Source organism: Stigmatopora nigra, chromosome 8, assembly GCF_051989575.1.
Source record: "Stigmatopora nigra isolate UIUO_SnigA chromosome 8, RoL_Snig_1.1, whole genome shotgun sequence".
NCBI lineage: Eukaryota > Metazoa > Chordata > Actinopteri > Syngnathiformes > Syngnathidae > Stigmatopora > Stigmatopora nigra.
In genome coordinates this window covers 4,901,038-5,115,184 of record NC_135515.1, presented here as the reverse complement: position 1 = coordinate 5,115,184, position 214,147 = coordinate 4,901,038, and the positions used below count along the sequence as shown (strand labels likewise).

The 214,147-nt window shown below is 37.4% G+C and overlaps 4 protein-coding genes across 16 annotated transcripts; 2 read left to right on the top strand and 2 right to left on the bottom strand.

Annotated features, from left to right (window-relative positions):
- Nucleotides 1-3,536: 3,536 nt before the first annotated feature.
- Nucleotides 3,537-119,140, bottom strand: clmpb (CXADR like membrane protein b). 4 transcript variants are annotated; one of them, XM_077722495.1, is made up of 9 exons: nt 118,756-119,139; nt 85,001-85,077; nt 68,840-68,876; nt 16,547-16,698; nt 13,772-13,982; nt 11,066-11,233; nt 10,088-10,210; nt 9,433-9,574; nt 3,537-9,054 (listed from the first exon to the last, which is right to left on the bottom strand). In XM_077722495.1, exons 4-9 carry the CDS (start codon nt 16,658-16,660, stop codon nt 8,718-8,720), a joined length of 1,095 nt encoding a protein of 364 aa, XP_077578621.1. In that variant the 5' UTR covers nt 16,661-16,698; nt 68,840-68,876; nt 85,001-85,077; nt 118,756-119,139; the 3' UTR covers nt 3,537-8,717. The 4 variants fall into 4 exon arrangements, with proteins under 4 accessions (XP_077578621.1, XP_077578619.1, XP_077578620.1 ...); XM_077722493.1 differs by lacking the exon at nt 68,840-68,876 and having other exon boundaries at nt 118,756-119,140; XM_077722494.1 differs by lacking the exons at nt 68,840-68,876; nt 85,001-85,077; nt 118,756-119,139 and adding an exon at nt 51,056-51,473.
- Nucleotides 79,548-81,312, top strand: rbm7 (RNA binding motif protein 7). Its single transcript, XM_077722732.1, has 4 exons — nt 79,548-79,750; nt 79,943-80,105; nt 80,653-80,716; nt 80,846-81,312. The coding sequence occupies exons 1-4, from the start codon at nt 79,658-79,660 to the stop codon at nt 80,913-80,915; spliced, it is 390 nt and encodes a 129-aa protein (XP_077578858.1). The 5' UTR covers nt 79,548-79,657; the 3' UTR covers nt 80,916-81,312.
- On the top strand, nt 82,768-91,408 carry barx2 (BARX homeobox 2). Its single transcript, XM_077722497.1, has 4 exons — nt 82,768-83,132; nt 87,517-87,835; nt 89,314-89,398; nt 89,963-91,408. Exons 1-4 carry the CDS (start codon nt 82,946-82,948, stop codon nt 90,269-90,271), a joined length of 900 nt encoding a protein of 299 aa, XP_077578623.1. The 5' UTR covers nt 82,768-82,945; the 3' UTR covers nt 90,272-91,408.
- A 6,723-nt stretch (nt 119,141-125,863) lies between the features above and the next one.
- kirrel3b (kirre like nephrin family adhesion molecule 3b) lies at nt 125,864-206,980 on the bottom strand. 10 transcript variants are annotated; one of them, XM_077722626.1, is made up of 17 exons: nt 206,654-206,980; nt 206,466-206,531; nt 158,412-158,561; nt 155,430-155,579; nt 149,546-149,703; nt 148,044-148,194; nt 143,070-143,175; nt 141,497-141,645; nt 141,274-141,401; nt 140,465-140,591; nt 135,902-136,002; nt 135,057-135,267; nt 133,248-133,355; nt 132,735-132,818; nt 132,319-132,434; nt 131,590-131,676; nt 125,864-130,211 (listed from the first exon to the last, which is right to left on the bottom strand). In XM_077722626.1, exons 2-17 carry the CDS (start codon nt 206,506-206,508, stop codon nt 129,750-129,752), a joined length of 2,331 nt encoding a protein of 776 aa, XP_077578752.1. In that variant the 5' UTR covers nt 206,509-206,531; nt 206,654-206,980; the 3' UTR covers nt 125,864-129,749. The 10 variants fall into 10 exon arrangements, with proteins under 10 accessions (XP_077578752.1, XP_077578753.1, XP_077578754.1 ...); XM_077722627.1 differs by having other exon boundaries at nt 132,325-132,434; XM_077722628.1 differs by having other exon boundaries at nt 135,069-135,267.
- Between the last annotated feature and the right edge of the window lie 7,167 nt (nt 206,981-214,147).

The following is a 214,147-nucleotide window of genomic DNA, read 5'->3' as shown; positions in this document are numbered from 1 at the left end:
ACAAACTGACACAGAATATTCAAACCACAAATTCGCCTGCCATATTAAATATGGCTTAATTAGATATGTTCACAAGATGATATTGCCGAGCTTTTGTTTTTTTTTCATGAAAAGAAAGAAGCTCATTGACTCAGTCATTTGGATACACTGTCAGCCAAATTTGCTTTTCATACAGCTTTTAACTGAAGTTGCTACTTCTAGAAAAGCCTTTGTGTAGTAGGCCCTTTGTTAATGGATTCATCGGAGTCTTTTTAACACCACATAGCTGGCGATAAAACACCCGAGGTGTGATAAAACTAGTTAGGAAGTATTTGTTTTACTTATTTAAACCCTGATGCCTTCACTGAGATCGTGGAGCCAATCAGCAACTGACAGCCTGAAGTGTATACTACATACATCTGAGAGAATTAAATTATGCGCCCACACTCCAGATAAAATGTATGTAAAAAAAATGGTGTGATACAATTGTGTTTGATATAAATCATAATAAAGTGTAATCTTTTACTGTGTTTTGGTACAGAAAGGAAATAATATCATGGTACTGAATGCAAGAATTGCACTTGACTTGATTAAGATTCACTTGCAGTTTTCAATGATTGTACAAGTACTTAGTTTTAAATAACATTCTTCATTTTAAATTTGAGTACCCAGCACTATGTCCACAATTTCTCTTCATTTTGCTAAATTGTATCTTTACTCAGTCTCCCACAAACATGCCTGTTGTTTAGACCTTGCCCACATACCCAATTAACTACAATGGTAAAACTGTGACTGTGTTTTTCTTGTGGAATTTCTATGATATCCTTTCATTTATAAAAAGAGATCCCTTGTTAAGGAATCAGCAGTTTGCCATGGCTGCTATAGAAATATTTTCACAACACAAAGAGACAAAAGAGCTCAGCCATAAAGGAGGCATTGGAGAGTCTTTTGGCAATGATTGCCACATAAACTGACTGCGGCTGTGTAATCTCTCGATGTGATGGCATATAAAAGGATAATAAGAGATATGAGTTTGAGGCATATTTTTTGACAATGTTGTTTTATCGGGTCCTCTGTTCCATTGCTATAGAAATTACTGTCAGTTATGCACAAACAACCGTCCAAATACACACTATTGGACTGTTTATTTAGCATATAACACATCTTTTGGGGATATAGGAGGAAATTGGAAAACACAGGAAGGAGCCCGGGATTAAAAATAAATGTCATTTTGATCAGTCCATGAAAAAAAATGTGAAATAGCAATTAAAAGTCTGCATTTAATCTAATTAATATGGCCTAAAAGATGAATGCATGTACTTCCTTTGAGTATACCTACCAAATAACAGGAGTTGGAATCTTGGTGTCCTCCTGAAGTAGAAAAACATAAAGAATAAAGAAAAATAACTGATAATATCTTGTGTGTCATGTTAGGATTTTCTCATTTCACAATTTCACACACTATAATATGCAGCAATATAAATTGTCCTCTGCCTGGCAGCATTCTTTAAGAATATGAAGTGATTAAAAATTTAAGTTACAAAATGCCATCCTTGAGCTATGTAATCTGTCAAAGAGACACAAGAAGATCACAAGAAGCCTCCTTACGTTGTCTGGGATGTCAGAAGAGAAAAAGATCAAGAAACCAATCCGCATGTCAAGTATTTCATGTAAGGCTTTATGCTTTGGATTGTGTTAAACCGTCAGTCTCCCTCCCACTGTTTTTTGCACAATCATGCTCCAGAATAGATTCAAGGTTTCATCAATGATGTGCTTTAAAGAAAGCTCAGCTTTGCTGAAAATTGGACTAGAATGCCAAAAAAAAGAAGAAGAAAAAACATACCCCAATTTTAAAGAACATGTTGAACAAAAATAGAAAAATTGGCAAATTATGTTCAAAATACCAATAAATGATATAAATTAAAATTGTATTGCTGTAACCTGTTCCAAAAGACCTGGCATAGGGTCATTTTTACCATAGTGCTACATCACATTTCCTGTAAACAACATTAACATAACACTATATTTATTATAAGGCTGCCAATAAACAAAGACATGAGTCCAGTTGCAGAACTGTTGTAAAGCACCTTATTTTTAGAAATCTATTTAATCCATTACATCTTGGAAATAAAATCCATGCTCAATAAAGTGCAATGATTTAGTAATTCAAAATAAATTCCCTTTGGCTGCATCATCTGGTTCCACTAGAGGACGCCTTAAGCAAAGCCACTCATGCACTATGCTGAGACCATTCACCAATGAAGCCTTTTGAAAAACAATACAGTGATGGAGCCTCTCATAGGACGTCTGTTCACATTGGTTTGTCTTCAGTGGGACAGTTAAACTGAGTTACTGTGTTCATTATATTGAATTGTTTATAAGAGCACTCACTACAGGCTCCATTTGCGTTGTTGATACATCTCACCTCCAATAGATAGCAATATTGTGTATCATAAAAGATATTAACAGTCTGTTTAGACATCACAAACTTTGCTAAATTATGAGGCTAAATAATAATCTCTAGATTAAAAAAAACTAGGAAATAAAGCAAAATAGGAAAGGGACATTATGTGATCTAAAGTCTGTTTTAACCCTATTTGAACGTCCCTGAGTGGCTACATATTATATACAACTGTGTATAGTTTTGGAAGTTAATATATAAAAGCATAACGCTTTTATTTTCGGGGGAAATTACTTAACCTCAAACAAATATAAACTCACTCTCTGGCTGGGTCTAGTCAGTTTTTCAAACCAATTCACAAAACTATACAACAGACACTGTAGCACTCCCATAATACATGGTTACTGGTGATATGGGCCATCTGCAACATTATTTTATATTTCCCAACATTTACAAAATGAGCTAAATAAAACAGTCTGCAATAAATTGCCACAGTGCAGCTGTTAGCAGATGATAGCACCACGGCATATGTATGCATTTTTTCAGTGTGTGTTTGTGAGTGTGTGTGTGTGTTTATAATGCTGTTGTCACACATGGCCAATCATGTGGAACAATAGAGGCCTGGAGTAGAGAGTATAAGAAAATGATCTAGTCTTGAATGTGAGTTTGTTTCAAAATACATGCTGCATTTAAAAAAAAATAGATTTACATATAGAAGACAAGGCTGTCTTGTGGTATTACTCCTGTGAATGAACACAAAAAGATGCAATTCTCCGTAAGCGCCTCAACAATATAATACAGTACAATACAATACCACGTAAAGAATGTTTTGGCCTGTATCAGAATTACCTGGACTAAATGGAATTAACATTTTATGAACAAACAAATAGAACATTTAAATAGAATGCGAGAGATTACCTGTTTGCACAGTAGTCTTTCTGGATATTTTTTTCCTGTTGACAAAGTTTTATATATTAGAGAAAATGCTGTGAACACCAACAAACACACAGGTATGACTCTACTTTAAATTAATTAAAAGAAACACCACTTAACTCATTTAAAATGAACAAAAGGGATGCCTCTATTAAATCTAGAAATTATTTTAACTTGCCCCTAAAAAGGTGTTGGACATAAAATAATGCTGCACCAGACAAAGTAGGTTGCCACTGAATATTTTATTTGCAAATGAAAAGTATCAACTCATAAGTCGTAAAAATATACATTTGTTAAAATTGTGATATTTACATGGATTGTTTTGTCACCGGTTAAACTAATTCTGCATGGTTACTCAAAAACAAACATCTTTAGAAAAAGAAAACAAAACTGGATGATCACCAAAAGGAAACAAAAGTGACTTGCATGTCTTCTTCAGTAACGCTGTGGCGAGCACGTCTGCTCCTGACACTTAAACAATGTTGTCGAGGAGAACCAGCTGACTGCACACATCCCACATAGGCCCGCGATGAGCGTAGCATACACAAAAAGTGCAAAGTACGTGGATAAAAATAATAACCCAAAAAAATAATACTTCATAAATGTTTCGGTGAATATATTTACATTGTTTTTTTATATATTTTTTCCAAATACAGGTATGATACACCAAAGCAAAGCATTCTCATTTGTTTGCTCCGTTTCGTATGACATGCAGGTCCTTTCACATCCCCCTTCTTTTCCAAGAGGATTTCTGCACCGTTTGTCACTTTTAGGTAGAATGCACACATTCCAAAACCTAAAAGTCTGAGCCTGATTTTTTGCTCTGCTCTCAAGTCAGAAATAAGATTTCTTAAAAGAAACAAACACATTGTGGCTATCACACAACACATGTTAACCTAACACTAGAGTGTTGATGATGAGACAATACACATCCACTGTTGATAGAATACTGTTTTAAAAGATGATAATACATGTGTGTGCGTGCATGTGTGTGTGTGGCCTCTATTTTCTACTGAGCTAATGGAAATCTCTTAAAAGAAAGTGACACATGGGAGTATGAAGTCAGGGATCTACCACCTGAGTCAAGCGCTTGGAGATGTAAGAACAGTTGGAAGACTTACATCCCTTCTACCGCCTCCACCATCACTGTTGCTATTGTAGCTTTCATCAGCGGCAGAGGGAATTTCAATGTCAAGAGCCTTGGCTTGATATCACTTGCATTTGAATTAAAAAAAACAAGCTTTTCCTGATTCCCAGCACTATGTTGCTCCAACATACACTTAACAACCACCATATTGGTAGATATGCCATTGTAAAAATGCAATAGCTGTCTCTACAAACGGGTGTGTTGATACTGCTAGTATATGTTTGTATGCATCACTGTTTCCATGAGTTAATACATAATCAAACATTCAGACATTCAAATCATCAAAATGATTGTGAGGGAGAAGAATTGTGCATGAGGAACTGTCTTATTTGCAATGCAAACCTACAGACAAAATTATCGGGAAATATTGTGAGTAGTGAAGGTTGCCTCTTGTTCTTCTAAAGAGGACCTAACATCAGATTATGTGGTCATTGTAGAAATATAATCTTTTAAAGTGATCAAAATCATTGCCTTTGTGGAATTGCTTTCTGCACAGCTGGAATTGCCTAAAAGGTCAAGAATCTGGTTGCATAAAAACAGAATTTCCAACCTCAAATACATAACACAGTTGGAATATAATGACCTAATCTAATGTCACATAGCAATGCCGTTCTGCTTTGATATTTGACCTTAGGGCTTTCAATTGGGATATTATAATATATTGGGATATATTCTCAGATGTCTGGAATGCAGCACCAGAATCTAGCTCAAGAGATACACATCTCAAGACTTGCAAACCACTTAATTTAATTTTTGCAAGTGCACGATATTCTTACATGAGTGCCTCTGGGGCAAAATGTAAAAGAATGAATTATGTACATGCATGTCTCAACACACCCTCCCCCTACATGCAAAAACATGGCTGCCGCTAGTAAGGCCAGCTTCAATAGAATTTTCGGTCCAAACGAAAATAAAAAAAATGCCAGTCTGGATTCATGTCATTGTTAAATCACAGCTACTTTGCCTGGCTAGATCCTTTGTCTCATTTGCTGAATGGCTAACAGGAGAGTGTGGGTGTGGCCCGCGGGGTAATACAGAATTAGAAATGCACACACTCCCACCAATCCCACATACACACACATACGAACATTCAGATGCAAACACATTAGCTTGCCTTGCTCAGATATGAACTGTTGTCTAGTTTATTATAAAATACATCTCTCCTCTCCCTTCACTGGCAAATCAGATGGGATTTCCCCACAATAAAGTCATTTGTTTCACTCACATCTTCAGTAGTGAAATATTTAAATCATTGATTTTGTTACCAATTAATCTGAAATGAAAACAAAGATGTTTTATTTGAATCAGCCTTGAGCCAATGTAATTTAGGTATGCTAAATTTGAACAATCCATGCAAATTCCACAGCATACTTTGAAGGTTCCACTATAGCTGACATTATGTTCCAAACTTTTATCAATCTCTTGAAAACCAATCAAATATAAAATATAAATACAAAGTTATATATTGTGAGCACCTGCAAACATTTAATGGTTGCTTAGTAGAAAAAGAAAGCATCTTAGCATATTCCAGGTTTATCTGGCAAACGCGCAAGCAGAAAACCCCGATTATATGATGGATGCAATCCATGCTCGTATTTGTATCGATACAATATGTAACTCTCAGTTGGGTAAATGAATTATTATTATTATATTTTAGCTTCACATTCATTTAACGATGTTATCGGCTTCGGATTATACGTTTAACTCTTACCAGTGAAGCGAGCAAGTCTCCCATCACATATCCTTATTTATCAAATGACATCATGTGATTATATCTATCTTTATGTACAATACAAAACAATATTGTTTACAGAATATACAGTACATTGTCCAGTAGCGTGGTATTGCTCTGTCACAATCGGTACTTTGCAATAATATGTAATTCCCCACTAGAATTGCTCTTTTTTTTTTTACTTAGGCGATTTATTAATGTAGCATTGATATAGTATCCCCCTATTGACCCTCTGAGCTGGTGTGCTGAAGATAAGAAAAAGAAAGAAAACGTGAAAAGGAAGAAGGTATTGCAAAGGCACAATAGATAAAAGAGGCTACTTGCTCTATTTTAAGCTATGTTCAATAAAACTGCACTAGGTCTGTGACTACAAATGTAACAAAAATTTCATTGGCTGAAAGCACGGATGGAACAACACACCAGCACCCACTGATTCAAGCAGACAGCCATCGAGTGCCACTCCATTAAAGTGGACCCGTTGAGAGACCCGACAATGATACCATCAACACTCTTTACAATGGAAGTCATCATACTTCTCACTCCATTCATCAGGCATAATTGCCACCTTTTCGCCATAGTTTCTAAAACTTTATCCTCATCCCTTCTTTGGGTTATCTTCACTAATTCATGGCATCATGTCATAGTCAGGGTTGTCAGAGTGAGGGAAGCAAAGAAGAGCACAGGGCTGCAAAAAGCTGATGCTACGAGTGGCGTGCCATCTTGATACGATTAATCTGATGCTTCTTCAGCAAGTAGATCCAAGAACATGAAAAATTGCTGAGGATATCATTTATTCATCTTCTCTACCCCTTATCCTCACAAGGGTTGTGGGGTGATGGAGCCTACTATTCTAACTAACAATGGGCAGGAGGTGGAGTTTACCCTGAACTGGTTGCCAGGCAATCACAGAGCACATGGAGACAAACAATTTACAATCACACCATTATGGAAATTAGAGTGTTCAGTCAACCACCATGCATGTCTTGGGGATATGGTAGGAAACAGCAGTGTCCAGAGAAAACCCACACAGGCACGGGGAGAACATGCAAACTTCACAGAGGAGTGAACCCTTGACCTTAGAATGGTGAGTCGTACATGCTACTCACACACTACTGAGAATATCAAAATTATATATAATCATTGATCTGAAAATGAAAAGCTTGCAAAGCTTACATCATGACACAATGATGTCTTACTGAGTTTTAACCATGGGTCTTCACGACAATGACATGAAACAACACTATCCAGTGTTTATATGATTGTCTGGTCCACCAGCGACTTCTTTGTTTCCAATACTGCAAAAGCTTAATTTTGTTATTAAGTTATATTGAGAGAAATTAAACCTACGAAGTGAAGAAAACATCAGGAAGATATAACATGATGAATCTACAATTAAGATATTGTACTTATTAATTCAATACTTTACTTAAAATGAAGAAATGCCATCCATCCTCATTTCTAATCACACATTCTTGGTCATCCCTTTGGTTTTATATATGAAATGCATCAGTACAACAAAATATAATGAAATCAACCACAGTAATATCCATTTTAGGGATCGGTGGCATTTCTCATTGTGATCAAGTTAACTTTAACTAGTCGACCAACTCAAATCAAAACAAGACAAAGTTGAGGGGGAAAAACACTCAAAGATAACAGCTGCCTATTCCCTATATTCAATCAAATCTTCATCCTCTAAGCTTGTATATCCTATTTATATTTCATAGAAGTAAGGTATTCAATACCAGAAAAGCGGTTAAGACTCCACTGATATTAATCCACTGTTCGTGCTACATCCTTATACCTGAAGGTGGCCGTGCTGAGGGCAAAGCGGATTGGGCTGCTCAGTCAGATGAAGAAATTTAAGTAGGTTTCTTATGGGTTCCTCATGAGAGGTTGATGATGCAAACACACACACACATACACACAAAACACACAAATACTCAGAAATGCTGTGCCAGTCTGCTGCATAAATCGGCACAATTGGGTCAACCAGGAGGTGGCAAATGGGGCTAGTGGTTTTGGATCAGGTGCTGGAAGGAGATGACATCATCTTCCTGCAGGAGGAGTAAACATCGGCAGTCTGCATCTCATACATCTGATGGTGGGAGGGCGCTACTTCTAATGTCATCCAGCTTTGAATGTTTCATCTGCTCTAACCCTTTGCTCCATTACATGCCTAAAATTTTGATTAGATAAACACTCAACTAGGGGGTCCTTTCAGCTTGCTGCACTGAGTGCTTCCTTCCTCAAGTCAAAAGACACAAACAGTGCCTCGTCTCTGATCTCTTTTTTTTCTTCTTTTATGTTATTCAGTAGGGGGCAAGCATTTCATATTTTCCCTTTTAAGTATGCATTCATTAGAAGTACTTTTGGACTTTAAGTATTGAATTTTTAATTACATCCTTTTAACTAGTTGCATTTTCTGTTTATAGAAGAGTCTTAGTCTTTGGGAAGGGGGTGCAAGGTTGGGGGGGTAGGGATGGGAGTCTGCCATGGCTGTAAGAAGGAATTATCTTTCAGTCCTACACAGTCTGAAAGGCCTTAGTTTGGGCCGGGACCATGAGGGTTGGAGGTGTCGGCCCAGACATATTCCTGGAGTTGTATTTGGGAGTGATAGGGGGCTCGGGGGTCTTGCCCGGCACCACTGTGGTGTAGGCTGGCGGGGACTGGTGAAAGCCTGGGGCTTGTCCATTTTCCTTGAGCGCTGCGATTGCAGGTGGACGTGGACGGTGGCCACGCTGGGCACTGTTGTGCACCATGGACTGGGTTGAGGAGGCACCTGAGCGTGAGCTGCCAGATCGGGATGAGGACAAGGAGTTTGGCTTTACCAACTTGGCCTTGGGAGCCTCTGCGTCCTCCCTTTTTGGGGGACAAAACAAACAGACACAGAATATTCATTGAAATGAATACCCCTCAGGTATCAAGTTCTGTCCAAACCTTTGACAACAATAGGGGATAACTGTCCAAATTGTGAACAATTCTTATTTTTTCCTATGTCATGATAATTATTTCTACAGAAAGCATAAAATCGTGGGATAGTGTAAATAAAGTTCAACTTCTGTGACGTAACTATTCTTTTCACGTTAATGAATAACCATACAGTGTCTATAAGAGCAGAGACGACTCATTGAAGACAAACCATACATCCCCACCATCGTGATAAGAATCATTAATTGACCATGTCAGTTAGAACAGAAACAAAGACGCGAAGAATGCTTGTGCAAAAGAAGAACAAACCTTATTTCATTGGGGGTTTCCTCTTCTTCATACTTTTTTTTCTCCTTGGTTTGGAAGACAAGCCAGATGATTAATATGACAATGAGCACACCCAGGGAAATTCCCACGACTGCGCCAGCCACTTTTCCCATATCCCTCACATCTGCAAAAAGATAGATATCATTACAAACATACCATAGGTGCCACCATACATTTATACAAATTATAATAGTCTTTTTTCCAATATTTTACGACAGAAGTAATTAATTTTTATAATTTCTCTATTCGACATTGTCAATAAATTAAAAACTGGGATGACTCTTGGGTTTAGATTATCACTATGTATATCAGACAATCTGTGGAGAGCCTCAAGAGGTGCCAATTTTTTATACACATGACTCCAAACACGTAACCTCTCTCCAAATGTATTCATGTGACAGTGAAACACACATATTAGAGCATAGGTGGTGACCAATAACCACAAGCACTCCAAAGTAGTCCCTTGTGTGGTGCATTGGGGGAGTGCAAGGGTGAGCGTGGAAGCACTGAGGGGGAAATAAATGCATTTCCTTCTGCTGTTTTTGAAACAATAGCCATCAGTCAGTGTGGCAGGTGGAGGTGAGGTGAATGCCACACTGATTTGCCAGTCAAACTGCTCCCACTGCCAAACACTCACGCTCCATTGTGACCTCAATGGTGCAGTTCTCCTCGCCCACGTCATTGCTAGCGGTGCACCTATAGACACCTGTGCTGTCCATGGTGAGGTTCCTCAAGGTCACCAGTTCAGGGTTCTTCAAATCTGGACACAGGGATTAAATGTATTAGTTATGGTCTGTCACATAGGGGGGTTTAGATGTGATGGGCCCCATGGGTAAGTCAAGTAGGCAATCAATTTTACTTCTGTAAACACAAGCTACACCAGTGTCAGCAGTGTGTATTCCCCGTAAAGATGTTTTGCACCAAATCTTGCAGTGGAAATTAGCAAAAGAAAAAAATAGCTAAAATAACTATTTTAAAAAGTCAATTATGCTGAATTATGTGCGGCCAACTTAGAATCAAGTGTCTTATTATTCAGGCTTATGTTGTAAAATCTTTGCGTTTCTACTGAGAGACAGATGTTGTTTAATTATGCTTAAGGGGAAATGGCAGAATCTAAACTGTTACATTAGCTTGTATAACGGAGTGTGGAAACTTTCATTTATAATTTACTTTGACTATGAGCTATCATATCAATATCATGGATAATGTAATTTGCTCATGACAAATCCTCATGTTCATATAAATTCCTCACTGTGGTTTACAAGTGGAAATTGACCTTAAAAGATAAAAAAAACTAATATGATGATGCTTAATTAAAAGTGCTGCATTTTTTAAACTGTCAAGTGGGTGTAAAGGAAAGCCATGCATGTCATGCAGAATCACTGGCCTAATTGTGACAATGCAAATAGCCTGCACAATGCTCAGCTGATTATTAATTATTATGCAGCTCTGGCTCTCTTTATATTTAATGTAGGTTCTATATAAATATACACACAAATATCCACATCTATTCATACATACAGATATATATACACACACAGTATTAATTATTATTAACAGCAATTATTTTACCGACAAGCAGAGTGACTTAAGATATGTAATTAATTTTACTTACCAATTAGTGCCAGGTTTGGCAGTTTGCCCAGGCTTTTGCCTTTGTCTAGAACTCGCTCCCATTTGTAGTTAATGGGGTCAGAACCGTCGCTGGATTTACAACTTAGCTTGACGTCGCTACCTTCCAGGAGGTCACCATCCATCCTACAACTGGGCTTTGATGGTTTCACTGTTCCAATGACATGAGAAGAAATAGTTAGTATCACTGAGTTTACAGTATAAGTACCCTCCATGTCTACATACAAATATGATATTCAATTGGTCAATTTTATGTATATTTTTTAAGCCTCTATCTGCGCTTTTGGTAAGTGTTAAAAATAGGAATTAATCACCCGCAATGTATCCTATAGTGCAGTTTGTGTATGGTGCGTGTAATTTCTATAGAGCTTAGCATCATTCGGGTCACGAGTGACTGGATTATCCTAATATGAATGTTTGTTAAATGTGGAAAGAAGCCAAAACGCCCGCAGAAAACCCAATAAGCATGTAGAAAACAAGTAATTTCTACATAATGCTGAGGCTTTGCTTAGCATTAGTAATCTGGTGATGTACATAAAGACCAAAATTTCCTTTTGGATCCATGAAGTATCATATAGTAATGAAATAAAAATGGTATTTAAAAAATAGCATGCCAGTCAAATGCAAAGCATATCTTGTTTCATGGAAAATAGCTCATTCATCTTCTGTATTGCAGCCTTTTGAAACAGACTCAGGGCAGAAGGCAGGGTACCTCAAAGGATTTAGACATACAGCCTTTCATACTCCACAGATTTACTGTAAATATGCTCCAAATAAAAGTGTGATTCAGTTTTGTGTGATAGCGAGTGAGATTGTGAGCTCATTGCAACTATAAATTCAATTCTACCCATCACTATAAAACAAAAATGACCTCAACTTCCGTATTCTTTTTTGCTGAACACATTTTATTCAGCACCCATTTCCCAGACCTTCTTCTGAGCTGATCAAAAATGCTTGCAGTTGCCTCTCACCGCTCAAGTCTTAAACTCTATTTTTCTCCTCTCACATCCAACCCATAGATACAGGAATAATATTGAAAGTGGGTTAAATATTTGACAAACAATTGGGATTATGTTAATTGACAACTCAGTTTGAGACTACAGGGAGTTTAAACAGAGACTATGGAGACTTGTTCAATGTGGCTGTGAATGATATTCATTCGTGTTGGTTTTTCTCCTCGCCACTGCTCAAAAGGTTTCTGTCTAGCATATCAACAAAGTGAACACAGAAAAAAAAACTGGATGCTGCTGAAGCATGCACAGCTTCTCTGCCTTTAAACACACTGGACAGCTTTGCTGAGCCATAAAAAAAAAAGCAAAAATAGCTCGGCTTCCATCCCAGCAGCGTATTTTTAGATCAGTGACAAGCTATTTTTAAACAGTCTTTTTCTCCTTTACTGTAGCGATAGTGTTTTCTTTTTGCATTTGGTTGGGGTTGTTTTATCTGCAGAGCTGCAGCATGTCGCCAAAACCATGCTGTTTTGAGGGAGACTCGGTTTATCTAAGTTATATAGATTTCTTTACATGCACATCAGAGTTACACACAAAAAGGGGGAAACGAAAAATATATATTTATCTATTATGTTTTCTATTAACACTGTAACACACCTCACATTAGTTACGTATTTTACAGTCAAACTACACCTAACCTTAATATTCCCAAAGAGTGAAGTCTCCGACACTATATAATGAATGGAGTTGTGCACTTTGGATCTTAGTTATGGTCAGATCCAACTAACTGAAGAATAAATAGCAGTTGCCAAATAGTGGCTAAGAACATCAAGCACCCATGTAGGCACTCAGTTGTAAATTTCAAAATTAAAAGCAGCAAATAGGTATGCATTTGAAAAATGGCTTAGAAAGAGCAATCACAATTCACAGATGGCAGGCAAATAAACAACCTGACCAAATGCAAATGTCAGGCTCTCTCAAAATCCAAAGTGTCACTGCCAAAGCTCAGGGCAATTTGTAAAAACGGAGACTCCAACTCAATAAAATATCTTTATGGAAACGAGATGAGAGTGAGAGTATTAACAGACGCTTTCATTAGAAAACCAATAACAGCAAACTGAACTAATCTCCCACGATGTTTTAATAAATTGCCTGCTTACCCTAACTGAGATGATCTCATGCACTCTTTGTTGGACATTGCGCCCACCTTGAGGGGTCCACTCCCCACGTTTACCACTTGTCCTTTAGAATTATTTAGCCATAAGCATGCAGTGAGACAAATTTCCACTGAGCTAGAGCTTAAAACCTGCTTGGAAAATGAGCAAGACAAAAATACACAGTGTCAAAACAGACAATAATGACTCTGGTGAGGATTAGGACACCAAACAAGGAACCCTGCCTCCCTCCACATACACGCACTGATAATTTGTGTAAATAATTTTCCTAAGTAGCTTACAGGGTATTTGCTTTAAGGGAAGGCCGTTGTAATTATAGATGTCACTGTACTTTTCTCAAAACTAATGCAGAGTCACATTTGTTAAAATTGGCGCCAATCCAGTTTCATTTGTCTTAGAGGTCTCACCTCATCAAACAAGTAAAAGAAGATTCCAATCAATCAGTCTAAATCAAATTGAATCATTAGAATAGTCAGAGTGGTTCAGGAAATGTGCGAGGCTAATGATCCATTTATGATTTCGGTGTGTGCAAGTGTGTGTACATGCATCCTTAAGGACCCCTACCCAGAACAATGAGGTTGACTTGGCTCCAGTGGTACTTCCCCCCTGTTTTGACCTTGCAGTAGTACTCTCCCGAGTCAGTCAGCAGCAGGTCACTGATCAGCAGGGAGGCATCTCCCCCAAGGTATTCCCCAGCAAAAGATAAGCGGCTGGCATCCGTGCTTGTTGCCTCATTGCTGTACAGGTAGACGTGTCCGCTGAAGAATGAAATTAACTGGAAATATTGAAGAGGAACACATCAGAGACCATAATTGAATGTTGGTTAGCAAACTGTGTATATGATAGATCTTTACACTTAAAACTTTGTATCATGAAAATGTGTTGAACACGTCTTGAAATACAAGTGCGTCCTTCTTATCACAAGATATGAAGTATTCCTTTTTGTGCGAAATTGATATTGTATGACATGTATTTCCATTATGGGTGCTTGCTGATTATCTCCAACTTCCTTGATCTAAATGGATTCATCTTTCACAAAGCAGCCAAATTAAATGCATATTGGAAAGAATAGAACTAGACAGTGAGATGACAGACTATCTAACATTTAGGGAGTGATGAGATGTTATCTTCTGGTCTGCTATTGATGGTGCGAGGTGTCCAATCCATGTTGACTGGTGAATAATCACTGTCAGCTATCCCACTTAAAAGGATTGGACGTGTAGCACCATCAGTGACATTGAAAGATTAGTATTACAGTCAATCATTTTGGTGTCATTTTTCTAGATTGGAAACTCTACTTTGAGTCTTTTCATGTGTGATATGTTGAGTAAAACAATTGTAAATGTGGCGGAAACTGTTGTTATTTTTTTGTCTTAGTTAACCGATGCAGAGTTTATGATTTATTTCACTCTATGTAGATTTCTACTAATAATATTTCTCTATGAGGTTCTTATTCTGACCGCATGAATGGTCACAAACACAAACACAGCTGCCACAGTGGCCTATTAGTCAGGGTGAGTGAGAATCTGCAGATGGGGCTTGCTAAGTGCCGTTGCCACAGTACATCACTGGTGACCAAACAGGCACCACCTGCTGTGACCACAGGTGATGACTGGGCGGTTTTATCCCCCCAAATGCCGAGGGCGGGAAAAAAAGCATTCTTTTTAAAGCTATTTTCATAATAGTCCATCTTTTTCTTGTAATATTTTAACATATTGTACATATGACATTTATTTCTATGGTATAATTTACGTTTAACAAACTGAATCTATCTTTATGTTAAAATAATGTTTTGTGACCGCTCAATATTTGTATAATTTGTATACATTTCTTTAAAAAAAAGGAAAAACACCTGCTCACAATTCTGTCGTGTTTTCCAATATCATAATGTTGAAAGAAGTGGCAAATTATAAGTTGCAATATATTATAATGATATGACTTCCATATTTCATCATTAGCCAGGTGTAGCGAATGGTGTGATCAGGAAGTGTATGTCATTAATTGTTACCATGGCCTCTAACCTGTGGCCAAAACACTTAGGGATCCTAATAAAAATAGTCCATATATAAAGTAAGAGATGGTGAATGTTGCAGGATGGCTGCTGCTCTCTCTTAGATAGTACAAAAGAATGATTTATTCATTTAGCTAAAAGGCACAGTGTCTTCAGCCTAATCAAAATTTTAGATGTTTGATTTTAATTAATGGTGCCTTCGATGTTATCTTCCTGTTAAATATTCATCGCAATGTGGCAGCTCCCTCCCCCCGTGCATCATTAACGCTTGAGACAGACAGTCTAATTCGACGACGACGACTTCCTGTCCTCTTCCTGCTCTCTTCTATCTTGCTGTGTTTCTATTCCATGTGCCAATGGATCAGGAAATAAACAAATCATTTCCAAATGGGGTGTATATGAAATTACTTTCCTCCACTAGAAGGGTTGTGAGATTTGACACACTGTTTTGGAGAGTTTCTAAATTTAAAGGCACTCAAGCTTTCCAAGCAATAACAACATTGTTACTTTCTTCAAAGTTGTAAAGTATCTATTTTTTTTAATCCCTTTGGCATCATTTTTTAACATAAAACTAAAAAAGCTTGACAGTGCACTGTGCTATACCTTCTATTCAGTGATTTTGGTTGAATATAATTGGAATAAAACCATTAACAAAACACAAAAATGGCCACCAATGCCTAAGAGTAAAATTGAACAGATGCACTATTTGATATAAAATGCCTGGCATGAATCAACGTGTACTAATTTGGAAGAAAGAAACGTGAAGTAAATAAGGTTGATAGAATTAATGCCCAGAGACAGAATTTGGCTCTCAGCGCATTCATTATGATTTCATTATGATATGTTCGTATATACTAACAAGGTTCAAAATGTCACTTGTCGAGAACTCAGTTAACACGAACATTGAAGCTAATGTTGATATGCTGCCTGCAGCATAAACAAAATTGCTCAAAAATCCCCCCAGAACTGAATTAATCCCCTCCATATTCCCACAACCCCAATTTAATGACATTATTTTTCATTTAATTTTACTTTTTCCCCCCTTTATCGATATGAAATTGCAATTTTGGAGTTTTCACTCCATGCCCAAGATTCTGAAATGTTCAGTATCTGCAATGTAACATTATTATATTAAAAAAGGGATATTTCTACTTTTATATTAAATCAGTTAGAGTTTTGGTTACAGTTCATAATAATGTAAAGTCTATAACATCTCCAATAATATTATTGTAGAGATTATGAGCTAAAATCCAAGGTGTTCATTTAAAAAAAGGAGGATGAATGCAATCATTTTCCATTACAAAAGAAGGATTAAGTTCTCTTCTCACCACTTTCTGTTTGGAGTTTGGTTTCTGCTGCAGCCACTCAATGTCAATTGACCCAGTTGATTGGAACTGGTGGTGACAAGGTAAGGTGGCATTGTCCCCAACTACCTTCTTCATCTCGGTCTGGGCACCCGCAGACAGCAGACTGAGGAGAACTGTAGGCAAGGAGAGAAAAAGAAGAGATACATGTTAGCTACAAGTTCCAATTATACAAAGGACAGAAGTTACAGATATTTTTTTCTGGTCGAATGGATTTATTTGGGAAAAAAAGTCAGTAGTGAGATCAGTGCCCAGAATATAATTTTTCAAACTACTTAATTTGGTTCTTTTGAGGCTCTTTTGCATATATGCAGGGTCTCTTTAATATACATCTGGATCTAATTTGAATACAATTTGCTGTGATTGGCCTTTGGTGGAGCGGATGGGTCGGTGGAAAGCTCGTGGGAGCTTGCACTGCATAAGGTAACATTGACAGTTTGCTGAGGCACCGATTACAGTCGCACTACAATATCACCATGCTTCGCTATCTCACCATTATACAAAAATAAAATATCAATTCACTTCACACTTCCACTTTAGCACGTTTATGCACGTACTTGCGCATTCAGTCAAGAGGCAAGATATCAAATTGGCAAGTGGTAAGGCAATATCCTAACCCACTTCTCTTGGATTGCCTTTGTATGAATAGGGCTATAGGGATGGGCTGCAGGTGCGAGACAGGAAACTCCACCCACCGCCACACACCTGAGTTCTTTAATGCATAACAACTAGTCCGGTAACAGACTGTGACACTTCTTTTGCTGCCTGAGATTTTTGATTGCTATGCAAGCTTAATAATTTCTGCTAAATAATCATATCAAACTTGTCAATACACGCAACAAATATAAAACAAAATTTACATAGTCATTCACCTCCAAAAACTGAAGTGCTTGGTGTATATTTTTTTAAACCATTTTGGTCTGAGAATGAATCAGCACCCGTTCTACTCATTTCTTGGTCCATTTTAAGTCGAGCATTGTCATAAATGAGGACGATGGAAATGTCAGCTCAATGCTGCGAAGCCAAAGTGTCAACGCTGACGCTGGACGCAAAGGAGAAGAGCGGCCGTCAATAGACAGATTCCTCAAGCCTGCACTTGCTATCATTTACTCTGTTTCAGCAGTTCTGATTTTTTTAGCATCTCTGTTAGTTTTTTTTCTTCCAGTACAGTCACTGTCACTCCGCCTGAAAAGAGAAAGAGTACTTGACAGCGGCTTTTTTTTGTCTCTTGACCAGGGACAGCCTCTGATGTGCTGTTGTTATTGGACCTTGAATTTGTGGGTCAGCATGAAAAATATGGACGTCTGTTCCCTTGTGTCTGTCTATGACTCTCTAATGCCATGTTATTCCTCTTCTGGGTTTTAAGAGTCTATATTTCTAGGAATATTTTCTCCTTTGTGTATTTGGTGGGTTGAACATCTTGGTCAAGGTTAATAGTTGATGGTGGAGGTCTTATTTCTATGTTGACAGTCTTCCCTTGACCCCAAAGTCTCTATTCAGTTGAGCACGTCATTTCAAAGTGTGGAAAAGCCTGATAAGAGCCCTCTGCGTCTCTTTTTCACCTTCAGCCTTCTCCTGAACTGCACTGACTGTAGGCTTTGGAAATCCAAGAATCTCCCAAAAGATATGACACGGTTGACTGGATAAAATGGGAGCACGGTAATCGTTTTCCATTGTATCTACTAAAACTATTGCTTTTGGCCAACTTTACACAACTTTCATACAAGAACAGCCAAGGTCAACTCATTTAAGTATACTAGTTAATTATTGCTTGCTTTCAATTTACACCATAGAAAAGAAAACTATAAATACTTTGTCATTGTGGATCCTTTACTACTTTAGCATAGAAAAAAAATGAAGAAAGACAACAAATCAGAAGATGACAATCGAAAAGAGCAAGGGAATAAACAGCATTAAAAATATAGTCTACTTTATATAAATGGAGGAAATATGCTGTTTATCTCCCTGACAGAAAATGGGGCAGTATTATTTTTTTATACTATTTCTGAAATGGATGTCATTAGATGGTGGAGATAGACATTAGGAAATATCCACAGAATGTTGATTCCGAAAATATTTTTTGACAGAAAAAAAAAAAAAAAAAAAACATAACATTTGCCAGTAAGAGACGGGAGACAAGTGAGAGTGACAGGGATTGGTTGGTATATAATCACCTTTTCCCCATTTGCCAATTATTCATGGGGGAAGGAAGATTTTGCATTCTGGAATGAGTGATACCCCACTGCCAAAATAAGCATGCCTCGATGCAAGTTTACATTCACTGTGGCCTTTTTTTTATAGTGTACACAGCTGGGACAGTTGGACTGCTGGACCCCATGATTTGTGTCAACAACACTTGATATTGAATCTCCCCATTGTGGCATCTTTGCACACACAGTATATCAAACTATGACAGCTTTTGAAACAGCTGTCTTTAGGAAACCTACTAACAGTTGAACCTAGAAAAATGCTCGGTACAGGGTAGATTCTTTTTCTTTTAATGATGGAAACATTATGGTATAGTCATAAATAATCATAACTACAGAGAAGACAAATTTAGATTTTGCTATATGTTAGTGTGTAAGCACAATTTAATTAAACAAAAACGCTCTAAATTAATTTATGTGATTTATTTTCTACTTTGATCAAATAAAGGCTGAAAACTATGAAAAATATGACATATATACGTCCCTGCCCCAAATTTTAATTATCTGTAAATTTAAATTTAAATTATACGACAACATTTAACTAATGTTATAATCAACATATAATAGGAAATGTGTTAATGCAGAAAATTCTGTTTGCAAAAATAATATAATAAATAGTGATCTTAAAAATCTTAAATCCAAATGTAATGCATTTAGAGTCATGTTTATGAATTCACAAAACTTTATCGTTTCTATAAAAAGAAGTAAAAGCACATATACTAACAACAGAACCGGATAGGTTAAGGGAGAACATTAAATGTCAAGAAAAGTTATTACCACGCTGATTTGTACTGAAGTATGTCTGGCTATTTTACTATGCCTCAGCTTTGTGGGGCCATTTGATTTTGAGATTACGGTTTCCTCATAGTATGACTGAAAAGCAGCAAATTTCAACAAAAGAAAAACAGAGTCTGGACGCAAGGTTAGCAACGAAAGAGAGGACGCAAAAGGTTGGGAAATAGGGAGCAACTGACTTCTATGAAAAGGGCCTAGAGGGAGATGTGCTCCAGTAAATCTGCCTCACAGAGATCTGCAATCAATCTTATTACAGTGTGACCACAGACATGGACAGACAGACAGAGAGAGAGACAGAATGACAGAATGACAGGGCAGCCCTGGATCTTTCACACTCCCCAATGTCAAGCCCCATATCCTCTCACTCAGCAAAGAGTTGATGCAGCCCTCGCTATCTCCAAAGCTCATGACCTCTGGCTCGCTTGCGCATCAACAATGGTGAGCTTTGGCGGTTTGGAGCTTGAGGAGTGAGATACATTGTGCAATGCTTGACTTACTGCAGACCTTTTGAAAGTCAAGTGTCGAGAGACAATTCCAACATCATAAAGCCAGGATTTGGTCCCATGTTAGTAGTTGTACAAAAAAAGGTGAATGGAGTAGTGTCATGCGTGACAAGCCTTCACTTGGGTAATGGCATTAAAAAGACACTTCCTACCTGCCTTTCTCCATAATAGAAAAGTAAAGGCAAATCAGTGCATTTACTCTATGATTTAGATTGCAGCTGTCACAGTTGCATTTTGCACAACTCACTCACTTTTCCTGTCTTCTTCCAAAAGCACCTTTATGCTTGTTAACAGGGAGAAGACATTTGAAAAGGCTGCCTTTATCAAAAGCGTAGCGTGACCTAAATTAGAGATTCAAAGGGCAAACATTAGGTCCTATAAATACGATCTCCGTGGCTACATCTTACATCCCCCTATTCTCATTCTCACCATCTCTTGGTGCAGTTATCGTCACAGCATTTCAGACAGCATTGCTTGAAAGGCAGAAAAGTCTTTAGATGTCTCAGCAGACAGCAGGCTGCCTCCAGTTGTTAGTGCACAGTGCAAAAACAACCCACTTCCTTGTTCTGTAAGACTTCATTCTCACCCGCGGCCTGCTTCTTTTTTTTTAAATTATTGCTTCTTAAAGGAGCTGCCTCTTAAATGTACAGTAGACTATTAAAAATGCTTAGTGCATGATCCACTACTTGTTCAGATTCAACTGCATAAAAGTACAGTAACACCACTAAAGCTTCCACAATTTATTGGTACATTTCATATGATTTCCAAATGATTTGTTTGTGCGTGATATGAAGGAAGCGGAATGAAAATATCTTCCAAGTGCAGGCTTTCGTCCTCATGTTAACCTTACCCTAGACATTTCTGAGCTATGATGAGAGAGAAAAATAAGGAATGCAATCATTCTCAAGATAATCCCTTGAAACGGTAAGAAAGGGGCGCAGGTGAAAGGGAAAAGATTGGAAGAAGGACCATTGGCAATTGAAATTTTAAAAAAAGACGAATAGCTACAGAGCGCTGAAAAATTGGAGAGTTTCACCTTGTGTTGCTCTTGTGCCTTCATTAGCATCACTTTTATGACTCCTATAATGTTGTGTGAGAATGGCGCCATCCTGTTGTCACATTCCCAAACTGGGGACAAAATTAGTTCCACGATAGCCATTTTTATTGCGCCCCAAGTATTCTACTTTTTTTCCTGTTTGCAAATTAGGGGGAAATGCAGGAATAAGATGGCGAGGAGAAGTTAATTACACCATTCCCCATGGGAAGGACGCCCAGTAAAAGCTGCTTACAGTGCTATACACGTATCAGCACTGAATTTGCAGGAGCTTCCCATACTCTTGGGTGTAGCTGTCCAAAATGCTATAGAGGAACCATAAATCTTTTGGTATTAGTCTTTTGTTTCTCATTAGATTTTAGTTCAATGAAGTTGGGTTTACCTTAAATGAATTACTATTACTTTAAGCTAAATTTTGTGCAAACAAATAAAATAAATCAAACTTTACTCTTCAACTGTTCCATTCAATTATATTTTGCTAGTTTGAAACAACAATATTTGCAATGAAGTATTTTTATTAACAGTATGGCATAAATATTAAGTAAATCAATGCAAGCATCCATCTTTTTAGTTAAGCTTTGTAATATTATAATTATACCGTACTACACTATATTATAGCACACTATTGTATAACATAATTTTCTTTAATGATAAAAAAATATAACATTCATTTAGTATTTCTCATGTAAATATATAATATTTTTATTTTACATTTCCTTTGTACTTCCTTTGCTTTTTGACTCCAAGTAAAACAGACTGGCAGGTTTTCAAAATTGTGGAATAAATAAATCCCCCTATTTCAAAAAGTGGGAAATCAGCATTTTTTCCCCCATTGCCCACATAACATTCCTTGTGCTCTTGTTCTCTATATTTATAGTATTCAATAAGGCTTTATCCCACCATTGGTCTTATTTCTCCGCCTGAGTGGCGTGAAGTTTTTTTTAGAAGGCAACAGTTAAGTCGAAGGGAAAATATTTGTCATATGGCACGAGTTTTAGGAACAAAACCTGCAGTGTGCAACTTTTAAACTTTCACAAAAGTTGCTCTTTTTGGTAGGTTAGACTTTGTGTTCTGCCCTGCTTGCCTGACAGATGGAACAGTGCAAAAGAATGTTCGCAGTACTCATTAACACACAGTGGAAGGCAGTTTTGCCTGCTGCTGATCATCTTAAATCTCCCCTGCTGGGCATTGATATGTATGGTGTACATCAGCAAAGTGTTGCTAATGGGTGGGACAGATGGGAAGAGCTCAGTCCTTAGGTAACTTAGAGAACAGGATACACGATACAGCTTCTAGAATGTTCTACCAAACTCCCCACCCTCACACTCTTTATTTATGTGTTCTAATCACAATTTGTAGTTGGCAATCATGAGAGAGGACCCCTCACATCGCTGGCACACATATATAAATGGGCACTGACCTCAGCAGATCAATACCTAATAAGCTTTTGTGCTGCCAAGTCCATTTTGCTGCAATCCGCATTTTTTTTTTCATGTCCATTAGGTTTGAAAATACAGCTGACTAAGTCTAGGACAAAAGAATGTGGAAGGCAGCGTTTTCATCCACATTCTCATTTGTGATAAATACTTCAAAGTAGCGTGGGAAAACTGAAAGATTTGAAATCCCCTCATCTCATGTACAATAAATGCATTACATGGCTTATTTATTAAATGTAATACAATACACTGTTTGAGGAGATCAAAACATGAAAAATCCTGTGTAAAGACTAGACAGGTTATATTTGGCTGAACATGTTGAGCAAAGGAGAGATTGCTCTGGAGCAAAAACACTCAAGAGTGCTTCATTTGGCTTGTCTTAGGATTTTATATCCTGCTAAACAACCCACATTGCCATTACAAGGAATAGGAACTGCAAGTATTCAATGGAAACAGTTCACCCCACTATCTGATTCCCAAATAAAATAGAATGTAGCCCAATTTTTCTCAGCTGGGAAATCGAACTAGGTGCTATAAATCACGATTTTCATTTTTTTTTTCATAAGAAATACTGTGACCATTATGGAGTACTATAAAGCATGGCTACAATTTACTGTAAATTCCATAACCAAGCATCACGTGTTGTTGTTGGGGATGTGTACATTATCACTTCTTATCTACTCCTGTTTCCCATGGACGGAAAACTGACATTTGGGGGGTATATACATCAATCCTCAGAGTCCAGTTATTTATTTTGGGAGCGAGGTTGATGAATTGTAGACTTATGGCTTGTAGGTTCAGGAGTTAGGCAGTAGAAGGCATGCATACACTTTGTCACAGCCTTCAGCCTCTCGTAGTTAGTGCAGTTTTTGCATTTTAGCAGAATGTCTTCCAGAACCATCATAGAATTAATACTAGACTTGCATAGTTTTCTCGCTGCACACATGGATTTGATTCTAATACTTGCGTCAATGTGTTTATTTTTCAAAGTCTGGTTCACCGATGATTGGAGGCTGAAGGCTACCACAGTTGTGTCTCTAGTTTAGTTCTTTAAGTCCATGTGAAAGAAGGAACTGAATACAACAGAGCAGCTTCCATGTTGAACATTTCAACCACTAATTGAAAACAGACACTGATTCCATACGCCCAGCTCTGCTGGTTTATCCATCAATCACATATTAGCGACGTCACTCTTCTAATGGCATGTGTGTGATGTTTCACATCACAAAGTCAGCTAGGTGGGATACTAACAACTTAGCTTTGCAAAGGAATGAGAGAATTGTTTTGCTACAGCTGTCTTAAAATCCAGCTGCAGAGGACAAAGCGCTAACCTATCTATCTAGGAAAAACAGAATGATGGTTATACACTTTCCCCAGAGGTGGGCGAAGGCCATGTGTGTTTTGGCAGCTGTGTACTGAGAGGTGTTGACTGGTGGGCCAGCTGACAGAGTGGCGGTGCCTACATGACGGCTGTGGAGGTCAAACTGGGCTTCAAAGCTTCCAGGAAAGAGATCACCTTGACTCATTTAGGAAGGCTAATGGACCAACCACCAGCTGTATGTATTAAAGTCCATTCAAAGCAGACAGTTGTTTATTCACAAGCAAGAACAAAAAATATCTGCCTGCTTATAAGAAACACTGGACTTAAAATTTGCAGGGCTAACTCTGAAGATGCTACCGAACAGCCATACATTCTTGACAATGAAACAAATTTGGCTTCATACATTTGGTAAGCCTGGTATTTGAAATGTGTCTAATACATTGTTTTGCACTTTGTCCTACAAGCATGCACCTCCACAAAGAGTACACGCTTATCCAAACAAATACACTTGGCCTTTTAGTCCTCATAACACCCCCTGCACACACACACACTTGTTTCCAGAGTATAGAAAAGGAATGTCTACATGGCCTCATCACAAGGGTGGAGAGAAGATTGAAACCAGATGAATGGAGCTCTGGCACAGCCGGCTAACCAAGCCCATATTTCACTCGGCAAAGTCTGATTAAAACGAGGCGAGGCACGAGCTTGGCCAAGGCAGCTTATTGTTGCTCTGAAATGGGCAATTGCTTCCAGTGACACTACAGGCAAAGGGGGGCAAAGGCCACACCTTAGAACTGTGCAATAAATCTGCAATATGTCCAAGTTTGGGTTTCCTCAGTAAAGCAAATCCTTTAAAAATAACCACATGTTATCATAGATAAATTAGCCCAAATATGAGCAATACTATCCATGCATCGTTCGAAAAACTAAGTAATAATAAACTTAAATGTGAATGACTCCTTCAACCTAAATTTTTTGTGGGCTCATCCGATGTGTAGCATCTCGCCATGGGGGATGTTAGAAGTCATGTAACGTATTTGCGATTTTACTCACAACTAGGTGTCATTTCCACACTATTTATATAAAAATATATTTATATAAGGACACACATAAAGGGAGGCTGAAGCTTTGTGCATGTGAAACTTAACATGTTCAAGCGTGAGAGTGATTAGGAGAATTGTCAGTGTGTCTGCTGTCCAAGCTACAAGGCCAGGCTATTCACAACTCTTTGGACATGTACGAGTCTTCGTGGCAAACGTACTCCCGATCTTCACCCCCCTTGACATTTTAGCTGTTCCAACCACAATGAGTTGTGGTATGGCTGCACAGGCACTCAAGTAAATAAATAGCATTTCAATCCATTTCACTCAATTCTTTAATGTGCATCTTGGTCAGTGTGAGGTTAATATCATTAAAAGTGTTGTAAATGGCATGCTGGGATCTCATTGACAAAATGTAGGCAAGTTAATTAGAGAGAAATTAAGAGAAGACAGATTGATGCTGTGGAGAGCAGAGGTCTAATGCAGCACGTGACGAATAACTAACCACAAGCGTTTAAGGATAACCTACAGCAACATTTGAGGTTTACTAACAATGAAATGCCTTATTAAAAGAAGCCTAAGCACACAATTGCTGTTTGTCAGCAAGCAGACTAATTAAAGGTCCTTTAAATACGGCAAAATTACGAGATGATATATTACATTTGAACAAGTGAATATGAGACTTCTTCCTTTATGGAGGTCGAATGTTTGACACTTTCATCCATGCTTATTTACTTTATATGTAAACCTTTAAGAAAAAAAAGTGCATGTGACACAGCTATATTATTGGGAATGTGCCATGATCTTTATTACATAGTATTTTTACCGGTACTATAGTAAATGTAGTTAACTACACGCTGTGTAGTAATTTATAATAATTGGTTTGTGAACAATCCTCGTGAGGATGCACAGTACACAAATTGGATTGCTGGCTGCATATAGTTAATTACTAAATGTGATTAAGGATGTTCAACAAGTAATGACCATTTCTAACCAATATAAAGAGTGAGGCATATTGCAAAGGGCTTTCATAGTGTTCACCTTGGAGCAGTTGTGTTACTCAAATAGATATGCTTTAGAACAAATAATATGCATTGTGCTATTACTTTTTTTGTCCTTACATTCCCATTAGCCAACTACAGAACAAACTTATCTTGAAAAAGTTCAAGTTAAAAGGCGTAAAAATGGAGGAAGCATTTGGAGATAAATTCAAATGACGACAAAACATTTTAACGTCAGCCAGCCCATCTAAAAACATTTAAAAACTTTGCACAATGTGACGTAGGACTTGCATCAAAAAGACTTATGGCTTGAAATGTGTAATTGGAATGTACAAGAACGTTCCCTCTGCATCATCTCCATGTGCATACAACAAGGCAAAGTAGCTGTGCAAGTAGCCTACTAGCTGCCTACCCTGTGGGCACTACTGGCGGCTTCAGCCTCCCTCCAGATGAATCATAAACAACTCCCTTGGCCTCTGTGACTTAATCCCCTGTGACATCGCCACAGGGCAATGGTAAAAAAAAAAAAGAGAGCGCGGAGAAAAGGAAAACAAGGCCTGTGCTAACTTTCAACTGAATTAAACATTCCAATGAATGTGTATGAGGTGTATCTGAGGTTAAGTCATAGAAGTGGGGTCGTAATATAACACATGATTGTGTATGGCCGCCGGGGTGGATATTTGAAGTTTAATTTTGGACAGGAGTCACTTCATGTTATACTCAATATTTCTGCCTTGTCTTTGTTTATGCATGCATTTTCTAAAAAGGACTTTCATTAAAATTTGGTCTCACCACACAGGATGATTTTGTGTAATAGACAGTGGGTGAGAACTAAGGTTATTGTTAAAATAGCTGTGCTTCTTCAAGGCATAGGGGAACATAGCCTGAGGAAATCAGCTAATTGATTTATTTTAGGTAGAAGAATTTGGCATCTCATTGTTAGACATGCTATGTTTTACCCTCGAGGCGTTTATAGCACACGGGCAACAGTTTGATTTTTAAGAAGAAAATAAAAATGTATATTTCAAATAGGAGGTGGGAAAAAAAAATCAAAGCGCAAAAGAAGGCAGTTTGCTCAATGCAACCCAATGAGCTGCACTTGTGTTTTATAAAAGTTTCTAAAATGATTTGCTGGCACTTTTCAGCTTCTGCTGATACAAGGAGCTTTTGTGTTTGAGATTAATGAAAGATGTTTTCCTCTTTGGCATTTTAGATCCTGTGCAAAGGTTAAAAACAGCCCCCGACTAGAAAAAGGTTTATGTGACGTGCCGCCGACAAGGTTTGACTCACTATGAGAAACAATTGGTTCTTGTAAAGCTCTACTATATGTTGTAGGTTATGATTTTTTTTCCAATTACATCAGTCTCTGTATCTGCTGGAGACAAAGTTCATTTCAGTCTGCACAATAAAAAAGCCATGAGGTGAAATGTTACAGTACGTATAAAAGCGCTGGACTATTTCTGCAGATGCAGCACATGTTTTGTGCATTCCAATGTTAAAAAATATGACACTTTAATGTATATTTAACTAGTGGAATTCAATCTCATACAAGTACGAATTTTATTAGATATTATTATAATATATTTTAAAATAAAATACAATATGGGATCACTCATGGGTCCATTACTTCTATTTTCATCTTAAGCTTCTGTTACTTTGCTGAGTGAGCTGGAAAGCCAATTGGAATTTATAGGCCCCATCTGTTACTCTGCTTATTAGGTGAGATTTTTTTTGTTATAGGAAGTTTCATTTTGTTAGTTTCACAGAATTTAGTGAGTGGCTATAAAACATTCATCCATATATTTTGTGTACCATTCATCTCCAAGAACAAAAATATGATAAAGTAACCAGAGAAATAAATGGAGAACAATAGACTAAATAGGCATCTGCTAAAACAACAGCTTTCCAGATACCTGTTATTCTACTCTATTTTTGACTTCCTGATCCTCTTGATTGACATTTGTCAGGCTTGACACAGCAACAATGACTTTGATTGACAGATGTTTCATGTGACCAAGAGACTACAAGTATTTTTAAGATGAGTGTCTGTGATGGCTCAACTCACATGATGGAATGTAGCTGTTATGTCTAGGGCTCAACAACAACAAACAGGTGTGCCTTTGTAACACATAATAATAGCATAGAAAATGCTGTGGGCTTATTCAAAAATAGCACATCCAAATCTCGCTCTATATTCTGAATGGCCTCGGTGAGGAGAAAAAAAACACTTCCACTCAGTGTGATTCCAGTCATACACAGCGCCTGCTAGTCTGAGAATCCACAATGGTATAATGCCACAGATGCTTGGACCATCACTCTATGATGACAGTATTTTTCCTAGGTATAGTATAGTTACAGAGGTCACCAACATAATGGTGGTGGGCACCAGGTAGCACCAAAGAGAAAGGCTATCACTGTGTCTAGGTATTCATTAATGATGAATTGTGCATGCTTTTTTTTTAAAACCTGGAATGTTGTCCATATCAATCACATCAACATCTAAACAGGTATAAATATTCATCTGTTATCCTGTAGATGCTTGAATAAACATGGCACTGAAATACTAAAATGTCTCTTGGATAGAGCATTCACTTGTAAGAGTTTACTCTGTCCAGTGTAGCAGGTCAAGGACAATCTGTCTTCAGTCATCTTTACTTTATTAACCTCTAATCAGTATTCCCAGTAAAGAGGTCAAAACAAAGGTTTCCTTTTACATCTTGCTCATATTAATATTTCCATTACAAATGCCCGCCTGCCAGTGATGCATTGTGACACTTATGACTCCGCATGAAAAGCCAAGCTAATAAGGGGATAAAGCGAAAGGTTAAATTGGAGGGAGCCAGAACTTCCCGTTAATCTCCCCTTTGACTACAAACACTAACACCACAATACACAAAACAATAGACTGTGGCTTTCCTATGACCATAGATGCTGTATACAGTAACGGTGTTTTCCACTAATGTAATCCAGTGAATAAGCAGTGCAAGGACATGGACATTGTATGATGATTGTGTGTGCGATGAGGAAAAGACTTATTTCATATGCTTTAATGAGCAGACGATGTTAGCCCGGAGCGAGGTCTTTTGGAGCATCGCACAATGTCCTCTTTACTTTCTCCATACTCAAGGCTCAGGAGTGTACAATATTACACACCGGGACACGCTTGCGTAGACATTGCTAAGATTATGCATGTCTAGCACATTCTTCATACACACGCACATACGCACGGGCGGCACGGCCACCCATGCACACGCAAGGCCACATACACAAAGAAGTAATGCTGTTCTAAGCATTGTGCTGCCTACTCCGCAGAGTGACCTTCAAGCCCCAATGTTCTTCGTCCCTGAGGTGTCCTTGATGACTCCCAGTGCAGAGTGAGAAGGGGCGGGATGAGCATCCGCATGATAGTGAGGATTAAATGGGAGAATGTGTGGAGCAAGGTGAAAGAGCTGGTGTTCTTCATCCTATTTTAACATACTGGAAATACCAAGTGTCCTCTGGCTCTGCTATGGCAGGTCTATAGAGTATTAAGCAAATGCATCGCACTTGTTAATGTGCTCACTAATGCAGCTAATTTAGATTCTGAACAGAGCTTTCATCTGCCAGCAACCCTGTACAGTATGTCGATTACTTTAGAGGCGGGGAAAGAAATGACAGGAAAAGCCCAATGACATTTGAAAGGCCTGATCTAGTGAATTCTTGAAAAACCTTAGGTTTAAAGATGGTCAGTGAACGTCTGCGCTCCAGTTAACTGATTGATGGAGTAGCGCCACTGGGTTTTAAAGGGAATTAGCGATAATGTCATTCTATCTGCTTACCTGAATGTCACTAGCTTTTAAATGGACGAATCTTAAAATGACTAAATATTCGTGGCAAAGAATGATCATGCAACATGTGTAAAACATCCAAATGTTAATAATTATCGATGCAGTGAAAATTTAATGGCTCCCTGTTTATTTTTTATTTAACCAAAATTATAGTACCAAAACTGAAAGGTACTTTTATGCGAGCAAAAAGTTAAATAGCATGCATTTCTCAAACTGACTTGACAATTTATGCAGTAAAGTTGACAAATGACATTCCAGCATTTGCTGTAAGATTGATATCAACTTAATAACCCACGGAATAGCTGCAGTTCATTGTGGTAATGGGCACGATAACAAATCGAGGCATAATGATGCCAATAGTAATATTGTTTTATTTGTAGTACTTATTCCAATAAACATTTTGTACATAATCCTGCTCAATTATCCTGAGAACGGGCTCCTGGATTTTAAGTGATTAATTCAGCCAAATTCATTTTGAAATACTGTAGCGACAATACAGGGGCAAAACACTGAGCTAAGGGCCTGAGCATGTGCTATTAAATGGACCATCCCCTGCCCTTAATGGACTGCTCCCATGTTTCTTTACTGCCATGAGTTCTGCCTAATGAAAAGAAAGAAAAAAAAGTCTGCACAGTCTCCAAGTGCATCTTTCAACTCCTAAAAATTTAGTTTTCATTATTATCACATGTGAAAAGGCTTTCAGTAGTCCACTTTAAAGTTTATAGCCCTGCAGTGATTCAATCCCAAATGACAAGGGATGTATTATGTATTTTTATTTCCTCTGCAATACAATCAAGAAAGCATAATTCTACGGAGGCAAAAGGTGCCGCCCAGGGATTTAGCTCCAGAGTAAAATATGCAGAGGTTAGAGGTCAAACTGGTCACAGCTGCTCTAGAGTGCAAGGCCGGTGGGCTCATGGCCCACACGGGCATGAATAACAAGACATGCACATTCACTCTGCTTTTCTCAAACACATACATAGTCATAGAATAGGGGATCTAACCTAATGGAACACTTGAGGAAGACCAATAAACAAGAATAAACCAAAGCGTGGGTATTTATCATAAACACAACCACTACCATTCCAGTTAACACGTCAATCCGAAAAAAAAAAAGGCATATGCGCTGTACAATGTTTGGGCCTTTAACAACACTACATTGGACCACCCTGTAATTTCACAGGTTTATAGAATTACCAATGTTCTAGTTTCCAGTCCTCTGGTGCAAATTCTCAGAAATCATCATGAAAGAACTGCAGCTCTAGTGTCAGTGGTTAGACTGATGCTACTGGAATCTAAAGAAAGAGCCAAATGGGAATGCGCTTTTCAAATGGAGTGGATTAAAAAAAAAAAACATGAGGTTTCCACTTTCAGGAAATGAAATGGGTTGTTTTTGCAAACAGACCTCATAGTCTCGAAGGAAACATTCAAATGATTCAGTCCCAAGCACACGGACAAAATGCAATAGTGCTTTCTAGCATATAAAAACAAATGAACACAAACATATACACAGTGTACCCTTTTTCACCCTCATTGACCCTTTGCCTATATGACCAACAGTGACATTCCTCACTTGGGCTGTCTAAGCTTTGTTTGGATTAACTGAGAGGGAGCAGAACCCCAATTCAGTCCCAATGGCTGCTGCGTGCCACGCGCCTACTTGGAACAGAGCTGCACACACACGCACAGAGAGGGAAGTACATTTCCTCAAAAGTCCACTTGATACAAACACAGACGCTCATACTCAAACGACCAAGTCTTGTGGCCTTATACAGGCATGGTGGTGAGCCATTGCCTTTCATGGGATATGACTTTGTGACATCCACTCCTCAGGCTTCGTGTTTGCTGCAGCCCTGCTAGCTTCACAATTAGGCCAGAGGGTGTGGATCAAGATAAAATAACTGGAGGAGGAGGGAAAGTGACTAAAGAAAAAGAACGGGAATGGGAATGTAATGTGTGATGAAAGCAAGAAGGAAGCAAAGGGGATGAACTGTTCTCTCACACTGTTTGGGTTACGGACATCTGGCACTTGACATCTCACAGCAAAGCCTTTGCATCACCTGGGAAGCTCACGCTGAATGACTCACTGAATGAACCTAGAGGAATATACGCCTCAGCTTCTAAAAGCTTAAGTTAATGCACAACAAAATCCTGTCTCCGTCCTCATAAACACGTTGTCATCCTTTTACAGGGAAGTGCTGTTTGACACGTTAAATAGAATAGGTGGTTTTGTATGGGAGCAGTCAAAGTGTACTTCAGGATAGAAGAACAAAAAAGATTCAGATAAACATCACTCATGAAGGAACAATTAGACTTGACATTTGCAGCTCTAACATGAAAGACTGAAAGAAAAGGAGGTAATCAGCAACTTGTTAAAACATCCAGCCTGTTTAAAAATGCCAATAACTATTAAAGTATTCATTCATTTTCTGAAATACTTATCCTCATAAGGGTCAAGGGACACATCTTTTTTATGCTTGATAGTACAGTAACCTTTCTAATTATATCTGTCACTATTGTACTTTAGAGCACAATTCTCATGCTGTCGTGTTGAAAAAAAATGTTTTTATGATGGCATATCCTTGTTTCGTGGTTTAAACAGGAGACTGGTTGAATAAACTGTAAGATTCAAGTCCTCCCGCATGACTTAGGGCAGTCATCTCTGCCTCATAACAAATGAATGAGCAGGGCTAAAGCTAGAGTACATATGCATGAAGATGCTGTAACAGTGGAGAAAGGGACATTACACAGGCTGCAAAAATTCACATTATTGAACATTGATTCTAAGTTTAAACATTATGACGCATGCCAGATGCGAGTGAAAGGAAAATTGCATGGGTGCTGACCACAGTGTTGCATATTTATGATGCATAACAGTCAGCCAAGAGGGTGTGAGATGATGTCCCAAATGAGTCAGAGGGGTGTGGGGAACTGCTCTCAATGTTATGGTGAAGGACAAGGGTTGGCTGGCAAAAAAGTTGCCAATAGTATGATCCTTGTTGACACATTTTTGGCACATTAGCATTTGCTTGGGTGTCAAGAAGTCACTATATAACAAACAGCTAGCGAGAGAAATCTCTGATATATAAACACTTTTACATCTGATTTAAAAACATACTAAAATGTTGATTGTGAGTATCATTTTTTTTTCAAAACAATCGAACTGGAAAGTATGTTTGCTCTTACCAAACAGTACTATGTTGCAAAGTGAAAATTGTAAATGTTGATGTCAAAAAAGATCAGAAAGACGCCCCTATAATCACCTCCATCATCCAGATGATAATGGCGTCTAGAATAAAGAGAGTCCAGGATTTTGGGGGCAGGAACTGCAACTATTCTGTAATGCAAACATTGGAGTAGGGGACCACCGATCCACCCCATTTGCCAGCCAAGCCCCTCCAGGAGAATAATGCATGTTACCATCAGTAATGCTACACTGCAGTGCTCTGCAGCCACAAGCACCTCCTCTCCCCCCATTGCTTCAATGCGCCCAAGACCCAATCCATCATTCCCGAGTATGTTGGCCTCAAGGCATTGCCTGAGAGCTCTCTCAGCCCCTCCCTGTCTGCTGCCTCCCAAATGTAATGAGTGGGAGATACAAAAAGAGAAGAAGTCAAATAGGGTGCCAAGCAGAGGAGGAGGTGAGTCACCGACAACCACAAGGTGATTGACTGTGAAGGGGACATGAGGGTGTGGTGCAATGGGGTGAGAGGAGATCACTTGCTTAGCTATATTCTGCCATGACCACTACTTGTACATTCTTCATTGTTTTGCACACTTTCTTCTATCAAAATAAAAACAAGGAAACAAAAACTTTCACTGTCAGGCTTATGTGAAATATTTTTTTCTTGTGTTTCTTAGTATTTCAGCTCTGGAGGAGGTCCACGCTCTTAGTGCTATAATAATTCTTGTTTATACTTTTGCCCCATCCACCACCATACTTCATAATTGGTATGCATTTTTGTCTTTACTGTTACTCCTACTATACAGCCTACTGACTCTTATTAATACAACACCCCCTTGTTATCAATGCTCAGCTTTTTATCTATCCCCCAGTCCAATGTCTCATTAGCTGACAGCTACTACAGGATTCCTATGAGAGGCCAGATGAGACCCACATTGTGCGGGTGACCTTCGTTTTACAGAGGTGCTGCTATCAGTGAAAAACTATCAGCCGCAGCAGAACACTGTCACACACAAGTATTCTTGAACATCTTGGTGTGTGGCAGCAGCCTTCAATTAGCTATTAGACAAGGTTAAGGGTAACACATATTGTGGAAGAAAAAATAACTGTCATCTTGGCCTCCACCCTGCTTTTTGCCCCATTCAATCATAGCCTTTTTACACAGATGAAGGGGAGGGGCTTTCTAGTCAGAGCCCTTTGGGGACAGGGTCCTTGAGACACGTGAGCACATAGCACAGAGTCATGGGCTATGTTGTAAATAATGGACATCAACCTGTGTTTTAATCAGCACCCAGGGATGCATGGTTGTACCACGTGATGCTTACAAGGCCATCCGTCATTAATGTGGTGGGGGCTTTTGAACACAGCTTCAGAGGCCCAGAAGTGACCAGACCATCCAGCTAAAAAAAATGCTGGCCCATAATCCCCACGGATGATAAAGAAAGCGGCCAAGAGGAATAACAACCTTGGGTGAGGACATATTTGCGAATTGAATGAGGGCAATCGACACTCAATCTATCCTTACTTGATAAATTGCTGAAACTCAAGCTTCTACTTCTTAACTCAGTCTACCTGCCATTTAGTTGAATCAGCACAATAAGATGGATGGCACAGTAAGGTTTCAGAACGACTGAAAAAGTGTCACTGCTGGTTGTAGCTAAGTAATGCATTCAGTTTTACCAATTGATTATTAATCATTAACATGATTGATTAAAAGTCAACTCCACGTAAATGACAGTCTGATGACTATTTATTTGATTACCAAGCCATGGCCTTGTTTACAATAGATTGTTACCAAATAGTTTAACCGCTGAATAAATTATGTATTTCCATTATTGACGACTGTTCAAATTGTTTAATATTAAAACACGATTGAGAAAAGAATATATAAGTTTCGAACAATAATTTTGTTGGTCTTTGATGAATTGCATTTGTAAAAACAAAAGATATCCCTGCATAAAATAAAACAAATAAAAAAATCCATTAATCACTAATTCATCTCATGGATTTTTAAAGGATGTAGAAATTTGGCTGAGCACTTCCAATTGCACCAACAACCGGGTGAAAAAGGAGGAGATTAATTCATTTCTGTCTGCCATTTCTCAGGTTCTCAAATCTCCTGATGTCTGACTGGGCTCTCAATAAATAACAGAACATGCCTTAAGGTTTACAGACTCTCTGTCTCCTTCCTCTTCCTCATAGAGAGGCAAGGATGAAGCATAGTCCCGCAAGGCTGCAAGGCTCATCTTGAATGTCTCTCTCGGTGAGTCAAGCCCACAGACAACAGAAATCATCTTATTATCAGTCATGTCTGATCCTAAGGCTGAGCTGTCATTGCTTATTTGAATTCCTTGCTCCCAGCATCTGCAAATTAGCCATACAGTGCATGTACAATGTATACTGCGTGTATAGACACACACATATACATATATAAATACATAGATACATACACACAATCCATTATATATTTACACTCCAACCTAAAAATAAAATTGTATAGGATTATTGCAACTATTTGCTGGCATTTTGCAAAGTGGAGTGACCAAGATGTAATTTGTGCTTTAAAGCACAACAAACCCAGTCGTGGCCTTTGGTATAATCTTATTTTAAATTAGGCTAATTCTTTCCCGTGTACACTCGTAGTAATTGCATTACATATTACAATATTCAATTTCAACAATATTTTCACTGGCTGACATTTTTCCAAATCCTTACCCTTAAAAATAAAGTGATTCATTCTCTTTTTTCTTTATGTTCTTCCATCTTTAACAAAAAAATAATCAGATTTACACTTTCTATCATCAGTTATATATTCATTAGAGTCACAGCCTCTACTTTTAGACCAACTTGGATAAAGATAGAGTGAATGTCTTCCTTATCCAAAAACTATATCATAAATATAGCCTAATAATCTTTAAATATAGAACTATGTTTGTTTACATTATCCGTTTATTAAATATTTATGCTGTCTAACTGCACAAACCAACTGTCTGACCTGTCTATGACCGGCATGACAGTGTGAGGATGTAGGACTAAATCTGAGAGTGATGGGGGGGAGGTGTCTCCCTTGCTCAAATGGATCATCGTGCTCCAGCTCTCTGGATGATGCGAGAAATAATTTGTAGAGACAGGCAGAGTCTCAAAGAAGACAATGATTCAACTAGATCGCCAGTGTCACAAACAGATGAAATTTTCCTCATTGGGAAACATTGCCACTTTTTTGTTCTCCAAAAGAGACAGAAGCACATGTGAAGTTATCTCATGGGTCTATTTCATTAGCTAATGACATTGCTGAAAAGTCAACACGGTCACCTCTGTCTTAACTACCTGTGATTATTTGTAGTCAGCAGGTTTCAATGAAGCACAGAGACAGTAAGAGGTCGGGCAGTTGTTTAACAAGCTAATTAACATAAACACTAATAGGCCAGAATGATTCGAAGGGAGACGAGGATTAACACTTTAAACCATTAAAGACCTCTGTCATTAGTGTTCACTGGTTCTTGTTTCACTGAGCTGCAGATTATGCTCTTTCGGGTTAAAGCTAAGTATAGTTGAGTGATGGATGAATGAATCGATGAGAACAATGCCTCATTTTCATCACCATCATAACAGTCATCTACAATCCGCATAAAAGCAATAAGTATGTTGTCGCTAGGCACCTAATTGCCTGCAATTTTTATTTTTTTCCTGCACCAAGGTCTAAAATTAAAAACAATGTTTGATTGGATTTCTCAAAGACAACAAATTTACATCAAATCTCAACTGATGTGATCCTGTGTTTTAAATATGCATGGTGCTCATTCAGTAGGATTAACTGGGAGATTAAAAGATTCCCAGAAACTCACAACAAACAAAGTTTACTCTTGATTTTTTATAATGGTCTCACAATTCTTATTTGTATGGATCTGCATTGAAGGGCAAACAAGCCCAACAAAATAATGAAGACAATCAGTAAAGATTTTTATGCATTTTTGCTACAATTAAATGAGCTGAATTTATTTTGCATTTATTATTTTTATTGTGGGTAGGGCTATATATATATATATATATATATACACTGTACTACATGCATGTATTCAAGTGCAATGGAGAATAATTACACCTGTCACAATGGCATAGGGTAAGTTACAAATATATGTAATGTAAAATATTCTTATTTTATAGGTGGCTGCATTGCTTGCAAACAACAATAAAGGTAAAGATGAAACAACCGCCTATCCATTATCAGAGAGCTATAATGCAACATGTTCTCTAAAAAGCGATTTATGAACCTAATTTGTTCTTTGCAAAGCAGAACTCAACCTAGATGGACACCCTAGAGGCTCTGAACCGCCTCATTGGAAATCATTCTAAACGATGACGCACAATGCAAAGCACACACACGCAACTACTTACATTTGCTCAAATCACATTTGAATAAAATCTTTGGAGTACGTGTCCAAACCTGCTGTGCTCGTAAATAACTTATCCACTCGAAGGGAGGTACCGGCTAATGAAGTCAACTGGAAGCCACTGCACTGCGTACCTCACTGGTGCTGGCTTGCCAACCGCAGCCTCGCTACTGCTCACCATGGCGCCTTGTGCTTCACTTTGGCTTATACCGCAGCGGCGAAGATGTGTTCATGAATCAGGCAGATCATGCTGCTTTTAACTTGCGTCCTCGCCTCTGCTTCGTACTCACTCTCTCAAGCGGAGATAGTTTACAAATGCAGTCATTAGAAGACCATTGATAGGACTCTGAAGTAAAATACGAAGCACATTAAAAAGATAGATAACAGGAGCCTCCACAGTGTAAGGTCCGGCCTTCTTAACGCGTGCCACACTATCATCTTGATGTCTTTGTGCCATAACATCGTTCCCTAGTTTGGAAAGTGAGGTAAATCGGATTCAGAAAACAAGTGGATTAACTTAATCATCCCTCGGCTTCGACAATGACCTTCATTTCAGAGACATAATAAGGATTAGTTGGAAGTGCAAGGACATATGCCACACGGAAGAAAAAGATTAGAGTTCTCCCGTGACAGCATGATTGAAATGTGCTATTCACCATTTCTTCATAGCGAGGGGAAGCGACAAAAGAGCAGCGAGTGATGCATCATAATCTAACGGCTATGATCTTCAAACGATGAAACAATGTCCACTTTCCGATAAGAAATTGATCGTTACTGCCAAGAATTTTATCCCCCCCAAAAAACTACTGTATTGTTGGAAATAGTAACAAGAGAAATTTTACAATGACATTAGTCCAATTGATTCCAGACTTTCTGACATTTTTCATTTAAATATCATTACCTCAAGCGAATGGAATGTAATATTTCTTTCTAATGTATTGATTTGCTGCACAGGAAGCAAGTTATTCTAGGAATTGTATGAAAGACAATACTACCACTGGCCAACCTACAGTTCAATATGCCATTACATTCTCCAAAGTAATGCAAACTGATAACAACAGGTGACTTTTGGCCTTGAATGACAATGACCAGGCTGGTCAGTCAATCATAGTACCTGAAAAATGTATTTTTTCTGATTAATAAAAAGATATGCTGCTCGAACATATGAACAATGTGCCTAGGTGGGTTCACTGTAGGACATGGCAGTCTATCACTGTTGGAATCAGGATTGATGCTTGCTATTGAAGGAAACTGTGGCATGTGTCTACACCGATGCTGATCTATCATTAGATTACTGTGTGTGCACATTTTAAACTAGGAATGATCCGCAAATACAGATAGAGGTGCAGCATTGGGGTGCAGATATGGTGCAATCTCTAAAGTGCACAAAGTGATTCACATCGGCTTTGCTTTGGCTGTCATTTTTTTGTTCATATCCTTCGCACTTTTGTGTCTTTAAAGGAAAGGTCATCATTTTATGTGCATAATAGTTATAAAAATATTTTCCTTGATGTCAATGAGTGTAAACACCTAATTTTAAGCCCTAATCAACTCAAGATTGACTGATGTTTTTCCATTTTGCCGTGATACTACTATGAAGTCCAAAGCAAACTGCACCAGGAGATGAAAACTGACCAAGTGAGCAACAGTCTAGGGACATGCTTGTGAATCAATCAATTAATCAATCAGGTATAAGGCTGAACACCTTAGTTACCACACTGAGATTTACTGAGACAATAAAAATTGACAAGTTAACCATTATACCGTATACATAACCATTATTTTAGGATCAATTTTCTGATTGCAAGATGCTCATAAAGGCATCCCATCTCATAGAATGTTCACCTAATTGTCCCCCAAGCCTCTTTATCGATGCTAGGGTAGTTAGCTGCGATAAGGGTGGAAACGATTAAAAGGTGAAAGCTCACCTGAAACAAATTCTCTGAACAACTGTGAACAAATAAGGACTCTACAGTAGTGCACAGGATTAGTCAACGGTCTCCATGGAGATGGTGTGTAAATATTATTGTGATGATTTTTTACTGGACACTGAAGGAAGCAAAAGAAGTGCAGCAACAAGCTTTGGATGTGAACACACATTTTTTAGTCTAAAATGAGCCCAATGTCACCATGACAGAGCTGCACTGAAGGTGCTGTAGGCCATTGGGGAGGATGATAGATGAGTCGCCAAACACCCTCTGTTCTTTTATCATAGTACATACACTTAAACAGACATACCCACTGGAGGAGTGGGTCCTCATACGTTGGAAACCCATTGTCCAACCTATTTTTTTTTGTAATTGAAACAAACATTCATCACAGCCACATAAGTGTCTAAAACCATGGCTGGTATTAATACAACTTATAAGAAGCAGTATTGCATAAAATCAGAATTGTCTGATGTAATCATTTCCTATTTGCATATTGCATATTTTTGCACCCCCCACTAAGTCACTCAAAGAGCACAGTCAAGGATTCGCCATGACTGCAGCCCTGGCTAATGCCACAAGATCAATGACAGAACATTTCTCTCCTCTTATTTTCTGTGACCCAAAAGCATGAGTGCTTCCATGCAGAGCACCCTGCAGCGTTTATTCCTTCCATGGCAGAGCAGCAGACTCTGAAATAAAGGCCCTCAGGTCATCCCACGGTTGACGCTTCATACATTGACAACTTTCATGGCCAACCAGCTCACCATTGATCATAGCACCAGTCGAGAGAGTTAGTGAGATTACAGGCAGCCAACAGCTGATGATATGTAAAAACACGTTGGACTAACATGTAATTCCCATCTTTGAGTAATTAAAATTCCACAATTCAACTAATCAATTTGCAACAATTACATTTAAATCAGTGATTTTACAACTTCAATAATCTCAATGCCACAATGGAAAAGCAACATAATGAATTTAACTAAAGCTCTTAAGCATCTGGAATCTGATTACAGCATATTTACAGTAAGAGTAAAATATTACAGATGTCCTCTTTCGGGCAGAATTGCGTTGCTGTAATTCTATTACATCTAATCAAATATTCCTCCTCAGGCACTGCTGAGCATGCCAAAAAGTTCACTCTTGACTTTTCTCACACAGATAGTGGCCTGCGTGGGCAGTGAAAGAGAAATACAGCCAGTCTCTGGTGAGCAAAGCACGTATAGCTGAGTGGCCATCCATCATGACCCTGAGGCAGGGAGCTACAGTATAGACGGCCTGCCCACAAAGACCTCTCGTCTCATCAGAGGGCAAACAGATCGGGCTGGTGGAGGACAGTAAGAGGAAGGACAAATTCCCTCTGGATAAAGAGGAGGGTGTCATGTAAGAGCCGAATTGGGAGTGCGATGGAAATATTTGACTAGTGAGATTGATGAACTAAGCCTTTGCACATGTAGTTGTTTTTTTTTCTTTCAAGAGTATATTGCTATGATTACTTGTAGTCAAGCCAAGACTGAGAGCCATAATAATAGGATAGATGGCCATGCGGGTGGGTCCACCAGAACATAATTCATACCTCTATAACAATTCAACGTTTCATCAAAAAGTGAGCAGATATGTTGTGGAAGACAAAATAAGGAAAGTGAACCAGTGAATTGGGAGTCTTGCAGTCATTACTTTCTGGAATTAAAGCAAAGTTGTGTCTTATTTATTATTAGCTTTTTAAAGAAAATGATGTACTGTAATCTGACCTGAGGTCATTCTAGTCATTGACTGACAACCCGGATCAACTGCCGGTTCAGCTCTTTTTGCTAGAGAAGCACTTTTTCCTCACGTCCTTGCCACTGGGCATATTTGTGTCCTGTAACTGAAAACCGTCAGCTCTGTCATCCAGCCTCTTCAGAAGCAACCTCACAAAGAGCAAACGTAAGCCTCGTGTATTGATCCGGTCACGTGGTTCACCGAAAGAATCTAACGTTTTAAACTGGGTTGTTGAAAATAGTAAACATAAGTGATGAAACAAGTATATAGTACAATATATTCAATTGTATCAGCCACATACTGTATATCAAGTTTCAGGAGATACACATCGATTCAGGGCAAATCTGTCCACACATCTCTTTCCGGTTCGATACACCTTTCCTCAGCTAATGAGCGCTTGCCTTCATTGCCTGACGAGTGAAGCATTCTTTTTCATGCCTAGTGTCAGGAAACACTGCTGATACATGACCAGGGAGGAGAGATGAAAGCGGGAGGATATGAAGGGGAGAAAAGTGTGATGACTAAGCCTGAGCTTTAAGACAGACAACGATGTCCCCTAATCCCTTCTGAGCAGCCATAAGCCTTCCGTTATCACTCGTTAGAATTGTGCATCCCTTAAACACATTAATGCAGGCCTTAATGCTACCCTCTTTTGTACAGCATAGTAGCTGCTTATTGGCTAAAAAAGGAAATACATGACTGTGGATGTCTTTTTACTTATTTATTTACATGTTGTGGTGGTTTCACTCAATCCCCTCTGATAGAACAAGAACACTAACATAGAAGCCAGCAAAAACAAAGTTAATTACCGAAAACACTAGCATTTTCTCTTGTATAACTAGAATCATATCACTCAAGCTGCAAAGTACGCCAGCTTGATGGCTGGCCTTTAGAAGTCCTACATTTACTCAGCCTGTCAACTAGCAAAAGCTTTTTTAGCACTATGAATAACTTATAACATAAAATAAACACTGTAAATACCCAAGTCTACGGGACACATAGGCAAAGAAACGAAAATGGTTCTATGCTGTAAATGTAAGCAAGTACAGAGTTTATCTCAAATGGGTAGTGTAATGTAGAGAAGTGATCTACAGTCCTGCAAAGTTATTAAAAAATAATGCACACAGTCTATGAGTATAGAACAGTCTATATCTCTTCCGAACATTTTATATTTCTAATAATGGACAATGCCGTTGGCCACTAATTACATTGCGGATTCTCTTACTGTCCTGTTGGTAGTCACCTAGTGGTGCTTAAATGCTACCTGTGATCACCAGCTGTCACAGGTTACACAGACCAAGGAGAACCACAACTACTAGGCAATCATGACAGCAAAAAGAGGTGGGGGATCTTGTTATGCATTCTGACTGCAGCATGGGTAAGATGCTTGCTGTTTGCTGAGACAGCAAATGACTTCCCTTGCTCTTTCAGCCTTTCGCTGAACCAAAGCAGAATAGACTTAATTGCTTCATTAGAAAAGGGAGCCAGTAAGGAGTTGGCATCATCCACATGGTTCAATGTCAAACGTGCAACTGAGAGGAAAAGGTCAAAAGCGTGACCAGCGCTTGTTATTTTTACATGTGGAAAATGTTTTTTATTAGAGGTAATCCAATAACTTAAAGATAAAAGCAATCACAGTTTTAATTTTTCTTCATTCAATAAAGTAACACATCATACTCTGCTATGAGGTAATTCCCTACGTGGTCTATTTTTAAGCTTGAATCTATCTAGAAAGCAATGCAATCATGCCAACAAATTATTTTAAGAGCTTGATTTTGCAGACTGCCATTGTATTTCCTCCAACGCAGCAAAATTGGAAAGTGGGCAGTAAATCAAGCCAAGCGTTAAAACTCTGGAGTCCCCTCTTTAAAACTACATCCAAAATAAAAATGATGACCATGGCTGGAAGGAAATGAGATGTCTTTCTGTTTAAAGATTCTTGAGATAGATATAAAACAAAAGGAATACAGAACAGTTTCCAAAAGTAGTTTAGCATTAACAGTGGCAAATTTGAGCCCTCAATATGGAACTTATTGACCTCTGATTACCACCATATATTACCCATACAGAACGATATATGTCCTCCATCTTTAAAGCAAATTGAATTTAATTTAATATGCTTTACTCTCCTAAATGATTTGTTGAAAGCAAAAAACCAAATAACATACACAATACATTTTCTACTAAAAAAAATATAAGAATTGGCTTACAACGGGGAGTTTGAATAATGATCAAGTTAACCTAAAACATTTATATTTAAAGGCCAGGCACAAGCAACTGGCTCACATTTGAGAAGAATCAGATTCCCATCAGTAAAAGGGTCATGTACAATATGTGATATCCCTGGGGTGTGTATTTAAAGGGTATGGACTAAACAGCTATTACCATGAGGCTGAATTTTAAAAATGTACAGTTACACATCTGCATGGGCAGTATAGCGTTAAGATTCCATTTCATCAACCAGTCATGTCTAACGAGTTGGAAAATGTAAAGATGTTGGCACCATCTGTTCCGAAGCACTTTGCAGGAAAAAAGGAGGGAAAAAGATAGTGTATAACTAATCTCTCAGCTCCAAAATAAACTATTTTTTTTTATATTTTACAAATTATACTCCCTAGTCTTTGCCCTTTGGCATGTAAAAAGGGCTTTGAACTCCTGGCAATTTAACACAAAAGGGAGTACCGCAATCATTACTAATACTACATACTTAATAATTAAGTCTTACAATCAATCAATGACAGCCAGTTAAGTCAGTTTTTGCTACGGTATAAAAAGGAAAAATTGCTGGCATTGTAGTTAGATAGTGTAACAATCCATCTTTCAAATACAGTTGTACTTCTACTTACGGAATTAATTCATTACAGAATTAGTATCATAACTTGAACTTTTCGCAAGTAGTCGCATTTTATGTGTAAACGCCCTAATGCATTCCAATTCTAAACTCTTTAAAAAATTATAAAAATAGGAGTTTTGTATCAAATAAGTGAGAAAGAAAAAAATATTTAAGGAATTACAATGAATAAAGCCTGCAAAGACATTTGGCATTGAGGTAGAAGGGTGAGCGTGTAATGAATAGAAGTTGGTATGTGAGGGAGGAGGAGCCAAATGTTTGGCAGTTGAGAGAACATACGTACACATGCACAAAAATACACATGAAAGATGTTGACCTTCAGCTGTCAATCAAGTACTGTGCATGTTATCCTCATCTATCCTGGCTCCTTTAAGCAATGTTCACTAGTCTGTTTAATGGCCAAGCACTCTCGGGCTTGAATCCTAGCAGAAGCTGCTACCATTGACATTCAACTGTCATTTCACAGCATAAAAGTCAACCGACACACCCAGTGTTAACCACTGCTACTCAATGTTTGCCAAGCAATCCTCACAGGGTTGCTGCTCTCTGAGGATTCCCTGGTGACATTCTTCTCGTTCCTCAGAGCTTTCCTTGACTGTACACAGAAACATCACCCTCATCCATGTCCTTATGAAGTTTTACATCTTTCAATCACCGAGGTACCAGTCTGGTTGTTTCATCTAATTCAAAGTAAAAATAATGAAACACAAATACCGGAGGGCAGATGGCCAAGTCGCCAAGATGATGTTGCTATTTTTTTCATATTTTTTTATCATATCTTAGTATTTCAATATTATACTGTTCCCTTTCTTTTTACATGTTGTCTTCAAACATACACTATTAAGAAAGAAAAATATCTTGAAGTCTTTTAACATGTGACTGCTTTATCTTCTACCTCACTAAGCAATGACTACTGGACCTCTTCCATCCTCTATCAGACACCATCAATCTTATAGTCCTTCCATTGCTGTGACCTGAGGATAAATGACTGAAAGGCAGAAAGGTTTCTCCTGATTAAAACCATAAATGCTTTAGTCAAGTGTGGCAAGCAAAGGAGGAAATGGAGTGAGACAATGGAGCAAACAGGGTTCAAAACACCTAATGGAGTGTCCTGCTTGCTGGGCTAATAGACTTCTTCAAATTGAAAGGAACAGCAGGCGCCTAAACAGCGGGCTGTGGAACATTTCCTCCAATTGCATTCAAGCACAAAACTAGTTGGAAGAGATAGAAGAGTGAAAAAAGGCATGCCTGGGTTGCCATTGTTTGGTGCAATATGCTTTTTATTGATCTGCAATCAATCTTGGTAACTGAGTAACATCCAAATGTCACACGAAAGACACAAAAGCTTCATCGAGTCGCCATGAAAATGGAAAAGGTCCAATAAATGTGTACGGAATGTTTTAGAATTTATTCTGTCTACATTATCATGCCTCAAGACGAATAGTAGGAGACCCCCACTGGGGTACCTGGCTGTAAACTGTGATCTTTTTGTTGATTTATATTCCAGCAGTTTGCTTTAATATCTACATAGATATTTGGACATGGTAATCAATAATCACAGTGTGAGACTCATCTTCCCACTGGTTGGACCCTGACAGGTCAGCCACATAACCAATTAATATTAGCACTTAGATCCTGGAGAGAAAGGATATGGTATGATGTTAGGACAGCTAGCCATTCATTTGGCCACTACTACTTTACATCTTAAAGAAAAGCTCAATGTTATGCTAAATTATGATAATTTGTTGGAAGAAATATTTAGTTGCCTAAACTAATGGTGTTTCAACAATTATGCTGACATATCATACAAGCTTTTGCAGAAGCTACTGAATGGCTTAAACTTGGATGGGATATTTGGATCGCTGCCCTCCATGGTGTCCCATACCAACACGCCTCTGAGCAATAAAGATTTATCCTTATAAGCCGTTTATTCTCCAGCACAGTTGGATTGCACAATTAACTGCACAGAGAATAGATTCATTGTATCTGGTTTCAGCAACAGAAAATTTACATTCAGTGGAAATGCTGCATATGCACTTATGAAAAAGTTATGAAGATTTTAGCACTGACACTACATTCACTTTACATTTTTAAAGGGAATTGCTAAGGACATTATGCAAGGCGTTAAAAGTGGTATCACCTGAGTTGCTTCAGGCAAAAAGCACTTTAGTTGTGTTCGTCAGAAATTGAATCTTGTTTACTGCAATGCCAATAACTGTGGGCAAATCCACAGTGGGGTGAATCAGCACAAGACAATTCCGTGCTCTGCTTCACAGACTGCATTTGCCTTTCCGCAGCATTTATTCATGATCTGATCTTAGTAGTACTTACATGAAACAATCAATAGAATATGGCAATAAAACCCACATTTTACTACAAATCAAATGACTGTAAAGTGTAATGTCATGACTCTCAAGGTATTTGGAGGAATGCATAAAACATTGCTTGGATTGAAAAAAAAAATGCTTTCGATTTTCTGAGAAAATGCATGGCAGACCATAAAATTACTGGAATTTTCCTGAAAAAGTAAAAATGAGCAAACTCAGCGAGTAAGGTTATTTCAAAGCAGTGTGCGAAAGTGTGTTGTTTTATAGGTAAAAATGACCATTTAACACTATATTTTTTGCTTAAGAAGATAGCTATGCAAGTTCATTTGACTGACATGTTCAAGTCAAATAATATTGTTACCTGTTATTGGAAGAGATGCTTTCATACTATACTTAAATTAAAATATTAGGTATCACTGTTGTAGCATTCATTATCTGATAAGCACTTGAGTATTGGCAAGTATCTAAAAATACTGAAATACTACTTTCAAATATTTATGCCATTGAGCACATGAACTCATATTTTTTAAAGAAATAGAAAGCTGTATTTGCATTTGCTTCATTGACTTTCATGGTTATTCCCTACAGTAAATAAATCAAAATCTCTCCCTTCAGAGGGAGTGTCCGGGTCAATAAAGCTTACAAGGAACTGGGGCCCTATATTTCTATAGGGTTGTTAAAGGGTCATGTGCACTCATTTGAAGTTATTCTTCTCTGAGCCTCGATGGCCACTTGCTTATCCCAAGTGGTTGATGACCTGAAAATACTGATCTGAATCTTGGCCCGGCTTGAATTTTGATGCTCAGTCATGCAACAGCAATATGTTGAACTACAAAGTCAGCATTATTCAAGCAAATATCTCATTGAGGCTAATCTCTGACAGTATTTGAAGTAGTGCTGAAGTGGTTAGCAAAAACAAGTTGCAAAACATAATTTTAGTGACTATCAAAGACTGGGGAATTTAATTTGGTCAGGTGGTTTTTCCATAATAGGAACTACGTGCTAATGAAATGAAAGACAATCCCAGCAAACTATGAGTAGTAGTAGACACCCTGAATTGGTTGCCAGCTAATTCCAGGTATCCTACCTTCTATTGCCATTCTGTGCTGTTGCCACTCAGCCTGTGCAAATGGCAAGTGCCCAGTTGGCTTGCAGCAGCCACAGACCTCTTTTCAAAGGCAGTTTAACAGGCAAACATGAACCTGGATAATTACCTTTAATGTTGAAACCCTGACACAGGAGGTTCTACTGAAGCATTGCAATGATTCACTTTGAACAAAACAAGTCAACTCACAATTTCAGTATCTAATCCACTGGTGAATGTCCTTTTTATTTACTTTGAAACATGGACACTGCTGATAGTTCACTGGAGCAACTGGCAGCAGTTAACCCCAGCCTCTATCTATCACTTTGTAGTCAATATAGGTATGAGGCTCAAACAATGTCACCAAACATGGTGCCCATCCTTCTGTAGAGAAATGATCGTGTGTATTGTACTAGTACTTGCACATACACATTTTTGTTGACTCTATTTCTCCTTCCATCAAGCTTTTCTGAATTGCCTGTATACGGCACAACAACATTCTAGCGAGGTGATGTCATCTATTGCCTGCACACATGTGTCTCATTTAATGTGAATGCTAGTCTCCCTGGAACATCTGTCAAAGATTAGCTGTGAAGTGAAATAGGCAGTTCCTGTTCTTATGTTTCAGAATAATCTGGGAGTCATTTTCCAAGTGAAGAAGTCTGGCAAATGTATCAGTCAGAAATATAACAGCAACCCTGCCCTGTTAATGCATGTTCCTTGTGTTTTACAAACTTCAAGTGACAAAAGGCCAATAAAAAGAGGGGCTGTGATATCTTGATTGTGGAAAATTCCTAAAGGAAATGGTAAGAAAATGTCAAAAACAAAAATTGTATACAAAATCCTAAATTCACGAGACTCACTTGTACCTGACCTCGAGTTTCTAGTAACAAAACAAAACAAAAAAAACAATCTCAGGTTGGACCTCACTGTGTGGAATTTGCATCTTCTCCCCAGGCCTGAATGAGTTTTCTCTACATTCTCCAGTTTCTTCCTACATTCCAAAACACGCATGGTAGGCTGGTTGAACACTCTAAATTGCCCCTAGGTATGATTGTGCGCATGAATGATTGTCCATCTTCTTGTACACTGCGATTGGCAGTCCTCCCAGTTAGCTAGGCTCCAGCAGCCCTCGCAACCCTTGTGAGGATGAGTTGTTTACAAAATGAATAACTGAATAAAACGATCCTCACAAAATACATCTGCTTTTAACATTTCCCTTCAAGTCATAAAATCCACCTCACAGGTGAAAAGAAAGTCTTTTAACTAGTTGGTGCAGTGTAATCACAGCCTTTGTCCTTTCTCTCCTTTCTCATCCACATTTCACTGTACACTCCTAGATGAAAATCCACAGGATATTGATTTCCAGAATGATTTGCATTGTCTGTTCATTGTGTGTGAGCGCCTCTGCATCATCAAGTGCAAATTAATTGCGCCTGCCAATTAAAGTGAGAGCGGAAGCCATTTGAAGGTTTACGCTACTGCAACGTGATATGAAGTTTAATTCTATTTACGCTAAGCTCACAAAACTAACTGGAAATGCTTAAAATGTCATACAGTCCAAGTCCAGAGAAACAAATATGGCAAATTCCACCCCAATTGCCTATTTTTTAAAGCACCTCTTACAAAAGCGTGCCAGGGTATCCGATGCTTGACATGATCAACACAATAACAAAACATAACCTTAATGCTTGGTAACTAGATGTCAAAAACCTGTGGTTTTATGGAAATGTCAGATGTTGGCAGCCCTTTGTGTGTGTATGTGGGAGTGTGATTCAGGCGCAAACACATCACGATGTCACTTCATAACCTCTGGTACAGGAGGCTCCTGTCATCTTCACATTTCTGATATCCTCAGCCTAGCCCTGCAGACACGCCAAATATAGAATGGGGCCAGAATTTTCTGTTTGTAGCCAACAGTATGTTCCTCTACATCTAAAATAATCTGCATGCCTTGATACTGCCATCTTCTTTCAGACTCATGCATGGCAGATAAGAGCTTCCCAGGCCACAAATTCTACCGCAGACTGTACCCCACTATAGCAGAAATGTGATGCCTTCAATTGATTCAAACGCAAATCTCATTCTTCCAAATTAGTGCCTTAAAGTGTGTTACATCTTGGAAAGAAATTCCCTCATTTCCAATCAGTGTCGGATTGGTGGCCACTCCATTGTTGGTCTGCATCACCTGTGTGAGTCAAGCAAGCCCTGCAATGGGCGGAGTTACAGTAATACCTTGATGTACGGGGAATTTTAGATAAATAAATAAATCAGTTTTCAAAATTCACGCTTGCCAACATTGTTTTCACTTTTTCACCAGTATGTCTCTTTTATCATTGTCAAATTCAGCAAAAAAATTACTTGGCTATAGTTGGGACTGATGACGTAAACCAAAAAAAAAGTGCTTATATGCAAATTCTACAGCAGAGTCAGCTCCTCCAGTCAAACTGCAATCCAAGTGACCATCCCAATTGGGAACATGCAAAAGCTTCAGCAAGTCACAATATTTGCAATTATATTACCTTCAATTATATATACTCTTAACTTATGAACTCTCTGCAGTGATTGGGACCAATCCCCGATGAGATTGTGAGTAACAATACTGTATGGAAACAATCAACATCTGCATGGGAAACAAACAAAGCATTTACTCAACACTCAAAGAAAAAGGTATGAAATTTTAAACATAATGCCTGCAGTCTATTGACTCCTCTCCAAACTGTAAGTGCCCCACACTTCAACAATATGGTTGGCGTCCAACCAGACAAAACAAGCCTGCAGAACTTTGGTGATCTAACGGAAAAAACACACGGGATTCCAAACTTCTGAACAAAGAAATCTAGGCTTGTTCATACATTCTTGTTACTTTAAAATCACATCAATTCCCAAATTGGGAATTCTTTCACATTTGACTGCAGGTGATTAAACTATCGGGAGGAGGTATGAGACATTTTACTGGAAGTCAGTTTTTTTTTTTCCCCACACGTCTCACTGGACTACATTAACTCCCAGCTAAAGCAGTCATAGTGGAATTGAAGAGTATTTAATCTAGTTCAGAGGCAGAACTAGTTGTGATTATGCACAGTATTCCTGTTATGATAAAATAATAATTAAAAAACAAAAACAACAACAAAGAGGCTACATTAACTCTCAGCTAAAGCAATCTGAGTGGAATTGAAGAGTACTTAATTTAGTACAGAGGCAGAACTAGAAGTATTATTGTTATAGTAAAATATTAATAACAATAAAAAAACAACAACAACAACAACAAAGAGGCATTATTCTTTGAACGATAAATGATTGTAATTAGGTGGACTTACTATCTTGACGCAGAAACTGACATTCTTAAATAATATTTTGTGTCATTTTTCCATAGAAATAGATTAAAACTACAACAAATGCACGAGCCAACTGTGATTTTTTTCCTTGTTAATATCATAACAAAAGTATATTTACAAGGGAGGGGTCACATTAACTTTTAATGGGGGTTTGCTTTTAGGTGTTTTCATCATTGAAATGGATATGTGCATTTGCAATGGAAATAGAAGGCAGGGAAATGATTGTTTAAATTTACAGTGACATCATTTTGAATCGAAGATGCTTCCAGATGTGTTGTCAAGGACTCTCGTATTATACAAAGAGAACTAAATAAAATATGATTACAACAAGCAGCAGAATATTCCCTTCATCTCTGTTTCATTATTATCATTATTATTATTTTTTAAACAAAAGAAAAGACAGAGAAGGTGAATCGACTTACCCAGAAACAAACAGCGGAATGATGCAGACATCGCGGCTGGAAATCCCACATACAAAAATGAGGTGGAAACAATGCGCTGATCACGCCGTCACGTTCACACGCGAATGGCGAATTGGACGAGCAAGAACGTCGGCAGAAGCGCCTAAAAATATTGACAAAGGGACATCATGTGTCTCTGCGAGCCATCGATGTCATCCTTCTCGTGTCGGGGACACACGCGCGCACACACCCACCCACTAACACGCACGCACACACATGCACGCACGCACGAATACACTTGGCCTCGGATCAAAGTTCCTTCCTCTCCCGCAATTCAAAAAGCAGCGTGTTTGGCTTTGGCGTGGGACGTGTCGTGTGCGGGTTCCACTCAGTAGCCTCCTCACACGAGGCTCTCCTCTTTGGCTCCTCCGCTGCTGAAAATGCCAGCAGCAGGAGGAGGAGGAGGAGGAGGACAAGGAGGAGGAGGAGGAAGGAGGAGGGCGAATAGGTGGATGATGATGCTGAGGCACGGAGACCTCTAGAGTCAGAACTTCTCAAGTCTCCTGCACAATTTCTGATTTGCTGTTATTAATCTTAAATTGTCCCATTGATTCAAATGTAAAATCGAGTCAGGGAAGATCTGGTACAAATATAATACTTAATGTTAAAATAAATCAATTGAGATCGAGTTAAACACAAAAAGACAACATTTTAAAATATGAGAGTCAAAAAGGCACACCTTATGTCAGGCGTAGTATTAAAAAAAATCCAATAGCGCAAATTATTTCTCTCTCTCTTTCAGAACTGCTTTATCCTCACTAGGGTTGCAGGTGGTGCTGGAGCCTGTCCCAGCAGACTTCCTAACCCTGACCACAGGGCCAGCCAATCGCAAGGTACAAGAAAACACACAATCATTCACACTCATATCTACCTAAATTTGCACAAAACTCCCTTCTTATTATCGTTACCCATCTGTCGTATAAGAAACATTGCAGCAATGATGCATTTTAGGAGAATGCCGTTTAGTCACATTGAATTTGACTGTGTTATCATGATGGCTGTTTAAGTAATAATTTGCTGGTGTGTCATCCCTGTCATGCACAGTTAATATTCTTACATCTGGTGCCTATAAATCTGGCACCCTGCATGTTAGCGCAATTTAATACCATTCCGTTTTCTCTTAGCGTTGCTTTTATGTCTTAATGTTTTTTCCATTGCTACTTGTTTTGCAAGCTTGTTATGGCATGGGATTCAACCTCAGTTTTACTTCAATTGTAATTTCAAACTGTTAAATCCCAACAGATGCAATCTCAAGGTACTTACAACATGGATCAAGTATAGTGGATAACCACATTAAACAGACCCAACAGATCTCCCACATGAACAACCAATTAGGTATCTGAGGCAGTTCTTTGAAAGAACATAATGATGCTGTGTGGGGAAGCTAGGTTGTTATTCTTTGCTTTGGAAAGAGTCCAATTTTAACAAGGGATACAAAAGATATTACTAAGTGCATAAAGTCATAGTAATTTGAGCCTACTGATAGCAACAATTCTACGAGTAAAATCTAAAATTGTGTTCGTATCTTCTTTCTACAACCATCTGTATATACTTGCATGATAACTTAAAATTATTTTTGTGTGCTGCCATGTACTATGCTGATGAAGTCGAAGTATTTGTATATGGCCGCAGTGGTCTTGTGTTTTTGAAATTTCTTACATGGGCAAATTAGTGTTGATTTATTATGTGCATCTTTTATCTTTTTTCATGTCAAGGAAGATGAAACAAGAAGTTTTTCTCAAGTCACTGAAATCAAAGATGAAACAAGAAATGCCGCATGATCTAATTTCAAAAGGCTCCATATATTCTCCTGAGCTATTTATAGTTTTCAGGCTGAAATGACGCATGTTTGTGATCAAAGGCATTTTAACGCATCTGTTTAGAAGCAGGATATATTTTTCTTTCTTTATTAAAAAGAAATATCTCAATCTTGGCATTATCTGAGGATTCCTTCCACCATGCAAAAAAAATACAATTAAATGTGTTTACTCTTATCTTGGTTAGGAAATTTCCTGAGACAAAAATGGCATAGTCTTAGTTAAGAACTGTTCTCAGCTTTTAGAATTTGAAGAAACTTAATCCCCCTCTACAGTTTCCCAACAATCGGCAAAAATAACAAAAGGCTGCTCAATCCCTAGTGGCCTCTCTTCTGTTTCCTTCTCTCTCTTTTTCTCCCTTCCTCAAGTGGCCTTCTCTTAAGCCTCAGCACCAGCCTTCCTCCTTTCCTTTCCTTTCCGTTCCAATAACTAGATAGCTTGAAACTACCATGCACTCACTTGCACAGCCTACAAAGCAAGATGCACAGAGACATCACTTGATGGGAGACAGAGCGACAAATATGCAACATAATTCAAGGTGTCATAGTAAGATAAGATGCAGCAAAGTGGTCTCTTCAGTCCTGTGTACTGTTTTATTTCATCTTTTTTTTTTTGGCTGATTCGTTTCTTTCTGTATTTCACCTGGATTGAAAAAGGTCACCGTTTCAAATTGCACTAAGGGAACATAACTTCAGTACAGATGTCAAAATATGATGGATGACATCTTTGAATGTACATTTGTCCTGCAATTCCAACTGCTATGAAAGTGATTGATTAAAAATAAAAACAAATCCTAACGTTAAACCTGGATTTTCCTATTCCATCCTACATTTAGAAGACTTCTTCAAAGTGACATGTACATATGTAACACTAACCACATACAGAGAAGTTGAACCTATTGAAGTGTAAATGGTCGCTAGTTGTGGGAAGTGCAGACTAATCCTAAGGCAAGCTCTTCCATTATTTATCCAACTAACCCCTTAGGAAATATAGCATGTTGAACTGAGTCCCCTGACTGACTTTGTCCGTAAAAATCCAAAAGTTAATAACATATGATGATGCTGTTTCACTGCCCTTTCGCAAATCTAGAAGCTGATTGATTGCCAGTCCCTGTAACCTGGCACCCCAGATTGATTGTTCCATGTATTCACAAAGTAAAAAATTACATATCATTCTGGAAGGGATCCAATTGAGACCTTTATCATGAGGGGGACCTTAAAAATATGATACGGCTGCTAATTGGACAATGCCTCTTCTCATCACAATGACTAATCCACCCACTAAGCCATAGAATAAAAAAAAATGTATTAATGAAGAAAGTGACTATATAACCAATGTCAGGAACCAGTTGCATGGAATATTGGGTATCAGTAATTTGACACTGGCCAGATTTCCTACACATGTAAAGTGTTATGATTTTGTAAAATATCAAAGCTTGACCAGTGTCTTCTGAAATTACACACATTAGATCATGACTGCTCTATTTTTTTAAAAAGACCCTACTTAAAGTCAAACGGTTGTCTTGTGGATATAAAATATGAGGGCAGTTTATTGTTGATTGTAGCACATTGCTTTTGAGTTACATATCTCATATGGAGTCCAGTTGGTGCAATGAGAGTCAACATGTCTGTGTTTGGTGGTTTGGCTTTAGTGTATGATATAGTACTCCAATGCAGATGGCACCACAGATGGCTGATATTTATACCACAGGGCCTTGAAAAGTCACCACTGTAGAAATGGCTCTTTCTACGTACATAGGACACTCATACCACTTATTTTCATATGCACTGGAAGCATATTGTCCATTGATACCTTCATAATGAGTAATTAAATCATGTTTCTGGTGACCTAAGACAACGTCAAAAAGCTTTTTCTGTTGATAATGGGCTTTGTTTTTTTGTTGGACAGTGCTAGGAGAAAAGTTGCCAGTCTCAAGACACCATAGCATATATAAATTAAAATAAATAAATTAATAACAAGTATGTCCAAGACTTTGTAATAATTGAATGAATTAGCATGTATAATAAATTAGGCTGGCCACCAATTCAGGGTGTCCCCACTATTCAAGTGATCATCGCAGTAACATCAGGAAAATGTGGGTTTAACTGACATCACAAAGAATGGCAGACTAACTGAAATATACGCAAGTTGTTGGCTTTAATATTTCAAACCTTAAAAAGTGTCTTCTAAAAGCAGTTTTGTCTAAGTTCCGTCAAAGTTTGCACTATACACAACATTTTTTCTGGTTCTAATGCTAAGAACATACAAATGCCCATCTGGCCCAACATAATTGACAACATTACATTTCACCTTGAAACATTCCCTTATACTCCTTTTTTTTGCGGTTTTTGCAGAAGAAAGGGACCTTTGCCCATTTTAGACAACTTCCTGTCATGTCCTGTTCCACATGATCCAGTGAGCGCAGTACTTGTCTTCTTGTACTGCAGACCCTAGCAAGTTCAAAAGAGGATGTTCTCCCTCAATTTATTTATGACTGTTTCTCTGGAAACATCGCATAGGAGAGAATAAGTATTAAGAAACATAGTACAGTGTTCTAATTAGAGACAAGGCCTGACTGAATTACATTCAGGAATCCAGATGTGCAGAGTTATCTTGTACAACCAGTATTGTGTGTCTGCGGTGAGTTGGCAAGTGATGAGCCAAAAGGAAATGATTGAGCAGTTCAGCAAGTGAATGAATTCATCAACTCAAGTGAGAGTAAGCGGTTGAGTAAACCAAACACACGGGAAGCTCCGTATGACTGATTGTTGTTTATTTTAAATTGCATGACTGTCTGTCGACCCAGCCCAGTTCAGGATAAATAGATCAATCATTTGGGAGCGCATTCTGCACCATCTTGCATGATGCATTAAAATGCATTGCCTTACAGAAGGACCCAGAAAATGCTCTACCATACTGAATCTACAGCTTTGGGAAAAACAAGGTCAAATGTGAATGTCTGTTTAAAATGAAGTCAGACAAGTAGTGGAACTCAAACAGCATCATTATCATAAAGCCTTTTATCACTATTATTTCCAGCTTCACTATTTAGATGGAGCGGTTTATTTTAGGTGGGAGCCAGGCTAAATTCCCATCTGTACTTTGGTCTTTCATTCCTTTTCTGAATTAAGACTTATTAAAAATGAAAAGTGTAGTATTTACCACTGTGCAATCTCACTGGGCGTAGGAATTCCAAAAAATACCCAATTTTAATCTGCCTACTCCCTTCTCAGTGTTGTTGAGGCTACTTTACCTGTTGAAAAGGCCAGATTTGTAGGATTCCATTCATAATTGTTTGGTTAGGAGCAAAGAAAAAACACGGCCTTTATTTTTGAACACTTTCCACGCTTTAACAACTTAAACTGGAAAACCACAATATATTGACTTATCCCAGATACGAAATTAATTCATTCATTTTTTCAAAACACTTTGCCTATCCCACCTAACTATGGGTAATCGGTGGCCAACCAATCGCAGCACACAAGGAGACGGATGATATTACATTCAGACATTAAATTAGTTCAGAAAACAATTTTATCCCAAAGTGATACTGTGTTAACAGATTCTTTTGTCCTTCAACAAAGCAGCTTCATTCTTTTGCTAAATGATGGAAGGATGCTTCGTAGTTCCCGAGGGAACTCTCAAGCAGCCGAGCTTGCAAGGTCAAATATGTCATTGCATGTATTAGTCGCAAGGAGCATATCACTCTATTTCAATTTTCAGGCATGAAATGGCCTATTATGAAGGAAGTCTAATCTCTTAAAAAGACAATTCCACCGTGGCGACAGAAAAAGAGCACACATGGCAAAACTGTTAAACCCAATGATAGAATGAACATCAAAGTCACATTTACCTTGTCTTTTTTTCCCCATCCCAACACCCCTACGCTATGTTTATTAGGAAAGTGGTAATACGGTTTTAGCAGGTATTTTCATGAGCAAATCCTTATTTTTTTTTTTTTAAAAAAGGTATTGGTCACAGCTTTTTCTATGCTCAAATCTGGGGGACTATTCTAAAGCCCAACCAATTTTCCAGACCAACTATGTGCTGATGCGTGACTGATGCAGCCGCCAGTGAAGCATGATTATTTCTTTGACAAGTCCTAGCAAGAAAGAATGACAAGGAATAAAAAATTCAACACAAAGGAAAGTGGTCCCAATTGGGTGTTATAGACCATGTGACACACAAGTGACTGTGTATGCATTTTTCTATTATTTTCTTTTTAAAATAAAGATCACTGAGTTTTACCCTGATAAAATGTCAGCATTGCATGAATGCATTAATGTCTTAATACTGTTACTCAATGAAGGAAATGACACTTGGTATTACAGAAATATTGCCAGAAGCCTTGCATTAAAGCAACATGGCCATGAACATCAAAACACCACTGACATGGAATTCCTGAGGACCTGACAAAGACTGATTCCAAGCAGGTCACAGAAGTTACATATACAACTAACTAGCATAGGCAAAGTCGCATGAAAAACTGTTGTTCTCCTGGGAAAACATGGCTGCATAAGAGATCAGATAGACAAACTAGCTTTTGCAGTTTCCAATAACACGGAATTGTTCTGATCATTTATGTTAGTGGTTCCCATAAGTCAATCATGTCGTGATTTAAATACTACCAAGGTGAGTAAATAAGTGGATGCAAACACTCCAGAGAGGTAGATTGATGAATATAATCTAATAGTATAATTTTAATATAATGATATTTTTCAGAGAAACTGTATAGAGACCCTCTTGTGACACGGTGCGACTGGCACATAGAAAATTCTCCTTTCGAGTGTCATGCTTTTGTTGACTAAATATATTTTTGTTGTCAGGTTCCCTCTGTGTTCCATTGTAAAATCTTAATTACGCCTCAGGTTTTTGTTTTCACCTGTTTTGTCTCTACTGCTCAGCTTCATCCAGTCACTCACGTCATGTTCAACTGTGCTTAGTTATCTTGTCATTTTGTCACATTTCCTGTCATTGTTGATGTTTTTTTTCTTTTTCATTTATGCTTTGAAATGCATATTTTATTTCTTTAATTTGGTGGGGGGACTGAAACAAGACTTTTAGACACAAAATCTTCCATGACACAAAAATGTTTTGAACATTATACATCCAACATGTGATAAGTTAATTTGAAAAAAGTATGTTGGGGAAAAGAGTCTATGACCATGAATCAGGCTAAATAATGTCAAATAACCCTCATCTCCACCATCAGCTTCAATGAATAGTAGAATACCTATGCCTATACAAGTGCAGAATGAATAACAAAGACCTCATTGAAAAGAGTGAATCCCTTTAATATTTTATGACAAGTCAATGAAATCTGACCCTGAGAAAATGAATGGAATATACCAGTTAATGTAGCAAATTTAAAGTTGGGAAAACTATATATATGATTTGAGTTAAACAGTAGGCCTAGATATGCTTTAAGGTTAGTATTTCTATGCAGAGGCCTGAATGCATTGTGCATTAGTATGGAGGTGTTGTGTGCTCAACACCAATGTATACTTAGCAATGAAATGCAGCTTGTGACACATTCTCACATTTAATGAGCTTGGACAACGAAGTAGGTTTTCATAGGAAACAAATTACAAGCTAGCATGCAGCTGTCACTTTGTTTTAGTCAGGACGACCACCCACTAAACATCAAGCCGCTCATTACAGCATTGAGAGCCATAACTGCTGAACATGAAATAAATAGATTTAATGTACTGCAAATAATTCTGTTCTCTATTGGATATTTATGTTTTATGTTGAAGGAGTATGCAGTAAGTTTATGTGGCAATGTGCATAATAAAGATACTCCTACAATATTCAAAGAGTATTCACAACATTATCTTCTTGTGGATACCAAATACATTTTTTTGGTGCATCCTTATTAAATGTTGAAACATTTTTTTTCTGAAGTCTGATAAAATCAGATTAAAATACTTTTCTCTTTTTTTTATATGACGTGCCTTGTGGGGGTGGTTGCCATTTATGCATGACTGAACCGGTCCGCTAAAAGTAGAGTCAGCTTCTGTGCTGTAGGTGAATAACTGGGCTACATTTGTGTTTTTAACGCAAAAAGTAAAACATGTGAATTTAAAATCAAAAGGGAGAGTCACATTTATGTTATGTTGCAATCAACAATGATTCTTTTCCAAGTCTGTGAGTGCTGCATTGCCATTTCTTGCAAACACAAGTTTTAAGTAATGATATAAATACGTAGGACTACATGATTTGTTAGCTTTGCTAAATGAATTTGTTGGGTTGATTCCAGCTGTGCGTCTGCCTGCTCTTTGGACACGGCTGAATTTTCTAGCTCTCCATCTACAGTACAGTTATAATTATCTGTTCTCTCTCTCCCTATCATTCCTGTAAGTGGGTAAGTGTATACGGTGGTAGACTGTAAAAGCTGAAGGTGACTGTACAGGTCACAAGTCTTTATGGGCATGCAAATTTTGAGGATGGAAATGCTTAATTTCCCCTAACGCTGCATTTACATTGCATGCCTAAAACTAGGATTACAATAGATGGTTGAAGAGACCGACTCCACATTTTTTTCAGGCCACTGACTGGCACAATGGCAAAAAGTATCTGCGAGTACGGAAACCAAAAAAATGTAAATCCATAATTAAATAAACAATTACTGATGGCGGTGAGTGGAGGAACGACAAGGTTGTTGCACTCCTTCGTGCCCACATACTTTATATCACTGATCAAAATGGTTTAACAGCACACAACACACCCTAGACTGGTCGCCAGTCAGCCATAGGGCACACAAAGAGACAAACAACCATTTACACCCCCAATTACACTTCCACCATTGGGAATTGAGCCCAAGCCTGCCCGCACCGAAGTCAGGCGAGTCAACCTCTACATCACGAGGTGGCTTCAAAGTCAATCAACTTAACTGAAATGCGTTCTACAGCAGCCACACATTCTGGTTTTAAATAGTTGCAATGGCAACAGGGGGGAGAAAATAAGAAAAATAACACCAGCCTCCCATCTGGATAACATTCTTCTATCTAACTGTTTTACTGCATTGTTCTCAGTGTGACAGCTGCCAGAGTAGTTCTTGGATAATAGGGCACAATCACGGAAGCCTACTGTTCTTGTATGTGTGTGAGAGAATGTGTCTGCCTCTTGTTCAGTATCCTTATAACAATTTTGTCAAGCCAATCAAGTTTTTAAATCATGCTATAGTGAGAGCAACTGAATAGATTGAAAATAAAACAGACCATTTGTTCTCCTACATTGGCAAAATTGAGGGGAAGAGATGGGTGAAGGACAAAAAGTATGAATGAAGTGATATGCCAATCAAAATATAGAAAGAAGGTTGCATTTTGATTTAATTGGTGGTGGAAGCCCTTTTACTGGTGTATCCGTTGTCCTATGATACATTAAGAGATTTTTTTTCTTCAATTTACACCAAACCATCATTGGGAAAAAGTACAAAAGGATAGGAAATGAGGAAAAAAAGAGCATGACCTCCTTTCTGTGGGTTAACAAAGTGTTGGTAAAATGGAGGCTTAACGCCCAAGCTCCAACTGTTAAAAATAGCAACCCTTTTTGACACGTTCTATAGCTTCCAGCAGTCGACTTCCTAATAATAGCAAATATACACACACATGGCTGTGGGGCACTGCAGACATGTTGGTGAGAAAGAGTGGTAAAACAACTTGCCTTGAGGACAGAAGGTGCAAGGGTTATGGTAATTCTTTTGGAAGACAAGCTTCATCCTCAGGACATTGCCGTTCATATAATGTATCCCTTAGTTGTATTTAATGAAAAGGATGAGTACTTTGAGAGGAGGCAAGGAGAACATGGCATGCTGATTGATTGCCCAGTTGTCCACTAGCAATGAAAGCAATTTTCTAGAAACAATATAAAATGTTCCAGTAGAGTGTTAATGCTTAAGAAAATTAAAGTCAAGGGAGGGACACTAAAGGGTGCATTAAGAAAATTATGTAGTATTCAGTGTGGAACTCGATTGCACTCTTTGTGCTAGTAAACAATTAATTTTTTGAATACTGGCCTCCGATTGTTCATATAAAAAGATTGGATAGAAAGTGTATTGAAGGAAAAAGAAAGTTGTTCTCCATCACTAGTTCACTTGAATACAAATGCAACCGTAAAAAGAAAAACATACTAAGTTTAGAAACAAACTGAAAACTGCTATTCTCTAAGGCAAACATTCTAACTGCAAGTAAGCTTAAGATAGACTTTAATCTATTTACTCACATTTAAAAAGCATCTTTCGTCAGTAGAAAAGCTTTTAATAAAAGTCCAAATTAAGTTGATGGCAAGGGCAACGTCCAATAAATGATGGATGATTGTTGGTGGAATGAAGCAAGAGCACATAGGCCTTTGAAATTCATTAAATATTTCCCTTACTTAGAAGAAGTCATTTGCTTGCAAACATCATTATACTTGCAGATCACTGGCATCGTGCAAGTGGAAACCCATTTTACATATTTGGACACTGTGGCAGAATATCCTCTGTCACTTGCTGTTTGTGACACATATATTGCATTTTCTTACGATGAACAAGTGTTGTGCTTCAGGTTTTGTGTTTTTCTCAGTGGGAACTATGCTAAATTGGGTGTGAATAATTTCCACATTGTAAATACGTCCTCTTCTGTCATTTAGGGATTATGCAGAGCTATCACCAATCTTTGAATTATTTGGTAAATAAAGCCTTAAAGCAAAAATGATAACATTGCAGTGTCACAAATAGAAGTAATATGGTCTTCTGCTGGCAATAAACTTGAAGTGTATAGTATACAGTACAAGAGAGTAATGTATACATATATTAATAAAATTAGATTAAATCCAGTGGCTAATTAGATGCCTGAAAGGCCAGGAATAGTAGCAGAATATTGAATATTGGCCTTGTCAAACATTGAAAAGGAAAAGAAGTCACATGGAAAAGTCATCTCATTGCACACACGAATAAGGCCGCCTTTTCAGTGATTATTCCATATCATTCCTCTCTGTGCTCAGACGTGGTCAGTCACCAGAGCCATGCTAATGACCAAGTTAAACTCCGTAACAAATATGAAAAGTGTCTCAGCATTCTAAAAATAGACACATTTAAGTAACATGGAACCTAAAAACTAATTAAAGTTTATCTAAGTGACGTGATATGCTGTGAGAGCATCTGAATGAGACAGTTTCCCCTCATTATATCGGGAGGAAGGTTAACCACTATGATCCTCATTGGGCAATTGTCTATCCTTCAATCAGACTTAAGGCAGACAAAGATGAGCTCCTGTGAGTTAAAAAATAAAATATGCACATTGTTGGGTTTATTCTGTTTTATTATTATAATAGTTATATTAATTCATTTCTTTATTAAATCAATCTCTTTCTTTTCTTTGTATTAATTCATTACTTTGTTAAATCATTCTCTTTCTGTTTTTCAAAAGTCTTGAGGTCACACCAAGTCATCTTTAACCTAGACAGCCTGTTCCAGGATGGTTATACAAACAATCCACCCAATCTGGGTCCTTGAGATTTGGTGGGCCCTTGGTGACGAGGACAGGGCTATTCGGACAATAACAAGAATATTGTTATCGTTATGTAACCGTACACTTCGGGTTTTTCTGTATGTAACGATTATATGATTATGATTATATTATATGATTCTTAGGTCAAGGAGGTTGTATAATTACTCTAATCTAAATGTTGTTAGGTCTAGTCCCTGTTTTTGTTATTAGTAAAATACTTTGATTGTTATTGTAGTCCCAGATGTTGTTTTTACTCATACGTGATGGAATGATCAACAACTCTGTAACTTGTGACCATAAGAATGGGACGAAAACGTCTATTCGAGGAGACGTTCGGAAGTCGTACGGTGACGCTTGCTGTAACTCTCCCTTCCGGAAGCTTTTTATCTGTTGTATCCATTTCTATTTAATTAAATGTCAATAATTGAATAAGATGTCTTCCTGCAGTTATTGATAATTACGGACGAAGGTAATTATTAATGAACCTGACATTTGGTCCTTCGAGCCATGGAGGTCAATATACCGGAGCGAGAACCCAGGCGCTGCTGTTCGACATCTGGTAAGTGACCGTGCGCACGGCGTCTTCAAAACCCTTGGTGGGCCGGAGTTTTTCGACGGGGGCGCCTGGATTCTCGGCGGTTGAAGACTTTTCCTGCTGGAGGGAGACATCTGATGGATCTCGGGTAAGTCCACATTAATGTCTGCATGTTGTGAAGGTGGTTACAAATGCGTTAAAGGGACATTGTATGTGAGGCCCATTGTTGGGCTGGTTTCGCGTCCTGGGTGACGGCGATAAAACCCTGTGTTTATACTAGTCAATGGCAGGTACGGTGGGGCACTTTGCTGGAAAGTGTCCTGTGTCTCAGGGGTAGGCACGAATATATTGTACGAGGTACAATATTGGGGCCGGGGAGTGTCCTGTGTCTAAAGGGTAGGCACGAATATACGTTGTATGTTGTTTGTGTGGTTTCTGCAGTAAAATTAAGATAAGCCTAGGAAATACAGTCGAAGGAGTGATAATAATAAAAATAGATATAATAAAGTTAACTCTGTGAGGCACACGAACTCACTACAAAAAAGTAAAATATGGGAAACACGTGTTGTAAGGCGGGTTTGGATGACGATCCAAAAAATACGTCTAACTTGTAAGGATTGGAAAAAATTGGAAAGACAAAGCGCTTTAAAAATATTACACAGCTATATTTATGGATAAATAAATATGGGTTTGCTGGCCAGCTTAAAATGCATAAAATGCAGGATAATATATGCACTAATGCATAGAGGTAATATACATATATAAATAATATGTGAGTGGATAAAAGTGTAACAGCTTGTTCCACAGACACTAATGGAGGTAATATACATATATAAATAATATGTGAGTGGATAAAAGTGTAACAGCTTGTTCCACAGACACTAATGGCGAAATAAGGCCGGGGAGAAGTTAAAAAAAATACTATTTTGGGAAAATAGTGGGGGCTCCCTCGGATAACGGGGATATATATTTAAGACCGTGGCGGCGGGAAAGTACTGTTTGGTAAGGAAAAAATAGCGGGGCCTCCTCGGCTGACGGGGAAAATATTTACCGAGATAGGTGACGGGCGCGGAGGAAGTTTAACAAAAATAAAGGGAGCTAGAAAATTAATGGGGACACTGGTATTTGATTTGGTTAATCCGGGTATGACGTTTTGTGATTACAATAAATTGGGTTTTTTTGTGATGCTTGGGCTTGTATAACAACAATTAGAATGGTTATTTCCAAGTGCTGGTGGTGCTTTGTTAATATAACCTATATGTACTGTCAATTTACAGCAATGTGATGGCTTATTGCAGCTTGGTTTTTGATCCCGTCCGCTAACGGGAAGATGGTGTTTAAAAAGACAAAAGAATATATACAAAATGATCATTTAAATGTTTAGCAGGGAATGTCACCTGTGTTTTTATTATGCTCTAGACTTGCCAAAAAATGTGTCAACTGCGGGGGAAGCGTTTCTGGTGCAGCGGCTGCTGATTAGATGGGAGTGAAACATGTGGGCCGCGGGGCAGACGATTTAACTGTGTTGGGCTTTCGGGAGCGTTCGGACCGTGTAAACGACTAAAATTTTGTGATCCTTTCCGTGAAGACATTATAATAATAATAATTGGCCTTGGGGGTGCTGAAGCAAACTTGAGGGCAGAAAATGGGTTTTTGCCATATTGTTGTGCTTGCAGCATACATATTCTGGATATATGGGGTCTTGGAAAAATATTGTTATGTAGTTGAATATCGGAAGAGGGGTTAATTTGACGTTTTAATGGTTGTCTTCTCTAAAAAGCGTTGTATTTGGGCACAGGGAAAAAGCTGGTTTGTAAACATAAGATAACAATGCTGTTTTCGCAGCAAGAGTGGAGGTCATAGTTAACGGCTAATTGCGTTTTCTGTTTGGACTTTTCAGAATAAGAACAATACATGGGCTGCAAGAAATGCAAGGTTATGCGAATGCTTTCGCATTGATATTTTGGGTTTTAAAATGAAATGTATTAAGAGGATAGAAAAAATCTGTTCAGTAAAAGGTTGATTTGGTAAAAAGCTTTGGATTTGGGAAATAGACCAAAATAGTCATTTTTGAGCAATTGTGGATTTCAAAGGGCTCTTAGTTAAAGGAAACTAGCTTTTGGAGGATAAAATAATATTAATACTATTTCAGAATTTTTTGATTATTCAAAATACTTTAATCCAGGAGGGAGGTTGGCTGTTTAAAAGAAAAAAAGGCCAGGATGACAAAATTTACAAAATTATGGTATATTGGTGACGATAAGGTTTTTAAAACATTAAAGTTTGTAATTAGGAATTGTCTAACAAAAGGTTGATTTCTCTCATTTAATTGTTGTAGATTTTTGTTTTGGTAACAGGCTATGGGAAATGACTCGTGTCTTAAGTAAACAACATATGAGGTGATTTACAAAGTATAGTAGGTATTGAATTATTTGGCTGTTAACGACATCAGATGGAAAATTTACAATGCAATAGTGGCATGATAAAATTCATGACATTCATCCAAATAATTAGGTGAATTGTAAATAAAATAATTGGTTTAGGATGAGCATATTTTCCCTAAGAATGGAGTAACATGGAATGTTTTTCAAAGTGCACTTGAAAGAACATTGTCTGTTGTCCTGGCAGGAGGAAATATGCTTTGTCACAGGTCATATTGATGACTTTAAGGATATTACGGATTGGATAAACATTGGTCAATTGATACAACCAAATAACGTTGCTTTTACGGCATTAAGGGCATGCAAATTGGTGAGAACTTTAGCAACGATGGGGTTAATACGCCTGAATGTTACAGTGATAACGAGTGACAATAACAAGCTTTAACTGTACACTTCGGGTTTTTCTGTATGTAACGATTATATGATTATGATTATATTATATGATTCTTAGGTCAAGGAGGTTGTATAATTACTCTAATCTAAATGTTGTTAGGTCTAGTCCCTGTTTTTGTTATTAGTAAAATACTTTGATTGTTATTGTAGTCCCAGATGTTGTTTTTACTCATACGTGATGGAATGATCAACAACTCTGTAACTTGTGACCATAAGAATGGGACGAAAACGTCTATTCGAGGAGACGTTCGGAAGTCGTACGGTGACGCTTGCTGTAACTCTCCCTTCCGGAAGCTTTTTATCTGTTGTATCCATTTCTATTTAATTAAATGTCAATAATTGAATAAGATGTCTTCCTGCAGTTATTGATAATTACGGACGAAGGTAATTATTAATGAACCTGACACACATCTTAACCCATTCATTTAAACACTGTAGGATGCACCCATTTTACATACATGTGTAGTTAATAAAAGATAACACCAGAGCTGCAGAAAACGATCATATTCAATACATCTTCTATGATTAAGTAAGCAACCAAAGCATTTTCAGTATATTGTTATGTAAATGATTCTTTGTGGGATGTTGCATGTCACATTTGTTATTGAAATTGCAATGAATATGATCTATTGCTAAAATGATTCTGTTATAATGTTGCAGATGGCATGTGACAAAGATGTCAAGCACATACAACAAGTCTACAAGCAGATGAATGGAAAGTGGCAGTTCATATAATTATCCGTCCAAAAAGTATGTGGGAAAAAAAATAAGCAAGAAAGCAATGAAACCCCTGCAGGCACAATATATGCAGCCTGTCATGAGAGGAGTACTGAATGCGTCACTTTCAGATACCTGAACAAATTGCTGAGAAGCAGCTAGCTGGCATTTGAGTCATATCTTCACTCTGCAGTACCCCCGACAACAAACTCAGCCAATTTAGAGATTTCAGTAAGCAGGTCACTTGCTAATGAGAGCTGCCGGCACTGGACACTTGCATAAATGCCTCGCGGGTTAATGAAGATCAAAAGGTAAACAAAGCAGAGAGGGTTGTAACACTGAGAAAAAAGTAACCCTATAAAGGCAATAATTTCTAAGATATGCGGAATATGCCATGTCTATATTTCTGGGAAAAAAACAACAACAAAGGAAAAGCTGATCCCTGAAGTAGTGTTTTTAGTTTAAATGATTTTTAGGGTACATTTTAAAGACTGTCAATTAATAATTGTATTTTTCTGTGTAAGGACACTAAATAGGTGTCCTACACACAATTTAAAGGCTGGCTTTAAATAAAGGCGGGTTATATTTTTTCAAACCTGAATGCCTGATTCTAAATCTAACTAGTAAATATTATTTCACTTGAAGTGTGAAGGTAACTTCTATAGCGATTATATTTTCAACCGTAAAATGTGTCTACCGCTCATTAAACATTCTTCTTTGAAGTAGAATTTTATTTTATTATTCTTTATGAAATATTTCCAATAAAATGTACTGTGTAAACCATAGAAAATTTAACTGGTGACCCTGAGAAGCATTTCAAGGCTGGCATATACCACATAAAAACACTGATTAAAATCTAAAAAGTATATCATTTAGAGTAGGATGCTGTAATGTCAAATGGAGCTTATAACAGACACAAAAGCAACGATGAGAACAAAAACAAACGCAACAACAAATCTTTTGAACCACGGTTATCAGAGCAGTTTCTAAAATGAAAACTTGCAATAAGCAGTTTTTACCATTATATGAGTCCACAGCAGGTTTATAAATGTAAACGAGAACATCCAATACATAGGATTTCTCCCCCTTGAGAAGGTATTTGTACAATAATGACCGATTTGAGTAAAGAAAGACTACACAAACAGAAAAATCACATCACTAGGCACCTTTATGACTGAAGCACACTAAAAGGGGCCTTGTAATATCAGCAAATTCTGATTTGTGTATCTATGAATGGTTCATATTCAAAAATAAATAAATACCTGCTTCATTGTCCTGAATGAAATATGATCATTGTTTTCATGACTCCAGCTGAGTTTTAAAAACACTTTAGTGGCTACCCAATCAACTTCTAGCAATGCACAATATCAGTCTTTACTTATTTCCCTATCTTGAAATCTTCACATTGTTACTTTCAACCTGAATGTCTCAAATGGTGTCAACTCATAACAACCCCTCACAGTGTTCGGTTTACACTCCACTGAGCCGATGTCATCACTCTTGCATATCTAGCCAGGTAGAATTGGCCTCTTTTTCCTCCTTCTCGTTGTTCGATTGCTAAAAATAAAGCTGTGTTTTGTCAAACTACCACAAGGCTCCAGTCTGGTCCTCCACAGGGCTTATAGCCTTACTTCCTGACAAATAAAATTCACTTGCAAAAGTTGGTCAAGTAGAGGAATACATATTTTGAAACTTTCAACTTTGCTCACCATGATTAATCCCAATCAACAATCACTACGGTAGGGCAAGTATTTACTATATTTGGGGGTCCAGTCTTGGCTGCTCCTAGTGTGCTTTTATACAAGTCAATAAATGCCATGTAGGACGACCTATTTGCATTACACCTTCAGTCTTTTGCCTCTTGGTTATAAATGAAATGCCAATCAAACTGACAACGCCCTTCACTATATCAGAGTACAATTGATTAGACTGCAGCATCTGTATTGACTATGGCTGCTTCATCTTAAAAGGCCCTGATATCAATTAGACTAAGCCCCATAGAAAAAATATGCTATGTTATTTCTTCTAGCTTTTACTTTGCACCAATTACTTAACCAAGCCTTCTTTTCTGACTCCGTAAATACAAAATGGCTTTGAATGACATCATTCAGCACCAGCCAAATCTAATCCAGTCAACATTATAAGAGCAGTAAATTGTAACGACTGGTTGAAAATGGTCAGCGATCACCTTCTGTCATAAACACGTCCCCCTTTGTGTTAGTGCATGTTCTGTTCACCTCACTGCTTTAGATTTTCTTTCATTTCTTGACTAAAACTGCCTGACATTTCACAGTCAGTAAAGCAAACTCAAAAGAAAGACACTTTGTCTTTTCATAGAGACGGGGTAATACCTGGACATCTGTTGATGAGGTATCCTGAGGGGAGCGCCTGTGGAGAGGAAAGTCTGGTCATTTATTTTGGTCACTGACATAATGATGGCAACATTTAGTGCAGAATAGCTAATGCCAGTTGGTGGCATCACAAAGTTAATTACTAATTATGCACATGTAGGCCATTTCATCATTTATTATTTTGTAGTGTGTATGATTTTGTTTACATCTAGTCCATCTAGCACTGACAATAAGTAACATGAAAAATAAGGTCAATGTATTAGCATTTGTACTATAATACACCATGTAAAATTGCACAAGCATTTTTAAAAATTAACAACTACAATGCAATTCATAGGTGTCATTGATAACCCATTGATAACCCAAACCCCAACATTTTCCCTTTATGCTTTGATACACATAAAAGAAAAATGAATGTTATGAATGGTTTCATAAAAGCTGTTTTTTCTCATATATAGACATGTTTTTCCTCGACAAGGCCTGAAGTATATTTGATAAAACCCAAGAACCAAATGTTCCTGCTTTTTAACTACATATATATCCATACTTATTTGGTTGATTGCTAAGTCATTGCTGTGCATGTCAATGTTGCCAATGGGTGCTTTAATTGAGCCAATTACATTAGCCAGCAAAAAAAGTGAAACCTCCAGTCACCCGACACGTTCCAGATAGCTAAGTGGAGCAAACGCCATAATTAGAGTAGACACTCATGTGGAGCTAGTAGGCATACAGATCACACACTGTTGCGCATCATGCCTAAAATGGATAGTATTCCTGCCCCTTTACATTTATCAGGAGAAGTGGAAGATCAGTGGTTTCCCCAATAAAGAGTCTCCATTTTATTTAGCCACAAGGCAGTTACAGACCAGTGTGTGTGAATTGCACTTTCCATTTGCACCACATCCTCAGGGAAAAATGTGACTCTTCCTCTTTAGCTCTCAAACAAGTGTGAAAAGCACCGTGCTCCTCATAGTTTACATGTACTTGTAAATGACCATTATTGTGAATTACTTTTTGGGAATTGTGCTATTTCATACAGCCAGTAAAAGTTTCTGCAATTTGCCTCGGCTCTTTGTGTTCCTTAGAACAAAATGTGTATTGAATAAATGAAACATTTCACCCACACATCGCAAAGATCCTCTGCAGTAAACCCTAAAGAAACACTGAAGACGAATGAAGTGCCTTTTGACCGTCTTGATTATTTCCTACCGATTATTTTCTGCAGTGACTTATTATCTACTTGTTCCACACTAACTACTCTCTAGCAAACATCCATGCTTGTGGATACAGATACTGCAATGGAAAGAAGGTGGATTAGCTAGTTCATTTTCAAGAAAGAGGATGCCAAGTAACAGAGATGGAGAGGTCCCCATTTCTACAGCACTGTCTCCTGTTTCTTCACATATAAGGAGAAATCTGGTGACTGACAACCTGTCTTCCTCTGATTATCACGGTATGAATTATTCATGGGCACACTATTTCCCCGAAGCCTTGGCACAGGCATATTCAGCTATTTTAAAAACTTACATTGCCAAATGTTGGTGACAGAAAATCCAAAGCGTATACAGTTCATGGAATAGTCTCCATTTTGGATTAGATTGATTTGGACGTTGTAATGCTCACTTCAACTATGTGTTTGGCTCATTCAGACAATTTAGTATGCATAAAGTGTTTGTAATTGTTTCTTTTTCACTGCAGATTCATTGCAGCTGACCCTCATGCAGTTATTACCCATTACACCAAAGTCAATCCATTGTACTATATGTTGGCTGTTATATTTCCTTAGCAACTGGAGATTAAGTGGGTAAGTAGGTTTCTCTTGCTTACCAGAAGCAGATGTGTATCAACACAACAATGTACTTATTGTAGCTCTGGGAATATGACTTGATATGAATCACAAATGGAATCACAACAATGATTGCAGATGACAGGACTATCAAGCACTAGAAAAACATACATTGTATCCTGGTTATGATAGTTGATGTATATCATTTATATCACGCTACTTTGCAGTAAACGTGAAGTCTTACATTCAATGAGCAAAAGGGTCAATATGCAGATTCAGACTTTATTAGAGTCTGCACGGCAATGACTCCTTCCTGGGACACAATTGCATCAATCATGCTTATGTTCCTTAATGCAATCAAACACTTAATGGCAAACGGCGCGGCAGTACGATGCTAAAGTGTAACATTTGTCTTCCTGGCATAAGTGGAAATGCAAAACAATAAGGTAAGATAACCAAAGAATTAAAGATAGCGTGGTGTCAACCCGGAATAAATCACTTTCATAGATGCAATTTAGTGTGAGGAGGCTCGCCTACTAGTTTGACACGTGTCCTTGTCGGCCCCATTCATGTAACAATCCTTTGTTTCTCTTTTTAACAACGGGGCAGAGAACCTGAGAGACCTACTCATGTGACAGGCATCCCAGTGGACACCGAAGGCACAAAGATAGAAATAAATAAATAAAAAAGCCAGAATCTGGATCTTTACTTCAGCTTTGTGACCGACATTGTTGGATTTGAACAGCCACGGTCTGGTTTGGAATGTTAAAACCTGATATGACTTGTGTTTTGCTGTTTTGTTGTCCGTATTATTATGTCAAAAGGTCAATATCCAGATGATTGAACTGAAACAATTTTAAATTTTCCACTCATGCTAAACTTTGCTTTTGACAGCAGCACAGAAGAGTGTTCCTACAAACATACATGACATTCAAACATGTGCTTGTGTGTATTTGGTGTGTTGAATCTGTGTGATGGAAGAGTAGATCCCATCTCTTGACATCATAGAAAAATACGTCCAGAACAATCACTGAGTAAGTGTTTTGGTGAAAAGGCTGTCAGCAAATATTTATTTCAGCCATAGAGGACAAAATATTTGCTTTGCGCTTGAGTGGTTTGGGCTTTTCTTTACAGTGGGTATGATTATATGGACAACAATGATCCCGGTGTGACCTTATTTTAAATTTGATCTATCCTAAATTTGGTGTTGATAGCAGGAGAATGCAGTTTAAGAATAATAAATGACAGCTTTGCCTATTAGATGAGTTGTTCATAAAATCTTCTTGTATCTTTGCATAGTAACCTATTAGGGTCTGCAGGCGAAAGTGTACCGAATGAAGTTTTACTTAACTTTACCAACTATACTGATTTTTTTGTGCTCTGAATGATGGGCCTTTCTTTCATGCATGCAGTCAATGAAGTGGATGTGGCAGAGGTGCACACTGAGGTGTTATTGATTTGACAGACTACAGCCCACAGCTTGCGTTTGAAGTTTCTCAATTCTTCTGTCATACTGCGTTCACTCTTTGCTTCTGTAACTGTCTAAAGTAATTTTTCATTTATAGTTAAGAACAACACCTGTTTTACAACTGAGACTTTTGGTTGTCACATTGCACAGTGGCATAAAAATAGATTTGGAAGTTTGTCCTTTCAATATATTTATTCTTTACATATTATATCTAACCTTCTACTTAGCCCTATCTTACGAAGCCTCTTCACTCTCACAATACATTTGGCCAACTCTTATGAAGCACTATTTTCCTTAGCAAAGCTCATTTTCCTCAACATGCCCCATTCTTTTACCTTCCATTAAAAACAGATCACGCTTTATGGTTTCAGAAAAAAATGTTTGCCTTCATTCATTTGATAACATTTTCTTCCGCTTATTCGAGGTCGAATAGCGGTGGCATCACACACAGAAGGGAAGCTGAGACTTCCCTTTGCCAAACTACTCCATCTAGCTCTTCTGAGAGGATACTAGGCGTTCCCAGGAGACATATTCTCCAGAGTATTTAATGGGTTGGCCCCAACCCTACTGCGCACAGTGTTGGTGGTGCCCTGGTTTGCCCTTGTGAGATGCCAGATGGAGGACCAAAATCTGTTCGAGGCCCTCCGGAAGTCATTCTCTTGGAACTCCTCCCATAGCCAGGTTTTGCCACTGTGCCCACAAGAGCCACGTGCAACTTGGCACGCCAGTACCCATCAGGTGCCTCCGGAGTCCTGTAGGTTAAAAAGGACTGACAGGACTCCTTCACACTTAGGGCTGGTGTCTCCCAGCATGTTCTGGTATTGCTGCCACACGGGCAATGACCACCTTATGGGTAAAGCAAAATTGAACTCATTGTGCTTATTCATCATAGGACGTCTTATGCCGGACCCTAAGTCAGCTGACTTGGGCCACCAATATTAAAACTGCCTAAAGTTGATGGTACAATACAGGATAAGCAGGTTGCATGTATGCACAACTGGAGGTGAAGATTGGCTCTATGGAGGATAAAAAAAATGCTCCAAAACTGTTAGTGCAGATTGTCTGCATCTGCAAGATGCGATGTGACAGTTGAGCAGAGTTGTGAGGGTAGAGATGATTTCACAAATGGTAGCCCAAGGGACCAGTGGTTTTTTTTGGGGGAAAGAAGAGGTCGTGGGAAAGGGGGTTGGGTGGGAAAGTTGAAGGTTTAGTTTAGTTGAAGATTACCTCTTCTTAGCACCATCAAACATTTCAATCAATACATAGCATTGAATGTAGAGGTCTTCTACTTTGTTGAGACAAACCAGCCGCTGCCCACAAGCAAGTCACACCATTGCCGGGCAGTTTCTTTATATCCATAATTACTAATTCATTGTATCTTGAGAAGACACATTCATTTGGCCATGTCAATGTCCAAATTTGAGTAAAAAGATAAATTTCTGATTTTAATCACCTAACTGTTGGTCGAAACATTCTGGATACTGTGTTGGTTAAAAACATTAAAAGACAGGCATATACAGTAGCTAGTTGTAGATTAAATTTAGCAAGAAACTATCATGACAATTTTGTCACGTCTTGGTCATTTGTAAATAAAGAACTAAATCCCTACTTGCAGCGCAGAAAAAAATAATCACAGCTGTCATACAGCATGAGGATGACAGCGTGCACACACACACACACACACACACACACACACACACACACACACACACACACACACACACACGCAAGTGATTGTGTGTGTCAGCAGTAATCCAAGTGTGAAAGAAAATCTGAAAAGCCATTAAACATATTTTAATAGCTCCTCCGATCTCTCACTCAAGCAATACCCATTAATTAAAAAGATATGCCCACGTGAAGCTCAAATGAAATCTCCCTCTCATTCATTCTAAATTGCATCTTTGAGAATGAGTTTTACCCTGCTCAGGCAGAAAAAAGACCTTATAATCTAGGCTGCAGACTTTATCATAATTGGATAAGAGTGATTTATGGCAGGTGAGAAGAAGTGATGAGAGGGAACCATACCCCCAGCACACTTTCTTTCATTCACACTTCAAGCCAATGCGCAGAGGGAGATCTTAATGAGCCTGATTGACGTTCTCTCTATATCAGGTGGGTTAATTTGCAGTTAAATTGGTGAAATGGGGCAAAATAAAATGTTTTTTTTTCAATTACTGTACATCCCTCGACAAATATCATCTTAGTGGCCAAAAACATGTTCAGTCCTTGTCATAAACTAGCCATAAAGGCAATTTTACATTTACTTTAGATAAATGTTTCCTTGAGAATTAATGTCATTTTTATGGCTAGAGATGTGTCGCCATGCATAGATAATAAGCATGTGCACATGCATGTTCCTAAGCATTTCCAATTCTTTTTTTTATTCATCTGTTATTACTTTATTATGCTATGGCTTTGCTGTTGGAGGCTTGCTGGGGGGCATGCGCCCATTTCAGGTAAAATGACAGTCCTTTGACTTTCTTCCTGGTGGAAAGTCCTTAGGGAGGTCTTGTTGTTGGAACAAAACTTTCCGGCGTACATTCAGAGCGGAAAGTAAAGGAGGGAGGTTGCTTGCCACTCTGCTGTGGAGCATGCATTTGGGAGTTGAGATAGAGCAGAGCAAGAGAGAACAGAGTTTGCTTAAAAATACCTCTACATGGGAGCTTTTAAATTGTTCACTGCTGTACATCTTGGGGATACTGAGAACATCATTAATTCATGAAAACCAATGGAATAAATTGTAACACTTACAACTCATAGATTCATCTTTGCGTGGCATAGATACACAATAACAGTTAATATGGGATACAATTTGTAGAGATATTCTTGATAAGTAAACTGTGCTCTAACTTTTCATCATGTCCACTGAAAGAAAACAAGTTGTGTATTGACGTTAATTTTGATCTCGCATTGTGAAAGAAGGTCAAGTTAATGCCGTTTCTATCGGTTACATATTGCAGGGCAATGGCAGGCAGATCAAATACGAGTACATTAGAACAAACGCATGTAATCCAACACAATGTGTTCACCATGTGTTATGAGTGCGAAGCAGCTGTGGTGTTTGTATCAGATACCCATGGCTCCTATTTTTGACAGATGACACAGCAAAAACACAGCAGTGCAGAGAACCAATGGTGCCAGCAGAGGTTTTAGTACAGACGTAGTCCAATTATTCAACAAAGGGCCACAGTGGGTGCAGTTTTTCCTCTTCTAACCCATCATGACAACACATTTTCACCAACCTGGTGTCTTACAAGTGCAAAATGTAGACATCATAAATTATCAGCCAAGTGTGAAAACTAGAGTCATTACTACATATGCAGGCGCATGGAAAAATGAATCTATGGGATAGCAAGGCTGGATTCAGGCGGCGCCACATACCAGACATCGGACAACTTGAGGCAGAGGATATATTGAATAATGTTGTGCATCAATAGAAAAATTGCTTATCTTTCTACTTTTATTCCTTTGAGGCACCATATTTCGACTAGCGCTATGCTTGACACTCTCTCTGTTTGGCAATTGAATGCTGTTGAACAGGAATCAATTTGGGAGTAGATCCTCATTATGAAAACGTTTTAATTTTAACTCTCTTGCATTTTTGTTGTTTGTCTTTCTTCTTTAATAGTATACACTCATGCTTCAATTTGACAAGATGCCCACTCTTTGTGAATAACAAAAGCCTTAACATTAAATCACCATTTTGCATATAGGCCTACAAAATTATCTCCCTGAAATACCCTGGTTGTAAGAATAGAATGCAGTATCATAAAGTGCAAGCATGTGTTGTTATTATAGCCATACACTTTGCACACCGATATGATTTATGGAATCACCTCTTCAATTGCTATGTATATATATGCCCGCATAATTACAAGAAGCAGCATTTTCTCGTGTACCCCGGGCACATCGAGTAGGCTTATGTACATAATTTATTTACTTTCCGACACATTTTAAATAGAAAGCATCAAACCACAAAGTAACCTTGGAGAATCGTCCAAGTGCTGCTATAGTGCTGTCACAGTGCTGTAGAACACAGAGGGAAATCGCTAATTTATCACCTTTTCTCACCCCAAGCATAAGTCGCTGTTAGAGTGCAATGTTTTTATTAACACTATCAATATGAAATATGATAAGCATGAATATGTAATGACTAGTTATTAGGTTTCTTTACACACTGCACATCCCCACCACATACATATATATACATATACATATATATACATATATATATATATATACATATATATGCATATATACATATATATATGCATATATATACATATATATATATATACACACACACAGATACATACACATTTTTGTACAACTGTAAATTGAATAATTGATTCTATTTAATAATTCAATTTTCTAAATCACAAAGTGACATTATTTTCATTTGTCCTTTCTCTGCATCTCATTCAGATAATCAATATTCCTTCTGCTCAGGATTCCATCAACAGTATCTGATAGAAAATGTATGAACCTCAAATATGTAAAGCTAGTGGGAAGAGACCCTGATTTCAACTTCTAGGTCACCAGACAGAATATAAAAATGAATATTTCTATGGGCTTCAACAGTCATCACTCAAATTTATGTGGACATCATCCCAATAAATGGTTGAAGGACTGACAGACTATGATGTCCCAAGGTGCAGTGTGAAGCAATTGTTAGAGATGTGTATAAACATCGTTGTTTTTGACATTTCTTTCAATTTCTGTCTTTTTAGTCACACAAAATATGTTAGTCATCACCTAGTTTTCTTCAATAAATAACTGAAAAAGTTTCAGTCGATGCACATTAATTTATCTTTTAGTGCTACTTTGATAATCACCAATATTTAGGATGTTTTTTCATTGGCAATGGTTAGTATATAGTCGGTCTGAAGTGGAGAGTGAGATTGAATGTAGAGGCTGCATGTGAAACAGATATTTGCATCTGGAAGAATTGGCAAAATATCCTGTGATCAGCTGATTAGCATAGTGATGAGAAGCTTCAAAAGGGAGCATGTTCTTCTTCTGGGGCTGAGCTCTGAGTTATAGGTTAGGAGCTGGAGTCTTTGCTGTCTCTGCGGGCCTGTTCTTTCTCAGCAGCAGGAATATGGGACACACCAATGTTGATTAGAATGAGGAGAAGAGGGGGTGAAGTAAGCTTGTTTCTTTTTCGATAGAAAAAGCCGATAGTGTTTTTGACTGAGCTCATTATTTTAACCCGGAGATGTTTGGCTGTTTAAAGACCAGTCAAAAGAAAGAGTGCAGTCAATAATGAAAAGAGGTTGATAAGGGCCCTCTATAATATAGATTGGAGATTGGCAATGAGAGGAGTCCTAAGCTTTGGGGGGAGTATGTCTTGATTAGATATAGGGACCAGTCATTTCCCTTTCATCGGCATGAAAAAACTTCTATATTATTCTTACTAGAAAAGAATGCGGGCTGATGATGTTCCTCTGAAATGTGCTGACATCATGCTTCAAGGTATTTACTTGAGATTTTGATTTTTTTTGTGGTCTGGCAATGATTCCAGGCACATCTGGGTCTCTCTTTTGGACACTGCTACCGAGCATTGAGGCATTGAAGCAATTGGGGTAGATTTCTCTCTAATATGAGTAGAAGGGAAGAGGATGTAAGATGTAAGAGTGTACCTGGAAACAACTACAGATTATGTGTCAACAGCAGCTGCAACATGCGTCTCAGATATTGAGATAACAAGCATACACGATTGGATGATGTGGCCAATCTTGGCATGGATGTTCCCTCGATTAGAGAGAGAAGGAGGGAGGGAATCGAGAGGAATAAGAGAGACCGTGGGGGAGAATGAGAGCAAGAACAGAGAAATGAGGATAAATATATGCACCAAATTGGGCTGGACTCTCTCACAATTTAAAGAAATTTCTAGTATCCCCCAAATAGAGATGATGTCTCGCATTTTTATCAAGATGCGGCTGTTTTGTATTTGCACAAATAAAAGGCAGGAGCAGAGCCCTCTCTGTCTCAGCTGTCAGACAGAGACGGGACGAGCATTGTTGCAAATGTGTGTGTAGATATCAGCCTTGGGTTTTTGTGTGTGCTTGTTTTGTGCAAGGTGAGGAGACAATCAACAGAATTTACACTGGTGGAAAAGTAAGGCTCAAACAAGCACGCCAAAAAATTACCATACAACTTGTATTTAGCAATGCCAAGGTCAATGTCTGAAATATGAAATAATACAAAAGGGATTAAACGCCACTATTAGTATTTATGAGGATTTCGCCTTCTTGACTTTATGCAAATAGTAGTAGGCATGAGGCATTTCTGCAAAATACTTGGATGGATTATGATTAATCTCAATGTTGCCACTTGAACTGCTCAGTGTGTGACTTCTTTTTAACATTATTGAATATCACATTTCTAACAGTACAGCCAGTTAATAGTTAGTTGGTTTGTGAAATGACATCACAGAAGGCCGTGCAAGGCCGTGTATTTAGATAGTTTATTAGTGCTCCCCGTGCAAGGCCATGTCATATGAATTGATGGGGATGAAGGATAGACAGCAACGTCAGGGTTTTGTAGGTAGGAGCCATAAGCAAGGGTGGCTGTCGGTCAAAGAGAAATAAGTGTCTGGCTACCAGTCAATCATTTTACTGGCTCACCAAACACTCCAGGCCAGATGTTAGAGGTGAAATTGCTGTGTGTGGGTGTAACCTATTTACATTAACTGCATGTGAAGTCATGGACCAACACAGATATTTGACATCATCATGGTCCTATTTTCATGCTGTCCTCCTCTCTTGTCAAGCATAACACCATTGCATTGCCCTTCAGCAATAGCCCCATTTTAATGGTTTCTCTGGCATTAAAAATTAATACAAAGAGGTCCAAACTAAACCAAAATCAGACATGAGTTTAATCATGCTAGTGGACCTTTTGCCTAATCATCCATAAGTGTCAATGTGACTGTGAACAATTGTTTGTCTGAATGTGGAATTGATTGGAAATGACTTCTTTCCCCAAGTAGTATAGAAAATGATGAGAATGATTAATAATTAATATTAGATCGTGTTGTTATTATTGCTGTGTATCACTGGAGGGAATAATCACCCTCTGCCCTGATACAAGCATGCGTGTTTTTTCTTATGAAAGACTCGCATCTAACAGCAATATAATTGAGTCAATGCTGCCATCTAGTGTTTTGTTGTGCTGATATATGTTAAAGTTGACATGTGACGAGTCATGAAAACATTCGTGTGGCTATCAGTGAGGCTGACTTAAATTTTCTGAATTTGCAGGTGAAATATTGCATATCCGACGTTTATTACAACGTAACATATTTTTAAAATGTGTTGAGAAAAAAGAGCAATTTTGATTAATATGTAACGTTTGGGTTGAGCGCTCTGACTCTAGATGGCAGACAAACGATGACGTCACTCCATTCCACTCAGCATGCATTAGACATCTAGCCATCTATACACATGATATCTTAACATGCTATCGAAACCCCGCGTAACAGTCTTAGTTTCGATTTTATCAAAGGTTTGGCAACATAACATCCGTTAGCATTTCCCAGAGGAAGGCCGGAGAAAATACCATGGGGATCGAAGACGAAGCCGATCGGACGCTTTTCATTAGGTGTTTGGATGCACGAGTCACGGAGGAGCTTTTATTCGAGTTGTTTTTACAGGTGATGTGTTTTTGGGGACCTAGATTTGCTATTAGGTTCAGAGTGCTAGCTGCTAGCACAACACCGGTGGATAGAAAGCCTCTTAACGCTGTAGCCATGTCCCTTTCAAAGCCAAAATATCTACAAATATAAGAACAATCCGCACAATCCAAAACAATATGTAGTCTGATATTAACGAACCTCTCTCAGCAGGCAGGACCGCTCATCAAAACCAAAATTCCAAAAGACGCATATGGCACCCGGAAAACATTTGGTTTTGCCGTGTACAAACACGAGGAATCAGTGCCGTATGCCATACAACTCCTAAACGGGACGTTACTGTTTGGTAAAGCGATCCATGTGCAATTCCGTACAGGTATGTTACGTTTGCGTATACAGTATGCAGTTTACTTTACTAAACTTAATATTCGCAATTGAATTATTCACACAATCATCAGCCACCTACCAATCACAATATCAAACTGCACAACTGCATGCATTCAATATAAAACCTAGTAACAATACCTCCAAATCAATGCATGGAATAAATTAAGTGTTTATTTAACAAAATTTCACCATTCACAATATTCTACCAATACTCTAGATCGATAAACATGCTTTTAAATGCTATGGACATAATAAAATGTAATGATTGAAATTTACCTTAAGGTTCCCGAGCCTCTAATGTGCAATGTTATGGTTTTACCTGCATAACCGTGACATTACCAAACCAATAAACTATCATTTCGTACACAGGGAAATCCTTCACTTCTACGTTAAGTAACATCTAAAAGTGTTGAATCAGTTCTGCAACCATGTTGCTCAACGTGATATTTTTGCAAGCGTTATGTAATTAAGACTTCTTCAAAAAAAGAATTGTGCTGTTTATAAATGCAACCATTTTTTTCTATATCCCTTAATAGGCAGCAACCACAGCAACAGTCCAGGGCAGTTGAATCATCGTACACCTAGTCCCCATGGCTTGAGGTGAGTGAGGCCATACTTGAATAGATTCAATAGAGTCACTTTCTTTATATATGGTTGATTTTGATCATATTAATCTTCCTGTGACTACAGTATGCTCCAATTTTGATGCCAATGTCCTTTTTCTTCCAGTGATAATGCCGAGAGGAGTGGTAACCATGGTTACCATGGTTACCATGATAATAGGTGGCAATGCTACTGACACAATGCAAAGAGACTCATTTATGATTATGTGGACAATATCTAGTGTATGCTCAGGTTGTTTTCTACACAAACTGAAAATATTTCTTAACTTTTTGTTTACTTAAAACATTTTTAACTTGTACTTATTAACTATTTTACAAATTGAGCATCTTTTCAATAACATTTGATTAGGATAGCAGAAAATTTGAGGTTTTTGCCTTTTTTTCTGGTTTTGTAATTAACAAATACTTTTAAATGGTGCTCAAAGTAGTTGTATCATGTCAGGTAATTTGGGGAAGGGGGAAAAATTGCACCAGCATTGCTTAAGCTACAACTTATTTTTATAATGTTCATTTGTAACACACAAATTACTGATGTTTTAAAACTTTCATGTTTATAAACATTCCTTGACTCAATATTTGTGTCCTTCTTTTAATCCCTGAACAAACTATTGTATGCAGAGGGGTTAGATGGAAAGCTTGGCCTTGTGTGCGCCTATAAATGTCCCACTGTGTAACTAATATTCTTGTGCTAAGGTTTAGGAAGTAATCTACAGGTGGCGCCACACGTATTCTTTCAATGAAACCAATTACCACGGTAAATGTATCCCAACCACATGATCAGCTCCCTCATGCGACCTTTCTATTAAGGATATTTTCAAGGCATCATGTGAATTTGTCACCCTCTCTGCTCACAGTGACATAATTACATGGAGGTTTTTCTTGTTACCCTAATGTGGACCTGGACCCAGCTATTCCTGGACAATCCTCCTGGAATAGGAGCTCCTTTGATCCACAATATCTCATGTTGCTATCATTGCATCCCTGCCCAGGTGTCTTGGCAACAAAGTGATGATCACATCTCCTAACCACCAATACTCGGGTCCTAATCTAGCCTTCCGAAAGTGCTTAATGTTGCCGAGTTGTAGGAGTAAAAGTGCATTTACACCCTTCGGTGCTCTAATTAATTTTATCCTCTACACAGAGTAAGGCGGAAGGCCTTTATTGTTATTATGACATGTGGTGGTATCACTGCTTTAATTACTTGATCTGGCTGGCGTCTCCTGAGCTGTAGCAGCTAGATTAGACAGCCTGCAAGCTTCTGAATCCACTTAAACTCGACTGACCCACGTCCTACCCTTAGCAAACGGCCTCTATCAAAATATGACTTATTATAATTACTGTAGTTCCTTAAAACTGCAGGGAAATTATATACACAACGAATGAAAGATAATGCTATTACTTGCATTATTACTCTATATGAACAGAAAGCCAACATACGAGTCTGACTGCGTAAAAAACATCACTTGAAAATAATGTAAACTGCTTAAAACTGTCTTAACCACTTTCCACCCGAAGATCTTTTTAGGCACGGCACATGAAAAGGGAAACTTAAATATTTTAATCTTGCCATTGTACTAAAAATAATGTACATTCATAATTTGAAAGTAAATAATGGTTAATATAATGCACTATGATTAAAAGACAACAAACTAATTGGCTGCCACTGACATCCAAATTCCAAATTGGCTAAATTAGACAAGATATATACACTCATTTTTCAAGTCATTCTAATTAGATTTTACATCAGTTCCACATTTTAATTTGGAAAAAAAAATATAGAAGATATGTACACTCTTGAAGTGGGCCCTCATTTTCAAGTAATTCTAATATATTAGATTTTACACCAGTTTAACATTTTAACTTGGAAAAAAATGTAATTATACTGAAATGTCTGGAGATTGGCTTTAGTCGGAAAAATCCATTAGAGGAGGGCGGGTGCAGATGGAGGTGGTAGAGAGAAATAGAGCGAGCGACAGAGGGGGAGAGAGAGAGAGAGAGATAGAGCGCGCGTGCTATGTGTCGGTTTATATAGAAGTAGATGTGCGTGTGTTCAGGTCTCATTTAGCTCATTTCCAACGAATCGCTTTAACACATGATGAAACTAGCCCTAATAGTTGCGTAGCGTGCAAGTGGTCTTGTCCACCTCCCTACAAAACAAAAGCTTCTTGCATTTTGCTTTTGACCCCTTCCTAACCAGGGAGCCAGCATGCACTGTCAAGCCGAGGTGAGGCTCTCGTCTCCCGGCCAGCTGAAGGCTGCCAGACGGCGCTACAAGACCTTCATGATTGACGAGATCCTATCCAAAGAGGCTTGTGATTATATTGAAAAGTTTTCCCTGTACTCTGTATGCCCTTCGCTCATCGTCAGACCGAAGCCTCTTCATTCTTGTTCGGGTAAGAGAATGATTTAATATTTTTTGTTTCACCTGCTTTTTTATAGAAAATAAAGAGTTGACGGCAATAAGCGCGCATGAAAAGACGGACTGGGACAATTTCCCTTTCTGGTTCATATTATTCAAATTAAACTATAGCAAAAGACTCAATAAATGACGTTTTATTTTGTTGTTTTTTAATACGTGCATTTAGCGTGCATTACTGTGCCAGCGGACCAATTAATACTCCTATTTTACTTGGTCAATTATTGTGAGCCCAATTGTTATCATTGAATATAATTGATGTTATCAATGCGTCTATATTGCCAAATAAACTCACTTGTGGAGGTTACAAATCATGACTGAAGTGTTAAGTATGAACATCCCTTGTGCTTAAAGGCTTCTGGTGTATATATTTTTCATTTGTACATTATTATTACGGAATGACAACATGCAATTTAGTTAAGATTTATAAGGATATTTTCTCACTGACATTTTCCATTTTAATGAAGCCTTTAGTACGTTAAAACTGCAAACAAATTAGTTTTTATATGTATAAAATGCACTATACTACTAATATTCAAATATATACAAATATTTCATTCTAAAATAATAACATTACCCATTTATTTAGTTTATAGTAACTACAGTACCCGCCTCCATGTCTAAATTAATAACAACTCATTTTAATTTGACAGATCGATCAATAGAAGGAAATAAAAATGCAATATCAATTTACGTCAACACAACAACTATTTGGGATTCTCAATAGCTCCTGGTGTCAACGATTACGGGCTTCTTCAGTAACCATTAAAGATAATTGCTCCAAAGTCTGCAATAATAATCAGCACAACTTGTCGACAGTGGTGATTGGTGGTGGTGGTGATGGTGGGGGGGATACAAAAATAGGAAGAGTGATCCCATCTTCCCTGTGATATGATGTATGCGGGAGGGCACTATGGCTGGCACAAAACCGATCTGATGGATAGAGTAACCTGCTTCGGGGTATTGGAACATGGTTCCCACTTATTTGGAGCTGCATGGTGTGGGGTGTGAGATACACTATATTCTCCAACATCTATTGCCCTCAGTGCTTGATATAGAAGCACTCAGCCTGATGTGAGTCTCATCAGTGGAAGTCATCACTTATGGATAGAAGGGTGCCATGACCCATTACTCCCAGCAGGTGCCGCAGAAGGGCACATAGCAGAAGAAAGTGTCATTACAAAATGATAACTAGTAAATGTTGCTTTTCATTGTTCATGTGTTGTTATCACATTTCTTCAACCCACTATTAACATAAAAATGTGGAAGAAATGCATTTTAAACAATAAGATATCAGGATGGAGTATATTTAGTTGACTTTTTTCCTTTGTCTATGAGATTTTACATCCACTCTAGTATAAACTCAATTAACAGAATGGTGAAAAATGTAAATAAAAACAGGAAGTGTGTATGCGTGTGTGTGTATGTATATGTTTTTGTTCAGGTTAAGAGTATAAATCCAAGATTGCAAAAGAGTTTTTATCCCTAAATCTGTCAGACAATAAAGCATCCCATTAAGTGAAATCCCATTTAGAATAATGTTGCCTTGTTAGGCCCGATTTCACCCTTGTCAACATACACAGACAAGTATGCACATGTACACTAATACACTCTTTTCAGTTAAGATTAACTTGGAGGAGAAAGCCATTCCCACAGAACCAACAAGTCACGTCTTCAATGACAACTAACCTTTGCACAACAAATGAAACAACAATTCATTCAACTGCATTTCATTCATGTCATTAACCGCTTATCCTCACAAGGCTCATATATGTGTGTGTGTGTGTGTGTGTGTGTGTGTGAGTGAGGAGTACACTTGTAAACAATTTTTAACATTTTACCTACCTTGCATTATTGGAATGTGCGAGGAACCATAGTATGACGAGAAAACCAATGCAGAACTCCGTGCCAGAAAGTCAGACCTTGAAAAAAGGCAAAAAGAAAATACAATTTAGAAATATGTTTTTAGCATGTGCAAAAAGTGAAATGAAAAATAAAAGTACGAATGGTGACACTAAACTCTATACAGATAAATATAAATGAACCATTTGTTGTAAATATACAAACCAACTGAAAAAATAAATAACACTTGTATTTCTTTTCATCAACATTTTCTGGATGTCAAAAACATGACATATAAATAATTAAAACACTATTTTAACATCACCACACAAAATTCAGACTTTTGTATGCTCTGAATGTATTTTTACAAATCTGCTATTGCCCCGAAGTCTTAATAAAACAATGAAGTCATACATTTTGTACAGACATGCTTTTTAGTCAAGGGGAACTTTTTGGGTGGTTCGTTTGACTGAAACAAAAATCTAAATTTATGCATAACACACTGTTTTTTATCTCTTGAGAGTATTTTCTTGTCAAATATTAATTTCAAGAAAAAACGTTTCAAATATAAAACACAACACTAAACATTCTGTACAATTTTCCACTTATTTCTTACAAAAGTCAGTTAAGAAGTTTATGTTCGTATCCAGTGGAGGGAATGTTGATAGTGTCTGCAATAAAAAAAGGAAATTGAACGTCTTGATCTATTTTTAGCCGTAATGGTTACCGTAAGCATTTCTTACATTGCGACCTTGATTATCAAGCGTATCTGTTGCACTTGTGCTCTTTGCAGTTCCTTAAACAGTTTATTTGTAGCCTATTGACAGGACGTGTCCCTTGTCAACAGTGTGTCAGATATAAGCTCATGTGAGACTGCCTTGCTTTCAATGGAAAGTCACTGTTGACGCTAAAATTCTCCTCTTTTACCCTTTCTTGGTGTCTCTCATTCACAAGTCAAGCTCCTTGTTGACAAGTCATCTTTTCTTTTCCTCCCCCTCAAAAAAATCCATTCTCACTTGTGCCATTCATCAGCGGTAGTAAGTACTACAGCTTCTAATGGTTGCTATTAGGTATAATACGTGCCAGTGGAGGTGATTATAGTAAGGAACACATTGTGATAAAATGTAACTAGTAGGTGTGCAGTGAAATACAGAAAAGGTCATGTCTAGGCCTGTTGTAACCGCAGCAATGTCTTGACGGAGTATTAGAATGACCTCAGCGCCTACCTTAATATGATGTCATTGACAGCTACAGGCAATGTCTCCTCGTCTTTACAGTATATGTGTAAATCTTTATTTGAATGCATGTACAGGTACGAAGTAAGCAGGTGTGCTTGTATACTGCAAGTGCTAACATGGAGCATGTATGCTCTATTGACAATTTCAATTTTTTTATAATCATATTTTATTTCTTTTAATTTATGAATGTGCAGATTACACAGTGATTAGGTATATTCTTTGGCCTCACTTCATTTAAAGACGATATATTTTCATTTTTCTGCTAAGTAATACTATTTTCCATCATATTTCTCATGTGTAAGTGGAACACCTATACTCGAGTTAGATTCAAGATTAGATGCCAGATTTAAAGTCACTTTCTTAGCTCATTGGGGTATTTACATTCACTTTCCATAACAATACAAACAATTGCATGTGTATGTATGAATATAATCAATTCATTTTCTGAACCGATTGTAATCACAGTCAGTGGTGAGATGGGGCTGATACTGGCTAAATTTAGGCAAGAGGCGGGTTATATCATGAAGAGCAGCAACACAAACTTAAATCTTTCAACTTTTAGTCAGATATGTTTAAAAAAAAACATTGCCTGTGTGCGCTTACACATGTCTAATCTCGACAATCTATACATTAATCCCACCAGAATTGCATTCAATAGTCAATGTTTGCAATTGGAAGATCACTGTTATTTTTGAGGCCAGGAAAATATTACCGGCAAGTTCTGCATGTGTGGCATTGACTTTCAATGACCCGCCACATCCATTTAGCTAAACCTCTTGCCCCCTCTGTTTCTAGACAAGTATTACTTTTTATTGATTCTGGCTTCTTGCTCTTTCTGTGTGTGCTGAAAGAGCATTTAACTGTGTGTACATGTATGACCGCATACATATTATTATTTTTTTATCAAACAGTGGTCGACTTGTTTTGCAGAGCTTTATTGGAGATGAATCAGAATTTCCACGCACATCATTCTGTCACCTGTTCTGATTTAACATTTCCTGCAAAATAATTATTCATGTTGAGGGTCGAGGGATATGGTGTAAAACACAAGACTGCGTCATCTGGGTCAATGCCCTTTTACAAAAGAGAGGTCAAGAGTAAAACACTTTTCACTGGAAATGCCCGGCAAATATTAATTGAGCCATTAAACAAAGTCGATAAAAAGATAAGAGCTTCTTTAAAACTTACTGTGACCCTGCACTCATCTGTTGCCTGACTGTTTATTACGGTTGTTATATGTGACTTAAATTATGTGTGTGTGTGTGTGTGTGATCGTTTCAGGATCTTCTTCACTACGTGCCTACCCACTCCTCTCGGTCATCACACGGCAGCCACCTAACCACCCAGCCCACCTTCCACATACACCTCCATCTCCTGGTGGAGTGTCACCCCACCTCCCCCTGCTGTCACCGCAGCACTGCCGAGGCTCTGAGCCGTCACCTATCCAAACCCCCCTCAGTATTAGCAGCGACTCGGAGACAGAGCGCGGCACCCCCCGTCTGAAGAAGCCTCGGCGGAGTCGCACCATTTTTACAGAACTGCAGCTAATGGGCCTAGAGAAGAAGTTCCAGAAGCAGAAGTACCTGTCCACACCTGACAGGTTAGTATAGTTGATAATAGAATAGGCTAATTCTCATACACTTGGACACCTCTTAAATTCCGAGTCACAGCTTGTTGTTAGAGTTACTTCAAGTCTGTGTTGAAGTTTACTGTTAAACGGCTGCAATACACAAAGGATGAACTGTGTTTTTCTACCCATTTATAAAATGATGTAATTTCAACAAAAGTTTGCTTTTGCAAGGCTTAACTTTTGTTTTCACATCGATAATCCTTCCTCAATTAACCATAGAACTGATATATATATATATATATATATATATATATATATATATATATATATATATATATATATATATATATATATATATATATATATATATATATATATATATATATATATATATATATATATATATATATATATATATATATATATATATATATATATATATATATATATATATATATATATATATATATATATATATATATATATATATATATATATATATATATATATATATATATATATATATATATATATATCTTTGCAATGGCGGACTTGTAATAAACGTGTGCATGTAGCTAATTTTAAATTCTTAATAACATGCCACACAAACACACAGCTAAAAAGGAAACAAGAAAAAGACTGAATGCACAACTTAAGCATCACTCAAGAATGACATTTTGATACACTGCATAACTGGCATAGAGAACATTTCCAAAGTATTACACTTGCACATACACAGAACTTCACAAAGCCGCAAACGCAATTATCAAGCGGCGGTTAAGCTAATGTCGTAAATTTTTATATCTCCCGTGGGGATCGTCTCGTGTAATGTGAATTTTAGCCAAGTATTACCTCAGTATGCTAGTTCAAACAAGAATAATGTTTTCACCCCCCCTGCTTTTAATGGTAAAATAAAGATGAAGAAGGTGGAAAAAGCAACAAAGCCACATTCATAAAAAGGGGACGGCAGCCAATATAAGTAAATGTATTTAAATCTCTCCATCACATGCAGGTGTATAGACTAGACACTTTACACAATAAAGTATTTAAGTGACAAAAATCCCAAAAAGTAAGATTAAATATCTCTTTCTCTTTCTATCTTGGCTTGTCCAGAGGTGTTGGAGGAGTCATTATGTCTCATCTCCTTCTTGAAACACATTGCCAACGGCATAACAGCTCACTCTTCAAAACCCCATTTGTGTACACGCATGACTGGGCCAAAATCTGGTTTTAACAATAATATTGCATTCCAATGCTGGTAGTATAAAGATTAATTGAGCATATAATCAGAAAACTTTCAGGAGACGTTTGAAATGCTCCACTCAGCACACCTTTCTTAGAGACTGAGCCATATTTTACAGAAAAGTGCATACTGTTCCATTGTATAGAATGAAAATACAGTCCATTTTGGTCCCCCAGTTTTGCCCATACTCACAATCATGCCAAATTTTATATACATTTTATGATTTTTTTCTTTTATTCATGTATTTATTTTTTCCTCCATTTAGGCTAGACTTGGCACAGTCTCTTGGCCTCACACAGCTTCAGGTGAAGACATGGTACCAAAACAGACGTATGAAATGGAAGAAGATGGTAAAGAAAATTACAATGTACATGCAACACTATTGTAGGGAATTGGTTCAAATATAATTCCAGCCCTTAAAATGAAATAATAAAAAAAAAAATCACTGCTTCAGACTTACCTAATACAAATAATTATTTTACAGTACTGTAAAAAAAAAACAAAAGGACTACAATTGGTTTGTAGTATTTCTCAAAATTGTATCTATAGATTTAAGTTCAATTCCAGATTATAGGACATTTTATGCATTAAAATTTTTACTAAGTTTTACTATGTTTCCATAGTTTGAAAGTGTTAAGCCGACAGGTTGAAATAATTAAGAAGCACCTCAGGGTGCAGGGTCAGAGGTGTACGCTATGTGTGAGTGATGATAGGGACAAAAGTGAGCAAACACTGTCTGAGAAAACACTTTGTCAAATAGGGTGAGGTCAACAAGTGAGATTGTTAACTCCAAAGACAAATGGAAGTAAAATGAGTATTCAGCACTCAACTGTCCTAATGACTGTATTGCATCCTGTCTGACTATGAGACCATTCAATATACAAACAATCTAAATAGATTGTGTTTATTTGTAGGTCCTGAAAGGAGGTCAGGAAGCACCAACCAAGCCTAAGGGCAGACCCAAGAAAAACTCAATTCCTACAACTGAAGAAATAGAAGCTGAGGAACGGCGAGTGAAGCAGGAGGAAGAGGAGCAGCTAAGAGAGATGAAGGGAAACTCTTTTCCTGCTAAGAAAGAAGAAATAGTCGCTCATCTGGATCTTGAAGCTCTAAACTCTTTGCAGATCGCCACTCCACAATGCCAGAGTGCAGCAAAAGTGGAGGAGGGCACAAAGAAGGCACTGCCTCTCGTAATACCCTCAGAGACTCATGCAGAGACCTAAGCAACAAGAACACCACCAAAGACTATTCCCAAAAGCCAAAGCCTGAAAACAAAATATCAGCTAAGACATTGGTGTACTTTCACAGGAGCGAAAATAATTGTAGGGGTTAAAATACACTAAATCCATGAAATATAATAAAATATGTATATATTAAAGTCAAATGCACACACTTGTTTATGCAGAGCGCTTATCAGATACCAAAGTCAACCTAAACTGCAGCACAACTTGCAACTTAGCCATTTTTCTCATTTATCGTGCTCCTTTAAGGTTTAATTTTTTTCTAAACCAATGTTGACATCTGGGCCAAGCTCAGAAAGTATGTCACCAGGTATATAAAAGTGATTTGAATGATACTTTTCCTTCAAACACAGTATATACCCTCACATAGGTCAATGAAATCTTTGCGATAATACTAATATTTATTAGCGAATGAAATGATTTTATGTTTTATGTTCTGCCAAGCTGCCTCACATGTCACCTTTGTCAAAACGTTAGGTTTTGCCTAACTGTTCTGCACAGTATATAATATTTCACTGCCATCATAGCAAATGCTCCAGTGCCTTGTTGATCTCAGAGGGATGCAAATATATATTTTAGTTACCTAATTTCAAATATGTCATTTGAGTTCTTCTAGAAAGCATATTTGTTACAGATTTTACCTGCAAATACTTCAAAAATGTGCAAATTATTAAACACATGGTCCTTTTGATATATATACATATATACATACAACAGTATTTTAACTGCTGTTTGAAATCTGTATTAAAAAAAATAGTTTGTATGTCTGATGTTGTAGCTCTCTATGATCTTTTGCTTTTCTAACAGTATCAGGACAGCTCCTCTTTCTGCCTCAAAAGCCATTAGAAACTTTTAAGCTGTCAGAGATTCTCCAAAGAAATAAATCACAGCTTCTTGCCAAAAACTCACAGCAACATTTAAAATGTCAGACATTTTCAGCCTGCAGGCTTTTTAACTGCCTGTGATCGACTTTGCTTCAAAGCTTTACTTTTCTGCCTTGCAAGCGTTTTCTGTACTTTGGATGGACATGAATCCAACATGTTAATTCTATTGTTTAATATTAAAAATGCAGTATTTTTCTGATGTAAATGTTGCGGTTTCCTGAGCTCATTTTCCATATTTCAGGTTTGTGTGTTTATATATTAAAATGCGCTTAATGGATACCATTTCAAATGTCCATGCTATTATTGTGGCTGCTTTGAGTTTTCTCAATTTAAATTTTCTTTTTTACACTTAAACCTATTAAAGCAACATTAAAATTGGATTGATTTTCCCCTTACATTATCTTTAATTGTTCCGTACAGCTTGCACTGGACTGTATAAATATATTTCCTTCGCAAATAATCTTCCATTTGCAGCAATTAAAGCATTAAAGACCTTTATCTCTCTAGCTGTTAAATTGTTGAGGTAATCTGGAAAAATTTCACCCCATATTTACAGAAGCCTCATACTATAACTTGAATTATCTTGATGGGCACTATTTGCTTCATTTTACAACATGCATAGTTAGCAGGTATAGCCTCCAGCACCCCCTACAACCTTTGTGAGGATAATCAGTCCAGAAAATGAATGAAATAATCGTATAACTTTACAGGGAAAACCTCAATTTTCCCGACAACCCAACACCCTTGTACCACAAATGCCATGTTTGGGAAATCCTAGCTCTTGAAAACTGTCTAAAATGATTCCAGTTTGTACAGTAGTGAAGTGAGCTACAGGTGCAACAATCCATGTTACAAAAAAGGTTTTGAAAGACATTGTTCTGGCGGCCCATAATTTCTAGTGAACAAAGCAGGTGCCAGCAAGTATTTTGTGTTGTGATATCTATCATCTAACTGGTAAAACAGACCGGATGGCGTCTCAAATGCCTAGGGCTGCACTCTGACCCTGTGTAAAGCAAAGAACTCTTAAAAGTGTATTTTTAGTGCCAAACCCCGGACATGGATGATTTCTAATGCAAACAGTGAGGTTTAGCACTGAGTGATGTGTGCTGTGCTTTAACGCCTTGAGTAAACACTCCTAATGTCCATCCCACACGTGTTCATTGCATCAACGGGGGCACTTAACACAGTTCAATGGTATGGTCCACCAATTGAACATGTGATACATTTTTTTTGCAGTAATACCTTGACTTACGAGTGCCCCGACATAAGTGGAATTTGAGATACGATTTCAAGCTATGACTGTATTGTTAAGATCTTTTACTCATGACTCATATAACACTTAAAATGTCCATGGGCATGAAAGTGAATGGTTTGTCTAATTGTACTTTTGACATTTTGATCAAGATAATACCCTGGAAACCGCTCCAAGCCTTTTGGCATTCTTTTATATATTCATTTTGATTGACTCTAGCTATTTTTAATTAAAAAATATGCTGTATTGTACAAGTTCAGCAATGTTAAGGAATATTAGGGTAGGACTAGTTCATCAACATTTTTAAACTGTTATACCGGTAATCTGTATACATACATACACAATGACCTTAGGCAACGACTGCAAACATTTCCATCTCATATTACCTAGTTAGTTAAAGGTTTCGGCTGGCAGGGCTTTAAGGTTATGCACTTTGCAGGTTTCTGCAGGAGGCCCTCCCTTTGGGCTAATTGTTGTATAGAAAGGTAAGAATGACTTCCTCAAGGAGCCCTGCAGTGCCACAGTGGCGGGCTAATTGCAGTATCTGTTATTTTCTCACTGGTCCAAGTTCACCTGCAGGTCACCGAAGTGGAGTGGTGTCAAGCGTGAGCCCCCGACAATCCCAAAAATCCATTCACCCACTAAGACATCCATTGCGCACCTTCATCTGTCAACTTAGTGCTGGCAATTAGTCCTGATGTGACACACTAAGTGGGCGCAGCCTGATGATTCTTGACAGAGGAAGTTGTTTCTAAATGTTGACAGTAGAAGCAACAGCAGGGCTTAACTACGTAAATACAGGTGGATATGTTCAACAGTGAGCACAAAGTGTCCCATTGTCTTTATTTTTAACAGTGTAGCAGTCACCAGGCATGGGCATTGCCTCTTTTCAGGTCATGCATACGCATGACATGTGAATCATGTTGGCTGTTACACGTTGAGCAAGATATGTCACTCTGTCATCACTGGTTTGGCCCCATTCGGCAATTAAACCATAAAGTTTGGTTTAGCAAAACTGCCTGACGAAACCAAACATCCATGTATGAATGCTTATACAATGTGTTTGGCAGCCAGCTTTGGGTTTAGCCAAACTGTTGCCCAATGTGGGCTGAGATGGGCTTTAATTTACCAGTTGACCTGATGAGTAGAGTCTTCTATGTTGCACACCGTTCAGAAAAGTACATGACCAATACATGCATGCATGGAAGGGTAAGAGATAAGGGAAAATTGCTGTATGTCTCTGAAATGAATTTTAGCTTGGTTTTGTGCTTTTATCATCGGTGGTGGTTATTATCATTCAAATGAACTTCACTGGGAGTACATGCAGTAGTAGTGCAAAGGTTATAGCAATTTTATTATATTTAAAATGTCAAGCATCCGCCACTTACGTCAAAGAAGTAGTAAGTGCCACTATTACCCCAGTCTCATTATAATTATACATTTAATTGCAAACCAGCAAATCCACATTTAACTAGTATTTGGCATGCCGAGGCGTATGATATAAAGTATCACATTTTTGACAAATTAACGTGAGAGCTGACTTTCCTTTATGAATCAGGCACACAAAAGGAAACTCAAGCCTAATGACTTAGTGCCTTGAGGGAAGTGACAATGTCATAATTGATGAAAGAAAATACTTAACAAAATCTTGTGTCTTTTCCGATGCAATGGAAATAGGGCTACTAATTTGAATATTTCTTTCTTTCTACACTTGTCTTTCAAATCCCTGAGCAAATGTCCAAACCACAACTATTGGCACCTTTAATGCGGTGGAGCAGAAACTTGATTCTGCCTCTCTCCAAGATTATTGAGCTTCTCATCCTACCTGCCTCACAAATTCAGTACATATCTGGATATAGGTGAAACTTGCAGTAATGTAAAATATCATTATAATTTTGCGTCATAGACCTGTAACTCTCAAGATCCAGTAGCACAATGGTACTGCAATAGGAACAAGCTAAACCTGAGTTGGTGGCCATTAAACCTGAGTTAACCAAGAGCCTACCATGGATATTTTTGAATGAAATTCAAGGTAATCTCATTTCTTCTTTGTGAATGTGAATGCTCCTTGCAGTTAAGAAAATGAATGAATGAATAAGAAACACATTTTTAGACACAAACATCCAAACAGGAGCAAATTAGACATTTCCTTATATCCTATCACACCCTTTCATTTACTATCTTCTTCCTGCAGACAAAACTGTCTTTATATTTGAAGACATGCTTGAGTGAGTCAGTTCCTCTTAACTTGCTGTCATAGGCCATCAAAACACTTGGCTCCTTATACAAGCGAGACCTGCAAAGCCTGCCAAAAGTTCGTCGCCTTCTCCACCTGTTGTGACGCTGGTTGCTATAAACATTTGAGCAATTTGAAATGAGCAGGCAATACTGTAATGTTTCTTTCAAGATGTTATCTAGACTCAGTTGGCTCTGTGCCATGCACTTGAGGCTGTGTTCACAGGTTGAAACACATACATGTAGTCACTCACAAGCTTCCATTCGTGAGTATTGTCAGTGTGCGTGTGCACTCTAGTGTGTTTTGTTTTGGGGTGGATGAGGAGGGATGTAACAAGGATGAGGAGGTGGGATGGCTGTCCTTGGCAAAGACAAGACACGTTCTTTTTGCCCCAAGCACTACGCACACAAACAACATTGCAAACTGATGAAGCAAAAGAAAAAGGCTTCAAGCTATGGCTATAATATAGATAATTTCATAAGCACATAAAGTTGATAAAACACAAGGCAAGGCAGATGGAGGGAACATAAAATGGCATATTAACGCAAAGAATATGTGCATGTGCAAGTGTTAATTGAGAGAAATACACTCTGTCACATTTTCAACAGCTGGAATGAGCTAATAAAAGACATCAATTTTTTTTTGACACTTACACTATATCCCCTTTTAAACTAACCCTGTTATTATCCCAAGTTTATTTGACAATGACTGTATCTTTCTGCATCACAATAAACAGTAGACATTTCATTCTTCATTCAGCATGAATCATTTCTTATCTAAATAAGTTCCTCAAGGAAGTATAAGGATTAAATCACAAATTGTTGCCACCATAAGTATTTTTTAAACCATACAGTATTTTGTTGGTTACATTATAAAACCGTAACTGGCACTCACGAAACAGTAATGATGGTGAAGTTTTATAGCTTTGAAAGTGAGTCTGCTTATTTCCCACAACTTGGCCTCATACACAATATACCTCTTTTAAAGTGATTATTTGCTTAAGACCCATATTTTTTTGGAATAAGTCATGTATAATAACCATAACATACCAGAGAACAGAAAAAAATCTATTCAGAAATAAACAATAATGTATTGTGAAATTTGTTCTGCCTAGTGCGTGGCAGAGGTGAATTTGGGGCATTTACCATTACTGTCAATTCAAAATGACTGTTTAAAAAAAAAAAAACAATTTGTAAATTGCAAAGTCCTTGTTCAATCCTTAGTACTGATATGATGTTGGGCTTAGTTATTATATGGGTTACACCATTAATTAAAAAAAAAGACTTGTATTAGTATCGACAGATATCTTGATTCAGTTATTGCAATCAGGCTGGAAGAGAACAAAATGTTGTGAAATATAACTAATAATAAAATGTCACTGTACTGTTATCATTGTATAGAACATTTGTTCCAATGGAAAACACAAAAAAAACTACTTTAGTTGACAAAATACAACCAATAACCAGCAAACATGTGTCCGTCCATAAAGGAAAGTCTGTTCCAGCATGACCAGTTTATTAATGATGCTCAGCATGAACATGTGCAGGGGGTCAAACCTAAGTCAGTCGAAGAAGATCAAAGTATGAACACAATTTTGCACACTGGAAATGCATTGACAAAATGCATTAAAGCCCTGATGATGTTTTTCTTTCCTGCAGAGTGGGTGGGAGTGATCCAATTTTCTTGATGAATGGGGTCTAGGTGCTTCCTGATTGATTAAACTCGATGAGAAAGAGAGGATTGAGAAACTAAATAATACTACAGTCATCACTGCAGGTTCTGTAATGATGCCGCGAATGAACGTTGAAATAACCGGATCAAAAATAACAAGAAGAAAAAGTGTCAGAACAATTTTTTGCTTCTTCAACCATAGGCGGAATTGTTCTAGAGCCTCAGAGGGGATTTTCTTTGCAGTCAGGGGGCTTATTTGAATCGGATATACTGTTGATTGAAATGAATCAGCCAATATCACAACGCCTTATAACTCGATCCTGGGGACAGATGGAGCTGTCATCTGAGAGGACACTTTTCTTTAATCCTCACTTCACTCGTGTGCTTTCCCATTCTGAGTTGTCCGAGAGGGAAGTGGGGGCTGGGGGTATGGATGGCTGATGAGCCTTGAAGCTTTAAGACACATTATGGAATGCAACCCCAAACTTATATATTGTGTAAATACACATTACTAGGCTAAGATGCATCTGTGAGTTGCCAAGTAAGGGCAAACTAATTTTATGGTGGACAGAAGTAGGTCCAAAAATAACAGGAAGGTGTAAAGGAGTGTTTGCATTGTATTCCATCTGAAGTAACATTCGAAGAGGTTTTGTATTGGCGTCAAAGGTCAACTTGTCAGGCGCCGTCTTTTAAACCTATCATTAAAATGTTTGTCACCTTTTCAATAAGGTTATCTCTCAACCTGGAATCAAAGCAAGTCGATTTTTTTTGCCAGTTAAAGCGGTTCAGAAAATGAATGAATGATAATGGAATTTGTTTAAGATGCTGTCCTCTCGTCTCTAAGACCACTTGGTCCAAACACCAGAATTATTAATTTATCCCAAATTCATTTCAGTTATGAGTCGTGGTGAGGAATCATAAAAAAAGCTTGTAAATGTCGTTGTGCATGAATGATAATACACAAAGAAAGTCAATGTTGTGTGTTGACTGACAAAATCAGAATATAAATGATTTACTTAGGCTCAAATACCAATCAGAAACTTAGACATTCCATTGGAAAAAATACATTCACTGTTAGTTAACACACAATGATACATGTGCTTGCAAAAATACATGTACTCATCTGGATGCTTTCATTTATGGTTACTATAATGGATAGTTTTAACTAAATAGATCTTATTTTTCTGTTCTCTATTAGTTAGTAAACCTTACAATGAAAATAAGATATTTTGGCACAATTTCTTATCCGTCTCGGGTTTATTTTGCATTCTTTTAAAAGCATTCTTTTGATAAGGTTCTAACTAAAGTCCCTATGTTTTTTACACAGGTTTTCCCTAGTTTTTCAAATTTACTCTCTTATTCAAATGATATTAAGCCTGACTTACTGAGAACAAAGATTGCATAGTGTCTTCCAGACCAGTGCCCACACAAATGATCATTTTTATAATTGGATTATACCTCAAAGTGAGGTTGGAGACCACCCACATTCAAATTTGTGGGGGAAAAAAAGAAACCAAAACAATTGCATGTATATTTCCATCTGCTGACAGTCTTTGACATCTCTGTCATTTCAAAAAGGATGCTAGTAAGAGATCCGGTATTTTATGGAGACAATAAATCTGTATCTTCTCCAAAATACTGAAATAAACATTTTCCTGGGTAGCAATAAAAAAAGTTCCATATGAATAAATAATTGCTATCTTCCACTTAATCTCCTCCCCTTTCCTCTTTGTCCCCAGGTGAAAAGAAATTGTTGGCACTTGTATGCATACTGAGGGGTAAGTCATTCATGATGTACTAACCTCTGTGACAGTAATCCTAGCTGATCTGTATGTGCACATATACATAGGTGCATGCATCCCTGCGGGTTTGTTGTGCAAGTTTTTCATATGCCCCTAGGTGTGTGTCAACAGCAACCTGCTTGGTGAGCTTAGTGCACAGATTGACTCAAACACTTTGAGTCAATCTGATGACACGTGTCAGCAGAAAGCATCCTGTTCAGTCAGGAGTGATTTGTTACTGTTAAACGTTCACCAACGTTGCAAAGTCAAGCACTAATTCTAGCTCTTTTTTAATTTTTCGGATGATTTTGCAATTTAAAGTGAGTCCCATGACATGAAATGCATGTTTAAATTAGGTTTTTGCCAGGTGTCGTGAAACTGTGACAAAGCAGATGGGTTTCGGTGCAAAAATATTTCATAAAAATGACTAAAATCAAAGTACACACAAATGTTAAAGCTGCACACAATGTGAGGGATAGCATGACAATGTGGAACAGGTGAGTGACACAAAAGGAAACTGAATGTAAACACACAATGAGAAAGCCACAGCAGGGACAAGACACACAGGCCCAAATGTGAATAAGCCATACAATAGGAGCTAGAAATGAAGTTCAAATGTAATAAAGTTTCTTTTCCTAATTATTAATATGTGCAAAAGTTGATCATTATTAGTGATGGTGATTAAGAGGTACAGACAGTAGAATTAACTTGATTAATGGCAGTTGTTTAACACTTGAACTGTTTTAAATAATATTAATAAAGATAAGAAGTTTGACATTGAATAAAATATATTGATATGACTTCAGAGAGCCTCAATAAATTTGCTCTTGAGCCAATTGAGAAAATCTCAATCCTGTAGTACTTCTAGAGGCGGATTTATAACTACAAGATTAGTTAAAAAGGTTGCAAATATATATAAAGGAGGTCCAGTGGATATATGTATAATTTAAAGCACACCTATATCCATGCTTAAAGGATTTAAGAACATTCAGTGGAGAAATAAAAGCCACACTTAGTACTTTCACTATGACAGCATTTGTCCTCACAACAGAAGCGTACAATGTAAATTTTGAATGGATATTACAAAGACAAACTGGTGCCAATGGTTTTCATCTCATGCTGTTTTCAATGAGGTCATCTTTCATACACTTGCAGCGGTTTCCACTTGTTCATCTAAAGAACCCAATCCTCTCTGAATTAGACAGAGATTAGAGCTGGATTACGCTTCCTCTGAGAATCCCAGCCAAAGAACAGCTATTATATCCATCAGAGACAGTGGGCAGCACCTGTTGCTTCGCAGCTGCTTACAAAAAAAAAACATAGTCCAGCTCTTCCTCTTTTAATGGGAAAAAAGGCTGAAATATTTTAAGAGAAAAAAATAATACTGTGGCCACCCGTACAGTCTTTCTTTCGTATGCCCTTGAGGGACAGCATGTGATCGATTCACACACGGAAGTGTGATTGCCAGTGTGAATGGTTGTTTTTCTCTACGTGTGCCCTATGACTGACTGGCGACCAGTCTAGGGTAAAGTCTTTTTTTTTTTGCCTCAAGTCAGGTGGGATAGGCTCTATGACCTTGACAAGGACAAGTTATGTTAAAAAATGAATAAACAATAGTGTATGTGACCTAAAAGTCTTTTACTTCATTCTTATGTGTGACTTCAAGAACTTTGCATCTATTGGTATAAGTCAGAATCCCATAAAATGCAAATATTTGGAAGAAAACTGCACCAAAATAAAAATAAAAAAACAATTGCAAGAAGTTTTCATCAAGAAAGTGCAGGTAAACTTGTATTGCTGTACAAATTAGTAATAATGTTGTTTTGGAAATGAAAAAGCACAATTAACCACCCCCCTTTCAAACACTGGAAAGTTGCAGGTGCAACACTTAGACACTTACAATACAATATGAGAAGTCACATGTCCTTAAATGACAGGATTGTATAACCTGCTATGATATATTTGCAGTGCTTTTGTGTCTTTCAGGTGATAAAAATAGATATATTTATCCTAAGAGAAACTGCCGGAAAAAGCATATTGTAAGGCTACTTTATGATAATTAAAAAAAATAATTCTTAAACAATTTAAGGAATTACAACACTGTACTACACTCCTTGATCTTCATTGTATCTTTGTCAAACCTTGCAATGTGAACGCCTAATTGTTGCACAAACTCCTCAAATACGTGTTTGCTCAGGAAATGACAGGTTCAGCAAGCAAGTAATGGTTTACTATTACTCGAAATCCAGCCAGTCAGTCGCTGTGCACCTTTTAGTATGTTTTGATAGCAGTAGATAAAAGAATCATGAGGGGAAATTGAAGCGAAATAAAAGGTTCGTTACAAATCTGTCAAGCGTGCTCTGTGGCAGTGCCAGTAAAATCAAGCTGTCACTCAACTCACTTATCAAGACACTCATCTCCAAAACACACCAATATTCTTTGGCAGTAAATACAATGAGACAATTGACAAACGGGAGACAAAGAGGACAGGTAACAGTGCATTAACGAACTAAAAAAAACATTCTGTTGCTAGGGAACATCCAAACAAATAAAGCAATGAAGTAATTGGGTGTAAATCAGCCTTAGGGGAATGGGGACCAGTCAACACTGAAGAACGGCAACCATGTTTCACAAGGGAGGCTGGCCAAGTATCGTCCAGCATGAAATACCAGAAATCGTTTAGCTCCTTCATTTATTTCCATTTAACATAATTTGTTTTTGTCACTTGCTGCACAGCATCATGTCATGAATGTTCACTATTCCTTGCAACATTTTGTTATTATCAATATTGGTATTTTGCAGCTTTTAAAGCAGAAATATATTAGTATTACAATGCAAAGTTGGTATTATTGCGTTTATTCCATTATAATGGGGTTTTATTCAGGGGATTGGCTTAGCTATTTAAATGCAAGGCTCAAACTATTTTTACTTCTACCTTCACAAACTATCTTTTGTACTATGATTGTGATCAATTCCTTTCGTCATTGGAGCATTTAAAAAAAACACTCCTGTCATAATAATGCATCACATTGCTTTTGTTCCTTAGTAACAGCTTATTTTAGGGTCCATTCTTTGTATTTTTATCCATTGAACAGCAGGCTGTTTCCAGCACATGAGCTAATAACACCAACTTTTTATCATTTTTAGAAATTATCTTATTTAGAATAATCTTGCATCTTTTTGTCAAGTTGGCTGGCAATAAACTGGCGGCATATGCTACCAAATCTTTTGTCAAGTTATTGTTACCTGACATAAAATGTGCAAATATACAAGGATTAAAGTATATAGTTTGTTATTCAGCCATGTTTTGTCATCTCTCACATCTGAATGTTGATGTTTTAGGGAATGGTGATTAATAATAATCATTTTTGACAGGTTGAAATAGCATTGAATGTATTTTTTTTTCAACTTGATAAATGAACTCACCATTCCAGAGCTGCATTATATGTTTACCTTATTTTTTTTGGTTGTTTGATTTGAATGCTTTTGTATTGTATTGCTATTTTTTTGCATGGTGTGTACATTTGCTTCAGATTGCTCTATGGTCAGTTGAGAATAAATACAACAAATGTCTTAACACTTGAATGAGGTGTGCAAGAGTTAGTGTAGTGTAAAGATACACCTGCGCCTTTAGAAAAATGTTGTCAACGACTCTCAAGTTGAGCCGGGGAATCTCAAGGGAGCCTCTCTCGTCTGAATGGCTTTATTAGTGCCTCTGTAGTCATTGCCGCCCTCTTTAATGGACCAACACTTAGAAGTGTGATGAAGTAACGCCGAGCCCATTAGCTCGATTCGAGTTATGGCACCGAGTCACTTGTGTGGAGTGATACTGGCAGCAGCTGGGTTGATAAAATGCCGCCTGCTTTGTCAAGTGGGGGAGATGTAATCATGCCATCGATTCCATTATCTAAAAAAGTGCTTGAGAAATCATTAATGTAACCTCAAAAGGATGATGTTCCAGCTTCCCATCAGCAACAATCCTAATCTTCATTTCATGATGATTAAAAATAGTATGTGGTTTGCAAAGATATTAATGTGACTGGAATCATGCATCCCTTTGAAACATGAGAACTTCCTTGGCTGCTGTCCTTTATATTGTATAGAGATCTTAGGTCAGAGGGTATTATTTTGGCTTTGAACTTTTGTTTTTCTTAAAAAAGAAAAGAAAAAAATCACTGAGTGGATCTTATTTGCAAGTAATATGCAAGTACTAGGTGTGCAGGTTTGTGTTTGTGTATACATTAGTAGTTAAGGCTATTAATTCATGCCTGCCATGTAGCAATGATCCAAAGATGATGAAAAGCAGGCCACTAAGCCTCATCGGCACCTACGCCGTCGTTCCACGTACATTCCGTAGATTAACATGTCAAGAAGACAAACACATTATAATATGCCGATGTCTTCTGCAAGGTTGAATTAACCCTGTGACAGGGTGTGTGCAAATGTGCCCTGTTCATTTGAAGAATGTCCCCAGACTACTCGGTGGAGCGGAACTGAATTGAAACAGAGAGTATCACCTCAGTTGAGCAGTGATACTGACAGGCTACAGTATGTTTGCGCACATCTCACATTCACTTGGCTGGAGACTTTTACCTCGTCTGTCATCTGCCACGGCAACTTGAGCAGAAAGAAAATTACATGCTGCAAGCTAAACGCTCGCTCGAGTGCTCAGCTCATTTGGCTCCTCTAGAGTTGATCAGGTTCAAAAGGTCAAATTAGACCAATGACCTTGTACATACTTGGTTATATATATGGGATTTGTTTTCATTTGGCTACGAAACTTTGTTTTTAAATGATTACGTACAATATTGAGATGGTGTCACAGAAATGTAAAAACGAACTCACTGTCCTATTTTCAACAATCTTAACCAACCAACTTTATCCATGTTTAACGGTTAGAAGCACCTCTACATAGCTGATATATTGCTGCAATCACTTTTATAGTATTATCAGTATAACCGTTTTTTCTTTTTTTTAATTTAATGCCTTGCTCAAAAATTAAAATCTGTCAGTCTAAGAACATAAATTAAATAGCAATTATACAAAGGCTTTACAAAGCCCAGGGTTTGTGCTTGTATTTGAAGAGTGACGTTTTGACATGTCTGTCAACACATCACCCTGAACATGCAGGGTGTGAGCATTGGTATAAATCATCTTTGCAACAAGAATAGATGTTTTAACGATGACAAGCTTTGGAGCATAATAGTCTTCACTGCTAGTATAAGTTTAACTCTGATCATAATTCATCACAGCAATTGCAAAAGAATCATGCTGTCTTGCGTGTATCTATCTATTTATCTACATGTATAACTATATACATAACTATATAAAACTATATATATAACTATACATATACATATCTTCAAATATTTGCACGTAATGCTGAACCAAAATTCTCAAGATTGGACATGCAAAACTCCTCTCCTGCCAGTTGAATACCTTTTTGTTTTTCCACTGTGCTATTTTCCACTCAATCACAATGAATCCAGAGGGTCTCAACCATGTCTCATCAATATGTCGGATGTTATTTTATCTTATATCTTGAGTTCCAAATAGTGGAACACATATTAGTCTTTTAGGAACAAGACAGAAAGACCTGCGATAAAAATACTAGTCTTGGATCATTTAATTCCATCTAGAACCAACAAAAAATGACAAACTGCAATGCAAACTGTCACTCAGTCGGTCACTGACCTCCACCATGGTCATCCATCCATAGTCCTCAAGTCAATCTCAAATAAGATTTATCCCTGTTGCCCACTTAAAATCTTACACTGTAGCCATCACAAACATTCTCAAAGACGACCAATGTGTTCGTTTTTTTATCAACTCTCACTTCCCATATGTGACATAGCACTTGTTAATAAGAGAAACTAAAACCTGGTTTAAAAAAATACTATTAAATTCACTTATTTTTTAACTTTGCATTTTTCTATGATTTTTTTTTCTTGACATTCTGTGATGCATTAAAATGTAAAGATTCTGGTCTAACTTGCTCAACAAGAGAGCGTCAACTAAAACAATAATTATGTTTTCTGTTCACTGAAATACATTTACTGGGGTTTCCAATGCAGGTTGTCAAAATTATTAGAAGCTGACAAATGACATTGAGTGAGTAATGGACAGTACACAGAATTCAACGGAAATAACCTCTGCCGCTTTCTCTGGAAAAGCATGTTGCTCATATGTCTAACCACTTTGACTAATTAAGAATATTCATGAATGAAAAGAAACTAAAATAACTACTGATTGTAGTACAAGAGTGTGTAGAAGGAGCCAATAAATCACCATTGTACGACTTTGCAACTCTTAGTTGGATTTCTGGACAAATTATTTAACAAAATGTCAAAAATCTAGAGGACAATTGGATGCCTCAGTCATCATTCCACCTTTACTACCTTCAGGCATGCTCTTCACTGAGTTTTTATTAGGTTCAAGCAAAGACGCCCATCGTACCTGCCCCAGGGGTAAAAATAGGGAGGAAAAGGAAGCAAGCAAAGCACCTATTCATAACTGTTAAAAACTTAAGCCTTCCTCTAGGTCTTAACTGCTGATAGAATAACGTCCATTGACTGATAAGAAGGAGGGGGTCGTCTTTCAGCATGCATTCTCCTGTGGGGCTTACTTGCGGGGGGACGCACAATTCTCCATTCAGTAAAGATGAGCAGTGGCAATGATGAGGGGTAAAAAAAAACGTGCAAAGGGCCTGGAAATCTGTCAGCGAGTGAGGAGCAATTTGTCAGAGTCAGAAAGCCAGAAAGAAGCCGAAGAAATATGCGTTTGAGCAGGGTCTTGGGGATGAATGACAGAAGGAGAAAGAAATGTGGAAGGACAGAAAATATGTTGGCAGCCGCTTAGAGACTGTCAGGTATACATCCAAACCCGATGATGTAATCGTGGGTTAGCCAGTTCAACAAGCAGTGGGACTTTAAGTGGAGCTTTGGCCTAGCAGGTGAATGCAACAATAGCCTTATTCATTTCTCATGTATAACCCCAGAGTAGCAAACGAGCCCCAACACTTGGAGGACGAGGTTGAGGCACATTAGAAAGCTCTTTATATCCTCTACATCTGTCTCTTGCCCCCCTTTTGCGTATGGCTCAGTATCAGAGATCCCAGAAATACAAAGCTAGTCTGCTCTCATAGCAGGAGTCTTGCTGGCGCTCAAAATTATTAATAATAATGTTTAGTTTATGCTGCTTTTTGGCCCTCTCCACTAAAATGTCTAAATTTGCATTTTCATGGACAAATTATCTGCTACCTCTTAAAATGTATTTTCATTTTTTTAAATAACTATATTAATAGCATTCCAACAACTGTACAATGCTAGTTAAATTTAATCAAACCATTTCTGTCCATCCAAATACATTAAACACAGTTCTTTGATTTATTGTATCTCTACAGTCATCAAACATTTTCTACTGATCCAGCATTTTAGTTATGATATAATTAATTCATACATTATTACAGCTCCAAAATGCAGCAATATATATATATATATATATATATATGAATATAAATAAAGTTGACTTAATTTGTGAGAAGAAACCATGGCATCTAAAATACACCAAGTGGGTGTTTTTATTGTTGTTGTACCGTTTACCTCCACAAAGGGGCATTGCACTTTTCACATTATTGAAATCTTGCATATAAGATTTATATATAAAAAAAACATTAAATTGGTAGATTTTTGCAGATAATGTTATGATATAAATAAATTCAATTGTATAATAGATTATTACATGACAACCCTTCACCTTGCACTCCATATCCATCATCTTATTGTTTTTGGACTTACAAATATTAGATAATGCATTATAGTTTTTGTCTTCCACATGGTGATGGTCCAAGTCGGCAATATAGGCTTTATTTCCTCCCATCCTAAATTAAACACATTTTTTTTTTACATATAATAAAGAAATGAAACTAGGCCAAAGAAGTTATTTTAAAAAAATCCACTCAAAAATACCAATGAGTTCAATTCCTCAAATATTTCATTGCAATAAAATGAAAATCTATACCATATATTTTTTAAATCGCATGAAATGTTAATAGCAATTGGCTAAATGTTCCAATTGAATGAATGCATACAGTCACAAGCCAAATGAATATGACACACATTTTGCTAGATTTCTCTTATTACTTTCCAAATATTTCCAACTTCACATTAGAATGTTGACGAATATTGGCCACCACTACTAGCATAAAATATGTCTGTTTTGACAGCAAATAGCCTTAGTTACCAAGGAAACCTCTAAGTGACACCTAGTAGAGCTGAATAAGAAATATAGTTTCATGTCAAAGTTGTACAGGTGCCATGTAGCTCAAACCTCCACTGAATGAGGAACATGAAAGGCTATTGAAGTTAATAGTGGCAGAGGGGAACATTATCCTGCGGTCATGTGCTCGGATAAAGCACCGACACCCGATTGGTGCCAAAGCATAACTTTTCACCTTCTTTCCAAATCACATTATGGCACTCTCATCAGGTTTAGTACTGATATTGGTCACATGAGAGATGTACGTCAAATCAATGGAGAATGGTTTCATTTACTATAAAGCAGGTCATTAAAAAGTCAAATAAACTACCCGGTGGTTTCTCCTTAAAAAAAAATCTGAACATGGTGACCTGTTATGTTTAGCTAATCGCTTGCTGTATTTAGTCCCTTAATCTGCATTAATGTGTTTACTTTTCACTTGTGGTCAAGTAAGGGATTTTAATGTCACATCTGGAGGTTTTAAACACATTGTAATGAGTCGTGTGTTAAAATATACAATTGAATAGGACAAGTTTAATGTTGACAAGTAACAAAGTCAACACAAGGACAGCAAGGCTAAAACATTATTTGTGGGTTAGGACTTTGTACCTGGCAACAAGATGTAAAACTCTTAATGTTTTATTTTATTTTTTTCATTTTTTTTTTTTTTTATGAGAGCCAGACGTTAAGAATTTTCCTCATATGGACCCAAGTGGTCATTTTTTAATGTGCAGGTTTCTGTCCCTTCCAACATCAACACATTCACTAATAATATTCTTTTGTGAACTTCTTCCAGTTGGACCATGCTTTTATGACATCAATATCCAAAACTTGCCCACATCCTAATATCGAACACACGACTACTTTTATTTCCCTCTTTTAATATCTGGACCTAACGACAAACTACCCTTAATTACATTTAAGAAAAAAATACTTTTCATTAGTGAAGTTAGTTGAGCAAGTACTGCCATCAAGATTTTAATTCAGCCTCACTTTACTCACTCGAGTGTCCGACCAAGGCCACACTCCTTACTGAAATACAAACTATTATCACCTAACAGCAGCATTACCGATTTTCTTAAAAACATTTTCACTTTGTCTGGTAAATTTTCATTCTAGGCAAAACAAAGACACCACCAGAACATCCCTAAACAACACTATACTCTTTCTGTATTTGTTTTATATTTTCTTTCTTTGAATTATTTGGCCACATTGTGTGACCATGGCAAAGGTCCTGAAAAGAACATCCTGTAGAGCCCACTATCAAAAGGAGTTCCAATTCTCTCCTCAGAAAGAGTTTTAAGGGACATCTAAGGGAAGGCCAGGGTGATTGAGCCGGAGTAGACTACTTTCAGTCCATCCATTGCTCAAGTGGCTGACTGAAGATGTGTCTATAAGGCACTTGAAATCTTATTCTCTTTCGAAATCTTCCATGACAGTGCTGGAAGCCGTCATATCTGTTAAGAATATAGAGGATTTGCATCATGTTGAATTAATCGGCTGACATTTCGTAGTTCTGTGTTTTCTGAGGGGAATCCAGAAATAAAAAGTTTTCTTCCAAGAGATGAAAGCGCATAACTGTAAAGTCGTGTTAATCAAAGTTGTCTCATCTAGCCCACATCTGTCCCTTCTTTCTATATGCTTACTTTTAGCCAGGAATAGAAAGGACCAGCCTTCTCTGCCACCTTTTGAGCAGACAACAGTGTGTCTGTGATCTAACGGTAATAAAATGTCAAATAAAACATATGGACGGCCATTGGCAGAGTGCAGGAGTCCATGTAACACAATGGATCATTGTTATGGAAAGGATGATGTCATGATTTGCCTGCTCTTCTTCATTTCCACTCGTTTGTTAAAGGCGGAAGCTCTCTGTGTTTCTATCTGTTGATGCCATGTTTCCTTCATTGCAGCCTTTCACCAATTTATTGCCACCAAAAAGTATTGTCTTTAATTCAATTATTGGCAACCATTAGTGTGCCTATGGAATTAAAAACAAACATAATATTTCCATCTCACTATTCTATTTTTACCTGTTGAATTGAGATTAAAATACATAATTTACAAATTAACTGTAACTTCTACAATAAACTATACTAAAAATAAATAAATACATACAAGCCAATACAATATTTTAGTCAGTAGGTTTGTTGGAGCGGACACCGTTTGAAGAACTACAATGTTTGCCTTCACTATAAATATTCTGCTTAAGAAAGGGCCAATAGTTCTCAAGAGGGTTTAAGCCGAACTAAAGTGTGGCCATGTCATTAAAATTTCATCGTCTCTACATTACATCTAGTGTAGTACTTTGATGCACGTGGCAAAACTATGTCCTGCATAAAAGTCAGTGACTTTTCTGTAAAACTGCTTAAAAAAGGTGTCCACTAAAATGTGGCTGTAGGTTTAAGAGTTCATTTTGAACCCCTTTTCTACAATAAAAGCTCCAACTAGGAGACCCTCCACCTTGCTCACGTCAAAGTCAGAGTGAAGCTCTGTGTGTTATACTAATACGTATATCCACAGATGGTGGTTTGTAGTTGTGGATTATGGCAGCACTGTAGAATAATTGCTTCCTGGTAACTTCATGTTTGCTCCTTCTAAAATCTTTCCTTCTCTACATATTTCTTGGATCCTCTCGACGATTTGCAACAAAACATTTGATTGTTTGGTCCTAATATAGTCCACATTTCAAGGACTCCCTATTTCTATGAAGTACTTTTCACAATTATTGGTTTTTCAGTCATGATCTCTTTGGGCCACACCAAACGCCATCATAAAAATATGTTATGCAGTAACTTTTATACATTATAGAGTTGAAAATAAAACATGACATGATATGCTAAAATATGTCACTTGCCTAATGTGGACACAGTGTATAGTACATTTCAAAAAAGGGATGATGTACAGTGGATGACAAACAAAACAAATAAAAAAAAAACCCACTATGCCTCAATCTCATCCCAACCGCAAAGTGTTTATCATTCAATGCTCATTTTGGAAGTTAAGTGAACATTTGGATTCCTGCCATGATAAACTGAGTGCATAATAATTCACTTGTGAGAATTCACAGCAGGTAGTAATTAAGATCACCTATAAAACCTTCAAGTTAATGTCTAGATGCAAACAAGGGCAAAGGGTTTACATTGCTTATTTAATTGAGGTAGCACATTTCTCTTTTATATAACTTTTTTTCTTTAAATAACCCCCAAGAGGATTAATTTTAGGTTGTTAATGTTGAATTAAATGTATTTATTTGATGATTCATTAAAAAAAACATTTGTTATTTTTCACCAACAAATAAAAATAATGATCAATTCGTTTTTAAATAGTATAATTTGTCTAATTTGTTCTACATATAGTTGCCCACAACAATTAGCTCGACTAACAAGTTATAACCTGTGAGATCCGAAAATAAGGAATAAATGCTGATTCATTCAGGAAGAATAGCATTTAAAAAAAATGTTTGGCAAGGTTAAGATGAAAAAAAAGCTATGCAATGGAAATCACACACACACACTATATGGGAATTACTCCAAAAAGATTATTCAGATTGTGGTGTTTATTCATATGTAATAAACCACAGCCATAATAAAAATAAATCCAACAGTGACGACTCCGAGCCCCCCCACCCCCTTTTTTTACTTTATGGAACCTTGTTCTAGAAGTCTATGAAACCAAAGAACACCGGCTTTGTCCAAAGCCCTTTTCTGTCTCCCTGTGCCATCCCCAGTGGTCACCAGTGCTCAGCCTACGAGCCCACAAGCAGGACCAGCCTAGTTTTCGCTTCAGCCGTCCAGCGCTCCGTCACCCTGGCGTCGCATGACATTCTTTCCCACAGGCAGTCACATAGTTCCAGCGTCTCCTCATTCGAGGGGGCCTGGGACTGTGCAACAGGCGGGGGGCACTTCAAAGGACGGCCGGCCCACAGCTGCAGCCTGTCGCTCCAGCAGCCAGATCCAGTTTGTAATCATTATTAAAGGCTTGACCTCGGAGGCATCTCTGCCGCTGTTCACACCCCCTTCCAGTCGTGATAACGCTGCATAAGGCTCTTCTCAAGGCAACTCCAGTTACCCATCAGTGATGTAGTTTAACTATTGTTCAATGCTGTTCTTGTCAAAAATTAGGTTAATGATGAGATTCATAGGGGCGGCCTGGCCAATGAGTGGTTGGCGCATCGGCCTCACAAAGGGAGACCTGGTTTCAAATCCAGGTTGCTCCAACTGTGTGGAGTTTGTATGACTTCTCTATGTACCTGATTCTGTGATTTGGTTTCCTGTGTGTTGTGTGCAACACAAAAGTCCATCCCATTAAATAAAAATTTTCAAATGATTACAGTACTAAAATGTTGAAACTCATCTTCAGACACTTCAGTTTTAAAGATTTGTTTCCTATTATGAAACGTAGTCAGTGGGTTCCATTTCCCACCTTGGTGAAAGATATATAAGTATCCTATTCTAAACATACTGATGCTGAAAAATGCACTAAAAACATAAAAAAGTGTGTGTGTCACACCCACAGAACTGGAGTGACAGGCTTTTACTTCTGTAATACTTTACTTGCTTCAAAGGTACTCAATGGGCTATGATAAAAAAAAAAAATCTGCATTTACTGACTGATGACAACACACAAAGCAACTAGAGACTCCGCATCAGATGTAAAAAAGATGTCAACGTTTGATGTGGATAATCACAAGGATTTTAAAAGCATTAAACAAAACACAAAAAATACAATCCGTAAGTCAAATCTACCTAAATCAAAGCAGTGGCAAAGTAAATATCCATCCAAATTCTCTTGGCTATTCTATTATTTACAAATGCAGACTATCCCAACTTATCAAGGACAAACGACTACACTCTAGACTGGTCACCAGTCAGTCACAGTCCTAGGACACTTACAATTTACATTATGCATAGAAGCCTGCCAATGCTGTGAAATTACAGAAGCCTGGAAACTTTAATTATATACACTAATTGAAGCATGTATATGATTTCATTAAAAGAAGGTTTTAGGAATTGCGTAAAAATGTGAGAAGATGAAACTTCTGTGTTTAATTATGAATAGGTTGTAAACTGAATGACAATTTAAACAAAACGATTCACAAAACGAACAAATAAAAACACATCCGCTAATACTAATAACGTTTGGAGATAACAATCTTCAGTAGCACAATAACCTGCCTGAAGCTTTAGTCATTCTAAGAATTTACTAACAGATGTTGAAATGCCTAAAGTCAGAATACGGTCTCTATTTTTTCCCCCCCATTATTGTTCAATGCTCAATACAGATGCAATGTTGTTGTGTCACCGAAAAACAAGAATAGCAGGTGTCCAATAATAGTAGCCCATTTGTATGAGTAGGAGTCATCTTTACCAGGTGTGCAAACAAAATTTAGATCTTGTTAACCCTTCATTAAAGATTCCTCTTGTTTTATGACATCCAACTATGATGTGCATTTGACCCCAATTGACGTTCAATAATCAATCCACACAATAAATCATTGGTTTTTATTAGCGCTGTATGTTGTGTTTGCACGCCTATTGGAGTTTCGACAGCTGACATCTTCTTGAACAATGTTTGGCTTAGTTCACTAGGCAATAAATTCAGTTTCACGTTGCTTTAAATTATTAGGTTTCAAACAACACTGTGTTAATTGGATGGGTGGAATGAGGACAGTTATGAAGATCTTGTTATTAAAAAGTTTTGTTTTTATGGACATTTGCAAAGAGATTTTAAGATGCCCCTATTATTCATTTCGTTCTGTAGAAAGTAAACAGTGTCTGTGTCTAACTGATGTCTTAACTTTGCCTGCGCAAACAAGTCTGACTATTGTACTGTCATAATACAAATCACTCACTGGAAGCTCACAAGACGAACATCCTCTGAAAACATTACGCCGCCATTCCTTGTCATGTTACATGTCTGACATTTTCTGATTGTTTTTAGTACACATTCTGGTATTCAAGGCATTGTGCACCCTATGCCAATTAGATGGAAAAGGATATGATCTAATACACCCTTGGCTATCTCAGCTATTCTGTAGCATCATGGTAAAGACACAACAGGCCCTTGTGAAGTTTAGTGGATAGGGTGCTGACAGATTCAAGCAGATGCAGAAGCTTGTCGCTCCCCCTGTCCTCGCCTCTTTTTGACTCCTATTCTACTTTTGTTTTGTTTATTTGTTTATTTTTAGTTTCTATACAGCCAAAAGAATATTGAGCTCAGTGCATAGAGAAGTCTAGACATAATATGGTGGTGGCAACGGACAAGCGAGGTACCATTGGAAAAGAAACCCCAGAGAGTGCTGTAAGGGAGTCTGCCAAAGCGGGATGCCAAGAATGGCTTGGGAGTCCCAGCGGCACGAGCCTTTGACACTTTACAAGTCCTAGCAGTTGTCCTCTGCTTTGACCTCTTCTCGTCTTGAGGAGTGTATTGTCTCGGGGTTGTGATCATTCTATCTACTGACATACTAGAAGAACATTTATGAATAGTAGTGCTAAGGTCGAATGGTTATAACAATATAACATTGGAATTTTCAGGATTTCTAATGGAGAAGTTAAAAGCTTTTTTTGAATGTTACATGAAATTATATCTTTGGGCTCAAGACTTAACAAGGACACATCCCCTGGTTTATTTTCTTATTTCACACATTTTCATTTAAACATGTTCTACTTTGAAACGCGTGTTTCGACCTAATGTAAGACGCAGTTTAGCAAACATTGAAGGACATTCCCAAAAGGACCACCTACCCCAAGACTTGAGAACAGAAAGTAAATATATATTACGTTGCTAAAGCCATGTTAGTTCTCCAGGGTGTGCTTAACATATCAATCATAAAGAAAAGAAAAAAAACATCCAACGAAAAAATCTCTGCTCTTGACATGGGTATCTTTATATCAAAATACCCCACTACACTGATGTTTCCAAAGCTACACCATAAACGATAAATGCTTGACATGCCTGGCAGTTAATGTTGTGAGTATTTGCCAAGTGTGGACTCCATGCACTGACCCAGTCTGTTCACTCGTACCCTTGAGAATACACAAAAAGCCTGCAGTAAGTTGTAGAACACAAGACTATGCTTTGGAAAAAAAGCAGCTTTTAATGTTTTCTTAATTGAGGGACATTAATCAATTGTGCCCCATCAGCAGAGACTAAGAAGGCCTGTAAACATCTGCCCACCATCCAGGTCTCTGACCCAAAGACCAGCTGGCCCTTCAACCCACGCTCTGCCGCAAGAAATCACTTTTGACTCCATCCATCAAAGCTGCATTAATATTCCATCTTAAGCTGCCCACTGCTTGGACTGCACTCATGGGCTTAATTATGCTTTCGGCCTTGCCAGTGGAAGGTGACCGCAGAGAGCGAGGCAACTGTCAGTGACTATACACTTATACCCCATCTGGGACTAGAGGGACTCTTTTGGGATCGCCTGTCTGCTTTGGTGCGTACATACCGTGTACAAAGGCCCCGAAGCTTGTAGGGGTTAGGTATCACAAATCGGGGACAATGGCAACAACTGCACATCTAATTTAGCTCCTTGTTTATCACAAGTTGGTAATCAGATCCACCACACAATGGTACTGAGCACAATGGAATGGTGATCAGGGAGCTATTGTTTTTCAAGCTAATTAGCTCCTGAATTGCAATCCCTGGGATAAATGTATCTATAAGTGGCGTATGGCTCTCTTACTATTAAAAAAAAAGCCTTACAAGTGCATGTTATTTGGGTGTGTTACACGGTAGCCTAGATATCTCTTCAGTATTCTACCCAACCTTGTTGAGCGCAGTAAAATGTTATGTGGACCTTGTTAACTGTTTGCAGAAAACAAATAAAAACAAATCTACAATATTTAATTATGCTTATGCTTTATGCACATTATATGCATTTGTGCAATTATCTTATCAATGGACCCTCATTGCTGTGACTGTGTGTCACTGAAAGAAAGCAAGAGTTCTTAAACAACCTTGTGGAAACAACCTTTGGCCTTAGGGCATTAACCCTTGACCAGCAACAGGTGAAGACGGTGTCTTTTCAACCAGTCGCGCCAAGTGTAAGCAGGTTTTTAGCAACTCTTGTCAGCTATTTAAGCAAATATTATCATTTTGCTAAAGAGTACTCCAGACAAACATGATGGAGGCTACATGTGAGGTCTAATGACACATGTCTTTGTGGCTGTAAATGCTATGTCTTTGAAAAGAAGAGGATTTAGTTTAGTCACCGAGTTTAGAAAACAGCTCAAGCACCTGTTTAGGACATGGAACTGGGCATAATACCGTAAAAGAACAGAGAAAATTATGGCTGTAGATTTACTAGGGATTTATTAGAACCTCTCAGACAAAGTTTGCTATTACTTGTATGCCATCTAAATCCATTAAATGAAGTAATGAGGCAAAAAGGAAACTGCGTGGGCAAGGTGATTAAGTAATTATAATGCTTGGATGACAAAGGTTAATTATGATTTGAGAGATTCCACTGTCTAGAAGGGTGTATACTGAAGATTGTTTTTCTTTTATGACAGTAGTGGTCTGTGAGGTAAACCCAGAAAATGATGCACTATAACATTTATATATTCCCACATTTTTCTGGCTGCTCATCTATCAGAATTTTGTTTTAATTCCTGAAGAAATATGCAGATTTGTAATCGAGCAAAAGGGACAGAGTGGTCTGTTGGCTGAAGACCAAAACGGACAAACTTTGATCTGCAACTGTTTCGTCGCGTACTCCCGTTGGATTCACTAGCCAGTTGAGAAGAGGAGGGGTGCAAGAGGGTAGGCGATAAAAAAATTCCCTATAGGTGTCAGCAATCACCCTCTGTCCTGTCCTCATCACTTGGGGAATGCATGCAAGTGGTCCCTGGGGACTCTGTCTGACGTGGCTTTCAATGGCAAACGAGTTTTAATGGAGAGGTCAGTGAGAGTTCCTGACCAACGGCGCTAAGGGCCAGGTGGCAGATCACAGTGTCCTTATGTGTAGCTATCCCCAGAATGCGACACAGTGGCGTCGGCAAGTTTGCCTCTGATCAAGGAGGGGAGGGCCAGGCCTTATGGCGCTGCCAAATACTGGCTTGTGCCAACTTTTCCATAAGTCTAAGTCCTCATATGCTCAAGCTTTTTCAACGGAGAAAAAAAACCCCAACAACATCATAAACATTCTTAATAGTTACATTAATTTTTAGATGTCATTGCAAGATTTTTTATATTTTATTTCTTATAAACCATTATCTAATCCACCAACAGTGTAAAATGGGCAACAACAGGACAGTACTTACACTGTGTACTACTGTACAAACAAGTATTTTTTTTAAAAAATTTAAAAAACTATATAAATATTGGTTAACAAGTGTTCAAAATATATTCATACTATGGTCTTTTGTTACATATATAGCTTAATTCAACAGGTAAGATGCACTAGACAAGCATTAAAATTAATTATTTAAGGAAATAGACACTTGGTAACAACAAACAATGGAATTTGAATAAGTGAAACAGTATGTGCATGCTTGGAACTTAAGTGAATTGCAACCCTAATTATTGTGATTGACAAACAGGTTAGTATGTGTTAATTAGAGCTATGAAAAAGCCCATTAAAATAACCAAGATAATGGTGGCCTGTAAATTACAACTACACGTAACTACAGTTCCAATAAAATGCGGAAACATTCTAGAAAATTGCCATGACTGTTTAAAAAAAATAACAGCCATAAACAGTTTATGAATACTGGTATATTTAAATAAATGGCTGGAATAACCCATTTGTTCTTTTTATTGTTGTTGTTACCAAAGAAGTAGGAGCAGTAATTGAATTTTGACTGACTTTTTTTATTATGATGGTTAAAATTTCCAGAATAGAACCACAACATATATAAATAGACCTGCTTCTACTATTTTGATCAGTAGGAATGATGTAATTTTATGAAACAAAAAAAAAAAAAATCTCTATTAAGAACTTTTCACAGCTTCTCTTTTTTAATTTATTGTATTATTCAGTTAAATTGTCTGGTATTGTGTTACAGTTCTATCTACATGTAAAGGTTAGATGTTTGTGTAAATATACTCAAATGGATATTTTTTTAATAAAATGAGCGTCTGTATAACCATAATTATGGTTTAAAAATGAAAACTCATCCAGAAAATTATTTGAAACAATCTAAAATTTAAATAAAATAAAAAACAGACCGGGAGTACTTGTGTCCCAAATGGTTTTATCTGTCGTCTTTGTTGTCTTCTAATTTTCAATTATTAATCAAATTAAAATAAAAAGCATAAGAAATGACAGACAATATAACTTTTTAAAAGGGCCTGACATGCTTAAAATCGATGCATGAATTAACCATCAGTCTGGCATGAACGCAAAAAGTGTGCAAATCTGCAGGTGTTGAGTGATTCAAGCCTGCCATCTAGTGGCCAAAGTTTTAAACACTCCCATCATTGACTAGTCAACCAAACCAGTTTTATCCTCATTTACCAGCTTCTATAAAAGGAATGATTACATTCAAGGGACAACTGGCCCTCCTGAAAGTTATTCATCTTGACATTAATGGAGCTCAATTCCTTCAGAAGATGTACACAAGGACTAATTAGGTAGTGTATTGCCTATAAAGTAAAGCTGTCATCTGGTGGCCATTGAAAAGAACAAACACTCTTACTGTCTGTCCTCAGCTGTTCAAAAATATTCTAGGGGAAATAGTATTTTTTTTAAAAACTGCTATCTTGTGGCCTCTGTGCACACAATTCTAAATTCATAAACTGGTCAGTATCTCCACAATGGGCCAAGCGATGAACTCATAAGAGCCCTTTACTGTTTATCGCTCATTAAAATGATTTATAAAGACCGTCATGTACTAGAGGTTGTTACATCCAGTATATAAGGAAAGGACACATGATCAAAAGGAGAGGTCAAAGAGGAGTATTCACCTTGCAATAATGTCATGTACAGCTACAAATAAAGTCAGAAATCTTGGCATAATATTCTGTCAAACCTAAAGTTCATCACTCAATCAGCCTATTACAACCTAAAGAATATAGCCAGAATCAAGGGTCTTTTATACAATCAAAAATCCTGTCCATGCATTTTATATTTTCACTTGTATTATCATTAATCCCAATGATATCTGTAGGTTTTGGAATATTGACTTTGCATATTATAATTAATTGAGATTAATTGACAAACCATAATAATGACTGTATTGTGTATCAATATAATAAACATGAAAAACATGATTGCACATATGGCAAGTTGCACCAATTCTGATACTTGTGACACATAACTAATCATTGGAAAATCAATAGCAAAGCATCAATGTATACAACATGCACATCACAACACTACCAAAAATCTCCAGTAGATGGCAATAGCACTCCAGTGTGCAGAAATAGTGAGCATGGAGAAGGAACCCAATTCTAACCAGTGAGCTTTTTGGGAAGGTCAACATAAGCCAATAAACTCTCTTCTTAAGAGTAGTTAGACTAAATTGCTATTAAGAAACAACTTATTGTCACATTATCAGTATCATCAGAAACATTTCATCATGTCTTTCTTGGCCTTTTTTGCATTAATGGCTCAGATGATGTTAAAAGATACAAAATATATTCTTAGAATATATAGATTGCAGAATTTAATGATGTTAGCCATTGGTGTATTTTTCTCCCTGCTTCTTCCAACATGAGACATCGGCTTTTAAAAATGAATGCCACCTCACTCGAAGCAGGAATTACCATATTCAGAACTTGCTTCTAGCAGTGTTGATGAAATTTAACACACATTTTCAGATATATTCCCCCACCAAGTGGAGTGAAGAAAGCTCTCAAGGTCACAAAAAGATTCATATTGCTATCCAAATGAACTGAATCGTAGTCAAACCTTTAGTTATTGATCATATCTAGATACCCAGTGAATCACTCATGCCAAAGACCCCTACCCTTGTATATTGTTTGTTCCTATGTACCTTGCAACTGATGGGTTCACATTCCCTATTGCCCAAATTCCACTATACATCAGCTCACCCGCAAATATAATGAAAAGTAACATAGCTACTAACGTCATACCAGTATGAAGCTTAATGAGTCATGCAAAGTAATTAGTGAGGACAAAAGCCTCCATCAACTCAGAGTGCCTTCATCTTCTTTCAGCACATATTGTTTTTCATCTTCTTCCCTCATGTTCCCATCTTTTCATATACTTTCATCCAATTCCTCTTATCAAATGTGCTAGCCTTGGCACCAAAAGGATAAAACTTATTTAAAGTTAAGAAGACAGAAGATTTTTCATGGGAAGCAAACAAAAAAGACAGTGTTGGCGAGCAGAAAGATGGACAGACAATATCACAAGTGACAGACAACTCCCGAGTTAACAAGCAAAGATTGACCACAGTAGAAAAATTGAAACTTACCAAAGGTGAAAAAGAAATGTGATGAAACTTGATGCAATATTCCTCTTCAGAAACAAACATGTGATATCCATCTCCTTTCTGATTGATGTTAATGTATGTTTTTGTTGTTGTTTGGTCCAAGGCAAGCTTTTTTGTTCTTCAGTGCAAACAAATGCACGCAGGATGAAGGCCTTAAATGCCTCTGCAAACTGTATCCATGTGCAATTCAAATCTTTTCTTATTTTACTTGTATTTTTATTTTTTGTAATTGATTTACTGGCTCTAGTTTGGATTAAAAAAACATTGCACATTAAACATTGTTTCACTTGTTTGACTTTTTTGCAGGGAGCAAGGTTTTTGTTCCATCCGATCCAACACAGAGTTTAACAAATGAGGTTTGTGCTGAAATGAGAAGCAGCTGACTGCAATCCACTGATTGCACTACTGAGATACCAGATTGGTGGAAAGTGTTTTTCTTCTTCAGAAGTTGGAACGAAAACTCACACCCACTGGTGGCTGATTATGGAAGTTTTCAGTATCCAGCCAAATAATATAATTCAACAAAAAAAAATTCCTATTTCTTTTTTTTTAATGGCTGAAAGAAACGGTCATGGTGAATATTTAGCTCACGTCTGCAAGTTTTTGGGTTCAAATGAGTTTTATCCATTCATTCATTTTCTGCACCGCTTTATCCTCACTAGGGTCACAAGCATTCACGCTCACAATCATACCTACGAGTAATTTAGAGTGTCCAATCATCCTACCATACATGTTTTTGGAATGTGAGAGTACACCATAGTACCCAGAAAAAATCCATAACAGGAGGATATGCAAACTTCACACAGGTAGACCAACCCGAATTTGGTTTCAGGACCACGGAGCTGTCCACTCAAGCTGTTGGCCCACCCATAAGATATTTTCCTTTTTCCCAATTCTGTTTTACTGTTAAAAATAATTCCTTGCTTGTGTTTTTTTGAGAGAAAGGTGAACAGAGTGAGTTCTTGGTAAAGCAAAATCAATTTAATCCTTTTAGACAAAAAATATTTTTTTTGTCTGGAGGAGGTTATCGTTCCAATCTTTGAACCAGCACTTGCGCGCGTACATTCCTTGCTTGCTGCTGATTAAACAAAGGGAAGACATAAAAGCTGCATGCTGCTGTCAGCACGCTGCTGTCAGCATACTCGCGCTAGAAGGTTGTTCTACTGTGAAAGTGGAACGCGTAACTACCAGTTGAATGTGCAAAAGAAAAAAATAGTTTTCCAAAGTTGTACATTCATAACATTTTTTAAAGAAACATGGTGATGCTAAGAACAAGTCATATCTATTCAGTTCCATTGGATTCTTTGGATTGTTTGTTGAGATACATTGAAGATATAGTTATGACATATGTCAGTCATTAGGTGTCATTTATGGAATTATGCACAGTAGATATTGTTTCAAATCTCTTTAGGTTGTGTTAGGATACTTAATGACATCTAATAAAAGCATTCATTCATGTTCAAGACAGGCAAAAGTTTCATTATTTTGGCATTTTAATGGAACTAGATTAATTTTGTCAACTTTTACTTGGTTTATTTGACTTACATTGAAATTTCTAGGTTGATAGAAAACATGGTAGATAGTGAGATTCAAACTGCTATAAAATAACCCTTAACAGAAAGGTGATTGTTGTGAAATGTCAATATATTGTCCTTATTCAACAATGAGATGGAGTGATACATATTGTGTAGGATGTAAAAGAGCTGACTCCTGCAATTTATTTATTTATTTCCTTTATTCTTCTTACTGTGCTTTTAGGTGTAGACTTTTGACTGTCAGGAGAATAAAGAAAACAAGCTGTTTCCTACCACCAAGTCTTCAAAATGGCACCTAGACAATAGAACAGTTAATGATGAGCAGCAAAAGGTGGATGCTTGTTAACATTGAGGCCTGTCAAAGGTTCAGAAACTTACTCTTTTTTTTTTAATTTACTATTTCCCAGCCTCAAACTTTTTAATGGAAGGCAATGGGTGTTCATTCTTACTTGATTATGATGTATATCCTCAAGGCAACTACATAGTTTGGCTCATTAATCAAAGTCAATATATCCTTGAAAGTAAACATGTTGTCAGAGTAAAGGAGCAACAGAAGATAAATTAGGCTTAAAATGTGTAACGAGACACAAACAAGAGAAACATTTTATGAAATATCTTGTAAATGTTAAAGGTTATATAGTTCCTCAAACTTTTCTCTCCGCATGCCTGCTCCTGTCATAAACAGTATATAATAATGCTCCATTCTTCCAGGGCTGGCCTAAAAAGACACTATAATATTGTCTTCAATAAAAAGCCTTTCACAACTTGTCTACAAATGAATTGTATGTGTTCCTAAAAAAATGTGAAGACATTGACGTGACATAAATATTACTTCTGCATATGCAGCACTGAACTTGAACTTAGTGGAATAACCTCCACAATTATATAGCATTTTTATAATTAATAGATTGAACCCTTTTGCAACCAATTCCACTAATGATGCAATATATTCCAGCATAATATTTCACACATTATCCTTATTGATTACTAGAATAATATGGTTAAAAACTCTTACTAGAGCATGGTTTGTTGTTTTGAGCATTATAAAACCAGCACAGTTGTGTCGAATTGGGCTGTCAGTAAAAATCTGGTTTGACTCTCTGCAGTTTTTTTTTTATGTCTGCGTGTTAAAGATGCCACTTAACATAAAAAATAGGAACCTCATCTTTGCCTCGAGCTCCACGTTCCTTGCCTTGTCTGCACCTCAATTCATGTTCTATGGGTTGCATCGACAAGTGAGAGTGAGCTGTTGTCAATTTAATTATGAACCATGCCAGCAGATCCATGCAGAGCCATGGTTCAGGGACAGAAGCTTCTCTCTATTAACTTTGTTGCCGTGTGAAGTCATTCATGGCTAATGCACGGAGGTAGAAAATGTTTTGGCAGAATGTAACTTCCAGGCAAATCACTGGCAAGGATGTTCTAGTTTCCATTCCCAGTCCAGTTGTTTTAAATCGACTTGACTTCCATCACTATCAGAAAAAGCTAAAATGGGATTCCTGCCATAAAGACTTTACTTAAACTAGAGTTTGTCTACTTTCAAAAATATTTTTTAAGGATGGGATGAGATGGAAGTGAGCCTTTCTATCAATGCTTCACCGTGTGGTAGATCGGCTCTCGCAAAAAAAATGATACAAACATCATAACATACGTATATATATATGAATATGACTTGTGTGTCCCCCATTGAAAAGAAGAACAAAGTGAGTGACCTTTTGTATCCTCCCTCTGGATGCTGTAAAAATATCAACAAGGGTGCTTTGGTGGCATTGCTCCAATATGAAGCTTTTCAATTGTAGTACAATACATTCACCAAAAAACGATGGTGAAAAAATCACTCATCTCATTTTTGTTGCTGTACTTCTATTGAAGCAAGTTAGAGAGGAAGGAAACTGTTGAGAGTGATAATATCTGACGGGGAAAGTAATATATGAAGCATCATTACTCATAGGAAAAGCAACAAAGGTGTACACGGTCATGTGTGGGAGGACTATGCTAGCAACACCATGAACCTTGATTTTCATCTTAGACAAACATGTTTTTTCCCCATTTCCCTCTGTGTATGCTTTGTGAACCTTTTGGCTAGATTATTTCCCCTTCCATTTTCATTTAAGGCTGGCTTTACATTACAAAATGACAAACTACTAGATCATTTGTTTCAGATTGTCCTGCTAGATAATCTACGGATGCAAAAATGTTACATTTAATCTAAACTCAATGCATTGAATCACTTGGCAATGACTTACAAACAACTGTCTGTTTCCGTCAAATCTACATCCTTGACTGGTGGTCTTAACATGTGCTTTTTGAATATAATTTTAATGAAACACCAGTCTTGGTTTTACTCTGACAACAATGGGGCCCAAATAAAGAAACTTTTTTTTTTTTTAGTCAAGGTAGAAATCCAATCAATAATATTCCATGTGATCGCAATCCAATTTGCCCTCCGCTCATGCAGCAAATACAACAGCTTCTGGCTTTACTGGATGTTGCCTTTTGATGCTTGTGCGTTTGTATAAAACAGTGCTACATTCCCCATTCCTCCCCCTCATAAAAAACAGCTCCTCAAGAGGAATACAAAAACGCTTTCTGAAAAGCCAGAGTGGCAAGAAAATGTCCAGACACAACTAATATGGTCAATCAAGGCCATTGGGAGGCAAACGTTTCACATATCTTTCTCACCTCAATGAACTGTACTCGGGAAGACCGAACATCTGGCATTATGTAGCGAGCTGCTTTTTAATAGTTGTTTTACTAGCCAAGACATTATAAATATCATGGAAGCATATTTTAACATTGTGTGTTCCCACACAGGGTCGTGAATTTGTCACCCACAGGCATTTTTTTTACCCCCACACATAATATTTCTTCACTCCTGGTTCTGGTGCTGATTGAGGTGCAAATGTTTTCCATATTGATTTATGTAAAAAAGCTGCTGTATCTGAGCAGTACACCAAAGAACGTATTGTATAACTCAATGTAACTCACTGGTTTAGATACTGTATGAAATCCAACAAAATGCATTTGTGGATCTCAAATGTTTTTTTTAGAGGTACACTTGATCTCTTTAAATATATTACTTGTTTTCTGTCCTTGTTAAGCCTAGGCTTGGTCAAAACTCCTCAGTTTAAGATACCCACCCCTTTGCAACTTCCAAGCTTGTGTGGATAATTTAATTGCCAATCTCCCTATCCATAAAACAATTAAGACATAATAAAATCTTCTGTAGGACCACATGTTCTTGGTTGATGGACCATTGTTGAGAATGCAGTGCACAATTCCACCGTGATTCACTGTCAACCATTGGCCTGTTTGAGACATTTCACACTATGGCCAATGTCCACATAAACGGCACACACGCACACACACACACGCATTTTCCAGCCAACAAGCAGCAACCTGGCACCCTGAGTCACGTCGGTGCCAGCAGCTGTGCAGTGTGGGACACTCATGCATGCAGTGGGTGGGCGAGGGAACAGCATCCTTATGGTCTAAAAGACACGATATAGGCAACTCTTTTACATCTCATTTTAAACCTTTTAAGTATACTATATCCTACAAAATAAACCGGTCTATTACTTGCCATTAGCCTGAGTGAGGGGTTCATATGACTTTTATGATTTGAGTTAACCACCCACCTCTTTAACTCTAAAGCACTGCTGACAATCACCTCTTTTTACCCCACTCACATCCAAAAGTATTGGAGTAGTCAGGGATTATTATCATTCCAGTTTTTATTAAGAGATTCATCTTCCATATCGATTATACTCACGAGTGTCGTGGGGGTGCTGGGACAAAGCCAAGTTAACTATGGGCAGGAGGCGAGGTCCACACTGAACTGATTGCGGGGCACATAAGATGACACCTATGGAGAATTTGGAAATTGTAATCAGCCCATCATGGATGTCTTTGGAGTGTGGAAGAAAAGCATGCAATTTCCACTGAGATTTTTGTTGTAACTTCTCATGTTCCATGCTAACACATTAATTTTATTTCCAAGCAGACATTTTGTTGTTTCGATTTTGGTCTGTCCAGCTGCCCAAACAATTAGCCAGTATATTATTTATTTTGGTGTTTGGCAACCAACACCTTGTGTAAAATGAGAGTAGATGTCAAATGTTGTTGCTTTTTTTCATTTTTAAAAGCTATATTCCGTATAAATATATATATATTTTTAATATCCCTTATTATAGACATCTCTACCTGATAGTTTAGTGGTTCATCCCCCAAGGAGCATGGGATCGATTCATCTCAGTGTGCAGTGTGATTGTAAGTGCAAATAGAAGTATGTCTCTGTGTGTGCCTTGAGACCAACTGGTTACCAGTTTAGGGAGTATAGTACACCTGTCGTCAGATGTCAGATAAGATAGGCTCCTCCACCTCGTGGCTCCTGTGAGGACAACTGGAATGAAAAATCAATCAATAAATAAACGTTATGGGTATGTCGTAATGATTAACACATATCTTAGAAGCACAAGCCTGGCATACTGTAGGTTTAAGATTTGTGTGGAATCAACAGAGTTAGGGGGACACAAATGTAAACCTGAATAAATGGAATGGTGGAATCAATAGTTCATTAAAGATGTCCCCTACATTGACTCTGCAGTCCTCTTTGTAATCAACAAGATATATTTATTTATGTGGCTCTGAAATTAATGTTTGTGTGTTTGTGGGGGCGTATGTGTTGGTGGTTGATTTATTTTTTAACAACACAGAAGGGAAGGGAAAAACAACACATTCAGCCTCTCAGAATGATGGAATAAAAAAACACAGAAGATTTAAGTTTAAAGATCAAAATGCTCATCAGTAGAGTTGAAACAAAATTGGATATATTTCAAATACTATTGTAGAATCATGACAATTTGAAATAAAATCAATGCAAATCACATTTTGTTGCTAGTGTAACGCTGTTAATTTTATATTTCACACAGCTGGAAAGCAAAGCCCAAAACATGAAGTTCAGAAACAAGCAGAGATCTGATGGAATTAAAATGTTTGTTTCACGCTGTCCGGTTTTCTTTCTTTTTTTAAGTCAAGAAAAGTGCATTGATAGTTATGTATTATTTACTATGGATGAAATATGCATTATCTAGTCTTTTGAAGAAGAAAATAGTTTTGGAATATTATTACTGGACCAGCAAAAGCTGTACTGTGAACCCCTGGTGTTTCAGATGATATGTATAAATCATTCATTAATTTTTTTTACCGCTTATCCCCACAAGGGTCGTCGGGTAGATGGAACCTACTATGGACAGAAGGTGGGGGACACCCAGAATTGGCTGCAAGCCAATTGCAGGGCATGAATAAATTATGTAAGAATTATTGCAACTTACTTGTTTGTAGGCTGATTACAGTCTCACAAAAAGACAATTTTTTTGAGACACCATTTGTTTTTAACATTTTAGTTGTCATTCATATAGCTAGGGAACTTTATGGTGATCATATACTAAGAAAGGCTTCTAGTCATTAGACTAATGCATTAGGAATGTGTGATATTTTGATTTATTTTCATTTTTGGTCTAGTCTTAGAAGAAGATAAAATGTTAACCAAAACAAACTGAAACAGGACCTTTATTCCCCAAATATACAGAGCATAAGCATCATAAATTCACAGATCAGTACAGTAAAATACAACTTTTTTTCTCTTTTGTACCATACATACAGGTGAAGCTAATGCTGAAAAATCACCCCTGAAAAATGTACATCTTGACCCTTCGTTTAGCTTTGTTTCTTAGTTCACTTTTCCCACGCAAGTTCACATCGTGATTTGAATAAAGATGCTTTCATTACAAGATATTTAAAATTAAAAATATGTTGCTGTTGTGGCCACTGTTCATTATATGCTGCATACTGAACTATGGTCATGACCCCTGCATGGCGATAGTGTATTTTTTTTCGCAAAACCTTTTAAAATATGTACACTATGCCCATTCTCTTCAATGTCCATGTGCGTAAAACATACATATATACACACACAAACACACACATATACATACATATATACATTTATATATGTGTATGTATAGGTATAAGATATGTATTTTTTTTTACAAAATAAATCCATTACAATAGAGTGAAACAAAGATTCTAAATTCAGTTACAGATTGAAAAATAGTACCCTTTAAATGGCACTTTCCTCAATGTCCTCAGTTATTGACATAGCTGTATACAACAAGGTGGACTTACTGGCTGATGTTCCATTGTGCACATTCCTCAAGAGTAACAAAAAACAAATATTTGAAGTAGTAAACAATTAACCAGTGGCCTTGCCCCTCTCTGAATGGGTAGCCATTCATTGTGTGTGTTTGTAGCAAAATCTCCTCTTTGGCATCTCTGAAAAATAAATCACTTAGCCATTGTTTGTCCTATCAGGGAAGGGCAGAAACCTATTGTAATTATTCTGGGTCTTTGTGTTATTCATCTGTTATGTCTCTGCTTCTGTGCGCAGCTTGTTGTCAGACAAACACGACACACCAGCCAGTGAGGCATATACAGGTGAATAGGGCTCATGGGCTTTGACTCTTTCAGTGGTACATTCAAGGCCATTGTGTCTGTGGCCATGGGGTGGTGAAATTGGGATGAACGGCTGGCCTATCAAATATTTATTACTTTGCTGTGCACTAGTGCCTGTTCTCTCAACCAGTAAAATGCATTGTTTTGGGGGGTTATTGCAGAGGAGTTCTACTGCAAAAGAAAACTGGAGCCTTTTTGGACTATAATACATCTGTGCTGATTTTAGATCTGTGGGAATATGCCGATAACGTAGCAGCTACTTTACTGAAAATATTAAGGCATATTGTAATTATGAGATACATTGTCTTGAGGCATCAATGTATCTTCATACAGATGGTATAAAGCACTCTGAAAAAAGTGGAAGTATTTATTTTATGTTGACTACATTTGTTTATTATGACAATTCTGTGATTTCTATTGCACTAATTTATGTATTTTGTTGTATTTAATAGACTGTCGTAATAGCTTGTTTAATTTAAGAGTTTTAACAAAATAGGGTTGTTAAATTGGATGATCGTATAATTTTGTTAAAATACTTCTAATTCATGGTTATACAGAACAAACAATTTAGTATATTAATTGTTATGTTGATATGGTTTTAATTGAATTTTTAGTAAAAATGGAAACAGCTAATTAAGGTGAAGAGGACTTTCTCATTTCAGCCTTCGTTCCTGTAAATGTGCCAGCAGAAAACTAAATTTCAGTTCCATAAATTTATGTATAACTGGAAGTGGTTGTCTGTACAGCCGATCATGTACTATGGATTTGATATGCTTTTATATAGTTAAATCTCATAGCTCAGAACAAATGGAAAAACAAAAAGGCAAAAAAACACTATATACAAATTCATAACATTTAAGAAATATATATCTACAATTTGCTTGGTTCCAAGTCAGATAATTAATGTTGAAAGAAAGTTGTTTGCATCAAAGTGTACAATGGCGTTTAATCCATTTATCAATGAATATGCAGAGGGTAAAGATCATTTCCATACCTTAATAGTTAAACTGCTTTACGTTAGTCTAATTTTGTCTAGAAATACCAAATTGTTTATTCATTTGTACATTTATTATCATTATCGTATAAAGGGTGAGCTACCCTATCATCTTGAGATCTCTACTTCACCTATGATACCAAAGATATGGTATTTTCATTTTAATTAAATTTGAAAGAGGTGGTATTGTGTAGAAATGAGTAGCACGTCAGCCTCACAGTTCCACGATCAAGGGATCAAACGGATGCTCCAGCCTACTGCCCATAGTTAGCTGGGATAAGCTCCAGCCTTGCCGTGGCTTTCGTGTGATTAAGTTGCAGAGAAGATTAGAAAATGAATTAATAAATTTGGACATACCAGCCTCATAATAGACAAGTAGTTCTTTCGTCTACCTTCAGTGAAAGCTGTGTGGGTTCGATTCACCCTGACAAGGGTCATCAGTGTTGAAAATGAATCAAAGATATCATGTCCAACGACTGACAGTTGTCATTAATGGCAACACTATAACTGCTGATTGTCTTTTTTTTAATATTTTAACTTCTTTTCTAATGTTTTGCAGTGCAAAAACCCAAAACTTCCACAAGTTTCACTTTAAAGCATTGGTTTATGATTGTTTTTGTTTATGATTCTCAACTGAATGAATCAAATTCAGCATATAAAAGTGCAAAACTGAATAAAACAAAAGCACTCAAGTATTCAGTAGATGTCTGCCAAGGTTTAAGCATTTGTCATTTTCAGAATCAATGCCTCAAGTGACATGACCAGACTATGGAAATTTTGCTCCCTGGAATTGAGGAGAGAAAGAGAGAAAACACCTGAATTAATGAAACTCATAAGATCAGGTTTGAGAGTTAAATCTTAATTTGAATGAAACCTGCTTAACCAATTTAAGGTATATTTTATGGGCAGAATTACTTACATATTGCGTGAATTTGACTTCCGTGATAGGCACTAACAACTTAGCATCAAGTTCCTGTTCAATCAGTAACACACTTAACACACCAATATATCCCAAAAAATAAGAGTGATCATGACCATATGCTTACAATTCACTTCAACATTTATGGATAATGACTTGTGCAGCTCAAGTGGACAAATGAGTTCACAGGCTGCATTTGGTTTAACCATAGAGAATATCCTTGCAGGTCGAAAGAGAAGCGCTCATACACAATACGTGTTTCAGTTTTAACACTTCACTTGACAACAGTTTATTGTTTTTTTGAGACCACGTGAAGCAATGTCGTCTCTTGAGAAAATAATTTACAATCATATACAATATGTACACTGACATTTGGTGTCAATGTAAAACTCAAGAATTCGATTTGAAATGTGGTGTCAGCCCTTTTTGATCTTCATGCCTCTTTGGCCCAAATACAGATCTTAACATGTCTTTGGGCATGTGGAGAGGCAAGTGTTACTGCATTTTAGCAATACACAAGATGCTAAGGGAGGTAGTGGTCGGTGATGGGTGTTGTATGGCCATTGCAACACCTGACAACCTCATGCACATTCAGTTGTTGTGCTTGAAACAACAAACATACTAAAAGAGCAGGAAAAATAATTCACACTTGTACTCTGTAAGTCCACCACTAATAAGAATGCAAGAAAGCATTTCTTTGTAGAATGATAATCAATATTCCTAAAACAACAGGTCAGTCTGTCCAGTAAACTCCATGTTTGGGTTCTCTCTGTGTTGGCAAATATCACAACTGTGGCACTATCCAAGATTCCGGATTCAAAAAGAATGTGTTATTAAGCAACGGGGCCAAATAAGGCTTCTTGACCCAGATTTGAAGACATTTTGCATTCAAGTCTTAAAAAATGTAAAGTTCTCAAGCCATCTGTCTTCAGCACCTCCTTTAAAATGTACAGCTTCATGGGAAAGTCTAGTTCACACCCTGATTTAACACCGTCACCACCCAAATTCTTGCCTGTCAGACATGGGTCTGCATTCGCTTCTGCAGGGGCCGTGTTAGGTCAGAGTTCTGTGATGAGGACTGGGAGTAGTGGGAGGAAGAGGATGCTGATGCCTTGCTGTCTTTGTCAAATTGCACATAGCCATCTGGCTTACTGTAGCTACTGACGCTGCTGTCACACTGTGTGTCGATAAAGGAGCTGGAATCGCTTAATGAGCCACGTTGGAACTCCCGCTCGCAGAGTTCAATGGAGCTGCTGCCCATGCCCAACACAAAGCGTTGGCTGTAGTCGTACAGGCGATTAGGGCCTGCTCCCAGAGTGGAGTAGATGTTGGTGAAGGACATGCCTGTTGGAACCCGCTGCTTTCCCAGAGTGCTTGTATTTGTTGGATTCCTCCCCTCAGTGGATTGGTTCCCTGCCATGGTTGGTGTAGAATGCTCCTTAAAGGTATTGACACTGTAGTAGCCATTTGTGGGGTCCTATTAGGAAAGAGAATGTAATGGAATTTACTCTTCTCCAGGGTTGTGTGTATGTATGTATATACATATGTATATAATATATATATAAATAATATATATAAAGCTTAACAGAACAAGCTCACTATAAATACCATTCAAAAGGCTGAATAAATGAATAAATTAGGATACAAGCGAATGGTGGCAAACTATGTGTTAGGATTCTAACCTTAAAACCATATGTCTCGCTAATTATGCACTTCGTAATGATTCACAGTTTAGTATTCGATGTGTCAGTGCAAAGTTTAATCACACACCATCTTTAATTGGAGCCAAACACATTGTCATTTCTGTAATATCATGCAGGCAGGCTTTGCACCAATATGACTTTTGTGCTTACAGCGGTGCCATCGTTTGTGTGCTTAGTTGCGGGCAACGCGCTGTTGCCGAGGGTCCAGTTAGGGCACAGACATGAATGTGTGAGTTATCCCCATAGGAGTGGATGTGAATGTCAAGCATAGTAAGAGTCAAATCCCAAAAGAAGAACACTCATGAAGTGGGAAATGAGAGCAAGACAAGCGGGAGGGGATACTTGTTAGGCTTGTCAGTATCAGACGGCATACATGGAGATTGTTTCCGCCTGCCTTTTATCTCTTATTCTGCCCCCCACCACCTTTTACCCTAACACCTGTTGCCATGGTGTGAAAATAAATTTAGCCCTAGTGAAACCCAGGTTGGCAGGTTAACACCAAAAAAAAACACATTGCTTTTTTTTATCAAAACACATGGGATTCTCCCAAGTTTGCAATGGCAAATAATCACAAGCACGTTACAAGAACCTAACTCTCCTTCGCTTTGGCATGTAGGTTTTTTTTAACAATTAAAAGTGAATAATTCTCTCGAAAATTGGCTACTGAATTAATCTGCACATTAATTAACGTACACGTTTAATTTAATTTTGTTTTAATACTTTAATTACAATGTTCCTTGAGCCTTTTCAAAAAATAGTATTAAAAAATACTGAGTGGGGTGTGCAATTTAATTTAAAAGCTGAAGAATACTACTTAGAGACGAGTGACAGGTTAATGAATACCCGTAACCTCTTTCAGACTACTGTGCTTTGGGAAGTATAGTCCTACCACATCTATACGCCATATCGAAAATGAATCATCTTTCTCATATTAAGGGCAAGTCAGGAGCAAATATACGGAACCACCATCTGATTAATAAAACAAGAACTGCACGGCACATTTTGCCTCAGGACCAATCATTGGAAAAAAAGCAGGTGAGACATCAGAGCATTTGTCTCTTTATTAAAGCTGACTTTCAAGCCCAAAGGCATTACTACTCTCACCATGACTGCTTTTAGTGCCTTCATGTTGTCATTGATCAAGAATTGTACCTTAATGTGCTGATACTCTTTTTCTTCTTCTTGCAGAACCTCCAGCTGCTTCAGTGCAGACTCCTGCTGGAAATCCCCACGTTCTACCTGTATGAAAAAAGGCAAAGACTGAGTGTTTATGGAAACTCTTCTATTCAAAGTAAAAGACAAGATTATAGATTGGAAAAAAAACGGAAAAAAAAACTTTTGCACTTTTCTTTTTAATATACTAGACGAACCGCTTCACCTGATGCTGGCAGGTAGCATTAATAATGTATACTTGAACAAAATCTTCCTCTCACAAAGTACAATTTTGTAAGTTGGCTGAGCTCGTTTTTGTGCGGTGAAAGAAGCGAAGCTCAAAACCCCCTTTTCTTCACATACCCGCACCCCCGAGGAACACGCACAAAAGCCTTAATCCTGGTACAGCTCCAAAATGGGCCTTTCTGTGTCTTGCAGGCATGTAGCTATACAAGTGCACCCACTGTAGGATTAGCCATTTAGAATAAACACCAGAAACAGTCTTGCCTTGAACCTCATATCGACAAATTTAGCCTCTAAGCCTTGACTACATGTCTTATTTTTTTACATCCTTACTCATAAAAATAATGATTTGCACAGTTTAGCCTGTAATAGTGCATAATGATATCTTGTTAAAGAACATACATAACTACATAACTTGAATTTTCCAGGATTCTTTGTGACAGACTAAGGAAAAAAAGGGAAAAAAGTAGTATATGTGACACTCACACTCACCATCAGTTGTTTCATGGATGCGTGCTCTTCATTTTCCCTTGCAGCATTATGGTCTTTGTGGACAATTTCTACTCGGATGTCATTTTTTGCAGACACAACTCCTTTCAGATCTGTCAAAAACAGATGGAACATTTATTTCAATCAGCTTGCATAAACACCATTTTATACTTGTTGACATTCCAATTTCCCAGAGTACGTTTTGCAGTATGACAGATTTTACTGACATCCCTGGTTTGTGATAGCACCCCCCCCCCCCTCCAAAAAATAAAATAAAAAATAATAATAATCTCTTGTTTCCTGGCAACACAATATTATCTGGTCCTGCATACATATGCAATCTTGCACAACCTTTCCATGGTTTCTCATTGTGTAAGGGACAATGCTGATGATACTATCAGATAAAATCTTACTTTCTGTTTTAATTTTGCTTGCAAGTTCTCTCTGGTGAGCACAGATGGAGACGGGCAGTGAGGGCATAACCAGCTGCGCTTCCTCTGTAGTATACACACAATAGACATGCTGAAGGGACCCGTAGCACACTTTTTTTGATTCTTGGAAAGAGACAGTTGCTGACTGTCTCAAACCTGAGTCACTTGGTACATGGGTGGGTGGCAGTGAACATAGCGCATGATGCAAATAGCCTCAAATGTGATGCAGCCACTGAGTTTGCGTGAAATGAGTCCTTATCACAATCTGACTCATTATCTTTGCAGAACCAAAAAGATGTCCATCTCAAGAAGGGATCTCATCTTCTGTGAATGTGACAATTTGTCTCCCATCTTCATTTCAATAGCAGCTTTTGTTTGATTTAATGAAAAACAAGACAGATGGACAATAGATGGATATATTAAGTGTGATGATGGGCTCAATGTAGCATTGGCATGCATGATTTTAAGGGGTGTGAGGATCACAAGTAAACATACTTCTCTGGGAGCGGGTACAACAGAATGCACCGATAGTGCCCATGAGGACAATGAGTGCCACAAAAACTCCCACAGCAATGCCAATGATCACCGCCACAGGAAGAGACTCTGTTAAAAAACAAAAACAAAAACAAAGAGATAAGAATGTATCTACAACAATAAAGTAATTCCTGACAATTAAACAAATATCTGATAACAACAGGTTATGCACAGATAAGAAACTAAGAAGAGTTAGAATCCAATAATGTCGGTAGTCATGCTGTAAAGACTTTAGTTATATCTCAGTGGAAATGAGAAAAGCATAAATCTGCAGCTTCACTCAATACAAATAATATTCAAATACAAAAGGTTGGCTATATAACATGACTCACATTCAGGATTTTATGTGTCACAACATTCCAATATGATGCTTAAATCAATCATTAGTTATACATGCATACTTGAAAATCATTTCATTCATTTAAAAATTATAACTATTCTTATCATGGTAAACATCTGAAGTTTTGGTGCAATCCAAGTATTTTGTGCTTAATTATTATCATCATGTTTTTTCAGTATTAAAGAAGCCAGAAAGCTGTTGTGTGCCAGTGTGTATTGGTTTAACGGAAGTAGCCCTTATGTGTATGTGAACAGATGAGTAGTACACTGGAGGACGGGCAAGATCTTAGACCTGCGGGCAAACATCTCCAACATTAAAGGTCCTCATCAAACACTTTAATAAGGGCAGTTGCCCACATTTATGACCTCCCTGCAATTTTAAACTGAAGCCAAACAACCAAGTGCTCTTCCCACACCATTAAAGGCTGCTTAATGTCTCCATTGGTCAATGTCACTTGCACATAAGCGTCTTATAATTTATCATTTGTGATAAGTGGGAAGACAAAACAACCTTCCCCGTTGTAGGGAGGGAAAGGTCAACAGATAGCGGTATTAATTTTTAAAAGGGTCTCTTAACAAAGAAAGAAAGTAATGTCTCTATTTGGGATGTTATTGAGGGCTATCTTAACACAAATACCAGGGTATAATTACTAGAACAGCTGTAGAAAAGTGGTTTAAAAAGAGCCCTGCGACCAAAAGTCCTTCTTGTTGGGTTCCCTTGATGTGCATAAAATCTAACGGGAGAGGTGCCCTTGTGAAGAACATCTCTAAGTCACTTAAGTGCACATTCTGTCAGTGTGTTGGCTACAGTTAACGCTGTTGTGTGGGGCCTGTAAGACCATACAGTACATCAATTTATTCATCTTCTGTTCCGCCCAGTTGTAATATTTTAAAATCAAGAGATCAGTTTACTGTGGTTTAGATGATACAACTGAGAAAATAATTTGCTCCATGTTTTATTTGGAAACCTGTCAAGTTTAGATAGAAATATATAATACTTTGGTCTTGGTTTACTAATCTTTCACAACATCTTTCGGACCAAATGTTGCCTGATAAAATATCTGATGGATGATGCAACCCTTCTGAATATATTAGTGTTCATTGTTTTTAGAGTTTATGTATCCAATATAATATACTTTTGGGCACTAAGATGGTGTAACTCTTGCACTGTCGTTCTTGAACTATTTTAATATTTGTAAATTTTTGTTGAGATGGATAGGATGATTTCTTTTATTTTTCTTATACAGGTATCATATGACACATGAGTAAAAACTTGTCATCTGATCAGTTGTTTGCTATTTTGTTTCCTATTGTACAATGAAATCACAATTTCTGCTGATGACAACAACATATGCAAGACACGGATTAGCGTTTGTCTTAATTATTTGACTCCACATTATTTGTAGAAAAAGAAGATGGAACCTGTCCCACCTTGGCTCCCACCTTGTTCCTTAAGGCGTATGATCTCAGTATCTGAGCCAAAGCTGTTCCACGCAGTGCAGTTGTAAATAGTCTGGAAGTCAGCTGGCACAATGTTACTCATTGTCAATGTAGAGAGGACTCCTTCCTCTGTGGTGACCGTCTCTACTGTGTAGCGACCGGACGTCCCAGACTCCAATACAGTTTCTTTCCAGGACCAGGCCTGAGAAGGAATAGTGTGTGAGATAAAGGGAATGTCTGTATTGATCAACACAACATGTGCTGTATGTACACAAGAACATACGGAAAAATGACTGCATATTAGTCATTGAAGAAACAGTAAATGGTCTTTCTATCAGCTTTTATCCTACTCAAAATTATTTTTAGTTGAAAATAATCAAGGACCCTGAGACAATTGTGGAAAACAATGGTACCAAAGAATCTATAGGTCATTCAATGGACTTCCAAATCACAAATGATCAAACTAGAGGACCCTGAGCCAAAAATACATTTTTTAAAGTACATTTTTCCCAAATCATTAGCGATTACAAACACACAGACATCCACTTACACACACACATGCCCACACTCAAAAACACAGGTATGTCATGCACATTAATATTCAGAGCTTTGAGAGCAGCCTCTCTTTTATTAGGTCCATGGATCTTGTTGAGAGCCCACAACAAAGTAAGCATGCAAATCAAACGAGACACAACGGTTTTAACCTTTCATGTGGTGATAAATGTTTGTCATAGAAGTGTAATGGTATTCAACACTTTCCTACCACTTTTACAGATGAAACAAACATGAGTAAATGAATTGATTTTGTAAAGTTGAATTAGTTAAAATGTACTTACAATTCGGTCTGGAGGTGGAGTACTCCGAATAAAACATTTGATTTGTCCTTTCTCTCCATGTAAGGCTTGTTGTGTCTGAGTGCTTGAAATGGTCGGTGGCCCTGCAAAACAAATGTTTTATTATGAACCAACTTAGTTTGGGTAATAATTAAATATTGGGTTAAAAAGTGAAAACAAAACAGCAAGCGAAATACCCCCCAAAATTAAGGATAATTTTCCCTAATTGCAGTATCTTCACAGTAATACCACATTGAATACTGATTAGCTTTGTTAAGATTTTGATGGATGAAGTGCTACGTAAATCAGCATTTCATTGAAAAGATGTATTGCAATGTCTCCTCCCCAATGTATTGTCTACTCAAGGACATGCAGGGACCGAATGAAGGGCACAAGACTTCATTCAAGATCAATATTTATTAATATTGTTATTATTTTTATTTATGGTCTTTGATATTTTTAGCACTGAGAAAAAAACGTACTGGGCGACATTGGTGCTGTACTTCATGGCGTAATCGGGAAAAAACATCCGCCTGAAGATATATTGCCTATTGAGTGATAACAAACCACTGTGTTTTACCTTCATCTGAAAAAGATTTGACCTGTATGTGATGAAATTATTTACAACATAAGAATAATGCACTCCCTTAAAATGTAGGCAAAACAGACTATTATTATGATCAAATCAGAGCCTAAATTACATAGTGTCAGATTTATATGTAAATTAGTAATGGCTTTCAGGATTTTTCTTAAAAATCCCCAAACTATTTCATACTATATTCCTAATATAGAGGTTTTTGAAGAATTAGTGAGTGGCCAGCCTTCCATCTTCTTCGTGGGCGATTTACAGCAGATGACTACACTCGAATGAAGATGTCACACTTGACTCAATTTCTTCCACCTAGTTTGGTTATCTGTGATTAGTTATATATGCAGTCCAAAGAGTTTTTAAGACTAGATTTATTTTTGTAATGAGCTTGCTGTTCTGCATCATCCCTGAAGAGTACTATAATTAGTCCTCCATGGAAAAACAACTAGATAAAAAAGGTGCCAGTACTCCATGCTACTTTTTCATTTACATAAACAGGGATGGATGTCTACTTTTTGTGTTTTTTTAATATTGTTCTGCTCTTGACTACTAAATGCAATAGTCAATTCAATGGAGGAAGATTCAACTGCTGTATTTAATCTCTTTACCCTCTTCTGACTAAAAAACGTGTTTCATTTCAAATAGAACCTTCAGTGACACCTTCACATTTTCTTCTCCTGAACACAGGATGAGATTATTCCATCAGAAAATGCAAGGACATCACACATTTAGTATGTTTTTTGTTGTTGTTGTGATGGTTAAGGTTTGAAGTGAATCTTTTGAAGGGTGTTGCATGAGTGATCTTGTCAATGAGAGAAAACAACTTTTGCACTAATAACATAAGTACAGTTACATATCCATTTTTCCTTTTATGTATTTATTTGTAGATCCCACCATGTAAATAGAGAAAGAACAAATGCATGCAAGCTTTAAAGGGTTGGTGGTCTCAACTAAAGAGGATCTATTCCGGGGATATGACCAGCAAATGAAAAGCATAAATAGGCTTATCTGCGTATCTGACGTTGAAAGTGTGTCTGCATATCAAGCAACAAAAAACAAAACACATCTTTTCATCATGGCAGCGGGAGGCACTGCCTCGCAACAGGGTAGCAGGAGAGGCTATCAGTGTTGTGAATAGTTGATCATTAATTGAGGCACATTGCAGTCTCATTATACATTCTCTCAGTGAGTGTTGAAAGGGCACCACTTTTGTCTTGCACATACATGGTTTTATTACCAAAATCCATAACTGATTTTAGACTAGATACCTTTTGTTCTTTTGCAAGAAGACATAAAATCATTATTTTGGAAACAAAGCAGCGCAAAAAGTGGAGGAATGGTATAACTCTTAAAAAGAGAAAATTCCTAAGTTTCATTTAACACATGGGATATTAAGTTAAGTAGGAATATAGCTTATCCAATTATTTATAAAATGTAATCCTCTATAATAATACTTTTCTTTTAACATTTCCTAATATAGGCAAATACTTCATGTCTAATGTAGTTGGAATACTGGGATCTAACCCAGGATCCCGGACCTGTCCAACACGCAATTCACTGAGCCGCCGGGCCGCCTTTTAAATATATGTACACATAAAAAATAATCTCATCGCAACAGTATCTCATGTAAAAATCTATCACATACACATAAAAAATGCACCAGCTATTTTCTTCCACATGCAGCATTAAAGATGTTTAAAGAGGACTTGCAATCCCATGAACTGAGAGAATAAAATTTATCTGGCAAGAAGAAAAAAAAATCTATATTTGTCTTATGCTCTGTGGGGTGTATTTAAAAGGGGAAGGTGTGTCATGGTCTGAAGCTCCCCGTTGTCTTGCTGTGATTACAGACTTTTCTAGCTTTGGTGGAGCTTCACTATTATGCATACTTATTTGCCCAACACATGAGGAGTTGGGAGAATAAAGTAGGTCAGAAATAAATTGATATATTAATGGTTACCGTGGCATTCATGTACGAAATGTACTTTCAATTTTTTTGATGATTTGGCAAGACAACATATAACATTTTTTTCGTAAAATGAAAAAAAAGGTTTGATTTTCTCTGAATTTTGGCAAATATTAGTCCTCATTCTTTTTTTTACAATCTTAAAAACTAAAATATTTAATAATTTGTATCAGAGTACCGAGAATATATTTCTATCATGTTTTCTATAAGTAACAGGAATAAATGTATTCAGCCCTCCCTCATTTTAGGTGCAGGAGGAACAAATTCATTGTAACGGTGAGGAGAGTAAGCAATATGTATCCATTAGTGACTCATACACAAACTGGCTCCACTGCTAGCTGTTTGATTATAATTAAATTACAGTCTTCCCCAGGGGAAAAAACAGCAATCCTTGTGTCTATGTGTTTTTCTACTATGGAAGATGGCAATAGCACCAGAGAGGAAGGAGAGAGATGTAATGACACATGCAATTTAAATGAAGTGGTAAAGGGCTTGGAGGATCACTGCAGGGAAAATAAACAATACGTAGTGGAAGATTAGTAATATGTGCGGTAGAGATTTGAACATTACTCTATTGACTGTGTTTTCTCTAGACAATTGTATTGTAGCTGTAGAATGCCCATTGAACTTGTTTAGTGGTTGCTAGTAGTATGTATATTGCACCAAAGGTTTTCATTTTTTCAAACAAACAAAGTAATTAGTTTGTTGTTTCTTCTTTTTTATCACCAATGTCTTGGAAAGGGAATCAGTAATTTGGTGTTTACTTTATTTACCAACAGAATTTCTTAAACCAGCTATTTGTAGATGATTGCTACGTATTCAAAATGTATTCACTGTCATGGCAATCATTTTCAAGTTAAGACAAGAATTGTATTATCCTTTTAGACATTGGACAATGGAATTGCCTCGAGATTTGGCAAACAGTTCTGGAAAGCAAAAATTTAATGTGGGAGGGTTTTGAATGTCAAACACTAATTCAGGCAAGGCAGAGTTAAACACAGCGAAGTGCGAGGGAAAAAAACTACAAGAAAGACATCTAGATCTCGCTGGGGCGCATTTTGCAGAGACAACATAAAAATAATCTGCTGCTTCTTGTTTCGTTCCCGAGGATGCTTGGAGATGTGCTCCATTATAATCCTAATTAAAACAATCCATCTGCTTTCGCGTTGTTTTCATCATGTATTCTGTTTACTTATTGAGGCTATAGAAAAGAAGGCCGCTCGTAAATTTCAATGAAGTCAAAACAATGGAATTAGTCATGACTTTGCCTGATGCCTCTTCTGCTTTCATTTCCAACCATATTTCTGGCGGTTCATAGAAAGTACCAGTTTTGATCTGGTGCTACAGGGGAATTCTTGTATTCCATTTCTTCTGATATGCAAAGTTAATGTCTGAGTTTTGAAAACGAAAATCCTCACACTCCTTTCTACTTGATGCATTTTCATCTTCAAATCAGGACATCGTAGTTGCTCACAGGCAAACTCTTTTGTTGGCTGTCAAAATGTACAATGGTACATTGTTAGCCTTAAGTACACATCATGACTAAGATTAGCAAAAAATAACCATATTCTTTCAACGGCATTATTTCTCTCACTTTTTATTATCATCTGGGATTGCTTTGACATGGACCCATGACAAAAAAAAAAGAAACACCTAGGAGTCAGTGCCATAGTGCTGTTTTCCCGGACTATCAAGCAGTGCTAATGAAGTCATTTGTTTCAGGGCAGCTGGGTCTCCAACCAAGGGTAATAATCATTAGTCAGTCACTGCTTTGTAAAATAATTGTGCCTGTGTAACTCATGCTGATTTTAACAAATTGAAAGGTACATGAAGGTTTTTGCTATGGGCAATGTGAGTGACCACCCATGGCGCAATCTATTAAGGGGCGCACAACAGCACTACACAAAAAACAATATGTATATTTTTTTCAATTATATTACCAGATGTGTGGATTGTTATCCTCATTTCCACAAGTTAGTTAGTAAATAATTTTGCATTGGGAAGAGCTTACCATTCACAGTGAGTGAAACCTCCTTCTCTCCTGCGCCAACTCTTGGAACTACAGCACGACATACATATTTTCCAGCATCTTCCTGACGCACGGATTTCAGTGTTAGAAGGTTTTCATTGCTAAGAACCTGTAGGAAATAATAGAAAAATAAAAAGTGAATAAACAATTCCACATATGAAATAATAATACATGAAATTTATGAAGATTGTTTGCGTTTTTGGACGTGTAGGAGGGGCTGGGACAAAGCAGCATGTGGACTTTAAGAAACTATAAAGGGCACCTCTTCTCAATTATTAAAATCCAATTTGGGTTCTGACCTTAGTGGAATAAAGAGGTTCATCTTGTCAACCCATGTTAAGAAGGAAGGATAGAATGAGTCAGAATTGGGGATCAAGGCTAAAAAAAGGTCAAGGGGATTTGAGGAAAAATTAAAACTAAAAGATTACATTCCTATGCAGAACATTGATTTAATTTGCTAATTCTACCAAAATGCATACACAGTTGAAACCTCTGGAGTCGAAGATTTGTGAAGAAATGCAATTATATTTTAGTAGAATTTTCAGGAAACGTGTATATAATTACACAACTCGACAAAAATCAATGAAGGGTCAGATATAATGGGGTCATACTCTAGAGAACCAAGTTTTGAGTTTTTTGTACACAAAGTAAATATCCAGAAACATAGACGTTTACTAACAACATATTTGTAACCATATTGTCTATAGGAGTATACAATTGACTAAATTCAACAAAATTGAGAGGTTTCCTAGCATTTAAAAATAATTTCTTTTAAGAGAAAAATCACTCACCACTCCAGAGCCCCTTTTCATCCACACAATAGTCAGAGAAGGATTTCCTGTCCAGGCACAGTTGAATACAGCATCAGAACCAAGGTCCACCTGCAAGGATTGAGGCTCTGCAGCCATGCGAGGCCCGACTGTTTGAAAAAAAAAATCATGGGCAGAATCATCAGGCAATAAGAAAGAAGACATTGGAAAGCCATAGTTGTGCACTGATGCATTTCACACTCACAGTAGACATCGACATTATGGCTAACGTTTGTGCTTCCGAGGTGGTTGGTCACCGTACAGGAAACGGGTTCCGTAAAGAAAGAGTGGTCCACGATCACCTCATAAGTGTCACCGGAGACATCGGTTATTGTACTTCCTCCTTTGGCCCACCTGGTGAGAACAATTCAAATTAGAAAGCCTCGTCAATGTTTAAAAGTGAGGGTTGCAAAGCGGTGCATTGCTCACTGAGAATGGATGATTCTCCCAGGATGGGAAAGAAGCTATTCATCTAAGAACTACTCTGTCCTTGTGCTTTATCTGATCCGGGGTAGACAGGGTGTATTAGCCCTGAATAATAGCCACACAATGCTTGATCAGCTTCCTCTCTTCCTCTAGTGATATTGCTCACCAGAGGGTGAATTTGGGGTGGGTGGCATTTTAGGATCAAAGCCTTTCAGCGTACATTATTGGCCCCCAAAATCCCCATTCTACCATCCAACTCCAAAAGCCAATAGAGCATAGAATGGTGAAATGCTTATATAAACTGCAGATAAAGGTAAGCATTTGACTTTCAAAAGGGAGTCCTCGCAGTTGGGGAGAACGCGACTAACCTTGAAGTATCACAAGTCATTAGTCTGTCTGGATGTTATTGAATCCTCATGCGTCAGTCAGAAAAGCCAGACACCACCACCACAACATTAAAGGGGAAGAAGGTGGCAACACTTACGTAAAATGAAATCAACCACTTTAACTTTGGTTTGTTCATAAATAAAGCAATGAACACTTTAAGGGCCAATAAAGGGTCAACTGATGTTCTAATATAAGATGCAGGGGGTTGTTCGTAAGTATGCTACAGACAAACATTAGGTCAGTTTACTATTTACTATTTCTTTTGTTTTAATTGTGATTGAACTGCAATACATTTTGTTGGATTTAATGTCAATATGCAGGTTGTTGTTGGCAAGTATAGTAGAGACAGACAACTAAAGAGCATATGGCCACCAGGCATTGCAAGTCTAGAATTATAAGAAAATAGAAATAAATCACACTTGCCAGTGTATCTTAGCTCTTCATATCTAGGAGAGAATTGTGTTCTTAAGCATTGATCCAGTCACACAACAATAGTGGTGGAATCTTTTTGTAAATGCAATAGACACCATGTTTCTACTCTGAACCCACACAATCAAATACAAACCTTGTTTTCAACAATATCACCCTCCCACCCCAACACCACCACACCACACTCTTTTTCAAAAGGCAAGAATCTATCAAAAAATGCTATCCGTATATTTTACCACCTGCAAGTGTATTGTACGTCCATTCCACTTTCTCCTACCAATAAATGTTACATGGCCTGCCAAATACTTTAACAATTTCATTTATTTTTTTTATCACACTTTTACAAACAAAACACACAGAAAAAAGTAAGTAACTAAGTAAGTGAATGGTATATCTAGATCTACTTAGAAATAGAGGGATGGAAAGTATTTAAAAATATTAGATGTTTAAAGGAAAATGAGTGCTGTAGCTACTACTACAAATGTAAATAGCATCACGTTTGTTTAATGTATATACCCTGGTGATGGTGAACTCACCTGTACATTGTAACTGGAGGGTTGGCCTTTGCAGAGCAATGAAATCTCACTAGGTTTCCCTCTAGGACTGGCTGAGGCTCCACAGAGAGATTGACTAGAGGCAGATCTAAAGAAAAATACAGATACAAACAAGGCATATTTGTCAGTGATATGTTGAATGGATGCTGTAATACATGGAAAGAAGTGCTCTGCTGTGTCTACTCTGGTTAGCTGCTCGCTTGTGGAACAAAAGAAAAAACAAAACCAATATTAAATGAATAAGTCATAGTCAAATAACTACAACAAAAAACTAGGAAGGCAACCAACAAAACTTTCTAACTTGGAATACCAATTTTAATCTTTTTTACAGATGTTTTGCTGCTTTACTAATCTGAATTTTGTTTTATATTTAGTTTTTGTAACAAGCTCTCATTTCTACTTCTAAATCAAATTTGATAATTACATTTGAGGCCACATATTTTTACTTTCCTCCCAGCCGGGTTACCAACCAAAATGTAAATAAATCCATGCATTTAAAAATAACTGTTATGTTTTTAGTGATTAAAAGATTACACACAATCAAAGTCATACATGTCTTCATAATTAGTTTCAGTAAATAGCAATTTGAAAGAAAAAAAAGAGGGGTTCATGGTGTGATTCACTACAAATATAACACTGAGCAACATCAGAGAGACATTACAAGCATTCAGATTATGCAAATGAATGACTTCATTTATCCTAATTGAGAAAGGTGGGTTCCGTTTGAAGGTACTACATGCTCATTTCCATTTCAATGCTGACTTGCAGAGGGAATATAAACAAACAAAAATAAATATATAAATAAAAACAAAACACAGTTATTTATAATGGCAAACCCCAAACACTAAATTTTCCCTTTAGTGAAACAGTTATGCAGGATGTTTAAAGCTATTTTCTATTTCATTTTGCGATGATGACTATGTTGCATGTTCTCCTCGCAATACTCCTACACAACGTCATTACCTTTTAACAACTGTAGTTCAGTTGGTTTTCTTTAACGGCATGAAGGGCAGTCGATTAGTCACTTGGGCAGTGGATGGTTTTATCTGTTGATTCTGTGCTGCCATCTGTTTTAAATGTGCACTGTGTCTTTGCTCTCTATGTTCAACACTTACACTGTAATAACAAGGGACTGTACTTGGACGGAGATGAAGAGCAGTCAAACAACAAACATAGCTGATATGCAGCCAAACAGCACTGTGTGTATATAGCTGAAAATGGGGGGGTGGTGTTAATGTGGAGGGAAACTGATTTTTGCCCCGCAGCAGTGCAGATGTTCGCTGCTTGCTCAGCTGTCATAAGGCCCAAGAGGAGAAAGTAGTGTGCTCTAGTGAGAATTTTGGAGGAAATGATCCCAGAAAATAAGCACAGATACAAACAAATTGGACTATTTTCTGGCAACTGAGTCTGATTTTTTTTTACATGCAGAAAACACCTACTGCTGTGATGCACAAAATAATCAGAATTCTTCTCTTGTGATCTTTTGCTGTAGTTTTGAAAGTGTGAATATTAAAGCAAGTCAATTTCCTACTGTATACCAAAAGAATTCAATAAATAAAATAAATAAAATTAAATTTATTCAACATCTATCAAAACCTGGCTGAGAGGACTCACTGGCAACATTGTATTGTATTTGTAAAGCTTCCACCTTTTATGTGACTATACACAGTACAAATCGAGTTCTTTTTAAAAGGAGAATACTTTTTATTGTGTCATGATATGCAAACTTCATTGTTGCATTTGCTCTGCATAGCCTTTTTTCATCGGGTAAATGTTCCATGTGCGTGTGTGTCAAACCAATTTACACTTGAAGCTTCAATGTTAGTCATCCCGCTGGGTGTTTTTAGCCATGCAAGTGGTTAATTGCATGGACAAAAATATGGGCAGAGGGAACCTCAAAGGCGAAAATGACAGATGTGGCACTGGAGAGGCCTGTAATGAAAATGCAGCCAGAAGCTGAGGAGCAGCAATGCAGACATTAAAGAGTTGGAAGAAATTTGGAACTGAGGAGGGGGGTTTGGTGTCTTTACTAATAGAAACACTAATGTCCAAGCCAATTCACAACACATTCTACAAAGCATTCAATACTACACCTTTCATTCTTGCTATTTTTTAAAACTCCATTAACTTAGCTGCCAAGCGACTTCTAAAGACACAAATTCAAATTCCAACTGAACCATCCACTAATTAATCATGCCTTCTCCTGACGTAAAGTTTGTTGCATCACCACAAATTTGACCCTAAATAAACCCAATCACACCAAATTTCCACTCTCAGTTCCTCATTTCCCACTCTCTTGTGTTTTAATTATATTACTATTTGTAATTACATTATTTTCAATTGTTTTTAATGAAACCATCCTTTAAGGGCCAAAATTAAATAAATTGTAATACGCACAGTAGGACTTAACTGTATTAATAAGCTATATATTAGTATTACAGACTAAAATCCAATAATACTAGATAGTAGACACAGTGCAGTCGGCCCATCTCACTTTCAAAATGCCTCTGTTGACAAATGTGCCAATATTCACTTGATTAAGCAAGTAGATCTTATGCTGTTGCTGCATCTCCTACCAAAATATCCCCAATGGTATATCTGCACTCCCCTAAATAATTAGTCCCAACAAATGACAATCCACATGCAGGTCAGCTATTTTGCAATGAATAGACTTGGTGAGGCCTGGTAGTACCTTCATCTGTCAGCTTTTGCTGATGTGGGTCAACACTCTGTGGATTCAGCTTGAGTAGAAAATTTCAAATGAATATTTACTGTATGAAGCGGTCTGATTATTAGGCAGGACATGTCATGGTTGTAAATGTGATCGGTTTATGGTAGCTATAGAGTAATTTATTTCTATAAGACACCATTTTAAACCTGAAAAACAATATCTGTTCCATATGCAAGTTTTTTTTTTTTAGATAACCAACATATTGAATGTAAATTTTGCAGCTCCCCCCAATGATTTTTCTCAGTGTCTGTATTGAAATAAAACACAGTGGGGGTGCGTTTTCACTTCAAGTCTAAACAGAGAGAATAATTAAAATTATGCATAAGAGGGAGTTGCTCATCTGGACAGAATATCTTCATAATAAATTAAATTTACATCCTTTATGCAGTTGTCAATTTGCATGCCGATTGTAAATGTGGATGTATAATAATGCAGGTTTGAAAATGGGAAAACAAATGCCGTGTTAATGGGCAACTTTTAATAAAGAAAAAAATCAGGCTATACAATTCCTCCTTTGCAATGATTTAGTATATAAATGTGTTGTTACTTTACCAGGTAATGTTTTTTCCAATCATTTTTCTTTGGTGCAAGTTATGATTGCCAAATATAATTTTTGTGTGGTTCCCCAAAAAAATCATTTAATGAAACCCTTCCCCTAGGAAATAAATAAAAAATAAGGTCATAACATAATGTAAAATTGGGTACCACAAGGCAATTAAACTGTTTAAAAACAACAGCACAGAAATACTCTTGTTAAAAAATAATAATAAAAAAACAAGCTCTGATCCAAATTCTGCTGCTGAGCGAAGAACCTTGTAATTGAATAAGGCAACATGGAAATTAAGCAAATTGATACCCTACACGCATGAATCAGAGTTCAATTACACCATGTTTCATTTTCCCAGCTTAATTTGGAAGGGGATGCCAGCAGAAAATAAAGCAGCTCTGTTGTGCTGTGTTGAATACCTTACCTGTCGAGTCAATGTAGTGGGTAGGAGGAGGAAGAGAAACGGGTGGAGTGTGTTAAAGAGGGATAGTGCAGAGGCTAAACCTTGTGGGAGACAATTTGAGTCACGACAATTAGTCTCTTCTGTCGCTCACTTTATGCTCACCCTGTGGGAATTTCCTTTTATATATTTTTTTAGGACCTTTAACTTTAGGCATATTAGAATGCTAAATTTAGGTCTCCCGCGCATTTAGTTTCCAGAGTTAAATTGCGCATTGCACAGCAAACCAACAGCCATTATGCAAGCAAAGCCATCAGAGTCTAGCCAAATATCAATACCCGAGTGGGGAATTATTTCCCTGTGATTGAATATTGATTGATTGAATTGAAGATAACAGTTTAGCATGCTCCAAGGGTTTCAAATACCTACACAATCTGATAATTTATGTCTATATGCCTAGGCCAGACCATGCGGGTGCCCAGTCTTTTCATATCTTGCCTCTTTTGACACATCTATAGTAAAGATAATGGAGCAGTTTGTCATAATGGCTCTTTGACCACCATGTACTTCTTTATTACTCGTACATAATGCTCTTGACTAGGCTGCAAATGATGCAAAATCCCCTTTGCATGAAATCCCCCCACTCAATAGAAGGAATTTTTTTATCTCAAACATTTCCGAGACAAAAGACCCAAAGAATTGTATGCGTGGGGCGTGTTTGCCTGCTTTAAAAGCAGATTGCATTTGTTCTCATCTACAGCTGACAGATGGAAGTAGAGAGGCAATCAAAGCAGAGACAATCCTGCTCATGTAAAACAGATATCTGTTCATAGTTATGCATACATAAAAAAAGATGCAGAGAATTCAGCTATCCACTTACAGTATAGGACAAGAAACCATTATTGATACTAATTAAAGGTCAATAGGTCATCAATGTAAATGAGAAGCTGTTCTCAATTGATTTTACATGTTAAAATCGGGTTTGCGTAATTAGAGTTGAACATTTAATGTCAAAACTGGTTGACCTTTATTACTTGTGCATAGTAGAGATTAGTACCATGATGTATTCATTTCTATTGATGCCCAGAGGTAAGTAAATGAGTGTTGCTTAATAAAAAACTAAATACACTGACAGCTAACAGCAGTTAGTTTTGCACATGTGCACCGTGTTTGCATATTTAAGCAAAGACTTTGTTCATAAAATATAAATAAAAATTGCAAAACTACAAATTATAAAGACCTACATGTAAATGACATTAAAATAATTTAAGTGCTTACGTTGAATGTCGATTGTGACACTGGTCTCCTTTCCATTAGGGGTTGCTTTGTTTGAGGCCTTACATATGATCTGTTGTCCTGTCTCAATGTTGTTGGGTGCCAGGTAGAGTGTGCTCATGGTGGTTTCTCTCCTCCCATCACGAAGCAATGTCTGCAAAGAGAATGGGGGTAGGGGGAGTGTCAGGTTGAGTAAAATTCATGTTCGGAATGCATTTTACTTGTGTCATTGTGCACATTTCAAAGTCATGTCATAAGATTATGTCTAGTAGAATGGTCTATTATTTTCAATAATGTACTGGAAAGGGAATGTTTTTTACATCATGATTATTTGCATGTGGTCCATGAATCACTTTTTTTTCCTGGTTTGAATTCATTGACGATAATATAGATAATTATACAATAAGAAATCAGATGTTTGTTTGATAATAGGTGGAGGTGGGAGGTAAATTCCTCATTAGAAAACAGCACCATGACTAATCATTACATTTAAATGAGCTTCATGCTTTACTCCAGTTCAATAATTCACATTTCTCTGCCCTGTGAAAAGAGATGGTAATGGCCAGCAAGACCTGGGTGAGGAAGAATGTTGAGGGTATGAGATGGGAGGAGCAAGTATTTGAAAGTTTCTGGTGCCTTTTTAGAAATAGAAAAACGGCATTGTTTAATTTATTTTTAGTCTTGAGGATGAATTGCAGTCAAGAAACTAAGGGGCTGAGGTGACTATTATACCCGACTGGTGTGATCAGTGTTACAATGAAGTTAAAACATTTTTTTTCCCCAACATAACTAGATATGACAGTTGTCTGGACAGATTTCAGACATTATGAACAGGTTGGTAAAAGACAAGTGCAACGGATGAAAAACTTCATAGCAGAAGTAAGCATCACTGATAGTTGCCATCTGTTTGTCTGAGGTGATGGACCAAAAAAATGTTTTTGTAATCGGAATATTAAAATGATTTTTCAAAGGGAGTGCTTTCAAAGAGCCACCTGGATTTTAAGGTGAAGGTCTATCAACAACACCGTATGTGTAGAACTTTGTGGTAATTATTTAAAACTAGCTGATATTTACCAAAGCTGTTTGGTAAATCAACAAACATTATTTTTCTGAAGTTGTCTGAAATTGAAATCATTGTATGCTAAGTTGTGTTCTCATGCATTTTTGGTGGCGCAATGTCCTAAAGGTAGGCACTTGAATATTTATTGTGTTTATTTGTTAACCAATTATTGAAAAGTCTCTGGCTCAAAGTCACCCCCTGCAACCCGAATAAGGATTAAAATTGTTCAGAAAATTAGATGAGATGAGACATCTCCCTGACGTTAAATGCTTATTAGCTCAGTGGTAACAAGTCAACATAGATAATAGTAAGTCTTATGAATAATTGACAAAGTAATGTTTTTTGGATTAAACCTTACTAAATCACATAAACAGACTTTTTCAGAGAAGCTAGATTTTCCTTCCCTCTTTCTAGTGTCCAAAAATACACACACCTCTAGGCTTACCTTGGAATACATGGCCCCATTGAGGACCTCCTCATTTCGGATCCAGATGATAGATGCTGCTGGCTTAGCGTTATCCGCATGGCAGGTTAAATTGAGTGGGTCGCCGGCCCTCAGACTCACCACTGGCCCTCCGCTGATGATTGGGTCCTCGGGTGGAACTAGACATACAGAAATTGAGAATTAGAGCCTTGAAATCATAATTTCGTTGGAATATATCTTAAACCATCTAAGGTGAGCCAGAAATGTCAAGCATAGAGCAGGATAAGTCTGGCACAAAGGAAACACTTATAGTTCCTTAGAGTTAAGGAAAGTGTGCAAAATCTATTTAAAGAAGCCAGGTTTTTTTTATGATGTATACTTGTTAAAAAAAACTGTAAATGACACCTATAGGGATTGAATCACCTGCAGAGGTATAGTTTGAGAAATAAGAAACTTTGCACATCACAACTCTTACATGATCAAGTCTGTAACCATAACATTGTAGTACTGTCTACAAATATATAGGACTACATTAAATCGAAGTACACACATCAAAATGAATTTCAACTTTCGAAGCCTCCCTTGACACTGAGTATAACACACATTTACTCTCTTTGTTTTAGCAAATACAACATTGGGACAAAGTATTTCAGTAGCTTTATCTATATTTGTGTACATCTACATGCCATTGATCAAAGTCATGTTCATCTTATCCCCATGAGCTGTTTTCTTTTTTGCCTCTTCTTTTTTTTTCTAACTTAAACTGCAGTGAATTATTGATTGACCCGAATGCTCATTACAATGCAGATCTGGGGCAGGATGAAATAAAAGGCTGCAGGCAGCTGTCGAATCTCTTCACACAAGTACTATGATTGGAAGGAATGGTTGTTATGGGTTAGATTTATGCTGTCAGACTGCAACGGAGATGAATGCAAATAAAGGAAATGTAATTTGGAAAACTGTTTTGCACATTTAATGGCAATATGTATAATTGGACAGTCTGACAGCTTGTATAGAAGAATGTATTATGTGATGTGCAGTAAAATCTGTACACACCATACTTCATCCGTGTTTCTTATTTATCTCTGTAGTTATTTAATTCATATCCACATCTGGGGATACTGACATCATATAGTACTTTTATTTTGTTTGTTTGTGGCAACTGTTTGTATGATAACTGTGCCAGAGAACGACCCAAAGGCTTTGTGGTTAAATTGTCTATCCTTTATCAAGCTCACTATATTTTCGTATTTTTTTATTCTAATGTAGTATAGAATTTTTTTTTGCATTTTCTGGTCCACTTATTTTCAGAGTGTCACAAGGGACACCCTGAATTGGTTGCCAGCCAATCACATGGAGATGAGACAAACAACAGTTCACACACACTCAAAACCAGGGACAATTTATAGTGTTTAACGAGCATAGCAAGCATGTTTTTGGGCAAATGTCGGAGAAAAAAAACAACCCAGACATGGTGGGGGGTGGCAAACTCCACACAGGAAGGTCCAAACCCACCAGGGATTGAGTTGAAAATAAATGTACATAAGGTAACAGTTTGGGCCATTAATGAATGTGTTTGTATGTCAACTTCTACATTTTGCTTATTTCATGGAATTTGCTAAATAGGGCTGCTAGAAATCACTTCTTCCATATAGCTGACTCCCTATTTTATTGTCAAGTCTAAATTATTTTATGGATTAGGTATACACCCTCAGGCATTGCAATCTATTTGAAGGTATATTGGGGATCGTAAAAAATGGTAAATACCTTACGCTGAAGTTTGCATTTTTAGTTCCAGCCATAGCTCTGCTAGTTAGGTTATAAGGGCTAAATTTATGAATAGATGACTTCACCGAGTGTGCAGTTTTTGTGTTGGAAAAATTTGCATGTGCCAAAGCATGAGGATGCTGATTAGCCATAGTATTAAAATGCTATATTTTGAATAACACATGTAAATTAGCTGTGAATTGATCATTAGAGGCATTCAGATGTAGAATACATGTTATGGGAAAGGTTTGACGATTATATCAAAACTACTGGAATTGCTATGTTGCAGTTTAAAATGCAGTGTTGAGTTATTTAGCTTCCTTTTATCTGCTAATTGTTAATATGCAGAGATTTTGTAGAGCCTGGGGATTCACAGGTTACCACAAGCACATCAAATGACACTGCTAATCTGGTCAAATCGGAGGTGGGGTGGAATACGTCCTCACTTTTGCGTTCTCTAATACCAATTGGAAAACAAGGTCACAAAGATCTCATTAGTGTTTTCTTCTGTGTTGCATGTAAATAAGCATTGGAGCGTGTGGCAAGCAGCGTGACCCAGAAACAAGCGTAATGTTTGTCATTTAGTAAATAAAATGGCAACAAAAATAGGCATTTTGACAGCTGATTTCAAAGATGCAGCATAGCTGTCAAACCACCCACACTTGGACGTTAATTAAATGTCAAGCCTGGAAGGCAGATAGAAAAGTATTTAATGGCATGAATGAGAAGAAATGATAGTCTGACAATATGTGACCCATAGGCCATTGAAATCAAAAGAGCCATCACACAAATAGATTGAAGATAAAGCCCTTCAAAAAAAAGGAAAATACAATGATTTGTTCAATTTGTTTTAGTTTAATAAGGATAAATCCTTATTTAAGCAACTCTCTTTACTCTATCCAGTGTCAATGTCTTTATTACAGATTGTCCGTCTCCTTGTCCCCAATTCAGGGCTTGGTGCCCATAGTTAGGGATAGGCTCCAGCACCCCCTGTGACCCTTTTGAGCAAAAGCATTTTGGAAAATGAATACTATGATTGTAGTTCATTTACTTTAGTTGTTTCTTGTCTTATGAAATCATCGACCACCCTATTACTGCCAGTTCTGACAGTTATACAGAGTCCAAGCCCTGAACTTGAATCAGCTATCATCATTACTGGGCTGTTTGCAAACTCGGCAGTCTCTAATGGTTCTAAATTAGCTCTTTACTGCAGCTATTCGATAGTCTTAGTATAAGTAGTGTGGTCAGTGGGACAGATTGATTGCTCGTCTTTAATTACAGGTCTGACTCACTGCAAACCCGGCACCACTCAACATTTTCCACTCCCATTCGTATAAAAACACACTTGCCCTGTTCACGCTTGCAAATTATCATTCTCTGTGTATTGTACTTGAAGTTGTTTGATTTGGGAAAATAAAATATTCGAAGACAATCTGTAGTGACCGGGTGATATTTTTGCACCATTAAATGCATAATCACTAAATAAAACCCAAAACAGTCCATCAATCCATCCATTTTGGATTTTTTTAAATTTAACATTTCCATAAAACTAAAACATATTAGTATATTATCACTATTGAATTATTGCTGAAATATTAGGAAAAACTCAGCAATGTTATGGTCAAGTGCAACATTTTTAATGTTAAATATCTACAGCTCAACTGATTTTTTATTTGCATTCCTTCAAATGACAAACTATACATTATTTAATTTTAATGAAGTCATTATAAAACAAACAAATATTTAACCACACTGAGCTATATCTACTTTGGGAGATATCTTTGCAATACAGCATAGAAGCATTTTGGGGACCACCGCTTGGTGTTTCGAGAGTGTGAGCAATTGAAAAAAAGCAATTTAGAGTTAGAAATGAAGGCACAAGTTCCCCTCTCAAGGAAGGCGTAGCGAAGAAATGTAATGTGTAGCTGATATGGCTTAGCTGACATGTCCAGAACAAAGATGTGAGCAAAGAGGTGCTTGGGTTGTTTATCCTGTGCAGAAGAACACGTGCACAAGGCCATCTGTCACCAAATACATCAGCTTCCTGAGTGCAGGAAGGATCAGAAAAGAAGGCAATCAAAATGATGAAAACAGGGAATTCTAAGTGCAGGTGGATGCAGGAACATGTACATCTTACTGGTCCAATTCCCCAAAATATCCTCTGTCAGTTTTGTCCTTCTACATCTGTTTGAGAGCCAGGAGTTCCTGGGGTAAGTGTGCATATATACACACACACACAAATGCATACAATGTGCGAAATAGACAGGAATGCTAGAATGTCGACCTAAGGCCACAACCAATTCTAAGATTTAATTATAGATTTAATAGAAAAGAGGCAGTGCACCTAGGTTTGCCTTTTTCCGCCGCTGTCACAATAATCAGGGCCAAGTCACATGGGGAGGGAAATGTTTCATCTACTGTTGGATTAAACCTGACTGCATAACATATAATTTGGCAAGTACACATACCCTACTACCACCACCACCACCACTTCTACTACTACCACTGCTACTACCACCACTACTACTACTAACTTGTGCCTGACTTTGACGCACGTAGCTTGGCTTCTCACTCAGTGACATTGTAAGTGTGTCCGTAAATGGTTGCCCTGCGATTGACTAGCGATCAATATAGGGCAGAGGTGGCCAACTCCAATGGGCCCCTATCCAGTCAGTTTTCCATCTCTCCCTCTACCAACACAAATGAAATATATAATCAGGATCATTATCAAGCTTCAATACAGCGTGCTGATGAGTAGATCATTTGACTCAAGTATTGTAGAGGACGAATATATCAAAAAGACACAGGATATGTGACCTCAAGGACTAGAGTTAGACACTCCTAGTATATTGAATTAAATTGACGAGAAAATGGCCGGTGTTCACATCTTTTTTATCTTTGCCCGAAAAGATAGCTAATTTGTAGTTTATGTGAAACGGAAAACAGAAATTGGTGGAGTAGTCTTGTAAAGCTTATCCATTACTGACTGATTAAATATTAACCAACAACACCAAATATACGCCGAGACATTTGATGATATTATTATCTACTACTTACAAATAGGTTAAAACAAATTGACAATGCATCTGGTATGCATTGTAAATTGATATTCATTCATTCATATGTTATTCCTCCATATGGCTTATCCTCACCCGAACCCCTGTTGTCTTACTTTTTGTTGTCCACACATTCATCGATTCTCTGAAACACTAATCCTCACTTGGACCATGGGTGTGCTAAATCACCCCAGGCCGAGTGGAGTAAACCCTGGAATGATAATTGGCCAAAATCTTCTGAAACTACAGTAATATTCTTACATAGAATATCAGAGTTTGTAAACAGCAATAAAAGAAGGGCAAGTAGCAACCATCAGGAATGTGCAAAAGACCTTTTTAAAATATGCAGGCACTAATGATTATTCCTGCATATACATTTGCAAGAAGGGTAAGGAAACACTGCTTCAATTTGTCTTTTCCTCTGTTTCTGCTTCTACCCTACAAATTGTTGGTTTCACTTTTCATTAGGGTGGATCAATAAGGCGGATCAGTGGCTCATGAGGAGGATATGGCATCGCAGACACCCCACGTTCCTAACTTGCTTTCTTTTGCTCTATGCTGACTGATTCTAAGATACAGTATCTTCACAGGTCTTTCCTCCCTGTGGGGGGAACATAGGAAGCAGCAGGAAGCTTTTCAAAGGCCAAAGAAAGCAACATAGTGGCAGAAACGATGAGCTCATTAGCAGCGTGCAATATTGCTTGAACATTAGTACCCACATTATTGAGGAACCCTAGAGTATCATGGATGAAGTCACTTCAAATAGTTTGGTATGTATATTTTTTATTTTATTTATTTATTATTATCTTACAAATAACTCAATCTTGAGCATTTTAATTGGTCCATTTCCTCTTTGATACAAGAAATAAGACTGATAAGACTACAGTGAATCCTCAATGTTTTTAGACACAATTTGGACAGATTGTCCTCTCAATTTGCTAGTTTTTCATGTATTTATATTTTTAAACTGAGCTGCTGTTCATATTTGTGCTTTGGCAATTAAAAAAAAAAAACAACAACAATTTTAATGGTGTCTAAAAAACTACATAGTATCATGTGTTAAGTGTTTAATTCAGACTCACCAAGCACAGTGAGGCGGGCTGGACGGGATCTCATTGCAGCTTGGACAGCTTGACACTCAAACACTGCATCATCCATCAATTCCACACGCTGGATTCGCAAATGATGTTCTCCTGAGCCATGGTCACCAATTACTGTATAACGGGGATAACCTGTTGCACAAATAATATTTGATCATTTTAGTCCCAATTTAAGACAAATACATGAAGGTATTTGTTAGAGATTTTCTGAGGAACAGGAAAGTAAATGAAAAGCACATTTTTGTTGTTTTTCTGTGCAGCCACACAAAATGAGATCAAACAGATTGCTCACTTCATATGTAAGTAAAAATGCATCTATTTGTATAATAGCCCTCCTATTCCATAATAAGATACAATGGTCTTAAACCATACACAGTTTTAGCTTGCTGCTTTCAATGATTTGTCGGTTAATATCACAAGAAAGCACAAAAGTATCATGAGGCATACATTTGAAATAATTCGAGCCAATTACTCCCTTAACTAACATAGAAATATACATCGAAAGACCATTTCCAATTACATAACTCCACTGGGGAAAATAAGCAGTACAAATCGTGTGTTGACATGTTTTGAACCATCTGGAATTGATACCCCCACGGATCTATTTTAATTCCTTTCTAGTCTATTGTTTGTAATTATTGAGGTTGGGGGTTGTATCTAGGTTGTAGTGATAGTCGGGCAGGAATTTAAACCATGCACTCACCATGGCGCACACCCCATAATATTAGTTGTATTTATACACATGTTTATCTTTGCACAGCAGGCAGCATCCCTATGTCAAGTAAGCTGGAGACTATCAAGATGAGATGTTATCAAGACGGTCGGGGTGGGAGATATAAGCTATTAATGAAATGTTTACTACAGAGAAGTGTCAATTTTGACATTCTTTCTCATAGTGCTTGGACCATCTTGACAAAATATGTGTTGAGTATATGTTCCACTGAACCAAGTCATCTATCCCTAACCTTGACAGTGCTGAAGATACATTATAAATGGTAAAAAAAAATATTTGATACCTTTATGGCAGTTAAGGATACCCTTTATACTCAATAATACACCTAACTTATGCATGAATGTTTATGATGGTACAATAGTGATTGGTTAATTTCGGCAAAATGCCTTAATTTATTTTTTAGTATTACCTTTTGGAATAGGACTATTCTGTTCCTGTGGCAGTCTAAAATGATTGCATTTTATTCTAATCTCTTGATCTGGTCCCAAAATGTGGACTAATTTGAATTTTAAGGGAAGGTAAACACTTGCTTTTTCTTATATATTTTTTTCCACATATAGGGAACACATCATGTCCTACCCAACCAGATAATGATGACCATTTGTGATTTGTATGTACACGGGGACATTGATTTTTGGAGTCAGCAAAATTTCGGAGTCATAATGTGGTACCGAAAGCAAACAATGTAAAATAGGCCCATTAAGAAGTAATGAATCCATTAAGGGGGAATGGATTTGTCTTGAGGCTGGATCAATGTTATGTGTGTTCATTGGGGTGAAGCGTGTGCGTGTGCTGTGCACGAATCCGAGTAAACAAATACACACTTGAGGCGTGGTCTAATGATTTAAGGCTTTTACCTAGAATTTATTTCTCCCATTTTAATGGGGTTAGAGACAGGGTTATTTTCAGGTGGTCAGTATACATAAAATTAAGCATAACAAACCCACATTTATGCATGCACCCCCCCCCCCCCCCCCGACACCTGCACAAACACAACTATTTCCCCTCATCGATGAGCATCCACCAACTGTCGCAGACTCACCCAAGAGCTTCTGTTCATGACCAGCATGTATGCCAAGCACATCAGGGACACAAACATTTCAATTTCTATTTTTTACTGTGCGTGCAACCCAGAAAGAATTAATTTGGTGCTGTTTTATTTATTTATTTATACCACAATCATCTACAAAGAGGATGTGTGCTATATCATTCATATTTATGACACTGATTGGTATTTTCTGAGGGTCTATTTCACTTCCTCCTTCACAAACAAAGAGGAGAGAGGAAATTTGGAGCTATGGTCTCATTTTAATCACTCTAACCCACGAACGGCGGTTGGTCCCAGACGGAGCACGCTATTGCAGAAGCACTCTCTCTCTCTCGCACTGAATAGTCAAGCAGACGTATATCATTGAAATGCTGCACGCAACATTTAATTTGGCACACTTTTTATGTATACAGCTGTCGCTTTCTTTCCACTGTGTACATCCATTGCATGTACTATCATTATTTCACTGCAGCATGCCTATAATATCTATGTAGGCAGGAGGGATAAAAGGACAGCTGCAGTGTTTTTTTATATATAATTTTTTTAGAAAGTGTCATAATGAATGAATATAAGGCTTTCAATCTATACCACATAGTTTCTTCCTCGGGCAAGGAGCTGTTTCACCCTATAGAATACTTTGTATATTTTACTGTGGCAATAAGGCATGGGGCATTCTGTTGCATCATTCTGGAAATTACTCATTAGTATCCAAAGGGACAGTTTTACCACTAGACTTACTGTTTAATTGTAATCTCTGCTAATGATGTTTTTGTAACTAGGTTTATTTTCATTGTTTCTAGGAAATTTAAAACTTAGTGGATCTGAAGTTTATTAATTTCAAATCATACACCTACTGAGTACTAAACCACATTGTGCAAATATCTCCATGTTCAAGTCGTATAATAAACAATTCGTTAAATGGTTTGATTATTCAACACTTTTATGGATTCTCTCATTCAATAGTTGTCACCGTTCGAATTATTTGTGATGGTGTTACGACAATCTATCACGGCTAAATATATGAACGACGGTAAAGCTGTCATTGTGTGATGACAAACAATTTATGAATGCAAACTGATTCATTTAGATTGTAAAGATGATTCATTGTTTTCTAATTTGCTGACTATTTTCTTGATGAGCTTTTCAGTTAAGTATTGGACAGATTTAGTAAATATGTCCTTACCTGAGAGGTCCCTTCCCACCCCAAGTGCCAGACCATCTTTAATCCACAGGACAACACCATGGTAACCAGGGATAGAACATGGTAATGTCACAGGTTGGCCAGCTACCACTACCAAGTCCTGTGGCTGCTGGGAAAACATGGACTCTGCACCTAAAAGCAAAATAGGGCAAAAAAACAGTTAGCCTGGAAAATCATTTTACTATTTCAATATACTAGTAAGTAGGAGAAAATTCATTTTTTTCTCATGTTACCAATAACTGAAGTGTACCACAAAGGCAAAAGTAAATAGCAAATGACCCATATGGCAAATGCTAGCAATTCCACACACATCTCTTGTCAGCCACATGTTAAAAGAACTCTTGAGAGTGAGCTACAAATGTATCGTGTTTCTATTCATGATGCAAAGATGAGATACAAGCATCGAGGTGTCAGTACTGAAGTGCCTTCTGAGATACAGCTGCTCCACCTTAAATTGGTTCATTTATGAAGGATGCACTCATACAGCCCGGCTGGGTCTGTTCAAACTGCAGATAACACCATCTTGTCTGCCAAAAGACAAGTGCTCCTGCTGCATACATTAACGTGAGCTAACATCCATGTATTTCAACTATGCCAAATCTATTGCCTGTCCTTCTCTTCTGTGTGTTCAGGCAGACAGAAAGGTGTGTCCAGTGAACTCCATTAGGGAAAGAGCATTTGTTAATGGGGACCTGTATGCTGAAGAGGTGTGTAGATGATAGACAGTGGGACGAATAACCCGAATGTGAAAACTTGCCTTGCCATCATGCTTGTACCACCGAGGTTTAAAAAAAAAATTCTAAATACATTTTTTATTATTATAATTGAGAATTGGTTGAAAATAAAGCATGAAATAATAACATATCATAGTAAATTACCATAATAAATCAAAAGCAAATAGATCCCGAAAGCAAACACAAATCAAAACATCCCAATGTTTATTCCTATAACTTCCGCCTATCTAGTAACTCTTTGAAGATATGATTTATTTGGTGTCACAGGAAATTACTTTACAAATAGAAGACGAATATACTGATTGCATGTGTTGACCTATTTGAAAACCACTTACAAGTAACCGTGTTGGTTTAATATTGGTATCATTGAGTGTTTCAGATATGACCAGAACATTAGCTTATGATAAAAAGTTTGGAACAAAACAATGTACCATTGATTATATGGTGACTATGTAGTATATTCTGAGTGGCTGAGAGAACATTTTAAGAAACAATTTGACAATGTTGAGTGTTTTTTGGGTTCTATTTCAACATTATTCAATACATTGACAATAAACTACAGTATGTCCTTTTGTATAAATATTTTTGTACCAAGAAAATGCAAGTTAATAAATAAAATAATAAATATATATACTTCAAACCTTGGATATGTTACAAGGTACATTTTGGAAAAGACTTGATTACATGGGATTAGCAGTCTCCAGTATAGAATAACCTTATGGGTATACTTTTGCACAGCAGCACAAATAGGAATTTGCCTATATACCACCCACAGGGAAGGAGGATTAGTGGTACTATCGTATAATTTTTTTCCTCAGCAATTTGGATTTGCTAAATCATGCATTATGCGTTTTCATATCTTTGATTAGTGCTTATCTGCCATCATCAGATGGTTACCTTTTTCCCTGTAAAAATCCCCTCATATTTCAACACTCTGTTTAATTCCTATTGACAGACAAGGTCATAGCATACCTATGGAGAACTACATTTAAAAATGCATGTATGTAACATAAAATTAAATCAGCAGAGTTAAGAAATTATATTGCACAACACGATATAAAATATTTCTATGTTTATCATTTAGTCTTAATTATGAGTTAATTATTATCTTGTGGTACTCTTGTCATTTTTAATGTTCTTTAATTATTTAAAGCTTAAATCAAGTAGTATTCTTTTGTTGGCACCTTGACCAAAAGGTCAATGGGGGAACTTCGAAATAATATTTACCCAACATTACGAACAATATGAATGTTTGGATAAAAAAGACAAAAAAAGAACGTATTTTTTCCCCCTTCTTTTTCTAAGAGCATGAGTTGATTTAACTTGTTTTGCTAGTGTACAAAGAGCATATGCCTGCGAGTGTTGTTATAGTTGGTGTTAATGAATGTTCCCAAGGCATTTGAGTGTGTGAATATTCATTGTTTTGGGAGGCGGTTCACAGTGTTACTACTTAATACCACTAAACTGTTGGATGTTTGAAAGACAATGTATTTTCTATTTATATAGGCCCGATCCTTTCGTAAACTAGGTTTTTGTTACACTCATTAATATCAAAATGTGCGTTCCTCAATGTAGCTGGGAATAACAATGGGCAATAGTTATGAATAATAAATAAAGTCCATCACATTAGATTGAGACGTGTATTGTCATGACTTTATCTTCCTCATCATTGTGTTGAGCCTTCTCTTCTGTCCATTCCTTTGTAAAACACACATTGAATGCCGAGTGATAATACAATATGCCTATCTGGAATATAATGCCCGTCATTAGGAGCTGTCAGCGCTGATGCAAATTCACAAAGCAGAGAAGATAAACATGGGTGCTATGGGAAGACACATTTATTCCATTTCTCTCATTGTGTATTAGTGGTGCATGACAGTTGCCAAGGCACAATCAAGATGAATCACCTCAGATGATGACTTCTATAAATTGCAAATGGCAACAGCAGGAGGGTCTCCGAGACACACACTATCATTAGCTACAGGGACAGGGGAAGTGAGATTTCATGGACATCAGAAACTAGAATATCATGGGCAACAAATTGATTATTACATTGCCTAAGGGTGAATTTTTCCAGAGGGCTTCAGAGGATGATGGTCAAAAGGTTGGAAAAGTATTTATTGAGATACATTCCTCTATTAATAGCAGGAAACAAGATAATATTACTTTTTTTTAGCAGAAGTTGAAGTGTACATCTATTTAAGGTAGTTAATATCGTAAGAGATGGACTACCTCACCAGCAGGTGTACTCATACATTGTATTTAATGTTATTAAGTCACAGTTCCTTGGTAAAAAGTGTAAAGACATGATGTGGCTTATTGCGAATTTTTACATAATGGCAAGCAGGGTTATTAAAATGATTTTGAAACAAAGTGAAGCAAAGAAATTCTGTATAATGTGTTAGATTAAATAGGTCTGGTCCCTTTTGTGCCTCCACATTTTTTTATTTGTCCTTTCCTTCTTATATCAGTCTACTTAATTGCCTCTGCTACTGGAGTATTTGTGCCAGCATTTGTTTGCAGTACTCAATGCCATGAGGGCTCCTTCCTTAGAGTAAACACTCAAGTGTTTACAGACCACCTAGGCAGCTGGCAATTTCCATGGAGCTCTTATTTCTAAATCTTGAGAGGCTTTTAAGAAAAGGGAACCTTGATCATGTTTATTAAAGAATGATATGGTCAAAAAGGAGGATGTTGAATTCATTTGATACAGTGATGTAGTCAGGACATGCAGTATCATGCATTTTCTACAGCGTAAAAACTGTGGTTCTGTTTTTGGATTGTGTTGAGTGAAGAAGGTTACCAAGGTTCAAGAAAATGAATGAATCTAGGGAGGCGAATTAGTCCCTAATTGGTCACCAGTTGAGAGAACACCCTTATTCACATTTGTACATGGTGCCCGGTGATAGAGTGGGTAGTACGTCGCCCTCACAGTGGGAGACCTGGGTTCAAATCCAGGTCTGTCCACTTGTGTGGAGTTTGCATGTACTCCCCTGCCCTGTGTGGGTTTTCTCCGGGTACTCCAGTTTCCTCACACATTCCAAATACATGAATATTAGGATGATTGGACACTCTAAATTGCCACTAGGTATTAGTGTGAGCGTGAATGATTGTCTGTCTCCCTGTACCCTGTGATTGGCGACTCACCAATTCAGGGTGTCCCCCTCCTCTAGCCTGAAGTCATCTGGAATAGGTTCCAGCACCGCCTACGATTTACAATACCATCACAATTCAATGTTGTTATCAGGCCTTAAACAGATTTGTTTGCGTAGTAATATATCAATATAACTTTAAACTCAGTCAAATATATTGCCAACTATGAATTACAGCAATACATACAGACTTGGCATCAGGATCATAAGACAGACAAAATACAAGCAGATCAAAAGCTTTGAGATAGAACCCCACTACTATGTAAACAGCTGTCACTATGTCTTACAAAAGGACTATGGAAAAAAAGTTTAATCGATGAATATTAAATATCAAATTGAAATGTCCCTCAAAGAAGGAACGTTTTGCCATTAAAACTAGAGCTGTTGCAGAGCTTTTGTGACTCACTGTAAAATCACCATTCGACACTCTCCCTTACAGTGGAGACATCAATTCCCTTTCATCCTTCTGAACTATTTGCTTTCCTCAGAGACAGCCTCATCCCATTCTTCATTGTGGGCTGCTATGACATTGAAAGAGACCCCTAATCAAAACATTTGTCTTTCTTTCAGTTGGCACACAGAATGGCGAATGAGAGCTGACACCAGAGGGAGACATATTTGTCCCAATCAGGGCCTCATCTCCCTGTCCCCGCCGGGTGAGTGTTTCATCTCGACAGGCCACTGATGAATCCACCACTTAGCCTTGATTTGGAGGAGCGTCTCGCCACCACCAAAGTGCCAGGTTAAATCAGAAGTGACAGCAGCCTAGTCCTGGCCATTACACAAAGTGCATTTACCATTAATGCATGTGAACGCGGTGAATATGTTGTCTTATCTATTGTCATGTGAGCTAAGATTACATTTTTGGTACCTCTATTGGGGATGTGTATTTTTTTTTTTGTCAATATGACGTGATAGCTTTCGGTTTATCTTGATATAAAAGATGGAAGCTTGTGCATGAATATATTTTTGCTGTCGAGTCATTGCAGAGCATCAATACTTACTTTGAATCCCAAAAATGTTGGGGTGTTTATTAAGGGTAATACCACCACAAACACCACACATATGCTACTGAACAGAATGAGTCGTGGAAGTAACCACGCAGCTCAAGGGAGGCTTACCAAGATATTTTTTTTCAAAAGGACCATCAAAGGATTTAGTCCAATACCTCCCAACATTCATATATCCCTCCACTGTCAAATCAAAATTGGGAAAACGAAACGTCAAGTGTGGGAACAGACTATTATCAAGTAGCAGCATTTAATAAATATTTTCCATGACATGTTTACAAAAGAAAGATAGAAGCAAAGAAAAAGAAGGGAAGCGATAAGAAAGGACCTGTCATAGGACCTATTCAACTCAACACCAGTGTAATTTATAGGTTGTAAATTGTCAGTGGTTTCCTACATAAAGCTATGGGGTTGGGGGTGATGATCATAAATGTTCCATTCATTCATCTATTTAGCCAGTTGGACAAGCTGCATTAGTTAAATGTAGACAGTGATAAGATAGGATTCCTTTGGCTAAAGAACCTATCAGACAGTGTACTGATGTTAGAAGGAAGCATTAGCGAAGTGACGAATAAAGCTGTGACATGAAACACGTGCCACATGTCTGAACTACATAAGACACACCTCTGCTAAAAGGGTAATAGATGCATTTTAGTCTGCAAAAACACCATCATACATGCCAAAAAAAGATGAATATACACTAGTTTTAAGTGCATAGAGGGCACCACGTATGCACTAACTCATCATTTCACTAGAATCCCCCAAAAGTCTGTGTTTGGGTTTTTTCCTTTATATTGCATTATTTTCAAGCTGTGTAAAATGTTTTTTAAGGGTTGAAAAAGAGTGGGGTACTGTACATCTTTAAATGGAGATGAACATTTTGTTGTGGACTAGAAAAGTAGATAAAATCGAATTCCTGCAGAGTATGTACATCACTGACATGTTCTGAGTTAAAAGCAGTCACATGTCCCTCGGTTCTCTCCCAGACTTCCACTTTCGCCAGACAGCTCATAGCACAACAATCCCCTCTCTCCACCTTCAATAGCCAACTTCCCCAGCCGCCTGGGGATGTGCTTTCATACTTTCTGTGACCTCACCCACAACAACCCCTTCATGAAAATCTCTCAATCAAAGCTTAATTTGCATTCCAAAGTAGCACTTTACAGCCAAGCCGAGGACATAAAATCACATCTGCTTTCAAATAAATAAATCGAGGATTCAGAAATGGTGTAAAAATGATATACTAAAGGCAAGTGCTGGCCAGAGGACTAAACTTGACATATTTTATGGCGTTTACAGTACATTAGCAAATGCCATAAACGAGCACAGCTGTGAGAGATGCAGTAGTCATAGGATTTAGGGTGAGGCATGGAAGTAATATAAATCGGAGAGTGATGACAGAAAAAGCTTTCCAAGAAGTGAAGTTGGTAAAAGCCCCGAGAAATTGAATTAAATACATATGTTATAGAAAAAGCGGCCTGGCGGGTGAGTGATTAGCATGTCGGCCTCACATTTCTGTGGTCTCGAGTCCAAATGCAAGTTGGTCTTGCTGTGTAGAGTTTGCATGTTCGCCCCAGGCCTGCGTGGGTTTCCTCCCGGTACTCCATTTTGTTCTTTTTATTTTACTCAACCATTCTAGCGTCCTCCCAGGTTGTTGTTTTTTTTTTTTTGGCCTGGTCACTGAACTGCACTCATCAAGTTAACCTTGCTTGTAACCCTTAGATGCAGTTGCCTGGTTAGTCTGGTATTTTGTAACATTCCTGGGCAGGATGCCAGTTGACAACTCATAGAAATAAAAATAAAAATCTGCAAAGCTCCCACACAAGGAAAAGTTGAACAATCTCTTTACCCAACCCACAAACATGCAGATGGATAACATGACCCAGCACACATTGTGATATGGATTGGCTCTTTTGTAGTAATACATTGAGCTAATGTTGAGCCATTATAGGTCAGGTTAGTCGAGATTCTCTATTAGCCTTGACAGTTTGACCTTTCAGAAACTAGTCCTCACGGTGCAAATTTTTCACAGTGACCAACCAGAACATGGTAAATAAATGTATTTCTTAGAAACCCAGTGTATCTACATTTTTACTTGTGCATTGTACAGGATGATTGTAACATAATTTATCTGCAAATGACCTCAAAATGTCATTCTAAAATGTGTTGGAACCAGGAATAAAATAATTATAAATACTACTATTTGTTTTTCATGAGGGCAAGAACAGCGGATGTGAACTATTTTGTACAAGAATAATGTACTGGTGCACATATTTTACTGCAAAAATCCAACTGAATTCTCCTAAGTTAGACTTCCAGTGGCCTATTAGTTTTAAATAAAGCAGAGAGTAGGTATTTTCAGTTTTATAGCATATCTCTGAGAGGCACTTAAAACTCCTATCAAAAACTTTTTTTAAATTTTTTATTTTTTATCACAGCGCCTTACAACTTGATTGTTCTTCTTTTTCCTTGACTGCCATAATCACACCGCAGAGGCCAAACCAGAAAAGTTTTACTTAATACCAGCTAACTCATGGATCATTGTATTGACTCAGTTTCACTCTGTAAAACCTGTAGCCTTGTTTCTGTTTTTCCATCCTAAACTAATTGACTGTAAGGTCAGGTGTGCAGGGAGAAACCCTGAAAAAAATAGTTTTTGTAAGGTTCGATTATAGACGTATGTCTGAAGTATTAAAGGTGACAACTACTGCAGATCATTAATTTTCCGTACAATTTATCCTCACAAGGGTTGCGGGGTGCTGGAGCCTATACTAGCCTGTGGCTAGCAGGCAGGCGACACCCTGAATTGGTTGCCAACCAATCACAACTCAATGAGGCAAACAACCATTCACGCTCTCACTCAATCCTAGGGACAATTTAGAGCAGTAGTTCTTAACCTGGTTTCGATTCTTATTGGGTGACTGTTCAAATGGAAAAACCCATTAGCTCTATAATCTTAAACTTAATGTATTGTGCTCTTGCTTGGAACTCCATAATCCTCTCTCAATGCAAAGAGCGAAACACTCTAAAACGGGACTATTTTGTGTCTATCACAACTGCAAAGCCATTGACTCAACTTTCCAAAACACGCAAACTAATCTCCGATCTTTAGGGACCTAGGATTTTGTCTTGTGAACTGATGAAAGAATGCATAAATAAAGGATGTAGAGAGGATTTTAGCCAGTGGCAGAGTAGTGGAACAGACATAATAGGGAAGAGGAGGTATGCACACAGAGCAAGACTGAACTGTTTGGACACCTTTGGCTAGATTCCCTAACCTATTACACAGTCTGGATCCAACTTCACATGTCATTAGTGGTGGTGTAAATCAGCAATTAGGTACACAAATGAAGAAATGTCAGCTATTACCTGGAGCACCATAGCCTAACAAACATTGCCACAGAGTATTCCCAGAGAGCCAGGGCACCTCATCTGATGGCAGCCAGCAAACCACACATACAATACTCATCAGTTGCCAACATTGAATCAAACACACACCCATACATGCACTTAAATGCATACAATAGATTGTTTTTGGAAAACTGCAGGACCTACACTATAGTGTTTAAGCACATAGGGTTATCAATTTATCCACCAAAACTTCCAAAATATAAAAATATAAAAAGTCCCATCCAGGCAAGGTAAATTCTAAAATTATATATAAAGTTTGCATAACCTTCTGAATAGGTGAAACATGGTCCAGGCAAATACAAAAAAAAAAATGCTGTATTGGGCCTTAGAGAAGATTTGTGTTATACTGAGTGCTGTTCTGTTTAAGTGCTGTCATTAGAGTTGTTCTAATTAAGCAGTGATGCAAACAGAGACCCCTCTTAACTGCAGGCACTACAGCTAAAATAGAAAACTCACTGCAACTATTTCTGCAGACTTACCTTGTGGAGAACCTTATTTTAGTCTATGATTGGATCAGATGTGAAAACTCAGTGCCCCAGATTTTATGTAAGTCCAAATGTTAGTTTGGCACAGTGAAATACAGTATACATCTATATACTTGTTATACAATCCCTGATGGAAACATTTGAGTTCATCTTGGACTTCTACCCTCTAGGGTTCTACTTATGCTAATGTAAGTTATTAAAGTAAACAACTACATTAACCATGGGGAGGCCTGTTTCAGTGTGCGCCCCACTTCTTAGGGTGTGAAGAGAGTGAGAAATGACAAACATTCAGTACAACTCATACTGTTGGGGTTGTCTGTGACCCGTCTTTCTGTGTAAATCCCAAAAGATGCCCCTTCCTTGTTATCATGATTTATTTTTGTTCTGTGCATGTGAAAAATGTAATTTGACACCTCAAAGCTAGATATCGTCATAGCATGTTATCTATTATTGTTATGTTATTATGAATCTCATTGGTTATGCATTGCACATTAAAACTAGACAACAGATGAAGCACTCAAAGCTCCCGATAATAAACCTCAGGTCAAACCGATTTGCACATATGAATTGGACATGCCTGGGCTATTTTTTTTTGGACATTTTTATGTTTGACACTTTATGGTTTTCTTTGCTGTGAAAATGACATTTTCATATCACGTATTCAATCTTGTTAGTCATTTATTTGTTCATTTTCAGGATCAAAATAAACAAATCTTTACTGCTATATATATATTTTTTAAATGCGATATGTCGGACTAAAACTGCCTGTTCATTACCCGACCATTGCCCTCAGAGAAACATATGCACCAATATTCTACAAAGTTATTCCAAGACTAAAAACTAGAAAAAAAATTAGATTCATGGCTTGGAGTCCTTTGTTCTTTGAGTTCTTATCATATAAGGAAATTGAGTTCCACTTGAAGGCATGTTTAATAGATTTTCATATGCTATATAGGAAACTGGATGACTTTCAGTTTGAAGATGAGAAATTCTCCCTAACTTTAGACATTGCCGTGGCTTTAATGATTGAACATTATACAGCACCACCATAGATTTGAAATAAAGCAATCATGAGCTAAAATGAAGACTTTCCGCTGTAATTTCAAATACTTCCTCTCAAAAAGCCTCAGCAATTTAACATCGCAGAGCACAATTTACTTCTCAAGGCAAATAGCCGTCCATGGGCTGAACTTAAAAGGTCTTCATTCAAGTATTAAACATGTTGGGTTTACTTTAATTGATTCATTTTTATCCCACTACTCCTTACGAGTATCACCAGGTGATGAAGCCAAACCCAGCTAAGTACAGCCAGCAGGCAAAATACACCCTAAATTGGTTGCCAGTCAATTACTGGGCACAATATGACAAGCAACCATTTAGTCACACAATGAAACACTATATGGAAAACAGACTAGGTAGGTGCACTCGAACACAGCAGTTGGTGATCCCTGCTCTAGATGCTTGGAAGTCTGGGGATAGGTGACCACTGAAGGAAGCAGCTCCCTTTGTAGCAATTTAATTTTCAAGCTGAGCCTGGCTCCCAAGCACATGACAGGCGTGACACGCCGACTCCAAACTCGAATGGGAACACATTATTTTAAGTGCGCTTATGAAATGAATTGAATGATAGTTTCCATAAACTGCCCATGTTGCTATTATCAATCCCTGTCTCATAAACACAAACTCAGCCGAGTTGGCACTGGTGCCAGTACGATGTTTTACCTTTGCCCCCCCCCCATCTACTTTCCCACCCTTGAGTATTTTGCTGTTAGTGTCTGGGGACATCCCAGCAGCTTTGCAGGGGATTGTGAGCTTCGGGCTCAATACCCAATGTCTAGGATAGCTTAATGTGACAGAATTCCCTGAACATGCAGCAAAATCATCATCTTCAACCCTGGCAGCAAGAAGCACACACAAAAGAGTTTAGGGAAGATGAGCTGACTGGCTGGCTGTTATCTACCACAAACCCCCCACCATTAAAAAAGGGTTTTGTATGCTAATGAAACTCAGTGGATAAGCAATGGCAGTCAAGAGACAAATGTGTGGGGCATTAAATCATGCCACCAGTCGCATTAAAGAATGATAATAATGGAGAACACTGAGGCATCTCTGGTTATTGATGTGCCTTTTATGACATTCATATTCAAAGCGAGTGACACTAATGTCTATCCTGTGGCACTGTGAGACAACATTGGAGACAGCAAGTCGCTGTTCATTTATTTATCAAATGGGGGAGGGAAGTGGGGGTGCATGAGCTCTTGATTGCTGGTTTGCCTTCAGTGCAGCTATAATATCGTTGTGCAGGTGGATCTAAGCCACCCATTACCCCATTGGCACAACTCTTCCTCTATATGCTGGGAATTGTTCTTAGATTTATTCTGTCTTCGTTTTAAATGACTTTAACATAGCTTAGGCAGATGGCTGGATTTGTTGTCTAGTCCTGGAACAATTTTAAATGTAAGAAGGAATTTTGCTTAATCTAAAAAGGGTCCAATGCATTTTGGTGCGGACAAAATAAAGGAAATGATAGACCTTCCTGCCCCTAGGTTAGTTTCTAGGATTGTTGGCACATGTTAACACCTCCAGGGTGATAAGGTGACAGCTCAGAAAGCTTTTGAACTACACAACCCAAATTCCAAAAGCTTTACCTGTAGGTTTTCAAGAAACACCAGGGTGTACAGGGACAAGATATCTGAACTTTATGCTTTAACGTTTGTGTGCTCTCAGGTCAGCGTGTGGAGGAAACGGGGAGAGTGTCATTAAAAGCGTATGAATGGTCTCATAAGAGAAACAGGGTCAGGCTTAGCTAGGAAAAGGGCATTCCTTTATAGACTTAACATTTGGCTGCAAGAAAAAGCAATCAACAGCTTTTAGCCGTTCCCAACCAAGCATGCATCTTATGTCTCTTATGTCCACTGGTTACTGTTGACTTTGGAAGATCCACTATTTTTATATATATATTATATACAACAAGAATCTTAAAGCATTGCTAGTGCTATCTGATGGACTTTATATGGTCACTGTCATACTTTGTAATAATTTTTTTTTTTTGCTTTATAAAATATTATTTAAAATAACACTTATCTGGGCTATTTTAGCTCTTATGAAGTAATTAGTGTTGGATTACAAACATTCAATTGTGTTCCATTCAATCAAGATAAATCTTCAGTGCAACTGTGTATAGTTTGTAATGCAAATTGGATGAGCATGTCATCTGGAATGTTGGATGGCTGTTGCGTATATATTATCCCCAGTTTAAAATTAGTTGTCCTGCTGTATTCATTCAGAAGGTCATTTTTTTATCTTTTATGAAGGGTGTCATAGCTGCCCCCATGGAGGTCGAAGCGGTTAGAGATTGACGTAATGTGTAGACACTCCAGATTAACGAGGGTCTGTGTCATCTGTAGGAGGAAATACATGTTCAATGACAAAAAGGTTTGCCCTAATTAATAGAAGTAACTGTGCAACGAATGGACAGACAGTATTCGAATTTGGAAGGACGAGAAGGAGAATCAGGACAAAGTGACCTGTGAGAAAAGCATTGAGAGATTGAACGACACCTATGCAAACCTTCATACAGCACATCAAGGACTCCTTGAATCCAAGTAAACATTTTGCTGCAGTAGCATGGGCACAAGACTCTCATTGATTGAATGGTACAGGGGTGAGACATGATTATTTTATTCATATTTGTGTGTGTATATAATTCCAGTTACTCAAATATAGATGATCAGTAGGGCCACACTAAAAAAGGAAAGTTTTCATTTCATGAGAATTTTACCTTAAGGAATAGATAAACAGCCAGCCTTAAAACCGATTTGCATTATTAAATCGCATTACATATCTTTTTCCATAGAAATGTTAAATCTACACTTGGTTTAATATTACTCTTCTCCAATTTCTGTGAAATTAAACTAGATGAAGCAACGCTGTATTATAGTTTCTACATGATTTTCAAGTTTTTAAATTGTTTTTAATTTTGATTTAAACCATTATTTCTATGGACATAACGATGAGTTCCTCTCCACAACTCAAAATCCTCTCATTTGTACAAAAGCCCAATTTGACACCTGTCTCATCATTTGCAATTAGACATTATGGGACATAATTGGCCATCTGTTTTAGCCATCTTGTACTCCTGGAGAGGGGCCATATTTGTCTCCTGCAACAGTAGAGTTGCCAATGCTCTCTTGTGACCTTTACAACAAAAAGTACCGGTAAGTGGCCATGTCAACACTTGTTAAAACAACAACTCAATTATATATAAAATACACACATTCATTTATTCATTTTCTGTACCTCTTATCCTTGCTAACAATGGACAGGAGGCAAGATAAACCCTAAATTGGTTGCCAGCCAATTGTAATGGTAAAATGTAGAAAACAAATAATTTTTTCCTATGGACAATAATCATATGAATAATAATAATTCAAAAGGCTGCCTTAGTTGTGACACCAAACTTATCCAAGTCGTAATAAAGATTCCATTAAATGTCAGATGATTACATTACACCCACCAATGAATTCTCATTTAACGGCAACTAATGTTATAAGAATATTTTGTCCTGTAAAATATACACATTGTCTACAAAATTATGTTCAGCTCTAGTGATTCTTAGCAGGTTGTAATTATTATTTATTTTCTGTCCATCACAGTTAACACTCTGTATCCATTTCCACTTTTAGCCCCACCTGTGACCCATCATCAGCTCACCATCATGACAGACACCATATTCCTGATGACAGGCAAGGAAATGTTGAGTGACAGATGCGTTCATTACTTTACTCCTGTCAGTCATGCTGCCTGACCAGTGGGAACAAGTGTTTCCCTAAGCTTTTTGTCTCTCCACTGATAGTCCCCACTGTTGACATGTACGATTTGACCATACACATTTTGATATTGAAAGAATCTAAAGTACTATATTGTTCGGTAACATAACACGTACCATTCTTGTATGAGAGCAAATTATATCACAAAAACTGTTAAAAACTAATGAAAATAATGACCATTATTATTGATTTCAGCCTTATATTCCACTTAATAGCAAATGTGCCAGATGTTTAGATTTATCTACACCTATTTCCAACATGACATGATTCAGTTGGTAAAAAATCAAGTCTTGCAAAATACTCCAATCATTTGCTATATGTTCCAGAGAGAAAACCTTCAAAATACAACGAGAACAAATTGTGATCATTTAAACTCAAGACAGTAATAAAGCACTCCTACAACTTTTCCATGAACAATTTTTCTATTTGATGCCAGCAGTGAATTTTGCGCATTGGATGCCAAGGGATACATAAAGGCTCAGATGAGCGCAAGTTGTGTGTGCCAGTCGACTTCTCATTGATTTGCTTCATTTTTCTAGGTTGGACTAAATCAATTCATGTTGACATCAATACTAGCTTAGTAACTTCAGGGTGAAATGAAGCAAAGAGAATAGTTTTGCTCTGTGTGTTAAAAACAACAAAAAGTTATGTTGGGTATATACATATGTAAACCCAGTTATGCACATTTTAGAATAGATAATATATTGTGGGTTGCAAGCGAGTTTGTTCTCATTTTATTAGTAGGAATTTTCTGCTGTGTATAATTTCATGAGCAAATCGTATCTTATTGAATTAGGTTTAAGGGAAATTATTATTTTTTTTACTTCGTTCCAACCCATCCATGTTTTCCAATTCCATTGCTATGATTGTGATTTTGTCCACAGAGGTAGATGTCTGCTGGTTTCTTTCCCACCATGACAAAATATGACAGATGTGTTTGGGCAGTAGAGTACCAGAGCTGTCACAGAGCATTAGGCTTACGTAGTTATGAGCGGAAATCACAGGCTATTCTCACAAGGCGATTCCAATCATTGTGCCACCGAGACATGTACAGCAGATTCTATTCTCTAACTTCATTTTGTTGATCCACAATAGGGTTATCTTCAGTTCAAAGAATATGCTATGAATTAGAAGCAAAAGACAAAAGACAGTAAAAGATAAAGAACTATTCCAAAAACGAATAAAATATCTATTTATCTGGGGGCCTTTCATTTGAGCTTTGCAAAGCTGACAACTTTGACAGGTATCCTAACGTAGCTTTTCATGCTCATTTCTTATCGGCTGCTTAAGCTGCCAGGACCCAATCAGTGAAACACAAGGAGAACAATTGTTGATAAAAATCTCCTAAAACTGACAATAGATCCCCTTGAAAAATGCTGCATTGGAATGCAATAATGGGTAATGTGAAGGACTCTTTGTTCTCATACATGCTGGCAAAATTAGTCCTTAAACATTCTAAATGCTCCATAAAAATGCTGACTAGGACAATATTAATGAATCACCTTTTGTCCCTGTTATCAGCTCACCTGTGGTCAGTTTAAAGAATGGCAATTACCCCTGATAGCGATTATAACAGAGGATAATGTCAAAAAAGACATGACTTTGCAAGCAACCTTGGAAAAAGGGTATTTGATCTTCATAAAACTGTTATAATAAGCATATACTGTTCAAATGCGGGAAGGGGAATCTTTTAACTAAATGATGTACTACAATCACTTCATAACACCTAAAAGAAACAATCAGGGGGGAAATAAGGCTAATGGACAAACAATTTTAACTCAGTATTAGAAGACAATTAGCTATTAACCAATTTACAATTAGCAGACACTATCAACAAGACATGCTTTTCACTTCCAAGTCGATATTTTGCAACATTAAGATACGCAACTTTCTTCTGCGTTCTGAGATGAAACCAGAAGCTGTTTAAGGCACAATTTGAGACTTGTATTAGTACACCCTGTGATGTTCCGTGTGTCTGTAGTGCCCAAGATGGACTCTAAATTCTTCTTTAATCTTTTCTCATTTAGGAAGGATGGTGGGTACATTGGACCTCAGAGAACATGTGTGAAGCGCAGTTGCTGTCAACATAAGTGAGGTCACAGTAGAGGTCAGCGTTATTATAACCCTCCGGGATAGATGGTCTTTGTGTAATACTATCAACAGGAGTCTCAGCAAGAGTCTCACTTAAGCACACACATGATGTTGACTTTCTATTTGTCTTAGGAACCCAAATTTTAAAGCGTGGATATGTTTTGACAAATCATATTGTCATTCATGTGCAAAATCCTGATGAGAGTTTATTTCCAAGCATTGTACATTCAAATATTCAATTGGAAAAATAATTCCTGTTCTATGTCCCACTGGCAAGCCAAACTACCCCAGCTGTACAATAATGAATTTGAGTATCACATTTACATGCTTTATTTTTGTCTAGCTCCTTATTATGTTTCTAATTCAAGTCAATGAATACTATTCCCAAGAAGGTGAATACCTTTGTCCTCCAAAACATAATGCACATTAAGCAGAGAATAACTCAACTCATAAAATATGCAATCACCCTTACTCCGCTTTTGCTGTAACCTCTCCACTGCTTCTGACAAAACTGAGCAAGGCATGCTAATCGGTGGGAAGAGGCGACTACACTTACTGCTAATCCATTCTGGAATTACGGGGGAGAACAAATTAAGAAACTTCAGCTCATTATCTGAGTTTTAATTCGCCGGCCCTCCTGGCATAATCCCTAGTCAGCCTCTTCAGTTAATTATACCGCAGTGCCGGATGAGAGGCCATTCTGTTTCTGCGGTTTCACGTCCTTATGTTGAAGCTACACATTGTGGTATAAAAACATTCAACGTAATAGACAGACAAATTTGTTGTCACACACTACAATGATACAATACGATTAAATGTAAACAATTATATATTAAAAAATAATCTTTTATCATATGTGGATATCTTCTGGGGAATTTTCAAGACTAAATAGGTTTTCTCTGTCTGTACCACGTTGACAAAAACTGAACCAAAAAAATGCAGAACACTTTTTTTTGTTCGTTTTAATCAGTGTTAGAATTAATATTTCTTCTTTATTTTCAAATGGTTAAGTTTCATTTTCTATTTTAGTTTCTCTTATTTTTTTCATTGCATCCCCTTGTGCATATGAGGAATTCTAATTGCTGCTGTCTTTGATAAGATGAGACAGAGTAAGAAAAAAAAAAAGCTATTTCTGCCGAGGTGCCCACTAAATGATTTACTGGCAATGACAGTTCGGCTCAAGTCTGAGAATTGATATTCTGTAGACAAACTTATGATGCTGTCCTTTTTTTGAGAAGGAGGCAGAGAAGCATAAAATTAGATTTGACACGTGTGAAAATGCTTGCAGATTCACCTGCACCTGTAAGTCGTAGTAAAAATGGTGCATGTGTCTTCTGGTATTTTCAAATACTAAATGCATTTTATTGCATTGTGTCCCATATTTAGACAACAATTGAAACATATTGTTCATCACATATTTAATAATCAACATGTGATTTTGTTTTGTGTCTTTGTTGCAGATAAATCATATATTTTTTAGATTGCTGGTGTGGCTACCAGCATCATAGAAGTTCTCTTAGTTGTATGGAAAGAATCACATTTGAACCTTTCATTACACGAGTTATAAGGCAGCCACAAGAGAGGGCTTTTGTAATTTCAAATATGGATGAGTGGCCATAGAGCATCAATCAGGAACAATGGGTGAATAGTTGTATGGAGGGACATATGAGCAAAACTACGCTTTGAAGCCACTTCATGTGGACCACTTATCGTGCTAGAATAGCTGTTGAAGTTGTTATAATCCAATGCTGGTTTTGTTTTAACTCCTTTTTTTATTTTACGTTTGTCTCATCTATTTTCAAGCCCCACTTTAAACAAAAATAGGACTAAATAATTAACCCATTGCAGTGGGCACTGATAGACAGGAGAGAGGCTCCCATTTCACCTCCCTCACCAAACCACACAGTGAGAACATTGATTTGTGGGCTACAGGAGGTTAGTGTGGGGGCCACTTGCCATAGATCTCCCATCAAGCTAATGAGGCTTGGCATGACAGATTTGGTGATTAGGTGAACAGAGCACACTGCTTGTGGCATGTTCTGTCACTGAGTAATAGATGTAGGAGTCCCCCAGCAGAGCATTGCTGTTCTCCATTTGGATCTTATTAAAGTAAAACAAAATAATCAAAATAAAAAGTAAATACAAACTAAATGGCAACTTTATTTAGACATTTCTTTTGTGATTAAGTTTAAAGAGACGACAGAAACTTAAAACCTTAAATGTAATCCGGCTATGTACAAGGTAATTACATTGCAGTTTCCATTAAAGCTTTTGCTTTCATTTTTTTGCAAACATCAAAATGTTGAAAAACAACAGCACTAAGTCAAAACAGTACAACACCTTGAAGCCAGTTTTTTATCCTTCAATAATTCTCCTCACCTAAAAAAAAAATGTTGCTTTCCTTTGTTCAACTGCCAAATTGTTCTCTGACTTGACATTCATTGTTTTCTTATTAATTACAAAGTTTTACATAAAAAGTTATGGTATGAGTATACAAAGCCTCCCTTTTCATTCAAAGAAAGTCTTTTAAGGATAAGGACGAAAAGCTGTATACCCGACCCCAATATGAACTATGCATACTCGAAGAAGCTAACACACTCCATGAATGAACACACTGCACCGAAGACTCTCCAACACAATAATGCTCGTTGAATCAGCATACAAAAGGGTTCATGGAGAGGCCCAACCAAGTAGCTATGATTGTATAAAGAAACAGCTATAACTCTGGATTACAAGTACCTACAACATACATAATATAGGGTGGCTTAGAACGACAAGTGCAAGGTTCTGTAGGATTCAAGCTTCTAAACTGACAAACAGCCGCTGTATAACAAACCAGGCACCTTGCTGGGTGAAGAGAGTGAGGGTGATAGATGTGGAAATACCAGAAATTAAAGCTAAATTTGCTTGTAAATGGTGCTTCCAAGCTCCCTTTACAAAAATAAAAACAATAATAATAATGCATGAAACCCCCATTGATGGGACTTTCCCAAATAATCACTGGAATGTTGTTTTGGATAAATCTGCTATGAGGATGAATGGATTACATGGAACTAATTCCATTCTCAATATTACAAACAAATCCTAAAGCCAGAGGGTAGAGGTTATTCTGATCTCACATTGTTGTGTCCTCTAGCTCTTTCCAGGTGCTTAAGTACCCATGAGATGCTCCAATGAATAAAGCTTTGGTAGTTTATTGCACTATCAAGTTAACAGGTTTAATTTCCCCACTTCACGTTTTTTTTTTTTAATAGTCCAGTAATAGATCTACCCGTCTTTTCGAATTCCCATAATCAAGATCATTCATTATACTAAAAAGTTGTTAAATATCATTCCTCACATGTTTCTGTGCCACTGTCTTTCACTTGTGATTTATGGAAAAATATGTAAACTTTATTATTGGTTTACATATTTTATTTAAAACAACTTTTTTTCTTATTCCAGTCCATTCTCAAATGGTTTAACAGGTTTATTTATGTTTAAGCAATCTATTGGAGTTCTGTCACAAATACTCTGCTGAAAATAATGGTACCATAACAAGATAGATTAAATGAATTTTCATCATGGGGAATATAACAGTGCAAATTTACATTTCAATAGTACCATTTATATGCTTCACAGGTATCCAACAGTTATTGTAATATCAGCTACAATTTTGAATAAGCCTTAATCAAACCGTGCTTCATATTCCATTTTTACAAGGACACAATTTAAATGATTGAAGTGGTAAACACATTTGGAGACGATGAAAAAGGATTTGACTCGCAACACATACAGCAGCACAACAGGTACAGCAGTTAAGCATAATTTAGGGTTGTATTTTCGAAAAAGAAAACACACACACGCACACAACTGCATTAAAGGTCATATGCACGATTAGGATATTTGTTGTAAAGGCACAGTTGTACAACTAAATTGGGGTATAGCATCACATGATGCATGTAAAGAATTTTTCCTTACTCTTTTCACCCACACACGCGAGTGTTTTTTAGACACATACGTGTACAGTATACAGACACATTGTGAACCGTGACGACAATGTGCTGAACCTAGCATTTACCTCAGCCGCTGTGTTCACCACCAGCTTCAATTAAAATCATTATCATGCTTAATTAACAGATTGGCTGGCAGCTCATGCAGACTGAACTGACTTCTATTCCTCAGACAAAATTGTCAGGTCTCCAGAGATTAAACTCCCACACCACAAACCTTGTAAGGCGGTTGGCAATTTAGGAAGTGTTTAGGAAAGTGTTGTTGTCTATTAGACTTAGTAAGAGCAATGGATATTTGTGATGTTTTTTTCTGTGTATTTGCAGGAGCAAATGTGTATCAATAAATATTGTGCAATGGACAATATCAAAACTGCATTTGCATTCATTGTTCCACATTATGGGTGATGGGCAAGGTTTGGTGCTTTTATAGTGTACAATTTATTAGTATGCTGGTGCTGTCTGGGTGCCATACTGGCATTATGGTCGCCAGGTTTAAAATCCTGCTTACAAGTTTTGCCAGGAAGAGCATTTGGCCTAAAATGTCTGCCAAATCTAACATGTGACTCAACTGTTTAACATTGGTGACCTCTGAGGGGATAAACCAAGAGGAATGGATAAAGTATGTTGATAGAGATACTTTAGTATTTGATGGTTATTGGCTAATGATGTAGGAAGGGAAACCAATTAGGTATGAAGACGTCCGCAACGTCCTCAAGAGCAATTGAGCAGTTCTTATTGAGACAAATCATGGAGTTTTGTTTATTAAGCTGTCATCTGTGCAAACGGTACGGGTTCAAGGTAAATACTCTCTTGACGTTTGTCTTTAGCTCAGTTTATCCACCTTTCTCAGTTGATGACTCTTTAGTGGGTGTCATTGTGTGACTTCAAAGCTTCATGAGCATATTTTTTTCCATTTTCAGTTAATTAGACACGAGGGGTTTCATCCAACGCATTTATGATGTGGGCTCTATCATTACATCACTCAGCCTTTAGCTCTAAATCCATCTTTTTATTTTTAAAACTAAATTCATTTTTGAATAAGTTGCCTTTTATGCACCCTTGTTGAGTAGATTAATGAATACATAAGTGCAGTGCTCTACCAAAGTTAATTTTTAATCTTGTTGTAACCACAGCAAAATGTCTATATAAAATAGAAATACTATACAGCATGATTACACACCATATCTTGACCAATATATAAAACCATTGTAAAGGGTTGCAGAAAAGCTTGTAAAAGTATTTATTCTAAAGGGGCGGTCAAGTGTGGCCTCCATATTTAAATACATTCTGACTACAGATCAGGTCATGGTTTTGGTCCAATTTCATTGTTAAATTTGCATTGTAATTAATAAAATTATAGTTAAAAAATGTAATAAAATAATAACTAGTAAACATGAAAAATAAACAAGCTAAATGTGTTCATTATATTGTTTTTTAAAACTATTTGCTGATGGCCACTGCATTTTCATTAGTACAAAATGTTTCTTGACAGGATGCAATCATCCATAGAGATGCCTAGTAGAATGATTTGATAAAAGATCTTCATAAAACAGCCAGCTGACCTGAGATTTGCAGAAGAGCTAGTGAGTCCAGAGAGAAGGATAATAGAATCCTCCCAGTCGCCTTCCTGTTAATTACAACAGACCTTGGCTCGGAATAATATTTGTTCGGAGGGCAGAGCAATCTGCATATATAATGTATGTACACTCTCTTGGATATACAAGGAACAATGGTTAGAAATTAAAGTAAACAAGATTATAAGATTAATAACTGTGTGTGCAGAGATGCAAAGTGAGATGTCCATAGCATATTTAATTGTCAATATGCCAACCCTGGAATAAACACAGGTCAGATTAAATATTTTGAACCTGAGTCCAATAGACAAATTGCATAACTCCATAATTTTTACATTGCTGATAAAAAAAGCTGTGTTTTGGCTGATTAACATGCATTTGGAATTTGGCAAACATAATGGTAATATAAAATTGTCTAGTGTGTGTGGTAGCAGTGGTGGTAGGGAGATGGAATAGATTATACTCTACTAGATTGATTGACAGAAATGTAATCTGTGGGGAAGTGGGGATAGATCAACTACAGTACTTTAACTTTGACACAGTCTCTCTCTCTCACACACACACACATACAAACACACACTTGCCACTTTGCTCTGTAGGCCAAGCAACAGCTGTGTTTTGTGCAAGTGAAAGAGCAGCTAATGAACCAAACAGTACACTTGATAATTTACATCTGCTGAATCTTTCCAGCTGCTGTCAGCATGTTGGAATCCGCTAGCCTTCCTAACCTGGACAAAGACCCCAAGCTCACACCAAGGTAAACCCCTGGAAATTGTCACTTCAGTACAGCTTGAATAGTAATAAAAAAAATATGCCTTATATCAGACTGCGAGGGTAATTCATGTAAAGGTGGACAAACTAAAACCAATTGACAAATGAAACTAAATTTTAACGTATATACATATATATATTTCCGCATAAGACCATATTTGTCATTCTCCTTGTTTTTTTTTTTGTCATTCCGGTCTTCATAGCTTCCAAATGAGACCAAAATCTTGTCAAAGCAACAGGTTGCCAAGAATATACCACTAAAGCCGTGACTAGAATGTGGCACCAGACACACAACAAATTGCAGACATAATGTACACGACGCTCTGCCCACACATTTGCTATAGATAAAATGATGCTCCATCTGTTGCAATGAGGCATCTTGAGCCCCGCAGAGTGTTTGTATGTGTCTGTGTGTATTCAGATGCTGGCCTATTGGAACTTACAAAAGATATGATTCCAGAAAGTATTTCTTACGAAAATGTCATGCTCAGCAGTCGTTAAATCGATGAAGGATCTGAGTAACCAGTGTGGACTTACATCAAAACACAAAACTCAGCATTTTAAAAGCTCTGAGTCCTAACAAGTACGCAGAATGGACTAAATATGCTATTCTACTTGAGCAGAAGAGATATATTCCAAATGCATGTTCCATGGCATGGATGTAGAAAAAACAGTTCAGAGAAGAGGAAAAAATATTTTTGTCAGCAAAAAAAATAAGTACTGAATTCAATATCATAAATTAGGTCCTTTTTTATCTATATATATATTACTATTTCTGAGAATCTGCTTGTTCTATTATATCCTTAATGTAAGATGAGAAGTCTCAATAGGTGCAGTATTTCTCAAATTCTTGTTTCCATAGGATTACGCTGGATATTTTGTTTTATTACATTAAGGCACATCGCACCACTTCTGATATTAATTTTCTCACCTATTCTTACAATTTGTATTGTCCTTGTTTTCTCTACACTCTTAAAATTTAAGTGCAAAGACAAGACAACATAAAATATTCCCTTAGATGAAAGCATCCTAACCAAAGCTTCTTTTGTCATCTGATCCATTTTCCCTCCTGCTATCTTCAATTTGCCTGAGATCTTAATATGGCAAAATGGCTCATCCTTTCTGATTTTATCTGATTGCAATTTTGTCAAGGCTCCTCTGGCAGCCAGCAAGATGGGGGTCCCATCAGCAGCTGTACCTAATTAGCTACTATCACGAGCTCACCCTCTACTGCTTCCCTTGGTTCACTTGCTTGGGAGTAAAAAAAAAAGTGTTGGATTTACGAGATAAACAATGGCTGGCAAACATGAGATCGGAAGAAGGCGGGTAAAGATGAGATGGTTAGAAACAAAACAAGCCAAAAGAGAAGGTCATGGACAGATATGACTACATCATTATGATCCAGAATTTTTCCGGTTTGAGTTTGTGACTCAGAGGAAATAGGCAACTAAATGTCACTATCAAATTGTCAATAAGCAAAAGGTAATATGGTGTATATATTAAATAATTTATTCGATATAGCTGATCTGCTGTTTTTTTGGATACTTGCATAGTAAGTCTAATATTTCTTCACAGCTACTCGAGAAGATATACTGGATTAGCCATTATATTATTTGGGTAGCATTATTTAAGCAAATAGAATCGGATTTTAAAATTCCCAAGCAAAATTATGGCTGGAGAAAGTCTTTACTTTACTTTTAAATTGAATCATTATGCAATGTAGCATACACCACTTACAGCCATTGTTCTATTCATGGTACATGGTTGCTAGGTGATGAGCAGGCTCCAGATTGAGGGCTATTAAACCATTTTTCACATTTCCTATCCACTTGAAGTTACAATTTCACACCAATAAATATTTTGCTGTATACAGTAGTGATATAAAAAAAATACGTAAATGATCTAATATTTAATAGATGTGGAAGAACTATTAAAATTATGATAAACTATAAGCTAAATGATTGTTTTTTCTTCTGGTGCTGTTGGTTAATCACAATATTGTTCTTATCTTATCCTATTATACACTCATAGGTACTTGTAAATATATAATTCTTTGGACTTTTAGTGATACACAGTATTTTAAATTAAACTTTCACAGGTTTTGCTCTATTGATTTTATTGTATTGCTATACTGTTTTGTTTTACCACAGTTGTTTTATTTGCTAAACCCAAAGTAGTTTGATAATAACAATGGCATCACACAACAAGGAATAGTCCTATTTTATAGGCTTTGTGCGTCCAAGTGTGCACCACAGTTATATAGAGCTAGAAGATTTTAATTATGTAGGAACCAGAGATGTAAAACAGAACAAGAAGCACTAGCACAAGTTAAGCAGGTGTATTATTAAAAATAAATAAATTATATGTATATAGCTGCACTGTGATAGCATTTCTGTCTCACAGTTCTGTTCAAACCCCAGTAGATTCCATCCAACTAATTCCAAAGAGGTATGTCTCCAGGATTAAACATTATAAATATATTTATTTATTATTTATCTATGTTTTTATCATATGTACATATTGTACCTCACACTACATATGTAGTTCTACATTATATATGCATATCAGCAAATATTATATTGTCTATTCTATATATATAAATATATGATCTCAGGCTTGATGTGGCAACAATACTACAACACATTCCTCCAATTTTAGTTGCTCTCGACAACCAAATGGAGGTTGAACACTTGGATGGTGAGCTTAATTTGTCATTTGTGAACAGCTGCGACAGTATTAATCTGCACATCACAATTTAAAAAAAGGCCCAGGACACAGTTGAATGCACCAGAGACCACCATTTTTAGCACATAAAAATCTTCATTGGTTTAAAAGCAGTGTCACACTGTCATGCAGGGTTGATAAATGACCCAAACAATGACACTTTAAATAACAAATTTGTCTCAAAGTGAGGGGAAAAAGATCATATTCAATCATTCAATTGTAGCCAGATCTTGGCGAGAAGTTGAAAATACAGAGAATGAAAAAAAAATAAAAAATCAGTAGACATTATGTCTTATTGTTTTTGAGTAATAGGGCCACACTGTGTTAGATCCCGCAGGCCTGTTGTTCTGCATCTGGCTAAAGACAAAGCTAATCGCAAAGGACGTGGATGTGAGGGATCGTGGCGGAAGGGTCCGCCGCAGGGCAGCGATGCTTGCACTTGGTGTGATGTTTGTGTGTGGAAGTCTGTGTGTGTCTTTGATCACAAGCTCATTGAGTGGGTCACTGCACAAGCATAGCACAGGCTTCCATCCAACTGTGTTTGGCTCGATTTTACTTGAACACACTGAGATGGATGGATGTAAGCATCCACAGAAAAATATTTTCCAGAGAATAGCAAATACCATTTACTTCTAGCTCAATAAACAACAAATGGATATTTTTAACCAATACTACTAAAAAGGCACAAACATTGAATTTTAGCCACTAGTAAATAGTTTTAGTTCAAGATGTGTAAGTGTATAAGTGCAGAAGGAGCAACATTTGTGAGTTTCTGGAATGTTTTAGCATGTCACATGGGTGTGAGTCATATCCAATACTAAAACTAGTATGACTTAAGAAGAAAATGATAGAGGTCTGTGAAAATGTAGTCACCTCACTTAGGTAAAATGACTTTCGGGCATCTCTGTTGGCTGCAATTCTATTAATATGTCGAACATATGTTAGAGAAATAGGATATAAATGGTAGAAGTCATTTGTCAACATTGACAACACAGGGAGACGTTGTCAGACAGCACTAAGAATATAGAATTAGAGAAGTGAAGGGAGCAGAAAAGTGAAAAAAGGAAGCAGCTCGGCATCGGTAACAGGGCAAAGGGAAAGTGGAAGGGGGCTGTGAATAACAAATTAATTAGAAATGAGAACAAGATAGCTTTGGATGAGCGGCCCGACTGACAGGGTTTGGCGAAAAAAAAAAAGCCAATCATGGTGCAGTGAGCTGTGAGCCCCATCCATTATGTGGAGACTGACAAGTTACCAGCAGTCAGAGCAGCAGTTGCACTTAATAAATCAAAGCTGACAACTCTTCCTGGACCCTATCTCAAGTACAGCTTTGTAACTTCCCCTTCACCAGCTTCCATTTTGCTTCATCTTCAGATACTAGATTCAACAACACGCAATGCAGACTGGCTAAGGACCTGGTGGTTAAGCAATCTGTCTGTTATTTTATTTTATATTTTAACAAATATAGAACTTATACCGATTAAAACAGCAGTTGCACCATCAGTTACAGGTGTGCCCTCAAAGTAAGACTTGATTGACCTGACCTCAATTTTTAGAGATCTGCTGCTTTGCTACATAATAATAATAAAATAGGCAGTGTGTTATATTTCAAGAAAATATTTTATTGGGCTATTATAAAAATAAGCTAATCAAGCAAACATTCAACAGGACATATTTATCATGACTATACTTAAAGATGTACTCCATATTATACATACTAAAATTAGAAATCCTCCATTTATATGTAATTCACAGGAAAAAAAAACAGTATATTGACAAATAATTTCAAAGGCTGCACTTTATACAATATTTTAACCATTTACTTTTGAGGAATAAATAAAATAGAATGAAAAATAAAAAACAGTCAAAGTAGTTGAGACCTCTCTTGTGAGTCATGTTGTCATTCCACCTTGTATGACATGAGTTTCTCCCTTGGTTGAAGTAATTGGAGTGCCCGTCCGTCAAGCCTGCAGGCGATGGGTTAGGTGGGGCTCAAAAGGGATGGGGAGAGGAAATGGAGGCAACGGTTCACGGGCAGCAGGAGCAGGTATACCCTTCAGAGAGCCTTTCTGATGAGGTCCCATAAGCTCGGTGCATCTGCCATCTCTGATAAGCAAACCTCAGATGCCACTGGGAGAGGTGGGAAATAGGAAGATGGATTTTCTCTTCATTTTATACCTATTTTAGAATGAAATGAAGGGTGTACTTCTTCTCAAATGTTGCATTGAAATAAACAGTCTGCTACACAAACTGTGTTGAATGGTTATCAGAGGCCGGAAAAACAGACGTTTGTATGGCTATTCTTAAGCCGACATGATGCTTTGTTGCTTCTCAGATTTTCTCCTGCTGTGTCATTTAGTGGCTCTAAACAAGCCAACAATTGTGCTTATTATGACAAAATAGAATTCTGGAAAAGATTGAATCAAAATTTGAGTGGGGTTTGATTTCATCCCTGGAGAACTTGTGACAGACAGATGGCGGCTGAGATACTAGTCGGATGTGCTGCCTGTTTTTTCCCTTAAGTCTTCGTGTTTGATGTTGTGAGGCTAACATTCTCAAAATAATAACTATTTCTGCGTCTCTCGTTCACGCGGCATGACAACAGGAAAGAAATAGCGACAGAACACAAGCAAGATGAATGGCAACAGTTGCATCAAGAGTGGAAAACAGAAATTGTAATATTATACACATCACGAGAGGGCTCACTATTTCAAAATTGTGTTTAGTAAAATGGATTTATAAAGTCATTTTCTATCTTTTACAATGTTAGATTGCAAATTCATCTAAACTTCGAGGACTAGTTATGACCTGTCCAATCCATTTTGACTGCGAGTCAAAATGAATTAGACATCTAGCGCCATCAAAGGCGATTTTCATTGCATAAATCAATAAATTCATTAATTTAAAATAATTGTTGCCCTCTCCATGAATGACATACAATTTCCTCTATTGTGAAAGCGTGAAAGAATGCTCCCTTCATCTTATAGAGGAATTCTCCAGTGACTTCATGAATCTGGGTTTTTAGATGCCATTTCTAGATGCAGTCTGCCAGAATAGCTGCGGGGCAATTACTTCTCTCCCCCCCATCTCTCGCTCTCACTCACAGGGGCTATTTTTCACAGATATGGCGAGTTCACGGTCAAAACAACGCATCTGAGAAAATAGTTAGCCCTTAGAGTAATATAACAAAGTGTGTGTTTGTTTTTATCTTTTATGTTGGTGTGTTAAATTGGATTCTTTTTTTGAACTATTCAAAAATGGTGAACATGTTATTAATTTTTCCTGTGGAGAAACCACCCGTCTGGTATGATTCATAAAACACAGTCAATTGGAATCATCCAGTAAGCTAGATGAGCTTGACATCCTCATCCCTCCAGGTCCCATTCCCCTCTATGTGACTTTGCCATTGTTCGTGGTAAATGTCCGTCTTAATTAAAGCAAAGGCGTTTCCTGGCCAACACCTGTATCGCTGTAAATCCTTTTGAACTGCGCATAGGGGCAAGTGCAGGGGAGGCGTAAGTGCTTGTGACTTTAAGCAGGAGGGTAAGTATTTGTGGGTGACTGTTTTCTTTCTTCCACTACTATCCACACCCTTGACCTGCTTGTCACCAATCTGTCACCAGGACAGAGTGACGGGGCCCGCCACATTTCTTAACCTTCTTTTAATCAACCTGTCTCTTTGCATCACATTAAATACAAGAGCCAGCTACAGGGGCTGCGAGGGGGGACGAAGTGGACAGTTGACTTTGCATTACGGTAGGACGGCCTCTCCTTGAAGAGTCCGCCAGATTCATAACAGTGATAAAGTGCCGTGTGAACTTTTTAAGTGTAGCCACGCAAATAGGAGAGGAATGGAATACGGCAAAGATGTAGGAGGAGTGATAATAAGATACATAAATACAACAAATGGTTCTTTGCATGTGAATTTGAGAGGGTCGACTTTTGTATAGTAATAATAGATCATTAGATTAGCCAATTAAGGATTCATGGTATGCAGGGAGACTGGATTTGCTAAAGATGTTGATAAGGGCGGTTTTAAAATAATTAGTCGCTGAAAAAGGCATTTACGCACACCTAAAAGGCATCGTTATTTTAGGAAGAAAAGGTGAAGTAGGACGACAAAATGGATTTCATTTAATCTATCCATTTACCTTTTCACAATGACACATGGTGCTAAAAATAATAATCCCTTTAGATGTACAATAGCACAAACATACACAGCGGTAAAGGGTAAAGCTCCCAGAAACGTTGTTGTATTAAAAAATAAAAAGGAAAATCTCTCCAATCTTTTCATTGGGTCTATTGCAGGTCTTGTTTCTTCACTTGTATTTTCTTCATCTAACGTACAATAAAATTGAGTTACCAAGCTTTTGTGTTTCTTCCTGTCAAAAGTGATCAATGTGACTCATTTCAAATCTCTTCTTTCTCTAACCAACAATTAGTCACACCTGAAAAGCTTGTTCATACAAACTCACCATTTCAAGATAAGAGTAAGCTTCAGTCTCATTGGTCTAATTTTAGTTTGTAAAAGTAGCAAGGTTGTTAATTTCTCCAGGGAAAATATATTACGATTTAATAATTACCTGTATCTCATGCTGGATCTTTATCAGCCATAATAAGGAAACAATGAAAACAGAATAGTTCCCATTTGAAAATTCACACACAACTTTTTCAAAATCAACATTGACTTTTCATCTACTGTAATCAAGGTTTTTTGGGGCACTATGCAACGGGTTATGGGTGCAATTGAGTCTAGTATGTTCGACCAAGTTTCCAAACTATGAAATTACACTGATAGTATCATGTGTCAGCTCACATCAACTTATTTCAAATTTCTTGTGAAACTGATAAACATTATTTCATACACCTCAATCTTATGAACTGTTGCCAGTCATGATCTAAAGGCAAATTGATTAGCTGCAAAAATCTAAATGAGTTAAAAGGCCAAGGTATGGCAACATTCAAAAGGACAAACACCACAGGCACCACAGAAAGGTCATGGCCTTTTTGCCTTTTAAAGTAAGAAAGGAAGGGATGAGCAAACAGGAATTGTAGGGGAGACACAGCATGAGTAAATTTGGGGGAGACGGCTGATTTTAAGCACTCAAACTGTGCCGCTGCCTGTAAAAATCAAGACATTACGATTAATTTAATTTGAAAGCATTCTAAAATCAAAGATTGTGATGTGAACAAGAGTACCGGTTGGCTCATGCAGTCAACTGGAAGCTGCACAGTTCTAATTGGAACAAAAACCATTCCATTGTGTACCCGATTTTCTTGTCGTCTTTCTTTTTTTTTAGTTTTCACTGCTAATTTTGTATTTTGTTTGAGACCTGTTCCACAGAGACAAAAGTATTGCTGGAAAGAATGATATAGATATAGATATAAATTCTTCCTTCTGGGAGTTATTCACCACTACCATTAAAAACTAAATAAATTAAAAGATGAGAATTAGTAGTGACAGTCACATCCGCGCCAGTGCTGGGAAGACGTTGCTTGTTAACACACAGAGAATGAAACAACACTAATGTACATTTCAAGGACAAAGAAAATGGTTGAATAATTGAAAGGCCCGCTCTCACTAGGACTACGTGATAAAAGAGGCTGACAAGCACATCACGTTGCTCTCACTTTTCCAGTCAGTTTCCGCTCTAGTGCTGAACTGCCCCCTTTGGCGCATGGGCATTAGGCATTCTTACACGTAAGCTCTGTTCCGCCTTCCCATGAGTGACTGAGCTCTATTTTAGGCACAAAGGGGAGTAAGTGTTTAGAGTCTTTGATTTACTGCTGGGTAACCCATAAGACAGGAGTCAATCCGCACAAAACACCTGGCTGAGCAGATAGCAGTTAACCGACATGACTCCCTTTGGACTCATGGGGCCTTTTGTAAAGTAACTTAATGATGGCATTTGTATATTTCCAAGGGTTAGGTGAGTGGAGGGTTAGGGCTAGTCCTCCCAGTGGGGCCTTCCAGAGCATTTTCTTTGCTGGGAGAGGGAGCGGCATGATGGAGAAAAAATGTAATTTATCCCTGCTGGTTTCACAGATATAGCATAGGCACTCAGTAAATAGATGTGTACTCATGAATTACTCAAAATCACATGCAGAAAACCATGAAAAAAGGAGACCTGCAAAATTATCTTGGCTGACTGTAACATAATCTGACACCATCTGCCTGAGTTGCAACTCTTTGGCTTTTTATCATTTGCTGCATGGTTTTATAAATGTATTTTAGCTGAGCCCCCGGGAGCTCATACAGTATACTACATCTGCTGACAAGTATATCTTACAAAGTGTTTGGGCTGCTGATCAAGGTGTAGTATATGGTGTGGAGTAAGGCTTTAATGTCTTAGATACATTATGCTATTAAAACGCATACACAATCCTGTTTTTATTCTTAATAAGTGGATTTGTTGTGTAATAAAACGGACATGGGGAAAACAAGTGATATCTACAGTGGGTTTAAATATTACCAGGTGCATTTACGTGTGTATGTGTTTGTGTACGTGTATATGTGAGTGTATATACACGTGTATGTGTATACATGTATGTGTATATAGATATTTGTGACTTACTGTAGATGAAGTACATGAATGATGGTTACATTCTAAATGCAAAATGGTACATGTTAATTATTCACACAATTTCTATTATCACCAGTGAAAAACTGTAAAAGTAAAAAAAAGACGTGCAGACAACGTACCATAAAAAGCACTCATTAAGCACAATAAGGCCATTGACATGAAATTATTTCCCTAAAGGCTGACCGTGTTGATTAGAATGGTAATAATCATAGGCTTTGCAATACCTGCAAGAATGTCAAGGCTTTCAACATGTCAATCAAGCTCTATAATAGGCAGACAAATTATGCCCTGCTGTCATACCGAATGGCACACAGCCCCCCTCTGTTTCCCAGTCTCAATTGAGCGCCAGTGCTTCAGTTCTCTATTATTATTTGAATGAATGCTTTAAAAAAAAAAAATACAGAACACTGAAAGATAGGGGAGTCATCTCATTCCCATGCCACATTACATGAGTGATTGGCTAAGAAGGCGTGTCAAGATTCCCATGACACTTCTCAGATCCCTTTCTCCATCTTTAGAAACTCTACTTTTGAAGCCAGCATCTACTTGCACATTGCAAGCGCATTATCCTTCTGCTGGTGAAACGGACTTTCGTCACATTGAAGGAAGATGTGGCCCTTAAAGGACAGGAGGAGAGGCCCATTGGTGTGAGAGAAAGCAATAGAAGCCACGGGTGTTTTACTGGAAACAGCACAGATGGCGCTCTTTTTAAATTTACTATTGCGCTTTTCCAGGCAATTGGAATCCTCTCTACACTGCCAGATTGCATTGCAAGTTTGGGCCACCATCCCATGGTGTTGGATGACAATTGATCCCAATAACCAAAATTCTAAAGCATATAAACTTATATTATATGGAAATATCCAATGGAAGCTGCTTCGAGACTGTAATATTGGTTGTTGCTTTGTTGTGGTTTATTTATCATGTTTGTTTATTTTGTCCTTTGTCCCCCTGAGCTCATACTACAACACTGAGGGGAAAGGAATATTTTAAAAATCCCCTCCTTTCAAAAACATTCGTATCATGCAGAGTATTTTAGGGGCTTTTTGTCACTTCAAGGCACATCACGATAAACGTGTTTATATTACCCTCATTTAACCCCTATCTTAAGTTGAAACTTTGACAAAGTTATGAAGGACAACAAGGAGTTCATGTCTAAGAGTAGAGGAGCAATTGCATTAAAAACGCATGAAGGCCTGCTTGGCTGATTCTTCAGTGTCTCATCTGTTATGGCAACAAAGGGCTGTGACTGTCACTCATAAGCGCCAAAGAGCATGCTAGCAAGGGCATTCGGAGCAAAAATTCACCAGTGTAAATATTTAAACAGTGAGGTCAGCAGCACAGTTCTTAGACAATTAAGGCTGAAAGCCAGGGGCCAGGATGCTGTGTTAGTTTGTATGAATGAGTGTCACCGAGTCGAGTTAACCAAGCAGAATTGTCTTACAATAATCAATTCTCAATTTCATGCCGGGTGCTTTTGAATAATCTGTTCTGCAATAGAAACCAATGAGCTTTGTGCTTGTTAAATGCAAAACAAAACAGATAACCATAGGGCTGTGTGTCCTTGTCTAATGCGTGGATTTAAACAACCCTCGTGATGCAACAACTAATGGTATTCAGTTTTTACCACATTGTTGGTTTGGTCAAAAATTACAACCTGCTGTTTGACAAATATGTTTGTTTCATGAAAATATATGCTTCCTATTTGCACTCAATGAAAACATCCACCTGAGCAGCAGTCAGCTTGCTCTCTACTCTACACTACACTATCACCCGAGAAAATGGCTTCTTTTCACATAATACAAAGATAAGCTACATATCGTTCACCATTCTGTCAAGTGCCATTAGATCCGCGGCTATTTCACTATACTCTCTTCCTGCTAATAATAAAGTCACTGAAATGGATGGCGTTTAGGCTCAGATACTCAACACCAAAAATGCAATTGTTCTCTGAAAGATCATCCTGATTATAGGATCAGGAGTTCAATGCCAGTGTGGTAAACAACAAAACAAGTAATTATGAATACTCTGCAATGTTTAATTTGACAGAGCTTCTAACAAAGATTATGGCATATGCTTAACATATGCACCCCATTGAGCAGTTAGCACACCAGCCCTATTTTGAGGGGTTCTAACAAAATAGTTGTTTTTTACTAGAACATTGTGCTTAGAGAAGAAATACGATGTGTTTTCTGACCTTGTTAGTGGTCACCCCAATCACAAAAAAACAGGAATCCTGATAGTGAATGAGGTTGTGGATTGCAACGGAGTGAATTCATCGGTAAGAGTCAAGGTGCATTGTATTAATCAAGATTCCTCCTCCAATCAACCTCAACAACCCACCAATTGCTGTACGGTAGCAACTCCCCAAGAATGCAATTTAGGCATTGGACAAGGACCTTCTGTCCTCCAAAGCCTCCTTGCAAGATTTACAGCACACCCTTTGCTCTCACCAATAAGGAAACTAGAGGATTTACCAATGAGGTGACGTGACCACATAAAAAAATAAAATGCATTGTCCTTTCTTGTTTACCAATGAAACTTGTGGAAAAAAAATACATTAAAGTTACACACTTGCACACAACAGAAGTCCAAAGTGAAATAAAAGCACATTCACCTCTTCCATCTAATGTAAGAGGGAGCAAGTAGTGGACAGCCAGTTTAAACATTTAGTGAATATTAGTGAGTACTATATTGTATGTACACACCATCTATTCATTTGTTCTATCAAGTATACGTATTGCATTGTGTATCTATAAAGAAAACAGCATACAATGCAAGTCATAGTTGTATTCATAGTTTGAAAAGGGAGACCTGATACCTTCCTGTCCACCAATGTGGTCTTAACATAGGTGGATTAAACCAGGTCCCAAACTGAGTGCTACAGATTGTTAGGATTTAGAGATTTGGTGGAGAGGGATTGACAGCAGTGCGTGTAGATCAGAATAAAGATTGAGAGCAGATGGCTGTGATTTGGGAGTGATTATCCAGACGGTATTGTCACTGATCTCCATCATCCTGTTTCAATTTCCCAGGAAGTGCAGCTCATCTCAGACAGAATCCAGCTGCCTCAATCCCTGGCAATGGACTGTGTTAATGGGTGAGGATTAATGATACCTCTTTCCCAATTTCTATTGAACATCTACACTTTCTCTGACCATGTCATAAAGTATGACTTGCAAATTATTGTGTGGTAGCTTCTTCTCAAAAGGGTGAAAAAAGGAAATCCCATGGATAAGTAAAAATGAGTGCTCTTGAAATCACAAGGAACAGGGGACAAAAAAGATTAGCCAAAGATGAAAATTATAGCAGGTAATATGTCTTGGAAAAAAACTGATATTATTTCAAACAATGAACATTTGTCATCAAGGTATGCAGTTTCAATGTCACGACGTTGAGTCATCAATTGGATATTATTTATTTCTCACTGACAACTTAAAGTAGGCATTATTAGGTCTTAAATGACAGAATCCCTTTTGTTCTTTAGATTTATTAGAGGGCGGACACACAGTGCTCAGCTTTTACAATGAGACAAAAAGGACAAGAACATTTCAGCCGGGTTTAATGGCTTACAATACACTCCAAGGACACCTCAACATACCATAATCATTCATTCATACATCTTACATGCCAGAATAATCCAGCCCTCTTCGGGCAAAAGATAAACAACACCCCAGACTGGACACCAGTCAGCCGTAAAGGGACAAACGACCATTCACACACCCAATAACCAAATGTTTAAGAAATATTCTACAGCCAGCGAATGTAAAATAAAGCATAGAGGTTTTGCAGATATATTTCAGAGCTTTCCAAGCCACCATAAGCATTGTTTTATATGGTATAGAGACAATGTGCTAATGACAACATGATCTATGGATATATTTTCTTCATTAAATAGATAAAGATTGCTGCAGCAGCCCTGGAATGCAATCAATTGTTTTGACAATATAATGCATGGCATATTTATATTCATACCAGGATAGAATTGAATTTTGTTGCAGTTTTCAGAGCATACAAGGAGAAGGGGGGAAAAAGGCTTGGCAGGATTTAAAGATTTTTAAGCTGGATCTGTGTCTGGTTTAGCTGGTAATATTTTCAAACATAGTCACACAACGCATTGTTTTATCAACTGGCTGACAATAACAGTAGGTGTCGCTTATTCAAATGAAAATAAGAATCATCTTCATTGTTCAAATGAATGGAAATCAGACAACATACAAGGAACCTGTCTTTTTAAATTAATTACTACTAAAAGAAATCTAAATGGTTACAATCTCTCTGAATACTGGAAGCCATTTAAGAAGCAGCATAAAATCAAAAAGACAAACATTGATACAGATCTTGATAGTTAATTAGGCACAACAGAGTTCAAGCAGAAAGCCACTTACTTGCTCATGTCAGGACCTTTAAGAAGTGCTTCCTCCTTTTCTCAAGAGTTTTGTATGTATCCTTTGTGTGTGTCCCTGATTAGCAGAATAACCACTTGTCTTGTTGTGGCTTGACCTTTAACTCCTTTCACCACCAAACAGTCTCTTCCCTGTACTTAAGAACTAACTCATTTTCCAACTCCCACAGCCTAATTGGACATATAATTAATTCCCTTACCTTGAGCTAATTGGAAAGAATTCTAATTAAACTTCTAAATGTTAAATTCTCAAGGCATGGTTGTAAGACAAGTGCATTCTGATTCATTTGAACTATCCAAGCTCTTTCCAATTACATCAAGGTGGTGTCCAATTAAGGTCTCAGTTAATTTGGCACAGCAGGAAACAAATCAACAACCAAAATGAAACTAAACAACAAAAAAAAAACTATTTGACATTATCAATGTGCACATGACAATGTGAACTAGACAGTGTATTCCTTATCCACGGAGAGATATGATTCATTAAGATGAGGATAAATTTGGATTTGTTCAGTAAATATAAACATCAAAATTCTTAAATAAAAATGTCTCATCTCATTTACTGAACCGCTTTACCTTATTAGGATCTCAGGGGGTGCTGGAGCTATGTTTTTGTAATATGGGAGGAAACCAGAGTACCCAGAGGAAACCCATACATGCCAGAGGAGAGCATGAAAACTACACACGCACACAGATGGACATGACCTGAATTTGAACTCAGGACCACAGAGCTTTAAAGCCAACACACTAACCAATCGCACCACCGGGCCACTTAAATAAAATGCAACAATACAAATTATATACTGCATTTTATGTACCTCTTATACAGTGAATTATGTGTTCCATCTATGGTTGGAAAACTCCCCTTTCTGCTTGGCTACCTTGTTAGAGATTTGCACTCTGGTGCTTTCTGGTTCTGTTTACTTTTTCATCAGGCTTCACTCTCACATGAGCTGTATGATGTGAATTTAGACACTAAAAAATATCAGGATCCTGCTGCGATAGTAGATTTCCCTTGGCCATTTATGCTCATGATTTTAGAAGATATATCATCCTCAAGAATTGCATGTATTGTATCCCCACCCCATTAACCCCTTTTAAAAATACACATAACATTTCCCTTAGTATTACAATTTAGTGTTACAATGACTGTATGTCGTTTGCTTTTAATATATTTTAAATAGCACAACCCTTGTTTGCTTGTAGGACTTGGTAAATCAGAACATAGCCTACTTCCACTAGGGCCTGCTGTCTACACTTGTTATGATGTGGTCCACTGTGTATCACAAATGGCACAGGGACTCAGCTTGTGCCACTGGCTCAAACCTTGACCCAGCAACAACACATGGGTCTGTCCAAGTCACAGAAGATTGCTCTTTCTGCCTGTCTTAATGATGCAGCTGAGGCAAGAGTCATTGGCTCCTGAGTGTTCTCACATTAAATAAAAAAAAGTACTACATCATCCATTTTTTACATTTAATAAAAGACCAACATCAGAATATATCAGTTCTTTTAAACTTTTGATTTGATGTTAAGTTGATAATGTAGACTGATATTGAGAAACCAAAGCTACAGAGTCAGTGTACATCAAGAGATTAAAAAAAAAAGGAAAAAGTGTACTTCAAACCCTCTTGAGACCAACCGCAAATGTCTTATTGTTATCAACACAGACGTCCCTGATGAAAGGCCTACACAGTTTGCTCTCATGTACGGGCTACCTAAGATCCTGTTATCCACCTAGATATGAAGAAACCTGTTTGTTTTCATTGTATCTTACAAAAAAAGTAATATTACCAGCAAACTAGTGTCCTTTTGAAAAGGTAAGTGAAGTGAAAAGATGGTTGACTTTTAACCTATTAAGTGGGATATTGTAATCTGTCGCAGTAATTACTCACAAGGCTAAGCACAGCTTCAAATTTGTATTAAAGGACGTGTGGAGAGAGTAGTTTTTTTCTCAGTGCTTCTCCGTGCATCACTGCATGGATTTGACTTTGTAGGCATCAGACAGTGCTGCACTGAACTCAGCCTCTTGCTAAATGACTCTTAATTCTGTGAGCCATTTTCTCTCCATGCAATTGGTGAGCAATTGTCATTCAGTGATGGTGGTGTTATAGATGGGCAGATAAATTTGGGCAAGTCACAGCCTACTAATTTCAATATGGAGGTAAACAGTTGTGAGAAGATGATGCTGATCCTTCTTTAGAGATAAATGGTGCGCAATTATCACTCCATGCTGAAAATATTGCATGTATGCACTTTACGCAAAGAGTAAATTCTGACCACTGAAGTCTTGAGGCACTTGGCAAAAAAAAAATATATGTATATAGATATATATTTGGCCAATTGTGAAATGCTAAAGTAGTACCAAAAAAACAGGCTTGCACTCTCCATAGCACTTGTCTTACCCTTCAGATACATATCTGCCATCAGTCATATACCTCCTTCACTGTCACATAGGCATATGTTAGAGGTGTCCTGTCATGTTTCATTATATGAACTTTAAATGCCCCTGACCTGCTTTATGTCGCCCGAGGGTGAGGGGACCGTGGGTGGGATTCAAGCTGGTATGCAGGGTCCTAGCGGGAATCTCTGGGGTCAGGAATAAATGCATGAGCATGCAACATGCAACCATGTTAGTACTTCCATGTTGCTTATTTTTGACTCTTTCATAGCTGTCATACAATGCCTGTTTTTTTTTTTTTTTGCGAACTCCTCACTCCAACTGTGTGACTTAATCAGTCTGACAGACTCTTCATGCCTGGGGAATGACTCTCTCCACAGTCCGCTTTCTCCACAAGTTTGTGCTAGCCGTGACAAACTAATTCTGGCACCTTTCGAAATGTAGTGCTCTCTGTTGAACGCACCAAGATGGCATGTGCAATCAAGCCATGAACTAAGCATGCACACAGGTACACCCAGAAGCATACCATCATAAGGATGAGTGTACAGGGGATTTTTTTTTTGGAAAAAAAGTAGGACAGGCATCATGCCTAAGGGAGCATCGTGTTATGGCTCACACTCCATGCCTCTAGATACCCGCCTTGTTCCACTTTAAGTGTTTACTCAAACAGCTTCCGCAGCACAAAGAATGAGGCAATTTTGCTCATTGGCATATTGCTGCTGACAGACTGTATTCTTGTCTGACCACGCTAATTTATTATTTAAAAAAGAATGGCTTTCTCTATCCGTCCCAATAAATTCTCCCTAACTTAGTACATGAGAAAAAAAGCTGTGGTTATGGGACCTCCCAGCTTAGCTATGATGCCACTCTATTAAATTTAGCAATCTAACCGCACCCTTGTGTGATCCTAAACTTCCACTTATTCTGGGAGTTTGAGAAAATAAAATTGTTAAAGACAAATAGCTCTACATAAGGCTACCTTGACCAACATTAATAACCAAAAACACACAGCCACAGCACAAATGGTGCAAATGCCTACAGCAGCACAGGAATATGAACCACCACACCATTATTTTTTATTATTTTGTTTACCTGATTTTAGCTACAGTCTTTAAAAAAACTCGAGAAAAATGTCTATATAAAAAAACAGCAATAAATATTTTCTATGGAAAACTTTGCAAAGGCAGAATTATTAAAAATATTTTTATACTGTATTTAACATATAGTCTGGTATGCAATATATACTTTAATCAGCTTTATCTACATTCCCTAATGGCTTTGCCCCCTCATTTGTGGCCAAGTTCTTAGCCACTGGTTTCACGATGGCAAGCTCTGACCTTTCATTATTCACAATTAATGATAACATTTTAATGTGCACCTGCCAACTAATTTTCCTGTTAACTAATTGGACTGATTTTATTATTACTATTATTATTAACGTACCTATTGTTTTTTTTCTAAATTTTAGTTTGCTGCTCATTTCTAAGGTTATTTAAAGCTCTCCTTTTTGGATGGATAGTCTGACAGTCATACTGATTTCACATGACATATGTTCAATTTCACCTTGCCCTACATCTTGTTGTTGTCCTCCACTTGAAGCATTTTAATAACAAAATGCTTCCAGGCTTTCTCTGACCTGGCTAGCTTGATGGAGCAAGGGTCCTACAGAGCAGAACAGTCTACATACTGCTGTGTTTTATAAAGCAAAACAAGGAGAAACGATGAGGGCGTGTGGGAGGTGGAGAACAGAGGGTGCAGAGAAAAAAAAGAAAAAATAGAGAAAATAATTTCGTTCAGCGTAAAATATTTCCATTGTTCAAGCACTCTCTCCTTGGGAAGTTTCATATTAATATTTTTTTCTTGGCAATTAATTTTCATTTTAGTTTCATCAAGCTTTGTTTGCTCCAAAGCAATCTGTTGCTGTAATTAGTTAGAGCCGTCAGTATAAAAGATGTGGTATGCTGACACGGCCCATGCAAATTGCCCCCCCCCTTCCGTTCCCTCTTTCATTTATGCAAAGCTGCCCTAGTTTCATTTTCTTTCTTTTTTTTTTTACACAGGGGTAGGGGGGTACATTACCATAAAAGTGTTGACATGGACCTCCCTTTTGGCCATGCTCAGGGACAAAATGTCCTGTATGTGAGACCCTAACCCTGTCCCCTGGGAGCTCCGAGTAAAATTCTGGTTTGTCTCTTCAAATGTGGGAATGCCGCTATGCACTCATAAGGACACCAATTCAAGGAAAACAAATCAGGTAAGATGTTTTGCTAGGGCCAGTAGTCCTTTTGTATAATGTAGCTGTTATTTTATTTATTTTTCTCATAAAAAGTATGTGTTTGAAACTCTTCAAAGAGCCAAACTGCTCTGTCACTTTGTTTTTAGAATTGTTCATTCCCCATTTTAACTCCAATATGGTGTAAATGATCAAAAGAATGTAAACTGAGTAACAAAAAAAATACATTTGATTTCAAATAAGCACCACCGCCCACTCAAGCTGCATTACTCTCTAAGTTAAATCTGACAAAAATATGAAAATAATATAATCAGCAGATACTTCTGCTAAGCACAAGGGCAAGAGTTAATTTGCTGACACCAGGGGTGAGATCTCTGCAGGGTATGCTGATGATCATACAACGATTGAAAAAGTTGAGAAACTAGTTAACAGTTTAATGACTTGAATAACTATTTGAAAAAAAAATGTTGGTGATTACATTATTTCCCTGCAAGAGCAGTTGAACACTTACTACCATCCGAATTCATCATCCGTTCAATGTAGATTGAGAAGCAACTTAAATGTATAGGTTACTGCAATTTGAATTGAGGTCGTGCAAGAACTCTGTACAGCTGAGTCTGGGAAAATTGCATTTTTAAATGAAATTTATGTTAATAATTCACACTAATAACCAGGGGAAGGTTTATATACCATGCATCGCAGGTGATGAGGCAAGTGATAACACCAGTGAACATTTCACCATGTGCTTACACCCTCATCGTTAGTTGCCCTTCTGCATTTTTGATGCGTTACTGTGTTGCTGTCACACAGTGCCAACAGAGACTTTCTGAACCATCATCAGAGTAAAATAGGCTCCAATGCATTCATGCCCTCAATACTAATTCTTGAAGGAAGCTAGTGTATTAAAAACAGAAGCAAAGCTTATTGGATAGAATGACACAATGCAAAATAATTCAATTAGCATACAATGGAAAGGAAGAATATCTCATTTCAAGATGTTTGCAAATAGTGTATGCACCAGCACTCAATTCAGACAACAAATGCGCTTGTACATGGATTAGGATTAGGGCTTCAAGTAAGGGATTCGTATTAATATTTTCATTTCCATTTTTCTTTCCAAGCCGAGGATATATTGCACGCTAGTGCCAGAAAAGATAGAAAATAGCACCAGTTTCCATGAAAGCTACTAATAACATGGCACCTACAGCACTGCCCATTACCCACACCAAACTCTGAGGTGTTTCCCCCACCTCTGCCCCAGAGTCAGCTGGAATAGGCTCCAAAACCCCCCGCAACCCTAATGAAGATTAAGCGGTACAGAAAATTAGATGAGATGAGATTATTAGAATATGCCCTGTAGCGCATTGACCGTGATAACGGCACCTTTCCAAACTAAATACAGCTGCAATGACTGCCCTAAGGGCATCATGGTGACAGAGACCATCTTTTTTATTGCAGCTAGAAACTGGCTCCACTTTCTGCTTTTGGAAGAAAAGCTGACCATGGCAGGCCTGACACCTTACCCCATCTTGCCTAATGTCGCTTTTCTAACAGGACACTGTCCACTTGTCAGTCATTACGCAACCTTTCTCTACTAACATTATCACTTCAATAAAGTGCACATGGCTTTTAGGGCTCCCCATATTGCCACTCTAATCCAATCTCTGATGTTGAGTCTGTTCATCATTGTTCACCACAGGCCTCCACATCTCTTTGCTCTTCGATGTACAGGAAGTAATGGAAGGCATTGCCGGTGGCTCACCCCAAGGATCTCTGTCTACTCTTCAACTGCTTGTCTAAAACTTTGCCTTGATGTTGGTTTGCATTGCTATATTTTTATTTGATTATGTCAGGTTGAAAAGGTTAGACACAGACATGAGCTCATATAGCATAGACTTGTGTCCTTTTGCTGTGAATAGTATTGTCTCTTGGGCGAGGATCAAGCTCATCAACTATATGCAAAAGTCTTCTGTATTTCCAGGAGTCAGAACTATTTAAACCAGTAAAATTCATTTCTTTATTTAATTAGTAATGGGGGCCAAGGAACTGAAGGGTTAGCATGTAGGCCTCATGGTTTTAGAGCCAAGGGTTTGAGCTTAGTCCTCACTGTTTGGAGTTTGCATGTTCTCCCCTTTCCTCCCACATCTCAAAAATATGCCTTTTGGAGCTTGCATTGATTCAAATTCATATTTTCTATTTCATGTACGTTTGTTCGATCACGTTGTAAATGGTTCATGTTTTTTCAAGGTTATGTCATCTCTTTTCACACAGCATCTGTAAAGCAAGTTGGCTGAGTCCTGCCAATAGCAATGATGCACTTTAGTGGGAGAACTACATTCAGTTTCTGACAGTAGCTGGGCCAATTCAACGGTGCAGTATCTAGTAATGAAAGGGCCTTTATTTCTAATTGCTTAATTGTCTTAGTAAGACAAGCAGGTGGCTCAGAGCCCCCCCATCATGCACATTGTCACCGAGTATGGGAATGTTGGGGGAGGGAACTTTTTATTCCCAAAGCTGCGCATCCATTCCCTTTCAGATTTGAAAAGTTTTGGCTTCCGCTGACAGAGAGTTTGGGCCTCTTCTCACAAGTTGAAAGAGTGATAAAGGGCAAATACAAAAGTTTTTAATATTCAGGAAAGACTAACTAATGTGTCCTTTCATGTATTTATTCATTCATTCAGTATATTCCTCAATTCATTTTCAGAATCACTTATCCTTGTCAAGGTCATTTGAAGCTGGAGCCTATCCCAGCTGACCTTGGGCAAAAGGCGAACCAAACTTTGGACTGCTACCAATCAGTACTAGGACAAACATTGAGACAGACTACCATTCCCACTCAAAATCACTATTTATACAGCATTTTGTTGACTAAACTATTCACTACAAGGGAAATTAGCATTTTGGAATTCAACTCCCATTATACAACTGAAAGGTTTTCTTACAAATTGGAGTTATTTTTTTATAAGCCATTATCATTCTGAAATCATGCAATGCAGTTAGAATATTTGACATATCCATGCTCTTGCACAGGTGACAAACTCATTCCTTCTTTTTCTGCTTGTAGAAATTAAAGAGCAAATTTGCATTTATATTACCGTCCATAGCTGTAAATGTAAATGCTCGCAAATGCCCAGACTTAAATATGCACACAGATCTACAAACACATTTATGAATGTATACATTTTTGGGGTGGTTTGTATGTTTTCAATCTATATTTATTTCAAATGTATAAAATATAAATAACATCACGCTAGCCTACACGTTTAGGTCAATGAAAGCCTCTTCAGCCTACTATGATTGCTCCTGAAGGAATAAACCTAGATTGTTGTTGCCAGTGCATTAAACTGCAATTTAAATGTCATTAATCCTCATCTTAATCCAACTCAAATAAAATCCTGAAAGAGATCAACAAAATTTCCCATGTACTTTCATATACATTTATCCTTGTCTATAAATATCTATCCTTACTGCATTACATCCAATAAATTCATATACGGTAGATGACTAATGAAATGCTGAATGACATGCAGCTGTTTGACATGCCTTCACAGGTTAGCCAGTGATAACAACAGCATCTGGTTGAATTACTTAACACTGCCACCCAACAGACATGTAATCCGGGATAATGCCCTTTTTCTGAGTGCTTCAATCTGGGTAAATTCATCCCAAAGGAATTAGATCCAGCCACAGTGTCTCATGAAGAGAGAAGATGAGGGGCTGGAGGTCGATTGGTTGCTACTAAAAAGATCAGCTGGGACTGGAAAGTGGGTCTTCACAATGGATAATAAATAAACAAATAAATGAAGCCCAGAATAAACAACTTATTTTATTGACTGCTTGGCCCACTACACAGCAAGGCCACCATTTTTTTTTAATTCTTCAGTGAAGTCCCCAGTCTAATCATCCTGGTTTGTCTGACCTGAATCCTGGCTGAATCCAAATGAGGCTTTGGGCTAAAGTGAAGTCCCTGGATATACTGTACTTAACATTTATTGGTAAAAATCATCTTAACACATTAAATACAATCTGTTTGTTTATGTTTCCACTGATTTACAGATACATCTAATTTTGAAAGTCAATTATATTTTTCCATAAGTAGTATACAAGATCCTGTTACTGGGTATACTTATTTTTTTCCCTAGAAATAGCATCTCCTTTTAATGGCAAAGCATCTGCCAAATATTAGGAATTACAACTTCCAGCTGTCCACAGGCAGCCTCTTAGATTATTCGCTCATATGTTTACTTATTACCATAAATATCCAACAGGGCTCCAAGCTCAGGGGGATTACACTGGGTTTAATCTACCATGGCGCAAAAATGAGCAGGGGTGTTACAGCGGCTGAGGTGACTTAAACTGGTTGGCGTTGATGGGACGTGTAGCTCAAAAAATAAAAGAAATGATTTGCCCCAATGGCATTAGGTGTGAATTGATGTCTTGATTTGTCATTCGCTGGCTGTATGCTCACAATATATCAAATGTAACATGTTTACTTAACACATGCAGGGAAAATAATTGTCATGTTGCCTTCAGTTTTAAAAGTAGTTACAAAACATAACATGAATTATTATGTGTAGTTTATTTAAATTTTCACATAGACCTACACTATTGTGTTTCTAATGTACCACAGGATACTGTGAAAAAGACTTTAAGCTCACGAAAATCCTTGGAATAAGATTGAAAAAAAATCCAACCTAAAGGCAGATTTGAAGTTGTCAGACAGTCATTAATAGAGAGCAGTGAATGAAGCAGGAGGTTGGGGGTAGTGGGTGTTGGGATATTAAGATCTGCATTCTATGAGTGAAAGACAGCTTAGTTTGACTGGTTACTGTCTCAAGATATTAAATGACTGTGTGTTAATGAAGGCAACTGAGCAAGGGAGTTTTTAATTTTGTTTCCGCAGTTTTTATTATTTGGCGTAGAATTGAGATGTTATTTCTATGCAGCAGCACTTTAAAAAGTCGGATTTAAATTCAAGTCAATACATACTTATATTTATAGCTCTACATCATCAGAAAATATGCCCAGCTAAATACCTAAAACTTATTATCATAGAGTAAACATTAAAATATTCAGCGGGGGCAGCCAAAAGGAATCGCTAGAGAGGGAGTGAGAAATGTGTTGCTGCCAGTTGAGGAGGCAAATCAAGACACCAACACTAGCGTAAGGCATGCTTATTGTCGTTTTTGTTGGCAGAGTGGGAAAAAAAATGAGTTTGAGGGGGAAATGGACAATGTCTGGAATAAATGATCTAGGGTGAATGTGTCATATATCACTAGCAGGAGATGTGACTGCAAAAATAAAGGTGCTCTGCAGTGTTAAACAGGGTGATTAGAGTTTCTAGATTCTTATTTTCAGGAAAAAAATGCAGTGTCCCTCTATGAATAGAAAAAGTATATTTGATAATTTTCATATTTCCTTGCTATCTTTGTCTCTCACACCTGTGCAAGACATTTCACTGCCGCCACTACTTCCCTCTGTGCCGTTGTTCATAAAATCAAGATTGTTTTCTGAGAGGCTTTTTGCTGACAGAGACTAGCCACATAAAAGGAAGTAATTTGCACAACAACAATCACATTTATACACACACACATACACACCCCTTTTTCCCCGAGAGACCTGCATGAGGGGGGGTCCATAATTATGCCATGTTTACCTGTTTATACTATATTGTTAAATCATTTGTGCAATCTTAGGTTTTTGTTTCGGGAAATAAAACCAAACCAACCATAGCGAGTGAATGAGAATGTCATGGTTGCATTGCATAATGAGAAAAATATGTTTAAATGTTTTAGTCGATAACATAACTATGTAAGGAATGTATTGAAAACTGGAATGCAATAAAATGTAGATGCAATTGTAAACATATTGATATTGTAATATAATATATTATATATTATATTCGTAAACCAACATTTCAACGTCGATTTTAAGGAGGTCTAGATAAATTCTCCACCCTGCACTGTCAACACGGGTATACAACTGAAACTTTCACCATTTTTAAATGAATGTATATTGTTTTTGTCAATCAGTAAGTGCGATTATTTCTTACTAAAGTGTGGGGAAAGTGCATGGTTGATAAAAAGGAAACAACAAAATCAAAATTAGTTTCAGAGCATATTGTTTTTCTGATATTATATTTTTAACTTGTTTTCTTTTTCCCATAAAATACTAATACACTATAAATCCTAACCTAACCTTTGTTACTGTGGCCGATTGCTATTCCCACTGCAACTAAGAAGATAGAAATGCTGACAGATGTTTGAAAGAGATAAAGCTGAAGGCTGATTATTTTTTTTTTTTTTAGTTTCCTTTTTACATCACAATAAGCACAGACGGCAGTAAGGTTATGCAAACTCGGAAAAACAAAAAAACAACATCGTACCATTAGTGGCATCTAAAGCACATTGGCATAACATAAGTACAGCTTGTATCCTAAAAGTGAAAGGTAAAAAGCATCGAGTGGACAACCACTCTGAAGACGGTAATTAGACTGTCCGCATTTCACCATTACCGTCTAACAGCATTTTGCCTAACACAAAATATTAAGTCAGCAGGAAAGGATAACCACAGCAAAGTGATGTGATAGGCATTTCCTCCATGCTATAAATCAGCATGACCAGCAGCCTGTTGGCCAAGTTTGCAATCTACTTGACCAACAAACAGACTGCCATCTGCCTTATCACATATTCTGGCTTTATCAGTAGTAATAAGTTTTTACTGAGTATGGCATTGGTAGCTTTGTGTGAAACAGGTGGCAGCACTGAGAATATTCTAGGAGATTAAAACTGTTTGTGTATCAGGAACAATAAAAGTATGGTTTGTATCAGTTTGCTTTAAGAAACTTGTATACTATATATATATGGCCACTGTAGAAGAATCAAGTCCATCTTCAATCTCACCAAAAACTGAACAATCCAAAAGCAATCAGAGAAGAAAAAAAAAAACCTGTGTTCTGAAGCACTTTTTCTTTCTGGCGGAAAGAAAGAGTGCTTCAGAATTCAGAAAACCCGTTTGTTGGACTCAGTGGGAAAGGGCTGTCAATTCAAAGCTATGGCTCAAGAGTAAACGCTTGACTGGACTGGTGTTAGAGGGCTTTATGTTTGTGTGTGCGTGTGCATTGGTGGTGGTGGTGGGGGGGTGATGTGCGTGTCAGTGTGTGTGACAGGAATACCAAGCTCACAAAGAGAGTATTTAACTTATCAGCTTTGAGTGCTGTGACAGACTGGCGGAGAAAAGCACAGACAATTGTTTGCTCAATCAAGGAAAAGAAAAAGTAAGTGCCTTCAGAAAAAACAAATATATATATAGATATATGTATATGTGTGTCTGTATATACGTGTATGTATGTGTGTATATATGTATGTGTGTATATGTATGTGTGTATATGTATGTGTGTATATGTATGTGTGTATATGTATGTGTATATATATATATATATATATATATATATATATATATATATATATATATATATATATATATATATATATAGAGAGAGAGAGAGAGAGAGAGAGAGAGAGAGAGAGAGAGCGAGAGAGAGAAATAAATATTAAATGTTAATAGTATGTGTTCTAATAAGTCACCCAGCATCACAGTATAAGACAAACAAACAACTTAAAATAGATGTGAAATCCTACCATGTCCGAAGATCCACATGAGCAGGACTACTCGAGGAATCATGACTGAGTGTGAAAAGCCCAAACCTAAAACAACAAAACAGTGGGGGTGTGTGAAGTTTGCCGGCAAAAGTAAGAACATAGTGGTCCTCTGTTCTACTGAGGGGATGGATGCTCAAATAGCCATCCCTTTGAAAGTGTCCTATTACCAGAGGAAATAGAGTGTCTTCAGTCCTTCTGCCGATCGTCTTTCTTCGGTCTTTTTCCTGTGTGTGAATCTTCAGAGTTGCTGGCGGAGAGCTCGGACTTGCATGCTCTTCTCCTGACAGGAGCTCCTTGCTCTTTCACTACCTTCTCTGCCTTTGAACGCGCGTCTCGCTACTCACTAGCCGTCCATACTCCAGCTCATCAGCCCTCACTCTCCCAGTCTCTCTCCATCACAAGCTCTCTCTCTCTCTCTCTCCCTCGCTTGCTCAACAACTCCCAACACTCAATGGGGATGAAGCTGCAAGGCTCCTCCCTCTCTTGGCCCCTCTCCTCGGAGCGAGGTGCTTGTCCTCACTCTGGCAACGGAGCAACCGTGGGAGAAAAATTAGCTCTGATTAGAATCAGAATACAAGTGGCTTGGCAGCATTAACCCCTTTTCCCAGACAGACCTTTGTCTTCTTTTTGGATGATCTTCTTTTTTATTACTACGATTTCACGGGGGGGGGGGGGGGGGGGGGGAGTTTGGTCTCCTAGACAAATGATAAAGATCACATTGGCATTCAAGGCTAAAACTGTCCCAATTAATTGGTCAATGTAGATTGTGGTGGTGTTACAGAACATTTGAGAACAATAACAGGATGTTATTATTATTATTATTTCATTCTTTAAACATTGTAGGGATACAATAATGAACAAAGTTGTACTGGAGATTTGCATAATGCCTTTAGCAAATTCTGACAAGAAATGCCATTATGGTATATGATACACATATTTCTATTTTTAAATTATGTAAACTAAAAATCTATATTGCTGATAAAATATTCATGCACTCCTTTTCTGTTTCGATTCTCCTCACAAGAGTCGTAGGGGTGATGCGGCCTGTATCATGTTGGCCATTACAAATGCCACTGTTAATGAAGAAAGACCAGTTGCCATTACCAACATGGATGCCAATTAAAAATAATTAGAAGTAAGAGCAGAACATTAAGAAGCGGAGTCGATAGACGGATGGGTGGATGCACAAATACATTTTTGCATAGGATGTGATATTTTTATTGTGCTAGGTTTCTTTGGAATGAAATGTAACTAAACACAACAATTTTCACAACATTTAAATCTGTGGTTGTAATTTGATTAAGTCATCCACTAACATAATTTTAATTAAATATGATTTGCTTTTTGCACCACCTACCTGAATATTTCAATCTTCAATTGTAATTATGGTTGATATAATTCAATGATGGACATCAACCTCAAATTAACCTCCTGTAAAGCAGCTCACATCGGTGGAAGAAAGGGCAATACATCTTGTTTGTTCAGAATTTTCTCAGGGATGCAGGTCAAAGCTCAAGGATCACCTTCTGCAAAGCACAGCAGAAAACACAGCATCCCTTGACTTACTATATTAATTAGATTGGGTTTGAAAGTCACCTTGGTTGCTTGAAACCTCAATGAAATGGTTTTAGTCAAAGTTGAATTCTCCCAGAATGATTATGGATCAATATCAATATGGTAATAATGATGAAAAAATAACACTGTAATCAACTTTTGTTTCATTTAAAATGTCCAATTCAGCACATTTCCTGTTGAGATACTTTTGAAAATAGATACATTAATATGATGGACATGTGGAGAGTTTTGACTTAAATGAAATGTGACACATTTGTTTATCTCTCCTGGGCCAGTACATTTGTTTGTTTGGATCTCGAAGAAAACATATGAATCACTGTGATTTGTAGACATGTGTGTCGAGTGTGCAGAAATGTGTTAGCCTCAATTTGTGTTTTGATGTTCGCAAATAAGCCAGATGTCTCTCAAGGAAGCACATTCACTCCATCTTTATCAGGCACTCTATTCCCTACAGATGCAAAACAGTTGGCCCTGATTTCAAACAGTTCTGACTTAATAAAGATATTTTCAGAGTACGATGTATATACTGTACTATATATTGCACCCATCAGGATTAACCAACGATTATTTTAATAATAAAAGTAATTTAATATAACCCTGAAAATAAGATTGCATATTTTTAAGTTATAAAATCAATTATTATTGCTTTTTTTAAAAATTAGTAGTAGTAGTAGTAGTAGTTGTAACAGTAGTAGTAGTACTTGAAATATTGCACACATTCATTTCAGAACAGATTTTTTTCTATATCCATTGAAGTTGAGTTCCCGAAAATAGTTCTGAAACATAAACTAATTTGAAGTTGAGCAGCGATAACATAGTGGTTGTCTTTTAATTGTTCATTGTAATTAAATCTTGTCCAGTTATTAAATATTTGCTTTTGAAGCCCTGCTTTAAAACTAGGACAAGCTCATATCAAGTTCCATTTGAGTGTCAACACAATTATAAAGATACGTAGCTTCCCTTGTCTAATAACAGGGTTAGAGCCATCGTAATATTGTTATCTAGTCAATAGTAACATCACTCGGAATAGCCGTAAACAGAAATGGATGTGGAGTCTTGCAATTGAATAGGCGGAATTAAATGCCATATAAAGTATTCCCGACACTGGTAAATCAGTTTTCTTTAGCAATTACAGCAAGATAGTGTCCGTTTCATCTGGGGATGGGTAAACGGATGATAGGGGTTTGCTCGTCTTGCTGTCAGGCAATACAAGCAAAATCTACAGCTCATTTTAAATCTTGAGGGTTTCTAAAGATAATTTAATGGCTTGCCTTGTCCTTTGCATGCCTTACAATCTGATTATTAGTGTTGGAGGACAAGGGGCTAATTGAAATGTCACTCAGCACTCAAGTGCTTTTATTTTCTTTTTACTGCTGAGAGTAGGGAATCATTCATTTGCGTTAAAAAAAACATTTCTGGGGAAAAAAGTGACCTATGATGTATTGTTATGCAAACTGCAATCTATAAAGAGGGGGGCTCCTGAAGTTTGTTTCTATCCGTGACAATGATTAACCTCTTCTATCTCAGGTCAAACTGGGAGAATTTTTTTTGTTGCCTTCTTAATTAAATATGCAGCAGGGCAGCGGGGCTCCGAGGTCGTCATGGGAAAACAGAAGATGGCCCATATAATGAGAAATAATTAGGTCCAATGCTCCTCCTACAGTTGTTATACTTTTAAGCCATATTTCTTTACAAATTAAAGATGCTCCTTGAAGAGCATCGGTCACCACATTTTTGTTTGGATAATATTGCTTTTGACTATCGTTGATCAAATTATGAAACTGTGGAACTGTATTTTACAGATGACATTATATACTCTCTACTTTCCAAAACTAGTAAAGCTCTTTTTAAAGACTTCAACAACTCCTCTATCACTCACTGATGAAAAACTTCACTCTTAACTTTCTGAAATGCTGTTCTGTCAGCATTTACAAATTTGGCCATGCACACAAACCTCTTTACGGTTTGCTATTTGACCCTTTTCAAACTGGGCTACTGCCAGATTGAAAAGATCTGAAAGAAGAAAAAATGAATTTTGGAAAAAACAAATGGAAAATTGGAAACATCCAATAGCTGCTGTAGTATGAAAGAACAAAATATTTGCAAAAAAAAAATGTCAACTTGTGGCTTCAAACATTGAAACTCTGGTTATTTATCTTCATTTCTAATTTATTGACTCTTTATTTACCTTTCTATTTGTTAATACTACATTGGGAAAGCTTTAAATCTCATTATACGTGTATAATGACAATAAAAACAATCCACAACCCTAGTGAGGATAAAGCGGTTCAGAAATGTAATGCATCTGCATGTATGTTAACAGCTGACATTTAAAGGGCAGAGGTCAGGTGCAATATATTTGCCATTTTGAAGTAACATCAAATATCAGTTTAACAAATAAAATGTTATTGCTTTTCAATTTGAGGCATTACCTCCCACTTGTTAATGGAAGCGCTTGGCTGGAGACCAAGAATTTGTCCGTCTATCTTTTTTTTTCCCACCAACTCTTGCATATTTAATTACATTAAGGGATCATAAAACTGTTATGTTTGCAAGCTTTATTGTACTTTAAAGCAAAACAGCAGGGTATTTTCTGTGGTTAATACATTCATGCATTGATGGCTGAACCCTTTTCTCATTTAAAGTACCACTGGAAAAAAATATATAGGCTTAGCTTTTAATAATCAATTTCACAGTAGATAAGTATTGCAGTTTAAATAAATAAATAAATGATCTGTACTGAATGTATTAAAAAAAAAAAGGTTCCATGATTCATTTTCTTAAAGGAAATCCAATGCATGTGCTTTGAAAATAGCACAACATTGGCCTCTTCCTGTGCACATACTTCATATTTAAATCATCTTGGCTCAGAGACTTCATTCCGGGAAGCAGTACAAACAAAAGATAGATTTACTGGAAAACGAGGTTAAGGTGTGACACACATACACACCATCTCATAACATGATTGTTCACACCTGCCAGAGAAATTCTTTCATTTTACTTTGAAAAGGTGATTTTCACAGTCATAGCATCAACAAAGACTTAATCTAAACAATGTGAGAGAATATCATTTAATATAATACATCATTTCACTACAGCTACATCAAAAACTCATGGGTCACAGAGTCCACCTTGATAATTACTTTTGCGGCCAATCACAAACTGTCAACCTGTAAGGCAATCACATTCTGCCAGCACAATTGAGTCCAAACACGTTTACCATTTAATTAGAAGTAAAACAAGAGTGCATACAAAAAATGTAATGTGAAATCAACTCTACCATGTTTTTAATCAACAGAAGAGCTGATATCTCCAAAAGCTTAGCAATTAATGAACAATTTCAGACATCGGATTGATCATTTTCTATGCACACAGGGCTACACAACAAAACGTGTGTACTGGCAGACAAGTGACAGCACTGCAAGACAGCAACCCTGATCAAGTAAACACTAAATTAAGGCTGAAATTTACAGTTTTTCCAGCAGATATGTTGCAGCGATCATTGAGGAATCTCAACTGCAGAATACATTCGTACAGAAAGACTGTCAGAAGGACTTCATTTCAAACAAGTTGAAATGCCATAATTTTTCCCCAGAAATGGCATTGTTAAAATGTTTAATTTACTATGAAGAAAATCTTTTTTTCCCATCACATCACAGGTTTACTAAATTGAGAAAATATCCCATTTTTTTTCTCACCCTGTATATAAAGATATCTTATTTTTTATTGATTGATTCAATGTGATGTAAATAATATACACCGAATGGGTAAATATGCAATAGTAGGACGAGGAAAGCCTTTCGGTATGCGTAGGGCAATTCTTCACGGATATAAATGCAACCACAATATTGAACAGATTGTTAATTAAATGACCACTAGCTAGTTGCATGATGGGTAATTCTTTTTCACGGCGCCTCAAGGCTCTAACCTCAAGGCTTCCATATCCGATCCATATCTCCAGCCTCCCTCGGTGAATGTTTTTACTGTGCCTAAAGTGGTTTTCTCTGGGTACTCCGATTTCATTCCAAATTCCCAAAACATGCATCTAAGATTATTTGAACACAGCCAATTTCCCATTAATGCAACTTTGAGTATCGTTTGTTGTTTGTCCTACACTTATTTTGTTTTTCATTAAGGTTCAATTTACAATGGATTACTAATCTGCTTGGCTATTATTGTTGATCATTCATTGCAAATTCATACATGAACAATTAGATGTTTTGCCAGAAATCTATGCCAAACCATTAAATGCAGTTTTTATAGAAAAACCATTAGTTTTTGATCTTACATAACGAATGAGCAGATCTGCATTACAAAAATGACAGTGTGAATTAACATCTGTGTTTCATCACATTGCATATCAACATTAATAGAGACAAAAGCGAGCAGAGGTGTGAAAATGCACTCCTAACACTGCTCACTGCACATAAATCAAAACAAAATTATTGCCGGGATGACGATTGAGGCCTCTATTGTGCAAATGAAGCCTGGCTCACCAACAAGATAATAAACACTGTGTGTTATTTTTGGTTTTGATAATAGGGAATCATGAGGATGGGTTCAACATCCATGTTGGGTATACATTTAACTGTGAATTCTTCTAATGAATCATTAGCAATGCTTTTGATATGGCAATAAAACTGCCATGTGGCTGGAGAAAATTCACATTTATATTGGGAGAGCACACAAAACCTCAAACATCATGGTTAAAGATTGGATTTAGAAACTGTAGACTATCATGTCGTAAAACAAAGCTCCTCAATCTCTTTTGGCTTTTTCCTTTAGGAGCGAAACTGTAGACAGATTTGGCACGTAGGCTTTCTTTGTCAATACAATTTTATATCCTATCCAAGAGTGGGACTCAAACACAAGATAACTACTTATTATGTTGGCTACCTATTGAAGTTAAGTACTTACTAGTATGTATTTATTGGTATTTATTTATGTGTGTACTTCATGGTGAACCTTTAAATCTCACGATATTTGCATAATGACAATAAAGGCATTCAATTTAATTTACTGCAAGTTCGTGGTTGTTCAAAAATGAATGTATTTGTATATACTCTCAGGATTTTCCCCTTTTGTTACAAAATCATTGACTCTTTTATTTCCCATGTCAATGTGCGTCAAACTGTTTCATCGCCACCCTCTCTCTGAAAGCTAGTCTTCCTGTCTGTTGTCAAAATTCACATAAAAACTCCCCGGGTTTTGTTGTTGACTCAAAGCTGCCTGACTGCTGTTATCAGCTGTCGCGCCATCGCACACTGTTGTCAAATTCCAAGCGATGCGGAATCATTGCAAGTCCGTAATGTGGCATGTTTATTTTACAAAATCCCTTCACGTTGCCAATTAATTCTACAAAGAGGTACTAATTATCTTCAAAGGCTATTCAACTGTCTCTAAAACAGGGGTGTCCAAACTATTCCACAAAGGGCCACATTAGAGGGAAGATTTTTGTTCCAACAAATCCAGCACTGACAGTTTAACCAATGGGGTTTCTTCTGAAACAAACAGCACATGATGGTTTTCAACCGATTGCAATTTTTAGACACCAGAATGGGGAAAGTGTATCCTCTTCATCAGTTGGAATGAAAATCTGCACCCACTGCAACACTTGAGGAGCGGTTTGGACATATATGCTCGAGGATTCCTATTTTTTTTTTAATTCTGGACAATACTGTGCTCTTGAAGATTCATTAATCAAGCTTGTCATCCCCATTGGGGGTTTTATACAACCCCTGCATTCATATCAATCCAATAATGGGCATTGTTTACGACACCAATACTCTCAAAGGAGCTTTCACAAGAAGACTATTGATTTTTTAGGTACTTAAATGTTGTGTCCTGGCCTGTCAACAAGCGATGATTTTACACCATTACATTTACTGAAGTTTTGTTTGACCTATTTGGAAGCTATCACTGCAAGCAATCAGAGCATAGGAATGTGTGTGCACAGCAGATTATAGAACATAAAAAAGTACAGAGTATTGATTCTATATATTGTATCATATAACACCCAGATAGGTATCCTGAACTCTTTGCATTAATTTATATAGTAGATAATTATGAAAGTGGAGGGCCACAGG

Coding starts and splice junctions, on each gene's coding strand:
- clmpb (XM_077722493.1), bottom strand. CDS start 119,045: ATGTGCAATGTTTTTTTAATCCAAACTAGAGCCAGTAAATCAATTACA. Junction 16,699..85,000: donor GCACATTCCAATAATGCAAG/GTAGGTAAAATG, acceptor CCTTGCCTACAG/TTCTCCTCAGTCTGCTGTCT. Junction 11,234..13,771: donor AGTCAACCTCATTGTTCTGG/GTAGGGGTCCTT, acceptor TCATTGGAACAG/TGAAACCATCAAAGCCCAGT.
- barx2 (XM_077722497.1), top strand. CDS start 82,946: ATGCACTGTCAAGCCGAGGTGAGGCTCTCGTCTCCCGGCCAGCTGAAG. Junction 83,133..87,516: donor GCCTCTTCATTCTTGTTCGG/GTAAGAGAATGA, acceptor TGATCGTTTCAG/GATCTTCTTCACTACGTGCC. Junction 89,399..89,962: donor GTATGAAATGGAAGAAGATG/GTAAAGAAAATT, acceptor GTTTATTTGTAG/GTCCTGAAAGGAGGTCAGGA.
- rbm7 (XM_077722732.1), top strand. CDS start 79,658: ATGGGGATCGAAGACGAAGCCGATCGGACGCTTTTCATTAGGTGTTTG. Junction 80,106..80,652: donor CCATGTGCAATTCCGTACAG/GTATGTTACGTT, acceptor ATCCCTTAATAG/GCAGCAACCACAGCAACAGT. Junction 80,717..80,845: donor CCTAGTCCCCATGGCTTGAG/GTGAGTGAGGCC, acceptor TTTTTCTTCCAG/TGATAATGCCGAGAGGAGTG.
- kirrel3b (XM_077722626.1), bottom strand. CDS start 206,508: ATGATTCCTCGAGTAGTCCTGCTCATGTGGATCTTCGGACATG. Junction 141,646..143,069: donor CCTCCAGTTACAATGTACAG/GTGAGTTCACCA, acceptor TGTTCTCACCAG/GTGGGCCAAAGGAGGAAGTA. Junction 130,212..131,589: donor AAGAGTATCAGCACATTAAG/GTACAATTCTTG, acceptor CTTTCCTAATAG/GACCCCACAAATGGCTACTA.